Consider the following 280,764-nt stretch of genomic DNA (forward strand, 5'->3'; position numbering starts at 1 on the left):
GCATAGTTGTTCAGCAGAGGCGCCACGCCGGGCTGCCCACGAGGGACCCACAGAGCGAGTAGAATGAGCAGATAATGTAGCTGGCACAGGAAGGACAGACTGTGTTTAAGCCTGTGAGATAGTCATGCGAATCCATCTGGCCAGAGTCTGTTTGTTAGCTGGCCATCCCGTCTTATGGAATCCATATTAGATGAAGAGGGAGTCTGATTTCCTGATAGAACTAGTGCTGTCCGCATACATCTTCAGAGCACAGACCAGATGCAAAGAGGCCTCACCTGCCGAAAGGTCTGGTGATTGAAAGGTCGGAAACCACAATTTCCTCATTAACGTGGAAATGAGAAACCACTTTGGGAAGGAAACCCAGGCACGTTCGAAGAACAGCCCTGTCCTGATGAAAGATTAAAAATGGGGAGTGACATGAAAGCGCCCCTAAATCCGATACCCTACAAGCAGATGCTATAGCCAGAAGAAACAGAGTCTTCGCAATGAGCCACTTGACATCCACTGATTCCAAAGGTTCAAGTGGAAGTTCCCAAAGTGCGTGGAGAACCACTGACAAATCCCACAGAGCCACAGGAGGGACAAAGGGACGTTGTATAAGTAGAACACCTTGCAGGAAGGTGTGAACATCTGGTAGAGGAACAATTCTGCGCTGGAACCAGATGGACAGAGCAGAGACGTGCACGTTCAGAGATGCTAAGCGGAGTCTGAGATACAATCCTGCCTGAAGAAAGGCAAGTACTTTAGAAACCTTAAAAACCTGAGAGTCAGTTTCTAGGGGCACACCACTGGAAATATATATGCCATACCCAGTAATAAATCCTGGCAGAGGCTGGTTTACAAGCTCTGATCATGATCTGGACCACAGAGCTAGAAAATCCCTTAGACCCTAGTAGGGATGTCTCAAGAGCCAAGCCGTTAAAGACAGGCGGGCCAGGTCCAGATGTAGACAGGGACCCTGACACAACAGGTCTGGTCATAGAGGAACGTCTATGGAGAGACATTGAAGGTCGGGGAACCGATGGAGCCTGGGCCAAGCCGGAGCTAACAACAGGACTTTGCCCCCTTCCTGTTTGAACTTCTGAAGAACTCGAGGAAGAAGGGATATTGGAGGGAAGAGTGTGCCAAATGGAAGGTCCACTTCACAGATAAGGCATCCACGTAGGCCGCGCTGGGGTCCCTTGTCCTGGCTCCATACACTGGAAGTTTGTGGTTGTGTCTTAAGGCCATGAGATCCACATCTGGTAGGCCCCATTTGTCCACTAGAAGTTGAAAGACCTTCTGGATGTAGAGACCACTTTCCTGCATGCATGTCATGATTGCTTAGGAAATCTGCATCCCAATTCAGAATTCCTGGGATGAACACCACGTATATGTCTTGGTGATGGCGTTCGGTCCATGTGAGAATGTGGGACACTTCTGCCATTGCTGCTCGACTTCGAGTGCCTCCCTGGTGATTGAGTTAGGCCACTGCCGTGGCGTCGTCGGACTGTACTTGTACTAGCCTGCTATGAAGAATATCCTGAGCCAGAGTGAGAGCTCTGTAGATAGCTCAGAGTTCCAGGATGTTGATTAGTAAGACCCCCTCGGCCTGAGTCCAGCGGCTCTGAAAGGAGTGCTGGCCAGTCACCGGGCCCCACCCTCAGAGGCTTGCGTCCATGGTAAGGAGTACCCAGTCTGGGATCCAAAAGGGGCATCCCTTGTTCAAGTGGGACGTCTGTAGCCACCAGACTAGAGACAGGCAAACCTCTGGGGAGAGACTCATCATCTGTGATCTGAGCAGATGAGACAGCCCGTTCACTTGGAGGGGATCAGGTGTTGGAGGGGCCTGGAGTGAAACTGAGCGAACTCCACCATGTTGAAGGTGGACACCATGATGGACTCCAGAGTCTGCATTGCAGAGTGAATAGATACTCGGCGACTGTGTAGTAGTTTGTTTACCCTTTGTTGCAGTACCGAGATTTTGTCTGGTGTTAGGAAGATTCTCTGAACCTGAGAATCCAGGAGGGTTCCTAGATGTACCATTCTTTGAGAAGGTGTTAAGGAAGACTTTTTCCAGTTGATCAGCCAACCGTGTGTTTGTAGAAAGGCAATGGTTATTTGTAGATGGCGGTGAAGAACTTCTGGAGAGATGGCCAACAGCAATAGGTCGTCTAAATATGGGAGCAGTCTGATCCCTTGACGCCGAAGATAGGCCACCATAACTGCCATGATCCTGGTAAAGACCCGAGGAGCCATTGACAGGCCAAAAGGGCAGAGTCTGAAATTGGTAATGTTGCTGTAATATAGCAAACCGGAAATATTGTTGAAGAGAAGGCACTATAGGAAGATGTATGTAAGCGTCTTGAATATCCAGAGAAACCATAAAGTCCCCAGGCTCCATAGCCAGAATAATAGAGTGGAGGGTTTCCATACAAAACCTGGGCATCCTGATACACTTGCTCAGACTTGAAGTTGAGAATAGGCCAATGAGACCCGTTGGGTTTCTGAACTAAGAAAAGGGTAGAATAATAGCCCTCCCCTAGCTGTGCTAAGGGGCCGGGAATAATTACTTCTGAGGGCAGTAGGGACTGGCCTTTTGGGTCAGCAGGGCCTTCCTTGGGTTCGATGGAGGGCCTGTGCAAAAGAACTGCTGGGGGGTTGCCTCAGGAAGGATAGGGCATATCCGTGAGAAACCACTTCTCTTATCCAGGCATCTGTTGTGGTCTAACGCCAGTACTGGGCAAATTGAAGAAGTCAGGCTCCCACCCTGGGAGCCCCCAGGGAGAGGCCCGTCCATCAGACTGAGGATTTATCCTCAGATTTGGTAGCTGGACGTCTAGTGGCCCAGGTCTGCTTGGGCCTAGGCTTGGAAGCGTTTGCATTATATGCAGAGGGCAGGAAAGCCGTCTTGGAGGCTGCTAAGGTAGTCACAATTTGTCCAATTCTGGACCAAACAGGATATCTCCTGAATAAGGCAGAGACTCCAAAGCCTTTTTAGAGTCCGCATCTGCCTTCCATGAGTGGAGCCAAACAATACGGCGGGCTACTACAGAAGTGCAAGATGCCTTGGAGGCTAGGAGAGCCACAGTCATAGCTGCTTAGTCTCCTTAAATGAGGTTGCCGTATTGATAGGTAAGGTAGCATTCTTGACTAAACGTGTCACGTGGGAATCCGTGCTGGGGGAACTTCCCATTTAGTGCAATCAGTAGCGGGAAGTGGATAAAAGGAGCTTAAACGCTTAGGCAGCTGAAATCTTTTAGTAGGCATATTCCATGCCTCACCCATATGATCCGATAGCTGATGAGAGTGAGGAAATTCAGGCAAAATAACTTTTTGTCCTTTAAATGATGGCTGTTTTGCCTTGGGTGCAGGTTCCTTCTCTTCTATTTGAAGAATCAATTTTACAGCTCTTACAAGTGCAGGTATATTTTATTTAGAGGGGGCTTCCTCATCTCCCGAAGGAGAGTCAGAGTGAGAGAGGTCTAAATCTTCTGCCTCCCCAGATGATGAATCAGAATCTGATAGCTGGATGGACTGGGAAGATAACTCAACACACTTAGTAGATTTACTAGGTAAGGGCAGTGGTGTAAGTTCATCCCAGATGCCCGGAGATGTTATAATTTGGCACCCTGAGCTGAGGGAGGGGCCGCAGGGAGAGCGCCTTGTTCCCTATGCTGACTTCAACCACCGGGTCCCCTGGCCCTACAAAATGCCCTGCGCCAGTAGTATTTATGCCCTGGTGCTCTAGTGGAGTCTCGGACGAAATGGTGTCAGCGTCTCCGGTCTGTCTCCCAAGATTGGAGGTAAGACTGCACATATACGCGGATCCCCGTGAGCTGGGTTCCACCTTACTTGTCCCCTTGCTCCTGGCTGCAGTCTGGCATTCAGGGAGCCTCTGCTAGCTAGGTCCCCCACAGCCCAGCCAAGAGTACCTAGCTGGGGGCTGGTGTCACTGCACCGCAGAGGGGTGATGGAGCAGCAGTGCAGACGTCCCATGGACTGTCTCGTGCTGCTGCTCATAGTAGATAAATAAAAAATCATAAAAATAAGCCTTAAAAGTGGCCCTCTGGTAAAACGGTGATCCAGCTCCTGCCGGACACCAATGAAACTGAGTTGCCTTCAGGCTGTGGGCGGGGTATAGGGGGATGGACCGGAGCATCCTGGGATTGAAAAGCTTTGCTGTTGGTGTCCAGTCCTCCAGGTCCCACCTACACCCCAATTGTCTCCCCTGTGGAGCCCTATGGACCCTGAAGAAAAAAAGCAGAGATATCTTATAACCCTGAAGCCAAACCTGCGCCCCAGGGTTTCCCCCTCTACTCCCACTATCTGTTGGGTTCCTCATGGCTCTACTCTACTGTGCTGCCCCACAGGGGTGTAACTAGAACTTTGTGTGCCCCATAGCAAAACTTTTAAGAGGCACACAGTTGTAGTGCCCCTTATAACACATTATGCCCCCCTCCAGCAACTCTCCCTGTGTCCCTCTGGGAGCATCTCACCTCCCCCTGGTGTCCGTCCACCAGCCTCTATTCTTGTTTGGTGCCGGGCCACCAACACCTGTATGCAGTCGCAGCCATGGGGAAACAGCGCCAATATTATTTTTAATCAGACGCTGGTCGTGAGCCATTCGGAACTCTTGGATAAGCAGATGCTGGTCCGCGGGTTCCTATTAGCTTGTGACCAGCGCCTGATTAAAAATTATATCAGCGCTGTTCCTCAAGAGCTGCCGCAGCTGCATACAGGTGCTGGTGGCCTGGCACCAAAAATAAAATAAACATTGCATTTTGCAGGGGGTTGCTTGCCCTAAGCTGCCGGGCCCCTTAGCAAATGCACCCCTTGCACCATCTATAGTTACGCCACTACTGCCCCCTTTATACGGATGACATCCACACCTCCCCTTGTACGCCAGTGTGACACACTGCCTCTCCATTGCTTGGATGTCTCAATATTGCCTAAAGCTCATCTTAATTCCTCCCAGCATCACAACCTCCTTCTAATCTCCCACCATTCTTGACTCACTCTCCCTGTTGGAGGCGTGCTTGGTGCTGCCTCTGTTGCAGACTACACAGCCACCGGGCACTAGGACCGGGAGTGGCTTTTGCTAGAGGCACAACCTCTGACCTGCGCATGCATGGCTACCTACCATCTTTCTCCTCAGCATCCTGTATGAACGGACGTGCCCCACAAGCGTGGGAGTTCTACAGTGACTCCATTAGACTTTATCATCACTGCAGCATATATTACAGACCCCACTTCTGCCACCAATGATTATGAGCTAAATACAGTGTGCATACACCTGGCGAACTACAACACCCAGCATTCCCTGGCTGAAATATCTCTGCATCCTGTACCTGCTGCATTACTGTTAGCCCCATGTTATCCTGTTACATATTTCTACCTGGTTAATAAAGCAGTTCCCTGGATAAGCCCCCCCTTCTGTCTTCTTAGCCAGTACCCTTGTGTCTCCACTCCAGCCAGCCCCACTAATGTCTCTCCAGCCATCCGATTCTGCAGACAGCACACCCTTCTGTCTCCAACCAGCCCTCCCTTTTGTCACCCGCCAGCCCAAGATTGTGTGCCTCCAGCCAGCATCACTCATCTTACCCTAGCAGTTACTCCTCCTCATCTCACGGTCATGGCTCCTCTCAGCGGTGCGATGTCATAACGTCCCATGCGCTGTGCCGCATTACAAAACAAACTTCATTGTACATGTCCCTGTCACCGGGCCTGTAGAATCGGACATGAGGAAGCCAGGGGCAGTGGGCCTGGAAAGCCACTGAGGGACGAGCCCAGTTTTCTGTTCGGGCCTGATAATCTAGTCCTGGCAGTCTCCCCCACCCATGATGGCAGCCCTGGGGCTGGGGACGGTGCAGTCACAGAGAGCCAGGCAACTCAATATTAGCGTATACACATTAGTCCTCCATTCACGCCCAGCGTACTGAATTTCAGCAGGATCAGATGTAACATGTGCAGAAGGATTAGATTTGGGAGGGTCATGTCCTAGCTCAAATCTTAACTGCAGTGTAAGAATGAAGCTGTCCAGCATCTGTGGGCTACATGCAAAAGCAGACAGTATTTACCCTGCATGCAAAAATAATAAATGTATTTGCCCCCATTGCATTGCATTGCAGTAAGGTTTTTTTTCTACTTTGCTCCCAAATTTAGGGTCAATCCTATTAGGTGCGAATTGTGAGGTGCTATTTTCACTTCGAATTTGCATAGCAAATTAATTTTGCAATCCAATTAGCAACTCACACTGAATCAGTCAGACTGAATTTGCAACTTTCCACTCGCACCTCCCTGAGGGTGAGAGATGGAAAGGAAAATCTTTATTTTAAGGTTAAAATGTCGGGATATTGTGCTGAACCCCTAGGACAACCCCCTAATGTCCAATTAGGGATTTGGAAGTTTCCAATTAACTTAATTAGTCCAATAATTACATGTAATTTTTTTGAGTAAAAAGAAAAAAAAAATTCCTCAAATTACCCCTAATCAACTTTTTCGTTAGTTTAGGCACCCCAAATTTAAATTACAATATTTTTTTTTAATTTTTCAAGGTGCCCCCAAAGTACCCCAAAATCACCTTTCCTATTTTTTTTTGCATTTTTCGATTAATTCGTTTGAGATTAAATGAAAAGTTTTTTTTTTTTAAATTTTCTTGCATTTAAAAAAAACAAAAACTCAAATCAGCCATTTGACACCATTTAAAAACCTACAGTACCTTCTTAATGGCCACAAACAGCTTTCTATACGGTCTTGCTAACTAAATTATCCATTTTGTGGGGTCCAGGATGGTCTCCCCACATTTTCAGGCACTTCTCGCAAATCTCATTTGGCAGTCAATTCGCAGCCCTCCGCTGCTAGTGCGAATAGGCATTTTTAATTGGACTGGAGAATTCTCGGGAGCGTGCTTTGCTGCGAAGTGTGCGAGTTTCAAGAAACAATCTCGCAATTCGGATAGGATTGACCCCTTAGAATCAGCTCCTGTGGGTATGGGCACATACTTTATAATTCCCACCCTCTATAAATATACTCTTTATTATTAGTTTGCATTTCTATAGATTGTAAGCTTGCGAGCAGGGTCTTCCTACCTATATATCAGTCTGTTATTACCCAGTTTGGTTCTATTAATGTTTCCAATTGTAAAGCACAACGGAATATGCTGCGCTATATAAGAAACTGTTAATAATTTATATGGCGCAGGTGCTTTTCACTTATTAACCTGACCGCAAAATGGACCACAGCGATAGGCTGGAAACAGAACCATTTGTAATTTCCCAACATCCGTAGATTCAAGACACAAATGTTTCCAAACTGCTCTGATCTGGAATAGCTGGACAAACGAAGATGGATGATCAACCCTCCAGCATGGAGGGAAATGCAAGATTTTGTCTTGAAGGACTATTTATAAATATATTTAAGGTGCTAATTTTCCTGTTGTTCCACCTCTTCTCCAGCATATAGATTTAAATGAAACGGATTTATAGAAGTTTTATAAACACTTACATAAATGGAGAAAAAAAAAAAAAAAAAAAAACAGAACAAAAATCTCTAGAGATAATTAACTACACTGTATGTACAGTGTGAAAAAGGTCTTAGTTGGCACTACGCTGTCCACACAGCCCTCCCTGCGCATGCTACAGTGTTCGCCTACTTGGTACGCGTCCAGAGCTGCAGAAGGAGCATAGTAGGTAAACAGAGGTCTAAGATGTCGTTCGAAGTAGAGAACACATTTACTGTTTTTGTGCAGGAATTTATTTTTTGTTTTGTTTCATTTTAGGATTGCATGACGTTGGTACAGCAAATCAAAACTTTTTTTTTTTTCTTTCAAACTTTTACAAAAAAAAAAACCCAACAACAATCAATAACTATATATATATTTTTTTCATATAAGTTTTCTGGCTCAGTCTGCAATCTTTTCTACAGCCAAATTATAAAAGAAATAAAAATTGTAAAAAACCCTGCTACACTTCAGCAAAACAAGAGGAAAAAAAAAATATATGTATATATAAACAATAGCATTTACAGATGCACAAAATCTGCCGCTTTGGCTTCTTGGAAAAAAAACAAAAAAAAAATAAAAATTAAATTTTTAGATTAAACAATTTTTTTTTCTCTTTTAAAACATAAATAAGTTAGTACAATGTTTCAGTGTCTTTACACAGCAATTCACACACCTCAAATTGGTCATCATAGAGTATGCTACATACAAAGACAATGCACAAGGGGCAGGTGATGAGTGCGTACTATTGCTGGGCGCTGCTGGTTTCAGCGCCCAGGAAGTGCAGTATTGGTGAAATATACAGCCTCCCCGTCTTCCTGTGATCGCAGGGTGGGCTGTGCATCCGGAAATTACCCTGTCAAGTGTGAATATGATATAACATGATTAACCCCCAACCCTGACAAGTGGGACTAGTACTGTTCAAAGATACTGGTTTTCCCAATTTAATAACGGAAATGCGTTGGTTGGATGAAAAGAAAGCGTTCAACCAGGCTTTTGTTACACAGCTGTAGCCAGCGTTCACAAGATAAGATTATTTTTTTCAAACCCTATCACAAATTAAAAAATAGATATTTATATGTACACACATAAAAAAAAAGAAAAAACAGACTGTAATAAAAAACGTTTTAAAAAAATAGTAAAAAAAAAAAAATACTGTGGAGCCATCTTTCAGCACAAGTACGGCCTGAACACACTGTTAAGAAGGGACGGGTATGCTTACAGCTCCATCCACGGACTGTTATTGAAGAAACTGTATTTTGCTGGGTGCAGGAGAAAATCGGGTGCAGTACCTCACACAGCCTGCAAGTAGCGCTGTGCATTCGCATCAAGGGAACTGTAGCCAATCAGAGACCATAGAGTACTACAGCCAGCAAGAGATAGTCTTATTAATATTTTCAGAGTGATGAAACTGCAGGCAGGAGATGCGAGAAGACTTATTGGGATCCGAGTCACCGCATAAGAAATAAATTAATTAATTTGGCCAACGCCTTCTTTTCATTTGTAGCTTTAACTCTCCTTTTCCAAATACACCCAGTCAGATCACCATGTTCTCAAGACATTTTTTATTTCCTTCCCACTTGGTTCCTTGACTGTTCTTAAAATGGGGACATACAAAATCTGCATTCGACCAAATCATTGGTGAAACGCGTCGTGTAGGCAACACCACTTGCAACTCCCTACCAGCTTACACCCACACCAACCTGGCTGCCGCCCATGATTGCCTACCTTGGGAACAGGGGAGTTGTGTTGGTATCCCAGGAACTAAACTAAAATGACTTAAATTGTGGTGCATCTGTAGATTTCATGCTACTTAGGCAGGCATTATAAATAAAATGATTTCCATCAATTAAATAGGAATTGTTAGGCTGAATTCTAGCGTATAGTCAGGCTGCCAGGACTGTGGGCGAGTGACTGGTTCGGGTTAATGTCAGATTTTTTTTTTTTTGGTGCCCGAAGCAACAGAGACATGCGGGGTGGCAGAGACCCAAATTGTGGGTCCAGCCACCAGGGGGGTAATGAACATGGAAGAGGTGGAATTTAAACAGGAAAAAAAAATTTAACATTTTTTTAAAAAATTTTGTTTCATTAATGTGAAAAGCCAGAAAGGTAACGTCACACACAGACGCCAGGTGTCTAATTTCACTTTTTAAACCGCATTATAAAAAAAAAAAAAAAAATAATGAAATCAAGTAAAATGTTGGTTTCTATGGGAAAACACCACATTTCTCCTCTGCACCAGCTTGTACAACGTCCCGATGTGTTACAGGCCAGATTGTGCTGAATGAAAAAGATCCGTCAGATGATCTTCCATTTAGGCCCCCGATAATTCTGTTCACTCCAATCAATCAGTGTGACACCCATCTCACACCCCACCCCGCCCCTCTCTAAAACATTTTATGTGCTACACAAGGGGCGATGGGAAGTACACGGGTAGTGAGAGAAGTAGAAGGTGCCAGTTGCACAATGCTACATGTTATGCCCAGGCTGTGTAGTGTTACTCTGTATCAGTGCTTGCAGGAGTCTCCCACCAGTGACAGAGTCCACGGGCTGAGTGGGCAGGAGTCAGCCGACACTGGGGGAAGGCGAGACTGGTTCCTGTGTGTGAGAGAGAGAGAGAGAGAGAGAGAGAGAAGAATTCATGAGAAGTTTAGAAAATTATTATTAATAAAAATATAAATAATATATATATATATATATATATATTTTACACACACACACACACACACACACATATATATAGCTAGACACTATAACCATTGGATCATCATGCATTTGCATTTGTTTTCAAATACAAGCACGTTCTACCTCCAGACCACATCCTGACCCAGGCCCCCACCCTGACTTCCGCTGTGTGTTGTTTACAGCTACGAGTTCCACGATGTGTGTATAACGGTCTTCTGGCTACAATATGATGAGTTTCCTGACAGCAGAAGCGGCTTGGTCGCAGGACGCAGCGCTGGGTCATTAGGAACGTGGATACATAAACACTCACAGTAACCCTGACCATTCACACCAGCTACTAAACGTGCATAACGCAGCCCACTCGCCAGACTGACCATCTCCCCATCCAACTCCTCCTGTCTCTGCAACCATACAGACAGGTTCCAAAATCATCACACGGAGTGCTAGCTCTGCAGTCCCGCCAGAGAGAAGCACAGGAACAATAACCTGCGAATTGGAGCGGAGCGGATAGCGCTGTGTGAGAAATGCTGGGGAGTCAGGGTCTGGTTGCAATAGACAAAGTGAGTCAGGATGAGAGGTCGCGACCTACATAAAGTGACGTGTCCCCAGCACAGACAAAGTCTCCGACATACCTGTTCCTCTACGTGCTGGGGCGACTCTTCTTGGGCGTTTGCTCAGGTGAGGGCGTCAAGCTGCTCTCTGCCGATTCTCCAGCGTCCCTCCTGTGGGATCTTTTTGTGTTGGCCGAAGGAGCGTCAGCTAAAAGGAGAGGACACCCAGGGTTAGACAGGAGGGAGCATGAAGGGGAGCGCTGCACAGACAAATAGGTTCTCATTCTGGGGGAGATGTATCAAACCTTGGAGAGAAGTTGCCCAAAGAAGAACCTGGTTGGGAGTAAATGCAACGGTCATGTGATTTGCATATAGAGTACAACATTACCCAGAATTCACTTCTTCCCCTAGTAACATGACAATGCTCAGCCTTCCCATGTGTCACAGTAGAACATGCAAGACAGACACATAAACAAATGTAAAACAAACACGCATGACAGGTACACACAAAATCAACTACAATGCAACACAAATCAGGTGCTCACAAAATCTGACGCAATGCAACACTTATGCCAGCTAGATACAATCTAACACAATATTATTATTATTATTATTATTATTATTAATAATAAGTAACGACCCTCAGCCAAGTACATATATAGGTATGCAGACGGCATCCAGACTGTCTAATCCCAGCAAGGGTCTAATGACAGGCGTCGAAATCCCGACGCCTGTCATTTTACCTACGCCGGGAGCCCGGCATCCCGATCGAAGGCAAGCCGGGCGCGGACAGCCGCAGGGGGGGGGGGGGGGGGGGGTTAGGGGCTCCTGGGGGGGACTTAGGGTTAGGCACCCCCCCCAGGAGAGTTAGGGTTAGGCACCCCCGGGAGGGAGGTTAGGGTTAGGCAGCGAGGAAGGGGGGGTTAGGTTTAGGCAGCGGGGAAGTGGGGGGTTAGGTTTTGGCACTTGGGGGGGAGGTGAAGGTTAGGCACCCCTAAGGGTGGGTTAGGGTTAGGTTAGTTTATACTTACCTTTAGTGCAGTCGGGATCTTCACTGGTGCTGGTCTTCCGGCGTCGGGATTTGAACATGCGTCCGGCGGTAAATCATACTCATATCGATCCCCATATATAGTACTCAGATTCAATGTCATGCAAACACACCACGATACCATGGAAAGTGCGAGAGCCAGATGACATGTAACAAATATGCCAATTAGATGCAAAGCAGCACTATAATACAGCAAACACACAAGCTGGCAAATTTAGGAAGAATGTGACACAAATCGCTCAGATACACAACAGATAAAATGTAATACACGAAAGGTACAGTGTAAACACTGAGTAACACAAAACAGTGACACTAAGCTACCATGTAAAACACAAATCAGGTACAATGTAACATACAATATAGTAATATATCACGTAACACATGACAGTCAGGTATAATATCACACACACTGAATAAAATATGCCATGTAACACAATCACACCAATATAAGTTACAGATAATCTCATTTATATTAACACACACAATCTTACAAACACACACGATACAAGGTAACCTCACTACAAACACTCAAAAGCAATGAGACACAGATTCACTGTGTAACACACATCCCAGTCAATAATGAAGCAGGACTATTCCAAGATGGAATAAGATACAACGACACACATACACTAAAGTACAAAGTAACCCTAACTGTCACACAATACAAGATACAATGTTACAAACATGCTACGATACAATGTAATACAATAATATACAATGTAAGCCTACGCATTAATACCCCCACAGGGTAACACACTACTAGACAAGTTACACACACACACACGTGCTACAATACAATGTAACACACAATGATGCAGAGTAACACTATGCTACAAGATTATACTGAGACACTATGATACAATGTAACACAAGTTATAATACACCTGATACAATTTAACACACAACACTACGAGTATACAATGTGACACACAAACACCACAAGGATACAATGTGACACACAAACACCACAAGGATACAGTGTGACACACACACACCACAAGGATACAATGTGACACACAAACACCACAAGGATACAATGTGACACAGAAACTATGATGATGCAATGTGAGACACACACACACAACCACTATGATGATGCAATATGACACACACTATGATGATGCAATGTGGCACACACACAACCACTATGATGATGCAATATGACACACACACTATGATGATGCAATGTGACACACACTGATACAATGTGACACACAGGCACTATGAGGATACAATGTGACACACACAAAAACACTATGAGGCTACAATGTGACACACAAGACAGACACTATGAGTATACAATGTGACACACACACACAGACGCTATGAGTATACAATGTGACACACACACACACAGACACTATGAGGATACAATGTGACACACACACACAGACACTATGAGGATACAATGTTGACACACACAGACAGACACTATGAGGATACAATGTTGACACACACAGACACTATGAGGATACAATGTGACACACAGACACTATGAGGCTACAATGTGACACACACAAAAACACTATAAGGCTACAATGTGACACACACAGACAGACACTATGAGGATACAATGTGACACACAAGATACACACTGAGAATACAATGTGACACACACACACAGACACTATGAGGCTACAATGTGACACACACAGACACTATGAGGATACAATGTGACACACACACACAGACACTATGAGGATACAATGTGACACACACACACAGACACTATGAGGATACAATGTGACACACACACACACACAGACACTATGAGGATACAATGTGACACACACACAGACACTATGAGGATACAATGTGACACACACACAGACACTATGAGGATACAATGTGACACACACACACAGACACTATGAGGCTACAATGTGACACACAGACACTATGAGGCTACAATGTGACACACACACACACACACACACAGACACTATGAGGCTACAATGTGACACACACACACAGACTATGAGGATACAATGTGACACACACACACACACAGACACTATGAGGATACAATGTGACACACACACAGACACTATGAGGATACAATGTGACACACACACACAGACACTATGAGGCTACAATGTGACACACACAGACACTATGAGGCTACAATGTGACACACACACACACACACACACAGACACTATGAGGCTACAATGTGACACACAAGACACACTGTGAGGATACAATGTGACACACAGACACAGACACTATGAGGATACAATGTGACACACACACACACACAGACACTATGAGGATACAATGTGACACACACACACACAGACACAGACACTATGAGGATACAATGTGACACACACACAGACACTATGAGGATACAATGTGACACACACACACAGACACTATGAGGCTACAATGTGACACACACAGACACTATGAGGCTACAATGTGACACACACACACACACACAGACACTATGAGGATACAATGTGACACACACACACACAGACACTATGAGGATACAATGTGACACACACACACAGACACTATGAGGATACAATGTGACACACACACACAGACACTATGAGGCTACAATGTGACACACACACACACACACACACACAGACACTATGAGGCTACAATGTGACACACAAGACACACTGTGAGGATACAATGTGACACACACAGACACTATGAGGATACAATGTGACACAGACACAGACACTATGAGGATACAATGTGATACACACACACACACACAGACACAGACACTATGAGGATACAATGTGACACACACACACAGACACTATGAGGATACAATGTTGACACACACAGACAGACACAATGAGGATACAATGTTGACACACACAGACACTATGAGGATACAATGTGACACACAGACACTATGAGGCTACAATGTGACACACACAAAAACACTATAAGGCTACAATGTGACACACACAGACAGACACTATGAGGATACAATGTGACACACAAGATACACACTGAGGATACAATGTGACACACACACACAGACACTATGAGGCTACAATGTGAGACACACAGACACTATGAGGATACAATGTGACACACACACACAGACACTATGAGGATACAATGTGACACACACACACAGACACTATGAGGATACAATGTGACACACACACACACAGACACTATGAGGATACAATGTGACACACACACAGACACTATGAGGATACAATGTGACACACACACACAGACACTATGAGGCTACAATGTGACACACACAGACACTATGAGGCTACAATGTGACACACACACACACACACACACACAGACACTATGAGGCTACAATGTGACACACACACAGACACTATGAGGATACAATGTGACACACACACAGACACTATGAGGATACAATGTGACACACACACAGACACTATGAGGATACAATGTGACACACACACAGACACTATGAGGCTACAATGTGACACACACAGACACTATGAGGCTACAATGTGACACACACACACACAGACACTATGAGGCTACAATGTGACACACAAGACACACTGTGAGGATACAATGTGACACACACAGACACTATGAGGATACAATGTGACACACAGACACAGACACTATGAGGATACAATGTGACACACACACACACAGACACAGACACTATGAGGATACAATGTGACACACACACAGACACAGACACTATGAGGATACAATGTGACACACACACAGACACTATGAGGATACAATGTGACACACACACACAGACACTATGAGGCTACAATGTGACACACACAGACACTATGAGGCTACAATGTGAAGCACACACACACACAGACACTATGAGGATACAATGTGACACACACGCACAGACACTATGAGGATACAATGTGACACACACACAGACACTATGAGGATACAATGTGACACACACACACAGACACTATGAGGATACAATGTGACACACACACACATACACTATGAGGCTACAATGTGACACACACAGACACTATGAGGCTACAATGTGACACACACACACACACAGACACTATGAGGCTACAATGTGACACACAAGACACACTGTGAGGATACAATGTGACACACAGACACAGACACTATGAGGATACAATGTGACACACACAGACACTATGAGGATACAATGTGACACACAGACACAGACACTATGAGGATACAATGTGACACACACACACAGACACTATGAGGATACAATGTGACACACACACACACAGACACTATGAGGATACAATGTGACACACACACAGACACTATGAGGATACAATGTGACACACACACACAGACACTATGAGGCTACAATGTGACACACACAGACACTATGAGGCTACAATGTGAAGCACACACACACACAGACACTATGAGGATACAATGTGACACACACGCACAGACACTATGAGGATACAATGTGACACACACACAGACACTATGAGGATACAATGTGACACACACACACAGACACTATGAGGATACAATGTGACACACACACACATACACTATGAGGCTACAATGTGACACACACAGACACTATGAGGCTACAATGTGACACACACACACACACAGACACTATGAGGCTACAATGTGACACACAAGACACACTGTGAGGATACAATGTGACACACACAGACACTATGAGGATACAATGTGACACACAGACACTATGAGGATACAATGTGACACACACACACACACACACACACAGACACTATGAGGATACAATGTGACACACAAGACACACTGTGAGGATACAATGTGACACACACAGACACTGACACTATGAGGATACAATGTGACACACACAGACACTATGAGGATACAATGTGACACACACACAGACACTATGAGGATACAATGTGACACACAAGACACACTGTGAGGATACAATGTGACACACACAGACACTATGAGGATACAATGTGACACACAGACACAGACACTATGAGGATACAATGTGACACACACAGACACTATGAGGATACAATGTGACACACAGACACAGACACTATGAGGATACAATGTGACACACACACACACAGACACAGACACTATGAGGATACAATGTGACACACAAGACACACTGTGAGGATACAATGTGACACACACAGACACTATGAGGATACAATGTGACACACACAGACACAGACACTATGAGGATACAATGTGACACACAGACACAGACACTATGAGATAACAGTACAGGGATAAGAACAGGTCGGGTTACAGCAGGTGACCCCATGTGACATGCACTATACACTGGTGACCCCACACATCGCAGACCCCGCCCCCCGCGGGGCGTACTACAGCCCTTCCTCCGTCCTCACCCGCCGGCTCCCCGCTCCTCCTCCTCTCCTGGGCCGGTTCCGTCTCCTCCTCTGGGCCGGACCGGTGGCTGTCCCTCTGGTGTGGCCCCCGGCGGTAGAAGTCGGGTGTGTCGGGCCCCGCCAGCTCCCAGCTCAGGGGCCCCTCCAGCGGGCGCTCGTTGCAGAAGTCGAAGTTCCAGCGCTCCTGCTGCTCGTCCTCCAGCGCCCCCCGGCACCGGGCCAGCTCCCGGGACAGCCGCTCGTGATCCACCGGGCCGAACAGGCAGCGGCGGGCGGGGGGGCGCGGAGAGCCCGGGGCCCGGGACACCCGCTCCACGCCCGGCGAGCCCGGGGACAGGCGCACGCCCGACATGGGGCTCAACAGCTCGGGCTCAGCGGGTCACCGGCTCTCTGCGCTGCCCAATATGGCGGTGGGGCAGCCAGCGCCCGTCGGGTGGATTTAAACGCCCCCTGCCGGTGATTGGCTGCCGGCGGGACCCTCCCGGTTAAGGTGGAACGGGGGAGATGCGAAGTGACCCCAAACACCCGATATATAATGTGAGGGAACGTAAATGTGGTCTGTCCTAGGGTGTACTGCACACCCGGATTGCACATACAGTACGTGTGCGTGGGAATGTAATATATGGTGTATATCATGTGTAGTATATGGCATTTAGGCATGCCAGCTGTTGTAGAATATCGCCCTGTGGCACTGTAGCTGTTGTGGAACTACAAGTCCCAGCAGACCACTGGTAGCAGGACACTCTGCAATGATTGGGAACCACCCTGGTCAGTACCCTGTGGGACCAGAGCCAGATCACATTAGGTCAGGCTATGCTCAGGTCTAGGGCCCAGCGGGCTCTGAGGGGCCCGGATCCACTAGGCGATTAAACCTAGCAATGGAGCGATAACGACGGTTATCATCGCTCCATTGCTTGGTAATCGGGCAGTAAAAGGTTAAAAACAACCATCCATGCGCACGCCCGCTGGTCGTTATTAACATCAATCATCACCCAAACATGACAGCCAACCTGACGACCGCCGTCAGGTTGCCATGTTCGGGGATGATTGATCTGCATACACTGAACGTCTGAACGTTCAGTGTATGCACTTCACCCCGCGGGAGAGGACGGCGTCATAATCGTGCCGTCTTCCCCGTATCGTGTAATGGATGGGCAGCTTATATATGTTGGTCGTTCCGGCTTTGAAAACGTGCACCAATGCATGAACGATAATGATGTCCAATAACGACTAATTGACGGGCAAAACAGTACGACGCAAACGACCTGAGGGATCGTGCATGGCTGGTCGTTTAGGGCATTTTACTGCACGATTTGCGGACAATTTCCAAGCGATTGAACGATAACGACAGTTGTTCTCGCTCAATCGCTAGGTTTAATCGCCTAGTGGATGGGCAGCTTAAAGGGCTCAAACCAGTATCTCGCCTAGGACCCCATGGGATCCTAAGCTGGCAGATGCTTGTGTTTGTGGACAGACCGCTCAGGGCCATGATCTCTGCCCAATATGGTTTTTATTTTCTATTTTAATTAACAGTAATATCAAAACATGTATCCACAATGGCTATACCGGTCGCAGATAGGACTGGCGCTGACGTGCATCACTATCACGGTATACTTTCGCAAAGCCGCTAGCTGACTAAACCATTTCCTCCATTTGGGGCCTATTCGTTAAAATTTATGGTCTCCTGCGGGCTATTATGGGCCCATTTATCATTTAATATTTGTGGTGTATTCCCACGAGAACACAAAATGCCCATTTTTTTTGTGGGGGGGGGGGGGGTTAGGGGATACCAGCAAATATTAAGTATTCGCCAGATGTATGAAGGAGGGATCGTAGCAAATATCCCTGATACCTGCTGCTGTCCCTCCATTTCAGCAAAACACCGTAACCCCCAAAGGTTTCTAAGGGGAATGCAATGCTGTCAGATTTACCAAGTTCCGGAATACAATGCTCGGTCCCTGCAGCTTACGCCATCTGAAGCTAGCGTCAGCCGCTGTACCCTATGGGCTACATATTGCAATAATAGCCGAGAGAATCCCCCGGCAATGGCCGCCACGCATGTGTGGTCTGTAGACCACACATGCGCAAAAGTCCCGGCACGGGAGTGAAGAGCATGCTGTCGCAGGGACAGGCTCCTTTCGCAGGAGCTGGTAAGGAGTTAGGAGATGACGTAACCTTAGATAAAGAGATGACATTTAAGGCTTTCTAGGATGGATGAAAGCCGGACTGAGCGTTTGAAGGTATTCCAGAGGTTTGAAGAAGAGAGGGTGATATTCTGAAGGCGGGAGTAGGAAGAGGAGGTGAGGTGGCTGCCATTGGTAGAGCAGTGTGGGCAGAAGTGAGGGGAGATGAGGTTGGCGTTGGTGGCGCAGAAGCATGGTCTGGGGCTGGCTAGTTGAGCGAGTGAAGTTTGAACTTGATTCTATATAGGATAGAAAGCCATTGGAACAACTGGCAGAGATGGGCAGCAGACGTAAAATGGAGAGGAAAATGAGGTGGGCAGCAGTATTGAGGATACCCTGAAGAGGGGGTGGAGTGGTAGATCCTCTGGCCAGTGAGAAGTAATTTCCTTAAATGAGTTGTAGTGGATTCCATGGTGAGAATCAGGGCCCTCCTACATGAAAATGGAGCGGCCTCTTGGACGCTCGCATAGCTGTGGGTGACCACCTACAGCTATAGCGAGCGTCCATGATGATGGTCGTGATGGTCAAGACCATCGGGCTTGCGACGGAGACCCTGTGGTAGGGTCTCGCTGCCGCAAGCCCTGGAGTGATTTTGGCTCTATCAGAGCCAAAATCACTCCCACTGACATCACTACTGATGTCAGTGGGGCCGGCTTCAGACGGTAGGCGTTCCCATGGGAACGCCTCCGTCTGGCAGCCACGCCCACCAAAGGGGGCGTGCTGTCAATCAACATCGACAGCACGCCCCCTTTGGTGCGAGACCCGGAGCGACGCCTACCCCGTCGCTATCCGGGTCTCGCGCATGCGCACGACGGAGCTCCCTCCGTCGCGCGCATGCGCAGTAGGGCACCATCGACCAGCTTGTGAGCGTCCTGCGCTCGCCAGTGGGTCTGAATCAGGCCCTTGGATTGTGGAATGGTGCCCACATCCACGGGGGAAAAAGCAAACATTCAGGTTAGGCAGGCTGGCCCTACTACCCCATCTAACAGAATCGGTATGAAAGCGGCCGGCGGTATGATTCCCGGCAGCGCCTGGCCGACCAAAGCAGAGTTCCCGGCAGCGGAAGCCTGACAGCGCTGGAAATCCCAATCGTCGATCGGTAAGTACTGACTAACCTAACCCTCTTTAGGGGTGCCTAACCCTAACCTCCCCCCCCCAAGTGCCTAACCCTAACACCCCCCTTCCCCGCTGCCTAAACCTGTCCCCTGGGGGGGTGCCTAACCCTCCCTAGCCTAGCCCTAACCCTCCCAGGGGAGGGGTGCCTAACCCTAAGTCCCCCCCTGCGGCTGTCCGCTCGAAGGGATGCAGGGCGCCGGTCTCCCGGCGTCTGGGAAATGTCAGGCGTCTACATCTATTCGCCCGGCATTTCACCCTCGCCGGAATATGACAGTCGGGAAGCCGGCTGCCGGTATTAAGGCAGACAGCTTCCCGATTGTATACCCATCTAACGGCTACAGCTGCCACACATCGTTCCAACCAGCCAAGTAGTTGGAAAGAAAATCTGGTAATGTATGAGAGCAAACGTCAGTCGGCCCAATTGCTCCCAAATGCTGCAAAACGGACTAAAATTGTCGTTTTAGTAAATTCAAACATTTCAATAGTAAAGTGACTGAGTTTGTAATTAAACTCTGGGATAAACCACTAAAGAGTTAAACTAAATTAATTAATCAACCAATCATCCATGTCCTAGGGCTATTTATACTGCCCAAATAAGAGGTGAGAAATTCAGCTTGAAAAATATAGTTGGTATCCGAAACGCGTTGCTGCTCCCCTACCTTTGAACTGGAGATCCAACTTGGACCTGTTATTCTACACCGACCATTACCGGGTGAGCTGATAAGTCTGTTGTCACAATATTCCACCTCAGCTTACCACAATACAATTGGGCGTCTGTGATCCAGCGCAGCCTTGCATGGTCAGTGTCTCCAGTCCTCTCCACGCTGTGCTAGCCCTGCTGCCCCCGGCGCACTAAGACGATGGCTGTGAACGCCCTGCGGCACACAAAATTCATTTGTGCCGCCAACCTTACATCAACCTCGAGCCAGTGGCGTCCTGTGGCAGTTGGCATACTGGATTGGTCTCCTGTTCCACATTACAGCTCTGAACACAGAGCATCAGTGAGTATTAAAGCTATATATCTGCTGGTGTCAGTACCAGACACACGAGACTTGTATGCACAACATTGTTAATTAAGGATACGGATTTTTCCCCTAAGACGGCCTAAACTTCATTTCTAACATTGCCTGGTCACTCTTATTGAGAGGGGAACAGTTATCTTTATACATATATTACCTTTTTACAGACTCTTCAAGGCTACCATTAAAGTAACCCATCTGTATCGGCAAAATAGATAAATTGTGCTTCCACTGGATACAAACTTGGATACATTTTGGACATTTTTTCTGTTTTATATTGAGCTAATTTTATAGTAACCTATTAATAGCAGTGGCGCAACTAGGGTATTTGGAGCCCAGGGCAAATTTGAAAAGGGATTTTTCTTTGCGCGCGCGGAAAACAAATGGGCGTGGTCACTTAAAAATGGGGCGTGCCATATGCACCTTAACCCCAGCAGTACCCCTTATACAGTACCCCCAGTATGCAGTTGTGGTCCCTCTTATGCAGGCCCATAGTAGTGCCCCTTATACAGTATCCCCAGTAGTGGTCCCCCTTATACAGCCCCCAATTAGTTCCCCCCCCAATTCAGTGCCCCATGTAGTGTTCCCCCAGTAGTGGTATCCCCTTATGCTGTGCCCTTTATATAGTGCCCCCAGTAGTCCCCCTCCCCCTATGCAGTGCCCTTTATATAGTGCCCCCAGCAGTAGTCCCGTCCCCCCCCCCATGCAGTTCCCAGTAGTGATTCCCCCTATCCAGTGCCCCCTGTAGTGGCCCTTCCTAGTATTGCCCCCAGTAGTGGTCCCCCCAGTGCAGTGCCTCTAGTAGTAGGCCCCTTTTATAATGCCCCCGGTGGTAGTTCCCCCCCTAAGTAGTAGTCCCCAGTAGAGGTTCCCCCTCCCGATTAAGGCCCCCATTTACTAATGAGTTTTATCACCAAAATGAGTGATAAATGTCACTGTGTATGATAAATGGTGCTCCAGCCAATCAGCTCCCAACTGTCATTTTTCTATCAGTGGACCGTTGTGAGCGGATTGGCTGGAGCACCATTTATCATACACAGTGACATTTATCACTCATTTTGGTGATAAAACTTGTTAGTAAATGAGGCCCTAAGTGCGCCCAGTGGTAGCCCCCCCCCCCAGTAGAGGTCCTCCCAATAATGGTGCCCCCAGTAGTAGCCACCCCCCCCGTTGTGCCCCCACCCCCAGTAGTAGAGGTCCCCCCAGTAGTAGCCACCCCCCTCCCCCGTTGTGCCCCCAGTAGTGCAGACAGGTTTAAAAATATATATATATATATATATAAAAATATACTTGCCTGAATCCACACTGCTGCTCCGGACCGCGACACCGCTCCACCCGCCAGTCCTCCCGGGTTGGCGCGCTCAGCATTATGGGAGAGACGTCATGATGTCATGACGTCTGTCCCATTACCCATTGCAGGAGCCGGACGGAAGCCCGGCTCTTGCAGTGGGTGCTGCAGCAGTCACTGAGAGTCTGACTCTCATTGGCTGCTGTTTAACACACGCATCGCCGCCAGCGCTGGCGGCGATGCGTGTGTTATGCACAGCCTGAGCCCACCTCCTAGCGCTATTGGGCAAGCGCTCATGGGGAGGGAACGGGCTCAGGTGTGCAGCACAGGACCGGCGCTGGGAGCCTAGCGCCGGTCCTGTGTAAATGTGTACCGCTGACCGCACTCACTGCGGTCGGCACTACACTGGTGGCTAACTAGGGCGGGCTGGACCGCCCACCTCGCCGCCGGTCCCCCGGCACCCACCCTGCCCGACCCCCCCTAGTTACGCCACTGATTATTAGCAATACTAATGCTTTATACTCTGTATAAGAGTCTGATCAACTCTTATTGCTGAATGTTCTTTTATGCAGATACATGGTGTTAATTAACTATCTATATTCATGTTTACAAATAAAATTTTATACAGTATGTTTATTTTTCTGATGTCCCAGCTTGAATATTTAGACGCATTAATTATCCTTTTCCTTTTCTGTGAGGTTGACAATTACCTTTTTTTTATACCGCTGCCTTTTTATTCTGATCCCTTTGTCCATCTAGCGCTAGGTAATCTTTTCCTAAATCACGGATTTAGCCAATTTGTCTGAACAACCATTTGTATCCATTTTGTGGCATTTGGGAGCAAGCGTAACACATATTATAGGTTATTATGTGCTAATTATGCCCACTTCATGGACCCACTACACTTGCTGTGAAATTAAGCATTTGAAAAGCCCAATCTAGAAATCCTGCGTTGGCCCCTGCATGTGTTGTAGATAGAGATAGATAGGAGACTGAAGTTGGATAAGAACGCCTAAGGATGCATATTAGTAATGTAATACACAAAAAGGGTTTATATGTATAAAGTGCATAGAGTGAAACAATCATTGTATTGCTCATAGCATACTTGCCGACAATTTGGCTGCTCCTTCCGGGAGGGAGCAGCCAGATCGGCAGAACAGGGGGCATGGCCAGCAAAAGGGGGCGGTCCAAACAAGCTGAGGTCGGTTTGCGGGCGTGACCACGCGATCGCGCCCTTTTAGCCCCGCCCCCGCTACACAATGCAGAAAAAAGGCATTGCGAAGCAGCTCCCCCCGCTACGGGGGTTTATCAGGTAATGGGGAGGGGGGTTCGGGGGATCGGCGGCAGGCTTGCCTGCCTTTCCGGGGGGGCGGGAGCTGCACACGTTTATCGGGAGGCTCCCGCCCGAATCGGGAGGGTAGGCAACCCTGGCTCATAGACAGCCTGTATATACTATCAAGTAACTACCTTCCATTCATCATGAGAATGTCATCAATACAGGTGAAGTTTTCACAGGTATTACATAACAACACATGAAAGAGTATAAGAAAGTATACAATTAAAAAGAGATAAAAACACCGATGGACAATGAGGTAAATTCAGCGCATAAATTAATAGAAAAAACATTTGTGCTAATCTCAATGTGAGTAAAACTCCCAATGCATTTCTTCTAACACCTAGGCCCAAATGTAATAGGGAGAGAGTTTAGATAATGTCAGAGTTTAGCAGAAAACTCTTTAACTTTTTAAACTCGGCCAATGTAATAGAGTCTGAGAACAGGCAAACTCTCATGTTATTAGGGGCGGGGGGCGAGTGGCTTTTAAAACAATTTGCTTGCACTGTTTTGAGAATATTTAAAATAAAAAAAAGAAGGTATATTACTGTTACTGGCGCTGTGATCACAAATCAGACAGACAATTTTGATCTGGGTGCATAAAATAATTATTTTATTGCCAAAATACAAAGTACACAATATAAAAATGTTTATTTTCAATGTAGCACGATGATACACAAAGGGTCCCTTATTGAGGTGCCTTGTCACATCTCTGATGACTACAAATGTTCCCTTTTAATGACCAGAGTACATCTTGGTTTCCATTCAGACGAGACCTCGTAACAAGAACATTCATTATCCTTATACAAAAATACATAATTATCAGTCATTTCGAAATTGTAGGCAGAATATGGCCCAGCGAGGCCTTTGGGGGGGCAGAGGGCACAGACTCTTAATAAAAAATAAAAACTATTTACCCTCTACTGAAGATATAGGCAAAGGCTCTCCGGCTGATGTAGAACTACAAGTCCCAGCAGTGCCACACCAGCTGATGAGCTGTAGATTATACTCGGTACACTAATGCTACTTATAAAAGACTTTCCAATAAAGCCCTTAAGCTCTGCTGGGAAACGCAACGCTATTTGATATTTGAGCCTAATACACTGATCCTGTAATCAATGTAAGGTAAATAAAATAGTACATTTTATAATATAGTATTTTTGGTCTTAAGGTGCGTACACACGGTACGATATCTATGAATGATAACGAAATCGTTCAACGACAGATCGTTCATTTTTATGCAGTGGACGACCAACGATGTGCGTTCCCGCGTGTACGATGACGATGATCGTCCGTACATGCGGGCCAATCTAGATGAGATAGTCAACTTTGCCTGTTCAGAGATGTGGCAGGATGACTTCACTGAAAGATATCTTTCTAGTCGTTGCCGTGTGTACCCAGCATTAGTCCTGGAAGGGGAGCGATCTATAATAAAATGGGTGTGGCCTAGATACCCTCCTCCGCCCAATGTTAGGGTGAACGGTCCAATGACCTTTAAAAATGAAAAGGATAAAAGACCTTACAGAAAGCCACAAGCTCCATCGCTTACCATATCCCCTGCAGTAACAGGTTTACGCTTATTATTGAGCAGATTCCAGTTATAAAATAATCCTGTAGATAAATATGTGCAAGTCCTGCTGCCCCGTACTACGCCTCGATGCAGACTACCGTTATTACATGTAAGGGAAGCTCTGCAGCACGGTTATTATTGGTAGATGAAGGTTTCTTCGTAATAACTTTACAGCCTGATTTAGAGATGGACGGATTTTCAAACAACTGAAACGCCGGCTTGCAGCATCTTCAGGCAGTGCATTGCCGTCACTGTGCGCATTTAGACGCCACCATCGGTCTCACCGTCAAAACTGGCAGGAGCACTTTCGCTGTCTGAGGACGGGCTCTTGTGTGAGCGGCTGCGTATATAAGAATGCTGCCGCTTTCAGCGTTACGCCTGCATCGGCATCACCACCCCCTGAGTGCCCGCCCCCCGGAACGCCCACTGAAATTCTCAAGCCCCGGGTCCGATTCTGCGCTGCGTCTGTGTGCAGACAATCGAGTGACTCAGGCGCATGCGCGGACATCGGCCGTTTGCGTGCACTGCGTCTGCCTCTAAATCAGGCCCTTGGAGCGGAGTTGAAAACCTTTGCCGCAACCTCGGAACATTTTCCTCTGTGTCTTACGGAACGGCCATTTAAATCGTTATCTCCCATTACCACAAGCTCTGGAAGGGAGTATTGTACTATGGTAGCATTACATATAAGCAAAATGAATAAAGGGATTTAAAACGATTTGTAAAGAGAGAAGAAATCTGCTACTTTGTTATTTTATGGCTAATGCTGTCCGTACACACTGATATAAACCCTAGCTGTAATTGCCTTATCTCATATACAGTCTTATTATTATCATTTATTTATAGAGCGCCACAAAGGTTCCATAGCGCCCAACAAGTCTTATGTTAGTGTTTTGGGCCACGCCAGTGATCACTATGCATTAGGTCGGATGTGCAGTTCCATATACACAAAGTCTACTCCTCCTTGTATTGATCCCTTACACCATTACGATAGATATTGGAAGTGGGGCGCTTCGGATTTTGGGGGTCATATTCCCATTAGTCAACTGTTTAAAAAGAGACAGGTGCTGGTTATCCCCGGGTTACGTACCAGGTCAGTTCACAGAGAAATGCAGCACTGCGCACAGCCGACATAAGCAAACGTCACAGAGCTGAAGAAATGATAATCACCAGCAGAGCACATATACTGTAGCAGGGACATGAGGGGGACACAGAGCGGATTTAGCACAGTATGTACTATCAGCATACACAATTACCCTATATACAGCATAGTGTGTAGATGTGTATATATATATATATATATATACATATACACACATATATATATATATATATATATATATATATATATATATGTAAGGCCAGAATATGCCGACAGCCAGCATCCTGGAACAGTGCGACCACACACAGAACTCCTTCTACATGGGCAAATATAAGGCAGCAGCGGAGGAGGGGGCTCCCGTACGTAGTGCTGTATGCAATATAATAAGGCAGCAAGCAGGCAGAGGCCTCTCCCACACACAGCACTGTATGCAATATAATAAGGCAGCAAGCAGGCAGAGGCCTGTCCCACACACAGACCTGTCTACATGGCCAAATATAAGGCAGCAGCGCAGGAGGGGGCTCCCGTACACAGCACTGTATGCAATATAATAAGGCAGCAAGCAGGCAGAGGCTCCCACACACAGCTCTGTATACAATATAATAAGGCAGCAAGCAGACAGAGGCCTCTCCCACACACAGACCTGTCTACATGGCCAAATATAAGACACAAGAGGAGGAGGGGGCTCCCATACACAGCTCTGTATGCAATATAATAAGGCAGCAAGCAGGCAGAGGCTCCCACACACAGACCTGTCTACATGGCCAAATATAAGGCAGCAGCGCAGGAGGGGGCTCCCGTACACAGCTCTGTATGCAATATAATAAGGCAGCAAGCAGAGAGAGGCCTCTCCCACACACAGACCTGTCTACATGGCCAAATATAAGACACAAGAGGAGGAGGGGGCTCCCATACACAGCTCTGTATGCAATATAATAAGGCAGCAAGCAGGCAGAGGCTCCCACACACAGACCTGTCTACATGGCCAAATATAAGGCAGCAGCGGAGGAGGGGGCTCCCGTACACAGCTCTGTATGCAATATAATAAGGCAGCAAGCAGGCAGAGGCTCCTATACACAGCTCTGTATGCAATATAATAAGGCAGCAAGCAGACAGAAGCCTCTCCCATACACAGACCTGTCTACATGGCCAAATATAAGACACAAGAGGAGGAGGGGGCTCCCATACACAGCTCTGTATGCAATATAATAAGGCAGCAAGCAGGCAGAGGCTCCTATACACAGCTCTGTATGCAATATAATAAGGCAGCAAGCAGACAGAAGCCTCTCCCATACACAGACCTGTCTACATGGCCAAATATAAGACACAAGAGGAGGAGGGGGCTCCCATACACAGCTCTGTATGCAATATAATAAGGCAGCAAGCAGACAGAGGCTCCTATACACAGCTCTGTATGCAATATAATAAGGCAGCAAGCAGACAGAAGCCTCTCCCACACACAGACCTGTCTACATGGCCAAATATAAGACACAAGAGGAGGAGGGCGCTCCCATACACAGCTCTGTATGCAATATAATAAGGCAGTAAGCAGGCAGAGGCTCCCACACACAGATCTGTCTACATGGCCAAATATAAGGCAGCAGCGGAGGAGGGGGCTCCCGTACACAGCTCTGTATGCAATATAATAAGGCAGCAAGCAGGCAGAGGCTCCTATACACAGCTCTGTATGCAATATAATAAGGCAGCAAGCAGACAGAAGCCTCTCCCATACACAGCACTGTATGCAATATAATAAGGCAGCAAGCAGGCAGAGGCTCCTATACACAGCACTGTATGCAATATAATAAGGCAGCAAGCAGACAGAAGCCTCTCCCATACACAGACCTGTCTACATGGCCAAATATAAGACACGAGGAGGAGGGGGCTCCCGCACACAGCGCTGTATGCAATATAATAAGGCAGCAAGCAGACAGGGGCTCCCACGCACAAAGTGCTGTACACAACTCCAAACGAAAAGCAGCAGCTGGGTAGGAACTTCCCATATATAGAACTTAAAATAAAGTCCAGATCCTAAACAGAATGTACATGCAGAGCCCGGACTGAGGACCCTGCAGAGAAAGCAGCAGGTTGGACACCCGCATTGTTGCATATTTGGTGTGATATAAAGCACAGTGGTTTCTTGACCTTCACAGACGCTGAGCATTAAGTCCTAGGTGAGGTCTGACACATACATTGCTCCTGGGTCAGGCTCAGCCCTGCGTGCACTGGCAGAGGGAGGAAGAGAAAAGCAAGCAGGGGTGCTAGTTTTATATCATTTCCATATATAGAACATAGAGGGCTTTTCTCACTCTCACTCACACGCAAGCTTGCTGTCAAAGCTGGAGAGAGCCACTGAGAAAGCCTGCAGAGCGCACAATGGGTAACTGTAGTCCAATGTGAAGAGATCCTCTGCGACCCGGCCGAACTGCATGACGATGTACTCCGCTGGGGACAGAGAGGGAAGGGTCACACAATCAGACAGGAGCGGCGGTGGTTATACACACACAGAATTTATAGGATATGATATTAGCCAATAATTGCGCTATCTAAGCTGCTAGAAAAGTAGTGTATATCTCCCTGATGTTATCCTCACCAGACAATACACAGAAAAACAAATAATTGGAGAATACCACTTTGCGCTTTTAGATGTAATAATATAATATAACTTATCTTATGCGATATCCCAGTATATGAGAACTGGAGAACCTCTTCACAGTAAATCCTCAATGTGATAAATGGGAGGTGTGTACTCCGGTGATAATGAACATGTAAAAATGAAAAACAAAAGAATTCTAGTGCAGACACCTTAAAACATATAGAATATAAATGTCCGCAATAGTATTTAACAAAATGTCACAATTGGGCTCAAAATAATTTCCAAAGAAGAAATATTTTAATGAGTATTTTCCAAATGGTAAGATCTTCAGTGTCCGGTACACATAGCAATTTCCATAGCTGGTACATCCAGAAATAACTTTAAAAATGATGAAGCTGGCCTCCTACCAGAATCCAGTGATTATTGTGCATGTAGAGATTTTATGGATGGTCTCACTGCCCGCAGTAGTCCTCCAACCTCACAGATGGAAACAGCACCTTCCTCCTTGGTCTGGTCAGAAACACCCTTGTCTCTATTGCCAACGCGTTTCAGTCAGCACTCTGATCTTCCTCAAGGCTTCAATATTCATGGTTCCCCCACTGGGTATTTATACCCAGTGAAATTCAATACACCTGATTATTGGGAGGAGCCACCCTCATTCACAATCGTGTAGAACACATAAAAAACAAATACAGAACAACCTCTTTCCTTATCATGTCTCATAGAAAAAGAAGACAACCTTTATTAAAAACATAAATAACCGCTTCTGGTCCGGCTTTTACTTCCGGTCCGGCTACTAAATATATCCCTCTGTGGACACATTGCTATGGTTCCCCCTTTATTAACATGCGTATAGCGCATGTTTTCAATAGCGCTAACGCGGAGGACATTCAACATCCGGTCCGGTCTTTATATCCGGTCCCCGGGTCCTTCTATTACATCCGGTTCCGTCAAGGAAAGGTTTCCCCGCATCACCTTGATAATAGGGTTCCTACCTTATTTGTAGGTCCTTTCACCACATCTAATTGTGGGGAATCTAAACATCCGCTCCGGCTCTTCCGGTTTGGATGAATAGTCCTCACAAAAACCTCCAATATTAAAATTCCTACATGTTAGATGGAGGATATGTAATACAACAGTGTTAATAATTAGCACTCTATAAAACCATGTTATCAGATTTTACCACAAATAACTGATCACTTATATAAAGAGTGATCAGTTACTTCACTCTATATCTCTATAGAGATATGTGATATCTAACTTTTATACATTGTTTTGTTCTCTCTCCTCTTTTTATTAAAGGGTCACATTATACATACAGAAGATCTATTGTTAATTATGGAAGAAAAAGAATGTCTGTTCTTCATTATTCTACAAAAATATGTTTTTATTAATTTATGATCCATGTTCTTTTATGAAACTGTATTTTGTATTCACAATACTATGTATGGATTATTTAATAATACTTATATGTATTTAGATTTATTATGATTGGGTTGCCAGGATCTAAAATGGCTCCCATTGAACTCTTTATATAAGTGATCAGTTATTTGTGGTAAAATCTGATAACATGGTTTTATAGAGATGCTAATTATTAACACTGTTGTATATACATATCCTCCATCTAACATGTAGGAATTTTAATATTGGAGGTTTTTGTGAGGACTATTCATCCAAACCGGAAGTAAGAGCCGGAGCGGACGTTTAGATTCCCCACAATTAGATGTGGTGAAAGGACCTACAAATAAGGTAGGAACCCTATTATCAAGGTGATGCGGGGAAACCTTCCTTGACGGAACCGGATAAAATAGGAGGACCCGGGGACGGTTTTTCATAGCAGACCGGATATAAAGACCGGACCGGATGTTGAACCTCCGTGTTAGCGCTATTGAAAACATGCGCTATACGCATGTTAATAAAGGGGGAACCTATTATTAAGGTGATGCGGGGAAACCTTTCCTTGACGGGACCGGATGGAATAGAAGGACCCGGGGACGGTTTTTCATAGCAGACCGGATATAAAGACCGGACCGGATGTTGAACCTCCGTGTTAGCGCTATTGAAAACATGCGCTATACGCATGTTAATAAAGGGGGAACCTATTATTAAGGTGATGCGGGGAAACCTTTCCTTGACGGGACCGGATGTAATAGAAGGACCCGGGGACGGTTTTCGTAGCGGACCGGATATAAAGACCGGACCGGATGTTGAATGTCCTCCGCGTTAGCGCTATTGAAAACATGCGCTATATGCATGTTAATAAAGGGGGAACCATAGCATTGTGTCCACAGAGGGATATATTTAGTAGCCGGACCGGAAGTAAAAGCCGGACCGGTAGCGGTTATTTATGTTTTCAATAAAGGTTATAAGCTTCTGTTTGTCTTCTTTTTCTATATGAGACATGATAATGTTAGTATTCATTGGAAAGAGGTTGTTCTGTATTTGTTTTTTATGTGTTCTACACGATTGTGAATGAGGGTGGCTCCTCCCAATAATCAGGTGTATTGAATTTCACTGGGTATAAATACCCAGTGGGGGAACCATGAATATTGAAGCCTCCATAAAATCTCTACATGCACAATAATCACTGGATTCTGGTAGGAGGCCACCTTCATCATTTTTAAAGTTATTTCTGGATGTACCAGCTATGGAAATTGCTATGTGTACCGGACACTGAAGATCTTACCATTTGGAAAATACTCATTAAAATATTTCTTCTTTGGAAATTATTTTGAGCCCAATTGTGACATTTTGTTAAATACTATTGCGGACATTTATATTCTATATGTTTTAAGGTGTCTGCACTAGAATTCTTTTGTTTTTCATTTTTAGTTTTTTACATGTTCATTATCACCGGAGTACACACCTCCCATTTATCACATTGAGGATTTACTGTGAAGAGGTTCTCCAGTTCTCATATACTGGGATATCGCATAAGATAAGTTATATTATATTATTACATCTAAAAGCGCAAAGTGGTATTCTCCAATTATTTGTTTTTCTGCGATACACACACAGATTGCAGACAGGAAGGAAGTCAAACAAGAGGAAAAAGAAAAGTAAAACCCTGACAGGACACACAGCAAGACTCACGGTCATTGTCATGCACAATCTGAAAGTTCTTCACTGATGCGTGCGTCACGCGGCCGTGAAAGTTCAACACATAGGACTGCGTGTCGTCGTTCCACACCGGGGCCTTGTTGTGGAGCTCGATTATGTTTTCCAGACGCTTGTTCTGCCACCTGGACAATAGGCCCTCCGAATCCTGCCACAAAATAGGAAGCTTAGGTGTTAAGTTTGCCGGCCAATCATGCCTCACGGACCGGCAGCCAATCAGCAGTGACCAGCAGCATATTGAATTTGGCGCTGGCTGCGAGCCAATAAGGGGCGGCTGGCCCTAGATTCAATATGTTGCTGAGGAGTGAGGGGAAGGGAGCGGCGCCAGACAGCAGGACATGGCGTGCTGTGTGCTGGGAGGTGACCTGGGAGATGTGCTGTGACCTGTGAGAGGAGGTGATATGGGAGGTGTGCTGTGACCTGTGAGAGGAGGTGATATGGGAGATGTGCTGTGACCTGTGAGAGGAGGTGATATAGGAGGTGTGCTGTGACCTGTGAGAGGAGGTGATATGGGAGGTGTGCTGTGACCTGTGAGAGGAGGTGATATGGGAGGTGTGCTGTGACCTGTGAGAGGAGGTGATATGGGAGGTGTGCTGTGACCTGTGAGAGGAGGTGATATGGGAGGTGTGCTGTGACCTGTGAGAGGAAGTGATATAGGAGGTGTGCTATGACCTGTGAGAGGAGGTGATATAGGTGGTGTGCTATGACCTGTGAGAGGAGGTGATATGGGAGGTGTGCTGTGACCTGTGAGAGGAGGTGATATGGGAGGTGTGCTGTGACCTGTGAGAGGAGGTGATATGGGAGGTGTGCTGTGACCTGTGAGAGGAGGTGATATAGGAGGTGTGCTATGACCTGTGAGAGGAGGTGATATGGGAGGTGTGCTATGACCTGTGAGAGGCGGTGAGCTGGGAGAAGTGCTGTGACCTGTGAGGGGATGTGTGCTGTGCTGGGAGGTGTGATGTGACCTGTGAGAGGAGGTGATATGGGAGTTGTGCTATGACCTGTGAGAGGAGGTGATATGGGAGATGTGCTGTGACCTGTGAGAGGAGGTGATATGGGAGGTGTGCTATGACCTGTGAGAGGAGGTGATATGGGAGGTGTGCTGTGACCTGTGAGAGGAGGTGATATAGGAGGTGTGCTATGACCTGTGAGAGGAGGTGATATGGGAGGTGTGCTGTGACCTGTGAGAGGAGGTGAGCTGTGACCTGTGAGAGGAGGTGATATGGGAGGTGTGCTATGACCTGTGAGAGGAGGTGAGCTATGACCTGTGAGAGGAGGTGAGCTGGGAGAAGTGCTGTGACCTGTGAGGGGATGTGTGCTGTGCTGGGAGGTGTGCTGTGACCTGTGAGAGGAGGTGATATGGGAGGTGTGCTATGACCTGTGAGAGGAGGTGAGCGGTGACCTGTGAGAGGAGGTGATATGGGAGGTGTGCTATGACCTGTGAGAGGAGGTGATATGGGAGGTGTGCTATGACCTGTGAGAGGAGGTGATATGGGAGGTGTGCTATGACCTGTGAGAGGAGGTGATATGGGAGGTGTGCTATGACCTGTGAGAGGAGGTGAGCGGTGACTTGTGAGAGGAGGTTATATGGGAGGTGTGCTATGACCTGTGAGAGGAGGTGAGCTGGGAGATGTGCTGTGACCTGTGAGGGGATGTGTGCTGTGACCTGTGAGGGGATGTGTGCTGTGCTGGGAGGTGTGCTATGACCTGTGAGAGGAGGTGATATGGGAGGTGTGCTATGACCTGTGAGAGGCGGTGAGCTGGGAGAAGTGCTGTGATCTGTGAGGGGATGTATGCTGTGCTGGGAGGTGTGCTGTGACCTGTGAGAGGAGGTGATATGGGAGGTGTGCTATGACCTGTGAGAGGAGGTGATATGGGAGGTGTGCTATGACCTGTGAGAGGAGGTGATATGGGAGGTGTGCTGTGACCTGTGAGAGGAGGTGATATAGGAGGTGTGCTATGACCTGTGAGAGGAGGTGATATGGGAGGTGTGCTGTGACCTGTGAGAGGAGGTGAGCTGTGACCTGTGAGAGGAGGTGATATGGGAGGTGTGCTATGACCTGTGAGAGGAGGTGAGCTATGACCTGTGAGAGGAGGTGAGCTGGGAGAAGTGCTGTGACCTGTGAGGGGATGTGTGCTGTGCTGGGAGGTGTGCTGTGACCTGTGAGAGGAGGTGATATGGGAGGTGTGCTGTGACCTGTGAGAGGAGGTGATATGGGAGGTGTGCTATGACCTGTGAGAGGAGGTGAGCGGTGACCTGTGAGAGGGGGTGATATGGGAGGTGTGCTATGACCTGTGAGAGGAGGTGATATGGGAGGTGTGCTATGACCTGTGAGAGGAGGTGATATGGGAGGTGTGCTATGACCTGTGAGGGGAGGTGATATGGGAGGTGTGCTATGACCTGTGAGAGGAGGTGAGTGGTGACCTGTGAGAGGAGGTGATATGGGAGGTGTGCTATGACCTGTGAGAGGAGGTGAGCGGTGACCTGTGAGAGGAGGTGATATGGGAGGTGTGCTGTGACCTGTGAGAGGAGGTGAGCTGGGAGATGTGCTGTGACCTGTGAGGGGATGTGTGCTGTGCTGGGAGGTGTGCTATGACCTGTGAGAGGAGGTGATATGGGAGGTGTGCTATGACCTGTGAGAGGAGGTGAGCGGTGACCTGTGAGAGGAGGTGATATGGGAGGTGTGCTATGACCTGTGAGAGGAGGTGAGCGGTGACCTGTGAGAGGAGGTGATATGGGAGGTGTGCTGTGACCTGTGAGAGGAGGTGAGCTGGGAGATGTGCTGTGACCTGTGAGGGGATGTGTGCTGTGCTGGGAGGTGTGCTATGACCTGTGAGAGGAGGTGATATGGGAGGTGTGCTATGACCTGTGAGAGGAGGTGATATGGGAGGTGTGCTGTGACCTGTGAGAGGCGGTGAGCTGGGAGAAGTGCTGTGACCTGTGAGGGGATGTGTGCTGTGACCTGTGAGGGAATGTGTGCTGTGCTGGGAGATGTGCTGTGACCTATGAGAGGAGGTGATATGGGAGGTGTGCTGTGACCTATGAGAGGCGGTGAGCTGGGAGAAGTGCTGTGACCTGTGAGGGGATGTGCTGTGCTGGGAGATGTGCTGTGACCTGTGAGGGGATATGTGCTGTGCTGTGACCTATGAGAGGAGGTGATATGGGAGGTGTGCTGTGACCTGTGAGAGGCGGTGATATGGGAGGTGTGCTGTGACCTGTGAGGGGAGGTGTGCTGTGACCTGTGAGAGGAGGTGAGCTGGGAGAAGTGCTGTGACCTGTGAGGGAATGTGTGCTGTGCTGGGAGGTGTGCCATGACCTGTGAGAGGAGGTGATATGGGAGGTGTGCTGTGACCTGTGAGAGGCGGTGATATGGGAGGTGTGCTATGACCTGTGAGGGGAGATGTGCTGTGACCTGTGAGAGGTGGTGAGCTGGGAGAAGTGCTGTGACCTGTGAGGGGATGTGCTGTGCTGGGAGATGTGCTGTGACCTGTGAGGGGATATGTGCTGTGCTGTGACCTATGAGAGGAGGTGATATGGGAGGTGTGCTGTGACCTGTGAGAGGCGGTGATATGGGAGGTGTGCTGTGACCTGTGAGGGGAGGTGTGCTGTGACCTGTGAGAGGAGGTGAGCTGGGAGAAGTGCTGTGACCTGTGAGGGAATGTGTGCTGTGCTGGGAGGTGTGCCGTGACCTGTGAGAGGAGGTGATATGGGAGGTGTGCTGTGACCTGTGAGAGGCGGTGATATGGGAGGTGTGCTATGACCTGTGAGGGGAGATGTGCTGTGACCTGTGAGGGGAGGCGAGCTGTGACCTGTGAGGGGAGGCGAGCTGTGACCTGTGAGGGGAGGCGAGCTGTGACCTGTGAGGGGAGGCGAGCTATGACCTGTGAGGGGAGGCGAGCTGTGACCTGTGAGGGGAGGCGAGCTGTGACCTGTGAGGGGAGGCGAGCTGTGACCTGTGAGGGGAGGCGAGCTGTGACCTGTGAGGGGAGGCGAGCTGTGACCTGTGAGGGGAGGCGAGCTGTGACCTGTGAGGGGAGGCGAGCTGTGACCTGTGAGGGGAGGCGAGCTGTGACCTGTGAGGGGAGGCGAGCTGTGACCTGTGAGGGGAGGCGAGCTGTGACCTGTGAGGGGAGGCGCGCTGTGACCTGTGAGGGGAGGTGAGCTGTGACCTGTGAGGGGAGGCGCGCTGTGACCTGTGAGGGGAGGTGAGCTGTGACCTGTGAGGGGAGGTGAGCTGTGACCTGTGTGGGGAGGCGTGCTGTGACCTGTGAGAGGAGGTGATATGGGAGGTGTGCTATGACCTGTGAGAGGAGGTGAGCTGGGAGATGTGCTGTGACCTGTGAGGGGATGTGTGCTGTGCTGGGAGGTGTGCTATGACCTGTGAGAGGAGGTGATATGGGAGGTGTGCTATGACCTGTGAGAGGCGGTGAGCTGGGAGAAGTGCTGTGACCTGTGAGGGGATGTATGCTGTGCTGGGAGGTGTGATGTGACCTGTGAGAGGAGGTGATATGGGAGGTGTGCTATGACCTGTGAGAGGAGGTGAGCGGTGACCTGTGAGAGGAGGTGATATGGGAGGTGTGCTGTGACCTGTGAGAGGAGGTGATATGGGAGGTGTGCTGTGACCTGTGAGAGGCGGTGATATGGGAGGTGTGCTGTGACCTGTGAGGGGAGGTGTGCTGTGACCTGTGAGAGGAGGTGAGCTGGGAGAAGTGCTGTGACCTGTGAGGGAATGTGTGCTGTGCTGGGAGGTGTGCTGTGACCTGTGAGAGGAGGTGATATGGGAGGTGTGCTGTGACCTGTGAGAGGCGGTGATATGGGAGGTGTGCTATGACTTGTGAGGGGAGGTGTGCTGTGACCTGTGAGAGGAGGTGAGCTGGGAGAAGTGCTGTGACCTGTGAGGGAATGTGTGCTGTGCTGGGAGGTGTGCCATGACCTGTGAGAGGAGGTGATATGGGAGGTGTGCTGTGACCTGTGAGAGGCGGTGATATGGGAGGTGTGCTATGACCTGTGAGGGGAGGTGTGCTGTGACCTGTGAGAGGTGGTGAGCTGGGAGAAGTGCTGTGACCTGTGAGGGAATGTGTGCTGTGCTGGGAGGTGTGCCATGACCTGTGAGAGGAGGTGATATGGGAGGTGTGCTGTGACCTGTGAGAGGCGGTGATATGGGAGGTGTGCTATGACCTGTGAGGGGAGATGTGCTGTGACCTGTCAGGGGAGGTGAGCTGTGACCTGTGAGGGGAGGCGAGCTGTGACCTGTGAGGGGAGGCGAGCTGTGACCTGTGAGGGGAGGCGAGCTGTGACCTGTGAGGGGAGGCGAGCTGTGACCTGTGAGGGGAGGCGAGCTGTGACCTGTGAGGGGAGGCGAGCTGTGACCTGTGAGGGGAGGCGAGCTGTGACCTGTGAGGGGAGGCGAGCTGTGACCTGTGAGGGGAGGCGAGCTGTGACCTGTGAGGGGAGGCGAGCTGTGACCTGTGAGGGGAGGCGAGCTGTGACCTGTGAGGGGAGGCGAGCTGTGACCTGTGAGGGGAGGTGAGCTGTGACCTGTGTGGGGAGGCGTGCTGTGACCTGTGAGAGGAGGTGATATGGGAGGTGTGCTATGACCTGTGAGAGGAGGTGAGCTGGGAGATGTGCTGTGACCTGTGAGGGGATGTGTGCTGTGCTGGGAGGTGTGCTATGACCTGTGAGAGGAGGTGATATGGGAGGTGTGCTATGACCTGTGAGAGGCGGTGAGCTGGGAGAAGTGCTGTGACCTGTGAGGGGATGTATGCTGTGCTGGGAGGTGTGCTGTGACCTGTGAGAGGAGTTGATATGGGAGGTGTGCTATGACCTGTGAGAGGAGGTGATATGGGAGGTGTGCTATGACCTGTGAGAGGAGGTGATATGGGAGGTGTGCTGTGACCTGTGAGAGGAGGTGATATGGGAGGTGTGCTGTGACCTGTGAGAGGAGGTGAGCTGTGACCTGTGAGAGGAGGTGATATGGGAGGTGTGCTATGACCTGTGAGAGGAGGTGAGCTATGACCTGTGAGAGGAGGTGAGCTGGGAGAAGTGCTGTGACCTGTGAGGGGATGTGTGCTGTGCTGGGAGGTGTGCTGTGACCTGTGAGAGGAGGTGATATGGGAGGTGTGCTGTGACCTGTGAGAGGAGGTGATATGGGAGGTGTGCTGTGACCTGTGAGAGGAGGTGATATGGGAGGTGTGCTATGACCTGTGAGAGGAGGTGAGCGGCGACCTATGAGAGGAGGTGATATGGGAGGTGTGCTATGACCTGTGAGAGGAGGTGATATGGGAGGTGTGCTATGACCTGTGAGAGGAGGTGATATGGGTGGTGTGCTATGACCTGTGAGGGGAGGTGATATGGGAGGTGTGCTATGACCTGTGAGAGGAGGTGAGTGGTGACCTGTGAGAGGAGGTGATATGGGAGGTGTGCTATGACCTGTGAGAGGAGGTGAGCGGTGACCTGTGAGAGGAGGTGATATGGGAGGTGTGCTGTGACCTGTGAGAGGAGGTGAGCTGGGAGATGTGCTGTGACCTGTGAGGGGATGTGTGCTGTGCTGGGAGGTGTGCTATGACCTGTGAGAGGAGGTGATATGGGAGGTGTGCTATGACCTGTGAGAGGAGGTGATATGGGAGGTGTGCTGTGACCTGTGAGAGGCGGTGAGCTGGGAGAAGTGCTGTGACCTGTGAGGGGATGTGTGCTGTGACCTGTGAGGGAATGTGTGCTGTGCTGGGAGATGTGCTGTGACCTATGAGAGGAGGTGATATGGGAAGTGTGCTGTGACCTGTGAGAGGCGGTGACCTGGGAGAAGTGCTGTGACCTGTGAGGGGATGTGCTGTGCTGGGAGATGTGCTGTGACCTGTGAGGGGATGTGTGCTGTGCTGGGAGATGTGCTGTGACCTATGAGAGGAGGTGATATGGGAGGTGTGCTGTGACCTGTGAGAGGAGGTGATATGGGAGGTGTGCTGTGACCTGTGAGGGGAGGTGTGCTGTGACCTGTGAGAGGAGGTGAGCTGGGAGAAGTGCTGTGACCTGTGAGGGAATGTGTGCTGTGCTGGGAGGTGTGCCATGACCTGTGAGAGGAGGTGATATGGGAGGTGTGCTGTGACCTGTGAGAGGCGGTGATATGGGAGGTGTGCTATGACCTGTGAGGGGAGATGTGCTGTGACCTGTCAGGGGAGGCGAGCTGTGACCTGTGAGGGGAGACGAGCTGTGACCTGTGAGGGGAGGCGCGCTGTGACCTGTGAGGGGAGGCGCGCTGTGACCTGTGAGGGGAGGCGCGCTGTGACCTGTGAGGGGAGGCGCGCTGTGACCTGTGAGGGGAGGCGCGCTGTGACCTGTGAGGGGAGGCGCGCTGTGACCTGTGAGGGGAGGCGCGCTGTGACCTGTGAGGGGAGGCGCGCTGTGACCTGTGAGGGGAGGCGCGCTGTGACCTGTGAGGGGAGGCGCGCTGTGACCTGTGAGGGGAGGCGCGCTGTGACCTGTGAGGGGAGGCGCGCTGTGACCTGTGAGGGGAGGCGCGCTGTGACCTGTGAGGGGAGGCGCGCTGTGACCTGTGAGGGGAGGCGCGCTGTGACCTGTGAGGGGAGGCGCGCTGTGACCTGTGAGGGGAGGCGCGCTGTGACCTGTGAGGGGAGGCGCGCTGTGACCTGTGAGGGGAGGCGAGCTGTGACCTGTGAGGGAAGGTGTGCTGTGACCTGTGAGGGGAGGTGAGCTGTGACCTGTGAGGGGAGGTGAGCTGTGACCTGTGAGGGGAGGTGAGCTGTGACCTGTGAGGGGAGGTGAGCTGTGACCTGTGAGGGGAGGTGAGCTGTGACCTGTGAGGGGAGGTGAGCTGTGAACTGTGAGGGGAGGTGAGCTGTGACCTGTGTGGGGAGGCGTGCTGTGACCTGTGTGGGGAGGTGTGCTGGGGGTATGGTAGTATCAGGAGGGTTCACCCTGATATATCCATACCCCCACTTTAAAATTTCCACTTCGACCACTGTATAAAAAGGTAAATAAGCTATTGCCGGGCTCAAAAGGAGAAGATGTTAAATTGCCATATTTTAAGGAAGCGATCTACATTCTGTAATGGCCATTGATTTCCACCAGAAGGTGGAATTACTACAGAATTCCAGTGTAAAGAAGCCCGTCTCCATTTGCAGGTAATATAACTTCTGGTCACCATGCAACAATGAACAAACTTGTTAACTTCTTCCTTAAGAGCTGATAATTGCACATGAATCAAAGCTGCAGCCTTGAAAGGACAAGATCTCTACTTGTCTGTAGTTTTCTCTAAATCAGTTTGACATATGCCAGTGAAATCTCCAACGGGGGCGGCAACCATGGAGACCAGAGGGATTTAAACCAGGATACTCTGGACTGAGACATGCGGGAGAACAACATTCTACGCAAGGCTTTAAAATCTCCTTCTCATAAAATAAGAGACATCACAAATGGTCTCCCTGACAGATTTAATGGTGTCCTTCATGAACGGGTCTTCAAATACTATGGATCACCGCAACAATTCTGTGTAGCCTGGCACAGGTCTGAGCGGTAATTACCCAAAAGATCGTCCTGATCAGTGCGCCAGTATCTGTTCTGCTGATTTGGAACACTGCACTTACCTTACGCAGGGAGGGGGTGGGCTAATATTGCATACCTACAGCAGCTATAGCCCCCTCTCCCCATTGTAAGTCTATGGCCCCACACTGGCCCATAGCTTATCCCCACAGCTCCTTTTCTTATATAGGTGGCGACGCAGCGCGGGTCTTATTCACAAATACTGTGGGAAGAGTCCGCTGTGTAACTCACATTTAGAGGCTGGAATGGGATGCGTTCGTGATTGATGTTCATTCCAGGGATTAACACGGACATCTTCCTAGGTCCCTTAAAGCCCAAGACGTTGGTCTCCTGGTGGGTGCCAGACGAGAGAGAAGTTTGATTAGAAGTCAAGTCTGCAGACTGAGGACTGACGTGAAGATGAAGAACACGGCCCTTACATAACAAACAGCAGCCAGCTCCTGCCGTGCAGTACTGCTCTCCATCAGCCCCAGGGCTTTGCTGGGGTTCTCACCACTGTCGTACACGGTAAACTTAGTCCCCATCAGGTTGGATCTAGCAGAAAGGGGGGAAAAAAAAAAACGGTAAAACATAAAAAATCCACCAAAAAGAGTCTGAGCAGCAGAGGGCCGGGCGCAGGTGGGAAAGGACAAAACACACTGGGTGGTCTTCAGGATGCAAAGTTTGTTACACACCGACATATACAACAAATTAAAATAGTTCCCATACACACCGGAGTTTGCCTACAAAACTGCCCCCTTCCCGTGACATGTCGGTGGGGTCAACAGAAATCAGGTAATTGGACGTCTTGCTTTTTTTCCTCTTTCTACCGGCAAGAAGGAAAACCTGAACGAGAGGGGGAGATAAGTCAATCGTGTGATTACCAGTCTTCCCATCTTGCATGCCGTGTCTGCCATCTTACCTTGCGGCCGTCATCCCTTTCCATGTGCATATAGTAGGTCGGGTACAGACCACGGTCCATCCCCTTTTTGTCACGGCTGATCCGGCACCTTATGGTAACACCGCGAGGGGCGGGATGCACGGCGAACTCCTTCAGGTCTCCCACATCTCCTATATCCCCAGAAGGTGCCGTAGGTAACGCCTCTGCTGAGGCAGAGTCCTAGGGAAGGACATAGAACCGGTTAGTGCTTGTGGAAGCAGAATTCCAACAGCTAATGAATGCTGGGGATAGAAAAACAACTTACGGTGAGGGATTTTTTGCTGGAGGAAGATCCAGGCCGGGTGCTGCCAGATTCTGGCTCATCGGAAGACTCTTCATCAAAGTTCAGACTGTCCGATATACCTGATAGGGACAAAAACTTGTTTTACAATAGGAACGTCCAACTACACAACCAATCATCCACCAGGGGTAAGCCACTGCACTCAGTAATTCATCACCAGAGATTCCTTGCTGTCTATTGGTGCATACACACGGTCAGATCAGACAACAATAAAGATATTGTTGTCTGATCGTCCTGCATGTGCTGGATGATCGTTATCGAACATCCAGCACAGCACTAACCCCAAACGACTGATCCGCGATCAACCATCATGGGTCCCTATAGTAACCTGGTCGATATCGACCAGGTTGTACTGCATGCACGGGCGATGGTCGTTATCAACCATCCGTACCCGCGAATCGTCCCTCGTTTGGGGGTTGGAAGGGGCTATAAAAAGTACAATATAAATGATCTCTTTATCGTTTATATCGACCAGCTAAATCTCACTGTGTGTATGCACCAATGGACAGAGATTCTTATCTATACGAACACTAGGAGATACATACGGAGCATTTTCTGATATCTTGCTTTCGGTAAAGAGCTTGTAACCACTGTATTATATCCTGATGTATTCAATGAGTACTTAGCACTTTGTGTATGATATTATTTAAATTGTAGATATTATTTTAGTATAAAGAACATGGTTGTCCGACCAGCTGTAAGATAAAAGTCCTGTGGTGGTCAAAACTACTGTGCATTAGCTTGCAGCAGGATACAGAGCTACAAATTATTTGTTTTATATGAACAGTTTATAATAAATTCACTTTAATAGCATTTTAGACCAGTATGCCACAATTACTTCATACATTTTCTGAAAACAATTGAAACGGACAATGTTTACTCTTGTCTGAAAGGCTTGCACTTACAGATACTGTATATTCACAGGACATAATGAATGGGTGACACTCAGCGTTTGGAGGGTATAATCACAGAGTATTTCCGATAGTGATCAATAAATCATCAATAATAGGCCCGCCGACTGCATTAACGGACACTCGTAGTAGAGTAGTGTTCATTCTAGCACCCTGCACCAGTCACACCCCGTGCAGTTACTCTTTCCTGCCTGGGGTGTCACTCTCTGCTCTGGTGCTTCTAGCAGACTCTGGACTGTATCTCAGCAGTTTGTTGCATCAGCTGTGTGTGCTAGAAGCACCAGAGCAGGGAGCGACACCCCAGGCAGGATAGAGGAACTGCACAGGGTTGTGACAGGTGCAGGGCGCTAGAATGAACACTTGTAGAGTGCAACACACTGCGGGTGTATATATAAGTGTCTATGAGCGCAAGCGCAAAGTATACCTGTCATCTATATATAACGGAGGTCAGGCTGTATTAAGGAACGTGGGGGCCCCAGGGCAACTAACTTGTGGCGACATACCAATGACATTGAGACAAAATTATATAATGGCAATGTTATAATCGATGCTCATAGGCGATGCTCTTATCCTAACCCACTGCCCCATGCTCCTCGCTCACTGTCTCTCTCCTCTGTGTCACTCCTGCAGGGGTTAAAGTTGGACGGAATTGCGTTCCGTTTCCGTCAATTCTATTTAGAGGTGGAACTGGTTCCATCCCACCTTACCCGGCCTGTCAGCACTGCGTTGCAGGGAGATGCCGGGTGCCTGATAAGATTTTGTTACCAGCGGGCGCCCAGCTCCTTCCTTACAGCGGCAGCCGGAGGCTGGAGTTCACTCCTGAGCTCAGGCTCCCACTATGGGCACTATGGGAGAAACGTCACGACGTCTCTCCCATAGTTCCGAGGAGCGGCCTGTCGGACGGCAGCGGACGCAGGAGTGGGGCTTAAGGTAAGTTTTGTGTGTTACGGTTTTTTTTTTTTTTTTGTAAGGGGCACTACTACTGGGGGCATTACCTATGAGGGCATAGGGGAAACTGCATGAGGGGCACCACTCCTGGGGGCACTGCATAAGGGATACCACTCCTGGGGGCACTGCATAAGGAGCACTGCCACTGTGGAGACTGCATAAGGGCCACCACTACAGTGGGCAATGTGTATAAGGAGCATTACTGTGGGCATTGTGTAAAAGGGGCACTACTGTGTGTCATAACATGAATAAGGGACACTACTATGTGATGTAATGTGAATCAGGGGCACTATGTGCGGTGTGATGTGAATAAGATTGTGCTACTGTGTGGTGTAATTTGAAACGGTGATACTATTGTGTGACCATGTCCCTTTCTTTTGAGACCACGCCCCTTTTTGCGGCGTGCGCTTTATTTAGATAGCGCAGAGGATGGGGGGACCACTGTAAGCACTGCACCCGCCTGTCTCCCCGCCCCTATAGACTGTAAGGTCTCATCCTAATCCACTGCTCCCTGCTCACTGTCTCTCCTGTGTCACCCCTGTCTGTCTGCCCTTCCCCTATAGACTGTAAGCTCTCACGAGCAGGGCCCTATTCCCTCATGTGCTTTGCCTTCCCTCGCATACCATCATCTCCTCCGCACTGCCTACAATGGCACCTATCCCTTGGGTACTATGATGCAGCAATGTTTATAAGCCATGTCCGTGTTCTGCAATGTTTTGTACTGTAAGTGACCTTGTCCTTGCTTTGTTCACACTGTATCTGTCTATATACTCCGTAAGGCGCTGCCGACCGCTTGTGGCGCCAAAGGAGAATAATAAACACTACAATGTGTAAATACTGCCAGCGCCGCAAATGTATTCAACACAGTGTAGTGACCTCGGTTCTCATTTTGCCACACAGAATCTCTAGTTCACATTATGCCACAGCGCCCCATTGCGATTTCGCTAGGTGTGGGGGCCCCCTGTGTAGGTGTAATGTATAACGTTAGTATGTATGTATATGTATTTACACTATAAGCTCCAATGGGGCTAGTATGTATGTATATGTATCTACACTATAAGCTCCAATGGGGCTAGTATGTATGTATATGTATTTACACTATAAGCTCCAATGGGGCTAGTATGTATGTATCTACACTATAAGCTCCAATGGGGCTAGTATGTATGTATATGTATTTACACTATAAGCTCCAATGGGGCTTGTATGTATGTATATGTATTTACACTATAAGCTCCAATGGGGCTAGTATGTATGTATATGTATTTACACTATAAGCTCCAATGGGGCTAGTATGTATGTATATGTATCTACACTATAAGCTCCAATGGGGCTAGTATGTATGTATATGTATTTACACTATAAGCTCCAATGGGGCTAGTATGTATGTATATGTATCTACACTATAAGCTCCAATGGGGCTAGTATGTATGTATATGTATTTACACTATAAGCTCCAATGGGGCTAGTATGTATGTATATGTATCTACACTATAAGCTCCAATGGGGCTAGTATGTATGTAGATGTATCTACACTAGAAGCTCCAATGGGGCTAGTATGTATGTATATGTATTTACACTATAAGCTCCAATGGGGCTAGTATGTATGTATGTATCTACACTATAAGCTCCAATGGGGCTAGTATGTATGTATATGTATTTACACTATAAGCTCCAATGGGGCTAGTATGTATGTATATGTATCTACACTATAAGCTCCAATGGGGCTAGTATGTATGTATATGTATTTACACTATAAGCTCCAATGGGGCTAGTATGTATGTATATGTATCTACACTATAAGCTCCAATGGGGCTAGTATGTATGTATATGTATTTACACTATAAGCTCCAATGGGGCTAGTATGTATGTATGTATCTACACTATAAGCTCCAATGGGGCTAGTATGTATGTATATGTATTTACACTATAAGCTCCAATGGGGCTAGTATGTATGTAGATGTATCTACACTATAAGCTCCAATGGGGCTAGTATGTATGTAGATGTATCTACACTAGAAGCTCCAATGGGGCTAGTATGTATGTATATGTATTTACACTATAAGCTCCAATGGGGCTAGTATGTATGTATATGTATCTACACTATAAGCTCCAATGGGGCTAGTATGTATGTATATGTATTTACACTATAAGCTCCAATGGGGCTAGTATGTATGTATATGTATCTACACTATAAGCTCCAATGGGGCTAGTATGTATGTATATGTATTTACACTATAAGCTCCAATGGGGCTAGTATGTATGTATATGTATCTACACTATAAGCTCCAATGGGGCTAGTATGTATGTATATGTATTTACACTATAAGCTCCAATGGGGCTAGTATGTATGTATGTATCTACACTATAAGCTCCAATGGGGCTAGTATGTATGTATATGTATTTACACTATAAGCTCCAATGGGGCTAGTATGTATGTATATGTATCTACACTATAAGCTCCAATGGGGCTAGTATGTATGTAGATGTATCTACACTAGAAGCTCCAATGGGGCTAGTATGTATGTATATGTATTTACACTATAAGCTCCAATGGGGCTAGTATGTATGTATATGTATCTACACTATAAGCTCCAATGGGGCTAGTATGTATGTATATGTATTTACACTATAAGCTCCAATGGGGCTAGTATGTATGTACATGTATTTACACTATAAGCTCCAATGGGGCTAGTATGTATGTATATGTATCTACACTATAAGCTCCAATGGGGCTAGTATGTATGTATATGTATTTACACTATAAGCTCCAATGGGGCTAGTATGTATGTATGTATCTACACTATAAGCTCCAATGGGGCTAGTATGTATGTATATGTATCTACACTATAAGCTCCAATGGGGCTAGTATGTATGTATATGTATTTACACTATAAGCTCCAATGGGGCTAGTATGTATGTACATGTATTTACACTATAAGCTCCAATGGGGCTAGTATGTATGTATATGTATCTACACTATAAGCTCCAATGGGGCTAGTATGTATGTATATGTATTTACACTATAAGCTCCAATGGGGCTAGTATGTATGTATGTATCTACACTATAAGCTCCAATGGGGCTAGTATGTATGTATATGTATCTACACTATAAGCTCCAATGGGGCTAGTATGTATGTATATGTATTTACACTATAAGCTCCAATGGGGCAGGGAATGGTGTGAATTATTAATCCTGTGCAATACAATATGTTGTAGCCATTTAAAGGTTAGTTTAAATAAAAGGACTTACTAAGGCTTATTTGTAAACTTAAATGAAAAAAATAAAACAAAATTGCGGTCAGGCCCTGGGCACTGCCCTACATATTTGGTGGCATTGTCCGGTCTTGGCAGGCTACTGGCAGACTGTCCGTGAGATCTCGGAGAAGATTACTGGTCTCCTGCTTCCTAACACGCCTGAATTTTTGCTGTTTAACTTAATGGACATGTCCACTTCTCAGTACTAAGAAATCTTTGCTCCGGCACTTAATGAATGCAGCACGAGCAACTGTCCCATGTTTCTGGAGGTCTCCTGTGCGACCCCCTATGTCAAGGCGGTTCCAGAGAATGGACCATTACATGACTATGGAGGACCTTACATCTTCCTCTAAACTGACATCCCCTGCCTTTACGGCCACCTGGTTTGATTGGCTGGAGTTTAATAATGCCTATTTCAACTCTCCCCCTCCTAATTTACTTCCATAGATATGGTGAAAATCTTATTATCCCCTCCCCCCACCACTTCTTTTTTTGTTTTCTTTCATCTTTTCTTAGTTTTTTATTTAGTATTTTTGATTTTTTGTGTGGAATTGAATCAGGCTGAATAATTGTTAACACGCTACCTAATTTATCTCTATGTATACATTTTATTTTGTTGAATTTGTTTATTATGATGGTCATTTGTATATGCCTTTTTCAGTGCCTGCTACTGATTTTGTTCTCAATAAAAATAGACTGTATAAAAAAAACAAAATAAATAAAACAAATTATATTCTAAAAAGACCAGTCAATCTAAACGCCGCACAGTAAAGGAGCGTACACACTACACGATATGCTCCCTGAGCGATATCGTCTAGTGTTGTCCCCGGCAGGGTGTGCTTAATGTCGTTCATGACATTGAGCACACCCGCTGAACGATATCATTAACGATATCGTTCAGCGCCGGGATCTCTCCCCCCATTCCCCGACATGCAGCAACCTGACAATATTGTCAGGTTGGCCTGCATGTCAGCCCGATGAACGATAATGACGAACGACCCGCGGGAACGCGCATCGTCGTTATCGTTTATCGTTTTGGTGTTAAAAATAGACGATAAAGTGAACGATAACGATATTGTTCAGTCGTCCACTTTAATCGCCCAGTGTTTACGCACCTTAATCCTAGGACAAACGCGTGACATATAGTTTATACTCTCTCTCTCTTTGCCAATTAGAGGCTGCCACGATCTTCGGAAGCTACCGGTATGGTGAGCAAACAGATTTCTGTGTCAGTGGATCATACTACTACCACAAAGAACAGAAAGGTACAAGATCACTCACCCCGTTCCTGCAGCATTTCCTGGAGATCACGTTTGGACACATCTGGTTTGGCCTGGGTCTCCTCCTCAGAGTCCAGCCTGGCTGTAACTGCGCTGGCAGTAGAACGGGCTTTCACCTCTTTTAAGGCCCGGCGGGTTTTTACATCACCGGAAGCTGGCGAGGCTTTTATCTCAGGTAATGGGGACTTGCCATTGCCCTCCCGTGAACCAGAGGGAGTATTATCCTCACTAGATCCGGACCGGTCATTTGCTTCGGTTGAATTGGGCCTGGAGCCTTCTGACTCGATATCATCAGGGCAGGTTTCTCCCACTGTAAGAATGTGAACTTTGCATTCCTGGTCCTGGCTCTCCGAGTTAAGAAATGCAGCTGGCCCATCTATTCCTGTAGTAGTGAGCAGAAGGTGACAAAAGATTAACATGGACAGTGTGTATGAGGCCGAAAATACACATCAGGCAGACAAAAGACTGGGGTTTGAGGCAACAACACAGGCGGTCCAAGGCACTTGGCGCTTCAAGAATTGAGACCCAAAAAAAAAAAAGAAAAAGAGACCGCAGTCATCTGCACAAACAAACATGCCTGTAACAATCTGCTGGATTTCTATTGGATCGTTTGCGAGCGTTAATATAATTTTGGTGTCAAAATATTGGTCTAATTGGCGTGTACGGCATGTGTTGTCAAAATGTGTGTGGCCGGTGTTATCAAATACGGGATTCTTTTATTGTGCACCCATCTATTAAAAGTAAGACAAAAGTTGTTAAACCCCTTCCTTAAAGAATAAGGGGCTCCCATACTAAACACTGCACCGATCGCCTACATAGACTGGTGGTAGTAATTATGTGGGCTGAACCGGCATTCGCTTAGATCCTGCGACATTACATTTCCTGTTCTCATTACTGCTGGTTCCACTTACAAAATGGCTGCTTCCATTACATGTAGGCAATAGGTCCACATTAAGGACCTCATTCAGAGTCGGTCTTTGCGACCGCACGGTCGTAAGGTAAAAGGGGCTGGATATGCAAATTAAGTGCTCGCAAGTTGCGTCGTTAAGATGGGATCGTTAGCTGGACGAGCGAGGGGAGGATGCGGCCATAAGACTAAAACTATGCCCCCTTCTCGTTCCCATTACACGTCATCTCTGGGCATATAAGGATTAATCGAGACCATCGGGAACCATTGGAGCTGTTCGTAGAGCTTAAGGTTGACCATACCCTCTTAAGCACTACGATCAAGTCAGTGTAAAAACCTCCCATGTCACATGTGCCATGACACTACTTAGTTAATTATGCACTCCCATTAAACGCCGTTTGCATAGTCAGGCACGCCTGCGTTTGGATCTCCACTCCCCCGTTCACAAGCACCATCCCCTGTTACCACCCACAAACGCCTCATCCTGTCACTCAAACTAACGACCTGGCTGTGTTCAAGGAGAGAGCAATTTCTGATCGTAATAGCTAGTTTGCGCACGCGCATTGCGAATTTTACGCATGCGCAGTTTAGCAAACATCGGTGGCGTACGACCGAGCGGCCGCAATGACCGACTCTGAATGAGGTCCTGAGTCCTGTCCAAATGTATCTGGAGCTGCACTAAAGAGAGAACCTGCAGCTTGGGTTACAGACTTGTAGAAGAAATGAAAGGCAATCCGCTGCCTCAAAAATAGGACAGAGCCGTGTGGTTACCTCCTATGTAGGGCAGAAACCCGGGGCTATACGTCAGAGGAGTATTCTGTTTTCCTGTTCAAGCTGCAGAGGGCAATGAATGAAAGTTGCATGATAATTGAAAACACGTTTAGTAGGTATGGAAGGGTCAAGTGGAGGCTGGGTGACAAAATGAAAGTGCTTATGTGAGGAAAAATGGGTAACGAATAAATAGGGGAGGTATCGTAAGGACCAGAGACCATGAATGGGAGCCATTTTAGATGCATTTACATGTAAGGAGTATATGATCATTTTCAGGTTACCACCAACACCTGGGGAGCCATTACTAATCAATGGCCTATTCACCCATGTGACCTTCCCGCAGGTTTCCTACAACAGGCTAATGCCCAGTAACTGGTGAACAAACCCTGACCATTAGGATGCCCTCACTCTTAAGTGTTTCACTAACCATCCAGGATGACGTCTGAACACACGGATCTGGGGGTAGGACACTGCATCAGGGGAGCTTGCTCCTCGCTCTTCTTGGGTTTAGCACGTCGGTGCCGGGGTTCGTGGTTTGGCTGCACCATCTGTGGTTCCTGTCTCTTCCTTCTCTGTTTCTGCTCCAGGAGTGCCCGCTAGCATGGAGGAGGAATGCAGGAAAAAAGAAAATTATAATAATTATATATACACACTGTATGTTATTAATGGAGGAAACGAATGCCATAGAGCCATAGTCAATAGATTTGCATTAATAAAGCATCACATTTGTTCTTTAGTCTAGATCTTAAAGATCTGGAATAATTGTGTCTCTAGAAGAGTCTTGCAGAACAGTCAGTCTCAAGTGCTAATAGTAGCTGGGTGACGGTAAAATCTCTAGTTAGCTAAATAGCGTTAATACTGCAACTTACCGTTTTCCTGCAGACGTCATAAGACATGAACAGAGGGGAAATTACAGATTCAACTGCATCCCCCATAACATCTAACCCAAAAACTGATTTTTTTTTTTTTTTTTATAAGTTTCTGCAAGTTTTAGCTATATAAAACAGATTACAATAATTCTCTCCTTTAAACATTTACACTGTATACATATTTGTGATGATACATTGTGTGACCACGTTGTGTTATTGTGCTGTAGGAGCACTGCTCTATCACTCTTAATACAAGAGAGGTACACGGGTGTCACACTATGTAAGGGGTCTGTGTGCACGCCCTTTGTCATACCTGGTTGTACAGCTTGAGTTGGCGCAGTTTGGCATTTTCATTATCCAAGATACTGTAACAAAAACAGACACTACGATTAGATGTACATACTAGTGAATGGCCACAGAATTCTCATACGCTTTCAAAAATGTCTGCATGCTCAGTGTATCTGTGCTAGGAAAGTGACAGCTCAAATTGACGATCAGAGGTTTGGGGAACTTCTTGAAAAAGGAGAACGTATGAAATTCAAATTTTCTGTATAATGCGGAGCATGTGAGCAGGGTGAGGGATATGGGGGGGATGAGGTGTCTGTGTATTAGAGCAGGGTGCAGGAGATGGGGGAGATCTGTGTATTAGAGCAGGGTGAGGGGATGAGGTGTTTGTGTATTAGAGCAGGGTGAGGGGATGAGGTGTCTGTGTATTAGAGCAGGGTGAGGGGATGAGGTGTCTGTATTAGAGCAGGGTGAGGGTGCAATAGAGCAGGGTGAGGGGATGAGATGTCTGTGTATTAGTGCAGGGTGAGGGGATGAGGTGTCTGTGTATTAGAGCAGGGTGAGGGGATGAGGTGTCTGTGTATTAGAGCAGGGTGAGGGGATGAGGTGTATGTGCATTAGAGCAGGGTGAGGGTGTATTAGAGCAGGGTGAGGGGATGAGGTGTCTGTGTATTAGAGCAGGGTGAGGGGATGAGGTGTCTGTGTATTAGAGCAGGGTGAGGGGATGAGGTGTCTGTGTATTAGAGCAGAGTGAGGGGATGAGGTGTATGTGCATTAGAGCAGGGTGAGGGTGTATTAGAGCAGGGTGAGGGGATGAGGTGTCTGTGTATTAGAGCAGGGTGAGGGGATGAGGTGTTTGTGTATTAGAGCAGGGTGAGGGGATGAGGTGTCTGTGTATTAGAGCAGGGTGAGGGGATGAGGTGTCTGTGTATTAGATGAGGGTGAGGGGATGAGGTGTATGTGCATTAGAGCAGGGTGAGGGTGATGAGGTGTCTGTGTATTAGAGCAGGGTGAGGGGATGAGGTGTCTGTGTATTAGAGCAGGGTGAGGGTGATGAGGTGTCTGTGTATTAGAGCAGGGTGAGGGAATGAGGTGTCTGTGTATTAGAGCAGGGTGAGGGTGATGATGTGTCTGTGTATTAGAGCAGGGTGAGGGGATGAGGTGTCTGTGTATTAGATGAGGGTGAGGGGATGAGGTGTATGTGCATTAGAGCAGGGTGAGGGTGTATTAGAGCAGGGTGAGGGGATGAGGTGTCTGTGTATTAGAGCAGGGTGAGGGTGTATTAGAGCAGGATGAGGTGTATGTGTATTAGAGCAGGGTGAGGGGATGAGGTGTCTGTGTATTAGAGCAGGGTGAGGGGATGAGGTGTCTGTGTATTAGATGAGGGTGAGGGGATGAGGTGTATGTGCATTAGAGCAGGGTGAGGGTGTATTAGAGCAGGATGAGGTGTCTGTGTATTAGAGCAGGGTGAGGGGATGAGGTGTCTGTGTATTAGAGCAGGGTGAGGGGATGAGGTGTCTGTGTATTAGAGCAGGGTGAGGGGATGAGGTGTCTGTGTATTAGAGCAGGGTGAGGGACATAAGAGGTGTGTGTATTAAAGCAGAGTAAGGGAGATGAGGGGTCTGTGTAATAGATCAGGGTGAGGGAGATGGGGCGTCTGTGTATTAGAGCGAGCTCAATGTGTCGCATGAGGCCAGGGGCTCAACGTGCAATGTGAGGAATGCCCCATGTAATGTAAGGCCCCACGCCTTACGTAAGGAAGCCCGTGTAATATAAGGTGAGGAGCAGCCCGTGTAATATAAGGTGAGGGGCAACTTGTGTAATATATGGTGAAAGGCCCCCTGCAATGTGAGGTGAGAGCCCCCCATCTAAGGTAAGGTAAGGTGATGGGCCCCCAGTGTTAAGGTAAGATGAGGGGCCCCCCTTGTGTAATAGAAGGTGAGGGGCACCCCGTGTAATATAGGTTGTGGGTTATCCAGAAAATGTGAGGCAAGTGCCCCCCCCCCCCCCCAAGTAATATAGGGTTTGGGGGTCCCCCGTATTATGTAATAAGCCCCCCCCATGTAATATAAGGTGAGAGGCCCTCATGTAATGTGAGGTGAGGGCCCCCAGTGTAATATAGGGTGTGAGGTCTCATGTAATATACGCTGAAGGCCCCCCATGTAATATAGAGTCAGGGGCCCATGTATAATATGAGGTGAGTGCCCCCGTGTAATATAAGGGGAAGGCCCCCCATGTAATGTGAGGTGAAGGCCCCCCCGTATAATGTGAGGTGAGGGTCCCCGGTAGTACCTGGCCCCGCCGGATTCCATCTCTCGCCGTCTCTCTGTCCCCGTTAGAAACACAGAACCCCGTCCCTTAGCAACCAGCCGGCTCCTGACAACCACACTCGGTAGTGTCCCTGCTTCCGATTGGTCGGTGTTCGGGAGATGTTTCAGATGATTGGCTGGAGAGCCGCTGAGCGTTCTGGGGCGTGGTAAGTAGAGATATACATGGGGACATGTTAATTCTTTGTGTCTGTACATGCCATGCATCATGTGTGATATGCTGGGTGTCTGTACATGCCATGCATCATGTGTGATATGCTGGGTGTCTGTACATGCAATGCATCATGTGTGTTATTCGGGGTGTCTGTACATGCCATACATCATGTGTGTTATTCGGGGTGTCTGTACATGCCATACATCATGTGTGTTATTTGAGGTGTCTGTACATGCCATGTATCATGTGTTATTCGGGGTGTCTGTACATGCCACCATGTGTGTTATTCTGGGTGTCTGTACATGTCATACATCATGTGTGTTATTCTGGGTGTCTGTACATGTCGTACATCATGTGTGTTATTCTGGGTGTCTGTACATGCCATACATCATGTGTGTTATTTGGGGTGTCTGTACCTGCTATACATCATGTGTGTTATTCGGGGTGTCTGTACATGCCACCATGTGTGTTATTCGGGGTGTCTGTACATGCCATACATCATGTGTGTTATTCGGGGTGTCTGTACATGCCATACATCATGTGTGTTATACGGGGTGTCTGTACATGCCATACATCATGTGTGTTATACGGGGTGTCTGTACATGCCATACATCATGTGAGTTATTTGGGGTGTCTGTACATGCCATGTATCATGTGTTATTCGGGGTGTCTGTACATGTCATACATCATGTGTGTTATTCTGGGTGTCTGTACATGTCGTACATCATGTGTGTTATTCTGGGTGTCTGTACATGCCATACATCATGTGTGTTATTTGGGGTGTCTGTACCTGCTATACATCATGTGTGTTATTCGGGGTGTCTGTACATGCCATCATGTGCGTTATTCGGGGTGTCTGTACATGCCATACATGTGTGTTATTCGGGGTGTCTGTACATGCCATGCATCGTGTGTTATTCTGGGTGTCTGTACATGCCATACATAATGTGTGTTATTCGGGGTGTCTGTACATGCCATGTGCGTTATTCGGGGTGTCTGTACATGCTATACATCATGTGTGTTATTCTGGGTGTCTGTACATGCCATACATCATGTGTGTTATTCGGGGTGTCTGTACATGCTATACATAATGTGTGTTATTCGGGGTGTCTGTACATGCCATGTGCGTTATTCGGGGTGTCTGTACATGCTATACATAATGTGTGTTATTCTGGGTATCTGTACATGCCATCATGTGTGTTATTCGGGGTGTCTGTACATGCTATACATCATGTGTGTTATTCAGGGTGTCTGTACATGCCATACATCATGTGTTTTATTTGGGGTGTCTGTACATGCTATACATCATGTGTGTTATTCGGGGTGTCTGTACATGCCATCATGTGCGTTATTCGGGGTGTCTGTACATGCCATACATCGTGTGTTATTCTGGGTGTCTGTACATGCCATACATGTGTATTATTCGGGGTGTCTGTACATGCCATATATGTGTGTTATTCGGGGTGTCTGTACATGCTATACATCATGTGTGTTATTCGGATTGTCTGTACATGCCATCATGTGTGTTATTCGGGGGGGCTGTACATGCCATACATGTGTGTTATTCGGGGGGGCTGTACATGCCATACATGTGTGTTATTCTGGGTGTCTGTACATGCCATACATGTGTGTTATTCTGGGTGTCTGTACATGCCATACATGTGTGTTATTCGGGTTAAACAATTATGCGAAGAAGCAAAAGAACATAAAAAGTCTTACTGGTGCACTCTTAAGACAGTTTGAATAGGACAAATGAAAAAGATAAATAATTAACGGCAGAAAAATAAGTTTTAAAGATAATACTTAACTTTTACTGATCAATTTAAAAAAGAGAAGACACAGAGAGTGTATGAATAGATACACATCTAAGTGCCTGAAATCTCAAAAATGAACATATTAGATAACATAGTATATCAATAAATCATACATATGAGAAATGTCTTGGTGAAAAACAAGAGATATGGTAAGAACTTACCTTTGTTATCTCTGTTTCTACGAAGTCCATAGGGTCCACAGGGTGACCTTGGGGTATAGCTGGATCCTGGATCCTCGGGCACCACGGAGTTAAAGCTTTTAGCTGCTCCCAGGATGCACTTGGGTCCAACCTCCCCTATACCCCGCCCCCGAGCCACAGGCACCTCAGTTGGTAAGCAGCCCAGGCCGGAGGAGGAGACGAAACAGAGAGAAGGAAGACTGGAACACACAAGAACCATACTCACAGAAATGGGAGACGGAAAACCGGTGACCAGTCACAGAGCCCATATGAAGCCAGGTGCGTCAGGGCGGGTGCCCTGTGGACCCTATGGACTTCGTAGAAACAGAGATAACAAAGGTAAGTTCTTACCATATCTCTTGTTTTCTACTTCAGGGTCCACAGGGTGACCTTGGGGATGTCCCAAAGCAGTCCAACTAAGGGCGGGGACGCTCCTGTGCTGATAGGAGAACCCGGCGCCCAAAGGATGCATCCTGAGAGGCAAAGGTGTCAAACGCATAGAACCTCAAAAAGGTCTGAATGGAAGACCAGGTGGCCGCCTTACAGAGTTGAACAGCAGAGGCGCCACGGCTAGCAGCCCAAGAAGGGCCCACGGACCGAGTGGAATGAGCCTTAACAGAGGCTGGAACAGGTAAACCCTCCTGCATATAAGCCTCAATAATAACAGAACGAAGCCAACGGGCTAGAGTCTGTTTGTTGGCAGGCCAACCCCTCTTGTGAAAACCAAAGAGGATAAACAAAGAATCCGACTTCCTCACAGAACTAGTCCGGTCCACATAAACCTGGAGTGCCCTTACAACGTCTAAGGAAGTCTCCCCAGCCGAAAGATCAGGTGACTGAAAGGCTGGTACAACAATTTCCTGATTAATGTGGAACCTGGAAACCACCTTAGGCAGGAAATCAGGACGAGTGCGAAGCACCGCTCTGTCCTGATGAAAAATCAGAAAAGGGGGACGACAAGAAAGCGCCCCCAAATCTGAAACCCTCCTGGCAGAAGCAATTGCCAAGAGGAAAACAGTTTTAAAAGTTAGCCACTTGAGCTCCACTGACTCCAAGGGCTCAAAAGGAGGACCCTGTAAGGCCCGAAGAACCACCGCCAAATCCCACGGGGCCACAGGTGGCACAAAGGGAGGCTGGATTCTCAAAACACCCTGGAAAAAGGTGTGTACGTCCGGCATAGCAGCGATCCTGCGCTGGAACCACACCGACAGACCAGACACGTGTACCTTCAGTGAAGAAAGACGTAATCCTAAATCCAAACCGGACTGAAGGAAAGCCAGAATACGCGAAATTCGGAACACCTGGGGATCATAGTTTCTGGCCTCGCACCACTGAAAGTAAGTGTGCCACACTCTGTGATAGATCCTCGCGGAAGCAGGCTTGCGCGCCCTCAGCATGGTGGTAATAACGGAGCTAGAAAAGCCCTGAGACCTCAGGACGGCTGTCTCAAGAGCCACGCCGTCAAAGATAGTCGACCCAGATCCGGGTGAAGACAGGGCCCCTGAGACAACAGGTCCCGCCATTGAGGTAGGAGGTACGGAGCGTCGATGGACAGGCTCCGCAGATCGGAGTACCACGGCCTTCTGGGCCACGCTGGGGCCACCAGGATCAGTGTGCCTCCGTCCTGTTTGAACTTGCGCAGGACCCGAGGCAGCAGAGATATCGGAGGGAACAAGTAAGCCAGTTGAAACAGCCATTTCACCGACAGCGCGTCTATCAGACTTGCGCCTGCGTCCCTTGTCCTTGACCCGTACACAGGCAGCTTGTGATTGTAACGGGACGCCATCAGGTCCAGCTCTGGCAGCCCCCACTTGTCCACGAGTAGTTGGAATACCTCTGGATGAAGCGACCATTCCCCGGGATGCACATCGTAACGGCTGAGGAAGTCTGCCTCCCAATTGAGGACTCCTGGGATGAAAACTGCCGAGAGAGCTGGAAGATAGCGCTCCGCCCAAGCCAGGATGCGGGACACCTCCGACATCGCAGCTCGACTGCGAGTCCCTCCCTGGTGATTGATGTACGCCACCGTGGTGGCGTTGTCCGACTGCACCTGAACGGCCCTTCCGTGAAGAGCGGTGCCGGACGACTGCAGGGCTCTGTATACTGCCCGCAGTTCCAGGATGTTGATGGGAAGAATCGCTTCCTCCGCCGACCAACGACCCTGAAGTGACAAGGAGCCTGTCACCGCCCCCCAACCCCGGAGACTGGCATCTGTCGTGAGCAGAACCCATTCCGGGATCCAAAAGGGGCGCCCCTCCAGGAGATGCGCTGTCTGCAGCCACCAGGCTAGGGACAGACGCACCTCCGAGGACAACTCCAGCATCTGAGAGCGGATCCTGTGTGGCAATCCGTTCCATTCTGAAAGAATCAGCCCCTGCAGGGGCCTGGAATGGAACTGGGCAAACTCCACCATGTCGAATGCCGACACCATGGACCCCAAAACTCTCATCGCTGAGTGCACCGACACTCTGCCACTGCTCAGACAACTGTGAATCCGCAGCTGTAAGGAGGAGACCTTCTCTGGAGTCAGAAAAATCCGTTGCTGACGAGAGTCCAGCAGGGCCCCCAAATGAACCATCCGTTGTGATGGGATGAGGGAGGATTTCTTCCAGTTGATCAACCAGCCGTGCGCCTGTAGACAAGCGACCGTCAGGTGGAGATGCTGGATCAGTACCTCCGGGGAGCTTGCCAGCAAGAGGAGGTCGTCTAGATACGGTAGCAACCGTATCCCCTGGCTCCGAAGGTGAGCCGCCATGACCGCCATCACCTTGGTAAATACCCTTGGTGCCGTGGAGAGACCAAAGGGTAGAGCCCTGAATTGGTAGTGGTTGTGGAGAATAGCAAACCGCAGAAACCGTTGGTGCGATGTTGCTATAGGCACATGGAGGTAGGCGTTCTGGATATCCAGGGAGACCATATAATCCCCCGGTTCCATCGCCAGTATGATGGAACGCAAAGTTTCCATCCTGAATTTGGGAACCCTGAGAAACCTGTTCAGGGACTTCAAATTGAGGATGGGGCGATGAGAGCCATTGGGTTTCTGCACCAGAAACAGCGTAGAGTAATACCCCATCCCACGTTGAGACTGTGGTACGGGTATAATGACCCCCGCCGTCAGCAAGGCCTCTATGGCTTCCTGAACCTGCAAGGCCTTGGTTTTGTCCTGAGAAGGACTTGTGCAAAAAAACTGGCAAGGCGGCCTGTGCCGAAAAGACAGGGCGTACCCCTGGGAGACCACTTCTTGCACCCAGGCATCCGTGGTGGTATTGTGCCAGCACTGGGCGAATTGAAGAAGTCGGCCTCCCACTCTGGGGTCCCCCAGAGGGAGGCCCGTCCCATCACGCAGAAGGCTTATCTTCTGGCTTGGAAGAAGGGCGCCTAGCACTCCAGGCTTGCTTCTTTGGCTTTGAGGCGGTCTTGGGTGCGGACTGCCTCGGGAAGGACTGACCCTTTGCCTTGCCCTGAACCCGAAAGGAACGAAACGCCGAGCTCCGGACCTTAGCAGGTGTAGTAGCTGAAGGGAGGAAGGCTGACTTGGATTTTGCCAGGGTATCTACTATTTTGTCCAGGTCCGGACCAAATAGTAATTCCCCATTAAAAGGTAAGGCCTCCAAGCCTTTCTTTGAATCCGCGTCTGCTCTCCAAGACCGCAACCACAAGGATCTACGAGCAGACACTGCTGCCGCCGAAACCCTAGAGGTCAACAGGCTAGCATCCAAAGATGCTTCTCCAATGTAGGAGGCGGCATCTCTCATCTGTCCTAACAACGCCCTCTGGACGTCCGGAGATTCATCCGTAAACGTGTCCTCCAATGCGTTGGCCCACCCCTCAATGGCCTTGGCCACCCAGGAGATGTCCATGGACGGCCGGGCTACAGCCCCTGAGAGAGAATAAATAGACTTTAGACAAGTCTCCACCTTCCTGTCCGTAGGATCCTTCAGCGAGGATATAGACGGCAATGGCAAAGTAGCACTCCTGATGAGGCGTGTTACATGGGAATCGACTGCAGGCGGAGTTTCCCATTTCTTACAATGCGCTTCCGGGAATGGATAATTGGACGCCAAGCGTTTCTGTGGCAGGAAACGCTTACTGGGCGTCTGCCAGGCCACCGCCATGTGATCAGTCAACTGATCAGACAAGGGGAACGCTGTAGAAGTAACCTTAGCTTTTTTAAAACTAGGATACCTTGACTTGGGAGCGGGTGCCTCATCCTCAATCAGAAGAATAGCCCGCACCGCCTTAACCAGAGCCCGCACATTGATGGAAGACTTAGTGTCTACCTCCTGGACTGAGGCTGAGTCATCCTGTACCTCACCATCATCCGAGAACCCCTCAGAATCCGAAAGATGCGCAGCCTGTGCCATGACTGAGCGTTTAGACGCCCTGGAGGGCACGTCACTGCACAACATCGACTGAAAAGCCGAAGATGCTGCCGCCAAATCTTGGACAGTGTGGGAAAGCGCATCCACCCAGGGTGGAGGAGCTGTCACAGGAGCCTGAAACGGCACCACAGCCGGCTGTGCCACAGGGGTGGACTGAATATACATTGGCAACCCCGCATAGGGACCAACAGGCTGAGACCCCGGGGGAGTCTGCAATAATTGTGGGACACCCGGGGAATGGGGGATGGCAGGCTGGGGCAACGCCCTAGTAGGGGCGGCAGTCGGGACCGACAGACGGTCCGCGATGGACACCAGCACCTGGGAAAACATCGCCCATGGTGGCTCCTGCGAAATGGGAGGTTTAGACGTACCAGGGACCGCCTGGCACCGTCCGCACAGGCCGTCCTGTGACAAATCCTCCCTATCCACTCCTGCAGAACAGCGCCTGCAGGAGAACAATACCGGAGCCCTGGAGTGCTCAATCTCCTCCTCAGACATGACTTAGGAAGAAAACGTGCGCACTCACCAGTGTGCTGAACAACAGCCCACAATATGGCACCGTGTAGCACACAACTGTATGTGACGGACCTCACAAATACGTGATCTATATAGGTGAGGTCAGTAGAAACACCCTTCCCCCGCACACCTGTAGGGCTTGTAGGAGAAGGAAAGGGATAGGTACAGGCTGACAGTAAGTAGAAAAAAGACACAGACAGGCAGCACTAGCAAAAGTCACATACCATGCAGGAAGATATACTCACTGCACCTTTCCACTACAATCAACCTCCCAGATTCAGTGTCTGGGAGGGCTATAGCGCTGTGTACACTGTCCTTGTCGGGGGAGAGGTACACAGGGGGACCGGTCCGCGTGCTTCCTGAGAGTATCCACGCTGCCAGTAAGAAAATGGCCGCTGGAGACCTCAGAGGAGGAGTGGCCCGAGTAGCTGCAGCTCAGCGACGCCAGACTCCGAGCTGAAAGGCGCGCTGAGCTGAGGGGAGGAGCCGCTAGACAGGGAAGGCTTCCTCCCCTGGCTAGCATATTTAACCCCCAAGGTTGCGGCATCCCGCTTGCCGCTTAATTTACCCTAGTGGTCTGGCGGGGTATGCCTCCGATAGAGCGGGGTCCGCCGCCACCGCTAGCGCCCCCGGTCTGTCCCCTAGACCGGGGGCATGGGACTGCATATGAAAGGCATTACCCGCGCAACGCCGCTAATCAGCGGTGCGCGGCTTACCTGATCTCCCCGGCGTCTTCCGGCAGCAGTCCCGGGGGAAGCCAGAGTCCGGCTAGTACAGACTCTGGCTTCCCCCGCCGCGATCCCCAGTTCAGTGCTGGCGTCGCGGCGCCAGCAGGGAGAAGAAGCGGCAGCGTGGGCGTCTTACAGACAGCCCAGCGCTGCCGCTCTGGAGAAAAAAAACTAATGTAAAAATAAATTTAACCTAGTTAAATAAAAAGCTTTAGGGGGCTGCTCCTGCAGCCCCCCCCCCGCAGGGTGACCCGACTCCGGCCGGGCACCATCTTAAACTGAGGTGCCTGTGGCTCGGGGGCGGGGTATAGGGGAGGTTGGACCCAAGTGCATCCTGGGAGCAGCTAAAAGCTTTAACTCCGTGGTGCCCGAGGATCCAGGATCCAGCTATACCCCAAGGTCACCCTGTGGACCCCTATGGACCCTGAAGTAGAAATATTGGTACCCAATTCCTAGTATGTTTTAATAACCCATAAATAAATCATAAATTGCTAGGAAAATTGAGATACAAAACCCACCTTCTTCAATTATCAAATGTGTGAGCAAAATTGTAGCTCAACCAAATATTGGTTTAAACACAAAAAGAAACGTAGCCGCATCTAAATCTTAATGTGTATCAAAATGTGAGAGCATCAAAGCGAGTTAAGGGTCTATCTTTGTCCTTAAATACACTCTGACAAATGGCAATGCTTGCTTAGACGAGGTACTTAATAGGAGGATAATTTAGAGTTGTTATCCCAATTTGATTATTCCATATGAGATTTCATTTGTGAACACATCTGTAATTAAAGTGCGAAGTGCTTATAATAATCAATATCACAAAATTAATGCTTGTAAACCACAAATAGTAAATGAATTCACAAAAATTAATTTAGAAGCATACCTCTAATTAAAGTGTTAAGTGCTTACGATGGTCATTATTGAATAATTACCGTATATACTCGAGTATAAGTCGACACGAATATAAGCCGAGGTACCTACTTTTACCACGAAAAACTGGGAAAACTTATAGACTCGAGTATAAGCCTAGGGTGGGAAATGCAGCAGCTACTGGTAGTAATTCCCCCCCCCCCCCTGGTACTGCCTCCAGTAGTAATCCCCCCTAGTAGTGCCCCCAGTAGTAATATCTCCCACTGGTAGTGCCCCCAGTAGTAATATTCCCCCTCTGGTAGTGCCCCCCGTAGTAATACCCCCCCTGGTAGTGCCCCCAGTAGTAATACCACCCTGGTAGTCCCCCAGTATTAAGGCCCCCCAGGTACTGCCCCAGTAGTAATCCCCCCCCTGGTACTGCCCCCAGTTGTAATATTCCCCCTCTGGTAGTGCCCCCAGTAGTAATACCCCCTGGTTGTGCCCCTAGTAGTAATACCCCCCTGGTTGTGCCCCCTGTAGTAATACCCCCTCGGTAGTGCCCCCAGTAGTAATACCCCCCCGGTAGTGCCCCCAGTAGTAATAGCCCCCCTGGTAGTGCCCCCAGTAGTAATCCCCCCCTGGTTGTGCTCCCATAGTAAACCCCCCCCCCTGGTAGTGCCCACAGTAGTCCCCCCCCCCCCCCCCCAGTAGAGAGAGACTTAATAAAAAAAAAACACCTGAAACCCCGCTCCTGGTCCCGCCACTTTGCATTATGGGAGAGACGTCGTCATTACGACGTCTCTCCCATTACCCACTGCGGGAGCCGGAAGATGGCTCCCGCAGTGGGAGCAGCAGCAGCCGATGAGAGTCTGACAGACTCTCATCTGCTGCTGATTACAGCAAACACACAGCTGCCGGCTCCGACACTCAGCAGCGTACTATGTGGGCATGACTCGAGTATAAGCCGAGGGAGTGATTTTTCAGCACAAAAAATGTGCTGAAAAACTCGGCTTATACTCGAGTATATACGGTAATACAAATAAGCCACAGACAATGGATTAAATCATATAAATTCAAATATTGAAATCCACTCTGACAGCTGATAATGCTCACTTAGACGAGGTACTTAGTAGGAAAATCTGAATCTATACTCAAATCAATAGAATTTATATATCTGCATGTTGGTGATCTGAAAATAGTTCATATAGTAATAACGAATGAACAATTTGTGGGACTCAGTAGCAAATGTACTTAGTAGATAATTAGAGTTGTTTTCTCCAATTTAATTATTCCATGTGAGAGTTCTTATGTGAACACATCTGTGATTAAAGTGCATAGTGCTTATAATTTTCTTTTTTAGAAGATACCAGGGGTACACGCGGACGCCCCACAAGAAACAAACGAGGCGGGGGAGGAAGAAGAAGATGGGAATCCCCATCGCCAAACCGGTATGTGACCAGGGGAAACAACAAGACTTAATAGACTCTTCCTCTACCCTAAAAGTTATCAATTTGTTTGAACACACATTAACATCAGTACAAACGGAGGTCCTCAGCAAGGGTCTCTCTTTCTCGCCCTGCAATTACTTTGATAGATTCAAGTAGGAAACTAATATGCGTCTTTTTGGACGCAAATTGTTACTATCCAAATTTCATAATTCTAGAGTTAGAGAATCTGAAGATCTAATTACAGGTTCAGATCCCACCTCATTGGCACAATTGGAAGAACAAGCAATTTTAGCCTTGGAAGAGCTTGCAGAAGAAACTGAAATGGGAAGTAAACCTCAACGAACCATATGTAAAAAACTTTCTACGTTCTTTCCATCGGAAAGCATATGCCCAGAAGTTAAAGTTTTTCTCAATATGACTTTGACAAACTTTACAAAGAACAGAAATGGTTTAAATCAAAGAAAAATCTAAATTTCAATCAAAGACAAGCCATGAAAGAAATCAAGAACTGGGAGGATGTATTAATTAAACCTTCAGATAAAGGAGGCAATATTGTTATCTGGCCACTTAACCTTTATCTTCAAGAAGCCAACAGACACTTAAGTGATACATCATGTTATCATACCACATTATTTGATCCTTCTGATAATTTCAAATATTTGTATTCTAGGTTGATTAATAGGGCCTTGGATGGTGGTGTTATCTCCAAAATAGAATATGATTATCTGGATACACCCCACCCTAGGACTCCAACTTTCTATTTACTACCCAAGGTTCATAAAGATCTATTGAACCCACCCGGTAGACCCATAGTCTCTGGGAATGGTGGACTTCTGGAGAAAGCCAGCTGCTTTTTGGACGTACACTTAAGGCAACATGTTTTAAGTCTACCTTCATATGTTAAGGACACGACAGATGTTCTTCGCAAAATACATGATGTATGTCTTGAAGATGGATATCTATTGGTAAGTTTAGATGTCGAAGCATTGTACACTTCCATCATTCATGAGTTAGGGATCCAAGCTGTGAAATACTTCCTCACTATGGAAGGCATTGGACCTTTTCAGGAATTTCTTTTGGATCTTCTACATTTCGTATTACATCATAACTACTTCATCTTTAATAACCATTTCCACATCCAAGAGAGAGGTACTGCAATGGGAGCAGCATGTGCTCCCACTTATGCTAACCTCTTTCTTGGATGGTGGGAGAGAGAAGTTGTCTTCACAGAGGATCAGGAGCATTTCACACAACATATAATTTCATGGATGAGATATATCGATGACATCCTGGTAATCTGGGATGGAACGCAAGAGCAGCTAAACAATTTTATTACTTCCCTCAATACTAACCCACTCAACTTGAAATTGACCTATGTCAGTAGCAAAACCAATGTTTCGTTTCTGGATCTCATGATCTATAGAGGTGACGACAATTCCATACAGACTGAAGTTTTCCGCAAACAGACATCCACCAACAGTCTGTTACACAATTCTAGTTCCCATTTTCCTCCCACTATCCTCAATATTCCCAAAGGTGAATTTTTGAGGATACGCCGTAACTGTTCCAATGAAAATACATATAACAATCAATGTAAAGAACTGTCATTGAGGTTACGCGAAAGAGGATATAGCAATCAGTCTATTAAGAAAGCCAAACATGAAATCGACAAGAAATCACGTGAATCTCTTATCTTTCAAGATAAATCTGATAAGTTAAATAAGAATACCATTAGATTCATAGGTGATTTTTGCAGTAGTTGGCGAGAAGCGAGGGCAATTTTACAGAAACATTTGCCGATTTTGTTAGCTGATGAAGACCTGGCCAAAGATTTGGACAAACAAATTAATATGAGTTGGCGTAGGGCCCCTAACCTTAGGGACTTTTTAGTCACAAGTCATTTTACACAAATTAGGAATAAACATCCTCACACAATTGGCAGTTATCCGTGTGGGAACTGTAAGTTATGTCAACATATAGTTAACATCCAGACTATTGTTAACAAGTATGGTCAGAAAATAGAGGTAAAAGATTTCTTCAATTGTCGAACCACCAATGTGATATACAGGATCACATGTACCTGTCCACAACATTATATCGGGATGACGATAAGGATGCTCAAGGTCAGGGCTCTGGAACATCTCGGTAATATACGTAATGCTTCTAGTGATCTTTTGAAAATGAAACAGATCACTGCAGTGGCCAGACATTTTCTTAAGAGACATGCAGGGAAAACACAGGATTTTAAAATCTGTGGACTTGAAAGGGTTAAATTGGGGATCAGAGGTGGAGATATCAATAAAACTTTGGCCATGAAGGAAAGCGAATGGATTTTCAATCTAGGAACTTTAGAACCCATTGGACTTAATGAGAACATCAACTGCAGTGTTTTTTTGAAAGATTAAATCTATTGAGATCAGACAGTATAGATCTTGCATCACTATATAGTTTAACAAATTTCAATTTTTCTATTGTTCTATTGCCAATATATAGGTTGTTGACCAATTATTTGTTCATATTTTACACTGTATTCTTTATTTCACTTCATATACAATCTATCTTTCATTTTCATTTTATTTTGATTATATACATTCCCCCCCTTTTTCTTTTTTTTATGTTATTTTTGAATAGTTTTTTGTCCTAAGGATGATTATTTTTATTATTATTATTATTATTTTTTTTTTTTATATATATCAATATGAATAATAATGGAATATACTCACACTCTTATTTTCACTAACTGATTATTCACTTTTTTTAGCTCCTTTAGTCACTTTTCCTCAATTGATTGCACTTGGGAGCTTCCTATTTTATTTTGATACACAGCGTATGGCACTACTCTTATCACGAATCAATTCATGCTTTTTCACATTTTCTTTTTTCTTTTTCCTATATCATTTTTCACTTTGTTGTTTTTTCTTTCACTATTGTATACTTATCTATTTATTTTTCTCACCATATTGTTTCTTTTATCCCATTTTTTCTGTTTTATCATATTTTTTACATCACATTCACTTATTAGACTGTAATCTATTTTATATAATATTATCCTATTGTGTTTATATATATATATTTGTACACTGGATACATGCACGCATATGGATATGCGGTCAAGCATGCTCACACATGGGGATATATATGTTTATTTATACATATATACATGTCTCATATACGCTCTTAAAGACATTAGGCAGGTGTCACCACTTCAGTGAATTACGATGTAGTGGTTTTTGTTCTGTTCTGTTATTTCACTATGGGAGGCTTGTATGTAAGATTTATTGGTATAATAAGCAAATTTTTTTGTCTCACAGTCTAATTACTGTATATTATTTAATTTTTAGGATTGTGGATGGTATATTTTTAATGTGTGACATATCAGATCATTCCCCCTTTTTTATTATTATTTATATAAATGTACATGCAGCTACATATGTGTTTATTTTACACACATGGACATAAATCATTTTATTTCATTATGTGCAGACATTGAGTTGTATATAGTGAAATGTTCTATAATTAATTTATTGGATAGATCTCATTTTGATACACTATTGTCATTGTATTTACTATAACCTGGTTTAAACTGTCAGTGATCTTGGCTTCCTTGCTATACCATGTGCTTTCTCTCTTTTGTTTACTTATGGTAATGAGGACAGGAATCCACGATGTACGTAACTCAGTTACACTGTTCTCTTTGGTCCTTATGATCCTACCTGCTGGTTGGCTGTTAACTATGCCAATCTTAAAGTAGAAGCGTGATTGGATGGACTCTGATAGATTAAGGGGGAGGGAGAGGAATGTTACCTCATGACAATCAGGTGACCAAGCCGTCAGAGGCGAAACGCGCGTCCACCCGTCGGGCTATTTGTGCTACACAGCTCAGCTGACTCACAGGCAGCTGCATCTCCTACCTACGATACCCGGCAAGCTGCATGCACCTCACAGCCCAGCTGATACACCACCGTCAACTGCATCTATTGTTTATCATACTCCCTCACGAGGTATTCCTTTATTCTTCTCTAGCCCTATAGCGCTCTCTCATTCAAGCCGGGCTGAAACTATTCCTCTGCAATGCATTTATAGTAACAGAGCGGGGACAGCAGAAGCGCTCTTAAACTGTTGTTTCCCTGGGGATCATTGTTTACTTCTCTCTCATCCCTTGTTTGAAATTTATTTGACAAGGGACAGCAGAAGCGGTATGACATATCTTCCCCCCAGGCTTTTTCTTTAATACTATTTTTATTGTATATATTTACTGAGATATCAAAAAGCTCTTATTTATCATCTGTTATTATTAGGATATTTATGCCTATAATATTTGAATTTACATTATTTAATCAATTGTTTGCGGCTCATCTGTATCAATTAATTATGAATGACCATCGCAAGCACTTAACACTTTAATCAGAGGTATGTTTACAAATGAATTTTTATTAATTAATATATTATGTGTCCTTTATAAGTATTGATTATGGGATATCGATCATTATAAGCACTATGCACTTTAATCACAGATGTGTTCACATAAGAACTCTCACATGGAATAATTAAATTGGAGAAAACAACTCTTATTATCTACTAAGTACATTTGCTACTGAGTCCCACAAATTGTTCATTCGTTATTACTATATGAACTATTTTCAGATCACCAACATGCAGATATATAAATTCTATTGATTTGAGTATAGATTCAGATTTTCCTACTAAGTACCTCGTCTAAGTGAGCATTATCAGCTGTCAGAGTGGATTTCAATATTTGAATTTATATGATTTAGTCCATTGTCTGTGGCTTATTTGTATTAATTATTCAATAATGACCATCATAAGCACTTAACACTTTAATTAGAGGTATGCTTCTAAATTAATTTTTGTGAATTAATTTACTATTTGTGGTTTACAAGCATTCATTTTGTGATATTGATTATTATAAGCACTTCGCACTTTAATTACAGATGTGTTCACAAATGAAATCTCATATGGAATAATCAAATTGGGATAACAACTCTAAATTATCCTCCTATTAAGTACCTCATCTAAGCAAGCATTGCCATTTGTCAGAGTGTATTTAAGGACAAAGATAGACCCGTAACTCGCTTTGATGCTCTCACATTTTGATACACATTAAGATTTAGATGCGGCTACGTTTCTTTTTGTGTTTAAACCAATATTTGGTTGAGCTACAATTTTGCTCACACATTTGATAACTGAAGAAGGTGGGTTTTGTATCTCAATTTTCCTAGCAATTTATGATTTATTTATGGGTTATTAAAACATACTAGGAATTGGGTACCAATATTTTCACCAAGACATTTCTCATATGTATGATTTATTGATATACTATGTTATCTAATATGTTCATTTTTGAGATTTCAGGCACTTAGATGTGCATCTATTCATACACTCTCTGTGTCTTCTCTTTTTTAAATTGATCAGTAAAAGTTAAGTATTATCTTTAAAACTTATTTTTCTGCCGTTAATTATTTATCTTTTTCATTTGTCCTATTCAAACTGTCTTAAGAGTGCACCAGTAAGACTTTTTATGTTCTTTTGCTTCTTCGCATAATTGTTTATTTGTGATTTCTACAAATTTGTCTGGTAGCACCACCAACCATAGTACAAGTCTTATTATAATCTATTTAAGTTAAGACCTTAATGTTGGTTTTCCGATTATTACTATTATTATTTAGGAATTGATATATGATTCAACTGGTTGTCGAGTGCGGACCCCAATCCAACCCCTTTTTCCAGTGTCATTCGGGGTGTCTGTACATGCCATACATCATGTGTGTTATTCTGAGTGTCTGTACATGCCATACATGTGTGTTATTCTGGGTGTCTATACATGCCATACATCATGTGTGTTATTCTGGGTGTCTGTACATGCCATACATGTGTGTTATACGGGGTGTCTGTACATGCCATACATGTGTGTTATTCGTGGTGTCTGTACATGCTATACAACATGTGTGTTATCCGGATTGTCTGTACATGCCATCATGTGTGTTATTCGGGTGTCTGTAAATGCTATACATCATGTGTGTTAGTCGGGGTGTCTGTACATGTCATACATCATGTGTGTTATTCGGGTGTCTGTACATGCCATCATGTGTGTTATTCTGGGTGTCTGTACATGCCACCATGTGTGTTATTCTGGGTGTCTGTACATGCTATACATCACGTGTGTTATTTGAGGTGTCTGTACATGCTATACATCATGTGTGTTATTTGGGGTGTCTGTACATGCCATCATGTGTGTTATTCGGGGTGTCTGTACTTGCTATACAGCATGTGTGTTATTCGGGGTGTCTGTACATGCTATACATCATGTGTTATTCTGTACACTCCCACGACACAACCTCAGAACACGAGTGCAGCTATGGGGGCAGTGAGTGTGAGCGAGGCTATGGGGGCAGTGAGTGTGAGCGAGGCTATGGTGGCAGTATGTGTGTGGCTATGGGGGGTGTGTGTGTGAGTGCGGCTATGGGGGCAGTTTGTGTGTGTGTGTGGCTATGGGGGCAGTTTGTGTGTGCGGCTATGGGGGCAGTTTGTGTGTGTGTGTGCGGCTATCGGGGCAGTTTGTGTGTGGCTATGGGGGACGCTTGTGAGTGCGGCTATGGGGTAGTGTCCGTGTGCGGCTATGGGGGCAGCGTCTGTCTGCAGCTTTTTTTACACACAATGTACATACGATATGTGGTCAGGAAGCCGGCGGTCGGCATTCCGTCTGTGAAATCCCGGCATGGGACTAATCATAGGCATCTAAATACCAATGCCTATCATCAGCCCCACGCCGAAATCCCGACGCCCGGCATACCAAACGTAGGTAAGCCGGGCGTTGGGAACTGTTAGCCGGGGGCAGGGGGGGTTAGATTTAGAGACTCCCGGGGGGATTTAGGGTTAGGATTAGGCAAGGGAAAGGGGGGGTTAGGGTCAGACACCCCCGGGGGGAGGTTAGGCACTCTTCTGGGAGGGTTAGGGAGCAGGGAGAGGGGTTAGGTTTACGCACCCCTGGGGGGAGGGTTAGGGGGGAGTGGGGAGGTTTAGGATACTTACCAGGCGCGGTCGGGATCTTCATCTGCCGGACTTCCGGCAGCGGTATTTAATCCGCCAGGCTTAGGTCAGGCGGTATGTCATACCGATTCCGGAAATACGATCTGACGTACAATCGTTTGCCCCTATATGACTGGTCGTGATACGATCAATTGTGTGCCTCACCAAAAACACGCTATCATAATAGATTTAAATGATGCATCAGATCATATTCCTACCTAAATACTACACGATTTCCACACAATGCATCATACGATGCGTCCTAAAATCGTGCAATCGTCCCGAAAACGCGCTAGTGTATGGCCAACATTACTTTGCAGCATTTTTTCCACATCTGCCTAAAACTTTTGAACAATACTGTATATCATTGCCATTATGTATTTGAACCTGTGCCAATATCAAACCCGAAATACTGATATCTCCCCCCACCACCCCATATATTGATCTTCGGGGCCCATCCCCAGTATGTGTTCAAGATCCAGAAAACCGTAGGTAGACTCTATGGCAGTGTTTCCCAACATCGGTCCTCAAGGCACACTAACAGTCCAGGTTTTAGTTTGATATCCATGCTTGAGCACAAATAAATAAGACAAAATAACTGCGGTACAACTTAAGACACCTATGCTCAAGTACGGCTATCCTTAAAACCTGGACTGTTAGTGTGCCTTGAGGACTGCGGTTGGGAACCTCTATGGCCTTGGTTGAGTCGTATACAGTCAGGTGCATAAATATTGGGACATTGACAGAATTTTCATATTTTGGCCTCTATTCACCACCACAATGGCTTTGAAATGAAACAAACAAGATGTGCTTTAACTGCAGACTTTCAGATTTAATTTGAGGGTAATTACATCCAAATCAGGTGAACGTTGTAGGAATTACAACGGTTTCTATATGTGCCTCCAACTTTTTAAGGGGCCAAAAGTAATGGGACTATCAACTCAAAAGCTATTTCATGGACAGGTGTGGGCTATTCCCTCGTTATTTCATTATCAGTTAAGCAGGTAAAAGGTCTGGAGTTGATTCTAGGTGTGACATTTGCATTTGGAATCAGTTGCTGTCGACTCTCAATATGAGATCCAAAGAGCTGTCACTATCAGTGAAGCAAGCCATCATTAGGCTGAAAAATCAAAACAAACCCATCAGAGAGATAGCAAAAACATTAGGTGTGGCCAAATCAACTGTTTGGAACATTCTTAAAAAGAAAGCACACACCGGAGAGCTCAGCAACACCAAAAGACCCGGAAGACCACAGAAAACAACTGTGGTGGATGACAGAAGAATTATTTCCCTGGTGAAGAAAAACCCCTTCACAACAGTTGGCCAAATCAAGAACACTCTCCAGGAGGTAGGTGTATATGTGTCAAAGTCAACAATCAAGAGAAGACTTCACAAGAGTGAATATAAAGGTTTCACCACAAGATGTAAACCATTGGTGAGCCTCAAAAACAGGAAGACCAGATTAGAGTTTGCCAAACAACATCTAAAAAAGCCAGTACAGTTCTGGAACAACATCCTATGGACAGATGAGACAAAGATCAACTTGTACCAGAGTGATGGGAAGAGAATATGGAGAAGGAAAGGAACTGCTCATGATCCAAAACATACCACCTCATCAGTGAAGCATGGTGGTGGTAGTGTCATGGTGTGGGCATGTATGGCTGCCAATGGAACTGGTTCCCCTGTATTTATTGATGATGTGACTGCTGGCAAAAGCAGCAGAATAAATTCTGAAGTGTTTCGGGCAATATTATATGCTCATATTCAGTCAAATGCTTCAGAACTCATTGGACGGCGCTTCACAGTGCAGATGGACAGTGACCCGAAGCATACTGCAAAAGCAACCAAAGAGTTTTTTAAGGCTAAAAAGTGGAATGTTATGCAATGGCCAAGTCAATCCCCTGACCTGAATCCGATTGAGCATGCATTTCACTTGATAAAGACAAAACTGAAGGGAAAATGCCCCAAGTACAAGCAGGAACTGAAGACATTTGCAGTAGAGGCCTGGCAGACCATCACCAGGGATGAAACCCAGCGTCTGGTGATGTCTATGCGTTCCAGACTTCAGGCTGTAATTGCCTGCAAAGGATTTGCAACAAAGTATTAAAAATTGAAAGTTTAATTTAGGATTGTTTAGTTTGTCCCATTCCTTTTGGCCCCTTAAAAAGTGGGAGGCACATATGGAAACCGTTGTAATTCCTACACCGTTCACCTGATTTGGATGTAATTAGCCTCAAATTAAATCTGAAAGTCTGCAGTTAAAGCACATCTTGAGGGAAGAGTCGTATGATTGGTCTTCTCAACCTTCAGGAAGACTAAAGCTGGGTATACACTAGGCCGATGGGTTTGACTGACCCACCAACCTATCTAACAATTAGTAAGTGTATACCTGCCCCCTCCCCATGGACCTGTGATTCTCAGCATTATCCTTAAGTGGGCAGGATGCAGAAGGGCTGTCTATTCTTCTGGGCAGGGGCGATACAATGGGTGCAAAGTGTGCATTGCCAGGGGGGCCACACCGCACCGCACACCCATACTTTGTAATACTTACCTCTCTGAAGTCCCACGTAGGTTGGAGAGGTGCTACACAGAATGGTTTCCTGATATTTTACGCACATGCAGTAGGAAAATCACCGGGAAAATGGCTTCCGCACTATTTTCCCGGTGTTCTGCGCATGCGAAGTAGACTCCGGGCACAGACTAATGCCCGGAGTCTTCTGAACTTGTCAGTGTGCCGCGGCCGCCGGAGAGAGCGGAGGGGGCCCCAGACAGTGAGTGAACACAGTCCCCCTCTTTAAATATGCCCCTGGGTCTGGGGGACAAATTCTGGAGTCTCTCTTGGATGTTCTAGGAGTGTAGGCAAGTATGATATACGAGGGTTGTTCAAAAAGTAATGCCTATATGCTCACAACTCAAATTTTATTATAGATACAGATTTGAAAATTTGCAGTAAACTATTCCTTAGTCTTAGTAACAGAATGACTCTACTCAAAAAATTCACCATCTGCCCTCAAACATTTTCTCCACCTCTCAACCCAAGCTGTGAATCCACTTTGGAAAAATTCCAGTGTTTGGTGTTTGACCCAGGAATGTATGGCGTTTTTAACAACCTCTATGTCTTCCAAATGTTGACCCTGGAGACAGTATTTGAGAGGGCCAAACAGATGAAAGTCAGAAGGGGCCAAATCAGGACTGTATGTTGGATGGGGCATTATTGTCCACTCCATTTTGGCAATGGCCGCAGATGTTGCCATCGAAGTGTGAGGTCTGGCATTGTCATGGTGTAAGATGACATTTGACAGTGGAATTGTTGACCTTTTTTTGCGGATGGCTTCTTTCAGCTTCTTAAGTGTAATAATGTATCGATCACTGTTGATTGATTGGTTTGGTTCCAAGTAATCGATGAGAATAACACCTCAGCAATCCCAGAAGAATGTGGCCATGACTTTGTTTACGGATCGCTGTGATTTAAACTTTTTTGGCCTAGGTGAACTTGGGTGTTTCAATTGCTTTGATTGGGCCTTTGTTTCTGGGTCATAAAGGAATACCCAGGTCTCATCTCCTGTAATGACATTTTCCAAAAACGTCTCAGGGTTGGCTTCAAAGTTGGTCAAAAGGTCATTGCACACTTCCACCCTCTGGGCCTTATGATCCCTGGTTAATTGCTTTGGAACCCATTTAGCACACACTTTAGAATATCCCAAATCATTGATTAGTGTTTTTACAGTGCCATGGCTACATACAAGTTCATCACTGACATCTCTCATGGTCACACAACGGTCTTTCTGAATCATGGCATCGACTTTGTGTCGGTTCTCCGAGGTCACTGCAGTTGATGGTCTGCCACCACGAGGTTTGTCACACACGGACGATTCTCCCGATTGAAAATGCTTCATCCACCTTCTGACATTGCTATAGTCACTTGTACGCTCACCATACACTTTATTCAGTCTTCTGTGGATTTCTGTAGTACTGCAGCCGCCTTTTACCAGAAATACAATGACTGCTCTTTGATTCATCTTGGATTCCATGGTATTTCTTGGACTACCTAAACAAAAATACATATATAGCTAGCAGACATATTAAACTACAAACTGACAAAGTTTCATATAAATATTGCATATTATTTCAGAGTTATGAGCATTTAGGCATTACTTTTTGAACAACCCTCGTATTTATAATAAAACTTTAAAATGCACCAACAATGGAACATATCCAAGCACCCTGGATATCTGGTTATACAACATAGGAGGGTATCCAATTAGCTTCGAAAAATTTTAAGCCGTAAAACTGTTTTTATTTCGCCGACGTTCGGGTATTTTTCGCCAATTTTTTTATCAAAAATTTATTTATTCCATTTTGGAATAAGGCTGTAACATAACAAAATGTGGAAAAAGTGAAGCGCTGTGAATACTTGGCAGCACAGACGGTGTAATGGTTAGCATTACTGCCTCACAGCACTGAGTTCATGGGTTCGATTCCCACTACGGCCCTGTGTGGAGTTTATATATTCTCCCTGTGCTTGCGTGAGTTTTCTCCTGGTGCTCCAGTTTCCTCCCACACTCCAAAAATATACTGGTAGGTTAATTGGCTCCAAAACAAAAATTAACCCTAGTGTGTATGTGTGTGAGCATGTGGTAGGGAATATAGATTGTAAGCTCCACTGGGGCAGGGACTGATGTGAATGGACAAATACTGTCTGTAAAGCGGTGCGGAATATGTGTGCGCTATATAAATATAGCTGGTAATAATAATGCTCTCCAATTAAAACCCCGTTTGTTACACCTGAAAATTAGTATTTTTTTTTCTCATGAAAATACATAAGATCCACGAAAAATCATGGACCTATGTATTTTCTCTGCTGCGATCCGGAGAAAAACACCTTATTGGGGAAATCCCTGATAAGTGCTGGCTTCTGAGCTAATTGGATAGCCCCGGGTGAGGAAATTAGCCACGGTAATTTACCGCAGCTAATTAGATACCCCCCTTAGTAGGGGATCGGTATGATTTACCGCCGGCCGCATGCCCCGACAGCGGAAGCCCGGCAGAGGTGAAGATCCTGACTGCGCTACAGGTAAGTATAAACTAACCTAACCCTCCTTTAGGGGTGTCTAACCCTAACCTCCCCCCCAAGTGCCTAAACCTAACCCACCCCTCCCCTAGCCTAAACCTAACCCTCCCGGGGGGGGTGCCTAACCCTAAGTCCCCCCGGGAGCCCCTATCCTAACCCTCCCCCCTGTAGCTGTTCATGCCTGGCTTACCTTCGATCAAGAAGCCGAGCGACGATCTCCCGGCATAGGTAAAATGACAGGCGTCAGGATCTCGACGCCTGTCATTTAACCCTTGCCGGGATTAGACAGTCAGCTTCCCGACTGCTTCCCCTTAGTAGGAGTTTAACTGTAGCTCTACGCACTACTTTCTAATAGAAGACAAAATAAAAAAAATCCGGAGCCAACAGTCTGTGTAGGTCAGTAGCAATATACCAACACATCGAGAGATTTAAAATCTCTCAAATAGAGCTGACTGCAGCTTCTAACACAAGGAGGGAGAACTGAAACCCCCCAAAACAGTACAAGTAAAAAGAAGATCACAGAAGCGCTGTCAGCACTAAATATTTATTAAAGATTATAAACAAGTCTTCCTCGAAATATTGAGGAAGTATTATTCTTTGTTCTTTTGTCATCATTATATTATTGTACAAGTCTTTATAATGTCATGAAATGCCTTGCTTCAATAAAAATAGTTAAAACAAATAAAAAGATTATAAAGTATAAAGAATAGTAAAAAAATATGAATCAGACTGCCAGTGCTTAAGATAACACGACATAACACAATATCTGAAACGTTTGTGAGCAACTTGTTACTTTTATGGGTCATAAGATACAATGGGGTAGATGTATTACAGCGGCACTTACCGTGCCGCTATAACGCTTCCCGCTTCGCCTCTTTACCGAGGCGAAGCAGGAAGCACTACCGATGAGATGTATAAACATCTCATCGGCCGGAGAGGGGGAGCGTTAACTCCCCCCCTCCGGCGCTACCCGCTAGAGACAGGAGCGCATCAGCCTAGTGCTGATGCGCTGTGTCTCTGTCCCGGCCGGCTCCACTGAGCATGCGCGGGATCTCGCAAGTATCGCGAGATCCCCGCATGGAGACGGTAGCCGCTGCTGCAGGGACAGCGCTGTCCCTGCTGTGGGGATAGGCTAACGCCAGGCTGTAGCTGTTGATAACGACAGCTACAGCCGGCCGAACGGTCAGACGATCTGACCGTTCATACATAGCCCAGGCTATCAGCGCTGCTATCTTGTAGATAGCAGCGCCGATAATGACAGGGGCGCATAGCGCCCCTATCATTTACCGCCCAGACCCCGATCATACATCGGAGAGAAGCGGTATCAGCGCACATAACGTGCGCTGATACCGTTTCTGGGCTTCATACATCTACCCCAATGTTTCAACCATGTGTTTGTAAAGTGTCCATGCACATAGGAACATATTTATCAATTAGCTTGATGCAAGCATTAATATTACTATCCCATACGATTCTTCTTGCAGAACAGTAATATTTAACTCACAGTCCTTTGATCTGAGCAAACAAAGCAGGCATCCAAGCTCTTAGCAAGCGAGAGAAATGAATTTGCTTATCCAAGAAGCAGCCACAGTGTAAGTATTTCCTGCGATGTCACCATCTGGGATTTATTATGATAATTTCTCCCAGCTCCCGACTCCCCCAGATATCTTGATACAACCAATTCCTACACCTAATGCAGCATGAAGGGGCTCAGTGAAGGTGGCGGTGACTGTGTGTAAGTGGGTGATCCGGTCACACAGGGAGTAAAAGGACAGCTGTCCTGCCTCATAATCCACAAATACCCTCACTCTGTCATAGGGGATATTGTCAGGTAACTGGATCTCTGTACTGTCATGTATCACTGAGTACTGATTGTTCCACTCCATACACTTGTTATTATACCTCCTCATACACAAACACCAAGACTTGTTATTTTCTCCAATTAATGACTGTCGTCCTCTCCTCTCAATGCTGGGGTAACACATCCCTACTCTCCAGCAACCTGACGTGCTTATCTCCACTTCCCAGTAATGTCGCCCTGAGGAGAAACCACTGGTGCTTATTACCTGAGGATACTGAAATCTCTCTGGTGTTTCTGGGCGATTCTGGTTTATATGTGACCAGGACGCAGTTTTCATGTCACTTGATATCTGTATATTATTGGCAGCTGTGGTTACATCCAATGATATGTCTGAAGGTTCTGGCACGTAGATATCTATATTTATACCAGTTATAATATCAGATAATTCTGTATGCAATGTCCCTGAGATGAGACTCACATCCAGAGCTCCTACATCATGTACCTGTGTATAATGTCTTTTTCTGTCTTCAATATCACACAAGTCACCTGTGTCTGGTTCCTGTAAGACAGTCACTGGATCAGAAATGTTACACAGCTCCTCAATGTGACGCATCTTCCTGGACAGCTCGTCCTTCTTTATTTCCAGCTGCTGGATCAGATCAGAGACAGGGATTGAAACGCGCTGTTCCTGCCTGGAGATCTCACTCAGGACTCTCTTCTCCAGGTCTTCCAGCTGTCTCCTGATGTCTCTAAACAAGGCAGTGACTCTCTCTGTTACACCAGCTGCTTTTCCTTGTTCTTCTCTTCTGTGGTCCTGCAGACTCTGGACTCTTTTCTCAGTCTCCTCTCTCTTTGTGGTCAGTTTCTGCAGAACATTTCTCAGCTTCTCCTTCTTCTTCTCAGAGGCCTCATCCAGTGACTCCACCAGGTGTCCTCTGTGTTCCCCAATCAGACAGCAGGACACACAGATACAGGCAGCATCCTCAGTGCAGTAATAATCTAGGATCTTCTTGTGGATGGAGCATTTCCTGTTCCCCAGGGAAGTGGTGGGATCAGATAAGACGTGTTCTGCTGACTTGCTGTGTACTCTCAGGTGATTATCACACAGAGAAGCCTCACACAGCAGACAGGATTTAGTAGCAGGTACAGGAGAGTGAATGCAGTAAGTGCAGAAGATCCCAGTCTCCTCTTGATCTGGTCTGGTAGACAGGAAACTCCCCACAATGTTACACAGAGTTATGTTCCTCTGCAGTGCAGGACGCTTCTGACACTCTGCTCTGCAGTCAGGACAAGTATAAACTCCAGATCCCTCCTGTGTATCCAGCAGACAATCAATACAGACCCGGCAGAAGTTGTGGCCACATCTCAGGGTTACAGGATCTGTATAAAGGCTCAGGCAGATGGAACAGTCCAGCTCCTGTTTAATATTAGCAGACTCCATCACTGGCAGCAGAAGTAGAAGTGGAAGGAAGTTTCTGACACTCGGATACCAGTGGGTGTGTTTCACATTGTGCACACAGGGGGAGGGGGAGTTTATCACTCAGATTATAGCTGTACCACCAGTGTTGTAGTTGGCTGTCCAGTCTATATTAGGACTATTCATGGAGCTGATGGGTAATTTATTAAACAACAGTTTTTCTGCTGGATTTAAATCAGCATTTGTTTACGTACAATACATGTTGTGTTTGGCCTTCAAAAACAATTGCTGCTCTAAATCCCAAAGCAAAACCATTGATTAGTAAATAACTTCCTCTCTTTATTTTCTAATGGATGACACAGAAAAAACTTAAAGGACTAAGGGCCTGATTCAGACCCGGACGCTATTTGCGGACGCTCATTCTTAAAAAGGGGCCAGATATTAAATTGAGCGCTTGCTCTTTGCGGTGTGTTGACGCCTCTATGTCAAAGCGAGCGTCCGAAAATGTGCTTGCTATTTTGTAAAGACACCCCTTTGCCGTTCGCATCACACGTCATCTCCGGTATTTATTAGATTAATCGGGAACATCGAAAGGCATCTGAACTGCTCGGCAGTGCTTGTGGTAGGATTTACTTCCCGCTATCACTGCGAGCAGTTCAGGCTAAAAGACAACCAAGTGACGTGGTCGATGACGCTCCTTTACTAATTATGCACTCCCATTAAACGCCCGTTTTGACCATTTGGCACGCCTGCGTTTGGATCTTCACTCCCCCGTTTTCAAGCACCTTCCCCTGTTACTACCCACAAATGACTCATTCTGTCAACCAAATTAGCAACCCCTCGTAGTTTTACGAGAGCACGATTTCTGACCGCAATGACCGGTTGGCGCATGCGCATTACGACCCATACGCATGCGCAGTTGTGCGAACATCGCTCAGAGCGAACGAGCGGCCGCTTACGAGCGGCTCTGAATCAGGCCCTAAATGCAGAGAAATGTACTTATTTTGAAATTTAAAAAAAGTAATTTAAACAGGTGAAAATTTAAATTTTTTTAAAAGATTGCACAAAAGTTACTGTTCTAAAAGTAGTTAGTTTGTGCTTTACAAATTATGGGTAATGGCATACATGACACTTTATTTGTGGCAGGAGCATGAGAAGAGGCTAAAAAAACAAATACTTTAATTATTTGAGCCACGAAGCCAAAGATATAAAACAGACATACTTGCGGGCTGTAAACCACGAATCACGACGCCAATCGTAAACGGACATCGTTTCATGCCCAAGTGGCTCCAGGCAGGGGCGTATCTATAATGGGTGCAGGGTGTGCGGGGAACACGGGCCAGGGGGCCCCGCACCGCACACTCTGCACCCAAAATATTACTTACCTCTCCGGAGTCCCACATCAGCGCGGGGGTCCGGTGCTGTAAAACGACTGGAAAATGGCCATTTTCCCGTCATTTGTGCATGTGCAGTACAGGGAAAATGGACGCCAAGGCCATTTTCCCGGTGGCCTGTGAATACATTATAGACTCTGGGCACACTCTAGTGCCCAGAGTCTATAACTCCGGCACTGGCCTCGCACAGCTCAGTGCGCTGCCGGCCGCCGGGTGGGGAGGAGGGGTCCCGTGTCAGAGACTGCACACGGGCCCCCTCTCTAGAAACGCCCCTGGATCCAGGGACTGGCTACAGGAAGAATCCCTTCAGATAGGAATTACATTCGCCTCATTTAAGATCAAGGTCAGCGGGCACACAGGGCTTTAGGTGGTCTTGCTGTGACCACCTATGTAGACCTGATAGGCAGCATGTCTTGGAGGAGCGCTGATTAATAATTTCCCTCCTGCTGTTACTCATCAGGCGATTAATCTTCAAGTAGCACTAGTTCTCACCTGGCGAATCTGCAGATAGAACATCACCATAGGCCAGAAGTAAAGGCCTCCATCTAAGACGTATTGTCGCGATGTAGCGATCCTGCAACCCACCGTCGGATTTCACAGGTATGCCGATCACGATCAAAAAATGATCCCGATTGGCAGATCGGTGAAATTTAACATGTAGATCTTCACCGATCCTGCGATGGATCGCGGAACATGGATGGCTGCCGGTCGGCATTTCCGACTGGTGTTTCTGATCCCATCGCTACATCGTGACGATCCGTTGCAGATGTATGGGGGCCTTAACCACTGACAGCGGGTTGGCATCAGGGCTGGACTGGCCATTGGGCACTTTTGGCAAATGCACGTATACGCTCATTTGCAGATTCACAACCCTTAATATGGGGTTAATAGAGGTTCACATAAATCACCTGCTAGTTTACTGGATTTGGAATGATTGTTACACATAGGACTTAAGGGCTTATACTTCATCACTAATGGGCACAATACTCTCCACATCCTTTTAGTAATGGGCCCATTCATTATTAGGGGCCCAATGTGGCCGCCTAATAGTCAGCACACTCTGAAACTGAAAGTTTTGGGAGCTTGTCTGCAGGAACCTACAGCGTTAGTTTCAGGAGCCCCACTACTTTCCCATGGGGGGAGGTCCAGGCAGGGGCGCCGAGAGGGGGGGGGAGCGGGTACAGTTTACCTAGGCCCGGGATTCCAGAGGGGCCCTGCCCCCCCCTCACTTCCTCCCTCCCTCTGCAGCAGCCCAGCACACAGCGTGTGCTGGGCTGCAGTGGGAGATTGCTTGTGGCTGCTTGAAGGGGGGAGCGATCACACCGATCGCGCCCCCTCTGGCTTTGCGCTGGGCTGAGGGGCTCACAGCTCCCCCTCCCTGGCGCGCAGCGCCACTTCGCGACGCTGCAAAACAATATTATTTTTTCAAGGGGGCGTGGCCACGCCTTCCACGATTAGGCCACGCCCCCTCTTTACCGGGACCCCACGTGGCTCTCTACGCCCCTGGGTCCAGGCTGCAAAGAGGGACCTGTTCACATTCCTCCGCCCCGAGCACCGCGTGCCCTTCGGCAGTGCAGAAGCATGAACTCAGATCCCTGCTGTATAAAGTTCTGCCGCTAGTAATTAGCACCAGAATTGGCAGTGATAGGAATCACGGGTACAGCTTCTTACTGAAAGCAGCTGTCACCACACCGAAGGAATATTGAATTGCTCGGGTAATATGGTATCTTACGTCACATTTTGTGGCGAGTCAGACACCATAGTATTGGGGCACCTTAGGGCAAACACACATCAACCCCCACACAGCAAAAATTGCCACTCAAGGTGCATATACACGTAACGATTTTTTGAACGATTTAACTATAACGACGTCGTTATCGTTCAATTGTTTTAGAATGTAAGCTCTCACGAGCAGGGACCTCTTCCCTCATGTGCTTCCCTTTACATTTTCTTCTACTCTTTGTAACCCAACGATTTTCTGTCAGATTTTCCCTGAAAAAGTGAACGATTTTGTGAAGTGTAACGAACGATTTTTACAACGATGAACGAAAAATGTTCCTTCCCTTTATGAAAATCGTTAATTTTGGACAGCCTGAAATGGACGATGAACTAAAAACTACAAACGGGAACGCGCTTGAACGATTTTCGTTCATCGTTATAACTCAGGAACTGAACGATTTTTTAAACGATTGAACGATAATGACGTAGTTATCAACAAATCGTTACGTGTGTATGCACCATTAGTATTAGGGATGTTAGGGACCCATCTTATGGGGTTCACCTTGACGAGGTGGATGAGCAAACATTTTTGGACAAACGTACTAAGAACCTCACTTATACTCCATGTTATTTGTAGAGTTTATCAGGATTTTTTTTGTCTATCATTGTTCTTAGTACTGATAAAACGAAAGAATATGTACATATTCATTCAGCAACTCACAAATATATGCAGTTGTGCGAGTTGCAGAAGACCACACCTGTCGAATGGCCTTAGGCCTAGGGAGCATGAGGCCTTCCCTTTCCTCTCTAAGAGGGGTATTCAATATGAAACGTAAACTTCGCTGTCGAAGTTTACGTTTCATATCGGAGTTTTTACCTGCGTTAAAGTATCGGGCGCGCGCCCGCTTATCCCCATATTCAATATGAAATTAACGAAAATGGGAGCCTCCGAAGTTGGATTTGCATAAAGTTACAAATTTTTCCTTAAAAAAATTGTAGGACCCCCCTAAAATTGTAAAAACATGGGGGATCACTATGGGTACCCCCGTTTTAGCCTTTAAATGAAAGTCGGGGATTTAAATAGCCGCAGCAGGTGTTTTTTCCTGACATTGAAGAAGTGATGCAGAAGAGCACTTAGGTTATTTTTTTTGTGGTCCCATCAAATTTGGGGTACGTGAAAATGGGTACTAGCATATTTTTAAGTGCCTAAAGTAAGTTTTTTAAAATTCTGCATTTGTGCACCTGCCGCTATAAATCTATTCTAGAAAACACCTGCCGCTAATAATCTATTCTAGAATATACCGGCCGCTAATAATCTATTCTAGAATACACCGGCCGCTAATAATCTATTCTAGAATACACCGGCCGCTAATAATCTATTCTAGAAAACACCTGCCGCTAATAATCTATTCTAGAAAACACCGGCCGCATCCTTGCAGAATAGCCCTGAACCTATTTCCCTATTGTTAATCAATTTTTCCCCATTTTTTTTTTTTCACCCCAATTTTTAAAATTAATTTTTTGGGGTGTCGCTATTTTTTTTTTAAACTTTGTTTGACACAGTTCTTTTTTAAATGTCATTCCCAGGGGTGCAGGCTATTTTTTTTAAGCCTGCACCCCTAAACCCCAATTCTGCACTTTTTTTCGACACCTATTCAATGGTGAAAAGTTATCCCCGTTTTTTATCAAAGACTTTTCCAACCTGCGAAAAGTCTTTGAAATTGAATACGGTGTAAAACTAAAACCTGCGATAATGACGTCATAGCTCCGATATTAACGCAAAAACAATGTTTTCGCTCCATATTGAATACCCCTATAAATGTAGGCAGGTGTGTATCTGATGCAGCAGCCATTTTGTCTTATATCTTAGCTAAAAATGTGTTAAATTATGTTTTAAAAAGTGTGTAGAGATTAGTGTTTTATTTCTCTGCAGGTGTGATTAACTGCGGAGATATGTATAGGTTGAGCTGCTATATAAATTATTCTAGCAATAAGAATAATAGGTTTAAAATGTATATGTTTTAACATGCACGGAACAGCTGAGAGTAGCAGTTCTCTGTTTTTATATAAACAAATGAGCTAACTGAGATAGCATGTAACTGCAATAAGCAGAGATGAAGGCTAAATGGGCGACCATGACAGATTAACTCATGGGAACAATAAGACAATGCGTAATTATGTAATTATTATGTCTAAGGCATAGATAGCCAATAAAGACATAGGGCCTGATTCAGAGCCGCTCGTAAGCGTCTGCTCGTTCGTTCCGAGCGATGTTTGCCCAACTGCGCATGCGTACGGATCATAATACGCATGCGCGAACCAGTCATTGCGGCCGAAATTCGTTTGTTCGCTAAATAGCGAATGCCTGCTAATATGAGTGACAAGAGAAGGCGTATGTGGGTGGTAACGGGAAGGTGCTTGAAAATGGGGAGTGGAGATCCGAACGCAGGCGTGCTTAAAGGTCAAAACGGGCGTTTTATGGGTGTGCATAATTAATACAGCAGCGTCACTGACCACGTCACTGGGTTATTTTATAGTCAGAACTGCTCGCAAGATTGTGGTAGGAAAAACCAACCACAAGAATAGCGAGCAGTTCATAGGCTGGTCGATGTACTCGATTAATCTAATAAATAGCGGACATGAGGTAGGATGCGAGCGGCCAGGGGGCGTAGTTATCCAAAAAACGACCGCAAGTTTTGTTCGCTCGTTTAGACATAGAGGCGGCAACAGACCGCAAAGAGTGAACGGTTCATTTGAATAGCCACCCCCTTTTCCTGAACGACCGTCCGCAAATTGCGTCCGGCTCTGAATCAGGCCCATAGACCTGTATTCAATTAGTTTTGCAGCCGCAATACTTTTCTGCCTGCCGCACTTTTCGCCTACATCGCGTGTTTTGGCTGCAAAAACTTATCGGACGTGCCCCCGCTATTCGCTGTATTCAGTTCCAAAGGAATGCGAAAACGCATCCCGGCGAAACTCAAACAAGCGAAAAGTGCTGTCAGAGATGGGGAAATCATCCTAACACCCCCAACAGATGCAATAATATTGGGGATCAGTATAGATGTCCCCGATTAGCACCCCTGGAGCTATTTGAGGTACTTAAGTGCTTTCAATTGCCTTTATATAGCGTCTGTGCACAAATGGTGACGAATAGCATAAAACAGTTTTTCTTGGTGAAAATAAGTAGTCCTGTGAAATTTGGGGTACTTGAAAATGGGTGCTAGCATGGTTTATAATCACTAAAGTGAAGTTTTAAGTGACCCCAAAGACGAACCTTCAGCAAGCACCTGCAATCAAAAAAACACCTCCCCCATACTTGCAGACCCCCCAAAAGTCTATTTCGCTACTATTTAGGTGTGTATCCCCACTTTGAACTGTTTCACCCCCATTTTCAAAGTAATTTTTTGGGGTAGTTCATTTTTTTTTTTTTTTTACGCTGTAATCCTTTGGGGGGCTGTCCCAAAGGCGCAGATTGGTTTCCGCACCTTTGCACCCCAAAACCGCGATTCTGCACTTTTTTCCACCTGCTATTCATAGGAGAAACTTTTTTGCCTATTACAGTGCTTTGACTTTCCACATACGCGAAAAGTCTTTGCAATTGAATACGGCGAAAATTTTCCACCTGGCGAAATTACGTCATCCGTGATACTTTTCCGCGGATTCCGACTTTTCGCCACTAATTGAATACGACCCTTAGTACCTACAAATATTATTTAGATTAATTGGACTAATTGGATGTATAAACAAAAATAAGGTATAAATATGAGCAGAGAAAGAGGGAGGGGGGAGCAGTCGGAGAACAGAGGAGAGAGAGCACAGAACGAGGGTTGGGGGAGCCGTTACGTATGTACAGTATGAAGTATTGACTGACTGCTATCCTGCTACTCTGTACTGGATGTCACAAATTTCTTTTAAAAGTATTCCCTACGGAATTGGTATGTAATACCGCCGGCCGCATGGCCAGCAGTTCGATTCCCGGCAGCGTCAGGCTGACAGAGGAACAGATCCCGGCAGCGGCAGCCCGACAGCGCTGGAAATCCCGATCGTCCCCAGGTAAGTATGAACTAACCTAACCTACCCCCCTAACCCTTCCTTAGGGGTGCCTAACACTAACCTCCCCCCCAAGTGCCTAACCCTAATCCCCCATCTAAGTGCCTAAACCTAACCCCCCCTTCCCCGCTGCCTAAACCTGTCCCCCCGGGGGGGAGCCTAACCCTCCCTCCCCCTAGCCTAACCCTAACCTCCCGGGGGGGTGCCTAACCCTAAGTCCCCCCCGGGAGCCCTAAATCTAACCCTTCCCCCCCCACAGCTGTCCACTCGCGGCGCCCGGAATCTCCTTCGATCGGGATGCCGGGCGCCGGTCTCCCGGCGTCCGTGAAATGAGCGGCGTCTACATCTAGACGCCGGTCATTTCACCCTCACTGGGATATGGCAGTCGGGAAGCCAGTTGTCGGTATAATGTCAGCCGGCTTCCCGATTGCATCCCTTCCCTACTGCTGTTGGTATAACCTATGTTTTTTGTTGTAACTCTGCATTGGCAAAATATATGTATGATTAAGCTGTCTTTAATTGTCATTTATTTTAGAATCTGTATTTGTGTGGAATTATTTCAGTGCTCTCTATTACAAGTAAGGTTTGTAAGTAATCCAGAACTAGCAGCATCATCAGTACCTAGAGTGTGCCCCTGCATTCTATGTCCCCTGTATTGTACTACAAGTCTCAGCATGGCAGCACCTCCTATTATGTTTAAAATTAGGGTGTGCAGTCCAAGCCCCCTCCCCCCGCTACTACTATATTTGTGTATATTTTGTACACTTGGAGGTTGAGACTCCTTCTATTTGGAATTTGCACCCCACTGCCCTCAGGTGTTTTTCCCTAGCCCAGGTTCATGCATTTCTGTCTACACACTGTACTAAGGCCCCCATACATCAGCAATCTGAACACCACAATTGAACAATTTGAAGATTTATTGCCCGATTTTAATATTTCCCAATCTAGCAATCTGCGCCCATACACTACAGTCTTGAAAGGCTCCATCATTTTACTGGTAATGGTCTGCAAATCTGCTGATCATGTCCATAGTCCATACACTACCAATCTACAGCCCCAATCCATCTGTGACATCCAACATGTTGGACAATCTGATTTAACAATTCCAATCTCTTTTTGGTTGCAATCTGCGATATGTGAAGCCCATACATTGCAGATTTGTATACACAATCGACTGCAAATTGCAGAATTGCCACAATTGATTGCTGATAGCTCCAGAATTTTTTGGGCATGTTGGGATATATATTTAATACCCAGTGTTCTCCCCAGGCTATTTTTTGCGGGTGCACCACCTGGCAAGAAACAGCCTACCACCCGGCACTTTGGGAACCTGCAAGTGGGGACAGTATCTGGGAGCTGTATAAGGAGGACCAGATCCTACAGACTTTGCAGTTTTTTCCTAATCAGACGACTGGGCCTCTAATAAGAAGAGGAGAATTAATATTTAAAATGTTATTTCAAATCATTATAAAGGTCAAGGTTTAAAACATATTATTATTGCGAAGGCCCCCACCCGGCTGGAAACATTTTCTGGGGAGAACACTGAATTCCATTACCTGCTGGTTCTGGGGGCATATTGGTGCAGCTATATGCTGGTTCTGTGGTGTGGGTCTGCAGAAATGTATTGGTTACAACAATACTGTGTGGGGTCCATCTGTATTTTTAAAAAACTACAATAACTTATTGGAGCATACGGGGGTATAATATATATTATTTTTTATATTATATTATATATATATATATATATATATATATATATATATATATAAGCAGTCTGAGTTATTTAACAAAGGGCCTTATTCAGGTTGGACCACACAACTGCGCTCGCACACAGACGGTCGATATTTGTGCTCTGTGCAACGCATCACAGTGCACATGCGCGAACTGGCCGCTGCGATCGGGAAGCGATCACAGTGAGCACGCAGTCCAATCGCATAGTGATTGACATGACGTGAGCATTTAGAGGTGGAGAGAGGGGGTGGTCGGCGGAACGCAGGCGTGACTGCGTTTGAATGCCGTTACAGGGACATGCATAATTAAGCCCCGGCGATTGCATACGCTGGCCGAGGTCTAGATGGCGACAGGAAGTTTGTGAAGTAGGGTCAGGTCAACTACATCTGTGCGAATGGTTCCGATGTTACTCAATGTTTTTTCGCTGACTTGCGGATGCATATCCTGGCTAGTGGCCCGCTATATACAGTGATGAGCGTCTTGGTATAGTGCTGCGGTTGCCGTGCGATTGCACTCATTAGCATATTTTTGCAGCTAGCGGGTGCGGGCGAACGCAGCCGTGCGATCAGTGCTGAAACAAGCCCAGAGTAAGCCTGCATAAGAAATATGATCGTGACTTTTCACCTAGTAGTGAACTACGGAAGATTAAGGTGAAATCCTTGAAACTAATGAGCGCATCAGATTAGCTAACCAGCGACTGAAGCTTCTTTCTGTATGATAAATATTGTAATAAAGCATAAGGAACCTTTTCACAACGGAGAAATGTTGAGGGGAGTTTCGCTGGAAGTGTTTTATTTTATAAATTAAAGAATGAAGCATGAAAGGGGGGTAGGGATATCCTAAGCACTGGTTTAGAACACTCAAAATATGGATTGGAGGTAGGTATGTTCCAAAATATGTCTAGATATAGAAAATTAAATATATGAAAAAATCTCTTTATGGAGGTGCACTCGAGAGTTATATTGAACATGAGGACAAAAAGAGAAAAAGAGAAAAAGTACTCATAAATGAAAGAATATAGAGAGAAATTCAGCAAGGATCGCATCTGCTAATACGGACACAATTGGCCGATTGTTGCGTACTGCACATGTGTATGCATGGCAGTGCATGTGCGAGCCGGCCACTGCGATCGTGACTGCGATCGCAGTGATTATGTAGACCCATCGCACAGTGATTGACAGGAAGTGCCATTTGTGGGAGGTGACGGGGGGGTGGTCGGCGAAACATAGGCGTACAAGTGCGTTTGAACGCCGTTGCATGGGCGTGGAAAAATTAGCAGCGGCGATGCCTCACGCAGCCTGAGGCCATATAGCGTGCGACGAGGTTAGCAATTCCTGAGGAAGGTCAGAGCTTGTGCAAGTGTGCGTGAGGCTGCGATGGTACTCCATGTTACCGATGGTTTCACAGCCTTGCTAAATATTACGGATGTGTGTAAGGTAAGGTGGGCGTCCCAATGTAGCTCTGCGGCAGCATAGCGATCGCAATGGATTAGCATAATATCGCAAAGAGACTGCGTGCGTAATCGCTATTACAATCGCAGTTGCGATCCTTATTGAATCAGACCCATAGTTGACATCAGAGAAACAATTAAAGATGTCGCTATCTCAACATTCTCTAGCTAGATGGGTAGAGAGAATTGGCGAAGATATAGGAAAGGGTCCTAGACTGCACACCCTGAATATATATAATGGGAGGTGCTACCTGTTGAGACTTAATGCAGGCACAGAAACAGACAAATCACAGGTGCACAACTCCAAAGTACTGATTATATATATATATACACATTATCCAATAAAATTTTGCAATAAATAAATAGAGGTTTTTAGCATAATCATGGCCAAGGTTATGGGCCTACACACCACTGGGTAACCTCTGTAGGGTAGGTACCTAACATACTAGGGTTCAAATCCAGAGCACAGGACTCCCCCAAACCAGCTCAGCCGAGCCACCCCAGGGCATCGCTCTATTGAGAAAGGTGAAGTGTAAAGTAAGATGGGTAAGAGCAGCTACGGCTGCATATATAGGATGGAGAAGTGAAAATACGAATATTATAAACAAACAGTTAAAGTGTTAAAATGTGCAAAAAAGGAAAAATGTGTCATAATGCGATGCCCTGAAGCAGACCAACCAAAGTAATCCAGGGGACCCACACCCCAAAAATCAACCCAAAGTTGCACTACAGTATATAATTTGTAGGATTTACCTAAATTGTGCTTATTACTAATGTGCATTCACAATATCAGACTCCATGCTTTAAACCAATAAGGGAGGGGTGCTAGTCCAGGCTGAAGGTGTCTCATGCCTTCAGGTGTGCAAAGAAGCACACTAAATGGAGTGTATAGGAAAGGGACCTAGACTGCACACCCTGAATATATATAATTGGCGTTGAATAAGCTGCAAAGGTAACTCTTGTTACTTTTACAGTTTGAAAAAAAAAAACCAGATTATATATATATATATATATATATATATATATATATATATATATATATATATATATATATATGGGCTGGCTTGCAACTTTTAATCTGGGGAGCAGACATGTAAATTGCTCGGCTTTTCTGCCAGCTCATTGCAATGGGGAAAGACATGTGATGGTAACCTCTGTATGTGTGGTTTGTCTAATGTGTGTGTCCTTTAAATAGCCAATGAAATATATAAAAAAAAAAATTATGTCAAAGAGCTGCAAAAGAATATACCTACAAGCCCCAAAACAGAAACCATTCTAGTGACCCCTGACAAAATGCACACAGCTCTCTAATGAGGGATATACAATGCAGGAACCATCCTAGTGACAAATATACAATACACGGGGACCATTCTCGTGACCATTTAGCGTACTGTTATGAATTCTAGTGACCACTCCTAGTAAGCCATCAAGAACTCAGGTTACGAGGTCTTCCGCCACTAACAACCGCCCGTTGTTCCCTTAGAGATAGTAACTTACCGGGACTTAGGCGGCCACCTGGACTTACTGCTTGGAGTAGTAGCAGCTTACAGGAGTGTCAGTGGGAATCCTGTGATGAGGAAAAGCATTGGAACAGGAAGAGTCAATGGTGTAATTTCGAGAGGTGCAGCTTGTGTGCCGATGGTAGAAAGCTGATTATGAGTACTGCAGTTTTGAGAGCCGATGGTGCGGCTTATGTGCCAATGGTGCGGCTTATGTGCCGACGGTGCAGCTATAGTCACTGGTAGACAGTTGGTAGTGGATGCTGCGGCTTTGAGAGCCGATGATGTGGCAAATGTGCCGATGGTGCAGCAAATGTGCTGATGGTGTGGCAATAGCTGATGGTAGACAGCTGGTAGTAGATGCTGCGGCTTTAAGAGCCGATGGTGCGGCAAATGTGCTGATGGTGCGGCAATAGGTGATGGTAGACAGTTGGTAATAGATGCTGCGGCTTTGGGAGCTGATGGCAGCACAGTTGTATTGATGCGGCTAGGAAGCCGTAGGAGAAGCTGGAGAGCCGGGGACAGCACGGAGGCTGTTGGTGCGGCTAAGGTACCAATGGTGCAACAAAAGCCGATGGTAGAACGTTAGTAGTAGGTGCTGCGGCTTTGAGAGCCGATGGCAGCACGGTGGTATAGGTGCGGCTAGGAAGCCGTAGGAGAAGCTGGAGAGCCGGAGACAGCACGGAAGCCACTACGGGAAAACCAGAATCTTCACCACGAGGAGGAATAGAATGCTGACCATGCAGCCAAGCTGAGGGAATCCACAGGAATGCTATAGTCGGCAAGGTGGCAAAAGGCCAGTGTGTACAAATAGGAGGACCATCCAATCACGCAGTGGTAAGGATAGCATGTGACATCCTGAGGCGTGCCAATCTCCTAGGAACTGTGGAAACTGGAACCACAACATCCAGGGAAGGCGAACTGCTTGAGGGAGACAAGTCGTGACCGCAACTTGTAACATGTACAAGACAGGGAACATTCCCGTGACCAATATCCGTTCAATACAGGGTCCATTCCCCTGACAGATATCCAAAATAGGGACCATTCTAGTCACTGATATACAATATAGGGGGCATTCTAGTGACTGGTATAGACTGCAGGTACCATTTTGTTGACCGATATATAATGCAGGAACCATTCTAGTGACTGAAATATAATACAGGCACAATTCTGGTAATGGGTATATAATACAGGGAGTATTCTAATGACTGGTATACAATACAGCAGTGATTCCCAACCACGGTTCTCAAAGCACACTAACAGTCCTGGTTTTAGTGATATCCATGCTTAAGCACAGATGGTTAAATCAAAATAACTGAGGTACTAATTAAGTCACCTGTGCCCAGCTATGGCTAGCCTTAAACCCGGACTGTTATGGTGCACATCCACTAAACGATTTTAGCCCTGTCCAACCTCTTAACGATTTTCCCTTGCAGTTTCCCTTGAAATTTGATCTTCCACTCTGAACAATTTGCAAAAGATCTAACGATAAACTATGTTGTTTCAATCTGTGATTGAGAGCTTTCAGCTATAGTGGGCAGATAGTGGTTCATCGTTTGATCGTTCAGCGTAAACGATGTGTAAACGATGTGTAAGCAATCAAGTGAAATTGACCTGCATGTTCAGTCGATGGAGGAGATGATCAAACGACCAGCGGGAGCGCGTATCGTACATCGTTAGAAACAATTACTGCACGATATGCAAACGATTTTTAAACGATTGAACGATACCGATTTCATTATCGTTCAATCGCCTGCTAAAATAGTCTAGTGGATGCCCCCCATTAGTGTGCCTTGAGGACTGTGGTTGGGAACTCCTGCAATACAGGGACTATTCTAGTAATCAGTATACAAGGTGTTAGTGGAAGTCACCCAAATCCGACAGCCAGTAAGCAGTGTAATTAATTGCCAATCCATGGCAGGAGCCCTCACAATAGCAGATAGGTTGGGATCGGACTGGATACCGAGGTCCAGGCAGGGGTGAAGCATGGCTTTCTGCCAACCAAAGGCAAAGACTCGGCTTGGTGCACCCCTCCCTTGTAGATAGTAGTCACCTTTAGCTAGCTTGGATACAGCTGTCAACATTACAAAGACTGAAATTTATGTAGGGTCCCATTACACTAAGATACCAGAGCCTGCTGCATTTTTTTCTATGGTTTTGAGGTGTCTACTCTTTCCAATAGAGCAAGCAGGCTACACTGTCTCCAGACTCAATGGCTAAAGCTGGCCGTACACCAGACCAACTTTCCTCCAACCGTCCAACTTGTCTGTCCAACTAAAATGCTGCCCCACATACCAACTTTTTCATTAGACCAGCCAACCAGCTTACTTTTACATCAAACCAGCCAACTTCTCTCAAACTTGTGAGGTCACAGAAGTAGGCGGACAGTGTGCCTGATTCAGACCCGCTCGCGAGCGCATAGCGCTCTCAAGCGGGTCGATGGTGGGGTACTGCGCATGCACGGCGCGCACACGTGCAAGCCCTGGAGCGAGAAATTCTCTCGCTCCGGGACTCACTACAAACGGGGCGGCTGTCGATGTTGATCGACAGCTCTGCGTGTTTTGTAGGCGGGGAAGGGGGGGTGGCTGCACAAACGGAGGCGTTCCCAAAGGAACACCTGCCATTTGTGGGAGGCACCACTGGCATCACCAGTGATGTCAGTGAAGAGCTTCCTGCTCTGTTAGAGCAGGAAGCTCTCTGGGGCTTGCGACGGACGAGACCCTACCACAAAGGTCTCGTCGCAAGCCCCGATGGTCGCGAGCATCACCTGGCCGCTCGCAAAAGCTGTGGGTGGTCACCCACAGCTTAGCGAGAGGCCAGGAGGCCACAAAAAAAGAGCGTCCGGCTCTGAATCAGGCCCAGTGTCTGCATACTTCTGCTTGTTTTGAATAATTTTTTTTTATTTCTATAAACTGGTGGAGTTTTTTGATGTTATTGACCATGAAAATACAAAAACATCTACATTATGTGAATAAGTAAATATAAAAGTGTGTGTATTATATATATTTACTAGCTGAAGTACACGGCGTTGCCCGGGATGAAATCTCCAAGTTAAGTTTTATTATGTGAGGTATTCCAAATCCATCCAGTGGAAGGCTCAGAAAAGGCTCCCCGGGTCTAAGTTCTGCTCAACATTCCTGGGTCAATGTTCTGCCCAGCGTACACAGATGGGAGGCCTGACGGGTACCTCAACCCCAAAATACAGTGTTCTAACACTCAGTCCTCAGGACCCCACACAGGTCATGTTTTCCAGGTGCATAGGCAAACACAGGGGGGGTTCCGATTGCCTGGAAACCCCCCTCCCCCAGCCCACACCATGACCACAATAGAATTTTACAAGCGCTGCATGTTCTTCTAAGTATCACAAATGAAATAATTAGCACCACCTGTTGATCTTTTAACATGTGTCAGCCAGTAATAAATATACCTGTGCACCAACTAGGAGATCTGAAAAAAAAGCACTGTTAGGGATGCACTGCTATGGAATTGGTATGAAATACCAGCGGCCGCATTCCCGGCAGCGGCAGCCCGACATAAGCAGAGATCCCGGCAGCGGAAGCCCGACATCGCTGGAAATCCCGATCGTGGATAGGTGAGTATCTACTTACCTAACCCTCCTTAGGGGTGCCTAACCCTAACCTCCCCCCCAAGTGCTAATCCCTAATCCCCCCTCTAAGTGCCTAACCCTAACCACCCCTTTCCCCGCTGCCTAACCCTAAGTCCCCCCCGGGAGCCGTAAGCGTAACCCTCCCCCCCCCCCCCCGTGGCTGTCCGCTCGCGGCACCCGGCATCACTACGATCGGGATACCGGGCGCCGGTCTCGGGGAAATGCCGGGCGTCTACATCTAGACGCCCGGCATTTCACCCTTGCCGGGATATGACAGTCGGGAAGCCGGCTGCCGGTATTTAGGCAGTCGGCTTCCCGATTGCATACCACTGCTATAGACTATCAATAGGGTTAAATTTTAATACTGTGTAATAATACACTATCCAGTGCCTAAGAATGAGTGATAAGCCGGTTATGTTGCCGTTATTTCACAACAATAGTCAAGGGCCCTCATTCAGAGCCACTCGCTATTTGCGGTCGTTCGTTCTAAAACAAGGGGTGGCTATTCAACTGAACCGTTCGCTGTTTGCGGTCTGTTCACGCCTCTAGGTCGAGCGAACAAAACTTGCGTTCGTTTTTTGGAAAAATACGCCCCCCTGGCCGCTCGCATCCAACGTCATGTCCGCTATTTATTAGATTAATCGAGTACATCGACCAGGGTATGAACTGCTCGCTATTCTTGTGGTTGGTTTTTGCTACCACAATTTTGCGAGCAGTTCTGGCTATAAAAGAACCCAGTGACGTGGTCAATGACGCTGCTGTTTTAAATATGCACACCCATAAAACGCCCGTTTTGGCACGCCTGCAATCGGATCTCCACTCCCCGTTTTCAAGCACCTTCCCCTGTTACCACCCACATACGCCTCTTTCTGTCACTCAAATTATCAGGCATTCGCTATTTTGCGAGCACATGAATTTCGGCCGCACTGAGTGGTTCGCGCATGCGTATTACGATCCGTATGCATGCGCAGTTGGGCAAACATCGCTCGGAGCGAACGAGCAGCCACTTGCGTCCGGCTCTGAATCAGGGCCAAGGTTCTGATTCTGCAACACTTACTCACTGACCCTGCCAACGCTTCTCCCCCCAGACTGACCCATTCTAATCACTGCACACATGTAATTATCCTGCTGAATGAAGTGGCCAAAAACATACAGGGATTATCATATCGCAGTGGTTCTCAAACTCACAGTTCACGTTTTCCAGGTCACCCAGCAGGTGCACAGGTGTGTTCATTACTCACAGACAAATTTTAAAAGATCCACAGGTGGAGCTAATTATTTCACTTGTGATTCTGTGAGACCTAGAAAACATGCACCGTTTGGCGTCCTGAGGACTGAGTTTGAGAACCTGTGCCCTAGTATGTCTTCTGGGATCCAATGTTACCACTCTGTGATGTTTTCAGCTAAAGTCTTCCAATGGAAGGCTCGGAACAGACTCCCCGGATCAAAGTTCTGGCCAGCGTACACCAATGGGAGGTCCGACTAAGACCCTAACCACCTAAAACCCGGCCAAGATCCAAGTGGACCACCTCGCATTGATTTCATCCCAATCGGTGCCTGGGGTGTTCGAATGCATAACCGGACAGACAAGCAAATAAACAAACAGACCAATCAATTTTATATACGATATATATATATATATATATATGTGTGTGTATACGCACACACACATATTTGACTGATGGTGCTGCTGGGGGGGGAGTCCTACTGACTGAGGCATACACCGCTGGAGAGACACTGACATGCAGCAGCACTGATCCTCTCCTCCCTCTCAGCCTCTGCTCCCTCAGACTCAGTCACTCTCCCTGTGCTCCCGGCTCAATCAGCCACACTCCGGTCCCTCTCCCTCACACTCTCTGCTTTCGCCTCAGCCTCTCTTCAGTCACTGTGACTCACCAACTGTCTCCGCTCTGTGGTGATATCAGACCCGGGCGGGGGAGATGACGACAGCACCGGCTTAGAGGTGTCGGCCGTGGTGCCGAACGTTGCGGACCAGTTGGTGCTGCAGAAACACATCCAGAAGCTGGTGCCGCTGCTGCTGGAAGATGGCGGCGATGCCCTGGCCTCCCTGGAGGCAGCTCTGGAGAAGAGTGCCCTGGAGCATATGAGGAAGTTTGAGTCTGACCCTCAGGTGCGCTCTGAATGGTTAGGGCCCATCCCTGGTGTTATTGGCCGACTGTGTGGTTCCCGTCCTTGGTGTCGCTGGTCAACTGTGGCCCCTGGTCGGTTGTGTGGCTCCTGTCCCTGGTGTTATTGGCCAGTGTTCTCCCCAGAAAATATTTCCAGCCGGATGGCATCGAGAAGTAGCCGGGTGGGGGACTTCGTAATAGTAAAATGTTTTAATTCCTGTCCTTATAATGATTTAAACTTGAAATAACACTTTATATATTAATTCTCCTCTTCTTCTTAGAGGCCCAGCCGTCTGCAGCTTTTTCATAATCAAAGTCTGTAGGATCTGGTCCCTCTTGTGAAATCAGCATCAGGTTGTTTAGTGTGATCTGCTTCATGCCATTCCTTAAGCAGGTTTTAATTCATTTTAGAGTAGAAAATCCTCTTTCACATTCAACTGTGCTTACAGGTATGGTGGGTCCAACAGAAGCTAGTTTCGTTAAATTTGGAAAAGATTCTTTGAGCTCAGTTGTCTTTGGAAATGTATGCATTATTTGTTTTGAATCTAGATGTTTGTAGGATTCTAGTTCAAACAATTTTGATGCAACTGCCCGTTCTAACTTACTATTTTCATAGTTTAAGATTGTGGGACTTCCATTTTTAGAATAATGGTCAAAAAATATGAGATATGGTAAGAACTTACCCTTGTTATCTCTATTTCTACGAAGTCCATAGGGTTCCACAGGATACCTTGGGGTATAGGTGTGACGTCAGTCGCAGGGCACCAAAGAGTTAAGCTTTCAGCCTCCCAGGATGCACTAGGTCCCCCTCCTATACCCCGCCCCCGGGCCAAGGCACCTCAGTTAGTTACCAAGCCATAGGCCGGAGGAGGAGAAGGAAGAGAGAGAACAAAGATCTGGACACATACAAGAATCACATTCTCACCAGAGGGAGACGGAAAACCGGTGACCAGAGCAAAGCCCATCTGCAGCACAGGTGCGACAGGGCGGGAGTCCTGTGGAACCCTATGGACTTCGTAGAAATAGAGATAACAAGGGTAAGTTCTTACCATATCTCATATTTTCTACTTCAGGGTCCATAGGGTATCCACAGGATACCTTGGGGATGTCCCAAAGCAGTATCCTTTAAGGGTGGGGACGCTCCTGTGCAGAAAGGAGAATCCGCCGCCCGAAGGAAGCATCCTGAGAGGCGAAGGTGTCAAACCTGTAATACCTCACGAAGGTATGGACAGAAGACCACGTAGCAGCCTTGCAGATCTGAACTGCCGAGGCACCACGTCGAGCTGCCCACGAAGGACCCACAGACCTAGTGGAATGAGCCTTCAGAGAAGGAGGGACCGGTAGGCCTTCATGAAGATAAGCTTCAGAAATAGCCATACGGATCCAGGCTGCCAAAGTTTGCTTTGAAGCAGGCCAACCCTTTTTACAGAAGCCATAGAGGACAACAAAGCGTCCGACTTCCTAAACAAAGAAGTGCGGTCAACATAAGTCCTTAAGGCCCGCACAACATCCAAAGAGGCCTCACCCACGGAAAGACCCGGTGAGTTAAAGGCCGGAACAACTATTTCCTCGTTAACATGAAACTGGGAAACAACTTTGGGAAGAAACTCGGGCCGAGTGCGGAGCACTGCCCTGTTCCCATGAAAAACCAAGAAAGGGGGTCTACAAGAAAGAGCCCCTAACTCAGAAACACGTCTGGCTGAAGCAACGGCCAGAAGGAAAACAGTCTTAGCTGTTAGCCATTTAATATCCACTGAGCCCAGTGGTTCAAACGGCGGTCCTTGGAGAGCCCTCAGGACCACAGCCAAATCCCAAGGCGCCACAGGTGGAACAAAGGGCGGCTGAATACGGAGAACACCTTGCATAAAGCTGCGCACATCCGGGATTGTAGCAATCCTACGGTGAAACCAGACAGATAGGGCCGAAACCTGTACCTTCAAAGAAGCAAGGCGAAGCCCATGATCTAGTCCCGCTTGCAGGAAGGCGAGAATCCGAGACAGACGAAACTCCCGCGGTGCATAACCTCTCAGTCGACACCACTGGAAGAACGTATGCCACACGCGATGGTATATCCTCGCGGAAGACGGTTTCCGAGCTCGTAACATGGTACGCACCACAGAGCTGGAAAACCCCCAGGACCTCAGCATGGCCGTCTCAACAGCCACGCCGCCAAAGACAGCCGAGTCAGGTCCGGGTGAAGACAAGGACCCTGAGACAGAAGGTCCGGTCGTAGCGGCAACCGCAGAGGACAGTCCACGGACAGACCCTGAAGGTCTGAGAACCAGTGCCGTCTGGGCCACGCGGGAGCTATCAACAGGAGCGTCCCTCCTTCCTGTTTGAATTTCCGGATTACCCGTGGAAGAAGGGAGACCGGAGGGAACAGGTATGCGAACCTGAACGTCCACCGGACCGACAGAGCATCCACCAGAGACGCCCCTTCGTCTCTTGTGCGAGACCCGTACACCGGCAACTTGTTGTTGTGCCGGGACGCCATGAGGTAGATTTCTGGAAGACCCCACCTGTCCACCAGTAGTTGAAAAACGTCCGGGTGCAGGGACCATTCCCCTGGATGAACGTCCTGGCGACTTAGAAAGTCCGCCTCCCAATTTAGCACTCCCGGGATGAAGACCGCTGATATGGCCGGAAGATTGCGCTCCGCCCAAACCAGGATCCGAGAGACCTCTACGAGAGCCGCCCGACTGCGAGTTCCTCCTTGCCTGTTTATGTAGGCCACGGTGGTAGCATTGTCCGACTGGACCTGCACCGGGTGACCCTGGAGAAACCGCTGTGCCTGCAGGAGAGCATTGAAGACCGCACGGAGTTCCAAGATATTTATTGGAAGCTCCGCTTCTGTCGGTGTCCACCTGCCCTGGAACAAGTGTGGACCCGAAACTGCTCCCCAGCCCCGAAGACTGGCGTCCGTTGTCAACAGGACCCAATTTGGAACCCAGAATGGACGTCCCTTGTTGAGGTGGGTCGTCTTTAACCACCACGCAAGGGACAGGCGAACCTCCTGGGTGAGCACAATCGTCTGGAACTTCAGAGACTGAGGCAGCCCGTTCCACTTGGACAGGATCAGGTGCTGCAGAGGTCTGGAGTGAAACTGGGCGTATTCCACCATGTCGAAGACCGACACCATGGAGCCCAGTAACCTCATCGCCGAGTGTAAGGACACCCGGCGGCTGTGCAGACAACTGCGCACCCTTGACTGTAAAGCAGAGATCTTGTCCTCCGTCACGAAGATCCTTTGCTGTCCCGAGTCCAATAAGGCTCCAAGATGCAGAATCCTCCGAGACGGGATTAGAGTGGACTTCTGCCAGTTGATTAGCCAGCCGTGCCGTTGCAGCAGTGCAATGGTCAGGTCCAAGTGGTGTAACAGGAGCTCTGGAGATCCTGCCACCAATAACAGGTCGTCCAAGTACGGCAACATGCAGACTCCTTGCAGCCGCAGAGAAGCCGCCATGACCGCCATAGCATCCTGTATGTCCAATGACACCATGTAGTCCCCAGGTTCCAGCGCCAGAATGATGGACCGTAGGGTCTCCATCCGAAACTTCGGGACCCGCAAAGACTTGTTGAGTGCTTTGAGGTTGAGAATCGGACGATATGACCCATTGGGTTTCTGTACCAAAAATAGATTTGAATAGAAACCCTGGCCCCTCTGGGAGAATGGAACAGGCACTATAACTCCAGCCTGGAGCATAGTGTGCAATACCTTCCGCAGCTCCGTAGCCTTGTTCCGGTCTGATGGTAGACCCGTGGTGAAGAATCGAGCCGGGGGTCTGTGCCGGAAGGAGAGGGCGTACCCGTGAGAGACCACCTCCAGAACCCAAGTGTCTGTCGTAGTGAACGACCAACACCGGGAGAACTGCAGCAGGCGGCCTCCCACCCTGGGATCCCCCAAGGGGAGACCCGGACCGTCAGGCCGCAGGCTTGTCATCTGGCTTGGGGGCCAGACGTCTGGTACTCCATGCCTGTTTCCGGGGCTTGACCGATTTCTTAGGGCCAGCCTGTCGAGGAAACGACTGTGGTTTGGGCCTGCCCTGGGCCCTAGATGACCGAAAGGACGATGGTCCAGAACCAGAAGGAGCAGCGGCCGACGGGAGACAAGCAGATTTGGCTGCCGCCAGCGTGGCCACAATCTTATCCAGATCCGGACCGAAGAGAACTTCTCCGGTAAACGGCAACGCTTCCAGACCTTTCTTGGATCTGCGTCTGCCTTCCAGGATCGCAGCCACAAGGTGCGACGAGCAGCTACCGCTGCTGAAGAAATTCTAGACACCAGAGTACTAATGTCTAGAGCCGCCTCGTTGATGTAGGTGGCCGAATCACGGAGATTGCCAATCAACTCCGCCTGTTCGGCCGGACAGTCGGATTCAAAAGAAGCCTCTAATGAATCCGCCCAGCGCTCCATCGCTCTGGCAACCCAGCAAATGGCCATAGCCGGCCGTGCTGCCCCCCCTGCAAGGGAATAAGCGGACTTCAGGCAGATTTCTACCTTGCGGTCCGTAGCATCCTTAAGGGAGGACATGGATGGCATCGGCAATGTGGCACTACGGACAAGACGGGTCACGTGAGAATCCACCTGTGGAGGGGATTCACACTTAGCAAAATAATTATCCGCGAACGGATAAGCCACCGCCAGGCGTCTCTGCGGCTGGTATCTTTTGCCAGGTTGTTTCCACGCCTCCTCTAAATGGTCCACCAACTGACCCGAAAGAGGAAAGACTGTGGCATCGCCCTTCACATCTTTGAAAAAGGCATACTTAGATTTAGCCGCTGGGGGAACTTCGTCCTCAATCACCAAGGCTGTGCGGACCGCCCGAATAAGTCCAGGAATATATACTTTGGACTTAGCATCAGCGTCCTTAGTATGGAAAGGTTCCTGATCGTAAGGATCCAGAATCTCCCCATCATCAGACGTCCCTTCGTCATCCTCATAAGGAGCGGACAGAGACGCCACCGGCCTTTTATGAGGCCGCATCACAGACTCCCCTTGCAACACATCCGACAAGTGCTGTACAGAACTCGTCAGGGAGTTAACCCACGCTGGCTCCTGAGAACCCGGGAGCGGGGAAATAGGGAGACTGTGGGGTACCACCAATTGTCGTGGGAACCCCTGCATGGGTGACGACACCACAGACTGCTGGGACAAACCCATCGGAGTAAACGCGGGCTGCGGAGCTAACTGGCCCACTAAAGCTGTTAACGCCTGAGCGAAACAAGCCCAGGGCGGCTCCTGTACCGGTGCTGTAACCGTAATAGGCCGCGCCATGGACAAACACTGCCGGCAAAGGCCCTCCGCGCTACCCTCCCCCTCCGCTAACGGTACTTTGCACGTGGTACACTGTAGCCGGAGGGGAAAATCACTTTCAGACATGATGGCACCACGTATGTGACCTCTCTCACCAATTAAGTATTAAATAGGCGAGAGACCACCCTGCAGCACCGCACCGCAAGGGCTTTAGCAGAAAGAACAGGGACAGTAATAAAGCTGACAGTTTAGAGAAGAAAAGTTACAGGCAGCGCTAGCACAGTCACATACAATGCAGAGAAATAACAATTCCTGCACTAACAGCGCTGATCACTCAACTACACAGACACAGGGCCTGGTAGGACACAGCGCTGCATACACAGACCTGAGCCACAGCGGAGGAGGTATGTGGGGGGACCCAGACCACGATGCTTCCTTCCAGACTTCCAGCAGCGTTCACCATGCGTTGCAGAGAAGATGGCCGCCGAGGAGCAGAGAGAAGCTGGCCTGGGGGAGGAGCGCTGACACAGGACCAGTCAGCACAGTGCAGAGAGGGCTGTGTGCAGCGGGGGAGGCGCCGGCTGTGAGACAGGGAAGGCGCGCTCCCCTGGCATGCATTTAACCCCTGGGACGCCGCAGCGCTACCGCTCTGCTGCGGTCCGCTGTCCCAGGGGGTAGTGGAAGCGCAGGTTGGTCGCCTGGCTCCACGCTGCAGCCAGTCCCCAGGGAGCCCCCTGCCTGGGGACTTAGGACCATGTGATCAGCGGGGACCCACCGCGGGACCCCGCTGCTTACCTCTGTCCCCCTTGAATCCGGCCATGGTCCGGAGCATCTGGGGTCACCGCTAGCTGTGACCCCAGACGCCCACCAGCATCCCCGGATCAGTACCGGCGTTCTGGTACCGGCGGGGTGTAGGGAAGACAGCATGGACGTCAGGACTGACTGTCCATGCTGTTCATCCAGATGTGCAGCCACAGCTGCATGAAGAAAAAGCTTCAGGGGCTCTTCGTGCCCCCACTCCAACAGGTGCACCCGACTCCGGCCGGGCACCAAACTAAACTGAGGTGCCTTGGCCCGGGGGCGGGGTATAGGAGGGGGACCTAGTGCATCCTGGGAGGCTGAAAGCTTAACTCTTTGGTGCCCTGCGACTGACGTCACACCTATACCCCAAGGTATCCTGTGGATACCCTATGGACCCTGAAGTAGAAAGAATCTTGCAAGCCTCATTTTGATCATGGATCTCTGTATTGAAAACTCTTGAAAAACAGGATATGATTGGAACATATGGAAATCTTGCTTCTAGATTGTTAATAAGTGTGTCTATGTGTTTTCCATAGATCTTTTTCTTAAAGGCAGTAGCATTAGCATCAGAACAATTTACTTTAAGGTCTGACCATTCACCAGCAAGATGTAGACGGAGATTTTTAAAATAAGTATCAGGTGCGTCTTTCAGCTCCATAATGCTTATTTTTGTAGCTTTCAAGATAGGGTCTATTTCTGTTAAATTAACATCTTGCCTTTGCCAACTTAGACAGGATGCAGTCAGGAAGCCGACGGTCGAAATGCCGACCGCCGGCTTCCCGACTGTGCAATCTTGACAGGGGACTAATGATAAGTATTGAAATCCTGATGCCTATCATTATCCCTACGCCGGCATACCGAACAAAGGTAAGGCGGGCGCGGACAGCCATGGGGCGGGGGAGGGTTAGGGGCTCCTGGGGGAACTTATGGTGCATACACACGGTCAGATTTTTCCTTCAGATATGAACGATAACGATTTAAAAATCGTTCAGTCGTTCATATCTGAAGGAAAATCGTTCATATCTGACATGCTTGAACGATGGACGATCAACGATGTGCGTTCCTGATGGTCAGATAACGATTTCTGACATCTGATGTGTTTGCAGTCAGACTTGGACGATTCCATTCATTTTAATGCAGTCAAAAATCGTTCAATCGTTCAAAACTTTGGTAAAATCGATCAAATCGTTCATCTGACAAATCTGACCGTGTGTATGCTCCATTAGGGTTAGGCACCCCCAGGAGGGTTAGGCTAGGGGAAGGGGGAGTTAGGGACCCCCAGGGGGAGGTTAGGGTTAGGCTGCAGGGAGGGGGGGTTAGGCACCCCTAAAGGTGGGTTAGGGTTAAGGAGGGAAAGGTTAGGGATAGTTAGTTACTTACCATGTCGGGATCTTCATTTGCTGCTGGTCTTCCGGTGTCGGGATTCATACCGATCCCCTTTAGACAACGTAGACAAATGAGGCAGCACATCTGAAAGTATCATAAGTGAAGCCACGAAATTGTATGTTCTCATATGTTTGCTTAAACCTTCAGCTGTGATGTCATTTCTCTCAGTGGCCTCTCTTTCCAGTGCAGCAATGACACTCGCCCAGGATTCTCTTAAAGACTGTACAGCAAAGTCAACAGACAGCCACCTAGTGTCACTAGCCATTTGAAGTTTAATCTGAGGACTGTTCAGTATATTTTGGATTTCAGTTAAACCTGCCATTCTAACTGGGGAATATTGAAAGAAGATGTTGTTAAATGTAACTAAATAAGGCACTGCAGCAGCTGCTTGGGCACTAGCAAGAGCCAGACGGTGCTTTATACAATGACAGTTGACCACGATTCCACCTGTTTCCTCTTTGAATAGTTTTGCTACCTCTTTGCGCTTCCCAATCATGACAGCAGCTCCATCAGAGCCTAGGCCCACCATTTATAGACTTGAAGGCCTGAATGACTAGCGTTCAGACCTTCAAGTCGCCGGGTGCTGAGCGGCACTGAAAGATGTTCAGTGCTGCACGTCCGGCTTCCTATTTCCTAACATGCCGAACCTGACGACTGTCGTCAGGTTGACCGGCATGTTGGAGAGATAGTCGGGATCGGCAAGGACCCAGCGTGCACGCGCATCGCTGGTCCTTGCCGGCTATCCACTAGCAGACTTTTTGCACGTTCCGACCAAAAGCTCCTGGTTTTGGTCGCATCGTGCTGAAAGTCTGCTAATGGATAGGCCCCTTTAGATTTTTTCGATCCTACATTGTCAATTTGTTCAATTATTTTGTTAGTTATAGTTTCAGCTTTGCCATCAATGATACCACATGTGGATACAAAACTAACAGTAATCTCTTTTTTTACTCGACATATTTAATGTATATAAGTTGCTTCAAAACAGAGATGTCTGTAGTTTCATCACACAGAACACTGATATGTTCTGCTGAATGCAATTGTTTAAGTATTTCACATCTTATCTGTGAAGCTAAGATGTCAAGCAGTTCTTGCATTATTCTTTCAGAAGTGTAATTTGCATTCTTTCCAATATCAAGATGGCATAAATATGTACAACCCATAGCCTTGCAGTGCTTAATCAAATTTCCATGCAGTGTAGTATGTGGTAGTTTGTTTTGTTGCCAACCAATACATAAAGCTGCCACAAAAGCATCTCTCTGCAAGTTAATCAAAACTGAATCGGATCGTTCAATTTCTCCTATCCCTGTTTCTTCAAGAACACGTTTTTGAAGTATGGGGGTGTTCAATTAGGTGCGAAAAATCAGTTTCTGCAGAAAGTTATCGCCGGTGACGTCATTTCGCCAGGCGAAAACTTATCCCTGTATTCAATTCCAAAGACTTTTCACCGGTGTGGAAAGTCAATGCATGAAAAAGATTCACCTATGAAAGCTGTCGAAAAAAAAGTGCAGATTTGGGGTGCAAACTTGCGGGAACCACCTTACAACCCTGTCAAAAAAAAGTAAAAAAAAAAAATTAAAAACACACCAAAAAAATGACTTTGAAAAAGGGGGCAGAAAAGTACAAAGTTGGGGGACAGACTTAAAACTAGTGAAATAGACTCCAGGGAGGTCCCCAAGTATGCCCCAGGTGTTTTTAAGTTTGCAGGTGTTTGCGGCAGGTGGAATTTAAAGTTTTTAAAACTTTACTGTTGCAACTTCAAAATATGCTAGCACCCATTTTCATGTACCCCAAATTTGTTGGGACTAGTTATTTTCTGCAAAAAAACCTGCTAAATGCTATTCTTCACCACTTCTGCAAAGACACTAATTAGCAGCTATTGAGAGCATTTAAATACCTTCAGCAGGCCTATTCGGGGGTGCCTAAACCTAAGTCCCCCCGGGAGCCCTGAAACCCTCCCTCCCTGCGGCTGTCCGCACTCGGCTTATCTTCGTTTGGTATGCCGGCCGTTGGGCTCCCGGCGTAGGTCTAATGAGCTCCACAGAGAGTGGGCGCAGGTCTACTCTCTTTAATCAGTTCAGGCGACTGTTCCCGCCTTAACAGCGTGCCTGTGCTTTTATACAGGAGGAGGGATCTTTGCCCTCCAGTCTGACACCGCCCCTGTACTGTGATGGACAACATCCCCCCACCCCATTGCAGCATTCCCTGCCCGGCACTCTCACCCGTCCCAATACCGCATCCCCTGCCCGGCACCTTCCCCCGTCCTAATGCTGCGTCCCCTGCCCAGCACCTCCCCCCGCCCCAATGCACAGCGTCCTGGAAACCTCACTAACATGTCCTTATCGCCGGAGGACAAGGAACCTCGTAAGTGAAGAACATGTGATGTCGGCGCTCAGCGTCACATCCGGCATCCGTGGCAACATGGTCATATTAAGGGTGACCGGGCGACAGGGGATGCGGCGCATTGGGGCGGGGGGGAGTGCCGGGCAGGGGACGCGGCACTGAGGCAGGGGGAAGGTCCAGGGCGGTAATGGCGCATTGGGGCGGGGGGGAGTGCCGAGCAGAGGACGTGGCACTGGGGCAGGGGGAAGGTCCATGGCAGTAGTGGCGCATTGGGGCTTAGGGGGAGTGCCGGGCAGGGGATGTGGCACTGGGGCAGGGGGAAGGTCCAGGGCGGTAGTGGCGCATTGGGGCTGAGGGGGAGTGCCGGGCAGGGGTTGTGGCACTGGGGCAGGGGGAATTCCCGGGCGGTAGTGGCGCATTGGGGCGATGAGGAGTGCCGGGCAGGGGATGTGGCACTGGGGCAGGGAGAAGTCCCGGGCGGTAGCTGTTTCTTGCCGGGCATTGCGGTGCAACAAACAGCCTGGGGAGAACACTGTTAGCCATCTGTGTGACCCTGTTCTTGGTGTCATTTGGCGGCTGTGTGGCTCCTGTCCCTGGCCGGCTCTGTGGCCCCTGTCACTGGCCGACTCTGTGGCCCCTTCCCCTTGTATTACTGGCCAGCTGTGGGTCACCTCCCCCTTAATCCTGACTGTGTAACTGTGTTTATTCTCCCTGTGTAACTGTGTGCATTCCTTCACTAGCCCAGACTGTGTAGCTGTGAATATTTCCCATTCACTCTGACTGTTAACTGGGTGCACCCCCCCACCTTACCTCCAGCACTGCCTGTCCCTAACTCCCTCCTTGCCACCAACACTGCTCCAGCTATCTACCCTTGCCCCCTTCCTACCCCCAGCACTCTGCCCCTAACCTCCTCCTTTTCCCCAGTACTGTCCCAACTGCTATCTACCCTTACCCCCGCCCTACCTTTAGTACTGCCTGCCCTAACCTCTTCCTTGCCCCCAGTACTGTCCCAGGACTTGCTATATATAAATTTTAAAAGAGGCAAAGCTTTTAATAGCAAAACATGGGGTGTTTCGATATTAAAAGCATTGCCCTTTAAACATTTTGGGAAGTGGCGGCTTGTACATGCTGTCACTTAATAAGTCACCCCTGTGATACCAACCTAATCACCATTGTCCTCAATACAGGACATTTATGTGGTGAGTGCAACTTTGAAATTATTTTATTTAAAAACTATACAATTATGTGAAATGGATAAATGCATATTAATATCAGAATTAAGTATTAAAAAAAATAGAGCTTACCTATAATAGTAGCCTATATATGGTGCACACACGTACATACTATATGCAATGCACGATGTACAGTGGTTTAAATTATTTACATGTATTTCTATAGCCAAATTATTTAGGAAAGGGAGCGACATGTGGGGTCCATGATCCATTTTTAACCTACTCGTGGAACTGTAAAATATTTAAGTCACATGTGCAGTTACAGCCGTGATATTCATATGTATGAGTAGACGTTCAAGTGCTGATACTTTTTATATAGGCTTCTTCATGCTAACATTTTGAAACCCCCCCCTCTAGAAATCCTGCATTTGCCCCTGCTGCGATGACAGAGGGGGCTCCAAGGCTGGCATATGAAGGGGCATGACTGAGGGGCTCCGAGGCTGGCATATAAAGAGGCATGACTGAGGGGCTCCGAGTCTGGCATATAAAGGGGCATGACTGATACCCCTTTCACACTGAAAATTAAATTACCAAGTAATTAACTTTTACCCGGTGATTTTCTAAACAACCCAGGATTTTTCCCTGTGTAAAAGGGTCATCCCGGGACTAAATTCCCAAGTCTCCAACCCTGATTTTTTGCAGGGTCGGAGACCCGGGAATTTAATCGCGGGATGACCCTTTTACACAGGGAAAAATCCTGGGTTGTTTAGAAAATCACCGGGTAAAAGTTAATTACTTGGTAATTTCATTTTCAGTGTGAAAGGGGTATCAGACAGAAAATGGCAAAAAACCTGGCATGCAAATGCCGGGTAAAAGCCGGGTTTTTTGCCATTTTCTGTCTGAAAGTTGTATAAGGGGTCTCCGAGGCCGGCATATAAAGAGTCATGACTGAGGGGTCTCCGAGGCTGGCATATAAAGAGGCATGACTGAGGGGTCTCCGAGGCTGGCATATAAAGAGGCATGACTGAGGGGTCTCCGAGGCTGGCATATAAAGAGTCATGACTGAGGGGTCTCCGAGGCTGGCATGTAAAGGGGCATGACTGAGGGGGCTCTGGGGCTGGCATGTAAAGGGGTAGGACTGAGGGAGCTATAAGCTTGTCCTATAAAGGGGCATGACTGAGGGGGCTCTAAAGCTGGCATAATATAAAGGAGCATGCTTGGACTTGTAGTCCCGCGGTAGCAGTGCTCCTGTGATTCCTAATGCTGGCTGACAGTAGCAGTGTGTGGGGAAGCGGTAGAACGGATTTGTTCCTTAAACAGTTTATTTCCAGGCAGAGAGGGACGGGAACCCGCTTAAGAACGCTGCCAGGAAGAGAGCGAGTAATTCGGGGATGGAAGTGGACTGATTTTGTGCGCTGAGTCGCTGCCACTGACGTACCTGGGCGTGCTTCCGTACAGTGACGTTTCCCGACAGAGGGCCGAGTTTCCGTACAGTGACGTTTCCCGGCAGAGGGGCGTGGTTACGTTCAGTGACGTCCCTTGCAGAGAGGCATGTTTACGTAAGTGCCGTAGCCTGGCAGAGGGGCGTGGTTCCGTTCGCTGACGTACCGGGTTCTGCTGACGTGGCCCTCGCCGTACGCAGCGTCACTCAGGGGGTTCGGTGCTCCGGGAGTTGCTGCCGGTGGTGACGCAGACGCCAGAGACATGAGTGAGCCCCATAAGCAGGACATTGCCGCAATCTTCAAGCGGCTCCGCCTCATCCCCACCAACAAGGTGAGTGCCCGGGACACGGGGTGGGATCCTGGGGACAGAAGTTGAGTGAAGTAAACACTAAACACCTAGCGGGTACAATAAGCCGTGTCACCTGGGCAAGGGGCATAGACAGCCATGTTACCTAGGCAGGGGGTATAGACAGCCATGTTACCTAGGCAGGGGGTATAGACAGCCATGTTACCTAGGCAGGGGGTATAGACAGCCATTTTACCTGGGCAGGTTGGTATAGACAGCCATGTTACCTGGGCAGGTTGGTATAGACAGCCATGTTACCTGGGCAGGTTGGTATAGACAGCCATGTTACCTGGGCAGGTTGGTATAGACAGCCATGTTACCTGGGCAGGTTGGTACAGACAGCCATGTTACCTGGGCAGGTTGGTATAGACAGCCATTTTACCTGGGCAGGGGGGGTATAGACAGCCATGTTACCTGGGCAGGGGGGGGGGGGTATAGACAGCCATGTTACCTGGGCAGGGGGGGTATAGACAGCCATGTTACCTGGGCAGGGGGGGGGGGGTATAGACAGCCATGTTACCTGGGCAGGGGGTATAGACAGCCGTGTTACCTGGGCAGGGGGGGTATAGACAGCCGTGTTACCTGGACAGGGGGGGGGTATAGAAAGCCGTGTTACCTGGGCGGGGGGGGGGTATAGACAGCGGTGTTACCTGGGCGGGGGGGGGGTATAGAAAGCCGTGTTACCTGGGCAGGGGGGGGGTATAGAAAGCCGTGTTACCTGGGCAGGGGGGGGGTATAGAAAGCCGTGTTACCTGGGCGGGGGGGGGGGGGGTATAGAAAGCCGTGTTACCTGGGCAGGGGGGGGGGTATAGAAAGCCGTGTTACCTGGGCATGGGGGGGGGGGGGTATAGAAAGCCGTGTTACCTGGGCAGGGGGGGGGTATAGAAAGCCGTGTTACCTGGGCAGGGGGGGGGGGGTATAGACAGCCGTGTTACCTGGGCAGGGGGGGGGGGGTATAGAAAGCCGTGTTACCTGGGCAGGGGGGGGGGGGTATAGAAAGCCGTGTTACCTGGGCAGGGGGGGGGGGGGTATAGAAAGCCGTGTTACCTGGGCAGGGGGGGGGGGTATAGACAGCCGTGTTACCTGGGCAGGGGGGGGGGTATAGACAGCCGTGTTACCTGGGCGGGGGGGGTATAGACAGCCGTGTTACCTGGGCAGGGGGGGTATAGACAGCCGTGTTACCTGGACAGGGGGGGGTATAGACAGCCGTGTTACCTGGGCGGGGGGTATAGACAGCTGTTACCTGGGTGAGGGGTATAAGCAGCCGTATCACCTGGGCAGGGGGTATAGACAGCCGCATTACCTGGGTACAGTATAGACAACCGTGTTACCTGTGCTGTTGGGGCAGAGTGCATAGACAGGTGTGTCACCTGGGCTTTGGGGACAGGAGGTTTAGACAGCCATGTTACCTGGGCAGTGGGTGCAGGGTTATGGACAGCCGTGTTACCTGGGCAGGGGGTATGGACAGCCGTGTTATTTGGACAGGGGATATAAGCGACAGCTGTTACCTGGGCAGTTGGTATAGACAGGCATGTCACCTGGGCAGTGGATGCAGGGAGGGGGAATAGACAGCTGTTACCTGGGCAGTGGGTGCAAGGTATAAACAGGCTTGTCATCTGGGCAGGGGGTATAGGCAGCTGTATCACCTGGGCTTTGAGGGTGGGGTATAGGCAGGTGTGTCATTTGGGCAGGGGGAATAGACAAGTGTGTTACCAATGCAGTAGCAGCAGGGGTATAGACAGCCATGTTAGCTGTACCGTGGGGCCAGGGGTATAGACAGCTGTGTTGCCTGGGCAGGGGGTATAGACAGCCCTGTTACCTGGGCAGGGGTTATGGACAGGGGTTATAGGTGATGGCTGTGTCACCTGTGCAGGGTTTAGATCCCTGTCATGTGGGAGGGGAAGGTGTTGTGCTCTAGATGACTTTGCCACCTTGAGGTCAAGGCAGCTTTGTCACCTGGGCAGCATATAAACCATTATGCCACAATTGCAGTGTTGGGTGACAGAGGTTATAGATGGGTTTATACAGCTGTTACCTAGGTAGTAGGGGCTAACCAAAGACAGCTGTGTCACCTGGGCAGTCTGCAGACAGCTGTGTCACCTGGGCAGTCTGCAGACAGCTGTGTCACCTGGGCAGTCTGCAGACAGCTGTGTCACCTGGGCAGTCTGCAGACAGCTGTGTCACCTGGGCAGACTGCAGACAGCTGTGTCACCTGGGCAGACTGCAGACAGCTGTGTCACCTGGGCAGACTGCAGACAGCTGTGTCACCTGGGCAGACTGCAGACAGCTGTGTCACCTGGGCAGACTGCAGACAGCTGTGTCACCTGGGCAGACTGCAGACAGCTGTGTCACCTGGGCAGACTGCAGACAGCTGTGTCACCTGGGCGTGGCTCTATAGCGTGTTTGTGGCGGGGGTCGTAGACAGACTTTTCCAACTCCAGTCCTCAGGGAATCGTAGCAGTGCATGTTTCCATATCTCCTTGCTGGAGCACAGGTGTATTTATTGACCCATTCTAAAAAAATCCCCAGGTACTATTTACTTCATAAAAATATAAATTTTATACAAATAAAATAGGAAGAAAATGAATTCTTATTCCTTGTTCAAGAGAGACAAAATGCAATCTCCTATTTTGTAGATTTTCAGGAGGTCATGGTAAACTCCATATGATACATAGGAAAAAACACATATTACAAAAAATCTGATTTAAACAATGATAAATCTGGGTTCAGTCCATAAAATATTTGTACAGATTGAAAATCTAGATATATACACATAGGTGCGTACCAAAACTCACATAAGATGCGAGTATATGCTCATCTGGGTATCTTTAACTTTCCAATAAATTCACTTCATAGATGAAAAATGAAATAGAAGAAGGTACTTCATACCTAACTTACATCCAGCGTATGCTATAGGTGCTCATCAAGGTTTCTTTATATATAATCAGATCTCCCATCTGCTCTTCATCACAAAAAATTTCCTCATAATAAAAAAGAGGAATAATGTATGTAGCCAAAAAGTATCGTTTATTAACAAGAAACCGACAAAACACAACATAAACATTAAAAAATGACCATCTTATATGGTTGGGCAGTAGAATCCGGAATCTACTGTCTCCTTCAGTGTCAATCATCAATCGTCCAACAATATCACAGCAAGCCCCGTACGAACGCGTTTCAATCCCTCTATGTGGATCTTTTTCAAGGTGTCAGCTTGGGTCATCTGACCTATAGAGGGAGATACTATAGACAGCTTGGGTCATCTGACCTATAGAGGGAGAGACTATAGACAGCTTGGGTCATCTGACCTATAGAGGGAGAGACTATAGACAGCTTGGGTCATCTGACCTATAGAGGGAGAGACTATAGACAGCTTGGGTCATCTGACCTATAGAGGGAGAGACTATAGATAGGTTGGGTCATCTGACCTATAGAGGGAGATACTATAGACAGGTTGGGTCATCTGACCTATAGAGGGAGATACTATAGACAGGTTGGGTCATCTGACCTATAGAGGGAGATACTATAGACAGCTTGGGTCATCTGACCTATAGAGGGAGATACTATATAGACAGCTTGGGTCATCTGACCTATAGAGGGAGATACTATAGTCAGCTTGGGTCATCTGACCTATAGAGGGAGATACTATAGACAGCTTGGGTCATCTGACCTATAGAGGGTGACCTATAGAGGGAGATACTATAGACAGCTTGGGTCATCTGACCTATAGAGGGAGATACTATAGACAGCTTGGGTCATCTGACCTATAGAGGGAGATACTATAGACAGCTTGGGTCATCTGACCTATAGAGGGAGATACTATAGTCAGGTGGGGTTGTCTGAATTATAGAGGGAGACTATAGACATGTGTGGTCGCCTGGGCTATTAAGGAGACTTTGTAGACATATGGGTTGCCTGGGCTATAGAGCAGGCCTGGCCAAACTGTGGCTCTCCAGCTGTTGTGAAACTACACATTCCAGCATGTCCTGCCACAGTTTTAGAATTTCCTAATAGCAGGGCATGCTAAAACTGCAGGACATGCTGGGACTTGTAGTTTCACAACAGCTGGAGAGCCACAGGTTGACCAGGCCTGCTATAGAGGGAGAGGCGATAAAAAGTTGTCGCTTGGGCTACAGAGTGCAGGGGCCGTGCACAGGTGTGTCTCCTGGGCTGTAGACTGGCGGGTCGCCTTCGCTATAGGGCCGTAGACAGGAGGGTCACCTGGGCTATAGGGGGGGCTGGCTTTATGCAGATGGTTCACCTGTGCTATAGAAGGGGGGGGGGGGGCTTTAGACGGATGGGTTGTCTGGGCTATAGAAGGGGGTTTAGACAGGTGGGTTATAGAGGAGGGGGCTTTAGAAGGTGAGTAACTGGGCTATAGATGTAATATTGTCTCCAGTAGAGACCAGTATGCATGTTGGAGATCATTGTTATGAGCCAATGAGTACAATCGACTGTTAAGCTGGCTACAGACTGTCGTATGCAGGCCGATCTGACGGCTGACGCCGTGTTTTTGGATGCGACGGGGGAACGATATATCGGGCAGTCGTACACCAGATCGTGCAGTGTGTACGGACTGCCCGATATATCGCTCGTCTCATCTGCCGTCGCTGGGTACACACATCGTTTAGTGTGTACCCAGCATTAAGGATGTCGGATGTTTGGTGTTACACAAGGATACAGGCAGGTCTGATAATGGTAAATCAGGAGATGCCACGTGATCCTTAGGGCGCCTCTTCCTTACCATATAATTTCCATACGGTAACAGACGATGGAATTTCTTATACATTTCTATGAGTCCATTTAGACACATCTGGCATATGAATATATTAAAACATGATACAGACAAATATATATCCTGCTTTGTCCACCAAGGCCTTTAGTACTTTACAGCAGTATATATTTGCAATACAGTCTATCTTGTATGTGTGTGTGTGTGTGTATATGTGTATATATATATATATATATAATGGTTTTTTTTAAATTTATATTAGAGATGTGCAGGCTCGGATAGGTTCGAGTTTGCACGCCGAGTTCGGATTTATCCCTCCAAAAACGGGACTCAGAAAGAGGCAAAGCGTCATCTTGTATGGACAAACATCATCATTCCTGAACTTTTGTCCAGGAATGATGATGCTTGTCCATGCAAGATGACGTTTTGCCTCTTTCTGAGTCCCGTTTTTTGGAGGGATAAATCCGAACTCGGCGTGCAAACTCGAACCTATCCGAGCCTGCACATCCTGGCCAGGGGTTAGGGTCCCGGTCAGACCTCCTGTTGGTGTACGCTGGGCAGAACTTTGACCCGGAGAGCCTCTTCTGAGCCTTCCCCCTGGATGGATTTAGACAAAAACTTCACAGAGTGGTTACTTTGGATCCCAGAAGACTTATTAGGGGTTGTGGGCTCGGTCGGACCTCCCGTCGGTGTAACCTGGGCAGATCTTTGACCCGGGGAGCCTGTTCTGGGACCATTTATATAAGTGTGCATTAGTGTTAAGACTAGTTCCACCTCTCAGCGCTGGGACTTGCTTATGCTGTGTCCCAGCGTCACGCAGAGGACAGCCTTACACTGCAGCCTGGGACTCAGTGCTCCCAGCTGCAGCGATGCACCTCGCCACTAGCTAGTGCAGTGCACCGGGGGTTATTACACCTTGCGTCACAGCTGCCGCACTTAGCTTGGTACTGCGGCGCATGCCTGACCGAACATATTTAAATATACATGACACCTCTAGCCGATGGTTAATATGAAAATGGCACTGCAGCACAAGGGATTAACTCTCTCTGTGCCACAGCCGTCATCATGGCCATGGGAAAGAGGACCTCATTCAGAGTCGGTCGAAGCGGCCGCACGGTCGTACGCCACCGATGTTCGCTATACTGCGAATGCGTAAAGTTCGCAATGCCCGTGCGCAAACTAGCCGATACGATCAAAAATTTCTCTCTCCTTGAACACAGCCAGGTCGGCAGTTTGAGTGACAGATTGAGGCTTTTGTGGGTGGTAACAGGCGAAGGTGCTTGAAAACGGGGGAGTGGAGATCCGAACGCAGGCGTGCCTAATTATGCGAACGGCGTTTTGTGGGAGTGCATACGGATTATGGGAGTGCATAATTAACAAAGTAGCGTCATGGCACATGTGACATGGGAGGTTTTTACACTGACATGATTGTAGAGCTTAAGAGAGGGTATGGTCAACCTTAAGCTCTACGGCCAGTTCCGATGGTTCCCGATTAATCCTTATATGCCCAGAGATGACGTGTAATGCGTACGAGAAGGGGGCGTATTTTTTTGTATTCCGACCGCTTCCTCCCCTTGGTCGGCCAGCTACCGATCCGAACTTAGGGACGCAACTTGCGAGGGAATCATTTGCATATCCAGCCCCTTCTCCCGTACGACCGTGCGGCCGCTTCGACCAACTCTGAATAAGGTCCAGAGTCTCCGTCCACAACCCCATTTCCCCAGTGGAAATAGATCCCCTGTGGCATTACCCGACCCTCCCACCCAGTGTCAGGAGCTCCTCCGATGGCATTACCCCTAACCCCCAGTAGCAATGGACACTCCGCTGGCATTACCCCCACCCCCTAGTGACAACAGAACCACCAGTGGCATTAACCCCCAGTAGCGCTAGATCCTCTTGGGGCATTACCCTCACCCCCTTAGTTGCAGAAAATTCCCCAGTGGCATTACTCCTACATTCCACCCCTCCCCCAGCAATATATCCCACTGTGGCGTAGTTCTTCCAGTGGCATTATCCCTCCCCTTTCCCTGTGTCAGTAGGTCCCCATTAAAACTTTGTCCCCCCCTGTGGCAATAGACGGGGGGATAGAGGAGGACAGTACGTGCCCGTGTAAGCCCGTCTGGCAGTGGCGGCATTGCCATGCAACCACACCTGTTAAAGTGGATAAATGCTGCTGCACTAGTTGCATGAATATTACCTTGGTCCTAATCTTGGAAAAGTCTACTTTTAAAATAAAAAGTAATTGGCTGCACTATGCCAGTAATATAATCTAATTTCTCTTATTAAAAAAAAAAAAAAAAAATACAGAAATATTGCAGACGTCTGGAGACTCAGCCCCACTGTATGGGTGCAGTAAGCGTTGTGGTGTTGGTGCTTGGCTTCCCGGTAACAGCTGCAGTTAGATCCGGCACAGGTTCTCAAACTCGCTCCTCAGGACCCCGAACAGTGCATGTTTTCCAGGTCTCCTCACAGAATCGCAAGTGAAATAATTAGCGCCACCTGTGGATCTTTTAAAATGTGTCCGTGAGTAATGAATACACCTGTGCACCTGCTGGGTGACCTGGATAACGTGACCTGTGTGTGGGTCCCGAGGACCAAGTTTGAGAACCACCGCGATATGGTAATCTCTGGATGTTTTTGGCCACTTCAGTCGGCAGGATTATTACATGTGTGCGGTGATGAGAAGGGGTCAGTCTGGGGGGGGGGGGGGAGCGTTGAAGCGTTGGCAGGGTCAGGGTGACATAACCCGGCTTATCACTCAGATGTGCTCACTGCAGTTATTTATCCTTCCTAATGATTGCTGTCTGTTGTGTGACCAGGAACAGATGCGTTATCCTGGGAGGAACTTCTGTAATGTATTTTACAATGGTGTCGGTACTAATATTATTCTTAAATTAGTTTCTGTGCACCAAGTTTCTTCAATTATGGAGGTTTATTCAAGTTGTATTCAAGTATTGGTCTGTGATGCACAGAATGGAAGCTGCTGAATAAATGCATTGGCCCGTCCCAGGTGCGTGTAAGGGAGGGGTTAATTTAGACAAGTAAACAAACTAAGGGCCTGATTCAGACCCACTCGCAAGCGGCTGTCTGCTCGCAAGTGGGTCGATGTTGTGCACTGCGCATGCGCATGATGGCGGGAGCTCCATCGTGCGCATGCGCCAGACGCGACGAGCGAAGGACTTTCCTTCGCTCGTTGTGTCTGATCAAAGGGGGCGTGCTGTCGATGTTGATTGACAGCACGCCCCCTTTGGTGGGCGTGCCGGGGGCGTGCCTCCCTGACGGGGGCGTTCCCAAGGAAACGCCTACCGCCAGAAGCCGGCCCACTGACATCACTAGTGATGTCAGTGGGAGTGATTTTGGCTCTGATAGAGCCAAAATCACTCCGGGCCTTACGGTTGAAAAACTCAACCGCAGGCTGCGGCTCGCACTGGCGATGATCGCGATGGTCAAGACCATCGCGGCCATCAACCTGCACGCTCGTACAGGCTGTGGGTGGTGACCCACAGCTATACGAGCGTCCAGGAGAACGCTCCATAATTATGGAGGACGGCCCTCATTCAGAGCGTGCACTCTGCTCAGAGCGTACGGCTCTGAATGAGGGCCTAAATCCCCCAGCATACTACAATGGGCCAGCAAAAGAGACAGGCATCCTACATAATAATAAAATGCCGAGGACTCCGTTACATACATTTGCAAACATATGATGGGCCACATAAAGGCGTCTGTGTTCTGGTGGTCCTATACTACAGATTAATAGCCACGCTAAGGATCATATATTCATGTGTTTCTAAATTGATAACCAACTCACCTGGAGGTACTACAAGGATCAGCAAACCCTCCAGCCACTGATCCCACCCCTGCCTCTCAGAATAGTGATTGAAGTTGCTCTATCAATTTAATCAAGTATTGGTCTATATGTTTAATACCAACTGCCCACTAGTCCTTTATACCCTACACCCCCATATATATCATTTACCAGTGCTGGTTATGTAAGAATGGGGCGTTGTGGAACAATACTGTCTTATAACTTGTGCACAGAGGTCTACAGCTCCAAAGAACTTGGGGTCTTCTAGGTAACGGCAATAATCTCTACAGATCTCCAGGTCACAGCGGCATGGCCAGTGATGAAGAGACGCCCGCTGCTATTTAAACTTCTCCATTGATCCTGGCAGTGATTTAGACCCTGGTGACTTTGGTGGCTGCAAGTTGATCCATTACCCAAAGAATAGATGGAAACTTCCCAGAATACTGATAGGGACCCATCTGCCTTAGAAAGTGAAAGCAAGACCTTTGTGCACCAGTCTTACAATAGAAGCAGACCGTTATATGCTGAATAAACATTAATGATGATGTGGCCTAAGTTCACTAGGAGCCACTGACATCAGGGAGACACGAGGCACTATGTGATGCATGCCTCAGTAATCCCACAGGATCCTAGCCAATCGAAAGGCTGAATATTGGTTCAATGTGTCTCCATTGTGTAATAATAATAATGTGTGTGTGGGGGGGGCTCTTGATATATGTACCACACATATGGATTATTCTGTACAACACTTATTTTCATTGTAATTATGGGTTTGCAAATGTACTTTTTTAAGCCTGTTTTGGGTAACATCATTTTGGTCTCAATAAAACAAACACCGTGAGATGGTCGCTTTTCATTGCACTTTTATTTTTCTCTCATGTCCCAGGCGTGCTTTGACTGCAGCGCCAAGAACCCGAGCTGGGCCAGCATCACCTATGGCGTGTTCCTATGTATCGATTGCTCAGGGACACACAGATCTCTTGGAGTGCACTTAAGTTTCATTAGGTGAGTGTTGGGCGGGTACATCGCCTCTGTTACTAATCGTGTTTCCGCAAAGGATGGCCCGCAGTGCCGCGCAATAGTACACGCAGGTGACCACTCCAGTAAGAGGCGTCGGCGTCTGAGTTCTTACTCACACCGGGGATCACACACTCACTCATACACACTTACAAGCACTCACATACTCGCCCTGCTGCAGAACACCCGGCCCCCGATGTTGGCTGCATAAGACACCATTTCGGGAGGTGAGTAATGAAAGACTATTTAAGCTAAAAAAAAAAAAAAAAAAAAAGACATGGCTGTCTACAGAAATCACTGCGTCCCATTTTCAGTCATCTAATTGAATAGCAAAACCCCGCACCATGGCTCTTTTTTTCAAAAGCCCGTCTGCAATTGGGTTACCTCGCACCCCCCAAGTATCTTTAAAAATGGAGTATTGCAGTCTTTTCACCCCGGTGAGGAAAGGTACGCAGGCATGAGGATCTTACTGATCTTCTTGGATGTTACTGCATGGACTTGCCGGTGACACAGAAACCTTAATGCTGACACATTGTATTCATTCTTATGCATACAATTATATCTAGGTCTGCAAATCAGTAACCATTGTAGCAGCACATTACTGGCCCAGCCATTACTTGGTAACATTACAATGCTTTATGGTGTAGCTCTGTTGACTTTTCTCTAACTTTTCTCATTGTCCAGCTGTCTTCAAGTCTTTGGCAAATATTTGCTCCTAGATGTGTCCTTTGCTAAATCTTTCAGCAAATACACTGACCCCCTGACCCTGCTGTTCCCGGTATACAATGAGCTGCAGCAGGTAGCATGCACTTATTTATCCTTCCTCCGTTAAGGTGCCCATCCACTAGCGGACATGAAAACGACTGCACAGTTACCACATTGTAATCGCGCAGTCGTTTGTCAGCCTGTGATGAGCCTGCACTGAGCGAGCAGTCGTTCAGTGCAGGCTCATCAATCATCTGCCAACATGCTCAACCTGACGTTATCGTCAGATTGTCCAGCATGTTTGCACGATGATAGATGTCTAAAACGACCAGCGGGCACGCGCATCGCTAGTCGTTTTAGACATTTTTGCAAACTATGAACAATTGAACGTTATCGTTCAATCGTTCACATAGATCGTCTAGTGGATGGGCCCCTATAAAGGAAGGATACATTATACGAGGTGATTTAAAAGGGGGAGATTTAATAAAGATTGGAGAGAGATAAAATTGTGAGAGAGAAAACACCAACCAATCAGCTCCTAACTGTCACTTTTCAAACACAGCTTGTAAAGTGACAGTTAGTTGTTTGTTTGGTGCTAAGGGGTAAATTTACTAAAGTGAGAGTTTTTAGAAGTGAGTTTTAAAAGTTTGTTGCCCATAGCAACCAATCAGATTCTACTTAACATTTAACTAGCACCTTCTAGAACAGGGGTCTTCAAACTTGACCCTCCAGCTGCTGTGGAACTACACATCCCAGCATGCACTGCCACCTTTTTGATATAACAGCATGCTAAAACTATGTGCAGTGCATGCTGGGATGTGTAGTTCCACAGCATCTGGAGGGCCAAGTTTGAAGACCCCTGCTCTAGAAGATAGTAGTTAGAATCTGGTTGCTATGGGCAACATCACTTTTAAAACTCGCTTCTAATAACTCTCACTTTAGTAAATTTACCCCTAACTGTCACTTTACAGTCTGTTTGAAAAGTAACAGGAGCTGATTGGTTGGCACTTTATCTCACACTTCTCTCTCTCTCTCTCCAATCTTTATTAAATCTCCCCCATAGTATAGAAAGCAGTTTACCCCTCGTGATGATCTGACCACTAGATGGCAGTATTATGTGTTTGTTTTTTGTAAGCTCTGTGTAATGTGATGTGTTAGTAACTTTCATGTTTGTTTTTATTTTATTTTTTCCCAGATCAACCGAACTGGATTCAAACTGGTCGTGGTTTCAGCTGCGCTGCATGCAAGTAGGCGGAAACGCCAACGCGGTAAGTGCGATAGACGGTTTTGTGTCCCATTTGTATATGATCCTAAATGATTATTTTATCCCATCAGGACGTCATTCTCCATATATTACAAATCATTACACATCTGTGTTGATTGGTGCTTGTATCTTTGCACACAGATTATCCATTGAGCTGTTAATATTAAGGGCCTAGACCTGGGCACAACACATCCGCTGGAAACCGTTTCCCCTCTCGGCTTCTGATGTAATTGGTCAGGGAACGTTAGGAGACAAGGAATGAACAAATAATCAGTTAATATATTATAGTTTATAGTTTATTGCACTATATCTCCAGCTATGCAGGTTAAACATCATGTAATGTTGTCAGACACGGAACAATACAAACTGATCTCGCTCACATGGTCCAGCGCGTCATCTGCCCTCTTTATGGCGGTAACCGTACATGATTATGCCCCTCCCCCCACGAATCGCAGTGATCGGGGTCTGATGCCCGGGATACTGACCATCTGCACTGATGTCAGGGGAGGGTAGAAGTTCCATTATTCAGAGGCGTAGCGGCTTGTGAAATGGGGCGATCGCCGATGAGCCCTAAGTGCGTCTGTATCTGAACGTTGGGATATCCAGGTTCTCTGTATCCTGAACGCAGATGTCCCAGGAATTGGGCTCCTACTTTTCTGATGTTTGGGGGGAGCAGAGTTTACCAGTTAATGGGTGGATACTGTTTTTTATTATTATTATTTATTTGATTTTTTTTTTAAAGTGTTACTGTCTGGTTTTGCTGTATTGCGCTACTGACTGGCCGCGTTTAATACATATACAGTGAACCATTGAGCAATTTTTTACTACCGTGTCCTCTCTGGACGCGTTTTCATCTAACCTGTTACAGAGATCAGTGTACGTTGCTTTCACTCACATCCTGTAGCTAAGTCCTGGCGTTCTCCTGTTACATCTTCTGTCTCATGACCATCATCCTCCTGGCTGCACACAATGACTATACAATGAATATAGACAGACTAGGGCTGACAGAGACTAGACACACAATGAAATGTGCTGAAGCACAAACGGTGAAAGATTACACAGTCGGGAAATAGCAGCACCTAGTGTTCTGTAGAAGGTGCACGAGCAAGGCGAAAGAGTGACGTAAAGAAACTGGGGGAGGGGGGGGGGGGAGGATACCGGACATACATTTGCACGTTTTAGTATTTTTTTCTCTGCTGTAGACACAATCCTGCCAATTTAATGAACCTCAAAACTCAGCAAACCCCCATTTAGATCACATTATTATCAGGATATAAACCATCAATTGTTTGATGGGGTTTTGTTTTTACCAAGTCAGGACGTAGATGCTACATGGATTGAAATAGCCGTAGTTTAGGGGGAGGTGTATGATGGGGTGCTTACCGTTCCGTAACTGACTGCTCCTGTTTTGCCCATTACCGAGGCGTAGCAGGGGCTCTTACCAACACCATGTATGATAAAAGCGGTTGCCAAAGACTAAGAGCGTTAACTCGCCGGTCTGGCAAAGCCCACTCTCCTTCTTACGGGCTGCTCTGACCGGTGCTTGCAGTGAATCTGCACATGCGGCGGTACGAAATCCCCGGTGGCGCCTGCGTCTAATTGAAAAAAAGAAAACTTTATTGATTTTTTTTTATTTTGTAAACACTAGTTCATGGCTGCATATTTTGCCAGCCAGGGACAGGGCTGTGTGTGCGACTCCTGGCCTTGAAGAGGGTGAACAGTAACACGGCAGAGTATCACAAGTATTTAATAGGCCGTCCTGTAATCTCACCCACGTATGTAATATCCTTTACATAACCATTTAGTTACAGTGTTTAATAGCCCGTGTTATGTTATATCATCTAAGTAACATCTGCAATCTATAAGGGTAATACAGAACGTACGGACCATTTGCAGATTGCCACCGCGCAGGTCATTCACCCTCCCCAATTCACGGTTGGGTGGTCTCCATATCCTGTTACAATACAGGTTATGGAGACCACAATGCAAAATCCCTCTGACTGCGCAGCGCGGAGTGTAATGCGACTCTCAAACGCGCAGAAAGTGAGACCTGACGAAATGTGTAGTCCGTTATAGCAGACACTGGCGATGTGAGTACGTGGTGTGACTGGTTCATTAATGGACGAACAAACGTGCGCGAAGATCGTCCGGGACGCCCGTCTCTTGTCACAGCTTTGGGTGGGATATTTTCCATTATCCACGCTATAGTCCGGTCCTTTCTCCAAGCGATTTTCACCTTTTCACTAAGATCAGGCTTGTAGTCAGCAACTGGTTCAATCGAATGGAGGCAGCCGAGTACGACAAGGGGATTCTAGAGCTCGTAAAAAGATGTGATGTATGCTTAAATGAAGGAGGTGATTATGTGGAGTATAGTAGATTAAGGTTCTCTGTGTATTTAAAAAAAAAAAAAAAAAAAAGTCCTTTTTTTTTTTTTTTTTCTTTTTTTTTAATAGCCAGTTTACTCTCTGGATTACCTTTTTGTATATTCACTCATTGTTTTGTAAACACCGGTATATAACCTACCTGCTGGGGTGTCTCGCGTACAAGCCTGGTCACCCAATGACATGGATAGGCGTAAGGACCGGGACCCGCCTGGGTTATTTAGGCCCATATATGGTCCCTGCAGATTGGGCGTTGGGCTAACGGTCTGGCTTTGTAATTATCTGTTTGTACTGACCAGGCTTCACTATAGGGATCAGTGATCCCTCTTCACAGTCTGCCAGTCACGTCTCTTCACCTTCTGCCTGTACAATGGCTGGGGACGCTGCTCCAGATCGGGGACCTCTCCACTGCAATGATGTTTCCCACAGACCTTCTATACTGAAATGCTCTTCCATCTTTTCATAATCAATGCATCACTTTATTGCCAGAGTCTGTGTCCAAATGATATATTTCTCGCGGCTCGGGGTGTTTGTACCCACAGCATGGGGTTTGATGGTTAACCCTCTGTATGCCTGTTGTGGTTCTCATGCAATGTACAAAGTGAGGAAACTGCTCTGCTTTCTAAAAGGTGAAATTCAGACATAACCTGTGCTGGCTTTCTGTTACTTAGACCGCCTTCTTCCGACAACATGGCTGCACCACGAATGACACAAACGCCAAATACAACAGTCGGGCGGCCAATCTTTACAGGGAGAAAATTAAAACCCTTGCGACACAAGCCACTAGGAAACACGGGACCGACGTAAGTACACTGGAAAACACCACCTCGCATGTGACGGCTCAGCGCCTGCCAGTCTCTGCCACTAGGGGGCAGCGCGCACATCAGCCAGGACAGGGGTAGACAGGGGTTTTCTCTTTATCAGCCAGACGTTACAAGTTTTCGCAGTGCCGTTTCCATTACACATATACAAAAGTCATAGATGGGGACTGCAATATCAGCGGCCTCCCTGCCCTTCCTATTTTGAAGCTACTTTGCTCAGTATAGGTTGATAGTTTGTAGCCTGGAGACAAAGCTGTGCAGCTGGATTTCGTACTATTACTGGACTGCTGCCGGGCTCACTTACCAGAGGCTGCTGTAATCTGAATTTCTATAGCGGAGCTTCTTGCATTATAATCCAGCTGTCTTGAAACAACGGTCTTTGCATCCCACAGAGTAAATGGGCACATCCGCTAGGCCACAATGAAAAGATTGAACGATATCGTTCAGTCGTTCATTGTATTGTGCAGTGCCTACATTAAACGACATATCGTTCAGTGTAGGCACCCTTCATCATCCCCGAACATGGCCAATCTATCGTTATCGGCAGATTGACGTCGGAAACGACCAGCGGCAGCGCGCATCTCTGGCTGTTTCCGACATTTTAGTGGCTGATTCATGCACGATTAATGGACGACTGAACAATAACTCTCGTTATCGTTCAGTCGTCCATTAATATCTGCTTGTGGGAGCGCCTTAACTCGCCTCAATGGTCTCTAGTCATAGCCACAAGGTGGCGCTGCACGCGGCTTATTACTGGCCTCTAGTGACTGTAAGCAGGATAGATGATCCAGGGCCGTAGCTAGGGTAGTGCGGTCGGTGCCATCGCACAGGGCACCACAGGTCAGGGGGCGCTGTTTGGGCCTCTCAAATTTTTGTTTATTATCATTCTTGCTTGTAGCTTCCTCTTATTTCATCCCCAGCATCTCCTGGCCTCTCCCATCTCTTCCCTGGCCCTTCCCCATGAAGCCATTCCCCTTTTTTGGGTGCATCATGTCCCTTTGAAAAATGAGGGCGGCGCCAATGCGCTTTCCGGCACAGGGCACCAAATGGTCTAGTTACGGCTCTGAGATTATCTATAGGTAGATGTGTCTTCATAATATGGCTCCAGTTTCCCACCATACATAGAAATCTAATACATTTAGGCATTGGGAGTGCTGTGCCAGTGTCTGCAGCTGATTTGTGTCTGTCTTGTTGACTACAGCTCTGGATTGATGGGTCTGGAGCTCCCCCGCTGTCACCCCAACAGAAGGAGGAGGATTTCTTTGCGTCACATGTGGAGGTATCGCTAGCTGGGGCTTTCATCAGCTGTGGACTTGCCTCATGGGCATCCTGTACACTCTGATCATATGGGGAGGGGGGGGGGATTCACAGCCATTTACACTATAGATCTACAATCCATTGTATATAGAGGAGCCTTAACACTGGCGTGGTCTCTGCTTTTCCCCGTACAGGTCAGTAATGTGGACTGGGAGCAGCCGCAGGTTCCGTTTGAGTCATTAGTCGATGTTGGTCCGACTTCCGTCCCTGACAGCAAAGACGGTATAAAGGGGGTCCTCAGCCGCTGTTCAATGAATATTAATGTGTGGGGAGGGGGGAGGACAACCTACTCCTGTTGGGTAACTGCTACAATCTGACTGAAGGGTGGGGGCAGTTTTGTGGTTATGGGAGATCCTTAAGAGTTGCTCCAGTGAAAACTGATTATTTACCTTTTTATAATTAAAATGTTTTTTTTTGGGGGGGGGGGGGATGGGTACAGGATGCCGTAGGTTACAGCTCTAGGTAAGTAGCCCAAACCTAACGCTACCCCTAACCTTCCCTCCCTGGTGCCTAAACCTAACCCCCCCCCTAGTGCCTATCCTAAACCCCACTACTTACCTTTTGGGATTCCGTTGGTCGGGATTTTGGCATTTGAGTTCTGAACGCCAGAATACTCGCTGTTGGGATTCTGAACGTATCCATTTTTTTTTCATTCTGGATTCAATAACCGACTTTGCGCCAGTATCCGTCTTTCCCCCCTGCGAGCCGCTCAGATGGGTAATGCGGCCTGTGAGTGTTGCTTTTGGTCTTGTTCCCCTTGGCCTCCTGCCTTGTGCTCGCAGTCCCACAGCTCCTGGACAGTCACAGTCTACACTTCTCTACTTCCAGAATATACCCAATTATTTATCACGTGGCTTCTGCCATCTTCCGCGTTCATTTGTGGGAAGTGATCGACAGCTTCACAGCCAATCATTTGCCCCCTCCACGTTAAGCTACACAGATACTGGCCGTTCCGCCCCCCGGGACTCCTGTGTAGCAGAGCAGGATATAGGGCAGGGAGCTTGGGCATCATTTTGGACTGGGTCAGTATTGGATGCAGACTCTGTATTAACGTCATTAAGTAACACTTGTGTTGTAGTTTCAGGTGAAGCAGAGGTGGGGCCGAGCGTGGATTGCCTCAGTATGTCCCCAAAAGCCGCACTAGGTAAGCGCTGCTATTGCTTCATCGTTGGCGATTATACTTGTACTGCGGAGGCGTTCTCCTTGCCCGCCCTCTCGTGCAGTTCTGCTTGTTGTCGTGGTAATACGTGATATAGTGCTGCTATAAATGTGTCCTGTTTTTGTTTTTTATCTTCCATGTTGCAGCTGATTCAGGGAGTTTATTACCTGCAGGAAGCACACCTACCAAAGGTGACTCTCCTCCTGTGCTAGCTGCTTCCGCCCCTCTCCTCCACCTCCCGCACTCCTGTCCTACACCGATCTACTTCCTGATTAGCCGTGTAAAGGGCCAATAAACCTAAAACACAAACGTTTTGCACGTGTATGGAAATGTCCGTGTCCATCGGCATGGCTATTGGCAAGAAGTCAGATGTGCATAGGGAAAATCTTTCCCACCCGCTTCATTTGTTTTTGGATTTATCGTCCCTTTGTCTTGGCAGAAATTAAGATTTCAAGTGACTTTATGGCTAAGACCACAGGCTCCAGCAGTAATGAGTCTGTATGCAAATGTTTCCATCCCTTGACAAAAGTCAAATATTGAAATCTCTAGATGAGGCGTGTAATCGGTCCTACAATAGCAAGCGCCTTCCTGCCACTTGTCACATTGGGGGGGCGATTCAATTCAGCGGGAATTGTTTTCCGGCTTAGCTTGGCGCTAACAGCCTCGCGTCCGGCACTTTAGTCGGAGAATGCCGCTTCTCGCAACAAAGCACCCAGGTTAAGTCACGAGAACTGGCATTCTCAGACTTAACTACCTCCCATTGGAGTAAACATCGCGGTGAATTGAATGAATAGTTCTGGCGCTATTCAAGTCCTGGTAAATTGATTCTACCCCCATTGTAAATTGATTCTACCCTCATTGTAAGATGGACACAGCAGGGAGTATTAATTTGAGCTATATATATATATTTTCAAGGTATGGAAAACTTTACATCTCCCCAATAATATGATGATTTACTCAATGATAATAGCTTTACCCTATACTCTGTAGCCACATGGTAGGGTGTGAGGCAGTAGCACAGAATCACTTTCACAAGCGTAACGAATTTAGGTCTCATTCACACCGGTGTCACTTTCAGTAGTGCGCTGTGCACAGGACTGCCGCCTCTTTCCACGATACACGTGTAAATGTCGCTAGAAGTGTATTTTGTGGATTAGTGTTACAAGTCTACAGGAGTATTCAGAGGCTGCAGCTCTGTTGTGTTTTACCTCCTGTCACCTGCAGGTGTCGCTGTTGCTACTTTTTCATACAGACACAGCTTATAATATTCACTCTGTACTTCTGTCGTGAAGGACATTGCGGAGTTCAATTCTATGTAATATTTGAACCCTGTGTTATTGATCTCCTTTAAACTCTGCAGCATCTTAATTATTTATTACCAGTTATCTACATAGCGCACACATATTCCGCAGCGCTTTACAGAGCATATCTGGCCATTCACATCAGTCATTGCCCCAGTGGAGCTTACACTCTATATTCCCTACCACATGTACACACACACACTAGGGTTAATTTTTGGTGGGAGTCAGTTAAGCTACCCGGAGGAAATCCACGCATGCACAGAGAGGTCATACAAACTCCACACAGTGGTGTGAATTGAACCCACGACCTCAGTGCTGTGAGGCAGTAATGCTAACCATTACACCGTGACCACTCCTGTGTAATAGTCGCATGTCAGTCCTATGCACAGTACACCCTGCCATACTTATTACATACCGCAGGGCACAGGTTTGAGTTCCGCTGCTGCCGGAGGGGGGGGGGATCCGGGCTCTGCTCATGGCGCGGATGTAATTCCAGCTTTATCTCTGCGCTTTTCTCGTGTGCTTCACACGAGATCGGGAATGATCGCTGCGTAATTCATTCTCGCCGATGCGCTTGGCTTATTACGTGTTGTGCCGTCCGTCTTTCTGCCCCCCAATAACCCAAATGTATTGACTTGCAGATATCAGCTCAATAATTAAGAAGAAACCAGGCACAGCTAAGAAAGGGGTAAGTGCAGAGCTGACACAACGCTGCAGGGTCCTGTATCTGACGCCAGTTAAACGCAAATCTTGTATTTATTATAAGCTGCGAGAGAGAAATATATTCTGATTTAATCTTACCCCGGATTTCCCCCGCAGCCGTGTTACACAGCCAAATGTAACAGCGTATTCTCTTCCCTCCTCCAATATCGCAAAGCGCTATAGGCAGCCCAAGGGGGCTCGTGCCACTGGTTCCGATCTGCAGCCGGGAAGACGCGCAGGCGTTCCCCGCAGCGCCTGCAGATCGCAACCTATGGCACGGGCCCTCCGGTGTTTTTAATGCTTTTATTTGTTTTTTCGGAGGACTTTGGAGGGGTTACACCTATCTGTAATCTAAAGATGCCTATCCACAACATTGTAATCGTACAGACGTTACTCTTCCCCTGCAGTGCCAACACTGAACGATATGCCGCTCAGTGCAGGCACCCTCCCTCATCCCTGAACATGGTCAATCCGTCGTTATCAGCAGATTGACCGGCGTGTTCAGGCGATGATTGATGTCGAAAACGACCAGCGGGAGCGCGCATCGCTGGTCGTTTGCGACATTTTCATGCTCGATTCATGCACAATTAATGAGCGATTGCACAGTTATAATGTCATATTCGTGCAATCGCTCATTAATATCCGCTAGTGGATACGCTGCTTTACACTGCATAAAGGTCATACTTTTATCTTTTGTATAGATGTAAATGTGCACTGCATCTCATCCTCTCATTAAAACCATGCCCTCCGGTGGCCAGATCAGGAACTGCTGAAGGTACAGTCCTGTGTCTTCCCCGCCTGTCAGGAATGTTTGTGGATGTGTGACCGGTCACTAGTGCATATGGTAGTCCAGTGATGCTTTCGGAGGAGAGGAGCAGTCCAGCCCTAGCTAGGCACGTCGCAGCATGCGTGACGCGGCAGTGCTCCCACTAACGCCATGCTCTCATTATCGGTCTGCACTGCGGCACACACAGACTGCCTCCATTGTCCTGAATTGTGGAATTAGGAGCCACACCGAGCACGTGCTGGGCGTCACATAATGTAATTGTGCATGTTTCAGCTTGGAGCGAAGAAGGGAGGTCTGGGTGCTCAGAAGGTGAGCAGCAAGAGCTTCAGCGAGATAGAGAAACACGCCCAGGCTGCCGACAAGATGAAGGAGCAGGAGAAGGTGAACACCAGCAAGAAGGCCGAGGAGCCTCTGTGAGTATCCCAGCCAGCCGGTGGCCTCCTTACACCCACAGGGAACGGACGCAATGCCATCATAATTGATACATTTGTCTAGACCAAAGGTTCTTAAACTCTGTCTTCAGAACCCCACACAGGTCACGTTTTGCAGGTCACCCAGCAGGTGCACAGGTGTATTCATTACTCACTGACACTTTTTAAAAGATCCACAGGTGGAGCTAAATATTTCACTTGTGATTCTGTGGGGAGACCTGGAAAACATGCACTGTTTGGGGTCCTGAGAACCCAGTTTGAGAACCTGTGGTCTAGACGCCTTGCTGCATACGCAAGGCAGCACGGTTGGTGCATCTGTGTGGTGTTTGTATGTTCTCCCCTGTGTATGTGTGGGTTTCCTCCAGGTGCTTTGATTTTCTTCCAAATAACCTACTAGTTTTTTGTGTGCGTGTGTACAAGCGCTAGGGAATATAGATGGCAGGCTCCACTGGGACAGGAACTGATGTGAATGACTGTATATGCTATGTATTTTCTGTAAAGCGTTGCGGAATGTGTGATTTAATAGATAAAACCTGTCCCAGTGGAGGATACTATTTGACATACAGTATGAAATACAGCTGTGTGTGTCCATTCAGTGAAAAGAGAACAAAAAAAGCTAATTTCTGATGTTAGAGCGCCCTCTAGTGGCCATCAGTGGATTTACCTGACTCCAGATTGCCTTAATTTGAGCGATTTATTGTGAGATTTGAACTAGGGCTACACAGCGACTATCGGGAACGGAGTATGGCGTATAATGGACACGAGATGAGATTTCAAGCTGAGCAGTTTTTTGTACAACATGTGAATTAAGCATCCAAGGTTCCTCCATCTTCTTATCTGCCCCACATCTCTCCCTACCAGCGTGGCATCTATGCGCCTGGCCTACAAGGAGCTGGAGATACAAAAGCAGAAAGACGACGAGAAGCTGAAGCACATGCCCGCTAAGAAGAAGGCTGAAGCCGAACGGCTCGGCATGGGTTTCGGCAATCGCAGGTAAGGCGCTCGCTGTGAGGAGAGAGAAATGTACATGTGTAAAAATAAAATACATGGTCATCCAGCTTCTTCCCCTTGTGCGTGTGTCCTCCCCTGTGCTGATGAGACCTTTTATCTGATGTAACTGTACCCGCATCGCAGTTATAAATCCGATGTTACCCTGTAAATGTCCTTATCCTGACACTAATGTGCGCTATGTGTTTCCTGTCCTCGCAGCGGGATCTCGCATTCCGTGCTCTCGGAAATGCAAATCATTGAGCAGGAAGCCCCGAAAATCGCCAAATCCAAAAAGATTTACCAGGAGGAGGAGCCGGAGGATTTCGTGTTCATCTCCTCTCGGTCACGGTGAGACACCTTTCATTTGTATGTAACCGGTAACCAATCTTAGAGCTGCAATATGTCATTTAAGTGGTCCTAAAAACACTTTTTTAGCTGAAGTTCTGTTGTAAAGTAATAGGGATTTGGAATAAGTCAGCAGGAGCTGACAATCCCGGTCGCCTTGCGTCCAGCATCGCGTGGAGCATAACGACTATATTATTACTACGCAATGATCCATTTAATAATAATAATTTAAATGATTGTACTAAAAAAATAACTAAAATTAAAATATAGTGCCTAATCCCTTTCTTAAAAAATTAGTATAGAAATGGCACTGGAGGTCCTGCGGTCACTGAGCTCAGCGCGTTCCCCGGGGGCTGTAACGGAGACCCTCATTGGTTCTTGTCGGCTTCTATCTTTTTTTTTTTTTTTCTTTCTCTTTAAACTAATATTGGGGTTGTAGAAATCCTCATCCTGTAAACGTTCCCCCTCCTCTAACCCTATAACGTGACATTTCAACTTCCAGAGTTTTGTTTCTGTACCCAGATATATTTGTTACTTTAGGGACTTGTGGTTCCTTTGTCACAGAGTTGGGTTTGCTGTATAGTTAATAGACCTGATTTGAGGGATATGTACGGTTTTAATTTCCGGATACAGAGGTGAATGCGGGTCTGCTGCAATTAAACCCGCAATGCGTGCGTGTTGGAAAAACGAGGATATTCATAAGTATGCCGACTTGTACACATCTGCGCAACCGCTGCTCCCTTATCCATACACTTTTTCATGACCGAGGGCGGCACATTTTTATTTAGAAAAGTAATACTTTACCTTTGACGGGCCGCTACAGATATGTAGCATGTTGTGAATTGTGGGTGCTAATGTGTGACTCGGAAGCAGCGATGGCCTACTGAGAGGAGACATGCAGGCTGCGGGGGCAGGGAAGCAGCGATGGCCTACTGAGAGGAGACATGCAGGCTGCGGGGACAGGGAAGCAGCGATGGCCTACTGAGAGGAGACATGCAGGCTGCGGGGACAGGGAAGCAGTGGTGGCCTACTGAGAGGAGACATGCAGGCTGCGGGGACAGGGAAGCAGTGGTGGCCTACTGAGAGGAGACATGCAGGGACAGGGAAGCAGCGATGGCCTACTGAGAGGAGACATGCAGGGACAGGGAAGCAGTGGTGGCCTACTGAGGGGGAGACGTGCAGGGACAGGGAAGCAGCCGGGGCCTACTGAGAGGAGACATGCAGGCTGTAGGGACAGGGAAGCAGCGATGGCCTACTGAGAGGAGACATGCAGGCTGCGGGGACAGGGAAGCAGCGATGGCCTACTGAGAGGAGATATGCAGGCTGCGGGGACAGGGAAGCAGTGGTGGCCTACTGAGAGGAGACATGCAGGGACAGGGAAGCAGCGATGGCCTACTGAGAGGAGACATGCAGGGACAGGGAAGCAGTGGTGGCCTACTGAGGGAGACGTGCAGGGACAGGGAAGCAGCCGGGGCCTACTGAGAGGAGACATGCAGGCTGTAGGGACAGGGAAGCAGCGATGGCCTACTGAGAGGAGACATGCAGGCTGCGGGGACAGGGAAGCAGCGATGGCCTACTGAAAGGAGACATGCAGGCTGCGGGGACAGGGCGGCAGCGATGGACTACTGAAAGGAGACATGCAGGCTGCGAGGACAGGGAAGCAGCGATGGCCTACTGAGAGGAGACATGCAGGGACAGGGAAGCAGCGATGGCCTACTGAGAGGAGACATGCAGGCTGCGGGGACAGGGAAGCAGTGGTGGCCTACTGAGAGGAGACATGCAGGCTGCAGGGACAGGGAAGCAGCGGTGGCCTACTGAGAGGAGCCATGCAGGCTGCGGGGACAGGGAAGCAGTGGTGGCCTACTGAGAGGAGACATGCAGGGACAGGGAAGCAGTGGTGGCCTACTGAGGGGGAGACGTGCAGGGATAGGGAAGCAGCGGGGGCCTACTGAGAGGAGACATGCAGGCTGTAGGGACAGGGAAGCAGCGATGGCCTACTGAGAGGAGACATGCAGGCTGTAGGGACAGGGAAGCAGCGATGGCCTACTGAGAGGAGACATGCAGGCTGCGGGGACGGAAGCAGCGATGGCCTACTGAAAGGAGACATGCAGGCTGCGGGGACAGGGCGGCAGCGATGGACTACTGAGAGGAGACATGCAGGGACAGGGAAGCAGCAGTGACCTACTGATATATCCTGTACATTGTCCGTGTAGCCAGAGCTCCCATTGTGTTATCACGGACACTGCTTTTACACCGGACAGGCCTGATCACCCCTGCTTGTGTTTCACATTCCAGGTACCGAGAAGACCCACCCGAGCCGGCCACCAGTTCATTTCTTAATTGGGAAGATCAATCTGACGATTTCTGGAAAAAAGGTTCATCCAACGACGACTCCGAAATAGCCTTCAGCTCCAAGACCACCAGCTATGATGACAGGTGCGAGAATCTCACTTCTCCTCCACCGTGATTAATCATTTAGGATAGTCACAGGTTCATAGACAAGGCCTACATTACAGAGAGTGTCCCCCATTAATGTGCTGGGTAATGAAGAACTGGGTCCACCACTACCCCCCGACTGATTAGTAGTCGGGTAACTGACGATGTGCTTACCCACTGCAGCCTCTGTCATCTTGACGTTGCAACCATTGCCTAAATGTGATGTAAAAATGGATGTGGACTGTATTTACGGTCATTTTGGACAGTGAGGGCCTTTATACAATCTTATACTTTCAGTTTATATACAGTGGTTTTAGTTTCTTTCCTATTTATTTTTTTTATTTTTTTACTTTTTCTATAGCGTGAATAACGGAATTGTTGTGTGCTATTTATTTTAGACCGGCCACTCGCCGTAAACATGACGTAGAACCAGCCCCAGTTACGGACGATGCCCAGAAAAAGTTTGGAAATGCAAAGTCCATATCTTCAGACATGTATTTTGGAAAACAGGACAATGCTGATGTGAGTGCGCTTTGTGCTGCTGCGTCTAGTAGTGCGTTACCATGCCAGTAGCCCCATTTCATCCATTTGTGCAATATGGTGGTTTTTCTGCCTGCTTACGGAAGCTGTCGGCCATTGGGCATCCGGTCTAAAGATCTACAGTAAAAAGGTAGACAATGTCTAGATAGACACCAGATGTTAGGCAATAGGTCGACCGGGTCAAAAGGTCGACATGCAAATGGTCGACATGTGATTTCTGTTTTTTAGGGTTAGGCGCTTACCGGAGAGTTAGGCGCTTATCCCAATGGTGAGGGTTAGGCACTAGAAGGGACAGGTAGGGTCAGGCACCAGGAGGGGAGGGTTAGGATTAGGCACTAGAAGGGGACGGTTAGGGTCAGGCACCAAGGGGAGGATTAGGGTGAAGATTAGAGTTATGAAAATGGTCAAAAACTTTTTTCTGTCGACCTTTTGACTATTTGTACCAGTCAACCTTCTTACATGTCGACCTATTGCCTGTCTAACATCTATCTAGACATTCTCTACCTTTTTACTGTAGATCAGTGGTCTTCAACATTTGGCCCTCCAGCTGCTGTGAAACTACACATCCCAGCATGCCCTGCCACCGTTTCGATACAACAGCATGCTAAAACTCTGGCAGGGCATCCTGGGATCTGTAGTTCCACAGCAGCTGGAGGGCCAAAGGTTAAAGACCCATGCTGTAGATCCTTCAATCCACATCCGGCCATTGATACAAGTCTAAGATGTATTTGCCTGGCACCAGCAGCTGAGTGTCTCCAGGGGGTCATTGAACAAACCTGTGGCTGATCAGGTGACCTGACTGCTCCTGCAGCACAGAGCGCTTCAGCAGACATGTTCCGGTCATGCAGACGACGTAATCTGTCCCCTCTCGTCTGTGAGAGGACGGGCTACATGGTATGATGTGACACGGTCATGGATGTTAACGGGAGACCACCGAGCTTAATGGAAAGAGGGAGTGAGACAGAGGTCACCGGTTTCTTCTTCCGTATAGCTAGGTGTCACCTCGGAGAGTGTGCGCTTGTATACACTGAATTATACGGCTGGTATGTTGATACAGGTGTCTGTATTATGGTGGGTGAATTGTAATCTGCCATATTCTTACATCTCCTTCAGTACGAGACGAGAGCCCGGCTGGAGAGACTCTCAGGAAGTGCGGCCATCAGCTCCGCCGACTTGTTTGATGAGCAGAAGAAACAGTCTCCAGGTAACGAGTTGCCCCCCCCCCCAATGTCTCTTAGCTTTCTGTAACAATAATATTAAGGAAAGCCATGATTACTGCTAGATTTACCTGTAGGGAAGAGAGTATATGTCCTGAGGGGGCAGACTGGTACCTAAAGACGTAACTTGTACCTAAAGCGAGGCCACGTTCTGCGGGTCGGGGGGCCTACCACCAGCGAGCAGCATGTTTAGGAAGGACCTTCCATCTTTAGTCTGTGCAGCATAGTGGCTCAAACCAGGGGGGGGGGGATGGGGGGCTGGCTGGCTGCGGAGATCAACATCGCAGTACCCGGCTCCCCTGCCAGTATAGTACCAATATCTTCTGTAGGTGGGCTGAGGCCCTACACCCCACATCATGGCCTTTTAGCCTGAAAGCGCTGTAGGAGAAGATGCTCCCTGTGTAAGGAAAGCTAATGAGATGTTAGTGGAGGAATGTGCTGTCACTCTAAGGGACCGCAGACTATAACGCCTCCGGTACTCCCATGGGAGGAGAAGGAACTCTTATAGGTTAAAGGAACTGGGTCAGGGGAGGGACCCGGCCTATACAATCAGGTAACCGGAGAGTGTTCCATTGGAGAAGTACATATCCGTATACAGACCTATAATCTACACCTACAAAACCAGGCGCTCTACACTGACCAGTCTATGACCTAGGAGAGATGAAGAGGCCAAACATTACAGGAGATACAGTGCTGTATTACATACACTACACTTATAGCATAAGCCGTGTTCTACCGACATGTAATACAATCAAACGTTGGGAATTACATGTAATATATCTTCGGTAATAGGTTTCCCACCCGAAGGAGGGACAGCGATGAAGAACGCTCTAGTCATTGCGGATCACCTGTAGGAGGGATATAGAATGACAGAAAAGACACCAGCAAGGGGCCCAAAGGGATTCTTCCCCGCATTAATAGATAAATGTCCGATATTCCAAATATCCTTGGGTATGGGAGAGTGACAGTATTCTAACCCTAACCATCCAACCTTAGTGCCTAAACCTAACCCCCCTGGTGGTGCCTAAACCTTACTCTGTCCACTCCCCATCTTCCCCCCTCCCCCACCCCCCTTTGAACAGGGAGAATGACCCAATAAGTGCCTTTAGCGTCCCTAAGGCTACAGAGTCCCCAATGTGTGTGTGTGTGTATGTATATATGTAACGAAAGGAGGCAGCACTTAGAGGCTTGTATCAACTGAAGACAAAAGCTGTGTTTAATTCAACGTTTTGAGGACTGTACCCTCTTCATCACCATATTATCATGAGTGCTAATTATCACACAGTCCCCTTGCTAATCAGTGGGGATAGGGTATAATTACTGTCCTGCCGCCGGTGCGTGGAGGGGACGGGGACCCGGATACAAGCCGCATGAGCTGTGGCGGGTCCTCTCTGATTGTGGCCAGGGACCCGGATACAAGCTGCAGTGAGCTGTGGCAGGTCCTCAAAGTCCAGCAACTTCCCACGTTGCAGGCGGACTGTGGTCATAGTCTGCTTGTAGTATTGAGAAAATAAATAATACAGAAAAAAGGGTTGGAGACAGCCCTCAGTGCACCCGGCTCCTCCGGCACAAAGCTAAACTGATGTTGGGTGGGGTATAGAGGAGCAGGAGCCAGCTACTCTTCTAAAGAAATTTAAAGTGCCAGGCTCCACTCTCTCAGCTGTCTATACTTCATTGTATATTCTTCAGTGCCCCCTAGTGGATGAAGGAGAAAGCAGATTTCTCAGTCAATGTATTTTTTTTTTGCAGCAAATTACAATATATCCAATGTCCTGCCTTCAGCGCCAGATATGGCAAACTTCAAACAAGGTGTGAAATCCGTGGCGGGGCGGCTCTCCGTACTGGCCAATGGTGTTATGACGACAATCCAGGTTTGTATTTTTGGTGGAAAAAAAAAAAAACAGTAGTTGAATTATGCAGTATGGTTACAGAGCACAAGGAACCCGACGCGTTTTGGAGAAGATCTGTTTTTATCAGTTTTATTTTTTAGTAAACACCCCCCCCCCTTCCCCAACGTAACCATACCATAGGGGGGTCAATTTTAATAAATGATTTTGGCATTTAATTGTGAATTTTGGCATTGCGTACCTGAGATAACCCCAGGTCGCTTGTAAATGTTGCTAATCTGTGCTAATTAGGTTTACTTATCTAAGACATATACTACTCCTGTGCGCTGTAACCACTTCAGATAACTGGTGATAATATCTGGAGCACAAATCAGGAAAGCCATCTATCTTAGGCATGTACTGCTCCTGTGCATTGTAACCGCTGCAGATAACCTGTGCTCCAGATATTATCACCAATCAGGACAGTTATCTATCTTAGGCATGTACTGCTCCTGTGCATTGTAACCGCTGCTGATAACCTGTGCTCCAGATATTATCACCAATCAGGACAGTTATCTATCTTAGGCATGTACTGCTCCTGTGCATTGTAACCGCTGCAGATAACCTGTGCTCCAGATATTATCACCAATCAGGAAAGCTATCTATCTGAAGCTGGGTACACATCTAAAGATTTTCTGTCCAACCATCCAACTAGTTGATTGGTTGGAATGAAAATCTGGTAACGTATGGGAGTAACTGATGATCAGCAATTTGCTCCTAAATGCCAGAAAACAGATGAAAATGGCGTCAGACAAGTTTGTTAAATGTTTGATCTAAACAATTTGTTCAAACAACAGTTTCTACTTCAGGGTCCATAGGGGTCCACAGGGTGACCTTGGGGTATAGCTGGATCCTGGATCCTCGGGCACCACGGAGTTAAAGCTTTCAGCTGCTCCCAGGATGCACTTGGGTCCAACCTCCCCTATACCCCGCCCCCGAGCCACAGGCACCTCAGTTTAAGATGGTGCCAGGCCGGAGTCGGGTCACCCTGCGGGGGGGGGGGGGGGGCTGCCCTCTAAATCTTTTTATTTTAACTTAGTTTAATTTTTTACTATAGTTTTTTTTCTCCAGAGCGGTAGCGATGGGCTGCCTGTACAGACGCCCACGCTGCCGCTCCTTCTCCCTGCTGGCGCCGCGACGCCAGCACTGAACTGGGGATCGCGGCGGGGGAAGCCAGAGTCTGTACTAGCCGGACTCTGGCTTCCCCCTGGGACTGCTGCCGGAAGACGGCGGGGAGATTAAGGTAAGCCGCGCACCGCTGATTAGCGGCGGTGCGCGGGTTCCTTGTAAATGCAGTCCCATACCCCCGGTCTAGGGGACAGACCGGGGGCGCTAGCGGTGGCGGTGGGCCCCCCCTCCAGCGGAGGAATACCCCGCCAGACCACTAGACCACCAGGGTAAATTATGCGGCAAGCGGGATGCCGGTAACCCGGGGGTTAAATATGCTAGCCAGGGGAGGAAGCCTTCCCTGTCTAGCGGCTCCTCCCCTCAGCTCAGCGCGCCTTTCAGCATGGAGTCTGGCGTCGCTGAGCTGCAGCACTATAGCCCTCCCAGACACTGAATCTGGGAGGTTGATTGTAGTGGAAAGGTGCAGTGAGTATATCTTCTCTGCATGGTATGTGACTTTTGCTAGTGCTGCCTGTCTGTGTCTTTTTTCTACTTACTGTCAGCCTATACCTATCCCTTTCCTTCTCCTACAAGCCCTACAGGTGTGCGGGGGAAGGGTGTTTCTACAGACCTCGCCTATATAAATCACGTATTTGTGAGGTCCGTCACATACAGTTGTGTGCTACACAGTACCATATTGTGGGCTGTTGTTCAGCACACTGGTGAGTGCGCACGTTTTCTTCCTAAGTCATGTCTGAGGAGGAGATTGAGCACTCCGGGGGCTCCAGTATTGTTCTCCTGCAGGCGCTGTTCTGTAGGAGTGGATAGGGAGGATTTGTCACAGGACGGCCTGTGCGGACGGTGCCAGGCGCTCCCTGGTATGTCTAAACCTCCCATGTCGCAGGAGCCACCATGGGCGATGTTTTCCTAGGTGCTGGTGTCCATCGCGGACCGTCTGTCGGTCCCGACTGCCGCCCCTACTAGGGCGTTGCCCCTGCCTGCCATCTCCCATTCCCCGGGTGTCCCACAATTATTGCAGACTCCCCCGGGGTCTCAGCCTGTTGGTCCCTATGCGGGGTTGCCAATGTATATTCAGTCCACCCCTGTGGCACAGCAGGCTGTGGTGCAGTTTCAGGCTCCTGTGGCAGCTCCTCCACCCTGGGTGGATGCGCTTTCCCACACTGTCCAAGATTTGGCGGCAGCATCTTCGGCTTTTCAGTCGATGTTGCGCAGTGACGTGCCCTCCAGGGCGTCTAAACGCTCAGTCATGGCGCAGGCTGCGCATCTTTCGGATTCTGAGGGGTCCTCGGATGATGGTGAGGTGCAGGATGACTCAGATGCCTCAGTCCAGGAGGTAGACACGAAGTCTTCCATCAATGTGCGGGCTCTGGTTAAGGCGGTGCGGGCCATTCTTCTGATTGAGGATGAGGCACCCGCTCCCAAGTCGAGGTATCCTAGTTTTAAAAAAGCTAAGGTTACTTCTGCAGCGTTCCCCTTGTCTGATCAGTTGACTGATCACATGGCAGTGGCCTGGCAGTCACCCAGTAAGCGTTTCCTGCCACAGAAACGCTTGGCGTCCAATTATCCATTCCCAGAAGCGCATTGTAAGAAATGGGAAACTCCGCCTGCAGTCGATTCCCATGTAACACGCCTCATCAGGAGTGCTACTTTGCCATTGCCGTCTATATCCTCACTGAAGGATCCTACGGACAGGAAGGTGGAGACTTGTCTAAAGTCTATTTATTCTCTCTCAGGGGCTGTAGCCCGGCCGTCCATGGCCATCTCCTGGGTGGCCAAGGCCATTGAGGGGTGGGCCAACGCCTTGGAGGACACGTTTACGGATGAAGCTCCGGACGTCCAGAGGGCGTTGTTAGGACAGATGAGAGATGCCGCCTCCTACATTGGAGAAGCATCGTTGGATGCTAGCCTGTTGACCTCTAGGGTTTCGGCGGCAGCAGTGTCTGCTCGTAGATCCTTGTGGTTGCGGTCTTGGAGAGCAGACGCGGATTCAAAGAAAGGGTTGGAGGCCTTACCTTTTAATGGAGAATTACTATTTGGTCCGGACCTGGACAAAATAGTAGATACCCTGGCAAAATCCAAGTCAGCCTTCCTCCCTTCAGCTACTACACCTGCTAAGGTCCGGAGCTCGGCCTTTCGTTCCTTTCGGGTTCAGGGCAAGGCAAAGGGTCAGTTCTTCCCGAGGCAGTCCGCACCCAAGACCGCCTCAAAGCCAAAGAAGCAAGCCTGGAGTGCTAGGCGCCCTTCTTCCAAGCAAGAAGATAAGCCTTCTGCGTGATGGGATGGACCTCCCTCTGGGGGACCCCAGAGTGGGAGGCCGACTTCTTCAATTCGCCCAGTGCTGGCACAATACCACCACGGATGCCTGGGTGCGAGAAGTGGTCTCCCAGGGGTACGCCCTGTCTTTTCGGCACATGCCGCCTGGCCAGTTTTCTACTTCAGGGTCCATAGGGGGTCCACAGGGTTGACCTTGGGGTATAGGTTGGGAACCAAATCCGGGCACCACGCAGTTAAAGCTTTTAGCTCCCAGGATGCACTGGGTCCACTCTCCCTATAACCCCACCCCCAAGCCAGAGGCACCTCAGTTTAAGTTGGTGCCCGGCCGGAGTCGGGTCACCGTTAGCGCAGGGGGAGCTGATTAGCAGCCCCTAAGCTTATTTTATTTTTTTAGGGACAAAGTTTTTTCCATGGACTTTGGACTCTTCAGAGCGGCAGCGTCGGACTGTCCATAGGACGTCTAAGCTGCCGCTCCGTCACCCCGCTGGCGCTGAGACGCCAGTACAGATCTGGGGATCTCAGCGGGACCCCAGAGTCTGTACTAGCCGGACTCTGTGGGCGCCCAGGACTGCTGCCGGATCCACGGGGAGCAGGTAAGGTCGCGGATCACCGCTTGCGGTGATCCGCGCATTTCAAATGCAGTCCTGTGCCTCCGGTCTCAGGGGACAGACCGGAGGCGCCGGCAGTGGCGGCGGGCCCCCCATACCCCGTGTGTCCACTAGACCACCAGGGACTTAACGATCGGTGCAGGGAGCCGGCGTCCCGGGGGTTAATAGCCGGCCAGGGGAGGCAGCCTTCCCTGTTACAGCGGCTCCTCCCCTCAGCTCAGCGCGCCTTTCAGTATCCATAGTCTGGCGTCGCTGAGCTGCTTCCTCCGCGGGCCACGCTTCTTCTGAGGTCTCCAGCGGCCATTTTATCTCTGTGGTGCAGCAGAAATCTCTCAGGATGGCAGTGAGTCCAGTCCCCCTGCGTACCTCACCATCAGGTCAGTGTACACAGCGCTGTAGCCTTCCCAGACACTGAATCTGGGCAGTTGAATGCAGTGTAATAGTGCAGTATATTATATGACATGTTTATGTATATATGTATATATCTGCATTGTATGTGACTTATGCTAGTGCTGACTGTACTTTATTCTCTCACCTGTCAGTGTATATCTATCCCTTTTCTTTATCTGCCCTAATACAGCTGTACTTAGGGTGGTTCTGAGACCTCACATTTATATACTTGTTAATATTTGTGTGGTTTGTCACATACTGTTGCGTGCTGCACGTTGCCATATTTTAGATGGAACTGTGTGTTGCATACGCTGAAAATGGGTCCCTGCAGCTAATTTTTGGCATCAGTCAGGACCAGTATAGCGCTGCTTAATATTTCCGCCAAGATTGGTCAGATATGTCTGACCAGGAGATAGAGCGTTATACTGCACCCATTTTTACTATCCTGCAAGTCATGTGCTGCAGGTGTTAGTGCGGAGGATTTGACTCATAAAGGGTTCTGTATGTGGCGTCATCTGGTGCTGGCCTCTTTCACGACCCCCTTGGGCGGTTTGTTTTCTCGGGATCCTCTCAATTGCGGATCGCCGGGCGGGCCCCATTGTTGTACCTCACTTGGGGTTACTTCACCATACTGCCCTTTTCATCTCAGGGTATCTCGCAGCTTCTTGCACTCTTCCCCTGTGACACAGACTACCGCTCCCTGCAGGGGTTTTTCGCAGTATATGAATTCCCCCTGGTGCCACAATAGTCTGTCATTCCCCTTGCAGGGATTACCACAACAGCCACCCTGGGTGGATGTCGTTTTCTACGAAACGCTAATTGGCGTGGTTGACGCCCTGTGGTTACTTCCCAGTTGGCTCTGCCGTGAACTGGGTACTGTTCGGGGCTCTTTCCCTCTTACACGGGGGGAAGCCTATTTCAGGTATTATTATCCCTGCTTTAGGGCTGGTAGCAGGTCCATTCTGGTTAGAGTGAATGTTGACCTGCACCTGTATCATACACCCTCAGTATTGCGTGCCTTCGGGTTCCCTGTTGCTGACTAGCGGGTGGATCGCATAGCGGGACTCTGGCTGTTGCCAGATAGGAGGTGTTACAACAGTGTTTGGCCTCCTGTCCCAAATTCCCTGAGGGTCATCACGAGCCCCTCCTGGGGGGGATGGGCGTGTTACTCGTCTGATTACAGACGTTACTACGCCTCCCATTCCTGCGTGGTCGGATTCTTCGGATCCGTAGGTGGTAACTCTGCCTGAAATCAGTATACTTGCTTTCAGGAGTTGTTACCCATCCTACCATGGCTATAGCATGGTTGGTTAATACTATTGCATATTGGGTTGATGCATTTGTAACGTTTTTTCCCCTCCAACACGTCGGGGGTTCAAATGTATTTGGTCGCTCACGTAATATATGCTGTTGTCATAGGTGGAAATGCCTATATTGGATACCAGTCTCCTAACTTTCAGAGTTCCGGCTGCGACTGTATCCTCCGTAATACCCTATGGCTGCGCTCTGGGAATGCAGAGGTGCAGATACCATCTTTAGGGTTGATATTGTTTGGTCCTGACCTTGACAAGATTGTAGTAACATTGGCAGTATTACTAACGACAAGTTTACCGCTTTCAGCTATGCCCACTACAAGGCCTCAGACTAAGTCTGTTAAGTCTTTTTTGTCCTCTGGGTCAGCCTAAAGGTCTGTTTCTTCGTAGACTGTCGGCATCTACAAGGGCCGACATATCCAGTACCGAGCAGGCCTGGACTGCCAGCCGATCCTGCTTCTGAACCTACGGATATCTCTTCAGCCTGACGGGACAGGCCTACAACTGGGAGATACCGATTTTCTCAGTTCGCCCGGTATTAGTGTCAAGTTGCCGCGGCTACGTGGGTAGGAGGGTACGCCCTCTTTACAAGGGCCTTACAGATCCAGAAAGCTATGCAGTTGTTGCGGTAAGCGGAGCTAATTAGGCCATCCCCACTATCTCAGTGAGGGACTGGTTGTTCTGCTTTCTTTCTGGTGCGGTGGCTGAATGGTCCTCTTTGGCCTATTCTCTGTCTCAATTCCCTGAACCAGTTCCTAAAGCTACCTGGGCTCAGGAGGAAATCCCTATGCTCCATCATACGATGTTTGGAACCTGGGGACTTTATGGTATCACTGGATATACAGGACGCGTGCCTACGGGTACTTACAGAGACCTTTCCTCAGCATGGGCTGAGGTTTGCTGTATCACAGCAACACTTACAATTTTTCGGGCTCTGCCTGTTGGGGCTGTCCTCAGCCCCACAGGGGTTTACCAGCGTTTTGGATTTTCTGACAGTTCTTCTGTTCAGTATATCCCAATGCTCCTGTACCTGGACGGCCTCCTGCTCTTAGCGGGATCACCGGGGTACTTTACGGCCAGGTCAGGATGACTGTGGCTTCTTCAGGGTGCAGACGTTTAATCAACGGGGAAAAAGTCCTCCCTGCATCCCTCTCTGGGTATTCTTCATCTAGGATCCCTGCTGGATTCTCAGAATCTGAGAATTCTTCTGGCGTAAGACGGAATCTCCTCTCTTCCATTAGGAGTACATGGTTGTCTGCGCAGTCGACAGATGTCTTTACACTCTGGGATGCATGGTGGAATGGGCTCAGTTCCATTCCAGGCCTTTCCATAATTGGCTCATCTCCAGATTGAACAGTTATCCGACAGAAAAAACTCATTCCAACGATGATGCTCTCTCCGGAGGCAAGTCGGTCCCTGTCCGGGTGGCTATGGCCATCTCGTCCAGGGTTTTCTTTGCTATGGACAGTGTCTGGATCGAATCCTTTTCAGTGCAGTTGGACGTCTGTCGATTCCACCCTGTCAATTAACTTACTCTGGCATAACTCTTGTTTCCCGGTGAACCTGAAAAGGTTCAGTCCGACAGGGTCAGGACAGTGGCTTCCTTTTTAGCAACACTGTTCGTTGGGTGGCAATGACAGGTATGTCACATATTCGGACATAGTCCGAGGGTCTCCTCCCGACCATCTCGGCAGCGTTCATTTCAGGAGCTCTCCATTGGGAAGCGGGAGTCCTCAGCCGTCACGACGTGCATCCCGGGGACTAGTCTCTTCCCCAAGAGAGGTTTCATCTCCTGGTGAGCAGGGGGGGCCCCCCTGAGGTGACCCTCATGGCCTTCTGACTTTATCACACTATGGTGTTACAGTTCAGCTTTGGGGATTCTGAAGCAACCTTCAGCGACTCTTTGTCGGTGAAGTGGTCCTTCCACTTTGTGTACCTGTGTTCTCCGGTCTCCCTTCTTCCTCAAGGTCTTTGGAAGTGTTTTCAATCGAGACGGAGATGCTTTCCTGCTGGTGGCTCCTGATTGCCCCAGATGTCAGGGGTACTTGGATCTTCGGAGTCTCTACATCGATACTCCATCCCTGATGCTTCACTGCCCGGACCTGTTGTCTCAGGGTCTTTGGTTTTGCCTTGGACCTGGGTCGTTTGTCTTTGACTGTGTCCTTACAGTGGTCTTACGGCTTCCCTGGCTTTGTCATCGTTGGAATGATTAGAGCACATGGATCAGCTTTTGCTGGGACCTACCACAAACTGTGGCAGCCATAAATCTTATGGTATTGTACCTGTCGATACAATCCTCCGGTGTCCAGGATTTCCAGATATTCTGGCATTCCTTCCGGCTGGCTTGGGTTTCACACTTGGCCTGGTCTTCCTGACAGTGCGGATCTCTACACTGTCAGTATGGTTAAGATATGGAATTGCTCCACTCTGGTATCCAGTTCATCCTTTGGAGTGTTTTCTTGATTATGCCTCCATTTGTCCTCCCTAGGGACTCCTGGGGAGTAAGTAGTGGTTCTTCGTTACCTCCGGGGACAGTCAATGGAACCGCTGGTTGTGATAGCCATTACATGGTCTATTGCTTAGGCTCTCTCTTTCTCTCAGGGTGTATATATCAACCAGGAGAGTGTCTGAATTGGGAGCGTTCTCATGTGGCTCCCTCTTCTGGAGGGCATCATGTCAGGGTGGGAGTTGCTCTCGCCCTGTGTTGCTTCTTAGTGGTTTTCAGGTTCCATATTATTCTGGAACTTATGGTACGGCCATTCTGTCCCCAGTCCTCTCGGCTGGTGTGGCCTCATTGACTGTGGTCTGGCCTCTTTGGATTTTTGTGATCCGTTCAGGTTCCTTACGGAAATCGGACTCCTTATTGGTGGTCTGAGATTTCTGGTTTTCACAGGAAAGGATGGCCGGCCTATAACCAAATGTTGGCTGGATGGCCTCGTAGGTCTTCCTCAGGGGCCTACCCATGGGTAGGCCTTCCTGTTGTTGATGCTTGTTTTTTCTCGGGCCATGTGTGCGGCTCGCTGTGGCGCCTCGGCTGTTTTACCTTACTAGGTGGCCACATGGTCTTCTGTCCACACCTTTTTAAGGTTCTAGGCATTGGTTTCCTTTGCCTCTCAGGATGCTTCCTTTTTGGCGACGGATTCTCCTCTCAGCACAGGAGCGTCCCCACCCTTGGTTGAACTGCTTTGGGACATCCCCAAGGTCAACCCTGTGGACCCCCTATGGACCCTGAAGTAGAAAACAAGAGATATGGTAAGAACTTACCTTTGTTATCTCTGTTTCTACGAAGTCCATAGGGTCCACAGGGCGCCCGCCCTGACGCACCTGGCTTCATATGGGCTGTGTGGCTGGTCACCGGTTTTCCGTCTCCCATTTCGGTGAGTATGGTTATTGAGTGTTCCAGTTTTCTCTCTCTTTTTCTCTCCTCCTCCGGCCTTTGGCTACTTACAAACTGAGGTGCCTCTGGCTTGGGGGTGGGGTTATAGGGAGAGTGGACCCAGTGCATCCTGGGAGCTAAAAGCTTTAACTGCGTGGTGCCCGGATTTGGTTCCCAACCTATACCCCAAGGTCAACCCTGTGGACCCTATGGACTTCGTAGAAACAGAGATAACAAAGGTAAGTTCTTACCATATCTCTTGTTTTTTTGCACAAGTCCTTCTCAGGACAAAACCAAGGCCTTGCAGGTTCAGGAAGCCATAGAGGCCTTGCTGACGGCGGGGGTCATTATACCCGTGCCACAGTCTCAACGTGGGATGGGGTATTACTCTACGCTGTTTCTGGTGCAGAAACCCAATGGCTCTCATCGCCCCATCCTCAATTTGAAGTCCCTGAACAGGTTTCTCAGGGTTCCCAAATTCAGGATGGAAACTTTGCGTTCCATCATTCTGGCGATGGAACCAGGGGACTATATGGTCTCCCTGGATATCCAGAACGCCTACCTCCATGTGCCTATAGCAACATCGCACCAACGGTTTCTGCGGTTTGCTATTCTCCACAACCACTACCAATTCAGGGCTCTACCCTTTGGTCTCTCCACGGCACCAAGGGTATTTACCAAGGTGATGGCGGTCATGGCGGCTCATCTTCGGAGCCAGGGAATACGGTTGCTACCGTATCTAGACGACCTCCTCTTGCTGGCAAGCTCCCCGGAGGTACTGGATCCAGCATCTCCACCTGACGGTCGCTTGTCTACAGGCGCACGGCTGGTTGATCAACTGGAAGAAGTCCTCCCTCATCCCATCACAGCGGATGGTTCATTTGGGGGCCCTGCTGGACTCTCGTCAGCAACGGATTTTTCTGACTCCAGAGAAGGTCTCCTCCTTACAGCTGCGGATTCACAGTTGTCTGAGCAGTGGCAGAGTGTCGGTGCACTCAGCGATGAGAGGTTTGGGGTCCATGGTGTCGGCATTCGACATGGTGGAGTTTGCCCAGTTCCATTCCAGGCCCCTGCAGGGGCTGATTCTTTCAGAATGGAACGGATTGCCACACAGGATCCGCTCTCAGATGCTGGAGTTGTCCTCGGAGGTGCGCCTGTCCCTAGCCTGGTGGCTGCAGACGGCTCATCTCCTAGAGGGGCGCCCCTTTTGGATCCCGGAATGGGTTCTGCTCACGACAGATGCCAGTCTCCGGGGTTGGGGGGCGGTGACAGGCTCCTTGTCACTTCAGGGTCGTTGGTCGGCGGAGGAAGCGCTTCTTCCCATCAACATCCTGGAACTGCGGGCAGTATACAGAGCCCTGCAGTTGTCCGGCACCGCTCTTCACGGAAGGGCCGTTCAGGTGCAGTCAGACAACGCCACCACGGTGGCGTACATCAATCACCAGGGAGGGACTCGCAGTCGAGCTGCGATGTTGGAGGTGTCCCACGTCCTGGCTTGGGCGGAGCGCTATCTTCCAGCTCTCTCGGCAGTTTTCATCCCAGGAGTCCTCAATTGGGAGGCAGACTTCCTCAGCCGTTACGACGTGCATCCCGGGGAATGGTCGCTTCATCCAGAGGTATTCCAACTACTCGTGGACAAGTGGGGGCTGCCAGAGCTGGACCTGTTGGCGTCCCGTCACAATCACAAGCTGCCTGTGTACGGGTCAAGGACAAGGGACGCAGGCGCAAGTCTGATAGACGCGCTGTCTGTGAAATGGCTGTTTCAACTGGCTTACTTGTTCCCTCCGATATCTCTGCTGCCTCGGGTCCTGCGCAAGTTCAAACAGGACGGAGGCACACTGATCCTGGTGGCCCCAGCGTGGCCCAGAAGGCCGTGGTACTCCGATCTGCGGAGCCTGTCCATCGACGCTCCGTACCTCCTACCTCAACGGCGGGACCTGTTGTCTCAGGGGCCCTGTCTTCACCCGGATCTGGGTCGACTATCTTTGACGGCGTGGCTCTTGAGACAGCCGTCCTGAGGTCTCGGGGCTTTTCTGGCTCCGTTATTACCACCATGCTGAGGGCGCGCGAGCCTGCTTCCGCGAGGATCTATCACAGAGTGTGGCACACTTTCTTTCAGTGGTGCGAGGCCAGAAACTATGATCCCCAGGTGTTCCAGAATACGCGAAACCCGGCTTTCCTTCAGTCGGGTTTGGACTTAGGATTACGTCTTTCCTCGCTGAAGGTGCACGTGTCTGCTCTGTCGGTGTGGTTCCAGCGCAGGATCGCTGCTATGCCGGACGTACACACCTTTTTCCAGGGAGTTTTGAGAATCCAGCCTCCCTTTGTGCCACCTGTGGCCCCGTGGGATTTGGCGGTGGTTCTTCGGGCCTTACAGGGTCCGCCTTTTGAGTCCTTGGAGTCAGTGGAGCTCAAGTGGCTAACTTTTAAAACTGTTTTCCTCTTGGCAATTGCTTCTGCCAGGAGGGTTTCAGATTTGGGGGCGCTTTCTTGTCGTCCCCCTTTTCTGATTTTTCATCAGGACAGAGCGGTGCTTCGCACTCGTTCTGAGTTCCTGCCTAAGGTGGTTTCCAGGTTCCACATTAATCAGGAAATTGTTGTACCAGCCTTTCAGTCGCCTGATCTTTCGGCTGGGGAGGCTTCCTTAGACGTTGTCCGTGCACTCCAGGTTTATGTGGACCGGACTAGTTCTGTGAGGAAGTCGGATTCTTTGTTTATCCTCTTTGGTTTTCACAAGAGGGGTTGGCCTGCCAACAAACAGACTCTAGCCCGTTGGCTTCGTTCTGTTATTATTGAGGCTTATATGCAGGAGGGTTTACCTGTTCCAGCCTCTGTTAAGGCTCATTCCACTCGGTCTGTGGGCCCTTCTTGGGCTGCTAGCCGTGGCGCCTCTGCTGTTCAGCTCTGTAAGGCGGCCACCTGGTCTTCCATTCAGACCTTTTTGAGGTTCTATGCGTTTGACACCTTTGCCTCTCAGGAAGCATCCTTTGGGCGCCGGGTTCTCCTATCAGCACAGGAGCGTCCCCGCCCTTAGTTGGACTGCTTTGGGACATCCCCAAGGTCACCCTGTGGACCCCTATGGACCCTGAAGTAGAAAACAAGAGATATGGTAAGAACTTATCTTTGTTATCTCTGTTTCTACGAAGTCCACAGGGCACCCGCCCTGACGCACCTGGCTTCATATGGGCTGTGTGACTGGTCACCGGTTTTCCGTCTCCCATTTCTGTGAGTATGGTTCTTGTGTGTTCCAGTCTTCCTTCTCTCTGTTTCGTCTCCTCCTCCGGCCTGGGCTGCTTACCAACTGAGGTGCCTGTGGCTCGGGGGCGGGGTATAGGGGAGGTTGGACCCAAGTGCATCCTGGGAGCAGCTGAAAGCTTCAACTCCGTGGTGCCCGAGGATCCAGGATCCAGCTATACCCCAAGGTCACCCTGTGGACCCTATGGACTTCGTAGAAACAGAGATAACAAAGGTAAGTTCTTACCATATCTCTTGTTTTTTGTCCATTTTCCGGCGTTTGGGAGCAAATTGCTGATTGTCATTTGCTTGCATACGTTACCAGATTTTCATTCCAACCAATCAACTAGTTGGATGGATGGACAGATAATCTTTAGGTGTGTACCCAGCCTTAGGCATATACTGCTCCTGTGCGCTGTAACGGTCTAATGCTACAGATTTTACCTACAGTAGGTCTCCTGTGGTACCGCTTTATTATAGAGCAGGCTTTTCTCCAGCTGACTGGCAAGGCATGCTGGGACTTGTAGTTTCACAGATTGGCAACCTCTGCTGTAGATATTACAGGGCTTATTTTCCTGTATTTACCTTTCATTAATAAAATATATTATTTTCCTATTAATATACAATAAGGGTGAAAATTGCTTCTTTTTTTCCAGGACCGATACGGATCTTAATTCCCACAACTGACTCGTAAGACGTGCATACCAGCGACGCACCACGCACCCAGGGAAGGAGCTCCGAAAACAGGGACAGCTGACTTTCCTGCACACGTTAAAGGGAGAACCCGCAGATTATTTGGAATGCCGTGGAGCATAGAGAGATGCTGGGACTTATTTTTGTTTTGTTCTTTTCCACCCATCGCCCCTCGTCATCGTCAATTTTTTTTTTTATTTTTTTTTTAAGTAATCTCACAAGTTGTACGGTTAAACTTTAGGGCTGTGAGGCTTGTTCTCTTTAAGGCCTCTTTCTCCCAACAAGACTTGTTACCAATATTTATAAAGAAATAATTCCAGGACTGCTGCAAACCGCAGGAGTTTTATCGCCACTATCGATAATTGGGCAATACGTATAGATACCGCGTTTGTCTTTACAATGTCTCTGGTTAATTTTAGTGTTTTAAGAATGGAGTAAAAAAAAAATGTCTAAATGTATGTGCACGCCAAACACCCGGTTCGTTTGAATATACGTAATTGTCTGTCCCTTTCAGTCCAATAATCTGATAATGTCCAATTTTTAGTAAATATAGAGAGGCACGCTTTGACTGAGACCTTAGGTCTCATGGGATAGTTACCACACAGACCAAAGCCTAGATGTTGCTCAGGTATTCATCACATTTAAATAAGTGACGTGTATGTCATTATTGTCTCACTAGTCACGAGCATTGCACGACAATCGGGGCAGCCCGCGAATCTTTTAGTTGTAGAACCTAAAATCTACGGTGTCTTACCCACCTAGCCTTGTAGCTTGGACAGTTATATTAGACCTGTCATTTACATACACTGCGGAGGCGGCCATTTCGGGAACTGCACAATACTCGTACGATTACAGCCTATCAAATACTAAGAACATATCATTCCTCGGTGCATAGGCTGCCGAACAAAATGGCTGCTTTCACTGTCTCTAGTCTGCAGGTTCTTTTAGGATATTTTAATTTAAAATTAATTAATACAGCGTGTGAGAACACTGCAGAATGATCTGGCGATAATTATATTTAAGTAATATCCGTAGTCCCTAACTGTTCACACCACTGTAAACAAGGCCCTTCTCGTACCTAGCGCTGCGTTTGTGTGCGGTTTTTTAGGTTACCGCTCTCCTCGCTACTGGCATGTAGCGTTGTCTTAATTATTTCCATATCACTTTTTTGTGAGGGTGGATTGACAGGCTCTTGTATTTATATAGACTGAAATGAACATGTTCGGTATAGTTCCTGATCTTTATCTCTGAGACCGGTTTGTGTAAGAGCCACCTTGTGGTCAGAATAGAGAAGTGCGTATTTCAAAGGCGCCTCTGTATTTCCACCATGGCTGCGAAGTCTACACAGAGACTTATGGTGCGTACACGCTGGGCGATTAAAGTGGACGACTGAACGATAACGTTATCGTTCAGTCGTCCACTTTATTGTCAATTTTTAACATCAAATTGATGAATGATGACGACGACGCGCGTCAACCTGACGATGTCGTCAGGTCAACCTGACGATGTCGTCAGGTTGCTGCATGTTGGGGAATGGGGGAGGGAGCCCGGCGCTGAACGATATAGTTAATGATATCGTTCAGAGGGTGTGCTCAATGTCATGAACGGCGTTGAGCACACCCTGTCGGGGGACACACTACACGATATCGCTGAGGGGGCATATCGTCTAGTGTGTACGCTTCTTAAGTGTTCAAAGCCATTGGGACTATAGAGTGTTGATGAGTATTTTGGCTTGTTAAACACTAGTGAGTTTGTTCTTTTTGTTTTTTTATAACCTACGCCCAGTGTACAGGTTTTCAGTACATTTTTGTTTTCGTTAGGTTTGTGTGTACTTGTGATTTTCTGGCTACCGTGTAACAATAAGTCTCGGCATATCTTGCCAGCCTCTGGCTTGTTGTTTCATAACAGTCGAAGTGACCTGACAGGTTACCTACTTCTGTTTAAAAGGCTTTTCCACCTTGTGGTGACTATTCATGTGCATGTGTGCCCTCCTGCAACATCTCCTGAGTACATAGCTGTGCTTTTCAACCACGTTCTTATATCATCAGGCCAGACTGTGTTATGGGCTAACTGCCTATAACTCAAAACTGCTTTGTGTTTTTAACTATTCTATCCAGCGCCGAGAGACCAGCAGTAACCCCAGAGAAAACGTACAAAGCCATAAACAAGTGGCCTGAAGGCAGGACGTCCCTGTAATACATTGCATTTCTGAGTAATTTCCAAGTTAATTCTCCTCAAGCTTCCCCGTAAAACGAAGTGTAATTTAATTGAGAGACATTTGAACCAAGATGGAGCACAAGGATTTTTTTTTTTTTAGGATTTTATATATTAAGCAGACATTTGCTGTGTTTTAGACAGCGTGACCAATATAGTCAGACTCAAACTCTATGCGTTTTTTTTTTACAGCAGAGTTTGGATCTGGAAAGCAAATGCTTATGTTTATTTTCTCTGTATATATGTCTATTTTGTTAATCTTATAATAGACAGACGCCATCTTTGTAATAAATTGTATTCCGTAATAAAACAGAACATTGCAACAGTACCGGCGTGAGTGTGCTTATTTATGAATCTGTGTAGCGTACTCAGCGGGGGCAATACAGTTAGGTGCGAGTTGGCTTGTGCGAGCCGTTCTCAGGGCAAACTCGCACTGCGAATTTCAGCTGCAATTCAATTCCAAACTCGGATTTTTTTTTTTTATGAGGAAACTCAAGATTTTTTTGGGTGCAAAAACCCCTGAGGGTGTGAGATGGGAGGGAAAATCTTTATTTTAAGGTAAAAATTTCAGGACCCATAGACAGGCCCCCTAATGACTAATTGGGCATTTAGACGGTTTCAATTCGCTTAATTTGCCCAATAATTACAAAACAAATGGGTTCAAATTATCCCAAAATCAATTTCTTCATTAGTTTAGGCACCCCATATTTAATGGCAGTATTTTTTTAATTGAAAAATAATTGCCTTTTACTATTTATTCATTTTTTATTTTTTTTTATTCAACTTTTTTTTGCATTTTCACTTTAATTCATTTGAGATTAAACGAAAGAGTTACCCTTTTTTTTTTTCCACTTTTTTTTTTTTCTTCCGGCTCCATAGAGCTCCACAGGGAGACATTGGGGTGTAGGTGGGACCTGGAGGACCGGATACCAACAACAAAGCCTTTTCAATCCCAGGATGCTTCGGTCTTTCCCCCCCCTCCTCCCCATACCACGCCCACAGCCTGAGGGCACTTCAGTTTTGTTAGTGTCTGGCAAGAGCTGGATCACCATTATAACGCTTCTGCATTAAGCAGCCCAAGCTTTTATTTTATGATTTTATTTATTTTCTGTTTTTTACTATAATGGGGGAGAAGCACCAGACTGTCCTCCGGACGTCTTTGCTGCCACCCTATCACCCTTCCGGAGCGCCAGGATTCCAAACCTGTGCTAGGTATTCCCGATGGGGCTCTAGTCCCGAGGAGGACTAGCTAGCAGGCTCCTCGGACCTCAGACTGCAGACTGGAATTCAGGGGTCAGGTAAGGGGGAACCCCGTTCGCGGGGACCCGCATTTTTGTACAGTGTTACCTCTGTGGTCTCTGGAGGCGCTGATGTGGACACTGGTGCGTCCATGACTCCACTAGACCATATAATACACGGACGCAGGGCAGGGGACCTGGCGGTTAGCGTCAGCAAGGGGATAAGGCGCTCTACCTGCAGCCCCTCCCCCAGTCCAGGGCGCCATTCCACTGCGGTCCTGGTGTTCCCTGGGCTGCTCCTCCCTCTCCACCCCTTGAGAGATGCGCGGCAGCCATTTTATGCAAGCAAGTCTCTGGCAACGCTGGGTCCAGTCTCCCTGTATACCTCTCCCACGGGCCAGGTCATACAGCGCTATATCCTACTAGCCACTGCGGTCTGTGTAGATGATTGTACTGACCATTGCAGATAATATACAGTGTTTCTCTGCGTTTGTATGTGACGTGCTAGCGCTAATCTGTACTTTCTATACTGTCAGCCTATACCTTTCCCTTTATTCTACTATACCCTGACATACTAAGGTATAGGGGGTTCATTGTACCTCACATCTCCTATATAATTGTGAGGGCTATATAGTGTGGTTGCACACTACACTGTGCCATATTTTACATACAGCAGGGTGTTCACTGCACTGTATCGTACTGTGTATTTTATTATTCTTGTGGCTATGGCTGGCAGAGGAAAGAATAACAAGGCCTGAGGCTACTGCTCCTACTCTGGTGTCTTGTAAATCCTGCTCAGCTGGCTTAGCCACAGAGCACCTCATTCAGGACGGTCTTTGTATCACAGCGCCAGGTCCCTCTCCCTCGGCGTCTCTCCCTCAGGACCCACCTTGGATGGCCTTTTCACAGATGTTGGCATAACTTACAGACCATATAGCGGTCCCCATGGTAGCTCCCCCTGTGGGTTGTCCACAGCAGGTACCCCCTGCAAATCCTTTCCCTCCCCCATGGGTAGACGTGCTCTCTACTTCAGTACAGAGTTTGGCTAATACCTCCTACGGGTTCTCAACAAATGCTGCAAAAAAGATAAACCTTTAACTACTAAGCCAGGGCTGGCCAACCTGTGGCTCTCCAGCTGTTGTGAAACTACAAGTCCCAGCATGCCTTGCAACAGTTTTAGCATTCCCTAATGGCAAGACTGTAGCAGGGCATGCTGGGACTTGTAGTTTCACAACAGCTGGAGAGCCACAGGTTGGCCAGGCCTGTAATAAGCCTACTAAACGTACTATGATATCTTCCCAGTCCAGAGTTATCTGAGATATCTGGGGAGGCAGAAGACGCAGACCTCTCTCTCTCTGACTCTGTCTCAGGAGAAGAGGAGCCACCCTCTAAAATAAACATACCTGCTCTTGTGAGAGCTGTTAAAACTAGTTTTTACGAATAGAAGAGGGTAAACCCGCTCCTAAGAGAAAAAAAAAAAAAAAAACGCACTTTTTAAGCGACCAAAGGTAGTATTACCAGAGTTCCCTCACTCTGACCAGCTATCTGATCACACGAGTGAAGCTAGGAATATGCCCGGTAAAAGGTTTCAAATTCCAAAATGGTTCAGTTCCTTTTACCCTCTTCCAGTTACTGATTGTACTAAATGGGAAGTTCCCCCAGCAGTGGATTCTCATGTAACACGTCTGGTTAAAAATGCCACCTTACCCATTCATACTGCAACCTCCTTGAAGGAAACTACAGGTAGACGTATAGAACCTTGTCATTAATCCATATACTCTTACAGGGGCTATTGCTCATCCTGCTAGGGCTACGGCCTGGGTGGAAAAAACCATTGAGAGTTTGGTAGAGGCCCTAGAAGAGACCTTTCCCCCTGATGCTTGGAGGGAACAGCTGTCCTACATATCTCACATTAGAGATGCAGCCTCCTACTTAGGTGAAGCAGCTATTGATATGGCTCTCCTGGCCTCCAGGATATGTCACTTCTGTAGTGTCCCGATGTATTGTTTGGCTACGTTCCTGGAAAGCAGATTCAGACTCAAAACGGGCTCTGAAGTCTCTACCTTATTCTGGAGACATCCTATTTGGTCCAGAATTAGATAAAATTGTGACTTCCAAGACTGCGTTCCTGCCCTCTGCATATATAATACAAAGCCTCGGATTGCATCCTTTCGGTTCTTTCGCCCTCGAACCCATGCTGCTTCAAAGAGTCACGCAGCCTTTACTGAATTCAGGAGTAATAATTCGGGTCCCCTCCTCACAATGGGGCAAGGGCTGATATTCTACCCTTTTCTTAGTTCAGAAGCCCAATGGGCATCATCGGCCTATCCTCAACCTCAAATATCTGAACAAGTTTATCAGGGTGCTCAGGTTTCGTATGGAAACCCTCCGTTCCATTATCCTAGCTATGGAGCCTGGGAATTTTATGGTATCTCTGGACATTCAGGACGCTTGCCTACATGTACCTATAGCGCTTTCTCATCAACAATATCTCCGGTTTGCTATAGTACAGCAACATTACCAATTTCAGGCTCTACCGTTCGGCCTTTCTACTCCCCGCCGGGTCTTTATTGTTGCCTCTCTTCGTCGTCAAGGGATCAGACTGCTCCCTTACTTGGATGATCTCTTGCTGTTGGCAAGCTCCCCAGAGACTCTTCACCGTCATCTGTAGGTAACCATTGCCTTTCTTCAAATGCACGGTTGGCTGATCAACTGAACGGCGGACAAGATTTCAGCAATCCAGCACAGACTACGCAGACTGCTCCACAATTGCCTAGTGTCAATTCACTCTACAATGCAGGCCTTGGGATCAACGGTGTCCACCTTCAACATGGTGGAGTTCACTCAATTTCACTCCAGGCCCGTGTAACACCTGATCATTTCCATCTGCTCAAATCCCAGACGATGAGCCTCACCCAGAGGTCCGCTTGTCCGTAGCCTGGAGCTTACAGAGTTCCAATTTGAACAAGGGTCATCCGTTTTGCATCCCGGAATGGGCTCTCCTCACCCCGGATGCAAGCCTCCAAGGGTGGAGCACAGTAACCAGCCAGCACTCCTTCCAGGGCCGATGGTCTCCAGTCGAGGCAGTGCTGCCAATCAATATCCTGGAACTTCGAGCCATCTACAGAGCTCTCACTCTGGCTCAGAATATTTTGAAAAACAGGCCAGTACAAAACAGGATTTCCCCAGCCGCTTCTGGTGGACAAATGGAGTCTTCCAGAAGTGGATCTCATGGCCTCAAGACACAACAACAAACTTCCAATTTATGGAGCCAGTCAGAGGACCCCGACGCGCCTTGTTGGTAAAATGGAACTTCCAGTTGGCATATCTCTTCCCCCCCAATATCCCTGCTTCCTCTAGTGCTTTGGAAGTTCAGACAGGAGGGGACACAGTCCTGGTGATAGCTTCGGCTTGGCCCAGACGTCATTGGTACTCTGATCTTCAAAGGCTCTCCATAGACTTTCCTCTTCAACTTCCTCTACGAGTAGACCTGTTGTCTAAGGGTCCATGTCTACATCCGGACATAGCCTGTCTAACAGTTTGGCTCTTGAGACATACCTCCTAACAGCTAAGGGTTTCTCCAGCTCTGTGGTACAGACCATGCTCAGAGCACGTAAACCGGCCTCAGCCAGGATTTACCACAGAATATGGCATACGTATTTTCAATGGTGTGCTCCAAAAAACTGACCCACAAGTCTTTAAGTTTTCTCGAATTCTTGCCTTTCTTCAGGCTGGACTGGATTTAGGCCTCCGTCTAGCATCTTTGAAAGTGCAGGTCTCTGTCTATCTGGTTTCAGCGTAGAATTGCTACTATACCGGATGTTCACACCTTCATGCAGTGGCTCACTGCAAAGACTGTTTATTCTGGCTATAGCATCTGCCCGCGCTTTCATGTTGCTCCCCCTTTTTAATTTTTCATCAGGATAGGGCTGTTCTTTGTACACGCCCAGGTTTCCTTCCCAAGGTGGTTTCTCGCTTCCACCTGATGAGGGAATTGTGGTTCCGACATTTAATTCACCAGACCTCTTGGCAGGTGAGGCCTCGTTGGATGTGGTCGGTGCTCTGAAGATTTATGTGGACCGCACTTCTTCCATCAGGAAATCGGACTCCCTCTTTGTCCTATATGGATTCCACAAGAAGGGATGGCCAGCTAACAAATAGTCATGCGAATCCATCTGGCCAAAGTCTATCTCACAGGCTTACACTCAGACTGGCTGATTGTCATTTGCTCCCATGCATTACCAGATTTTCATTCCAACCAACCAACTAGTTGAATGCTTGGTGGAAAGTTGGTCTGGTCTATGGCCAGCTTAAGGGTATCATCTTTTGCCTCACAGCAGGAACATGTTCACGCAGTCGGATCTGAATAAGCTCTGCCTACAACAATTTGTTGCTCTCCATCTGGGCCCCAGCGACGGCTAGCATTTGGCCCTGCTGGGCCAGCAGCTAGCGGCCACATTAGTTAATGCCTGGAGGATTTTCTCCATCTTGCTGTCTGAGCTGATGGAGTAGAGCACAGGTTCTCAAGCTCTGTCCTCAGGACCCAGTGCATGTTTTGCAGGACTCCTCACATAATTACAAGTGAAATAATTAGCTGCACCTGTTGATCTTTTAAAATGTGTCAGTGAGTAACGACTACACCTGTGCACCTGCTAGGCGACCTGGAAAAAGTGAACTGTGTGGGGTCCTGAGGACCGAGTTTGAGAACCACTGGAGTAGAGATTTTGGGCCTCATTTATACACCGTCATGCCAATGTTTCTGATCCTCATATAACTTAGCTGCCAGTGGCTGTGTGGTATTACCTCCTGGGGAGGATCAACAGACACAAAATAATTATTAAATAAATTCCCCTTTAATTGGGTTTATACAGACTACACACAGTAACAATTTCTCCTTAGCTGTCCTGTGCTCAGGTAACTGCACCACACCCAAACTTAACAAGGCAGAGAAGAGCGATGAAGAGAAGGAAGAAAAACTATTATTTTTTTTTCAATAACCCTTTATCTGCTGCTACAGACTCGCAAACATTGTTTTTGCTTGTAAATTTTCACACTGTGTAAACACATTTCTCTTCAAGGACACTGTATAGACTTTACAACTTTTACATAACTTTTCTACATGTGCAAATAAACTGATATTTTATGGGCCGGTTAACCCCATGCGGAATGCGGCTGGAAAAAGGATCCCACTGCTGTAGAAACCGGCGTGCAAACAAACGGCTCTTCACACCAGTCGGTTATGTCAGATGGCTTCTTTACTCATCACAAATGTTGTTACAGAACACTTGAATACATGAGTTGGCTACTTGACACTAGCTGTGCACCACCAGGCCTAGCTAACGTCCGGCTGATAGCGTCAGAAGCGTCGTCCACAGGCTCCCACAATCCTTGTATCCATCACGCACTCCAGGGCAATCATACCTATATAATGCAGCAGTGTGTAAAACGTTTCCCGTAGGAGACGGTAGGACCCTTAACCCTGTCTGCCCTTTGTCCTAGGGAGCGAGTCCTGTTCTGGACATCAGAACGTGGCAAAGTACCCTCTTTGCCACAAGATATATATTCTGTATATCATTTTCTAGACACATTTCAGATCCAATTCCCTGATCGTATAGTTAGTTATTACTGTTAACCTTCTCCCATCAAACACCACCATGTTGTCAATGAAGTGTATGCTACAATACTAGCAGGAGAGATTTAGGGGTCTATTTACTAAGCAGTGTTAGGAGAAGTGATAAGGTGCCAGCCAATCAGCTCCCATCTGTCATTTTTCAAATACAGCCTGTGAGATGGCAGTTAGGAGCTGATTGGCTGGCGCCTTATCACTTTTCACTTCTCCTAACACTGCTTAGTAAATAGACCCCTTAGGGTCCTATGGCCCTGATTCAGAGCGCTCGCTCTGAATCAGGGCCGGGCTATTTGCTTTTTGGAGTTGCCTCCTGGCCGCTCGCATAGCTGTGGGTGACCACCCACAGCTATTGCGAGCGGCCATGATGATGGTCGCGATGGTCAAGACCATCGCGACCATTGGCTTGCGACGAGACCCTTGTGACCTTGTGGCCGCAAGCCCCAGAGAGCTTTCGGCTCAAATTGAGCCAGAAGCTCTCTACTGACATCACTTGTGATGTCAGTGGGGCCGCCCCCAAACGTTAGGCGTTCTCATGGGAGCGCCTCCATTTGGCCGGCCACGCCCCCGGCCCACCTACCAAAGGGGGCGAGCTGTCACTCACCATCGACAGCTCGCCCCTTTTGTTGCGAGACCCGGAGCGACGGAGTGCCCGTCGCTATCCGGGTCTCGCACATGCGCACGACGGAGCCGGCTCCATCGTGCGCATGCCCAGTGGGCCACCATCGACCCAGTTGCGAGCGCTCAGCACTTGCGACCGGGTCAGAATCAGGCCCTATGTACTAACAATTGGGACACTGACGTGATTATTAAGGTTCCATTTTGTGGTGAATATATTCATATCCCTGCTATGTACCAAGGGGAACTCGCAGGGGCAGTGGTTGCGGTAACTGCTGTCCTTGCGAGATATATCCCCGGCATTTTGTTGAAGTCTTCTCCTGGGAAGGTGACACTGCAAGTGCGACCCGGCTGAGGCCCCTACCTTGCCGGGTCGATGATGTCACCGCCATCACATGCTGAGTCGGTGCTTTGGAGATGAGATCCTCTACAAGCGGCGGCTCTTCCTATGCTGTGAATGGGACCCGGTGTCGCATTGACTTGGTTTACCCGTTTACACTGCATCGCGAGCTGGGTTGAGTCAGCGTTCAACCCTGCTTGTTACCTGGGTTGAAATGCCGAGTCGCCCGACCCAGGTTATTTCAACGTGGGCCTTTCACACTGCACAGTAGTGTGTAAGGGCTAATAGTTATCATGTGCGGATACCGCAAACCTGTCGGATGTATATGGCTATTTAAAGCACAAGGGGTAATGAACACATACAGGGGTATTCAATATGGGAGCGATAAGTCCGTTTTTGCGTTAATATCGGAGGTATGATGTCATTATCGCAGGTTTTACTTTTACACCGTATTCAATTTCAGAGACTTATCGCAGTTTTTTAAAGTCTGTGCTAAAAAACGGGGATAACTTTTCACCATTGAATAGGTGTCGAAAAAAAGTGCAGAATTGGGGTTTAGGGGTGCAGGCTTAAAAAAAAATAGCCTGCATCCCTGGGAATGACATTTAAAAAAAGAACTGTGTCAAAAAAAGTTGAAAAAAAAAAATAGGGATACCCCAAAAAATTAATTTAAAAATTGGGGTGAAAAAAAAAAAATGGGAAAAAAATTATTAACAATAGGGAAATAGGTTCAGGGCTATTCTGTAAGTATGCGGCAGATGTTTTCTAGAATAGATTTATAGCGGCAGATGTTTTCTAGAATAGATTTATAGCGGCAGGTGTTTTCTAGAATAGAATTATAGCGGCAGGTGCACAAATGCAGAATTTTAAAAAACTGACTTTAGGGACATAAGAATATGCTAGTACCCATTTTCATGTACCCCAAATTTGATGGGACCACTTAAAAAAACGAAAAAAATAACCTAAGTGCTCTTCTGCATCACTTCTTCAATGTCGGGAAAAAAACACCTGCTGCGGCTATTTAAATCCCCGACTTTCATTTAAAGGCTAAAACGGGGGTGCCCATAGTGTTCCCCCATGTTTTTACAACTTTAGGGGGGGTCTTACAATTTTAAGGAAAAATTCGTAAGTTTATGCAAATCCAACTTCGGAGTTTCCCGTTTTCGTTAATTTTATATTGAATACGGGATAAGCAGGAGCACGCCCAATACTTTAACGCAGGTAAAAACTCCGATATGAAACGTTAACTTCGGCAGTGAAGTTAACGTTTCATATTGAATACCCCTCTAAGTGGTGACACCTTTTTTTTTTTACAAACGTTGATAATTGTTATAATCACTGGCAAATAGTAATTTTATTTGCATGAATATTTTCTCACTTTTACTGCTGTTTATCATGTGGGAAGATGGGACCATGTATGTATGATCCTATATTGAATTGTATTAACAATTGCTGACTGTCTTTTGGGCTGAAAGAGTAATATATTCAGCAAATGTAGATTTATCGCACCTCTGTTTTTGACATTAAAAAGTGCTTTAACCCTTGCAGCTGACTATTTGGATCTGCTACTTGTCACTGTTCAAACAAGACTTTGATGCAGCAGCACACACGACGTAATGGTTAGCAGACGGTTGGTTGGTACTTTAGCTCTCACAATGTTATCTCTCTCCAAGCTTTGATAAATACCCTATATGAATTCCAGTGTTTTGTCACAAACAAATGTTCAAATATTATCTTTCACTGGTGCTCTTTTGAGCCTTGATGAGTGAGAAATTAATGTCAAATACATTAGATTTAATTCAGATTATTTCTTGGATTTAATAATTTTTTTAAATACTTATTTGGTTTATGGTTACTATTTTACTAATCTAATAAGTTTTTATATGTGCTCACGATGCGATTTCCCTTGAACTCTCCCCGGCAGCTCCCAGGCGCTCCAGGACACTATATGGTGCCAAAAAGCGTACAATCTGACTAAAGATCAATGTGCACAAAAATTAGAGTTATGGTAAACACCTAGATAACTCCTTTTCTTCAAGGTCCATAGGGTCCTCAGGGATACCATGGGGATATTATGGTTTGAGAGATCCAGGCACCAAACAGTTAAAGATTCAGCTCCCAGGATGCCTCGGGTCCTCCTCCATATATACCCTGCCCCTAATCACAGGCCTTAAGTTTAGTTAACAAGCCTCAAGGCAGGAGAAGGAAGAGCAATCATAGACCAGAAACATTCTTACACAAGATGAGGGAATCTGTGACCGAAAGAAAAAATGTACCCGTACAGCCAGGTGCTTCAGGGTGGGTGCCTCGAAGAAAAGGAGTTATCTAGGTAAGTCTATCATAACTCTAACTCACAATTTTCTTCTTCAGGGTCCATAGGGATCTACAAGGATATCATGGGGATGTCCTAAAGCAGTTCTCCTAGGGTGGGGGACGCTCCTGAGCAGAAAGGGGAACTCCGTCGTCCAAAGAAAGCATCCTGAGAGGCAAAAGTATTAAAGGCATAGAACCCGAAGAAAAGTGTGGACAGAAGACCACGTGGCTGCCTTGCACAACTGTTCAGTGGAGGCACCACGACTAAATGCCCACGATGGCCCTACAGACCGAGTAGAATGTGCTGTCACCGTGCTTGGGACAGGGAGATCAGCCTGTGTGTACATCTGAGAGATAGTCATGCGTAGCCATCTCGACAGAGTCTGTTTGTTAGTTGGCCATCCTCATTTGTGAAAACCATCTAATACAAAAAGAGCATCAAATTTTCTAACAGAATTTGTACGCTTCACATACATACAGAGAGCACGAACTACATCCAGGGAGGCTTCACCTCAGTGGCGTAACTAGGGCAGGGCGAGCGGGGTTCGTGCCCTGGGCGCCGTTGGACCGGCGGCGCGGGGGGGGTGCCGCCGGCCACGGTACTGGCCCGCCCGCCCGCCCTAGATAGCCAGTTTAGCGCCGACCGCAATGAGTACAGTCAGCGCTACACATTTGCACAGGCTAGGCTTCCAGCGCCGGTCCTGTGCTGCACCCCTGAGCCCGTTCCCTCCCCCTGAGCGCTTGCCCAATAGCGCCAGGACGCGGGCTCAGGCTGTGCATAACACACGCATCGCCGCCAGCGCTGGCGGCGATGCGTGTGTTAAACAGCAGCCAATGAGAGTCAGATAGACTCTCATTGACTGCTGCAGCACCCATTGACTGCTGCTGCAGACTGCTGCAGTGGGTAATGGGACTGACGTCATGACGTCAGTCCCATAATGCTGAGACTCTGCGTGCAGAAGAGATAGCGAGGAGAAAAAGTATCTTCGCTGTCAACCATTTTAAGTCTACAGAGTCCAGAGGTTCAAATGGGGGAGCTTGTAGCCCACCAATGACAAATCCCACGGTGCTACTGGTAGTACAAAAGGAGGCTGAACTCATAGAACTCCTTGGAAAAAAAATCTGGTAATGAGACAATCTTCCTCTGCAACCAGACTGACAGTGCAGAAACCTGCACTCTCAAAGTGGCCAGGCGGAGACCATGGTCTAAACCCACCTGGAGAAAAGCCACTACCCTGGAAATCCTAAACACCTGAGGATCATACGTCCTATTGGAACACCATTGACCTAAAGAATGCCAAACTCTGTAATAGATGTGGGCAGAGGCAGGCTTCTGTGCCCTAAGCATTGTTTGAATTACAGAACTGGAAAAACCTTTTGCTCTTAGGATGGAAGATTCAAGAGCCACGCCGTCAAAGCCAGACTAGGTAAAAGTCTGTATGCTGACAGGGACCCTGCGCTACCAGATCCTGCCAAAGAGGAAGAGGGTATGGACTGTCTATTGACAGATTCTGTATGTCGGTGAACCCATGATGTCTGGGCCAAGCCAGAGCCACCAGTATTACTGTTCCACCTTCCTGCTTGAATTTCCTGAGAGCTCTTGGGAGGAGGGAGATCGGAGGAAAGAGATACACCAGCTTGAAGTCCCATTTTACTGCCAGTGCGTCCACAAAGGCTGCTGATGAGTACCTGGACCCGTACCTGGGGACCTTGTGGTTGTGACGTGATGCCATGAGATCTATCTCTGGTAGACCCCATTTGTTTACCAGGAGCTGAAACACTCCTGGATGGAGAGACCACTCTCAGGCGTGTATGTCCTGGTGACTTCAGATGTCTGCTTTCCAATTGATTACTCCCGGAATTAATATTGCCGAGATGGCCGGAAGATGACGTTCTGCCCAAATCAGAACCATTGTCACTTTTTTTTTTTTTAAACATATATTTATTGTGATTTTCAAATAAATTGTACACTACATTTCGGTTACATTTGTAATACAACAATTTCAATAAACAGTGTTTTTTTTATTTCTGACAGGCATCATATGTTGTTTAGTACAACGAAAAATTGTGTACCATCAAAATAATATCAATCATAAATTAAATGAATAAAATAAATTTCTAATGAAGTCTTTATATAATAACATTTTGTTAATTAATTATAACTGCACTTATTAAATTAGAGTTTACGACAATAACTTTCCAAGTTTACATTTCTCTTCAGCTCTTGACTTAACCGAACTCTGGGCCTGATTCAGACCTGAACGCTATGCTGCGCTCGCTCGCATTGAGCGATTTTTCGCAATCTGCGCATGCATATGAGTCTCAATGCGTGTGCGCGAACCAGCCATTGCGATCGGAAAGTGCTCGCCCGTAGCCCGCAGTCGGGCCGCTATTTTGAGTGACAGATAGTGCCGTTTGTGGGTGGTAACAGGGGAAGGTGCTTTAAAACTGGGGGTGTGGTTGTGCGAACGCAGGCGTGCCCGACCGTCAGAACGGCGTTTAATGGGTGTGCATAATTAGCAAAGTAGCGTCATTACACACGTGACTGGGTTGTATTTGAGCCAGAACTGCTCGCAATGTTGTGGTAGGAAAATGCAACCACAAGCGCTGCGAGCAGCTCCGATGGCTCTCGATGTTCCCGATTAATCCTACAACTGCCGGAGATGACGTGTGTTGCGAGTGGCAAAGGGGCGTCTTTATACAGGTGCGAGCGCATAGTGTGGCCGCTCGCTATTACTTAGTGGGCGGCTTTACGCGACGCAGTGCTAGCACATGATTTAAATAGCCGGCCCCTTTTAGCCAGCGAGCGTACGCTCATAGCGTCCGGGTCTGAATCAGGCCCTCTGATCAGTATCAGAGTACTCAAATATGGGTAGTCATAGTTTTTTTTTTTTTTTTTTTTTTTTTTACATCAAGGTTCACCAGAAATCTTTTTATAGAGGTACCAGTCTGTGTTTTCAAACATTTTAAATTCATGTGTACGGGTATTTTCTGGTAGAATATCTATATAGGGGCTCCATTTACGATAAAATTTTTCTACTCCTTTTTGTATATCTGAAACAGTTGCATATCGTTCATAATAGAGAATCCGTAAGATCATGCTATGTACTGCTGTTATAGTGGGTGCAGCCTTCGAGGTCCATGACTTCAAAATAATTTTTTTCCCTACTGTTATCAATATCGTAAGAAAGGGTATTGTTTATGTGAATTCACTAAATTCCAAGACGTAAAGTCTGCACATAAGAAAGCTAGTGGATTTAAGTCACATTTAATTTTAAAACTCGAGTTGATATAGTGAAGTATTTTATACCAGAATTTGCGATCATACCTGCAATCCCAGAAGTTATGATAAAATGTGGCTGTGTGATATAAACATTTTGGGCATGCTCCTGTCTCTTCCAGTACAAAGGGCTCTATTTATTAACATTATTTTTACTAAAATAAAGTGAAAAAGGGTGTTTTCACACCCATTTCACATTATTTTAGTTTCACCTGTAGTTATTACAGGGCAATTGGAGTAGAATTAGTAAAATTCTACTCCAACCCCTAAGTATCACTTATTTTTAGTAAAGCAGATCGCATTTCCCATAATTGTAATGGGAAATGTGATCCGACCAGAGTTACTAAAAATAAATTGTAAAAAAATACCAGGGGAAGCCCTGTGATAATAACGCCACATGGAGGTGGCGTTATCCAGGGTCTCCCCCGGTTACCGGGCTCCCACTCTGCTCTAACGGGGAGAGCAGAGGCGGGAGCTGGTACCAGTAATCAGCTGCGTGGTCTAAACAGACCGCAAGCTGATTGCTGTAAAAAAAAGAAAAAGAAAAAATAGTAAAAAAAAAAATTACTTACCTGACTCCAGGGACCGGTGATCGGGCCTCCGGTGATGGCTCCTCTCCGGTCAGCTGGTCTCCCACAGTGCACTGCTGCCCGGTCATCAGGTGATCGGGCCCCAGTGCAGTATGGGAGATCACCTGATCGGGAAGCCCGGAGAAGATCACCGGAGGCCAGGAGGATGCAGGTAAGTGTAATGAAGGGAGGAGGGGGTCGCGGGGGTACGCGATCGTGGGGGGCGGGGCTTAGCATCAATGGGGGGTAGCAGCGACTGTGGGTCGGCGCATGCGCAGGCTCTAAGTCGCGGTATTTTTTCCGAAAATACCGCGACTAGAGTGCGGATGGGATCCGCAGGGACAGAGATTTATCGCAAGCTCTGTCCCTGCAAGGGATTTATAGTAAATCCCTGTGATATTGCCTGATATTGCAATGCGAATTCACTCGGTAATATCACACTACAATCCGCATTCAATATGCGGATTGTAGTAAATAGAGCCCAAAGTGTTTTCACAGAGATTGGGAAATATAAGCTCTGTACAGTGTTTTCACATGTACCTCTTGTAAGTAAGCAGTTTGTAGAATTCGCATTGTGGGGTCATAATTTTAAAATATTTGGGTAGCATCTGTGACAGCAGGTATATCTCTCCTCCATTTCTCCAAGGCCTTACCCTGTAATGTAGGAGAGGGTGGGTGGATAAAATCTCCATAAAGAAATCTGGTCCTATACGTGACCCTTCTAATTAAGTTTAATAGGGATAGAATGGGGTCTCTAGTATCTACAATGATCATTGGTAAAGAATTGATATAATGTCTTATTTGAAAATAGACCTATAGGTAATGATTAGACAGACCATATTTCTCTTGTAAAGTTTGGAATGAGTATAGCATCCCTCCAGGATCAAATACGTCAGCGGTTTTTCGTATTCCTTTACTCTTTAGTCCCTGACACATTGAATTATCCATTCCAGGTGTAAACATTGGATTACCCCACAAGGGAATCCAATTTGATACACGTGGGTTTCGTTTGCATTTTCACTTCTTTCATGGCTTCGTAACATCTTGTGCCTCCCTGATGATTGAGGTAGGCCACTATTGTCAGGCTGGATCTGGTACCGGCTTGCCGTGGAGCAGGTCCTGTGCCATGACAAGTGCTTTGTATACTGCTCGCAGTTCCAGAGTGTTTATTGGCAGATGACTTTCCTGATTTGTCCATCTTCCCTGAAAGGTATAATGACCTGGCACTGCTCCCAATCCGCAGAGACTGGTGTCTGTGGTGAGAAGCACCCAATTTGGAAACCAGAATGGGCGCCCTTTGTTCAGATGATCCTTTCTCAGCCACCACAGGAGGGAGTGACGAACCTCTGGAGTAAGAAAGATCCTCTGGGACATTATTAGATGATACTGTCTGTTCCACTTGGAGAGAATCAATTTTTGCAGAGGCCTGGAATGGAACTGAGCATACCCCACCGTGTTGAAGGTGGATACCATTGATCCCAGGACCCTCATTGCTAACAGAATAGATACCCTTTGCTTGTGTTTCCAAGCTAGGGCCACTATCTTCTCCTTTGGCAGAAACACCGTCTGTGCCCAAAAATCCAGAAGAGCTCCCAGATGTACCATCTGCTGTGTTGGATAAAGTGATGATTTCTTCCAATTGCTTTTGTAAGCAGGCTATGGTCAGTTGAAGATGGTTTTGTAAAACAACTGGAGTCTGCGCCAATATCAGAAGGTCATCCAGATATGGCAGAATTCTGACTCCCTGATGCCTGAGATATGCCGTCATGACTGCCATTATTTTGGTAAATACCTGGGGAGCCGTATATACGCCAAAGGGTAGAGCCTGAAATTGGTAATGTTGCTGAAATACAGCAAACCGTAAAAATTGCTGGTGGGATGGTATAATAGGAACATGCAGATATGCATCCTGAATGTCCAGGGAAACCATTTAATTCCCCGGCTCCATTCCCAAAATAATAACCCCTTCCCTGTTGCAACACAGAAACTGGGATCATTACCCCCAGCCTGCAGCAGGGAGTGAATAGCTTCCTGAAGGGCCAAAGCCTTGACCGCATCTGATGGAGGATCTATGCAAAAAAACTTCAGGGGAGGATGACTCCTGAAAGTGAGGGCATACCCCTGAGAGACCACTTCTCGGACCCAGGCATCTGTTGTTGTTTGACGACAACAATTCGCAAACTGAAGAAGTCTGCCTCCCACCCTGGGATCCTCCAGGAGGAGGAGGCCCACCCCATCAGGCCCGGGGATTTGTCGTCCAGTTTAGAAGCTGGACGTCTTGTTTGTCAGACCTCTTAGTTTGTCGCCTTGACATTTTGCGAAAACAAGACGTCTTAGAGGAAGGCTGTTCCCTTGCTCGTCCCTGAGGATAGAAGGACCGAAAAGAAAGCTGCCTAGACTTTATAGTTGCCGTAGATGGCAGACCTGCTGACTTTGAAGTTGCCAGAGTAGCTATTATTTTATCCAACTTTGCACCAAAAAGTACTTTTCCATAAAAAGGTAAAACTTCCAGCGCCTTCATTGATCCTGTATCAGCTTTCCAGGATCTTAACCAAAGGGCCCTACGTGCCACTATTGAAGCTGCTGATGCTTTAGAAGCTAAAATTCCAGCATTTGCAGCAGCTCCTCCCAGATAGGAAGACGCTTCTCGTATGTGGGAGATATACTGTATATCATCTGTTCTCTGGTAGCATTTGGTAGAGAATCTTCCAATGCTCCCATCCTTTCTTCAACAGCTTTGGCTACCCAGGCTCCATCCATAGCTGGACGAGTAACATCTCCAGATGATGAAAAAATCGTCTTAAGACAGGCTTCAATTTTTCTATCTGTGGAATCCTTCAAGGAAGATGCTGACAGAATAGTCAATGTAGCATTTCTGATTAAATGCGTCACGTGAGCATCCACAGTAGGAGGTACCTCCCGTTTTGTACAAGAAGGAACATCCACTGTGGACGGTTGGTCCTCCTCCCCCGAGCTAGACCCTGGAGAGGAACCCTGCACATCAGCTGATTCCTCTGATGATGCGTCTGAATCCATATGTTGAGCAGACTGATAAAATGATAACTTGCGCTTAGGCACCTTAGTAACTACCGGTCTGCTATCAACATTGGATGGAGCCATACTCTGACTTGAATGGCCATAAACATCCTTCCAGGAAGGATGCATAGGAGGTGCAAACATGGCCTGCTGTGGACACCCCATCCAAGGAGGCATAGTGGGAGCGGCCATACGATCCACTAACTGAGCACTATCTACCTTAACCAAGGGATAGGTATACAGGGAGACTGACCCAAACCCTTCTGAGACCAACAGCTACAGAGTGCACTGAGCGTGGATCGTGAGCATCTCATACACACGTGGAGGGTAGGTGGAGCAACCCAGATGCGCAAAATCCTTCATAGGGACTGTACCTGGGTCGGGGGAGGAGCCCTATGGACCCTGAAGAAGAAATCTATCTGTCTGCACAAAATCGTGTAGGAGATTGGCAAATCTTGTCTGCAGTAGGCAAGATCTGAAGATGAGATGAAAGGCCCACGAGTACGAGCATTGGCATCATGATTTTGACATATTTTACATGATTTGTCGTGTAAAATATCGTCTAGTGTGTACGCACCTTAAGAGTGCACCAAGAAGAAGCTTTCTTTTTTTGTCTCACCCCTGTGAATCAACTTATACCCCTTTCAGACATAAGACTCGGTAAATACACGGGTACTTCCTGGGTCTATCAACCTTAGTCTGAGACCCCCATTCACACTACACCAAAACCCGGGAAATTCCAGGGTCGGATACGTTCACACTGAACCCGGGTCTGCCCTGGAATTTGGTGTAGAATTAAAGGGGATATTTTTTTTGTTTTGTTCACAGTAATGACATAATATAAAAATTAGCATTTTTAGAGTAAAGGCCACAAAGTTTGTTTGTTTCCAATGTTTTTTTTCCTAATTGAAAACCAATACATTTTTACATTACAGTATAAGAAAGTTTTGGTCTATACAAAGGCAAAATTTTCACATAAAGTTAAACATAAAATAATACACACTTGAATTTGTTTGCTGCCCAGTGATGTAGTCCAGGTGACTGCAGTTGATGTAATCGGCAGGTGCACAGAACAGCCGAGAGAAAGTTTTCTTAAAACCCGGGTTGGATGCATTCACACTCATGGATCCAGAACTTCGACCTGCGTCGTTTCTGTTCACACATACGGTAGCAAAAACCTGGGTTGATGCACGTTCACTTCCCAAAACCTGAGTTTTTGCTGTATATCTGAAAGGGGTATTACTGATACCCCTTTTCCACCTAAATTCCGGGTCTGACCCGGAGTTGGAACAAAGTTCCTATCTGGATCAGACCCGGAATTTTGCCGGTGCCGACTCTGGATATTCCCGAGTCAGCGCCGCTCACACTGCAGCCGAGTCTGCATAGACCCGGCTTTTGCGGAGTGAAAGTGGTCGCTTAGAGATGACGTCATCTCCAAGCGCCACTGAAGCCGGACCAATCGGCCAGCTAGCAGCGCGCTCCAGGTCATCGTGACCCGGAGTGCGCTGTTCTTACAGCAGGGTTTCACTCGACCCGGCGATCCAACCCTCTTCCCTTTTACACCAGGGAGCTGCCCGAGTTAACCCTTCAAAAACCCGGGTTTTAGCTCCGGTGTAAAAGGGGTAGTAGTTTGTTGTTATTGTTGACTCCACGTGCACCACCAACACAGAACATTCAGCTAATATCACTTTATGTGAATTGTCACAAGTAAACTGTAGTTGGCCTTTAAAATGACCTAAGTACACTCCTGTGCAGAAACAAATCCATTTAACTTGGTTAAAAATCTGTGTAGCTCCAAGTATGAATTGGATTGTGCTATGGCCTAGTGCTGTGGTGGATCTGTCACATAAATAGTGGTAGTTCTGATACAGAACCGTAGCAGCAACTGTTATATGAACTAATATTCTTACATATTCCTGCCCATTAATTCACTTGGGAGATGGCAATGTCACAGAGGTCCTTCATTGTTAAATATCCAGGAGGCAAGTGGGTCCTAGGGAGTGAATAGTCTCTATTTCCATGAGTGTGGTTCATGCAACAAAATGGCCGCCACTTTGGATAGGTGACAGACGCACTGTCGTGATTCTGATTAACTGAGCAACCACCAGATCTTGACGCGGTGCCTGAAGGAATTTCACTATTGTGATTAATGGTGCCCATACAACACTGCAAACCCTCCGACTGACCAGATCAAAGTTGGGGCTCTGACTCTAGTGCTGTGCAGGGAATATGTGATCATTCCCAACAGTCTCTGCTCAAGTGGAGCTTTATGGTCTAAATTGAAAGTTAATTGTCTGTTGACTCATATTTTCCAAAAGCCAATTAGCCGACCAGTGTGTTATTGGAGTGTAAGTGGAAACACAAACACCATAATCCACTGAGCGTCGGTTTTGTGGTCAAAGCCACTGTATTTACTGAAGGTTGCTTGTAATCTTCCAAATTAAATCTTCTGTTGCTTTCTGATACTGCTTTTATACCTAAATTCCGGATCTGACCCGGAGGTTGGAACAGGGTTCCAAACCGGATCAGACCCGGATTTTATCCGGCGCCGACCCAGGAAATTCCAGAGTCAGCACTGTTCACACTGGAGTTTGGTCTGCAGTGACCCGGCTCTTTCCGGCGTGAAAGTGGATGCTTGGAGATGATGTCATCTCCAAGCGACACTGTAGCCGGCCAACTGGCCGGCATGCGGTGCGCTCCAGGTCATCGTGACCCGGATCGGGCGGTTTACATTGCAGGGTTTCACTGGTCATTCCCGTGTTAAACCCTGCAAGTTACCTGGGTTGGATTGTCGGGTCACTCGACCCGGGAATCGAACCTTGTCCTCTCTTACAACAAGGAGCTACCCGGGCTAACCCTGCAATAACCCGTGTTTTAGCTCTGGTGTAAAAGGGGTATCAGTGTCTACAAACAGCAGTGTTTCCATGGCGTTGCCTAGGTCCATGAGATCTATTGCAGCACTGTTCTTTGTATAATTATATTAAATGAAGGGTGTGGTCCTCGGGCACTCCCCCCAAAAAGGAACCAGCACCGGGGCTTGCAGTTAAATTGTAGGGGTTGGTGGACAAAAAGTGTGGGGCTCCCCAAAATTGCTACAACCAGCACTAGATTTCACAGTCAGAGCTAGTGGCACTATAACAGGGGAGAGTGGGGTCCCCCACCATAATGCCAACTAGCCCTAGGTGGAATTGAGCCTAAAAAAACCTCTAGGAGGAACCAGCCACGTCCTAACAGTAGCCCTGGGCTGTGGCTATCAGGTTAATATAACTTAATAATAATGTTAATTGTAATAAAAATAAAAGACCCTCTCTCAAGGATACATCAATTTATAAATATTCAGCCATATCCGCAATACTTGTCACCAGGGAGATTTCTACTAGAGATGGAGTAAACCCGAATACTTCCAACTATTTCTCTAAAGAAAAGAGATGAGCCGCATTGTCTAAAACTGATAAAATTTAGTAAATATGGCCATAAAACATTCAAAATGGCCACTACAGAAGATTAAGATAAAAAAAATTAGCTGATCTGAATATCAGGGGCCAAATGTAATAGGGTGTCACTTTTAGTAACAGTACAAACTCGCACTTTCGCGCACTTTTTAAAAGTGCGAGTTTATATGGATTTTTTTTTTCAGGTACACCCCTATGGATTACTTCGGATACTAGGTGAGTATGTGTGAGTGAGAGTGTGAGTGTGCATGTATGTTTAATTAAAATTTTACATTCACGGTGTATGTTTGTTTATTTACTTACGTATTTCTTTAGTTGTGGAACTACAAGTGCCAGCCGGCCCGTAATGCCCCGCATGCTGGTATTTATGGTTCTCCAAATACCAGCATTCGGGGGAGGCTTGCTGGTACTTGTGGTTCTACAACTAAAGACAATATTTAACCCTTAATTTAACACACAACACTAATACTATCAACCCGGCACCCATTGCCCTAGGGTGCCGGGGATAGTCCCGTGCTATCAGTCTAGGCCTGGGGTGTCCTGGAGAGGGGGGCCCCTTTATTGGGGGGGTCCCCAACTCCCCAGGGATCCCCGGCCTGGACTGACTAGCGGTCAGGGATAATGCTTTGGCCGGGGAAACCGGTGAAAGGTTTTCCCTGGCTGTGGCATTATCTCCCTGCTAGAAAAAGTTCGGTGCTGGTTCTGGAATTTTCAGGGGACCCCTACTCGTTTTGTCCCCTGATTTTCCAGAACCAGGACCAGCTCAACAAAGCCCTGTGCTGGTTCTTAATATACAGGGGCCCCCTACGCATTTCGGCCCCTGTATTTTTAGAACCAGAACAGGCTTTATAAAGCCCGGGACTGGTTATGTTTTTGGGGAGGGGGTGCACGTCATTTTTATTAAATTTAAAACATTTTACATAAGTACACACAGAAACATGTACATATCTCATGGAAATGTGCATGTTTCTGCGTTAATCTGACCTGCTCAGGATGTACTCGCTAGCCTGAAGCAGGTCTATTATTTGGGGACTTTTGGTAATCTTTTTTTTGCGAGTCTGAAACAGACACTCTATTACATTGGGCGAGTTGATTGTTTTCAATGTGAGAACATCTGGATGCGAGTTTGAGAATGGGGAGTTTTAGTTAAACCTTCTATCGGATGAGGTGTTGTCATGTGTGCAAACCACTTATCATACTAAGATAAAATAAAGACACTGAGACGTGGATTTGGCAGATAACTTGATGGCGATTTATTGGAGCAATAATAATAATTATTTATTTATTATTTATTTAAGGATGTATGGTGGCAAAGAAAGGACGGCCAGAAATCAGCCAAATCTGCTATGCCCACACACAAACAACAAAAGGCATAGCAGGCGTAGATCGCCCAGAGTGCATACACATAACCATGTAAATCATGTCAACAACAAAAGGTAACGCTCACCCCCATCTTGACTTCCCACCCGTTTAGGTGGTGATACTGCCCCCCGTTAGGTTGGTACAGAAAACTACCAGTCAACGAAGGGAGCGCCCTTAAATCATAATTGCACCCGGACTGGCGACCTGCCGTTCTTTCCCGCCACAGCAAGGTTCTGCTTATAGAAACGCCGCACCGCCACCATACCAAGTACTACCCCAATAACGCCAACTCCTCAAAAAGATCCCCAATGAACAATGACAAACCCTCCTCTGTTAAATGAACTCCATCAGGTCTATACATATAACTAAATCGAAATTGAATGTTCTTATGGTAAATGACACGGCCATAATTGGCCATCACAAATTTGGCAACTGTGAAATTAAGTTTCTTCCTAGCTTCGTCCATAGCAGGAAAACTCCTAACCCCACGCCAGACCTGTCGAGGTACAATGCAAGACCAAATTAATTTACGCAAGGGCCAGGCCGATAGCACCCTCACCAAAACGTTGACAATATCAACTCGTAATTCTACAGTGGATCTCTGCCCTAAGTCGTTGCCTCCTAAATAAGCCACCAAAATACGTGGCCTACCAAAAAGCCTTGCATACTCTAACAGTCTAGGACAAAAGGAATGCCATCTCATACCTCTGAAACCTATCCAACGGACCCTAGCTGAATATTCAAAAATTGGAGCTTGATCTGAACTCATAAACCTAGCAGCCCAGAAAATATATGAGTGGCCTATAACCCAAATGTCCTGCGTGTCAAAGAGCAATCCTAAAGGTGGAGGAAAGCAGTAAATAAAAAATTAGTAATTGTCATAAAACAATAAAATTTTATAGTGTATTAGTGGGATCTGATAGAACATAAGTGAGTATCTGCCAAAAAGAAAAATTTTCTATTGGTCGCCGACTTTACTATTTAAAGTGGCTAAGACAAACAGAAGACACAAAGGGGAAGAATGGGTGGGGGGGAATTGGAAATAACAGGTGAACTCGGCAAGAGGTAACATAAAAACCTGCTGAGGGATGGACTGTGGCCTAATTAAATGATTGAGAATAGCCGAATTGAATCCGTCAGTTCATGTAAAAATTGTAAAATCCCTCAAGACTCCCATTACCAGCAATGGCGAGTAGCTAATCCTGAGTAGGACGGACAGGGGTAACAGACAAGACAGGACAGTACATGAGACAAGACAAAAACCAGGCAAGCATAAAATATAAACGTAACCGGAACAGACTGTGAAATAACTTTAAACAAAGGGCCTTAACGCCTAGGTCGAATGTAACCTTTATAACTATCCGATTTCCAACGTCCTAGGGCCTTAATTTCTGATGCCGAGAAACCCGCAGCTGCCGCCGAAGTTGCGGCTCCGATCCGAAACGAGTGTGTACCAAAATCTTGAGGCGGGAGGCCTAAAACTGATACACACCTCTTCAAAAACCAACCAAACTGGTATTTGGTAAGCGGAGTCCTGTCCATATGCATGAGTCATGAGCCAGGAACATCCGGCCGCAATAACTCATACCGCATAGCTAGTGCCACGGGGCAGATCTATTCGTCCCTAGATGGACCCAACGAGATCCACCTACCCCTACCAGTCTGGTCGGTCTTCGACCGCCGAATCCTACAGAGAACAGACCTCTCACTGACCAGGATATCCGAGAGGAGCATGACGGCATCAACCCATTTGGATGATGTCACCAGCTCCGATACCCTCAAGGTGCCATGAAAAGCCTCTGAAAACACCACTTGAATCAAGATCGCCTCATACGCAGTAAGAGCCACTCCGTGAACCGCCCCTAATACTGCCGGAAGCAGATGAGCGTCCACAGGTCTCCTACGGTCAGCTACTGGCCGGGAGACCCGTGCCCAACCCTTTAAAGCCTTCACAATCAGAAAACTTATAGTACAGTCAGGTTGGCCCTTCAATTTACAATAAAATGCAATGCCCCCCAAAGAGCGCGCAACAGAAGCCCTGGATCTGCCAGCCAAACGGAGACTCCAAATAAAAGAAAGCATCGAACGATGCTGACTCTTACCTGCCTGTTTGCTGCTACGGGAATAATCTTCCCATTCATTCCATGCCTGCCGATATGCTCGCAACGTGGAGGGGGCTAGAGACTGTTCTGCTAAGCCCTCCATGCCGGCTCGATCACCTGCCAAACATAAGAGGGGCAAAGCACAACGTCAGCACCTGGGGCCACAGATCGGAACCTAGCCCACTGGAAACGTGATAACACATCGGCTATCTCATTCTCCACCCCAGGAACGTGTCTTGCCTTAAACATGATGTTACAGCGCAAACATGTGAGCACAGCTGCGCTAGCAAGCGCAAAACCAGCAGGGAAGCCGCACGTTGCTGATTGTATCGCATGGATCACGCCCAGGTTGTCACACCTGATAATGATACTGCGATTGCGTAACCATTCCCCCCAGATTTCCAAGGAAACCATTATGGGAAAGAGTTTGAGAAGGAGTAAGTCCTTAGTCAAACCCTTTCCCACCCATTCTTCCAGCCAACGGCCAACGCACCAGGAGCCATCAAGGTAACATCTGAACCTCGTGGCGCCTGCTGCGTCGGTGAACAGCTGCAGCTGCAAATTGTCAGCGGCTGGAGACATCCACAACCGAACGCCATTAAAATCCCGAAGAAACGAGACCCAGACAGAGAGGTCCTGCTTAATCTCTGAGGATAAACGTAGCAAATGTCTCGGTTAGTGACACCAGCCATGGCCCTTTCCAATTTACGTGAAAAAACTCTGCCCATTGGAATTACTTTACAGGCCCAGGAGGGATTGCGCCTGCCGCAGGGTAATTCTACTGGAAGCCGTGCATTCCCCTATGGCATTACGCAACTTGACAGGCTTATCGAGAGGAATGCGACAAGAACCCGCCGAGGTACAGATCTCGATACCCAGGAATGACAAGCAAGAGGAAGGGCCCTCAGTTTTGTCCGCAGCAACGGGAACTCCAAATGAAAAAAACAGCGCTCGTAAAGAAAACAAAAGATAAATGCATCTGCCTGAACCGGGCCGACACACAGAAAGTCATCGAGATAGTGGGCTATCCCATGACTACCGCAAAAATTAAATAAATAAATTCCGCGCACCAGTGTAGGAAAGTGCTAAAACGCTCGATAAACGCACAGGACACAGAACACCCCATAGGCAAGCATTTATCTATGTCATATCCGTTGTCCAAGCGAAAAACCCATAAACTGGAATGACTCTGGGTGCAAAGGAAGTAGACGAAAAGCTGACTCAACATCTATCTTAGCTATCAGTGCGCCCGGACCATAACACCTAATGACGTCCAAAGCATCGTCAAAAGACTGGTACACCACCGAGGAAACCTCAACTGATATAGCATCATTTACTGACGAGCCTGGCAGATAAGACAGATGTTGCATGAGCCTTTATTTTCCTGGAATTTTCTTGGGAACCACTCCCACCGGGGAATTCACAAGATCCCTAATGGGGGTTCTGCAAAAGGCCCTGCCATGCGCCTGACGCTAACCTCGCCGGCCACTTTTTCCCTAAGAATGTGAGGCAATTCAAAGGCAGACTTCAAATTTCTAGGCGAATATGTGTCGACATCCCTGCAAATAGGTAAACGAAAACCAAAACTGAAGCCTTTTAACGAAAATTCTGCGTCTTGCAGAACCGGATACCAACTCAACCATTTTGCTATCCCTGTGACACGGACAGGGGATGGAGCTTTACTTAGCACTTGTGCCTTTTGCTGGCTGTGCAGGCTGCTGCTGGGCACCCACCTTGAAACACTTGGCAACTGGGTGATTGCCACCACATCGCAAGCAGAGGTGACGAAAACGACATTTTCGTCCCTGCGTACAGGTGGAATTATTAAAGGCGAAGCATTTTCCCCCAGACGCCTGCTGTTAGCCCTGATGAACTGAACTAGCTGCTTTGCTCGTGTTGTACCCCTCATAGGCAGGACGCGAAGGCTGCGTGACCTCCAGCAATGTTCATTTGGTGTATGTTTATTTACGTATTTCTTTAGTTGTGGAACTACAAGTGCCAGCCGGTCCGTAATGCCCCGCATGCTGGTATTTATGGTTCTCCAAATACCAGCATGCGGGGGAGGCTTGCTGGTACTTGTGGTTCTACAACTAAAGACAATATTTAACCCTTAATTTAACACACAACACTAATACTATCAACCCGGCACCCATTGCCCTAGGGTGCCGGGGATAGTCACGGGCTATCAGTCTAGGCCTGGGGTGTCCTGGAGAGGGGGGCCCCTTTATTGGGGGGGTCCCCAACTCCCCAGGGATCCCCGGCCTGGACTGACTAGCGGTCAGGGATAATGCTTTGGCCGGGGAAACCGGTGAAAGGTTTTCCCTGGCTGTGGCATTATCTCCCTGCTAGAAAAAGTTCGGTGCTGGTTCTGGAATTTTCAGGGGACCCCTACTCGTTTTGTCCCCTGATTTTCCAGAACCAGGACCAGCTCAACAAAGCCCTGTGCTGGTTCTTAATATACAGGGGCCCCCTACGCATTTTGGCCCCTGTATTTTTAGAACCAGAACAGGCTTTATAAAGCCCGGGGCTGGTTATGCTTTTGGGGAGGGGGTGTACGTCATTTTTATTAAATTTAAAACATTTTACATAAGTACACACAGAAACCTGTACATATCTCATGGATATGTGCATGTTTCTGTGTTAATCTGACCTGCTCAGGATGTACTCGCTAGCCTGAAGCAGGTCTATTATTTGGAGACTTTTGGTAAACTTTTTTTTGCGAGTCTGAAACAGACACTCTATTACATTGGGCGAGTTGATAGTTTTCAATGTGAGAACATCTGGATGCGAGTTTGAGAATGGAGAGTTTTAGTCACTCTGAAAAATGCGAGTTTTAGTGAACAGACACCCGATTACATTGGAGAGTTGTGAAAAATTGCGAGTTTAGCACCAAACTCGCAATTTACCAAAACTGACACCCTATTACATTTGGCCCCACATGTGAATGCCTTCAGGATATGCAATCAGGATGTCATCAGGCAATACCACCACCTAGGCACAGCATGAGAGTGTGGGCATTAGTGCAGGTGTAATCTGCCTGGGGCTGGTTTCTCCTGGCTCCCCTAGTACTGGATGGCACAATGACAGGGGTACACTACGCTGTGTATACCCATGCTATAGTACCAACAGCCCTGACTGGTAAATCCTAGAGATGGCTGTAGCTTTTTGTCCCCCTAGCGCCCTAGTGCTCGTTCCTATTGGGGGGGGACAGAGATGTGGCTTCTAATCGGGGGCTATGCGTCGATTTTGAACTTTATAATAAAATTTTTTGGAATGTATGGCTGCCCCGCAAAGGCAGAAAACCCGCTTAATAAATTTACCCCCCTGCAGAGCATGCTACACACAGCTGGTCAGAATCGAAACCATGACCCCCAAAGCTATGAGGCAGCAATGCGCTCCACTGTGCCACTGTGCTGCTCATATATACAACTAATGTTCTGTATAACCATTTACCTACTCTGGTATAGTAGTTTTGTTCATGACTCTTGAAAGTCACCTTCCTGATAAAGAAAAAAAAAAAAAAAAGATTTGATAAGGGGCGCAAACAAGAGTGTGAAAGCTGGCACACATCCCGGTATCAAGGGCACTCACGAGGGCGTTAGTCACTGATAGCCAAATGCGGCCGGCTGCTGCGGCCGCCATGAGTAGCACGGATTGTGCAGAGGGCACCATGGACCTTATTAGCCATACCCCTCTGATTAGTTCACCTTAACTTCCACCAAAGTAAGGTGGCGGCATTGTGGATCTGCAGAGACTTGCGCTGGTGGAGCGAAGGTTGTTCTAGTGAATGATGCAGTGGGCGCATGGTTACACTTTCTTTTGCAGAAGTGAGATAAAGGTGTGTGAGGGCGCATTTTTATTAACGTTTATTTATAAGGCGCCATAAAGGTACGCAGCGCCAAACAGGGAAAACAGAAATGGGGAGGTCCATCAACACTCTTGAATGTGAGCTGGCGCAGATCAGAACTTGAACTTGTCCTGGTCTTTTACCTTCTGGCAAATTAGTTTGAAGAGTAAAGATGGGTACACACTATACGATATATCGGGCAATCTTGGTATCGCACAGCTCCGATAGTTAATGATCGACGCATGCGCAGAATCTGTACTGCGCATGTGCCGATCGCTGACGGTGAGGGACACGATTGGTGCGGGGAAGCCAGTGTTCTTGAAAACAGGGGCGTGCCTGCCCCATTTTGAGGGCGTGCCGAGGCCAGTGGCTGCATCTTCTGACGCGTTTTCACTGGCCTCGGCAGCGTGAAAATGCCGGCCATCCTGCGTAACCCGAGGGTTACTCAAATGGCCGATGTTCTCGCAAGTGATCCGATGGCGGAACACACAAGCCAGCAGGAGGCGTCGATTTACATGAGACGCCTCCTGCGGCATTAACGTATTATCACGCAGCCAATGTGTCCAAAAACGCAAACTGCTGTGTACACTGGGTACAGTTCTGAATCAGGCGCATGGTGAGCACACTCGATATTGTGAGCTCTGAGTTTGGAATGACTGTTGCATCGCTGAAGTGTGTACCTACAGTAGCTTAGCTGCCCAGTTAAGAAAAAAGTGTCCTCCTCCTGATAAGTGTCCTTGTACTGCAGGATCTCTCCGGTACATACTAATACTGTTCTGTGAGGCATGTACGGGATTAGTGGCTGGAGGGTATGCTGATCCTTGTAGTGACATATCGGAGGATCCTGGGGTGCCCCCAGGTGACCTGGCTTTCAAATTAGAAATACATGAATGTAAGACCCAATGTAGGTGCTATTATCATGTAGTGTAGGACCACCAGAGCAGAGACGCCATGCCGTGGTTGGAGGCTTACCATATGTCTGCAAATGTGTGTAACTGAGATCTCTGCATTACTATTATCATTTAGTGTAGGACCACCAGGATAGAGATGCAATGCCGTGGCTGGATGCTTACCATATGTCTGCAAATGTGTGTAACTGAGATCTCTGCATTACTATTATCATTTAGTGTAGGACCACCAGAGCAGAGACGCCATGCCGTGGTTGGAGGCTTACCATATGTCTGCAAATGTGTGTAACTGAGATCTCTGCATTACTATTATCATTTAGTGTAGGACCACCAGAACAGAGACACCATGCCGTGGCTGGATGCTTACCATATGTCTGCAAATGTGTGTAACTGAGATCTCTGCATTACTATTATCATGTAGTGTAGGACCACCAGAATAGAGATGCCATGCCGTGGCTGGATGCTTACCATATGTCTGCAAATGTGTGTAACTGAGATCTATGCATTACTATTATCATGTAGTGTAGGACCACCAGAACAGAGACGCCTTGCCGTGGCTGGATGCTTACCATATGTCTGCAAATGTGTGTAACTGAGATCTCTGCATTACTATTATCATGTAGTGTAGGACCACCAGAACAGAGACGCCTTGCCGTGGCTGGTGGATTACCATATATCTGCAAATGTGTGCAACTGAGATCTCTGCATTACTATTATCATTTAGTGTAGGACCACCAGAACAGAGACGCCTTGCCGTGGCTGGTGGATTACCATATATCTGCAAATGTGTGCAACTGAGATCTCTGCATTACTATTATCATTTAGTGTAGGACCACCAGAAAAGAGACGCCATGCCGTGGCTGGATGCTTACCATATATCTGCAAATGTGTGCAACTGAGATCTCTGCATTACTATTATCATGTAGTGTAGGACCACCAGAACAGAGATGCCATGCCGTGGCTGGATGCTTACCATATGTCTGCAAATGTGTGTAACTGAGATCTCTGCATTACTATTATCATTTAGTGTAGGACCACCAGAATAGAGACACCATGCCGTGGCTGGATGCTTACCATATGTCCGCAAATGTGTGTAACTGAGATCTCTGCATTACTATTATCATTTAGTGTAGGACCACCAGAAAAGAGACGCCTTGCCGTGGCTGGTGGATTACCATATGTCCGCAAATGTATGTAACTGAGATCTCTGCAATTTGTTTGTTTTTCCATGCCTAGATTAACCCCCCTGCCTTACACGCACCTGCGATGGATCAATAAATTGATTTGAGCAACGTCCATTCTGTGTATCACATATTAATACTGTGTCAGGGCCTTTATGAATGTTCACACTGCGAGTGAAACACGATCCAGTTGTCAGATCTCTTCTTCTTTCATTATCAGTCACCTGCAAATGAGTCTGGCGGCCTTTTGTGTGCAAATAATACCCGAGTGAGCAGTGGAGAGTAACCGCACGAATGGGGGGGATCAGTTACAGGATAATGATACTTTGTAGGATGGGAGACCTACAGAAATACATACACCAAGAACATGAGAGACACACACAGAGGCCGGGTACTGTAGTCAGCAAAGGGATCAGCACGCTGCCATCTGGCTCACTCAGACTAGTTAAATCTAAGTAATTTTATTTTTTAAATGCTAAATGTAGCAGGTGACAAAACCCGATGAATATGTACTTTTTATCCCCATGTCCCCCTAGAGTGCCTGCCCTAGCACACAGTATAACTATCCACGTCTGGTACTTCTATCTTACCTACTTATACTTCTTTTTTATATTAAAAAGACCTTGGATTCTACCTGGATATGCAGTGTGTGTTGCAGTGTGTGTGTTGCAGTGTGTGTGTTGCAGTGTGTGTTGCAGTGTGTGTTACAGTGTGAGTTGCAGTGTGTGTTGCAGTGTGTGTTGCAGTGTGTGTGTTGCAGTGTGTGAGTTGCAGTGTGTGTGTTGCAGTGTGTGAGTTGCAGTGTGTGAGTTGCAGTGTGTGTGTTGCAGTGTGTGTGTTGCAGTGTGTGTGTTGCAGTGTGTGTGTTGCAGTGTGTGTTACAGTGTGAGCTGCAGTGTGTGTGTTGCAGTGTGAGTTGCAGTGTGTGTTACAGTGTGTGTTGCAGTGTGTGAGTTGCAGTGTGTGAGTTGCAGTGTGTGTGTTGCAGTGTGTGTGTTGCAGTGTGTGTGTTGCAGTGTGAGTTACAGTGTGAGCTGCAGTGTGTGTGTTGCAGTGTGTGTTGCAGTGTGAGTTGCAGTGTGAGGTGCAGTGTGTGTTGCAGTGTGTGTTGCAGTGTGAGTTGCAGTGTGTGCTGCAGCAGTGTGTGTTGCAGTGTGAGTGTGCGTGAATGTGTAATAAGGGCATACATCCTTCAGGGGGTGTGTACTGGGTTTATTTTAATATTTTCTTAACAGCGTACTGGTGCCAGTGGTTTTACAAGTGCCACTGGGCAGGCTTGCTGTGACATATAGTCCCACTGTAAAGAACATTACACAATTACCCCCGCACCCACCACCACCCTTTTATTTTTTGGGGTCCCCACTTTCCTGAGGATTGCCAGCTCTGAGTTGACCAGTTTGGGGTTGACGAATGCTTCGGCAGGGAGACCCCACGCTGTGTGTCGTCCTGCTATGGCATTTCCACCCCAGCTGGTTCAGCCCGGTGCTGGTTATAGGAAAATAGTGGGTACCCCACGTCAGTTTTTCCCCCGACCATCCTGTACAGAACGGGCTCCGAGGTCTGGGGCTGGTTATGCTTTTGGGAGGGGGAACCCCATGCCGATTTTCTTGATTTTAACCCTTAACAATGCACCAGAGGCGTTACTGGGTCTGGTGACACCCGATGCGCACTCTGGATACCCCCCGCGTGCCGGAGGCACGCCCAACCATGAAGGAGGCATGGTCTAAAAAAGGGGCGTGGGCTCGAAGGAGATGCCGATAACATTAGACTGGGCAGTCTGCACTATTGGCTCCTCTTCTATGACAGGAGCTGGGTGCGCGTCTTCAGATGCCCACTAGCGCACGTCATCTCCAGGAAGTGTGTGTAAACATTGGTACATTGAGAACCATCGGAAGCGATTGCAGCACTTGTGGTAGACTCTACCCACCCGCAAGCACTGCGAGCAGTTCATTGTAAAATCCAAGCAAGTGACGTGTACTCTGATGCTTTCATGATAATTATGCACACCCACAAAACTCCGTTTTGACGGCCAGACATGCCTGCGTCCACAGCACCACTCCCCCGTTCACAAGCACCTTCCCGTTACCACCCACAACCGGCATATTCTGTCACTCAAATTAGCGGCCAGTCTGTGTACTACGAGCGCACGATTTCCCCTCGCAAAGACTGGCTTACGCACGCGCACTGCGAATTATATGCATGGGCAGACGGGCGACTATCAGTCAGTGTGAGGGGCTGCATCCTAGCGAGCAGGTCTGAATCAGGTCCACAGTGTCACTGACCAAACGCATTTCATCTATGCAGAAGACTTATTCATGGGGATGTATATTTTTCTGTCTGTCTGTCATCATATCATCCACATTTAGGGGTAAATTTACTAAAGGGAGAGTTTTTAGAAGTGATGGCCTGATTCAGACCCGGTCGCAAGCGCTCTGCGCTCGCAACCGGGGCGATGGTGGGCCAGTGCGCATGCGCACGATGGAGCCAGCTCCGTCGTGCGCATGCGCGAGACCCGGATATCGACGGGCACTCCGTCGCTCTGGGTCTCGCAACAAAGGGGGCCAGCTGTCGAGGTTGATTGACAGCTCGCCCCCTTTGGTGGGCGGGCCGGGGGAGTGGCTGCCCAAACGGAGGCGTTCCCATGTGAACGCCTCCGTTTGGGGGCGGCCCCACTGACATCACGGGTCACCCACAGCTATGCGAGCGGCCAGGACGCCGCTCTAAAAAATCAGAAGGTCGGCCCTGATTCAGAGCGAGCGCTCTGTCAGAGCGTCCGGCTCTGAATCAGGGCCTGAGTTTTAAAAGTGATGCTGCCCATAGCAACTAATCAGATTCTAATTAACATTTAACTAGCACGTTCTAGAAGATAATAGCTAGAATCTGATTGGTTGCTATGGGCAACATCACTTTTAAAACTCACTTCTAAAAACTTTCACTTTAGTAAATTTACCCCTTAATGTTTATTTGTTGGATAATATCATTATTACACTGGAGAACATGATCTAGATTGACCATGCTTGTGTGTATTATGGAAATTTCAGGTGGCATTTGAGAAAGAAGAAAGGATCGAGCTGACGGACATCTGACAGTGGCTCTCCTGCCACTCTCCGCTCCTGCCCCTCCGCTACCAGTAAGCCTGTGAACGTGGCACTAGTCTTACCAGTAAATGGAGGAGGGGTAGAGAAACAACCCCATCATCTGACTACAAATATATCTAACCGCCTCATATAGGGGCCTATTTATAACATCCCGCATCGCTAATGTAGCTCTGATGTGATAACGACTAAGAGCCGTATTCAATTTGAGCGGACCCGCGATACTTTTTCGCGGCCCGGACTTTTCACCCACTTCGCCTGTTTTGCAGGCGGAAAAGTATTGCGCGCGTGCCCGCATTACCCCGTATTAAATTTGAAAGTGGGCGAAAACGGGACCCGGCGAAATTTCAACAGGCGGTAAGTACTGTCAGAATTGGGGAAATCAGTCTGACACCCCCCAAAAGATGCTCTGACATGGGGATTCCCTATGGTACCCCCTGATTTGGCTTGCTGAAGGTATTTGGTGTTTTTAAATGGGCTGAATATCTGCTAAATAGCGTTTTTCTATACGTGGTGCAGAATAGTATTCAGGAGTATTTTTTCCAGAAAATAACTTATCCCAGCAAATTTGGGGTACTTGAAAATGGGGGTCAGCATATTTAAAAGTTGCTAAAGTGAAGTTGTAAAAATTGTGAAAAATCCACCTGCCGCAAGCACCTGCAATCAAAAAAACACATGGGGCGTACTTGGGGACCCCCCCAGTGTCAAGTTCGCTAGTTTTTAACTTTGTACCCCAACATTTTTTTTTTTTGCCCCCAAAATGAAAGTGATTTCTGGGGGTGTTCGTAAGTGTTTTTTTTTTTTTAAATTTGACACAGTTTACCTTTGGGGGACTGTCTGAAGGCTGCACGGGGGTTCCCGCAACGTTGCACCCCAAAACCCCAATTCTGCACTTTTTTCCGCCTGCTATTCATAGGCGAAACTTTTCCGCCTATTACATAGCATTGACTTTCTGCCTAGGTGGAAAGTCTTTCAAAGTGAATACGGGGTAAAAGCAAAACAGGTGAAAATGACGTCATCAGCGAAAAAGTATCGCGGATCCGGACTTTTCGCCTCAAATTGAATACGGGCCTAAGAGCCTGATTCAACAGCGTATGCAATTGCAACCATGTGCACAGATCGGCCGACTGTTCAGTACTACACGTGCGCTGCAATCGCACCGCGGTTATGCACGCGTCGCAGAGTGAGTGACAAGTTTGTGAGTAGTTGGGGGTGGTGATGGGGGAGTGGTTGGGGAAACGCAGGTGTGTCTGTCCATTTGAACGCCGTTGCATGGTCGTGCATAAATGACCCCCTGCGATTGACTACGCAGCTTGAGTACTCACTGCGTGCGACGAGACTTGCTGTAATTCGGCGTGACGGGGCGGTGTTCTTCGATGGTACCGATGTATACGCAGGAGGACTGCGAGGTATTGCAGATGTGGGAAAGCAGCAATGGGCGTCTCTGTGCTGGCTGAGCGGTGGCAGGCATTAGCATGTAAACCTCTGGGGGCTGCTTTCGCAATCGAAAATGGCGACTGCTGTGAGATTCATTCTGGGGATTCTTGAAATTTTCATACATGCCCCCCAAACTGGGTCTTTTATCCTGCAAATTAATTTAGATATATATGTCCCTTAGTACAAAACGTAATACCCCACGATTTGCGGGAGCCAGTGCAAATCCGGCGAGATAGTCACTAGATTTAAAACAGCAATTAGCTTAAAGTAATAACCAACCTAGGCCCTCATTCAGACCCACTCGCAAGCGGGCGCACGTACGTTAGGCGTACGTACAAAATTATTTAAATTCAATGGCTCGCTCGTATTTTCGTTCGCATCTAAAATTCCTCCCTAAACTCAGACGACCCCTCCTCTAACTAACGAGCGTGCGAAATAGAGAGCGTACATCCCCGAAATGGCTTGAAGGGAACGCACGCACAAGTATAAACCGGAAGTGGCCTTGTCAGATGTCGATTACCTGCTCCTTTATTCTGCCTACCTCCATCAATCGTATCCTGCCAATCAATGTATCAATTAGCTTAATTGTTTTTTTTTTTTCAACACAATGCAAGAAACTTTACTCTTGTCCGTGTTTGTGTTTACCCGCAGAATACGTACGGATGGAACATTCGCTTTTATTGTTCCAAAAACATGTGAACCACAATTAAACAATTGTTCTATTGCTGTGGATCCCCGCATATTTCCCGGGGGTTCATTTCTTTATTTAAATTTGCTTACGCATGTCACTGCATCAAGCCTATCATAACTCTCCAGAGATTTCTAGCCCTGTTGAACACATGACTCATACACTAACCAATAAAATTGCTCCTGTTAATTTCCAAAATACATTAGCCAATCAGAAATTTTTTGCACACTTTATCAAAAATGATTTGTATGAAAAACACCATTGCCATCATGAGAGCCTCCGCATTCACCAGGCGCGAGCTGCTGGTGCTTACGGAGGTGATGGATCGCTGTATCACCAGCCAGCCTCCACCCATCACCAACCGGCAGAAGCGCTCCGCGTATGCGGAGGCACGGTCCCGCCTGCGGTCCTTCGGTTCACGCCGCAACATCGGGCAGCTGGAGCGCAGGTGGTCAGACCTGCAGCGGCGAACGCCCCGCTTGCTGGCATGCTTTCGCATGCAGATACAGGAAAGTAAGTGTTATGTATTGTGGTTTTCATGTTTGTGTTTGTGGGGCAAACTGCGTGTGCATGTTTTCCTGTCTGTCCTATTTATTATTTGTCCTCATATCTGCATGTGCATGTTTTCCTGTCTGTCCTATTTATTATTAGTCCTCATATCTGCGTGTGCATGTTTTCCTGTCTGTCCTATTTATTATTTGTCCTCATATCTGCGTGTGCATGTTTTCCTGTCTGTCCTATTTATTATTTGTCCTCATATCTGCATGGCCATGTTTTCCCTCTATTTCTGTTTTTTTCATTCTACTCCTATTTGCATGTTTTTTGTTGGTAGTTTTTTTTTTTTTTTTTGGGCCCCGGATTTGGCCAGAAACTAACCTCAATTTGTTTGACATATTTTAGGTGGACAGCCAAGACTACGCCGTCACCGTCCGGCCAGACGGCGTTCCCGCCCACTATCCCCAACCCCCAGCCAACACTCCACCCCAAATATTTCCCCTATACCCCACTCCTCCCCAGCCTTCCAAGACCCTCTCCCGGAACTGTCGGGCCTCCTTCCCCTCCGTCCCACTTCCCCCTCTCCTCCACCCACCCCTCTTCCAATTACCCCCTCCCCGGAGTCCGTCATTACCCCTCCCCGTTCTTTGGGGAATGAAGGCTCCTCCGAGGAAGAACATGGAGGGACTTCCGGAGCTCCCGTTTTGGCTCCCGGTATGTTTTTCTTTCTCATTTTTTTTAAGCACAAACTGTTTGTATGTAATCATGTGTCGTGCCTTTATTCGTGCTTTTTTGGTTTACTTTTGGTGATTTAGCAGTTTGCCTTTACCTCTTCCTGCTGATTTCAACATACACATATCACACCTGTGTGAATTTGTACATAGGCCTTGTATTTTTGCCAGCACCCCCTTTTTGTTTTGGTTTCTTTTTTTTAGGTTTAGGAGTGATTTCGTTGTGTTTTTGTTTTTTTAATGTGGATTCCCTATTGTTTTATTAATCCACACACTTTTCGCACCCACAGAGGAACAGAGGCGTCGGCAAGAGGTGGACGAATGTGTTGCCCAGATGCGCCAATATGTCATTGGCGTTCTTGTGGGCCTTGACCGGCTGTCTGGCATCCTTCGCCAGTAGTTTTTTTTGTTTATTTTCGTTTTCGAAATAAATTTTTTAGTTCTAATATACGTTCTGGCTCATTCTTTTTTTCCAAAACAAAAAGAGTTTTCCCTGACATAAGTAGACTGTTCCTGCAAGGATTTCCCTTTTTTAAAAGTAAGATTGTGTTTTGTATTTGTATGTTAAACAGCCACAAGAAACACATAACAGTAACAATGTCATTTCCCTTTTTGGGTGTAGTGTCAATTAGATATTTCTACATTTTACAGGTTCCTAGTTGGTGTGCAAGCTGCTTAGGCCAATCTTCCAAATCCAAAGGTTTGGACAGGCTTCCTTTTGGTGTGGGTTGGGAACCTGAAAACATATTTCAGTTTACATCAACTGGTGTCAGTACTGGATTACTCCTTAGTCAAATGTAAGGTGTGTTAACCTGGTTACACTTGCTGTTAACGTCCAAAAAAAGGAAGACCATTTCACTCTCCAAACATTTATTCACAACATAAATGAGAAATCAAAGTGGTCACTCCCAAAAAAAAAAAAAAGTGATAATCTCAAATACAACACATACAAATAAAATATTTAAATAAAAAAAACAATCAAGAACTGGTTGACGAAGGACCATGCCAACATGATTCCACAAACATGGCGTTGCGATATGGGTTCCAGAATATATGCCCAAAATCACCAGATCCAGGTTTGGTAAGGGTAGCAGGAAGTAGTGAGCGTTGGAGTGCCAAAGATTATGTGAACAAACAGAAGATGGTGAAAAAAATAAAAATAAATTAGATGTTCGCAAACAAACACAAACACATTAGGTATAAACACTGTAGTTTTGGTAAAACTTACCTAAAAAATCTGGCCACCACATCATCGCGTATGGCCCCCCCACATACTGACCTCTGACCGACCTCGGGGGGGCCATCCTCAGGTAAGGCATCCTCTGGCTGCATTGGGACACCACTCCTTATGGCGATGTTGTGAAATATCCCACACAGGACCACAATTTTCGACACCATATCCGGCAAATACATGAGCTCGCCACCAGAGCGGTGGAGGCATCTGAATCGGCCTTTTAAAAGGCCGATACAGCGCTCCACCACTTGCCTGGTGGCTGTAAGTGCGGAATTATACTCACTTTGTGGGCCTGGTGTGGGAGCCAAATAAGGAGTGAGCAGCCAGGACATGCAAGGGTATCCACTGTCTCCTGTGAAAAATAAGACAACATCAGGAACACTGTGTATCAAGCTTAACATTGTTATGTACTAAAGGTCTCCACTTACCCAGAAGCCACGCATCACCAGCTTGTAGGTTGGTTAATTTCTGCCATATCCCTGATTGCCGGATGACGAAGGAGTCATGTGCACTTTCTGGTAATTTAGCATTCAGGGACAGGATCTGGAGGGAGGCATCACATACCACCATTACATTCAGGGAGTGATAGTGTTTCCTGTTTCTAAATATTGCCTCCAGCCATGCTGGAGGCTGAAGTGGTATGTGAGTACCATCCACAACCCCTATGATGTGTGGGAAGCCAGCTATTTGGTAAAAATTGGCCTTGGCCACACTAAGGGCACCCATATCCAGGTGCTTGAAAAGTGCCTCCATCACTGCCCTCAGGATCCGGGAAAAGGAGGATTGGGAGATGCCCGCCACTATTCCCACCGTTGTTTGAAATGATCCTGAGGCACAGAAATGTAACACCGCCATAAATTGCGTCAGTGGTGGTATTGCTGTTGGACTGTCAATTTGCCGCTCAAGATCACTTTCTATTAATGAGAGAGTGTCTATGATGATTTTGGGAGGTAGACGGTAGCGTCTTAAAACCTCATCATCGGGCATTCCAAAAAGGGTGACACGTGTTCGAAATATCTGGGGCCTTGCATGCCTACGATGCCTACGCCTGGGACGAGATTGAGGTTGGTCGGCTTCCGGGAGCAGGGCCAGAACAATTCGACCCAGATCTACCTGAAATTCAAAGTTTACAATGTAAGGCTTTTGAGCCACCCCAAAAGTAACATAAAACAACTTAGCTTTATGATACCATCCATAGCTGCTTACATGCCGGGGTATTGTCATGATACGTCAAAACTGTAAACAAGCCAAAAATTATACATCAAAAATTTACAGGGTGAATTTATGTTTGTCAAATTGGTGCAAGCCAAAACATAAAATAGGCGAAACACACATTTGGGCATCGATCAAAACGACATTGCACACCGTACGTCAAATAGGGGTCAAATGTAAGCCAAAAATGGAAAAGGGAAAACAAAAACTGGTTTACATGATGAATAAGCATCCCAAAATGCGCAAATTAGTTCGCAAATGCAAGTCACTAGACCAACAGTGAAAAATGCGCTAATTAGTTCGCAAATGCAAGAAAAATAATGGACTTACCAAGAGCTAATATAAAAGATTTCCCTCAAAAAGGTCTTTGGGTCCGCAAGCCAAAAAAATCTAAAAGAGATGAAATTAGTGTTAAGCTGAAAATATTAAATTAAAAACAAGAAGTAGACACCAATTGGCCACAAGTTAGACTTCACCAAACTTACCAAATCAGGAAACGAGGCCCAAAAAAAACAACAAAAATGCGAATGGATAAAAAAATAAACTGTAGCAAACCCAAAAAATGCCAAAATCCGCCAAATCCTCCAACCGTAAACCACAAACTCCAACCAACTTAACCGCCAATAATCCAACAACGCAACCTCGAATCCACACACACCAAGCCATAAATAGTGTTTATTTTCCCGCACAAATTAAGGATGAATCATAGGGACGCACAATCAATGATGCGGCCGCAAACTAAGGACGCATGTATAAATACGTCACGAAATCACATAGAATTTCTGGATGATTTCATGCTGGAAGCAGAGACATGGCTTCAAACCAGGGAAACAATGGGCAAAATTCCGGCGGTAAGGCCTTCATGCATTTTGTCTCAATGATTATTTTCAAACATAATATTGTGCAAGTTGTGAAGTGGCTAAATCAGCATATTTACCCAAATAGGTGAGGACGATGACATGGAAGAGACTGCTGGCCCCAGTCAACCCGCCAAAGCTGCCAAAAAAAAAAGGCAGCCACAATTCACAAGAAATGAGATGGAGGTTTTGATCCAGAAGTGTGTGGACATCCTGCCCCAGGCAGACAGGAATATGAGCCAAAGCCAGAAGTGGAGAATGTGGGAGGAGGTCGCCGTTGCTGTCAATAGGGTGGGTGATTATGTCCGTCTAGCCCGGGATGTAAAAAGGCGGTAAGTAAACACTTTCCCACCCTATAAACAAGCCCCATTTTAAACAAAAGGATAATGGTTCCAATTTCATTCCACAGATGGGGCGACTTCAAATATCGTCTCAAGCAAAAACTTGCCGACAGGGCTAGGCATGCAAGGGGGACAGGTGGGGGTCCCACTCCTGTGTCATTGGAGTTGACAGACTTAGAAGAGCTGGCACAGGGGTGTGTGCAGCCTGTGGAGGTGTTTGGCGTGTCCAACATGGATACGGACATGCCAGACTTTGCGGCTCCTCATGTTGGCCCAGGTAAGTCTTGTGATGTCACCAACTCTGAAATGCTATTGTGCCAATATGTAGATTCTAATGTGACTCTTTTCTCATTTTTCCAACAGAGACACAGGCGGATGAGTCTGCTCCAGAGGGGAGCCTTGGCCGCAGAATTTCTGCTGGCTCTGCAGGGGAGGAACCAGTACATCCGGCTGAGGACCCTGCAGAAGCCAGTCCAGGGCGTGCCCCCTCGCAGGCAGTGGGCCTCCTCACAGAACTCAATTTAAAATCGGATTTCCATACAGAGATTCTGCAGAGGATGGACGCCAGTCTGATACGGGTGGCTGAGGCCCTGGAGCAAAATGCTGCGGCCAACATGACCATTGGTCAGGCCCTGGCGGAAAATACCAGGGCCAACATCCGCATCGCCAATGCCCTGGAGCAGCTCGTTCGCCAGCACATGGTGGAGCCGACCTCCCTTCCTGCCGGAACATCAGGATCCTCCACCTCTGGCACAACATCAGCCAATCCTCCAAATGTGCCTAGCCCTGTGCCTAGTCCAGAGGCCACAACATCTGCCTCTGGACAGGCCAGCCCGATGGCATTCCGGACCCGGTCTGGCGCCCACCCTCCCCCATCCAAACGGGCGAAAAAACGGTGACAGCAATGGCGACTTTTCCCACACTCCTTCTGTGCTTGGCTCATATTCCTTTCTGGTCAAAACTTCCCTCTCCTTTCTTGTGAAATGTTTTAAATTTATTTTTGTACGTTTATGTTAGCAGTTATTGATTATTTATTTTTGTGAAAAAGTATCTTTGCCAGAAAAAAAGGCAACAAAATATTATGCCAATTGGTTTGTGTTTAAACAATAAATTTATGATAAAAATCTGATATTGTATTGTGACATTATTGTACAAATGGGTTACATTTAATCCTGGCCCTAAAGGCAAAAACTGACCAAAAAAACAATTTCATTTATTTTAAAAAAAGGCCTCTTGAAGGAACGTTTAAAAATTCACCTAACGATGCAAATTCCACAGTAAAAAAAAAAAGGGGAGCTAATTAAAACATGATGACATTATTGTCACAATAGGCCATAAACAACAAATTGAGGCCAAAATAAAACCCCCAAAATGTACGCAAATTGATTGTGTAATCCTGACATTAGCAGGTATGATTTCCACCTGCGTACGCTTTTGTGCTATCCCAATAAACTGCTTTCCAAACACATACCAAGCCGGTTTTCGATACAACACTAATTGCTTTTGTGACCACCCGCGATTAATCGCTGCAACATCGTGGAGTCCCGGGACGGAGGAGAAGGCCATCGCCAATGTGGTCGAGTAATCCAGACCCTAAACTGTGCGAGCGTTTTGAAGGGAAAGAGGATGTTCCAGTGACGTATGAGACGGTCCGAACACATTTGACGTTCGCATCTGCTAATGTATGTACGCCCCAAAAACGCCTCGCCACGCCTGCGTTTTTCCATCTCCACCCCCGTGAACACCCAAAAATGCCCTGTTCTGTCAATCACATTTGACATGTCACTTCCTGTACGCTATTTTAGGAACGAGAGAAAAAAAGCTTGCAATCTGCCGTACGCACATGCACAGTGTAACACCGACGCATGCGCAGTTAGTCAACATCTGAACGCAACGAGCGTACTGTTGTTAACGTGCGGCTCTGAATGAGGGCCCTAGTTTTTAGCCTTCAATCTAATTACCGCTTTAAAGCTAATGACTATCTCGCCGGGAAGTCATTATCTTTCATTCTGGTGAACCACCCATGATGCCATTATTGCAGCCACAGCACATAACTGAGCATTAATCTCCGGCTAATCATTAACCTAGCCATTAATTATGTGCAACAGTAAAAACAACCAGTGTTACAAGACTTGAGAAAGCATCCAGGGATCATGACACAAACAATTTTCATACAAAATGTTTCGATGCTCATCTGAGCTTACAATCTAAGAGGTGCGCAGATGATGCCTGAAAGAGCAGCCAAGAGGGACAGCATGGCTGGGATCAGCTATAGGGTTTCCAATACTTCATAGGATGCAAAGTGTACAGAAATACACGTGTACAACACACAGGGCCTGATTCAGACCAGCTCGTGAGCACTGAGCGATCGCAAGCGGGTCGATGTTTGGCAAGTGCGCATGCGCACAACGGAGGCTGCTCCGTCGTGCGCATGCGCGAGACCCGAATAACGACGGCCAAGCCTTCGTTATGGGTCTCGCACCAAAGGGGGCGTGCTGTCGATGGTGAGTGACAGCATGCCCCCTTTGGTGGGCGTGCTGGGGGCATTGCTGCCCAGACGGAGGCGTTCCCATGGGAACGCCTACCGTCTGGGGCCGGCCTCACTGACATCACTAGTGATGTCAGTGGGAGTGCTTTTGGCTCTGATAGAGCCAAAAGCACTCCTGGGCTTGCGTCAGACGAGACCCTACCGCAAGGGTCTCATCGCAAGCCCGATGGTCGTGATGGTCTTGACCATCGCGACCATCATCATGGACGCTCGCATAAGCTGTGGGTGGTAACCCAGCTATGCGAGTGTCCAAGAGGCCGCACAAAAAAAAAAAATGCCCTGATTCAGAGCGAGCGCTCGTTCAGAGCGTCTGGCTCTGAATCAGGCCCACAGTGCACATGAGAGGCTCACACACAGGGAACCGGTTTTGTTATCAGCAGGAAAATCAACATAATGCCACGAGATTTTCATACAGAGACCTGAGAGGCAGCCATTGCTATGGTTTCAGGGGGTGCAGGGGTGAAATAGGAAATGAATTGAGCTGTGAAAGCAGGGCATGTTGTAAATAAAGGCTAGTCCCGCTTGGCATCCCCTCTCCACCATTCACTCTCATGTATTGTGGATATGTATTTGCAAGTATGTTGTTCTGAGTGCTTTTATATGTCTCCAGGTAGGCTCATTAGGTGCCACTAGATTTCCCAGCTTCCTAAAGACTCTGTAAATTGCCAGGCGCCGATAGATAACCAATGGAGTGATAGGTCTCAATGAGAAGTATTAATAAACATGGCCCCTGTTACCTAGATTAAAATAAAGCCTGGAGAGATGCTGTTATATTGGTCCAAAACATTTCTTAACCTATACCCCACCATGGGACAATAAGGGTCTCCCGGACCTCGTGCAGAGTAAATGTGCCATCGCTAATATAATTCTGGGCAGCAGATGCTGTATTTTAAGGGAGAATGAGTAAAATGTTGCTGCAATGCCAAGAGCATTATCCCTTCTGACCCCAAATGTATCTCCAATGTAGGACATGGAGCTGGCAGCTAGTCTTCTTCTAGCCAAATATTTGCCACTACCATACTCAAAAAAATGTTTTGCCCAATAATCTAATGTCATAAAGTTGCCATTGAAATCTCCCTTCTGTAAAGATAATTCAAAAATCTGTGTATAATCATCATTATCATCATCGTCAAAGCTTGCGTATAAGGCGCCAAAGATTTTGCAGTGTAATACAGGTATAAATGAGGTCATGATGGTGACATGGTGCACAGGGCTAGATGTGGTCATGATGCTGTCATGGTGCACAGGGCTAGATGAGGTCATGATGATGGCATGATGTACAGGGCTAGATGAGGTCATGATGCTGGCATGGTGCACAGGGCTAGATGAGGTCATGATGGTGACATGGTGCACAAGGCTAGATGAGGTCATGATGGTGACATGGTGCAGAGGGCTCGATGAGGTCAGGATGGTGACATGGTGCAAAGGCCTAGATGAGGTCATGATGCTGGCATGATGTACATGGCTAGATGAGGTCATGATGCTGGTATGGTGCACAGGGCTAGATGAGGTCGTGATGGTGACATGGTGCAGAGGGCTAAATGAGGTCATGATGGTGACATGGTGCACAGGGCTAGATGAGGTCATGATGGTGACATGGTGCAAAGGCCTAGATGAGGTATTGATGGTGACATGGTGCACAAGGCTAGATGAGGTAATTATGGTGGCATGGTGCAGAAGGCTAAATGAGGTAATGATGGTGACGGTGCACAGGGCTAAATGAGATCATAATGGTGGCTTGATGCACAGGGATAAATGAGGTCATGATGGTGACATGGTGCAGAGGGCTAAATGAAGTAATGATGGTGCCATGGTGCACAGGGCTAGATGAGGTCATGATGATGGCATGGTGCACAGGGCTAGATGAGGTCATGATGGTGACATGGTGCAGAGGGCTAGATGAGGTGATGATAGTGACATGGTGCAGATGGCTAGATGAGATCATGTTGGTGACATGGTACAGAGGGCTAGTTGAGATCATGTTGGTGACATAGTACAGAGGGCAATATGAGATCATGATAGTGACCTGGTGCTGAGGACTAAATGAGGTCATGATGGTGGCATGGTGCGCAGGGCTAGAGGAGGTTATGATGGTGACATGGTGCACAGGGCTAAATGAGGTCATGATGGTGACACTGTGCAGAGGGCTAGATGAGGTAATGATGGTGGCATGGTTCACAGGGCAAGATAAGGTCATTATGGTGGATTGTTGCAGAGGGCTATATGGGATCATGATGGTGACATTGTGCAGAGGGCTAAATGAGGTCATGATGGTGGCATGGTTCACAGGGCTAGATGAGGTCATGATGGTGACAGTGCAAAGGGCTAGATGAGGTAATGATGGTGACATGGTGCAGAGGGCTAGATGAGGTCATGATGGTGACATGTTGCACAGGGCTAGATAAGGTCATGATGGTGACATGGTGCAGAGGGCTAAATAAGGTCATGATGGTGGCATGTTGCAGAGGGCTAGATGGGGTCATGATGGTGACATGGTGCAGAGGGCTAGATGAGGTCATGATGGTGACATGGTGCAGAGGGCTCGATGAGTTCAGGATGGTGACATGGTGCACAGTGCTAGATGACGTCATGATGGTGATATGGTTCACAGGGCTAGATGAGGTCATGATGGTGACAGTGCAAAGGGCTAGATGAGGTAATGATGGTGACATGGTGCAGAGGGCTAGATGAGGTCATGATGGTGACATGTTGCACAGGGCTAGATAAGGTCATGATGGTGACATGGTGCAGAGGGCTAAATAAGGTCATGATGGTGGCATGTTGCAGAGGGCTAGATGAGGTCATGATGGTGACATGGTGCAGGGGCTAAATGAGGTCATGATGATGCCATGGTGCACAGGGCTAGATGAGGTCATGATGGTGACATGGTGCAAAGGCCTAGATGAGGTATTAATGGTGACATGGTGCACAAGGCTAGATGAGGTCATTATGGTGGCATGGTGCAGAAGGCTAAATGAGGTAATGATGGTGACTTGGTGGACAGGCCTAAATGAGATAATAATGGTGGCTTGGTGCACAGGGATAAATGAGGTCATGATGGTGACATGGTGCAGAGGGCTAAATGAAGTAATGATGGTGCCATGGTGCACAGGGCTAGATGAGGTCATGATGATGGCATGGTGCACAGGGCTAGATGAGGTCATGATGGTGACATGGTGCAGAGGGCTAGATGAGGTGATGATAGTGACATGGTGCAGATGGCTAGATTAGATCATGTTGGTGACATGGTACAGAGGGCTAGATGAGATCATGTTGGTGACATGGTACAGAGGGCAAGATGAGATCATGATAGTGACCTGGTACTGAGGACTAAATTAGGTCATGATGGTGGCATGGTGCGCAGGGCTAGAGGAGGTTATGATGGTGACATGGTGCACAGGGCTAGATAAGGTCATGATGGTGACATTGTGCAGAGGGCTAGATGAGGTAATGATGGTGGCATGGTTCACAGGGCAAGATAAGGTCATTATGGTGGATTGTTGCAGAGGGCTATATGGGATCATGATGGTGACATTGTGCAGAGGGCTAGATGAGGTCATGATGGTGACATAGTGCAAAGGGCTAGATGAGGTAATGATGGTGACATGGTGCAGAGGGCTAGATGAGGTCAAGATGGTGACATGTTGCACAGGGCTAGATAAGGTCATGATGGTGACATTGTGCAGAGGGCTAGATGAGGTAATGATGGTGGCATGGTTCACAGGGCAAGATAAGGTCATTATGGTGGATTGTTGCAGAGGGCTATATGGGATCATGATGGTGACATTGTGCAGAGGGCTAAATGAGGTCATGATGGTGGCATGGTTCACAGGGCTAGATGAGGTCATGATGGTGACATAGTGCAAAGGGCTAGATGAGGTAATGATGGTGACATGGTGCAGAGGGCTAGATGAGATCAAGATGGTGACATGTTGCACAGGGCTAGATAAGGTCATGATGGTGACATGGTGCAGAGGGCTAAATAAGGTCATGATGGTGGCATGTTGCGGAGGGCTAGATGGGGTCATGATGGTGACATGGTGCAGAGGGCTAAATGAGGTCATGATGGTGGCATGGTGCACAGGGCTAGATGAGGTCATGATGGTGACATGGTGCAGAGGGCTAGATGAGGTGATGATTGTGACATGGTGCAGATGGCTAGATGAGATCATGTTGGTGACATGGTACAGAGGGCTAGATGAGATCATGTTGGTGACATGGTACAGAGGGCTAGATGAGATCATGACAGTGACCTGGTGCAGAGGGCTAAATGAGGTCATGATGGTGGCATGGTGCACAGGGCTAGAGGAGGTTATGATGGTGACATGGTGCACAGGGCTAGATGAGGTCATGATGGTCACATTGTGCAGAGAGCTAGATGAGGTAATGATGGTGGCATGGCTCACAGGGCAGATGAGGTCATTATGGTGGATTGTTGCAGAGGGCTAGATGGGATCATGATGGTGACATTGTGCAGAGGGCTAAATGAGGTCATGATGGTGGCATGGTTCACATCGCTAGATGAGGTCATGATGGTGACATAGTGCAAAGGGCTACCTGAGGTAATGATGGTGACATGGTGCAGAGGGCTAGATGAGATCATGTTGGTGACATGGTACAGAGGGCTAGATGAGGTCATGATGGTGACATGTTGCAGAGGGCTAGATAAGGTCATGATGGTGACATGGTGCAGAGGGCTAAATAAGGTCATGATGGTGGTATGTTGCAGAGGGCTAGATGGGGTCATGATGGTGACATGGTGCAGAGGGCTAAATTAGGTCATGATGGTGGCATGGTGTAGAGGGCTAGGTGAGGTCATCATGGTGACATGGTACACAGGGCTAGAGGAGGTCATGATGGTGATATGGTGCACAGGGCTACAGGAGCTCATGATGGTGGCATGGTGCAGAGGGCTAGATGAGGTCATGATGATGACATGGTGCAGAGGGCTAGATGAGGCGATGATGGTGGCATGGTGCACAGGGCTAGATGAGGCCATGATGGTGACATGGTGCAGAGGGCTAGATGAGGTCATGTTGGCGACATGGTACAGAGGGCTAGATGAGGTTATGATGGTGACATGGTGCAGAGAGCTAAATGAGGTCATGACGGTGCAATGGTCCACAGGACTAGATGAGGTCATGATGGTGACATTGTGCAGAGGGTTAAATGCGATCATTATGGTGACATGGTGCAGAGGGCTAAATGCGATCATTATGGTGGCATGGTGCACAGGGCTAGATGAGATAATGATGGTGGCATGGTGCACAGGGCTAGATGAGGCCATGATGGTGGCAAAATAAAGAGGTTGTACAAACTCAACCTTAGTGGAAACACAGTAACACACATGACAAAAAAGTGACTGAAGAATGGGAATCAATGTTCTATATTTGAATTCTTAGTTTTGATCAGTGGTTCCCAAACTATTTTGAAGCATGGCACCCTAGTGTATCAGCTTTATTTTCACGGCACCCCTAAGTTAAAAGTTTGTTATTGAGAAATTCAGAAAAAAATTTAATGAAGTTGTAAAGTGAAGTAAATTGTGCTGACCTGTCATCCTTTGGTTCAGTTATGTGGTGGTGGACAGGTTTGCCCTTCTGTTTGACCACATATTTACATTACACTAATCATAAATAATTTAATTTGGTGCTGGACCACAAGGGTGCCATGGCGCACAGTTTGGAAACACTGGTTTAGATGTATGTCCGTGCCTAGGAAAAAGGTGTTTGTGGAATAGGACATGCCCACCAATGTGTATTTATGATCATGGCGTGCTCACCGCTGATAAGGAATATAAGGAGCCCTGGTTTCCTGTACAGCAGAGTCATGTGCTTCTTATCAGTGTCTGACTCACCACTTTGTCACCCAAAAGGGTAATTGGCATGTCACATACTTATAATGGATGGGGCCACAATGAGAACACTACCAGGATATATGGTACAGACCATGCGTATATATGGGTGTGGTATTCAGTATATATGGGTGTGGTATTCAGAATTCAGAATGTCAAAATCAGAATGTCAATGTGATTGAAATGCCAACATTCAGAATGCCAACATGGATGTTTTGTTGACACACGACATGTTGACATGCACAATGTGTACATGGTCATAATGGCGCCATAGTCATAATGTCAACATGTGCTTGTCACAGTCGGGATTTCAACATAATGTTTTTCCACCATTAGAGCCCTAACTGTGTCCTAACCCTAACCGCAGCCTAACCCTAACCACTGCCTACCCCTAAGTGCAACCTAACCCTAACCATAGCCTAACCCATACTGCAGCTTAACCCTAACCACAGTCTAACCCTAACCACTGCCTAACCCATACTGCAGCTTAACCCTAACCACAGCCTAACCCTAACCACTGCCTAACCTTAACCACAGCCTTACCCTAACCGCTGCCTACCACTAAGTGCAGCCTAACCTTAACGATAGCCTAACCCTAAGCACAGCCTAACCCTTACCACTGCCTAACCCAAACCGCTGCTTAACCCTAACCACTGCCTAACCTTAACCGCAGCCTTACCCTAACCGCTGACTACCCCTAAGTGCAACCTAACCCTAACCATAGCCTAACCCATACTGCAGCTTAACCCTAACCACAGTCTAACCCTAACCACTGCCTAACCCATACTGCAGCTTAACCCTAACCACAGCCTAACCCTAACCACTGCCTAACCTTAACCACAGCCTTACCCTAACCGCTGCCTACCACTAAGTGCAGCCTAACCTTAACGATAGCGTAACCCTAAGCGCAGCCTAACCCTTACCACTGCCTAACCCTAACCGCTGCTTAACCCTAACCACAGCCTAACCCTAACCACTGACTTACCCTAAATGCAACCTAACTCTAAGCACAGTCTAACCCTAACCACTGCCTAACCCATACTGCAGCTTAACCCTAACCACTGCCTAACCTTAACCACAGCCTTACCCTAACCGCTGCCTACCACTAAGTGCAGCCTAACCTTAACGATAGCCTAACCCTAAGCACAGCCTAACCCTTACCACTGCCTAACCCTAACCGCTGCTTAACCCTAACCACTGCCTAACCTTAACCGCAGCCTTACCCTAACCGCTGACTACCCCTAAGTGCAACCTAACCCTAACCATAGCCTAACCCATACTGCAGCTTAACCCTAACCACAGTCTAACCCTAACCACTGCCTAACCCATACTGCAGCTTAACCCTAACCACAGCCTAACCCTAACCACTGCCTAACCTTAACCACAGCCTTACCCTAACCGCTGCCTACCACTAAGTGCAGCCTAACCTTAACGATAGCGTAACCCTAAGCGCAGCCTAACCCTTACCACTGCCTAACCCTAACCGCTGCTTAACCCTAACCACTGCCTAACCTTAACCGCAGCCTAATCCTAAGCACAGCCTAACCCTAACCATAGCCTTTCCCTAAGCGCAGCCTAACCCTATCCACTGCCTAACCCTAACCACTGCCTAACCTATACTGCAGGTTAACCCTAACCACAGCCTAACCCTAACCACTACCTAAGCTTAACCACACCCTAACCCTAACCGCTGCCTAACCCTAACCATAGCCTAACCCTAAGTGCAGCCTAACCCTAACCACTGCTTAATTCATACTGCAGCCTAACCCTAAGTGCAGCCTAACCCTAATCGCTGCTTAACCCTAACCACAGCCTAACCCTAACCACTGACTTACCCTAAATGCAACCTAACTCTAAGCACAGCCTAACCCTAACCATAGCCTCACCCTAAGTGCAGCCTAACCCTATCCACTGCCTAACCCTAACCACTGCTTAATTCATACTGCAACCTAACCCTAAGTGCAGCCTAACCCTAATCGCTGCCTAACCCTAATCGCTGCCTAACCCTAACCACAACGTAACCCTAACCACTGCCTAACCCTAACCGCAGCCTAACCCTAACCGCAGCCTAACCCTAACTGCAGCCTAACCCTAAATGCAGCCTAACCTAATCCACTGCCTAACCCATACCGCAGCCTCACCCTAACCACAGCCTTACCCTAACCACTGCCTAACCTTAACCGCTGCCTAACCCTAAGTGCAGCCTAACCCTAACCACTGCCTAAGCGCAGCCTAACCCTAAGCGCAGCCTAACCCTAACCACGGCCTAACCCTAGACGCTCAATATGACACAAGAGATACCCAAAAAGCACTAGAAGTTGTTCCAAATAAAGACAATATCAGGGTTCTTCAGCACGATATCCTCTATCTCTCAGGATTTCATCCAGAAATTAATTTATAGCATATAAACAGAAATATAATACAATAAAAAATTATAGAATCAAAGTCTCATGAATATCAGAATATAAAAGCTGTAGGAATCTGTCTCATGTAGTTTCCCAGAGATGCTCCTCAGATAAACTGAAAGACGTCATACAGCTATGTGTATATAAAGGGAACCATATAAAATAATGCTTACTTCTATGCTTATATTAGTAAGGTATTTTGAAGACATATAAAGGTTTCTTTTCAACTTAGGGCCCCAATACTACGGATCACTATTCTGCTTATACGCACGCAGCGCAGTTGCTAATATCAGCGGTGATATGTAAATGTCTGCAATCACATTGCAATTGCAGCCTGACATACGGATGCCCACTTCCCCCTACTCACATCTGTATACTAGGGGAACATAGCGAAACAATCGGTAACATCGAGTAACATCGGACCTATACGCACAGATAAGGCCGGTCAGACCTCACTCAGGAACTGCTAACTTCAGCGCACACTATGAGACTTCAGGCTGCGTACGGCATCACAGTGGATTTTATGCACGCCCCTGCAACGCCGTTGAAATGCACTGGCACGCCTGCGGTCACCCGACCACTAAGTCACTACCCCCAAACGTCACATCCTGTCATTAACTATGCCATGGGTCTGTGTATCCTCTGAGTTCGCTTTCCTGTTCGCAGTGGCTAGTTCGCACACGCGCTCTGCGATGCATACACATCCGGCCTTTAATCTGTTATTCCTCCTCCCAAATAGGCATTTGTAAAAAAAAAAAAAAAAAGAACTCACGGTGTGGATAAAAATCACGTATTTTATTATATTTTATTATATATGAACACACATTTAAACGCGGCGCCGCGTTTACAGGTGCCGTTTGTACCTGCAAAGAGGGTCACTCATCTTGAAAAGGACACCAGCGAGCGCCGAAACACGTAGAATGAGTGATAATGGATGTTTTATCCTGCCCATAAGTCCATTCTATATACCATATTGAATACCCGGGTACGTTTTACGGTGATTGTAGAATTGGCTGATTTTTTTCATCTGATACAGATAAATTATTCCACATTTAATTATGTGTGTTCATATATAATCAAATACGTGATTTTTATCCACACCTTGGAATCTTGATGTCCCAGTCAGACCAACCGGAAGCGTTTATTCCGATTAAACCAGATTTTTTCCAAAATGATGCACCTATCTCCTTTGAAAAAATCTGGTTTAATCGGAAGAAACAAGTCAGGAGGTCTAACATAGAAACATAGAATTTGACGGAGATAAGAACCACTTGGCCCATCTAGTCTGCCCCATTTTTAAACATATTCTTACCTCAACCCTTACTGATCCTTACTTCTTCTGAAGGATATCCTTATGTCTATCCCATGCATGTTTAAATCGCTCTACTGTCTTAGCCTCTACCACCTCTGATGGAGGCTATTCCACTTGTCCACTACCCTTTCTGTGATGTCATTTTTCCTCAAATTTCCCCTGAACCTACCACCCTCCAGTTACAGATCATGTCCTCTCGTTCTAATACTTCTCTTTCTTTGAGGAATGTCTCCTTCCTTTACCTTGTTAAAAAAAACCTTTATATATTTGAACGTTTCTATCATGTCCCCCCTTTCCCTTCTCTGCTCCAAACTATACATATTAAGATCTTTTAGTCTTTCCTGGTACGTTTTGTGGTGTAGACCTTGCACCATTTTAGTTGCCCTTCTTTGTACAGTCTCTAATGTATTAATATCCTTCTGAAGATATGGCCTTAAGAAATGAACACAGTATTCCAGATGAGGACGTACCAATGACCTATACAGTGGTATTATCATTTCTTTCTTTCTGCTCCTGATTCCTCTCCCTATGTAACCGAGCATCTGACTTGCCTTCCTCATTGCTTTGTTACAATGTTTGCTTGCCTTTAAGTCACCTGAAATAGTGACTCCTAGATTCCTTTCCTCTTCAGTACTTTCCAGTATAGTACCATTAATACTATATTTAGCCTTTGGATTTTTGAGACCCAAGTGCATGATCTTGTATTTTTTGGCATTAAACTGTAGTTGCCACATTCTTGACCATTCCTCTAGTCTACCCAGATCATCAATCATTTGTTTTACCCCTCCTGGTGTGTCTACCCTGTTGCATACCTTTGTGTCATCTGCAAAAAGGCATAGTTTCCCTTCAATACCATTTGCAATGTCACAAATAAAGATATTAAAAAGCGCTGGTCCAAGTACAGATCCCTGAGGTACGCCACTGGTAACATTTCCCTCTTGAGACTGCACTCCATTTACTACAACTCTCTGTTTCCTATCCTGCAGCCATGATCTTATCCATTCAACTATCATTGTATCCAATCCCATGCTTTCCAGTTTATTTAACAGTCTGTGATGTCAAAAGTCTTACTAAAGTCTAGATAAGCTATATCTATGGTTCCTCCTTACTCCAGTAGTTAGTGACTGGTTGAATAATTCTGTTAATGGTGTTACCAGCACCCCTTTCAGCTTTTTTAGTATCCTTGGATGTAACCCATCTGGCCCCATTGATTTGTCCACTTTCAGTGTTGAGAGTTCTGTTAGAATCTTCTACTCTGTAAATGTGCTTGTTCCTACCTCATTTTTCTGATTACACCTGCAACTTAGCTGTGGCCCCTTTCCCTCTCTCTCAGTAGTGAATACTGAACAAAAATAATTATTAAGATGATCAGCTATTACATTATCTTCCTCAACAAGACTCCCTCTTTCTGTCTTTAATCTGTTTATTCCACCTTTTGGTTTTCTCCTTTCGCTTATATACTTAAAAAAAGTTTTGCCCCTTTACCCACTGACTGCGCCATTTTCTCCTCAGCTTTTGCCTTTGCATGTCTGATTACTTTCTTAGCCTCCTTCTGTTTTACAAGATACTCCTCTTTGTCTTCATTACTTTGCGTCTGCTTGTATTTCCTAAAGGCCATCTTTTTTGCTTTCACAATACTTGCTACCTCTTTCCCAAACCACACTGGCTTCCTTTTCCTTGCGGTTTTCCTAACCCTTTTGATACAAAGGTCTGTTGCCTTTAATATTGCACTTTTTACATTTTCCCACCTCACCTGCAAATGTTTCAATTTTTTTTTTCTTTTTTTTACAGCAATCAGCTTGCGGTCTGTTTAGACCACACAGCTGATTACTGGTACCGGCTCCCGCCTCTGCTCTCCCCGTTAGAGCAGAGTGGGAGCCCGGTAACCGGGGGAGACCCTGGATAACGCTACCTCTAGGTAGGGTACACTGTAGGGTACAATAGTCTGTTGTTAGCATGCAGGAAAGGGATTGATTGTGGAATTGTTGTGATATTTGTGAATGATTGATGCTGGTTGATTGAGATCCTCTGGTGTGTTCTGTGTTTGGGCCTTGCCATGTTATCTGTGTTTGGGCCTTGCCATGTGTTCTGTGTTTGGGCCTTGCCATGTGTTCTGTGTTTGGGCCTTGCCGTGTGCTTGAACGGTATCTCTGCTTGGGAGAGATGGGCTTTGTGTGTGTTGTATACTCATGAATGTGATCATAGTGTGTTGTTGTGTGAGTCAGATAGGTATATTGTCTTTGTTGTGGTTGTAGTCATTGATGGATGATTTGCGGAGTTGCAGCTTGGTGCAGGATGGAGTTTGCCTAGGGATCATGAGGCTTGCAAACAAAGGAAAAACTTGTGCTTCGGCCCTTCCCCCTCCCCACGGTCTAGTGACTACTGGATGAGGTCTGTAGTAGGATGGTATTGTTGTATATTGGAATCAGCTTGTGTGGTACATGTTGGAATATTAAATGGTGCAGTGTTTGCCTGATGTGTTGGCATATGATATTCAGCTTGCATATTTAACTAACTATGGCATTATGGGAGATTTCAATGAGGTAGCTTCATAATGGAGTTTGTTTGTAGACCATGCGGTTTGGACAATAGGGCAGGAAGCATTTCCCAACCCCCCCCTCACACACACTCCATCACCAGCCATCTTGAACATGTGCTCTCAGCAGACATTGATATATCTCTCATTGTATTTTAATATGTCTCTTTTTCTGAATAATAATCTTTAGCGCTTCGGACCGCTATTCAACTGTCTTGGTATTTCATTAATGGTATAATCAAAATAGCGACATCTTGTGGTTTTAGAAGGTACAGGCAGGTTTTGTCTTAGAGGTTCTAGGCAGGTGAATCTTAGAGGTTTATAGGAAGGAATGTATTAAAAGGTTTATTTACAAATTTAACACCCCCAATATAGTTCCCCTTATACAGTGTCCCAATAGTAGTCCCCCACCTATGCAGTGCCCCTTATAAAGTGACCCCAGTAGTAACCCTCCCTATGCAGTGCCACCAGTAGTGGTCCCCCCAATGCAGTGCTCCCAGTAGTAGTAATCCCCCCAGTAGCAGCCCTCCCCCAGCAGTAATACTTCCCTATGCAGTGCCCCAGTAGTGGTCCCACCAGTGCAGTGTCTCCAGTAGCAGTGCCCCTAGTAGTAGCCCCCCCAGCAGTGCCCCAGCAGTAATCCCCCCCTATGTAGTTACCCCAGTAGTAGTCCCCCCAGCAATCCCCCTAGTAGCAGTCTGCCCCAGCAGTGCCCCCAGTAGCAGTCCCCCCCAACAGTACCCCTAGTAGCAATCCCCCTCTACACAGTGCCCCCAGTAGTACCCCCAGCAGTGCTCCTAGTAGTCCCCCCAGCAGTGCCACTAGTAGTACCCCCAGCAGTGCCACTAGTAGTACCCCCATCAGTGCCCCTAGTAGTACCCCCATCAGTGCCCCCAACAGTGCCCCTAGTAGTACCCCAACAGCTCCCCTAGTAGTACCCCCAACAGTGCCCCTAGTAGTACCCCCATCAGTGCCCCTAGTAGTACCCCCATCAGTGCCCCTAGTAGTGCCCCCAACAGTGCCCCTAGTAGTACCCCCACAGTGCCCCTATTAGTACCCCCAACAGTGCTCCTAGTAGTACCCCCAACAGTGCCCCTAATAGTACCCCCGCAGTCTCCCTATTAATACTCCCAACAGTGCTCCTAGTAGTACCCCCAACAGTGCCCCTAGTAGTACCCCAGCAGTGCCCCTATTAGTACTCCCAACAGTGCCCCTAGTAATACCCCTGCAGTGCCCCTTTTAGTACCCCCATCAGTGCCCCTAGTAGTACCCCAGCAGTAGTTCGTCCCCCCCCCGCCAGACACACTACATGAAAAAAGAAAAACTCCACTTACCATAATCCCCACTCCTGCATCCTCCTCCGTCCGGCGTCCTCCCGGGCCGGCCCGCTCTGCATGATGGGAGAAGCGTCATGAAGTCTCTCCCATCAGCCACTACGGGAGTCGGAAGATGGCAGCCTGGCTCCGGCAGTGGGCGCAGCAGCCGATGACAGTCTGTCTGACTCTCATCGGCTGCTAAAACAAACACACAGCTGCCGGCGCCAGCGGCTGTGTGTTTGTTCCTAGCAGTGTAGTGCGGACTGCTCTTATGTGCCGTCCGCACTATTGCCCTGCAGGGCCGGCGCTCTTAGGCAAGTGCCTAAGTTTGCCTAGTGGTAGCGCGGCCCTGAGAGAGCTCCTAGCAAGCCCAAGCTAATATGAGTCAAAAAGCAAACATAATATTCTCACTGTGGAATAAAACACTGCATAAGAAATTAGTCACAAATAATTAGCACCTTAAAGACATAGAACATCCTAAAGCAGAATGGTGACATTTTGAAAAGATAAATCAATCCCAAAGGGATAAACGTACATTGTTATAGAATCATTGTACAAGTAAAAATAGAACCTTATACTATAGGCCAAGACTAACAGCATGTGCGGAAGTAGAGAAAAAATAGCTCAATTAAATATAAAACATACGTTGGAAATTTATAGAAAACATTCAAAATACAGGGCCTGATTCAGACCCGCTCGCGAGCGCTATGCGCTTGCAAGCGGGTCGATGGTGGCCCAGTGCGCATGCGCCGGCTCCGTCGTGTGCATGCACGAGACCCGGATAGCGACGGGCAATCCGTCGCTCCTGGTCTCGTACCAAAGGGGGCGTGCTGTCAATGTTGAGTGACAGCACGCCCCCTTTGGTGGGCGGGCCGGGGGCGTGGCTGCCCAGACGGAGGCATTCCCATGAGAATGTCTACCGGCTGGGACGGGCCCCACTGACATCACAAGTGATGTCAGTGGGAGTGCTTTCAGCTCTGTCAGAGCCGAAAGCACTCTGGGGCTTGCGTCAACAAGACCGTACCACAAGGGTCTCGTCGCAAGCTCAATGGTCGCGATGGTCTTGACCATCGCGACCATCTTCCTGGCCGCTCGCTATAGCTGTGGGTGGTCACCGACAGCTATGTGAGCGGCCAGGAGGCCGCTCTGGAAAAACAAGAAGGCCGGCCCTGATTCAGAGCGAGCGCTCTGTCAGAGCGACCAGCTCTGAATCAGGGCCACAGTCTCAGGGCCTGATTCAGGAAGTGTCTCTATTCTGCTTGTACGCACGCAATGCAGTTGCTAATATCAGCGGCGCTATGCAAATATTTACAATCGCAATGCGATCTCAGCCTAACATACGGACGCCCACTTCCCCTTACACACATCTGTATACTTGGGCAACATAGCAAAACAATCGGTAACATCGAGTTACATCGGACCCAGATGCACAGGTAAGACCTCACTCAGGAACTTCTAACTTCAGCGCACGCTATGAGGCCTCAGGCAGGGCTGCCAAGAGCCAAGGCGGGGGGTGTGTTTTTTTCTTTCTTTTTGTACACACAGGCCATTGCCAGCTTGTTTAATCTCAATATATCTGAAGCAAATATTCTATTTTTCATATAGCTAACATCAGGTTATACGTAAAATAAATATATATACGCGCAACGTGTTTAACCAGAATTACATATCTTTTAAATCATTTGGATAATTTCCTTACATAAAGATGACGATGCACACAAGGTGTTATAAGTAAAATGTTTTTATATTCTTCAAATCAATCTTCATAAAATCAATGCTTGTTAAAATACAATATAGACGAGAGAGAGAGAGAGAGAGAGAGAGAGAGAGAGAGAGAGAGAGAGAGAGAGAGAGAGAGAGAGAGAATATGAATATGTGTGTGGCTTGTTAGGGCTCATATCCTATTGTTCAAACCGCATGGTCTCTGAACACAAACTCCATTTTGAAAACCCTCATTGAAATCTCCCATAATGCCATAGTTAATTAAATATGCAAGCTGGATATCATATGCCAACACATCAGGCAAACACTGCACCATTTAATATTCCAACATGTACAACACAAGCTGATTCCAATATACAACAATACCATCCTACAACAGACCTCATCCAGTACCCACTAGTCCGTGGGGAGGGGGAAGGGCTGAAGCACACGTTTTTCTTCTGTTCACACCACATGGACGTAGCCATCTTTAACAAACTGCAGATTACCTTTCTCACGGTAATTATTACTTATACCAATCTATTTGAACTATAAAATCCCCAAACTATGATAGTACATAACTTCACAATGCTATCACAATATGGCTAGCAATCCGCAACTAAACAGTGTACATTACTTATAAACTTAGTACAATGTAATTGACCACTACCAAGTTACGGGTTCCTTCATCACCAGCTGATATCAAACAATTATATATCTACAGATTGCAATATTTTACCCAATTTCCATCTTTGGGAGGAATTCAATTGATTACGCGGTCCGGATCTCCCGTCTAAAGTGACAGGAGATCGCGGGCCGCTATTCAATTGCTGCCATTCTTCGCGCTGATCGCACCCATAGAGGTCAGGTTTAGCCGCGTAAAGCAGCTAAACCCGACCAAAGTGCTGGGCGCGATCGCGAAAAGTGATGTTTGGGCGCCCAAACATGTCACTTTTCGCACATTTCAGCTCTCATCCCCCTGGGGCTGCGAGCTGAAATGTAGCGTTGGCAGCTGATCGCGCCCGACAGGAGCAAGAATAGAATAGCTCCGTCAGGCGCGATAGGGGCTGGAATGAATTGAATTCCGCCCTTAATCTTAACTACACAATGATACAGTCAGACCACAAGAATACAACACACATTAAACCTATCGTACTCAGACTATGGCCCTCATTCAGAGCCACTCGCTAGCGGCAGTACGCTCGTTCCGAGCGATGTTCGCACATCTGCGCATGCGTACGGTTTTTAGTACGCATGCGCGAACCAGTCAGTGCGGCTGAAAATCGTTTGTACGCAATATAGCGAGTGCCTGCTATTTTGAGTGACAGAATGAGGCGTATGTGGGTGGTAACAGGGGAAGGTGCTTGAAAACGGGGAGTGGAGATCAGAACGCAGGCGTGCTTAAAGGTCAAAACGGGCGTTGTATGGGTGTGCATAATTAATCCAGCAGCGTCATTGACCACGTCACTTGTTTTTTTTTAACTCAGAACTGCTCGCAAAATAGCGGTTGAAAAAACCAACCACAAGAATAGCGAGCAGTTCATATCCTGTTCGATGTACTCGATTAATCTAATAAATAGCGGACATGACGTATGGTGCGAGCGGCCAGGGGGCGTTTTTAACAAATAAACGAGCGTATGTTTTGCTCGCTCGTTCAGACTTAGAGGTGTGAACAGACTGCAATGTGCGAACGGATCATTTGAATAGCCACCCCTTGTTTTTGAACGAACGCAAATAGCGAACGGCTCTGAATGAGGGCCAATGTTATTGTTCAAGCACATGGGAAGGAAGGGGGAAAAAGTATACCTATAACTTAATATCTATATCACAGCCAGCCATATGTATAAAACTGAACCCAAATCACTGCAAACTTTTACATATTGTCTACTACAGATTAACACAAACTAAGGCATAACCAAAGCATTACAGCTTGATAACCTGGCCGTTAACAAAGATTCCACTATGAAACAGATTAAATCAAACTAGTTACAAATACCCATATAGGCTATCTAATGTACAATCTACTTAGCCATTATGAGTAGATATCTCCAGGCCTCCCCTGGGGAATGAAGTTGCATTCTGGCTTTCTGGGGGGGGGGGGGGGGGGGAGTCTGCTCTGCCTGTGTCTCCCTGGTGTGTCCTTGCAAGAATGTGTGTTTCTCCAAGTGTGTGTGCCTGCATCTGTGAGAGACCCTTCCTGTGTCTCTGTGAGAATCCTATTACCTGATAGGTGTGTTCAAAAAGGGGGTGTTTCAATCCTGTCCCAACAGTGAGTCAGCTGTGTGTTTTGATTTTCCCAGTGTCCCACCTGCAAGGTGTCGTACCCAAAACAAAGGCATCCCAAACCTATTATTATCTAGAGCCTTAAAGCATACATGCCTACCCTCCCGGTTTTCGCGGGAGGCTCCCGATTTTTCGGGTAACCCCCCGCACCCCCGGAAGGGTAGGCATTTCTCCCGCATTCTGCCCACTTCCTAGTGAAGTGGGCAGAATTAGGAGAATACCCGCGGCAATCGCGGGTCTCCGTGAAGGGGGCGGGGCTTAAGCTGTGATTCTGCATGAATCACAGCATTTGGCCCCGCCCCCTATGTAAATTGTGCCCAATCGCGGCAATTTTACTGCGAGGGGGCGGGGCTTAATGACGCGAATCGTCAAGCCCCGCCCCCGTCGGCCCCCTGCTGCTTCTCTTACCCGGGCTTCTCCCGGGAAGAGAATGTTAAAGGTAGGCAACCCTGCCTTAAAGGCAGGAAACTGTGGCTCTTAGCTAGGGTAAACAAATGCTAATTAGATTGTATTGTGAGCTGGTTTCTGTTACCTCTAGTGATATGCTGGAATAACCAGTTCTGTGTAAACTTCTAAGCTCTGGGAAAATTATCACATTTCATTTATATATTTGATTCTAATTGTATAAGGAATTATTATTATTGATTTTAATATACACACTGTAACAGCGGACCACGGTAATAGGGGGCATGGTCTAACCTCGGGAGGCATGGCCACGCCCCCTTGGCAAAAAAAAATAATAATAATAATATTTGCGGCGTTGCGTGCCGGGGAGGGGGGCGCTCTGAGCCCGCTCAGTCCGGCGCAAAGCTGGGCTGCTGTGAGGGAGGGGGGGGCGGCGTTGGACCCGGGCCCCCGCCGGGCCCCTCAGGAAGCCCGGGCCCAGGTAATCTGTACCTGCTCCCCCCCCTCTCGGCGCCCCTGGCTTCAGGCTGCGTATGGTATTGCAGTGGATATTTTATTTTCTCCCCTGCAATGGCATTGCAATGCACTGGCACTCCTGCGTTCGCCCAACTACCCCTCCACACACCACCCACAAACGGCACTTCCTGTCAATCAATGTTCTCGGGGTCTGCGTAGCCTCTGAAAACGCATTTCCCATCGCAATTGCTAGTTCGCGCAATGCGAATTTCATCGACCAATTGCGTGCCTCTCCTGCATCAGGTCCTCACTACTCTGTGGGTGATGGACCAACTGAGCAGCTTAGGCCTCAGCTTCTTCAGCCAGGAAACCTTCAGCGTCAGCAACATTAGAAAATTCAAAATAATCAAATAAGCGTAACTGAGAAGGAAATAGTAATTGCACATTTTCTGTCAGCTTTAACAGAGAGGTGAGAATTCTTTCCGTGCCCGGGTCACCTCGGCTGAGTAATCCTGAAAGAAATGGATCTTGGAACCGTCCCAACGAATATCACGATGGCGCCTAGATGCTGTCCAGGTGACCTCTTTGTGAAGAAAGTTTAAGCAGCAGAATATCACCACCCGAGGTCTGCTGTCAGGTGACGTGCGAGTAGGACCCAGTCTGTGTGCCCTCTCCACTAATAAATCAGAGCATGTACCCTGGATTTCAAGCAGCTCAGGGAGAGATAACTGTATAAATGAGAAAAGAGCCGGGCCTTTAATAGATTTTCAAGGTCATCCATTTTATTTAACAGTTGAAAGTGTGATTTCTGTAAAGTAGCATATTGGTGTTTCAAATCAGCCACATCCTGAAAAACTTCACCAATGTGGAAGATTAGCGGAAGCTCGTTGGCTAACGCTCACCACTTCTCCCACGGCAGAGTCCTAGAGTCTTCGTATCTGGTTACCCACTCGACCTATAGTCCGGATCCTCTTCACCACTCAGACGTCGGGTTGAACCAGACCAAGGCAGAGAAAATCGGACAATCAGTAATCGTTCTCCCGCGGTATACAAACGAGAAGCCGACTGCCTAAATACCGGCAGCCGGCTTCCCGACTGTCATATACCGGCAAAGGTGAAATGCTGAGCGTCTAGATGTAGATGCCCGGCATTTCCCCGACGCCGGCAGACCGGCTCCCGGCATCCCGCTCGTAGTGATGCCGGGCGCCGTGAGCGGACAGCCGCAGGGGGGGAGGGTTAGGTTTAGGGCTCCCAGGGTGGACTTAGGGTTAGGCACCCCCCCGGGAGGGTTAGGGTTAGGCTAGGGGGAGGGAGGGTTAGGGTTAGACACCCCGGGGGGGACAGGGTTAGGCACCCCCCCTGGGGACTTAGGTTTAGGCAGCGGGGAAGGGGGTGGTTAGGGTTAGGCACTTAGAGGGGGGATTAGGGTTAGGCACTTGGGGGGGAGGTTAGGGTTAGACACCCCTAAGGAGGGTTAGGGTTAGGGGGGTTAGGTTAGACAATACTTACCTATCCACGATCGGGATTTCCAGCGCTGTCGACCTTCCGCTGCCGGGATCTCTGTTGATGTCGGGCTGCCGCTGCCGGGAATCGAACCGCCGGCCATGCGGCCAGCTGTATTTCATACCAATTCCTTCTCCCGCCCTTGGTGACACTGTAAATACTAAGGGTGACCGCGACCTTCACCGGTTGGGTGAATGGTCATCATTGGCACGAAGCCTCAGCTACCCAGTAATCACCTATATAGTGCTCACGCACTTAGGTGTACCTTGGATCTCCCACCGTCGTGCGAGATCCCCTATCCGGTGTTCAAGTGAAGGACAGACAGAGAAAGATAGATATAGATTTTTGGATCTCACACCGTTGTATAAGATCCCCTTTCTGACGCACAGGTGAAAGACAGACAGACACGGAGAGATACTCACACTAGACCACTTGCCACCTTGATGAGTTGTCGCCAGCCCCTAAGAGTCAAAACAGAACAATCCTCCTTCTCTAGCAGACAGGTCACACACACAATGCTGAAGCAACTGGGTTACCAGATTGTATGCCCGAAACACAGACTCCATTTCCGGAAACTAGGTGTACAAGTAAGGTAGGTTTATTCACGAGCTCTCTGCTATTGTAACTAAAGGATTCAACACAGTAAACAAATAAACATGCTTTTACATACTACATAAACTAGGCTTAGTGGCAATACAAAACTAAAGGAGGTACTCTCAATGTAACTGCCCCTCTCTCTTTCCGGCCGGCCTGCCCTGTCTGTGCCCTTTGAAGACACCACTGTCCTTACCTTATTCCCTTAGTCTGGTTCTTCAGGGGAGCACCCCACTGTCCTTATAAGAACCTGCACAGATTCAGTGCCGAGACCGGACAGCCTCTTGCACTATCTTCTGAGGAAAAATGCCCAGTGTTGTGAGTCTAATACACAGGCCCACTTAGCTGGGGCTATCTGGGTTTAATACCCAAATTGCCTTAACACACAAGCTCACCTACCAGTGCTCTGTACCTGGAGACCTGGGCCTAATGCCCGGGCACTATTATGCAGGCCCACCTACTTGTGGGCAATTCCTAGTGATCGGGGCCTGATGCCCAACTCACTTTATGCTGCTGGGCTACGTGGCAGTTCAATCTAGTGATCTGGGCCTAATGCCCAGACCACTTTATACCGTTGGCCCGCCTAACAATTCACTCTAGTGATCTGGGCCTAATGCCCAGACCACTTTATACCGTTGGCCCGCCTAACAATTCAATCTAGTGATCTGGGCCTAATGCCCAGACCACTTTATACCGTTGGCCCACCTAACAATGCAATCTAGTGATCTGGGCCTAATGCCCAGACCACTTTATACTGTTGGCCCACCTAACAATGCAATCTAGTGATCTGGGCCTAACGCCCAGACCACTTTATTCTGTTGGCCCACCTAACAATGCAATCTAGTGATCTGGGCCTAACGCCCAGACCACTTTATTCTGTTGGCCCACCTAACAATGTAATCTAGTTGGGCCTAGCGCCCACTTAGATGCCTGGGCCTAGTGCCAGAACGTGCCACCTACTTGTGGGCAATTCCTAGTGATCGGGGCCTGATGCCCAACTCACTTTATGCTGCTGGGCCGCCTGGCAGTTCAATCTAGTGATCTGGGCCTAATGCCCAGACCACTTTATACCGTTGGCCCGCCTAACAATTCACTCTAGTGATCTGGGCCTAATGCCCAGACCACTTTATACCGTTGGCCCGCCTAACAATTCAATCTAGTGATCTGGGCCTAATGCCCAGACCACTTTATACCGTTGGCCCACCTAACAATGCAATCTAGTGATCTGGGCCTAATGCCCAGACCACTTTATACTGTTGGCCCACCTAACAATGCAATCTAGTGATCTGGGCCTAACGCCCAGACCACTTTATTCTGTTGGCCCACCTAACAATGCAATCTAGTGATCTGGGCCTAACGCCCAGACCACTTTATTCTGTTGGCCCACCTAACAATGTAATCTAGTTGGGCCTAGCGCCCACTTAGATGCCTGGGCCTAGTGCCAGAACGTGCCACCTACTTGTGGGCAATTCCTAGTGATCGGGGCCTGATGCCCAACTCACTTTATGCTGCTGGGCCGCCTGGCAGTTCAATCTAGTGATCTGGGCCTAATGCCCAGACCACTTTATACTGTTGGCCCACCTAACAATGTAATCTAGTTGGACCTAGTGCCCACTTAGATGCCTGGGCCTAGTGCCTGAACGTGTCACGGGCCTAATGCCCGAATCCTGGTGGTCTAGGGAGGAATTACAAATAAGTAAGGGTGGCCCCCTTCTTGTCGGGAGAGTCTGCAGTGGGGAACTTCGATAAGCTCTTTTTCTTCCCACCACTGCCTGGCTTTCCAGTCCTCAGCTTCAATTCCGCTCCCCGCTGCCAGCCGCCATCTCCCTCGTCCAGCCACGATGCTTCTGTTTTCCACTGTTGATCGCGGCGTCTTTTGGCGTCTTCCAGCGCCTCAGGAGCTCTTCTCTCCTGCAGACGATCCTCTCCGCTTGATCTCTGCCGACAGACTGACTCGTCCCGCTCAGCAGCGCCTAATATACGGAGCCGCGAGGGGGCGGAGCCATGACGCGGCGAGACCACTTTATACTGTTGGCCCACCTAACAATGCAATCTAGTGATCTGGGCCTAATGCCCAGACCACTTTATACTGTTGGCCCATCTAACAATGCAATCTAGTGATCTGGGCCTAACGCGAGGGGGGCGGAGCCATGGCGCGGCGAGCCATGATTGGCTCGCCGTGCCAGCACCGGATTGACTGTCCGCCAGCAAGCCATTACTGGCTCGCAAGCGGCGCCAAGTTTAAAATCCGCATTTTTGGTTGGACGAGCTTGAATCTTTTCAGATGCAAGCCCGTCCAGCCCCGTCTCCTGCTGCCGCACTGCGACGCCCAGAACGCCGACGCCTGCCGGTCCTGTAATGGTGACCCCGCTCACACCAACACGCTGTTCATCAGTATTCACCTTCCTAGATAACTGCTTTAGCTGAGATTTGATATCATGGACAGCCTGATTGAGTTTGGCTGCATGAGAGTCCATAATTGGCCCCATATATCCTGAATTGCTCTTACTATGTCTGCATAGGTTACAGGAGTGTTTGAGGGGGGTGAGGGGGGCTGAGAGACAGATGGGGAGTGTGTTTCTGCAGTGTTCTCTGCTAAATCTGTAAGTTCTCCCACCAATGTGTCTGCCATGGTGGCCATCTTGGATTCCGCCCTCCATTTTTTCTGGACGCTGGGTTTGTTGTTTAGCAGGGATGGAGATAAGTATATACCTGTCCTTGACTTTTCCTTGTTCCCCTGCAAAATGAGATGTGAGGCGCTATGTTAAAAGGTGGTGGAGCGATGTTATACTCCTGATCAGTGGCGTAACTTTGGAGCCCAGGGCAAGTTGAAGGACGGCGCCCCCCCCCCCCACACACACACACAGACACACACACACAAAAACACATAGCAAAATATATTGTGTGCCTAAGGCACACAGAAAAAAAATGGGCGTGGCCACATACCGAAGGGGTGTTGCCACTGAAAATGGGGCGTGCCAACATAACATGCCATTAATTTCTCGTCACTCTGGGCACATTCCTTTCCATTCTATATCCACCTTACCTATAGGTAGTTTCTCACAATGTGGAATCTCTGAAGAAATGTATCCTCCCTGAGAAGAAGGCATCTTCAGTCAGTATTCACTATTCATGTCATCCGGAAGCTGCCTGTTTGTGTAGGAATTTTAATAAGGTCATCATCATAGAACAGCGGTTCAACCAGACTCTTTCCCTTGTGTAACTTCCTTCCCCCTGCATCTCTCAGCCACACAATCTACCCCTGCATCGTCTCTCAGCACACTATCACCTCCCCCCTGTGTCGTCTTTTAGCCACATCATTGCTTCCCCCCCCTGCGTCATCTCTCAGCACACCATCACCACCCCCACCATCTTCTCTCAGCATACTATCCCCTCCCCCTGCTTCGTCTCTCAGCACACCATCGCCTCCCCCCCTGTGTCATCTCTCAGCACACCATCATCCCCCCCTGCATCATCTCTCAGCACTCCATCACCTCCCCCCGCATTGTCTTTTAGCCACACTATCACCTCCCCCCGCATCGTCTCTCAGCACACCATCACCTCCCCCCGCATCGTCTCTCAGCCACACTATACCTCCCCCTGTGTCATCTCTCAGCACACCATCATCCCCCCCTGCATCGTCTCTCAGCACACCATCACCTCCCCCCGTGTCATCTCTCAGCACACCATCACCATCCCCACCATTTTCTCTCAGCATACTATCCCCTCCCCCCTGCTTCATCTCTCAGCACACCATCACCTTCCCCCTGTGTCATCTCTCAGCACACCATCGTTCCCCCCTGCATCGTCTCTCAGCACACCATCACCTCCCCCCGCATCGTCTCTCAGCACACCATCACCTCCCCCCGCATCGTCTCTTAGCCACACTATCACCTCCCCTCGCATCATCTCAGCCACACTATCACCTCCCCTCGCATCGTCTCTCAGCACACCATCACCACTCCCTGCATCATCTCTCAGCCACACTATCACCTCCCCCCGCATCATCTCTCAGCCACACTATCACCTCCCCCCTGTTTCATCTCTGAGCACACAATCACCTCCCCCCCTGCATTGTCTCTCAGCCACACCATGACAGATACACGCAGAAAATTGACACAGATACACACACTGACACACACATGCTGACACAGATACACACACACTGACACACACACGCTGACACAGATACACACACACACACATGCTGACACAGATACAGACACACACACATACACACACACTGACACAGATACACACACACTGACACACACACACACACGCTGACACAGATACACACACACTGACACACACACGCTGACACAGATACAGACACACACACATACACACACACTGACACAGATACACACACACTGACACACACACGCTGACACAGGTACACACACTGACACAGATACACACACACATACACACACACTGACACAGATACACACACACGCTGACACAGATACACACACTGACACAGATACACACACACTGACACACACACGCTGACACAGATACAGACACACACACATACACACACACTTACACAGATACACATACACTGACACACACACTGACACACACACGCTGACACAGATACACACACACTGACACACACACTGACACACACATGCTGACACAGATACAGACACACACACACTGACACACACACTGACACAGATACACACAATGACACAGATACACACACACTGACACAAACACACTGACACAGATACAGACACACACACATACTGACACAGATACACACACAGTGACACACGCACGCTGACACAGATACACACCTCTTTCACACAAATGCATCCCCCCCTCGGCAAAAAAACTAAGACACACCTGGGTACTCTTGGAGCTGAGAAAGTGCAGCTCTCAGGGTGTGAATGACTGCCTGGGAGGGGCTACGTGCTTCTGCTGCAGCTCCCCCTACAGTCAGCACTAGCAGGCACAGTTGCCTGCTCTTTACATGATTAGATAAGTCTTAGGTCTTGTCACATAATTTTGGCGGGGGGGCGGACGGTGCGGGTACGATGCCCTGACCAGCGGCGCCCCCCTCTGCTGGGCTTGTCACGACGCCTGAGGCACGTGCCCTGCCCGACCTCCCCCTAGTTATGCCACTGCTCCCGATAGCCGGAGCTGCAATGGAGCTGAAGTGAGCAGCGTCTCCTCACATAAGCGCCGGAACCGGAAATCCATTGTTGAAAAGTTTTGATAAATGTGTAATATTTTTATGTTGTATCAAATTGGGTATAAATTAATGGTATGTCAACAACTCATGAGATATTATATATGAAAGAGTTTACACATGTATTAATTTCAAAGATAGTCACCACCTGATGTCTATTCAAGCGCCCTTCTGAACCCATTTTAACTATATCTATATACAGTAAAAAAAACACTGACAGGTTAACAAGTTGTTTTATTCCTCTTGATGTCATACTATAATTATTACTGTATTTCCCTGTTTTGATTTGTTGGATTGTGACTAGTTCCCTCTGAGGCTGTACTCTCTTTCAATAGTTATGGATGTCCCTTACTGTACTATTTCTTGTTTGCTGTTTATGGAGGAGTTATTGCTTTGCTAACTGTATGACTTCCTTATTTTGATGACTAAGCTGTATCTCTTACACTATTCTATACGTTGGAAGCCGTGCGTTTTCCTTATTGTGTCAATAACAATTTTATTAAAAAATAAAAAGACCACTGACAGTTGAAGTGAATAACTTTTATAATCCTGTTACACTGGCACCTGACGAGAGCTGGGAGATATTAGGCAGTGGGGGAACTCTCAGTTCTTGAAGTTGATGTGTTGGAAGCAGGAAAAATGGGCGACGTAAGGATCTGAGCGACTTTGACAAGGGCCAAATTGGCAGGTGTTGTGGGGTGTTCCTGGTATGCAGTGGTTAGTAACTACCAAAAGGAAGGACAACCGGTGAACCGTTGACAGGTTCATGGGTGTCCAAGGCTCATTGAAGTGCGTTGGCAGCGAAGGCTTGCCCGTCTGGTCTTATCCCACAAAAGAGCTACTGTAGCATCAATTGCTGAAAACGTTAATGCTGGCTATGATAGACAGGTGTCAGTATACACAGAGCATCGCAGCTTGCTGTGTATGGGGCTGCCTAGACACAGACTGGTCAGAGGGCCCATGCTGACCCATGTCCACTGCCGGAAGCACCTATAATGGGCATGTAAGCTTCAGAACTGGACCATGGAGCAATGGAAGACGGCGGCCTGGTCTGATGAGTCATGTATTCTTTTACATCATGTGGACGGCCGGGCGCTTATGTGTCGTTTACCTGGGGAAGAGATGGCACCAGAATGCACTATGAACAGAAAGTAAGCTGGCAGAGGCAGTATGATGGACTGGGCAATGTTCTGCTGGGAAACCTTGGGTCCTGGCATTGATGTGGATGTTACTTTGTCACATATCACCCTACCTAAACATTGTTGTAGACCAAGTACATACCCTCATGGCAGCGGTATTCCCTGATGGCAGTGACCTCAGTCAGCAGGATAAAGCACCCGGCTGCCACACTGCAGACACTGTTCAGGAATGGTTTGAGGAACATGACAAAAAGATCATGGTGTTGACTTGGCCTCCAAATTCCCCAGATCTCAATCCGATCGAGCATCTGTGGGATGTGCTGGAAAAATAAGATCAAGCCACGGAGGCTACACCTCGCAACTTACAGGACTTAAAGCAGGGATGGGGAACCTCGGGGAACCTCAGGCCCAGGGGCCATATAAGGCCCCCGGAATCATTTGGTATGGCCCTCTGAGCTTTTTTCTGCAAGCCTCATCTGGCTAGCAGGGTGCCTAGAATGGCGATAGTGGCCCAGCCCCTGTGTGATGTGACACGAAGGATCGTGGCCTGCACTGGGCCCTCAAATAATGTTATATATATCAAAATGGCCCTCGGCAGAAAAAAGGTTCCCCACCCCTGACTTAAAGGATCTGCTGCTAACGTCTTGGAACAAGATACCTTTAGAGGTCTTGTGGAGTCCATGTCTCGATGGATTAGAGCTGTTTTGGTGGCCCGAGGAAGACCTACACAATATTTGGCTGGTGGTTGATCGTTGTGTGTATATGTATATACACTCCTCCTATTCCTCCATGACAGTGACACACTCCTTTAAGCCTGTGCCTCCTTTCTTCATGTCCGTGTACACTGTAATCTAATGATGATACATGTTTGTGTGTATCTGCCCTCTCTCTCTCCCTACGGCTCGGCCAATCAGCAGGAGCGTGTAGTCTCTACATTGGGCTTGACAGTGCCCCCAGGGAGCAGTGCTCATTGAGGCCTGTCTGTCACCTATATACCTGACCCTGCCCTGGGGACTCCTGGCCATGGCGTCCGATAGCGATGTAGACAAGTTTTATTGATACCCCGAGGATGTGAATCCTGGTAATCAGTGGACACCGCTGAATGTTCTGTTCTTCAGTGAATGACTATAAGAGTAGGAGGACAGAGCTTCCCTCCAACTAGCCCCTAGCAGCCAGTGAGAGCTGTGAGAGGGAGAGGCCTCCCCTTGGCTCTCACTGCACAACTGCTAGGCAGATACTTAAGCCCGTTACATGACAGATTTTACACCTAGGGAAGCCAACTGCCTTTGTCCTTCATTGCGGAACAGATGTTGTGCACAGGAGAAAAATCTTTGGCACAATTAGTATTTCATCGTTTTGAATGCCAATTACGTGGGGTGAAATCTGAATCTTTCCGATGTGCCTTTGGCTGTTTAATCTCGTGTAGCTGTTGACTTTGGCTCAGTCTGCAGAGAAGCCAGCTTGTTCCACACTATCCAATCATTGGCTCAGACCACATATGACACAATGGTTGATAAATGTAGCTGAATTGATAAGGTTAAACCAACACAACGGCGCAATGTTTGGCCAACATTACACTTTTAGTCTACGGGATATTGGTGATACTCTGCTACTACAAAGGTTGACCTTGATTTACTTTCCGCTTCCGTACATGACATCAGTTAGCGGCCACCCTCTCTCACGCCCTGAGTGTTCCGCAGACTTGCAGTCAATAGAAAATCGGCACACTCAGGAATCTGGCTTAGTGTAAACTCTTCTTTATCGCAGAGAGTAAAAGTTCTCCCGATAGAATTAGCCGCGCACCCAATACTGCACTTTGTTTAAAAAAATATCTCTTTATTAAAGATTTTGCAATGCAATACTGCACTTTTTATGTATCATTACAACAGACAGTTGGCCCTGATTCAGAGCCGGATGCCACAGTTATAGAGAGCGGCCAGGAAGATGGTCGCGATGGTCAAGACCATCGTGACCATCGGGCTTGCGACAAGATCCTTGTGGTAGGGTCTCGTGGCCGCAAGCCCCAGAGAGATTTCGGCTCTAACAGAGCCGAAATCTCTCCCACTGACATCACTCGTGATGTCAGTGGGGCCGCCCCCAAACGGAGGCGTTCACATGGGAACGCCTCCATTTGGGTAGCCACTCCCCCGGCCCTCCCACCAAAGGGGGCGAGCTGTCACTCAACAAATCACAGCTCGCCCCTTTTGTTGCGAGACCCGTTGCGACTGAGTGTCCGTCGCTATCCAGGTCTCGCGCATGCGCACGACGGAGCCGGCTCCGTCGTGCGCATGCGCACTGGCCCACCATCCACCCGGTTGCGAGCGCACAGCACTTGCGACCGGGTCTGAATCAGGCCCTGTGCTACTCTAATGTCCTGTGCTCATCATTAGTGAGTGATAATATTATATTATATTATATTATAATTTCGGGCAATTACAGAAACTTTCCAAAGTACAGCTACTTGTTATCCTATACATAAATTTACAATGAGCTATATTACCTACAGAACCGACAGTGGCGTATGTTCATCCCAGATGCCCGGAGGTAAGTTATGATTTGGAATATGCAGTACTAGTAGGGCTGACAATATTGTAAGGGGTAAATTTACTAAAGTGAGAGTTTTTAGAAGTGAGTTTTTAGAAGTGATGTTGCCCATAGCAACCAATCAGATTCTAGCTATTATCTTCTAGAAGGTGCTAGTTAAATGTTAAGTAGAATCTGATTGGTTGCTATGGGCAACATCACTTCTAAAAACTCTCACTTTAGTAAATTTACCCCTAAATCTCTAGATCGTGAATTAGGGGCCTGATTCAGAGATTACGCAATGCCGATATTTACACAGATTGAGCGATTGTTTGCCATTGCGTATGCGTGTAAGCTGCACTGCGCACACGCAGCGATTGTTTTGCGATTGGGCTCGCACAGAAGATTCACTTGGCAAAGTGAATTGACAGGTAGTCAGCATTTGGGGGGGAGGTAAACGCAGGCGGGTCTAACTTACAAGCTGTGTGGCTGCCCGATCTGCGTCAATGTTACCGATGTTTACGCTGTTGCACATCGGCAGACAGATAGGAGAAGGCAGCAGTGGGCGTCCCTATGCTCGGGTAAGCTTTGGAAACATTAGCGTATTTTTGCAGCTGAGTTTCGTGCGAAATCACAGCCAAAATTGCATTAGCGCCCGTCTCTGGGTCAGGCCCTAGGTCCAGATACAACTGGACATGCAGGAGGGTTATGTACATTTTTATATACCTTTGGCAAAAAATATCAAATAAAAAAGGTGTCAAAGGACTTTTCTTGATAATTCACAGCCTGAAAACAGCTGAAAATGGTCTGGATCGTTCAGTTCAGTTTTCTGATCCACCCGACTATCGGGCTGTGAATGTACATGGTATAGGCTATGAAGGCTCTCTGATTATTGGGCCATCCATTCATGCGCTATCATAAAGTGTAAGGACAGCTTTACCATAGAACCTCTGCTGCCTCAGCTGTTGTTGCAGGCAAATATACTACTGTTCTCTCCTGGTATAACCCAGGCCCATATACTACTGTTCTCTCCTGGTGTAACCCAGGCACATATACTACTGTTCTCTCCTGGTATAACCCAGGCCCATATACTACTGTTCTCTCCTGGTGTAACCAAGGAGCATATACTACTGTTCTCTCTTGGTGTAACCCAGGCGCATATACTACTGTTCTCTCCTAGTGTAACACAGGCACATATACTACTGTTCTCTCCTGGTGTAACCCAGGCACTATACTACTGTTCTCTCCTGGTGTAACCCAGGCACATACACTACTGTTCTCTCCTGGTGTAACCCAGGCACATATACTACTGTTCTCTCCTGGTGTAACCCAGACGCATATACTACTCATACATGCCTACTCTCCCGGGAATCGCGGGAGGCTCCCGATTTTTCGGGTAACCCCCCGCCATCCCGGAAGAGTAGGCATATCTCCCACTCCAGCCCACTTCCTAGTGAAGTGGGCAGGATGGGGAGATATTACCTGAGATTATCGGGTCCGTCGGGAAGGGGCGGGGCTAAATTAGGCAAATCACGTCATTTAGCCCAGCCCCATCCTCACGGACCTGCGAATCACGGGGGTTTTCTGTAAAGGGGGCGGGGCCTAATGCCGTCTATCGACTGGTCCCGCCCCCCGAAGAGGAGAGCAGCAGGTCCCCTCCTGCTGCTCCCGGAAAGCTGCCCAGTAATGTAGGTAAGTATGATACTACTGTTCTCTCCTGGTGTAACCCAGGCACATATACTACTGTTCTCTCCTGGTGTAACCCAGGCACATATACTACTGTTCTCTCCTGGTGTAACCCAGGCACATATACTACTGTTCTCTCCTGGTGTAACCCAGGCACATATACTACTGTTCTCTCCTGGTGTAACCCAGGCACATATACTACTGTTCTCTCCTGGTGTAACCCAGGCACATATACTACTGTTCTCTCCTGGTGTAACCCAGGCGCACATACTACTGTTCTCTCCTGGTGTAACCCAGGCACATATACTACTGTTCTCTCCTGGTGTAACCCAGGCACATATACTGCTGTTCTCTCCTGGTATAACCCAGGCACATATACTACTGTTCTCTCCTGGTGTAACCCAGGCACATATACTGCTGTTCTATCCTGGTGTAAACCAGGCACATACACTACTGTTCTCTCCTGGTGTAACCCAGGCACATATACTACTGTTCTCTCCTGGTGTAACCCAGGCACATATACTACTGTTCTCTCCTGGTGTAACCCAGGCGCATATACTGCTGTTCTCTCCTGGTGTAACCCAGGCGCATATACTGCTGTTCTCTCCTGGTGTAACCCAGGCGCATATACTGCTGTTCTCTCCTGGTGTAACCCAGGCGCATATACTACTGTTCTCTCCTGGTGTAACCCAGGCGCATATACTACTGTTCTCTCCTGGTGTAACCCAGGCGCATATACTGCTGTTCTCTCCTGGTGTAACCCAGGCGCACATACTACTGTTCTCTCCTGGTGTAACCCAGGCACATATACTACTGTTCTCTCCTGGTGTAACCCAGGCACATATACTGCTGTTCTCTCCTGGTATAACCCAGGCACATATACTACTGTTCTCTCCTGGTGTAACCCAGGCACATATACTGCTGTTCTCTCCTGGTGTAAACCAGCACATATACTACTGTTCTCTCCTGGTGTAACCCAGGCACATATACTACTGTTCTCTCCTGGTGTAACCCAGGCACATATACTACTGTTCTCTCCTGGCGTAACCCAGGCACATATACTACTGTTCTCTCCTGGTGTAACCCAGGCGCACATACTACTGTTCTCTCCTGGTGTAACCCAGGCGCATATACTACTGTTCTCTCCTGGTGTAACCCAGGCGCATATACTACTGTTCCGTCCTGGTGTAACCCAGGCGCATATACTACTGTTTTCTCCTGGTGTAACCCAGGCGCATATACTACTGTTCTCTCCCGGTGTAACCCAGGCACATATACTACTGTTCTCTCCTGGTGTAACCCAGGCACATATACTACTGTTCTCTCCTGGCGTAACCCAGGCACATATACTACTGTTCTCTCCTGGCGTAACCCAGGCACATATACTACTGTTCTCTCCTGGTGTAACCCAGGCCCATATACTACTGTTCTCTCCTGGTGTAGCCCAGGCGCATATACTACTGTTCTCTCCTGATGTAGCCCAGGCGCATATACTACTGTTCCGTCCTGGTGTAACCCAGGCGCATATACTACTGTTTTCTCCTGGTGTAACCCAGGCGCATATACTACTGTTCTCTCCCGGTGTAACCCAGGCACATATACTACTGTTCTCTCCTGGTGTAACCCAGGCACATATACTACTGTTCTCTCCCGGTGTAACCCAGGCACATATACTACTGTTCTCTCCTGGTGTAACCCAGGCACATATACTACTGTTCTCTCCTGGGGTAACCCAGGCACATATACTACTGTTCTCTCCTGGTGTAACCTAGGCACATATACTACTGTTCTCTCCTGGTGTAACCCAGGCACATATACTACTGTTCTCTCCTGGTGTAACCCAGGCACATATACTACTGTTCTCTCCTGGTGTAAACCAGGCACATATACTACTGTTCTCTCCTGGTGACCCAGGCACATATACTACTGTTCTCTCCTGGTGTAACCCAGACACATATACGGCCGAGCACACGATATTTCATGCGACCCGCGGGAGAGTGTAATTGAGCATATACAATGCACGATATGTCCGATTTGTCATTACGATTTGCCCAAATCAGACAAATCGGCCCGATATCGTGCAAGTGTGTACCTGGCCTAACGTTTCTTTGTCGATTTTTTTACCATTTCTGCTTTCAGAATTTTTTCCACATTTTAATTTATTTTTATGTGCAAGGTCTTCCGGGACGTCCATCATCTCCAACATCCTCACGACTGTCACTAAATCTTTCGTGCCACTCAAACAGACATGCACGTGACATACCATTTGCCCTGTAAGCCCTGGTTAGCATGCAGAAAGTGGGCGTTTTGTTCCATTTAACAAAAAATTTTAGGCTAACACGTTGCTCTACTTTTTAACTAAGCATTCTTATGACGCACGGCATTATCAGTGCAAGAGGGGTGACACTTGCAAAACCGTTTTGGAATAATCCAAGGTCAATGTTTCCCCCCTCCCTTTTAACTCACGCTGTACGGTTTATTTTTTACAATTACAGTCTCGTTTTTTAATAGCCACAACTTGTATAAATCTGAGACTGAGAAAACTGGCTTTTGTGATTTTGTTTATGTATTGGTGTGTGTTTTTCTATGTTTGTGTTTGTGTAAAGTAAATGTATATTTGTGTGTATATGAGTGTTAGGCCGGGATGTACTAAAGGAAAAATGCGTTGAAAACCCTGTTTTCTATGTTTTTACCGCATTTCCATATGTACTAAGCCCCGGCCGCACTTTTATCGGTGCAGAGGGCAGCGCCGTAGCTAGACGGCAGTGCGCCCAGTGCAGCACTGCTGCCCCTCTCACTCCCTCTCCGCCCCCCCCTGAGCGCTTACCCTACCTTCCGGCAGCAGGAGGGCGGGCGGGATCTTCCGCCGATTTTTCAATGTCCGGCGCGCACCAGCCGGAGGTCTCTATCTGCAGACCTCCAGCACAGAAAAGTGTGTGGCCGGTGCCGCTGCAGGATGGCGCCCGGTGCACAATACCCCTCAGCTCCCCCCTAGTTGCGGCCCTGCAGAGGGTAACACCAGAAAAACCTGGCGTTACTCTATAGAAGCCTATGGGGATCTTACCGCACCCCGCTACCGACGTTTCGCCCCCGCCTCGCTGCCCTGCCGTCGCCCAGCGCTGGTCCCCACTCACCTGCTCTCCATAGTCGCCACCCCGCGCTCCTCCTGGGTCCTCCACCTCCTCCTAATCTTCTTCCGGGTGCAGGGAGGAGGAGGAGCCCGGGGCTTCCTGTACAGGTCACCAGCAGGAAGCTCCAGGGGCTCGGAGGGGGTGGGGTCCCACAAAGACCCGTCACCCGGCGTCGGCTGCTTAACAAAGGGCAGCTCTTATCACCACAAGAGCTGTCCTTTGCGATACTAATCGCATATGTTAGTACATATGCGATTAGTAAGGTTGCAGTGACTGGCGGAATGATCATCGCAACCTTAGTACATCCCGGCCTTAGTGTATATGAGTATTTATGTACAGTATATGTATATTTGTGTGTATGTGAGTGCTTATGTAGATGAGTGTTTATGTGTGTGAGTGCTTGTGTAGATGACTGTGTACTGTATGAGTGCTTGTGTATGTGAGTATTTGTATAGATGACTGTGTATAAGTACTTGTGTTTGTGAGTGCTTGTGTAGATGAGTGTTTGTGTATGAGTGCTTGTGTATGTGAGTGTTTGTGTAGATGACTGTATGTGAGTGCTTGTGTATGAGTGTTTGTGTAGATGAGTGTTTGTGTATGAGTGCTTGTATACGTGAGTGCTTGTGTAGATGCCTGTGTATGAGTGCTTGTGTATTTGAGTGTTTTAGTAGAAGACTGTGTATGAGTGCTTGTGTATGTGAGTGTTGTGTAGATGAGTGTTTGTGTAGATGAGTGTGTATGAGTGCTTGTGTATGTGTTTGTGTAGATGACTGTGTACGAGTGCTTGTGTAGATGACTGTGCATGAGTGCTTGTGTATGTGAGTTTGTGGAGATAACTGTGTATGAGTGCTTGTGTATGTGAGTGCTTGTGTAGATGAGTGTTTGTGTATGAGTGCTTGTGTATGTGAGTGTTTGTGTATGAGTGCTTGTGTATGTGTTTGTGTAGATGATAGTGTATGAGTGTTTGTGTAGATGACAGTGTATGAGTGCTTGTGTATGAGTGTTTATGTAGATGACTGTGTATGAGTGCTTGTGAATGTGTGAGTGTGTAGATGACTGTGTATGAGTGCTTGTTAATGTGAGTGTTTGGGTATGAGTGCTAGTGTAGATGAGTGTTTGTATATGAGTGCTTGTGTATGTGTTTGTGTAGATGACAGTGTATGAGTGTTTGTGTAGATGACAGTGTATGAGTGCTTGTGTATGAGTGTTTATGTAGATGACTGTGTATGAGTGCTTGTGTATGTGTGAGTGTGTAGATGACTGTGTATGAGTGCTTGTTTATGTGAGTGTTTGGGTATGAGTGCTAGTGTAGATGAGTGTTTGTGTATGTGAGTGTTTGTGTAGATGACAGTGTATGAGTGTTTGTGTAGATGACAGTGTATGAGTGCTTGTGTATGAGTGTTTATATAGATGACTGTGTATGAGTCCTTGTGTATGTGTGAGTGTGTAGATGACTGTGTATGAGTGCTTGTTTATGTGAGTGTTTGGGTATGAGTGCTAGTGTAGATGAGTGTTTGTGTATGAGTGCTTGTGTATGTGAGTGTTTGTGTAGATGACAGTGTATGAGTGTTTGTGTAGATGACAGTGTATGAGTGCTTGTGTATGAGTGTTTATGTAGATGACTGTGTATGAGTGCTTGTGTATGTGTGAGTGTGTAGATGACTGTGTATGAGTGCTTGTTTATGTGAGTGTTTGGGTATGAGTGCTAGTGTAGATGAGTTTGTGTATGTGAGTGTTTGTGTAGATGACAGTGTATGAGTGTTTATGTAGATGACAGTGTATGAGTGCTTGTGTATGAGTGTTTATGTAGATGACTGTGTATAAGTGCTTGTGTATGTGTGAGTGTGTAGATGACTGTGTATGTATGAGTGCTTGTTTATGTGAGTGTTTGGGTATGAGTGCTAGTGTAGATGAGTGTTTGTGTATGTGAGTGTTTGTGTAGATGACAGTGTATGAGTGCTTGTTTATGAGTGTTTGTGTAGATGACTGTGTATCAGTGCTTGTGTATGTGTGAGTGTTTTTGTAGATGACTGTGTAAGAGTGCTTGTGTATTTGTTTATGTAGATGACTGTGTATGAGTGCTTGTGTATGTGAGTGTTTGTGTAGATGACTGTGTGTGTATGAGTGCTTCTGTATCTGTGTGTTTGTGTAGATGACTGTGTATGAGTCCTTGTGTATGTGTGAGTGTGTAGATGACTGTGTATGAGTGCTTGTTTATGTGAGTGTTTGGGTATGAGTGCTAGTGTAGATGAGTGTTTGTGTATGTGAGTGTTTGTGTAGATGACAGTGTATGAGTGCTTGTTTATGAGTGTTTGTGTAGATGACTGTGTATCAGTGCTTGTGTATGTGTGAGTGTTTGTGTAGATGACTGTGTATGAGTGCTTGTGTATGTGTTTATGTAGATGACTGTGTATGAGTGCTTGTGTATGTGAGTGTTTGTGTAGATGACTGTGTGTGTATGAGTTGTTAAATTCGTAAATAAACCTTTTAATATATTCCTTCCTATAAACCTCTAAGATTCACCTGCCTAGAACCTCTAAGACAAAACCCTGCCTATACCTTCTAAAACCACAAGATGTCGCTATTTTGATTATACCATTAATGGAATACCGAGACAGTTGAATAGCGGTCCGAAGCGCTAAAGATTATTATTCAGGTAAAAGTACAGATGTTACAACGCTATGATCTAATAATGAGCGCAAATAAATTGTACAAACATTAGGTCATAAGGTACAGTTAAAATACATGAAACGGTTATTAAAGATCAAAATACAATGAGCAATATGAGAAAGAGAGAGAGAGAGAGAGAAAGAGACATATTAAAATACAATGAGAGATATATCAATGTCTACTGAGAGCACATGTTCAAGATGGCTGGTGATGGAGTGTGTGTGAGGGGGGGGGGGGGGTTGGGAATGCTTCCTGCCCTATTGTCCAAACCGCATGGTCTACAAACAAACTCCATTATGAAGCTACCTCATTGAAATCTCCCATAATGCCATAGTTAGTTAAATATGCAAGCTGAATATCATATGCCAACACATCAGGCAAACACTGCACCATTTAATATTCCAACATGTACCACACAAGCTGATTCCAATATACAACAATACCATCCTACTACAGACCTCATCCAGTAGTCACTAGACCGTGGGGAGGGGAAAGGGCCGAAGCACAAGTTTTTCCTTTGTTTGCAAGCCTCATGATCCCTAGGCAAACTCCATCCTGCACCAAGCTGCAACTCCGCAAATCATCCATCAATGACCACAACCACAACAAAGACAATATACCTATCTGACTCACACAACACCACAACTGGGCAGAATCACCATTTCCCTTCTTCACCCCACATGGAGGCAAGCCATCTCCAACAAACCGCAGATAACATACCCATCTGACTCACACAACACCACACTATGATCACATTCATGAGTATACAACACACACAAAGCCCATCTCTCCCAAGCAGAGATACCGTTCAAGCACACGGCAAGGCCCAAACACAGAACACATGGCAAGGCCCCAACACAGAACACATGGCAGGGCCCCAACACAGAACACATGGCAGGCCCCAACACAGAACACATGGCAGGCCCCAACACAGAACACATGGCAGGGCCCCAACACAGAACACATGGCAGGCCCCAACACAGAACACATCAGAGGATCTCAATCAACCAGCATCAATCATTCACAAATATCACAACAATTCCACAATCAATCCCTGTCCTGCATGCTGACAACAGACCACTGTACCCTACAGTGCAGATGAAAAGCACAGACCAGACAACACATCATCCACTGCATGCCAACACAGACCCATGAATATCCTTAGAAAACTACAAACCACACACCATGCTAAGCTAATAACAGATTAACACCACATAGCTACAGACACCCAAATAGGCTAAATATTGCACATTTTATACTCAGCTATAACAACCCAGAGGAACTGAGACCCATTCTTCCGTTGTCTGGTCAGGGAGTGTACCTCTCTCTTCCTTCTAAAACTGCAAGTGTGTCTGCTAAACTGTGTGTTCTCAGAATGTGCATGCTATGTTCCCGCCCCCTTTTACCTGTGAGGTCATCAGAAAGGGAGTATCCTTTTGGTTACCTGAGACTACTGTTAATTAGGTTCTAGTCCCAGTTAGCTAGCTCTATTGATTAGACTGGAATAACCAGTCCTTTGGACAAAAATGTAAATAGGCCTACACCATGTTATTGTCTTTTGGTAAGGTTAGAAATCTGTTACAGGGCATTTATTGGACAATTCCAAATGGATACAAAAGGTCTCCAACCTCCTTTTGTATCCCCCAACATGCAAATCTAAGCTGCTATGGAAAACAACATTTCAAATAGTTATTCTCTCTAACATTCATATTTCATAGCCGCATGTTCTGATCTTCATATTGATGTCACCGGAATGCTGTAGAAACAGAGTCGATCAGTACGGTTCCACACACAGTTCAATTGTCATTTACTAAGCCATAGTTACAGAAAACATTCATTTCTTAATTATCCTTTTTGCGTTACGGACCATTGCTTTTAAATGTATGTATGCGGGGAAAACACCACTGAATTGCGTTGTGCGTCTGAGGGTCGGTGGGGCACTCAGCGAGCAGCACTAAGCTGGAAGGGCATCTATGTGTGTGTGTGGCCATGCCAGTATGATTTTGGAAAGGATCACTAAAAAACTGACTGTATTCTGTTTAACATTGTGTGTATGAGTTGCAGGGAATTTTGCTACTTTTCAAATATAAGTCTGTGTGATATTATAAATGGGCCACATATACACACACATATATATATATATATATATATATATATATACAAGCACACATGTATTTTTCTGATGTTTTTAAACTGCAATTGCAAAATGTGTTTATACAGTGAATTTAATTCTCATACAGGAAGGAGGCTTCCAGCTGTGCTGTCGGAGCCTCCCTGTTTAGTCTGCCTGTGTGTGAGGAAGGCTGACTGTACCTTTTGTTTACAAAATAGTGCTGTGAGATTTTATTTCTGAGATGGAGTCTTGGCCCTTTACAAGACAGCATTGCGCAGATTCCAGTTGCAAACAGATTCTGTCTTCGCCAATTATCCGGTTTTGACAGAGTGCTTGTGTATCTGTGTGTTTGTGTAGATGACTGTGTATGAGTGCTTGTGTATGTGTGAGTGTGTAGATGACTGTGTATGAGTGCTTGTTTATGTGAGTGTTTGGGTATGAGTGCTAGTGTAGATGAGTGTTTGTGTATGTGAGTGTTTGTGTAGATGACTGTGTATGAGTGTTTGTGTAGATGACTGTGTATGAGTGTTTGTGTAGATGACTGTGTATGAGTGCTTGTGTATGTGTTTATGTAGATGACTGTGTATGAGTGTTTGTGTAGATGACTGTGTATGAGTGCTTGTGTATGTGTGAGTGTTTGTGTAGATGACTGTGTATGAGTGCTTGTGTATGTGTTTATGTAGATGACTGTGTATGAGTGTTTGTGTAGATGACTGTGTATGAGTGCTTGTGTATGTGTGAGTGTTTGTGTAGATGACTGTGTATGAGTGCTTGTGTATGTGTTTATGTAGATGACTGTGTATGAGTGTTTGTGTAGATGACTGTGTATGAGTGCTTGTGTATGTGTGAGTGTTTGTGTAGATGACTGTGTATGAGTGTTTGTGTAGATGACTGTGTATGAGTGCTTGTGTATGTGTTTATGTAGATGACTGTGTATGAGTGTTTGTGTAGATGACTGTGTATGAGTGTTTGTGTAGATGACTGTGTATGAGTGTTTGTGTAGATGACTGTGTATGAGTGCTTGTGTATGTGTTTATGTAGATGACTGTGTATGAGTGTTTGTGTAGATGACTGTGTATGAGTGCTTGTGTATGTGTGAGTGTTTGTGTAGATGACTGTGTATGAGTGTTTGTGTAGATGACTGTGTATGAGTGTTTGTGTAGATGACTGTGTATGAGTGCTTGTGTATGTGTTTATGTAGATGACTGTGTATGAGTGTTTGTGTAGATGACTGTGTATGAGTGTTTGTGTAGATGACTGTGTATGAGTGCTTGTGTATGTGTGAGTGTTTGTGTAGATGACTGTGTATGAGTGCTTGTGTAGATGACTGTGTATGAGTGCTTGTGTATGTGTGAGTGTTTGTGTAGATGACTGTGTATGAGTGCTTGTGTAGATGACTGTGTATGAGTGCTTGTGTATGTGTGAGTGTTTGTGTAGATGACTGTGTATGAGTGCTTGTGTAGATGACTGTGTGTGTATGTGTTTGTGTAGATGACTGTGTATGAGTGCTTGTGTATGTGTGAGTGTTTGTGTAGATGACTGTGTATCAGTGCTTGTGTATGTGTGAGTGTTTGTGTAGATGACTGTGTATGAGTGCTTGTGTATGTGTTTATGTAGATGACTGTGTATGAGTGCTTGTGTAGATGACTGTGTGTGTATGTGTTTCTTTAATAATGAGAATAATTTATAAGAAAGCTAAGCAACTTTGAGGCAACGGTGTATATTTACGTGAGGTAATATCTTCCAGATTGCAGAACACAGACATTTGATCTGACGCCGCCCTGTGGATACTGTACTCAGCTGGTGCAGGTGTGTCACAGCACAGGGAAGGAAGCAGCCTCACATTTGTGACTTGTGTTACCTGGCATGATGTGCTGGGCTCTGCATGGCTTATGAGACGGCTGTACCCTGCTGCCAGGCGGCTGCAGCTATATGTCAGGTAGGGCACAGGAAAAGTGTTTTGTTTGTCCTTTTCTTTTATCCTCTATAACTTGTCCAAGTTATATTGCTTGTGTGTTTTTGTGTGTTACTTTTCCTTCTAACCCAATATACAACAATGGAACCATTTTAATGCAGGGTTGCCAAAGCTCATTGTATGTTATATGAGATATATAATCACAGTATAGGAGAAATACTCTGCTTATTGGGATAGTTAAGCGGCAATTGTAGCTGATTATCACTTGTAGAAAAGTCATATCTGAAGATGTGCATTGAAATTGTGTGTGATTTTTGGAATAGTAAAAATAATATTAATTTTCATTAATAAACAGATACTGAATTAAATGCACCCTTCAGTAGCACATAACCTGGCACAGGCGCCTCTTATGTATGGTATTAGATTGGAAATCATATATTATTTTTACAACTTTTATATAAAATGCTAAATTAAAAAACTGCCCACATAACTATTCACGTGGATGGATGGATGGATAGATAGATAGATAGATAGATAGATAGATAGATAGATAGATAGATATGAGACAGATAGATAGATAGATAGATAGATAGATATGAGACAGATAGATAGATAGATAGATAGATAGATAGATATGAGATAGATACATAGATATGAGACAGATAGATAGATAGATAGATAGATAGATAGATAGATAGATAGATAGATAGATAGATAGATAGATAGATAGATAGATAGATATGAGACATATAGACAGATAGATAGATAGATAGATAGATAGATAGATAGATAGATATGAGATAGATACATAGATAGATAGATATATATAGAGAGAGAGGCAGATAGATATGAGAGAGAGAGAGAGAGAGAGAGAGAGGCAGATAGATATGAGTGAGAGAGAGAGAGAGGCAGATAGATATGAGTGAGAGAGAGCGAGAGAGAGAGAGAGAGGCAGATAGATATGAGAGAGAGAGAGAGAGAGAGAGAGAGAGAGATTTGACATAGATAGACAGACTGACAGAAATGCTGGGCATACTCTAAACAATTATCTGTCAGATATCTGTCCAATCTGGCTGGTTGGAATGAAAACCTGGTAATGTATGGGAGCAAATGACAGTAGATTATATGGTCTTAAACACTGGAAAACGGACAAAAAACAATTGCTGAAATTGGTTAAATTCGTGTGTTTTAACCAATTTGTCTGAACGACCATTTTTGTCTGTTTTCCAGTGTTTGTGAGCAAATGGACGATTGTCATTTCCTCCCATACATTACCAGGTTTTCATTCCAACCAGCCAGATTGGACAGATATCTGACAGATAATTGTATAGTGTATGCCCAGCAATAGATAGATAGATAGATAGATAGATAGATAGATAGATAGATAGATAGATAGATAGATATGAGATAGATAGATTTCAGTGGCAAACGCAGGACTTCTAGAGGGGGGTTTCCAAATGCTTGATTTTAGAGTGAGTGTGGCCTGTCCATGAAGAGGGCAGAATTATCACTTATCCAGCATTTATATATGTCATATGTAGTGTATTGTGTGTCATAATTCCAGCATATACAGAACCAGAGATCACAGTAGCCATTAGATGCGGCAGTAGGGCCATCCTGCCTGAGCTGAATGTATTTATGTTAGATGAGAGCACCATTCCAGGGCATGGAAGCAAGTCCGGGAGTCTGGGGGAGCAGCAGAAGAACCTAGCACTACCCTCGACATATATGTACATATTGGGCACTATAGCAGTGCATCCCTAACAGTGCATGTTTTCCAAATCCCCTAATTGGTGCATAGGTGTATTTAATACTGGCTGATACATGTTAAAAGATCCACCGGTGGTGCTATTTCATTTATGATACTGAGAAGAACATGCAGCGCTAGTAAAATTCCATTATATTATTATTTCTATTGTGGTCATGGTGTGGACTGGGGAGGGGGGTTTCCAGGCAGATGGAAACCCCCCCCCCCCTACGTTTGCCTATGGATTTGACATAAATAGATAGATAGATAGATAGATATGAGATAGATAGAAATGAGATAGATAGATAGATAGATAGATAGATAGATAGATATGAGATAGATAGAAATGAGATAGATGGATAGATAGATAGATAGATAGATAGATAGATAGATAGATATGAGATAGATAGATAGATAGATTTATCTGACATAGACAGATAGATAAGAGATAGACAGACATATAGATATATATGAGATAGTTAGTGCACAGATGGACAGATTGTATAGATGGTACTAGAAAGTTCGAATCTTATTAGTTTATCCCTGTAGAATTTTTGATAAATCTCCCCCATATTAAAATATTGTGACATTCATAAAGAATGTTATCTTTCATTTTCAATTGATTTTTAAACTCAAGCTGGCCACACATCTAGAGATTATCTGTCCAACCATCCAACTAGTTGATTGGTTGGAATGAAAATCTGGTAATGTATGAAAGCAAATGACAATCTACAACTTGCTCCCAAACGCCGGAAAATGGTCAAAAACTGTTGTTTGAACAAATTGTTTAGATCAAACATTTAACAAACTTGAAACAACAAAGAGTAATCCCCCAGCACTCAGAATGAAATCAGCAATAAGATTTGAAAAACTACATGGTAATAGATAATTCAGAGATCTCAGTTGCAAATATTTGCAAAAATATGTCTAAGCCTCCAGGCCGCGTCACGGAGTCTCTGATACCGGAGGTCCCTATCACTTAATAAAGCAAAAACTATGTGTTAATAGGTGATACATAGATGAAAGGTGTAATTAAAATACTAAGAAAAATAAATAAATATATATATATATACAATAAGAGAAAAAAATAATTTGAAGGTGTTAAAGTGCTAAATAAAGTGTTAAAGTGTGCCACCCCAGAGCAGCCCAGCTACACCAACCACGGGGGGCACTGCACCCCAAACTCATCCCCAAAACTGATAACTATATCCAATTTGGGTCATATGATTGCCCAATATAAGGCCACATGATAATGGCACATATACAAATATACCTGAATTGAGAGCCAGCTTACCTTGGAGGAACCCCTAAAAGCCCCCATACATCAACAATCTAAAAACCACAATTGAACAACTTCAAGATTTATTGCCCGATTTTAGGATTTCGCAATCTAGCAATCTGCGCCCATACACTACAGATCTTTTTCAGTGATTTGCAGATCTCCCAGTCTTGAAGGGCTACATCATTAAACTGGTAACGGTCTGCAAATCTGCTGATCATGTCCATATACCAGCAATCTACAGCCCCGATCCATCTGTGACATCCCACATGTTGGACAATCTGATTTAACAATTCCAATCACTTTTTAAATTGCAATCTGCGATCTGTGAAGCCCATACTGTACATTGCAGATTTTTATAGACAATCGATTGCAAATTGCAGAATTGCCACAATCGATTGCTGATGTATGGGGACCTATTGCCTCTTAGTACAGCAATGCATGTTGGTAGCTACTCAATCACTTCAGTAATATCACTCAGGTGCATGCAAGGGAGGGGTTAACCAGCTACCAACATGTATTAATTTAACAAACTTGTCTGAACGACCATTTTCATCTGTTTTCTGGCGTCGAGGAGCAAATTGCCGATCGTCAGTTACTCCCATACGTTACCAGATTTTCATTCCAACCACTGAATTTGGATGGTTGGACAGATAATCTTTAGATGTGTGGCCAGCTTAAGTCCTGCCATATTTAATGGCTATACATCTTCATCAGTGTCATTAACCCACTGACCATGGTAATATACTGACGGTAAAATTATTATCAGCTCTGGGACCACAAGCTGTTGTAAATGCCAGTGACCTTGCTAATGTGCCGCCCCTCTCCCTCACCTGTACTCAGGCGTTCAGGTGATCACTAATGCAAACAAAGGGGAACAACAGAGCAAGTAATACAACCTACGTCTGGGGCTTCCGGAGCGTTTACACACTGGATTATCACTCACGTGCGTCCGGAGATAAGATTAACTTTAAGTAGGTCACACCTCTCCTATAGGGGCCCATTGATCAATAATCGCATTTACATAGCGATCTGGGTGTATTGCAGGAATCAACACAAAATCAAACACTCAGGCGCTTAACCTATTGCAAAAGACAATGTTGATAATAAATGCGCAATAAAATCAAAAGTACAGTAAGTGGGGATATCACAAAAGAATAAGCACCCAATACTCAGAAAGCATAAAGATTGTGAATAGTATGTGTATCAACCTCTAGCGCTCTCCCGATCACAAATTCACATAGGTCAGTGCAAAACAAATATAATATAAACACCATAAATAATTCCACTTGATAATGGAGTATCGCATAGTATCCAATTGGAACGCCTTATAGAAAAATTGTTGATGGCATCTATAAAAAGAATATCTCCCCTGTTTGTGTGTTAATTAAAACAACACAGGTGTGGAAAAATATAAAAAGAGAAACAAAATAATGTACAAGCGTTTGTTTAAAACCATCTACAGTGGCAAAACAGCGGCACTCTCATAGACTCCGTCCTTGTCCTCCTTGATGGTGAATGGGGGAAGACAATCACTCAGCTCCGGATAACAGGATGTGCCAACTAGGAAAGATACTCCGAACAGTGGCCCTGATTCAGAGCCGGACGCTCTGACAGAGCGCTCGCTCTGAATCAGGGCCGGGCTATTTTTTTTTTCGAGCGGCCTCCTGGCTATTGCGAGCGGCCATGATGATGGTCGCAATGGTCAAGACCATCGCGACCATCGGGCTTGCGACGAGACCCTTGTGGTAGGGTCTCGTGGCCGCAAGCCCCAGAGAGCTTTCGGCTCAAATTGAGCCGGAAGCTCTCCCACTGACATCACTTGTGATGTCAGTGGGGCCGTCCCCAAACGGTAGGCATTCTCATGGGAACGCCTCCGTTTGGGCAATCACCCCCATGGCCCGCCCACCAAAGGGGGCGAGCTGTCACTCAACATCGACAGCTCGCCCCCTTTGTTGCGAGACCTGGAGCGACGGAGTCTCGCGCATGCGCACGACGGAGCCGGCTCCGTCGTGCGCATGCTCTCTGGGCCACCATCGACCCGGTTGCGAACGTTCAGCGCTTGTGACCGGGTCTGAATCAGGCCCAGTGCTCCACCACTTAGGAAACGGATGTAATCCACATAGCCCACACTTAACGTGTTTCAGACATGCAGTCCTTCATCAGAAGCGTGTTTGACGGCTACCCATACACAGTATATATACCCTACCTAATACATCACACGCCTGTGTCCAATTGCCGCTATTCGGCACACATTTGTGACTGCGCATGCGCACAGTCACCGGAGTTCCGGAAACAAGAAGGCCGTACGATCCACGGCTCCCGGAAGTAAGTTCCAAATGAGGTTAACGCGTTCCACCTGCATCCCCTAGCCGCTACTGACCGTGCAGCTGCGCATTGATACAATCCTCGTGATCCCTAAGGCAAAATAGGCGTGCGTTCCATAGCTCCAGGAAATCAGTTCCTAAATATTAGATAATTCATGCGTTCCACCCAATATCCATGACGTGTAGTGGATCCAGTCCTTAATTAACATATCCAATATTGATCTCACATCCACTTATGTGGATCACAGCAGCAGGTAAAGGTATCAAGTCCATATATAATGTCCATGTATAATCACATATAAAACAAGAAATAATTTTTTTTTTGTATTAATATATTAAAATAATAGAATAAATAGATAAAAAGTGCAGGCAAAACATACTCACATAGATAATTTAATCAATTTAAAAAGCACTTCAATTCAAAATGCCCGTTTAGTCCCCTGGGTACAAGAGTCCCTAATTGGTGAATCCATCTCATCTGTTTGCGAGAGACGTTTATCTAAGTCTCTCGTTCTCCATTTTGGTAGGATTACTTGTATACCTAAACATTTTAAAAAAAAACACTCCTTCGAGTTATGGTGTTTTTTGAAGTGCATCGAGACCGTCTGGGTCTCCAGTCCTTTACGGATATTGTATATGTGTTCTGCCCACCTTATTTTTAAATTTCTGCTTGTCTTTCCTACATAAAATAGGCCACATGCACACTCCAGAATGTATATGGCATTTTTGGAGTGGCATGTTATAAAATCCTTAATAGGATTTGTCACACCTATCATAGTAAATTCTGTCATATTTTTTTCACTAGATCTCACCGTTTTGCACATCAAGCAACTTCCACAACGGTGAAAACCCTTTGTTCTAATACTTTGTCTTTTTTCAATATCCACACTAACTACTAACCATTTTGTCTTTTAAAGAAGGTGCCTTTATATAAATTAATTTTGGTCTTTCTGGAATAATATCACCAATTATTGGATCTTGTTTAAGTTTATTCCAATTCTTTTTAATTATTTTTTCTATTTCTTTATAGGCTGAATTAAATTGTGTAATAAAGGCCCACTGATGTGCTTCATTTGAACTTGGTTTTTCCTTTTTCTCATTTATCAGATCAACTCTGTCCATGGTATCTAGTCTTTCTCTGGCTCTCTTAAGAGTTTCCTCTGAGTACCCTTTTGATAAGAATCAATCAGCTAGTTCATCCATTTGTTGATGGCACACGTTAAACCTCGGTACAGTTCCTTTTTATCCTTACAAATTGTCCGTAGGGGTTTCCATCCAGCCAATTTGGATGATCTTCATTTGTTTTCTCAATAAATCCATTCGAATCAGTTACTTTTCTAAAGGTTTTAGTATTAATTGATCCATTTTTTATATAAATTAAAAGATCTAGAAAGGAGACTTCTAAAGTGCTGCATGCAAATGTAATCTTAATTGCAAAGGTGTTGTCATTCAATAAAGTGCAGAAATTTAAAAGAGCTTCTTCGCTCCCCCTCCAGATAAAAAATACATCATCTATAAAGCACTGCCATGACACCAGGTTTGCCACCAGGCCGCCATCAGTAAATATGTGACCATCCTCCCAGTACGCCATAAATAAATTTGCATAACTGGGGCGAACCTGGTGCCCATGGCAGTGCCGATGACCTGCAGATAAAGTACCCCATCAAAATAAAAATAATTATTTAATAAAATTAATTTAATACTTTCCAATATGAAAGACCTTGTTTTGTCATCATGATCACTCACATTTAAAAAATATTTTGCAGCTTCCAATCCTTTTTCTAAATCGATTATGGTGTACAATGTGCTGACATCTGCACTACACAGGATGTCACCTTCTTGCCAATTAAGTTCCGAAATTTTTCTTAGTACATCGCCAGTGTCTTTTAAATAGGATTTAGTATTTTGAACAAGCGGTTGCTAATAAAAATCTATCATAGCTGATAGATTACTTGTAAGACTGTTGCAACCTGAGACTATAGGTCGACCGGGGCTCTAAATTTGTTAGAGCCTTTTCTATTCTTAGGGTAGGATCACCCTTTAGTTTTTTGTAGGTTACGTCATCATTCAATTGTTTCATTATTTCCTCCATGTATGCTTCTTTTTTCACAAGGACCACACCCCCACCCTTATCAGCTGGTTTTATGATGAGACTTTTATCATCCTTCAAAAATCGTAACGCCTCAAATTCCTTCTTGCTCAAATTTAGTCTGTTTGTGTTCCTTTTGTCGTATGTTTTTTTCAATACCTTCACAAACAACTTTATTGAAACAGTCTATATGACTTCATCTGGCATGTACTGGATTAAATGTGGATGGGGGTTTAAATTTGGACTTGACCTCTGTTACTTGTGTTAAATTGCTCCCATCCTCCTTTTCTTTATTTAAACAGAAACGTTTAATAGTAAGCTTCCAGGTGTATTTTTGTACATCCAAAAATAAATTCAATGAATTAAGTTTATTGGATGGTGCAAATTTAAGTCCCTTTTTTAGGACATGTTCTTCATATTTAGTTAGGGTTCTGTCAGACAAATTAAATATTCTACCTTCATTTTTATCACTTTTGTTCAGGATGGAATGTTTCTTATTGCCAATTTTTATTTTTTTGAAATTTCTGTTACCTGCTCTCTTTCCTCTACGTAATTTGGTCAAATTAGTCTTTTTTAGAATCTGTTTTTCCTTGGTGTTCTCAGATCCCACTTTAAAAAAGACGAGTAATCCAATGTAGATGGACCATCATTATTCACACTCTCTAATGGTGAGAAGCGAATAAACATGGTCGTATTTCGATGTCTATTTTGGTTTCCATTTTGTCTTCTAAAAGACTGATTACTCCTCCATTTATCAACATAGTTTCTTTTCTCTTTACTTATTACATTCCTCCAACCTGGATATCTTATTTGTTGGTACCCAGGGGAATGATCAACTCTAGTTGGTCGTTTCTCGATAAAATTTTTTATCTCTTAGAGCTGGTACTTTATAATTAAAGTCACAAATTTTATTTTTTGGATTATCCTCATTATTTGTACTAATTGTGATTTCCCCTTTATTGGGAGTTAGTATAATAGGCTTAACCTATTGGGCAATCAATACGATTAGATAACTGTCAGCAGCCACCATACAGGCTGGGGAAAACTGGAAACCCCAGCAACAAAAATATATATAAAGACAATCTAAAGTAATTAGGCGCTAGTCAGTTAGCTTATTTAAAAAAAAAACATACATATTATAAAATAGGACACTTAGGGCGGTATTCAATTGTTTTACGCGCCCGACCGGAGCTATTAAATTGTTGCTCCTGTTGGGCACGATTAGCTACCAGCGCACCATTTCAGCTTGCAGCCCCAGGGGAGTGCGAGCTGAAATGAGTGACAAGTGACCTGTTTGGGCGCCCAAACAGCACTTGTCGCAATCGCGCTTAGTACTTTGGTCGGGGGTAGCTGTTTTACACGGCTAAACCCGACCACTTTGGGTGCGATCAGCGTGAAAGACAGCAACAATTGAATAGCGCCCCGCGATCGGGCGCTCTATAAAAATTGAATACCGCACTTAAAAGGGTTCCCTAACAATATAACAACGTGCAAGTAAAACCGCATCTAAATACACCTTCTTGTTTAATAAGCAGCCCTAGAATAGATTAATTATCAAATTATCAAAGAATTTTCAAATGTAACTCAGCAGGTTAATATCATTCTGCTGGTAGCATCAAGTGCAATGCATGAACAAGTTAGGTACTTTTCTATATGTATAATAATATATATATATATATATATATACATAACTTTGTTAATACATGCACTTATCAGAGGTTATCTAAGTAGCCGTACAGTTGCATTCAGGCATCCAATTTAAGTGTTTATCATTCAAATCCTCCCAAATACTAGTCACCCATTAATTGAAGCATGAAAGGGTGTTAATAATGTTACGGTTCGTTCATTAGTGAGCAGTCTCTCCTAATAATTAGTACATAGTATAGTAGCAAGGAAGCTGTATGCACAGTGAAGCAAGCTGTATTAAGCAGACTGAAAGTTACAAATCAAGCAAGCCGGAGATATGCACAGATAAAGTTTAGGGAGAGTTCTGGGCAGAGAAATAGCATGCATGCATTAAAAAACGCCACTTTACTATTACTCAATCCCCTGTGGGATTGAGTAATAGACCAGTTCAGATCTGTATTTCAACATAAAGGTATTTCTGCGTGTCCCTGGGTCTACGTCTTAATACACCTACTTGACGTTAGTCTCCATCCGCTCGCGATCCGACACAGATGCAACTACTTGCTACTTCAACGGGTTGCGCAGTTGTTGTGCATGACATGTTATCAGATGTAGGCTCTTGTAGTCTGCTCGAAATCTGGAAATGCGTCAGTTTCTTAAGTTGCATGTGATTCTGGATCTGTCTTCATCTGTCAGATTATAACATGCCATCAGCCTTCCAGCAATTGTTTGAAAATATTAAAATCATTGTTACTGTATGGAAATGATGTGATGCAAAGTGGGCAGTATTGCCAGTGTGTAGAGTATCTTGCTTGAATTTGCTTTGTGTGTGCTCAGAACGTGAATGTACACACACGCGTTTTGCAAGTATCAAGAAATCGGTCGGAAGAGGTGTTCTCACATCAGCAAAGTGCAGTAAGGATGTATTCATGCAAATACATGGAAAATATAAGCAGCACTATAGTGGTGTAAATTAATCACAGATAAGTAAAATACCTTATAATTAAAAAAATATATAAAATATTCTATTAATCAACCTCTAATCATAATCATCCTGTACAAAAACTTATTTGTAAACATACAGTGTACATAAAAATTACATCAACCAGTGGGCCTGATTCAGAGCCGGACGCTATTTGCGCTCGCTCGTCCAGAAAAAGGGGCTGGCTATTTAAATTAACCGTTCGCTCTTTGCGGTCTGTTCACGCCTCTATGTCTGAACGAGCGAACAAAACATGCGAACGTAATTTTGAAAAAAACGCCCCCTGGCTGCTCGCATCATACGTCATGTCTGCTATATATTAGATTAATCGAGTACATCGGACGGCGTATGAACTGCTCGCTATTCTTGTGGTTGGTTTTTCCTACCACAATCATGCGAGCAGTTCTAACTATAAAACAACCAAGTGACGTGGTCGATGACGCTGCTTTAGTAATTATGCACACCCTTAAAACGCCCGTTTTGACCTTTAGGCATGCCTGTGTTCTGATCTCCACTCCCCGTTTTCAAGCACCTTACCACCCACATACCCCTCATTCGGTCACTCAAAATAGCAGGCATTCGCTATTTAGCGAGCACACGATTTTCGGCCGCACTGTGGTTCGCATGCGCAGTTGTGCGAACATTATTTATTTATTTATTACCAGTTATTTATATAGCAAACACATATTCCGCAGCGCTTTACAGAGAATATCTTACCATTCACATCTGTCCCTGCCCCAGTGAAGCTTACACTCTATATTTTCTACCACATGCTCACAAACATACACACTATGGTCAATTTTGAGGGGAGCCAATAAACCTACCAGTATATTTTTGGAGTGTGGAAGGAAACCGGAGCACCCGGAGGAAACCCACGCAAGCACAGGGAGAATATACAAACTCCGCACAGGTAGGGCCGTGGTGGGAATTGAACCCATGACCTCAGTGCTGTGAGGCAGTAACTGCCCATCGAACATCGTGCGAACATCGGTCGGAACAAACGAGCGTCCGCTTACGAGCGGCTCTGAATCAGGCCCAGTGTGTATAACAGTAGTTACAAATAGAGCACCGACCCCGCACCAGCCTTCTATTATGTAATTTATAGTTTTGTTTGTCCTCTCTCCAATTAGCTGTTACTCAGTTCATCTGTAACTACAGATTAAATCTAAAGTTTGCTGAGGTGCTACCCACTACTTAAACATGAGAGAATTCACATATACAAAGAAGAAAAGATAAGAATATTTTTTTATTGGGTGCACTGGGACCCTCGTTGGTAATATTTTTAATAGGTATGCATTAAAATATCTCACTGTATTCAATTTGTTAAGATGGTGAAATATAAAAAGATAGAATTGTGCAATAGAGATGAAAATTAACATGTACAATAAAATAATATACAACATTAAACCATTGTCAATTTGTCATTCTTTCAATATGATCAGTGTTAGTAACACAGTGGTTCATTACAAATTTTGGTTTATTCTGTTATTTATGTTGCAAATAATTAAATAATTATTTTTTAAGGCTAAATGCCTTCATCAAGGAAGTAGCAAATTGTATCAAACAATGCAGTGACTAATAATGTGTATAGTCAATATTTCAAACTGATACAATGTCTTCTCTTCCTATACTTAGATGTCTTATCCTTATGTATTGCCATAATATGCTTATAGTAAATATTTCTTAGCTATGCAGTATACACAAATATATGTTGTAGTTCTGAGTCTCTTAGCTATAAGGTTTAATCCCACACAGCATGTATAGTATGTTAGTACAGTGGTTCTCAAACTTGGTCCCTCAGGACCCCACACAGCTCATGTTTTCCAGGTCACCCAGCAGGTGCACAGGTGTACTCATTACTCACTGACACATTTAAAAAGATCCATAGGTGGAGGCAATTATTTCACTTGTAGTTCTGTGAGGAGACCTGGAAACCATGCACTGTTTGGGTTCGTCAGGACCGAGTTTGAGAACCTGTGTGTTAGTATATAGTTGGTCAACGCACCTACTATTAATGGGTCTCCACTACATATGATGTATATTAGTAGTTCCCATTATATCATGTGTGTGTGAATCACATACCATAAAAACGATTTTATAGGTAAAATGTTATCCTTTGCAGCTCTGGGTATTCTCGTGTATACAATAATGCAGCTGAACCTTTAGGCAATTGCAATCACTCCCAGCACTGCCTATAGTACATGTATCATTTTATACATCAGTAGCTGGAGCATAGGCCTCATATATTTAACATAGCTTTCAATAATCGTAGGCAATAGCAATTAGTTTCAGCACTATGTACAGCGCATATATCATTTTAACTTAGAAATCAAAATGGCTGGGGTTTATATCCATTTAGCAACATATTAACATTGAATTTAGTTACATGACATTAACAATCGGTTACAGATAGCCTACGGCCGTTTCACCAGTCAGGCTTTCTCACGGCATCCTTTTCTTTGAAAAAAATCTGCTTGTCAGAAGAAACCAGTCAGAAGGTGTGCTTGGGAAATTCATTATTCCTACCTGCTGCTATCCATGACAGTGTACACACTGGTGTGCTGCTATTCATGACAGTATACACACTGGTGTGCTGTTACCCATGACAGTGTACACACTGGTGTGCTGTTACCCATGACAGTATACACACTGGTGTGCTGCTATTCATGACAGTGTACACGCTGGTGTGCTGTTACCCATGACAGTGTACACGCTGGTGTGCTGCTATTCATGACAGTGTACACGCTGGTGTGCTGTTACCCATGACAGTGTACACGCTGGTGCGCTGTTAGCCATGACAGTGTACACGCTGGTGCGCTGTTACCCATGACAGTGTACACGCTGGTGTGCTGTTACCTATGACAGTATACACGCTGGTGTGCTGTTACCCATGACAGTGTACACGCTGGTGCGCTGTTACCCATGACAGTGTACACGCTGGTGCGCTGTTACCCATGACAGTGTACACGCTGGTGCGCTGTTACCCATGACAGTGTACACGCTGGTGCGCTGTTACCCACGACAGTGTACACGCTGGTGTGCTGTTACCCATGACAGTGTATACGCTGGTGTGCTGTTACCCATGACAGTGTACACGCTGGTGTGCTGTTACCCATGACAGTGTACACGCTGGTGTGCTGTTACCCATGACAGTGTACACGCTGGTGTGCTGTTACCCATGACAGTGTACACGCTGGTGTGCTGTTACCCATGACAGTGTACACGCTGGTGTGCTGTTACCCAGGAGCATAATTATTTGCGTGCTGTTGCACCGCTGAGGTTATGCCACATTCTGCTCAATAGAGATCCAGTATTTATGAGACTAAGGGGGTCCTAGTTGCATCAGAGCCACACTTGGCAGGTCGCAAGCCAGCTCCGTTTGCCCCTTTAATACACCACAGTGGTTGGATACCGTGACTGTACTGGAGCACACGGCAGGTCGCAAGCCGGCTCTATCAATCATTTTGCTTACATATTTATTAGCAAAGACGGCTTTCTGGCTTTTTTCTTACATTGCTCTGGACTGAACTTAACAATCATTGAGTTAACTATGAATAGATTTTTTTATATATTTGCACACAGATTGTTATACTCACTGTTTGATGTAATTCTTATGTACACTGTATGTTTACAAATAAGTTTTTGTACAGGATGCTTATGATTCTAGGTTAATAGACTATCTTATTTTTTTTTAATAAATTAGGTATTTTACTTATGTATCTGTGATTAATTTACACCACTATAGCGCTGCTTATATTTTCCTTGTCTTTTTAATATTGGGTTGGCTACCCATTTGCGGCTGCTTTTGGTGGTGTACACAGAGTGCCTGATTCAGACCCGCTCGCAAGCGCATAGCGCTCGCAAGCGGGTAGATGGTGGCCCAGTGCGCATGCGCGGCGTGCGCGAGCCCCGGAGCGAGCGCAAAAAGCACTCGCTCCGTGGCTCACTACAAAAGGCGACAGCTCGCCCCGTTTTGTAGGTATGGCAGGATGGTGACTTCACAAACGGAGGCGTTCCCAAGCGAATGCCTGCCGTTTGTGGGCGGTCCCACTGACATCACCAGTGATGTCAGTGGGAGAGCTTCCTATTGGAGCCAGAAGCTCTCTGGGGCTTGCGGCCATGAGACCCTACCGCAAGGGTCTCGTCGCAAGCCAGATGGTCGCGATGGTCTTGACCATCGCGACCATCATCCAGGCCGCTCGCAATAGCTGTGGGTGGTCACCCACAGCTATGCGAGCGGCCAGGAGGCGTCTTTGAATCAGGCCCAGATTTCACTACCTCCCAGCACCTAGTTTAATACTGTGTTGTACATACATGCAAATACAGCTTATACACCCTCACAAGTAAATGCATAGTAGCACATTACAAGATTTAAGGTCAGATTTTTCAGCGGAACAAAGGTGAATATTTAATTTTAAGGGTTTTTTTTAAATTAACGTCTGATTATGAGTAAAATGTGTGCCCTGTTTTGTTCCTATGTACCAAGAATGTGGGATACAAGATCAATGTGGAGGTCGTAGAATGTACTATATTGATGTATAAACAGATCCCTGAAAACGAGTTATGTTTGCAGTTTTTTTTATTTGCAGTAATAACTGTTTTTTACTGCAATGTTTATTTTGTTCATTGTCTTTATTCTAGCATAAAGCAGTTTGGTACATACGGCGTATAAACAGGGACAGAATAGTCAGCTGAAGAAACACGTTGAACTGGTATGTATGCTTTATTTACCTACAGTAGTAAGAATTGGAGTGCATGTCTTATCATAGCTATTCACTTTCCATCCAAGGTCACTTCTCTCTCAACGTATTTTAGTCCAGACAGGTAAATTTACCTCCTGATGTTGAAGAAGACGGTGGAGAATACTGGTTTCTTTTATGAGAGTGAACAGGGCACTGCTCCAATGCTTCCTCATTGCTGAATCTGAAATCACCTTCCATTCTATATGCACAGACCTGCAAACTGATCTTTGCTTTAGCAATTGTGAGATAACAATATTGGGTGTGGGTAACTGCTCTGACACATTACAGCTAAATTGCACACTCAATTATTTATATTTAGCTCTGTAACATGTGAGGTTATTAATCGCTGACGAGCACAGAGCCCGCTGATCGTTGGTCTGAATAGGAGGGCATACTGCCGAGCTTTGAAGCTCCAGTGACCTAATACGCTGAATTACAATTGATAAAATACGCTTTTTTTCTAGTGTAAGCCTTAGTACACTCAACACATGATTAGGGGATGCAGTCACCATGCCGACACCAGAATTTTATTATGTAGACACTGTTTAAACATTGGCAGTTATGTAGACACTGTTTAAACATTGGCATGTGACATGTCGACATCTGCAGAATGCCGACATTAAGGTTAGGCTGCAGGGGGAGTGTTAGGAATAGGCTGGAGGGTGGTGGTTTAGGTTTAGGGATAGGCTGCGACAGGTGGGGTTACAGATAGGCTGCGGGGGTGAGAAGTTAAGCTGCGAGGGGGGGTAGGCTTAGGTTCTGGAAGGGGAGGGTTAGGCTGCACAGGGGGGTTAGGTGTAGGCTGTGGAGTGAGGGTTAGGCAGCAGGGGGAAGGCTAGACTGTGGGGGGGAAGGTTAGGGTTAGGCTGCAGTGGGGAAGGGTTAGGTTGCGGTAAGGGAGGGTTAGACTAGGAACACAACCTAACCCAGTCAGTCACAGTCATGACAGTTTGCACTGGCCAGATGGACACAACGTGGTCAGGTTCCAGGAGCAGATTCAAGCTCTGGAGTGGGCTTCACCAATTTGTGAAAGAGACGATCCTCTTCTTCTGTCTAATCACACTGATTTTGTAGCTGCTTTTTGTAAAATATTCGATGAGCCCGCTAGAACCACGTCTGCTTCAGCAGATATTCTTCGGTTCCAGAGGGTAGAAGAACTGTTGCTCAATATGTGATTCAATTTCAAACCCTGGCCTTTGAAGTGAATTGGAATGAAGATGCGCTCTTGTCTGCCTACTGGAGTGGCCTTTCTGATAGATTGAAGGATGATTTGGCTACCCGAGATCTACCAACCAAACTAGATGAACTCATCTCCCACTGTGACAGGGTCGATCTGCGTACATTGGAAAAAGGGCGGAGTGATCGCTTCAATCTCAACCTGTTCCACGTCCAGTTCAGCCTTCAACTTCTGTTGAAGAACCAATGCAGATGAATAGATCTCGACTCACTCCGGAGGAACGACAATGCAGACACTGCGAAAATGTATGTCTATACTGTGGATCTTCTGAGCATATGGCCAAATCATGTTCTCTGCATCCGGGAAACTTTTGCTCCTAACATATGGAGGAGAAGCTAGGTCAGGAGTTGTTTCCAATTCTCCACTGAATTCAGGTTCAACCATTTCTGTGACCCTAAAGCATCCTCACGCTCCCAAGTCTCCTCTAGCCCTGTTGGGCTCAGGTGCAGCAGCAAACTTTATTACCTCAGACTACGTCATCAACTTCCAACCCAAGACCTATTGCATCCTGTTACACTCACAGCAGTTGACGGCAGTCGTATTCCCAAAGGATAAACCACTCGGCAAACCAAGTAATTAAAGCTCTGTGTAGGAGTTCTCCATTCTGAAGAAATAACTTTTCTGGTAATTCCTAAAGCTTCTCATGTCCTGGTCCTTGGGTTTCCTTGGCTACAAAAACATAATCCTCAGTTGGGTTGGATATCACTTCAAATTATCTCTTGGGGTGCATCCTGCGAGTTGTACCAGTCCGCTCAAACTGAGATTTCCAAGTCGGTACAACTACTTTTGATTTACCATTCCTTTGTAGATGTATTCAGCAAACTGGGACTGTCCTATAGATTTGATACCAGGAAAAGTTCCCCCAAGAGGTGGCAACTACCTACTTTATCTAGCAGAGACTCAGACAATGGCTTCATCCGACCTTCTACTTGTACAGGTTTACAGCCTCCAGCCTCAGTACCGCTGTCACTACAGCATCCAGCCTCAGTACCACTGTCACTACAGCATCCAGCCTCAGTACCGCTGTCACTACACCGTCCAGCCTCAGTACCGCTGTCACTACAGCGTCCAGCCTCAGTACCGCTGTCACTACAGCGTCCAGCCTCAGTACCGCTGTCACTACAGCGTCCAGCCTCAGTACCGCTGTCACTACAGCGTCCAGCCTCAGTGCCGCTGTCACTACAGCGTCCAGCCTCAGTACCGCTGTCACTACAGCGTCCAGCCTCAGTACCGCTGTCACTACAGCGTCCAGCCTCAGTACCTCTGTCACTACAGCGTCCGGCCTCAGTCCCGCTGTCACTACAGCAACCAGCCTCAGTACCGCTGTCACTACAGCAACCAGCCTCAGTACCGCTGTCACTACAGCAACCAGCCTCAGTACCGCTGTCACTACAGCGTCCAGCCACAGTACCGCTGTCACTACAGCATCTAGCCTCAGTACCGCTGTCACTACAGCGTCCAGCCTCAGTACCGCTGTCACTACAGCGCCCAGCCTCAGTACCGCTGTCACTACAGCATCCAACACCACCAGTACCAGTCCGGCACCCAACCACGGAATCGTTGTCACTTCAGAGTCCCGCACACAGCCAGTACTAGTCCGGTGTCCTGCTCCAGCACCGCTATCGTCATCGCGACCAGTCTCACCGGATCCAGTTCAGAGATAGGCTCAGCTCTTCAGCAACCATCCCTGAACTCTAGCCCGGTTTAATTGGCTGTTGCTTTTCACTACTTGTACATACACAATTATTTCATCAAACCACCCAACTCCCTCCACGTAGCTTCCACTCCAACTCCAGAACTCGACTCTAGAACCGGGAACACAACCTAACCCAGTCCCAGTCATGACAAAGAAATTCACAAGTTTCTTAAAAACCTAAACTCCCGACATGGGCTATGTCCATGATTTTATTTGTTTGACTCTAAACCTACAGTACGTTTAGTGATCGTACTGTTCTTTTCAGCACTTAAATTATCATTCTCTATATTAGTATTTAGCAGTAGTTGGTTGAGTATGTTGATCAGTCACTTATCTATTTCTGCTATTATGCTGGTGGGAGATGAATTTACCGTTTGCCTATTTTATTGCCTATTTTATGCGGTACTATAACATATAACCATTTCATGTAAGCTATTAAACTGTAGAACCTCAATTTGCCTATTAATATAATAATGTTAATATACGTGTTTTTCCTTGTACATCTATATCCACCGGTGAATCAGGTCCTATTTATTTAATAGTCTTCAGTCTACACAAATAAGTTCTTGGACATCAGTCATTTAGGCAGCACATTATTAAGCCCGGTCGGATTTTCCCTGTGGATACAACTTGTCTCTCATCATATAACTTCAGTGGCGGAGACAGTATTTCCCATATATTATATTTATTTTTATATAATGTCCAAGTTTTCACAATTAACATAATAGTGTGTGCATTGGTATCTCTAATCTGTCTGTCCTGCCTTAATTAGTCAAATTGCTTTTTGTTTTACAGTTTGGTACTAGTTTAATATTATTTTATATTTGGTGTTTGTATAGGAGGATATAGTCTAATTCCACAATATATTTTGCCAAAAGTTATAAGCAAGGAAATAATTATTTTGCCCACTTATGAAGGCCTGTGAAGGCTCCCTATTTTTTTTACAATGAGCTCCCCAAATTATAATTATTGAGGTTCAGAAATGCATTCGATTGTTTGGAAAGAAGTCCACAGCCTAAGCTCGGCCATGGATGCTTCATGTGTTGTCTTTTGTCTCTCTTTCAGAGTCGTGGAAACTCTCTGATCTAAAGAGGAGATGAAATCGTTCAAGTGTTTGTCCGCTTGGCCAACAATGGCCACCAAGCCCCGGACAGTCTCCATAGCCTCCTTTAGTTCACTCTTTTTATTTCTCATCGTGTATTTAAAGTTCACCTACCTAGCCGAGGAAGAGTCTCCGTTACAACTTCTGCCAAGAGAGGTGACATGTCCAGATACCACTCCCGCAGTAAGAAATGGCTCTCGCACTGCCACAGCTGGTGGTCGAATCTTCTTCCTAGAGACTTCAGATAACACTAGTCCAAGCTTCCAAATCATGTGCGCGGTGGAATCCGCAGCGCTGGCCAACCCTAGTGCAAAGATCACCATCCTGATGAAAGGCTTAACTGGTCAAAAACAGTCGCTGCCCAAAAACTTTGGCATTTCCTTTCTCAGCTGCTTCTCTAATGTAGAATTTTTGCCACTGGACTTCGAGAAACTTTTTTCCGATACACCGCTGAGTGCTTGGTACACTATGGTGGAAAATAATCTGGAATTAGTAGACTACGCGACACTTTCCGATGCCTGCCGGTTGGCCATCCTTTGGAAGTCGGGTGGTATCTACTTGGACACGGATTTTGTCATCCTTAAGAATTTAGAGAACATTACTAACGCAATGTCCGTCCAATCTTTGTACACAATCAATGGGGCTTTCCTCACCTTCCAAGCACAGCACAAGTTCATTGAGCTCTGTATGAAGGACTTTGTCGCCAGGTACAATTACTGGTTGTATGGACATCAGGGGCCTCAACTCCTGACGCGAGTGTTTAAGAGGTGGTGCGCCATCCACAGACTGCGGGACAAGACGGGATGCAGAGGGGTGAATGTGCTTCCTAAAGAATCCTTTTATCCAGTGGAATGGCAGAACTGGAAAAAGTATTTTCAGCCTATCGACCTAGCAGAGGTGAAGACGCTACTGAAGAACAGCTACGGTGTGCATCTCTGGAACAAAAAAAGTAAAGGTAGACGTTTAGAGGTAGGATCATTCCTGGAGCAGCTTCAGTCACAGTTCTGCCCTAGAACGAACGCTATGATGAAGCTGTATCTCTGAGTAGATATGAAGACATTCTAATGTCTAGACTATCCTCCATCATAAAACGGTGACCTATTGACATATGGTCACATCTCCCGATGATACTTTTATGGCAGGACGGGCAGTTAACATTAGGCCTTACCGCATTAGTTTGTTTCTTTAATTCATGTTTTTTTTTTTTTTTTAAATAGATTACTGCCTAAACATTTATTGCATTAAATGTTACTTACAAAGTTTATGACTGATCTTTGAAGAACAAACTTGTACTACTGTTTCTGAATGGTTTGCACTCGTTTTATATACTGTATATATATATATATATATATATATATGTTCACATACATCGCATAATTGCGTCCACTGCCTAATTTGCATTGGCATTCTACTCGCACTTTTACCAACTGTGGAATCCATGTACCGGGAGAACAATTATTGTCAGCGCTCATCTGCAATGAAAATCTGGGCGTATGAGGGATTGGGTCATGTTTTGATCACACCAAGTCTGCCGGCGCCAATGTCAGGGCTTCTCGTTGCTACAAGTCCTATACTATCACATTTACTGTATGCACCTTGTACATTTTTGCATATGTCTGTCCTATGCTAAATTGGATGCAAATTTGTCTGAATCTGTTTTTCAGTGCAATAGGGCATTTCGGGGAGTGAACTGGGCATTGGTAAACTGGTTGCACTGGACCGTCGTAACTTATGGGAGCGTCGTGGACGTGTATCAAAAGTTTTGTGCAATCTGAGTGGTGCGTGCGGGGAGGCCTATTGCCGGCAAATCTCTTGCACCGAGCATGGGGCTGGTGCAAGTACCGACACTAACAATGTCAGCATAAGACCAATGAGAGGCGCGGGTTCCCGCTTGCACACGGACGATCCCCCACATTAGTTCCACAGATAGTCGCATTAGCATTAAGTAGTGTATCAGGCTGCCCGCAGCTACAGTCACTTTGCCTGCGCCTTGGAATCAGCCCCTAAATCTTTTTATCAAAATATGAACTAATTCCCCAATAATTTTACTGTGCTAGAGATTTGCGGTGGGGATCAGCTGTGACAATACTTGTTGTTCTGTTTTGTATTTATATATATGGCATTATTGCTGTGCAGCTGGTACTATGTATAATATAGGCAAATCCGAGTGCTGGCATATTTATTTTATGTTTATATAATCCAACAATTCCTGAGCTAACCAAAGTGAGATACTTAGACTGGCTCAGAAGAGTTGTCGGATTAGTGTAGCACTTGCATCATAATGATAATAATCATTACCATATTGCAACTTGTTTTATTCCCTGAGCCGAATTCCTGGATCAGCCCTTTGTCAGTGTTACATACAGTACCTCTCTATTCCAAAACCAGAACACTAGTGATATGCAGCCTATCCAGTCATTAGGAATCAGTGACATCACTGAGAGTGCAGCCTATCCAGTCACTAGGAATCAGTGACATCACTGAGAATGCAGCCTATCCAATCACTAGGAACCAGTGACGTCACTGAGAGTGCAGCCTATCCATTCACTAGGAACCAGTGACGTCACTGAGAGTGCAGCCTATCCAGTCACTAGGAACCAGTGACATCACAGAGTACAGCCTATCCAGTCACTAGGAACCAGTGACATCACAGAGTACAGCCTATCCAGTCACTAGGAACCAGTGACATCACAGAGTACAGCCTATCCAGTCACTAGGAAACAGCGACATCACTGAAAATGCAGCCTTTCCATTCACTAGGAACTAGTGACATCACTGAGAATGCAGCCTATCCGCTCACTAGGAACCAGTGACGTCACTGAGAATGCAGCCTATCCGCTCACTAGGAATCAGTGAAATCACTGAGAGTGCAGACTATCCAGTCACTAGGAACCAGTGACATCACTGAGAATGCAGCCTATCTGCTCACTAGGAACCAGTGACATCACTGAGAATGCAGCCTATCCATTCACTAGGAACCAGTGACGTCACTGAGAGTGCAGCCTATCCAGTCACTAGGAACCAGTAACATCACAGAGTACAGCCTATCCAGTCACTAGGAACCAGTGACATCACAGAGTACAGCCTATCCAGTCACTAGGAACCAGTGACATCACAGAGTACAGCCTATCCACTCACTAGGAACCAGTGACATCACTGAGAGTGCAGCCTTTCCATTCACTAGGAACCAGTGACGTCACTGAGAATGCAGCCTATCCATTCACTAGGAACCAGTGACGTCACTGAGAATGCAGCCTATCCGCTCAGTAGGAACCAGTGACGTCACTGAGAATGCAGCCTATCCGCTCACTAGGAATCAGTGAAATCACTGAGAGTGCAGCCTATCTGCTCACTAGGAACCAGTGACATCACTGAGAGTGCAGCCTTTCCATTCACTGGGAACCAGTGACGTCACTGAGAATGCAGCCTATCCATTCACTAGGTGTATTGAGAGCTACATATACATCCGTGTGTGTTATACAGGTGTTGCTGTCAATATCCCAACCACGTAGATTCTGGCCGTCAGAATGCCAATGCCGGAATCCCGACACTAGTCAGAATACTGGCGCCGGGATCCTGAAGGTAGGTAGCGGGATTAGGGGGAGGGTTAGGCATACCTCCCAACATGACCCTCTGCAGGAGGGACACAATGCTCTGGTCCTGGACTTCCCTGGTAAGAGGCGGGGCTGCAGCACAGTTCAAAATTCAAATAGGGGAGTCACACCAACTGTCATTTCACACACTGCCAAACATCACTGGCTGGGACTCACTGGCAGTTGGTGTGACTCCCCTATTTGAATTTTGGACTGTATTGCAGCCTCACCTCTGGAGCCTCCACCAATCATAAATTACCAGGGAAGTCCAGGCCCAGAGCATTCTGTCCCTCCTGGAGAGGGTCATGTTGGGAGGTATGGGTGCACTAGGGGAAGGGTTAGGTTTAGCCTGCGGCGGGCAAGGTTAGGGATAGGGAAAGGGGGAGGGTTAGGATACCGACTGACAGGTGTCGGCATACTAACCCTGTCGGGATGCCGGCTTCGAGATTCTGACTGCCGGCATCCCGTACCCATCCCTTATACAGTATGTCTGGTTATTATGTTATTTTACATTTAATCCTGTTACCTGATCACCAAATATTTAGCATAACCTGCGTTGTCGTGTGTCTGCATGTACTTAGTTTATACTCTGATAGATAAAGAAACAGTGCAATGTTAATAAATAAATAAATACAACTATGATTTTAATACTGAAAATACCTCAAAACTCTGATAACTGAAAATGAAGGAAAGGTTCAACATGAAGATATATTTTCTAAAAAACGGAATGGTGCATTATACTAATGAGGTGTAAATAATGTTTATTGTTGTGATGCAATTTATCTATTTAGTTTTGCATTTGCATACTATGGATTGTATAGACAGCAATAGCGGCAGAGCCCCTGTCACTTACTGCCCAGGATCCCAATGACAGATAGCATAGCAAAGCTACAATGAGATTTTAAGTTGTGTTTTCTATAAACCTTATTAATAAGATAAATTCTATACTGCTCTTATGGATACCAGTACCTGTATCTGTCTGTTTAATGTTTATTTATGACGGAAATAAAATGTGTCTATTGGTCATTTGCATTGTGTGTTCCATGACTGGATTATAGGTCACTACTAAGGATTACTGATAATAGAGTTGAACACAAAAGGAATAACGCATATTAATCGCTGTCAGGAGTGACGCATTACCAGGTCAGCGCTCACCATAATCGTTTACAGGACAGCGGAGTCTGCGGGTTCTCACCGCAATGGCTAGAGTCCGGCTCTGTACATGCCGAGCGCACCAACGCTAGGTGTAATTGGTGGATGTTGCATTGATATAGGTGATCCCAGGTATGCAAAGTAACATTCACATCATATTCATGTAGTCAGGAAGTAGTAAAATATATACGTTATAATGACAAGATTAAATATCGATGAGTATATAGCATGCATATAATCAGTTCTTGGGAGCATGATATGAAACCTAGAACACTAACATATACTGTTGCTGCACACACAAATTTCTATGACGTCACTAACATCACAAGCTTTTCCTGCCCACCTCTAGGGGGCGCGAGAGAGAACATTGCCCCATCGCGCAGCATTGAATTGTGCCTGTTACCTTATGCTAGTATTTTGTTTATAAAGTACGGACATAGGCCCTCATTCAGACCCACTCGCGAGCGTCTGTCCGCTCGCAAGTGGGTCGATGGTCTGCACTGCGCATGCGCACGACGGAGGGAGCTCCATCGTGCGCATGCGCGAGACGCGCCGAGCGAAGGACTTTCCTTCGCTCGGAGTGTCTCATCAAAGGGGGCGTGCTGTCGATGTTGACTGACAGCATGCCCCCTTTGGGGGGCGTGCCTGCCAGACGGAGGCGTTCCCAAGGGAACGCCTACCGTCTGAAGCCGGCCCCACTGACATCACTAGTGATGTCAGTGGGAGTGATTTTGGCTCTGATAGAGCCAAAATCACTCATGGCCTTGCGGTTGAAAACCTCAACCGCAGGCTGTTGCTCGCAGTTTCGATGGCCGTGATGTTCAAGACCATCGCGACCATCATCCTGCACGCTCGTACATGCTGTGGGTGGTGACCCATATTGGGGTGAGGACGCTCCATATTAATGGAGGTGGGCCCTGATTCAGAGCGAGCACTCTGGTCACAGCGTCCGGCTCTGAATCAGGGCCATAATTGTCAGTGGTGCAAATTGAGGGGCTCATGATACAAATTACATACAATGCCATGAAACAGAAGGTATAGGCATTCCTGCCCAACTGAGCTTACAATCTAATAGGGGTGGGTAGCACTTAGGGCCTGATTCAGTGCCGCTCGATATTTGCGAGCGCACGCTCTGAATCAGGTCGGGGAAATTTATTTTTTTTTTTTCCTGTCCGCTCGCTAAGCTGTGGGTGCCCACCCACAGCTAGTGCGAGTGGGCAGGAGATGGTCGCGATTACCGCGACCATCGGCATTGCGAGGAGACCCTAAGGTAGGGTCTCAGCACTCGCAATGCCGAGTTGACTTCCAGCTCTAATAAAGCCGGAAGTCCACTACTGACATCACATCACTAGTGATGTCAGTAGGGCCGCCCACAAATGGCAGGCGTTCCTTCGGGAACGCCTCTGTTTGTTCAGCCACCTCCCCTACAAAACGGGGCGAGCTGTCGATCAACATCGATTGCCGTCCCATTTTACTGCGAGCTCCGGAGTGAGTGAAGGTCATACTCCCTATGGGGGGAAATATGGCTTCGTTGTCTCAGTCCATTATGAGTCACTCAGGTCTGTGATAATCTAATGATCAGCAACAAATGTTGCGTCTGCGATGGGATTAGCGCACATCTCTGTATCAAGTCCTAAGTGTAGCAATTCTCAGTCAGTATATAGGCTGGCTGTATTCTCCATGGAATAGATGTGTTATGAGGATTGGCCAAATCTATCAACAGGGGTCTACAGAGTTATTTACTTAAATTCATATATGATAAAGGCCAATGTAATGGGGGAGAATTGGTTGATCTTGCACAATGCCCAGGTATGAGTAGGAATTGCTCTTTGCTGCCACCTTGTGTTCCATTGCAGTACAATAACCTGGCCTCAGCAATCACCCATCGCTGCCAGTGCTGCAGTGCCCTCTAGTGGGCAATACTGTGCAAGACATCTGTGCGGTCATTGACTTTCTTTCCTTTTTCATCCATCTGTAATGGTAAATAAATTTTGCTGCCAATTAATAAACATAACACAGAAAGTTGATCCCTGCAAGAGAAACTGACCCCCCGCAGTGAGCAAGGGAATAATAGGACACAGGTGTCAAACACACTTATCCTGTTTTATATATAGATTTAGATAATAAAATTAATAAATTGTTTTTTGTTTTTACACTACAGTCTAAGGCTAGTTTTCATTAACACGAATTCCAATCAGTTCAGCGCACCTGATATCTATATCTATATTAATAAACAGTAAGGGCGGGATGCATCCTGACACTAATTGCATGTAAACTATGGTGCTGATTCTGTATTAGGAGTAAAAAAAATTAAATTAAAATAAAAGGATAAAAAAAATAGCTCCTGGAACAAATCATGTTGCAATGTAAGGGGGGGGGGGGGGAGTTGGTTATATTTTCTGCATGCAGGATAAATACTGTCAGATTTTGCATGTAGCAAACAAATATTGTGCAGTACTAATTTACACTGAAATTTAGACTGAAGATCAGTCACGTCCCTTCCCAAGTAATTAGGAATGCCATCAATTCATCCAGTAGCTCCAAGAGAGAACCTCGGCCTACGCGTTTCACCTTGCATGAGAAATGTCAGGGAGATATGTGTGTGTGTGTGTGTGTATCTATATATAATTTATATGTAACAAGTCCTTAACAATAGCCACTTAGTACTACTGTGGTATGGACATTACTATGATATTTCATGGAAGTGTGATAATCTAAGGAAGAATGAAAGCCCTGTAACCCATAGTGACCAGGTTATACTTTTCTTATCAGTGCTATAAAAATGAAAACAAATACTCCATTGGTTACCATGGGTAACAGTTATCCCCATAGTAACATCTTATTACATAAAGCCCAACGGCTACATACTGGGTCCCAGCGACCAGTCTCTCCTGTACGCTCCCACCGCCGCTGCATGTTCTCTCCCTCGCAACGCATTTTCCCCGCACAATACTCGGCCATCTGAATAGAAGCCCAGGGCCGCAGACACAGCTGGGTGACTCTGTATATTTTCAGAGAGGTCGTTAAATTACTAACAAGTCTTAGGAACTCTGGGCCTGATTCAGACCCGCTTGCAAGCGGGTCGATGGTGGGACATTGCGTGCGCAAGCCTCGAAGCAAGTGAGAAATTCACTCGCTCCGGAGCTCGCTACAAACGGGGCAGCTGTCGATGTTGATCGACAGCTCGCCCTGTTTTGTAGGCGGGGTGGAGGTGGCTAGACAAACGGAGGCGTTCCTGAAGGAATGCCTGCCGTTTGTGGGCGGCCCTGCTGACATCACCAGTGATGTCAGCAGTGAGCTCCCGGCTCTATTAGAGCCGGAAGTTCACTGGGGCTTGCGGCAGACGAGACCCTACCAAAAGGGTCTCGTCGCAAGCCCGATGGTTGCGACCATGACCTGGCCGCTCGCAAAAGCTGTGGGTGGCCACCCACAGCTTAGCAAGCGGCCAGGAGGCCGGGTTTTTTAAAGAAAAGCGGCCTCCCTGATTCAGAACGAGCGCTCACTTTTTGCGAGCGGCTCTGAATCAGGCTCTCAGTGTTTTTCATCTCCGTTTTCCTGCTTGCGGTTATGTTCTTGCTGGCTTACATCCACTACTGAAATAAATGCATGTTAGCACCGGCCTAACATATAATTTCTCAAATTTACTTGGGAAAAGACAATATGCAAGTTAAACTAAATGCTATAAGAAGTCTCCTGTTGCTTGAACACAATCCCTTACATTATTATTAATAAGGACAGTATTAAGAAAAAAAAAATGAATAAAGACTTCTATATTTCTGCACACTACTGACTACATTTTTGGGGAAGCACAGTGGTTAGCATTGATGCCTCATAGCAATGGAGCCTTGGGTTTATCTCCAGCCAGGGCTCTCTGTGTGGAGTTTGTATGTTCTCCTCATGTACATACTGGTACCGTAATTATTTCCTGACAATGTGATCATTAGTGTATATGCGCCGCTGTGTCTCTGTGTGGAAGGGAATAGGTGGACTAAACGCCACTGGGGCATGAACTGAGGTGAATAACAAATATTCAGCATAATACGTAATAGGTGTAATATGTAAGCACTACATATAAAAATACCTGTTAATAATACACTTCTCCTGTTCATACTGTTTACATCAGCCCTATACCAATAACCCCCCCTCTGGCACTAACAAAAGGGACATCTTAGCAGGAAGAGAGAAAATTCCAGATTGGAAAAAAAAAACAAAAACAGACAAAATTATGAGAAAATCTTTTTAATGGGTCACAAAATCCATCAGACTCCAAGCTACATTCTGCGTTAGCAGCAGTTAATAAAGGTTATTGTTCAGATGAACTGAAAAGGCACAGAGCTAAAATCTTTGGTCTCCTTAGCACTTAACATTGGTCTCCAAAGTAAAGGCCACATGAGAGATATATACATTAAAAAAAAGCATATTATATTATATTTCTTGTAGCCAAACATTTTTGTAAATGGGCCTGAGAGAGACCCCATTATGGTTCCCCATAAAAATAAACTGGCCTATTGTTCCCTGTTGTAAACATTAACGCAGAATGTATAGGAGTGAAATGTAATGTTAGCTTACTCACAGCAGAGACCGGAGGCCTTTCCTAGGTCTATACAATGGATACTTTCATCCCCACTACACATAGGCACTCTTAATAGCTGCAACATTAAAATAATCCAGTCACTCCTGCGAGCAGGCACTAGGGGGCAGCAAGTGACCTGCTGCATGTGCTCAGTACAAGTCTGGGTTGTTGCTACTGAGGAGGACGGGATAGGCTGTGCCAATGTAGCGCCCGTGACGGTTTACAACAATCTGCAGCTCATACTCCTCCACTCGTACGATCTCTCTCGTGGTTTTTTCCTGAGACTTCAAGAACACAATGGTGTAAACGGCAAATTCAAATTCCGGACTGACTCCGATGAAGCTGCTCCCCACTGGTTTCACCATGTCCTTCCAGCTGAACTGCAGATTCAACACCTGGTCATCTTCGTCAGGCTGGAAGACATGAAACCCCTGGTGATTTTAGCTCTGCATTGAAATGTTCACTATAAGCCCCTTCTCCTACCCCACCTGCCGGGTAATAGAACCTCAGATGCCTGGACCCCCAGTGTTCGTGAAATACTTACTCCTGCCATGGGCTCCTATCTCTGGCCTTATTACCACCAATTACACGGTCCTGTTTATGCTACTACCTATACTATATCTTGTGGTTTGGAATTGTTTTGTGCGACCACCCTCGAGGGAAGTAGGACTGTAGCCTGAGTCGCTAGCACCCAGGGGATAATTATATGGATCCATAACATCACCCTTACCCGGCTCTTCAACTGACGACCCACGAATCCCTTGTAGTCTATGGTGTTTAGCTTCTCCTGTAGGTAGAACTGGACCCAGTTGTGAAGCCCCATGATCTCCTGTCCTTTCTTGGACTCTCCCACGAACACATGTTCAAACCCACAAGAATCATTTCTGCAAAAAAATAAAATAAAAAACAACAACAGTAAATTATCTTCTGCTCTGGGATTTGTGTTTTACTTAAATTTCAAAATTAAATTTTTTTTGACCATTTTTATTTTTGTTGAAGTCAAAATTTTCAATACTCCGTTACGAAAATTCTTAAATTGAAATAAAATTGCCAAATAAATATTTAAAATTATGTAGTGGGTGATGATGAATCCACCTTGTCGGTGTTTTCAGATTTGTTTTCAAACCCCTTGGTGCGGTCATGAGGCCGAGACTTTATGTACAGCGATTTCCTCGAATGAGACTGTATTAATATACTGTAGATTAGATGATACTAGGCGGCTACATTGTGAGAAGTTCTCAGTCTACATTATAAGAAAATTCCAACACAAAACACTCAATAGGTGACAGCGGATTAACAGGCTGTATTCCCTTACTCATAAAATGGCTGCCTCTCTTGTGAGGCAATGTGAGAACAGTTACATCAGCAGCAGGGCAGGGCCAGTTGGACATGTGTACAGATGTATCCTATAGAAACCTATAATTTTTGTGGCATGGGACGAATGGCGCGATTTAGCGGCTCTGCCACTGGGAGCGACTTATGGACTTTCTTACTATTTCCTGAATTTATTGACTGCATACAAAATCTCTTATAGCGTACAAGGAATTGTATTTTTGTCACAGAGGAATTGGTATAAAGTTGCAGTTAAACGATACGTGGCGCGTCTCACTGGTATCAGACCTCCGTAGCACACAGCAGCGAGCGGCACACGAAGCCAACGCTAGTATCCAGGGTACTCGCTTATTGTCATTTGTTTGCATTAGTGATGCCAATAAAACCTAAAAGATATATCTGCAGATGATAGTTATTCATACACACTGAACAGCCATCATCTGTCCGCGGCTCCTGCTGGCCAGGGGTAACCCCGCGACTTCCTCCCCGCGGCCTCTGCTGCAAGTGTACAAGCGGTCGGTAGACCGCCCGTACACACAGCCCGATGGACAGATATATTGGGCATCGGCTGTGCAGCACATCATTCACGATGCCGTTCACAGACATATCGTTGGTGCACGCTGGCCAAGAGGCACACGATATATTGGGCAATCAATTGATCGGCCAATACATCTGCCAGTGTGTACCCAGCTTTAGTCGCAAAGTGTGAGGCTCACTAAACGGGGCTCTTTAGCGCGATTTGAGGGTAGGAGTTTGGGAACACATCTGTATTTGGCCCCAGTGTAGAGGCTGCAGCTATTGCAGTGTTTTCAGGTAGGTAAGAGATGAATGTCTGTTCCTCTTACTATTACTGCAGCTGGTAACCTGCTGAGTTATCAGATATAGGGGGTCTAGTTACTAAGCAGTGTTAGGAGACAGAGTGAAAAGTGATAAGAAAGTGATAAGGTGCCAGCCAATCAGCTCCCAACTGTCATCTCACAGGCTGTGTTTGAAAAATGACAGTTGGGAGCTGATTGGCTGGCACCTTATCACTTTTCACTCTGTCTCCTAACACTGCTTAGTAAATAGACCCCTTAGTCAGTGAATGAAGGAGCTCAACCAATAGAAAACAATGGGAGGGAATAAGGAAAGTTCTATTTCCTGTCATTTCAGTCTAGGAGTAAAAATCTGACAAAATGTTAAAAAAAAAAAACCAAGGAGTAATATGTCTGCTTATTATAGTTAGATTCAATGCTGGATCATGTACAACAACAGACAAAATAGTCTTTCCTTTGGAATGTGGATATTTCTTTAATGGTCACAATACCTAGAATAATGACTTGTCTGTGTAACTACGCTGCAGTTAGGTAGATCAGGTGTCAAAGCTGAATAATTGAGTGAGACAAGTTCAGTTTAAAATTTAATCGCAGCGACGCCAACTTGCGAATGGCCACAAGACTCCATTTTGGAAATGAGATCACAAGACACCATTTTGTGTGGTCAGCATTAATTCAAGTTATAACCCATTAACTAAGAACAGATGGCAATGTTTTTGTTAACACCAAGGGCAACGGGAAAAACCAGCTTTCTAAGTAGAAGTAAATAAGGAGAGACAATGGGTATTTTTACATACAAATTGGGAATCCCGGGATGCAGATAAAGTGTAGTTGTGGCAATTGTAATATAATATCTACACAATTGGATTTGCCTGAATTCTAGATAAGATGGCTCTAAATCCCATAGTTTGAGGTGATAATACATTTGCACTTCACACAAGTGTCTGTGAGAACAAAAGAGGTTTTGTTTTCCTTTGAACACAGCAGGTGGGGGCCTGCTGACAGAGGGCATGTGGAATTACAACCCTCAGCCATCCACACTGCTGGATGTTCACTTTGTGTATGAGAGATTATGCACTTAAATCTCACCCATTAATAACTAGCGTCCTTATATCAAACCCCGAATACCCACACACTACATATTCGCACATAAGGTTCCATAAGCATCAAAATGTATGATTCAAGTTGGTTAAGTTAGATATCAAAAACCTCTATTTCTTAGCATTTAAACTAAGGTATTATACATGATAAGCAAGGTATGTTTGATTTCGTTCTGATGCCTACGCTTTTTACAGAATCCCGGTGTTATCGGTGGAGAGATCGCATCATGCAAACTCAAGTTATGGATTGCAGAACTTATAAGCAACAAAATGTTTTAGTTGATGGAATGTTACAGGAGGCGTTACCAGAAAGACCCCGGCTGTTAGAGGCAGGGAAAGTCTATTTGAAACAACCTGTTAAATGTGTCGTTACATATGCTCCTCCTCTGGGAACCAATGAGATCAGCAGGAAGTTTCCCCTTTGTCCTGTTTCAGTCTGGGGGGGAATAAATACATGTGTCCGAACACTGGTTTGCCAGTTCATGCTGAATTTTGGGTGAACTGAGGATATCTAGTCAGAAGTCTATCTCTGGATCCAGAGGCGCAGCGCATGTATAACCATACTTGGTCTGTATTATTTCCTTTTACGCCTAACTTGTGTATGTATAGATTGCGTGTAACTGACTGTACTTTTACCTGAATAATACTTGTGCGTTGGAAACACAGATTCCACTCATGTCTTTATTTGCAGTTAAACTGCGTACGCAATTAGCGTTCTGTTTAGAGGTTATAGGCAGGGTTTTGTCTTAGAGGTTTTAGGAAGGTGAATCTTAGAGGTTTATAGGAAGGAATATATTATAAGGTTATAAAAATTTAACAGTGGGGGCTCGCATCGGTTTATCACACTATCTGATACATGATAACACTCCGTCAGTCCTCTCTCAGCAAAAGGGTGGAGGCGCCTTTTGAGAGACGCATTAGTCTCTCATTACCACAGTGTTGCTGAGAGCGTACTGCCGGTTATTGTGTAGAGGAAGCGCTGATCAGAATCCAGGGACAAGAAAGGAAAAAGTTTCTTTTTCCTTTGTTGATAGAACCTTACGTTTAGAGGGGTGCCGCAGTATTGCGTACGCGGCTAAAACGCATTTTTGCGTACGCAGTTAAAAAGTCATTATACGGTTGTGTGGTAGTCGCATAATTGTGTATGCGGCCGTTTGCACAATAGCGTATACGCACTTCCGGTTCTGCTGCCACGTGTTTGAACAAAGCCATTGAGGTTTACATTTTTTTTCTATCTACCAATATCTGGGTTAAACGTTTATTTTCTGCGCAGAGAAAAAAGTAGGTAACAGTGTGTGTATTGTTGATAGGGGTAATTTATTCCCTAAAGTTAAGGGTACCGTATGATCCTTAAGGGCTAGGTGCAAGGGTTAGCCTAGTCGCTCGGTAAGCAGCTTTACCGTTCTATACACAGTAGCAGGTGTACATGTTGTCTTTGTTGTATAGAGGTGCGTGAGAGTGGCCGACATATAAACTCTCATAGGTTTGGAAGTTACCTTACTAAAGCTTATCCGGGTCTGGAAGTTGCCTGTTTCAAAACTTATCTAGGTGTGAAAGTATCTTGATTGTCTTTCACCAGTCTAAATCTTTATTGAAAAGCATAGGAGTTGTCTCAGAATGGGAGCCATGCAAACAGTAGAAATGTTAGGCAATGATGTGCTGCTAATGGAGGCTCGTCGTATTATGCATACTAAGTACGGTACTTATGCAATAAGGTAGTGTGATATATGGTTTAATATGACGAGAAAGTGTGTTAGACCGTTTCCCAGACTTGGTAGTTTTGATAAAAATGTGTTAGATAATGTCCAGGATCACATCAGTATGGTGCGATCCCGAGAGAAAAAGATTAAGTATTTTGAATGTTTAAAAATATGGCAGCATGAAGGGGATGCTTGGCTTAAAAATGTGCAAACGACGCAAACTAGCGTTGCGAACGCATTGCCAGAAAATACATCCACGACGCTGAGATGCAATACGGGCGAGCCGCAAATTGGCGCGCACGTGCGGCAAAGTAGCGTCATGGAGAGTATTGCCAGCAGTTCACGCTCACCTCCCCCACCTTATGTGGATGGAGGTGCAAGTACGGTTACCAAAAATACCAATAAAAATGTAACAAGCAACTTGTACCCTCTCTTAAGCAACCATAAAGAAAGTGTTTATGATATGGATGATGAGCCTATTGTAATGTCTGCCATTTCCCATGCTGTGCAAATGATAGATGCTGCATCACCACAATCACGGGTGGTGCCGCCATCTCCATCGGTAACAGCAAGGGAAGTGTTAACACACTCTGCACCCATAGAGGAAGTTGTTAATACCGTACGTAGCAGATTAAACCCCCAGCCAGGTAATCAGGTCAGAGGTAGCAACGCTGCCGGTCTGCATCCCATTCGGACAATAACTGTTCCGAATGGAAATGCAGATGCAAACGGTGTAGTGCCCACGAGGGAAGTGGTAATGCATTGTCCATGGACAAGAGCAGAACTGAATTCCATCATAAATGATTTCCCCAATCCCAAAAAGGAACTAGCCAAATGTCAAAGATTTTTGAGAAATTTGGGTAGTTCTCATGAGCCCACTAATAAAGACTGGCGTGTAGTGTTAAGGGCCTGTCTGCCACGCAATACCGACGTGACAAAATTTATCACGGACTGTGTATTGGATGGCGACGTTCCCTTAACAGACCAAGTAAACCAAGGTAACATTTCCCGCATTGTGACTCAATTGGGTATATATTTTCCAGTAGTAGTTAACTGGAACAAAATCTTCACAATTAAGCAAAAGGAGAGTGAAACTGCAGAAGATTATTGCGACCGGGCTCTGCAGGCTATCACCCAGTACACTGGGATAGAAGATATTAAAGATAGCACTCACCACAGGGGAATGATAGTCACGGTACTCATGGACGGTCTGAAAGACGATTTAAAGATTCGGGTTCAGACCTCACAACCTGGCTGGAGGGGACTCACAATAGATAACCTCATAGAGTCTGCCATAGAACATGATAAAAACATCTCCAAAAAGAGAGAGACCCAGAGCGAAAAACTAATGGCTGTCAGTATCCAAGCTCTGGAGAGAATGACAATAACATCACAGTCAACAGACACACCTGCACCCACACACACACCTGCACCTGAACAATTACACGTCCTCACAAATCCCACACCACAGCAAACACATCCTTACCCCACATATCATACACAACCACAGGTCCCATACTCATATCCCCCGCAATATCCTTACCCTCCCTATCCTTACCCATACCCACCACCTTTCCCTCTTGCTCAGATCCCACAACAATCTTTTCATCCACCCCGTTCAAAATTATGTTTTAACTGTCACCAAGTGGGACACGTAAGTAAGTACTGCAAAGCGAAGAACACCATACAGGAACACGAGTTTCCCATGAGTTCATAGGTAACCCCAGTATCTTCTCCCAGGCCTTATATGACTGTTTATATATTTTTTTTCAACCTATCAATGGATCTGTTCTAATGTAAAATGTGGATGATTTATTGTTGTATTTTGGGTCATGTTTAAATGATATTAAACTGTTGTGCTTTATCTCCCACTCATAGGACACAAGGTTGCTAAGGATAAACGGCAGCCATGCCAGGCTGAGGTCGACTACTCGGAAAACTATCCAACCCAGCGGCACAGGCATTATTTAGAGCAGTAGCTATTAATAACAAGATTTAATTGCAAGAACCTGTATGCAGATACTATATCCCTAGAATTATTAAACTTGATAGGGGGACTTATTTTACAGGTGACTTTTTCAAGAACACGCGTAAGATGATGGGTAACAACACTAAGATTATCCCAGATTGTCTTTTCCTTTATTTGCCCCCCCTTTGAGATACTGTCCAAACAGGCAGCCTCATGTGAAAAATTGATAATGAGGTTACTGTGCAGGGTCTCACGAGGATGAATGAGAATAACCGAAATTGGAAGTGTTATTAACTAACAACGTCTAATGTAAACTGTCATCATGTCAAATCTGGAGGAATTTGTTATGATCCAAATTTTTTTTGTAGCTCAGGTTGTTTGACTGATCGGTGGAAAGGTCCGTATCTGACGATACAGCATCCTCAAAGGGTGGGCAGGGAAGATATGTGGATCCATTCCGCTCACTATAGGGAGGTTAACCAACCGGTGGAGATACAAGGCAGAGACAAGGCCGATAACGTGGACCTGTCGATTGCGAGCTTGTGCCGGAAGGATTAAAAAGGTGACGGTGAGATATCTGAGCTAAAGAAATGTGTAGATCAGTGCTTCAAGCAATGGAGTGGTCTGCTGTGGTCATCCTAGTTCTTTTTTTTTTCCAGAGTTTTATTTTTTTTGTCATGATGATCTGTTTGGGGATGCTCGGTGTCTGTGATGGGGGACCAATAAAGGAGATGTGAGCTGATGGCGGAGCTGATGGAGTGGAGTCAGGAGGAGGAGTGCTATACCAAATCAGGGGAGTGCCGGTCCAATTTCAGTACAGTAAATTGTTGTGAAAATGTGAATAACAATAATAAGGAAGAACTGTAATTCAATCCTGAGTTATGACGTAGGGTATAACAATGTAGCCTGAGTTTGAGTGGTCGTGCATGGATATAACGTTTATGTTGTTTTAAGTCATCTTAGGTAATGCAGTCCCAACCCCTTCCAAGGCTCTCCTTATAGGATAGGTGCATCCCCACATCTTTCCCATGATCCCTTAAGGATCCGCGGTGTGCGTATAAGGGCAGTTTTATGTCCCTCCCGGAGACGCATTATCTGAATGGTTCAAATGACCATACTGTGTCATACCATAATAACATTGAACGGTATATTCTCATGCATGGCTAAACAGATTCAAATTAGGTTGTGATAGCATGTTGTTTGCTATCAAAGGGTGGACTGTCAAAGCTGAATAATTGAGTGAGACAAGTTCAGTTTAAAATTTAATCACAGCGACGCCATCTTGCGAATGGCCACAAGACTCCATTTTGGAAATGAGATCACAAGACACCATTTTGTGTGGTCAGCATTAATTCAAGTTATAACCCATTAACTAAGAACAGATGGCAATGATTTTATTAACACCAAGGGCAACGGGAAAAACCAGCTTTGTAAGTAGAAGTAAATAAGGACAGACAATGGGTATTTTTACATACAAATTGGGAATCCCGGGATGCAGATAAAGTATAGTTGTGGCAATTGTAATATAATATCTACACAATTGGATTTGCCTGAATTCTAGACAAGATGGCTCTAAATCCCATAGTTTGAGGTGATAATACATTTGCACTTCACACAAGTGTCTGTGAGAACAAAAGAGGTTTTGTTTTCCTTTGAACACAGCAGGTGGGGGCCTGCTGACAGAGGGCATGTGGAATTACAACCCTCAGCCATCCACACTGCTGGATGTTCACTTCGTGTATGAGAGATTATGCACTTAAATCTCACCCATTAATAACTAGCGTCCTTATATCAAACCCTGAATACCCACACACTACATATTCGCACATAAGGTTCCATAAGCATCAAAATGTATGATTCAAGTTGGTTAAGTTAGTTTAAATGCTAAGAAATAGAGGTTTTTGATATCTAAGGTATTATATATGATAAGCAAGGTATGTTTGATCTCGTTCTGATGCCTACGCTTTTTACAGAATCCCGGTGTTATCGGTGAAGAGATCGCTTCATGCAAACTCAAGTTATGGATCGCAGAACTTATAAGCAACAAAATGTTTTAGTTGATGGAATGTTACAGGAGGCGTTACCAGAAAGACCCCGGCTGTTAGAGGCAGGGAAAGTCTATTTGAAACAACCTGTTAAATGTGTCGTTACATATGCTCCTCCTCTGGGAACCAATGAGATCAGCAGGAAGTTTCCCCTTTGTCCTGTTTCAGTCTGGGGGGGAATAAATACATGTGTCCAAACACTGGTTTGGGAGTTCATGCTGAATTTTGGGTGAGCTGAGGATATCTAGTCAGAAGTCTATCTCTGGATCCAGAGGCGCAGCGTATGTATAACCGTACTTGGTCTGTATTATTTCCTTTTACGCCTAACTTGTGTATGTATAGATTGCGTGTAACTGACTGTACTTTTACCTGAATAATACTTGTGCGTTGGAAACACAGATTCCACTCCTGTCTTTATTTGCGGTTAAACTGCGTACGCAATTAGCGTTCTGTTTAGAGGTTATAGGCAGGGTTTTGTCTTAGAGGTTTTAGGAAGGTGAATCTTAGAGGTTTATAGGAAGGAAAATATTATAAGGTTATAAAAATTTAACACAGGGAATTACTAAGGGCTAATAACGACCTTGGAAAGTGCTCACCTGCTGCCCGGCTGTCTGCTGTACAGCTGGAACCAGATGTTGTACAGTTGGGATTTGAAATCCTTCAGGTTCGGTTTCGACATATTTTTCTTGACCAAGTATTCATGCGCAATCTGCAACGCCAAAACGAGAGCATGGAGTATTCGTCTCCCCCGGTGTGTTAGCGGGGGAAGACCACAAACAAACAAACAAACAGGGATCAGCTCACCTTCATCACTTTGGTTTCTAGAATTGCGTCGAGGAAACGGTTTATCTCCGCCACTTCCTCCGCGGTCACAACTTCGGCCACACCGGTGGACATCTCGTAATTGTCGAGGAGAGAGATGAAGGCTGTGTGTGGAGGAAAACTCATTGGGAGTAGAATAAGGAGAGAAGCAATTTAGTCTACACCCTAACAGGCCCATTGCAGGGACGTATAGGCCACAGAGATACTAAAATGGAAGTAACAGGCCAAAATATTAGCTAAAATACTTGCTACACGCCTAAATCTAGTGATTACATCAATTATTTATCCTGATCAGACGGGTTTTATGCCGGGGGAAATCTACGGTCCAGAATCTTAGACTGTTCTATCATTTACAGCAGGGGTGGGGAACCTTTTTTCAGCTGAGGGCCATTTTGATTCCTAAAATATTATTTGCGGGGCCGGTGCAGGTCACGACCCCTCATTGTGATGTCACACAGAGGCGGGGCCACAATCGCCGGTGATTACAGCAATGCCCGGAGCATCCTGAGGATGCTCTGGGGAACTGTAAGGTCAGCGGTGTGCCCGTCTGAAGCATCCTAAGGATGCTCCAGGCGGCACTACTGCATAGATTCTGGCTGCAAGGTGCCATTCTAGGCACCCTGCAATCCAGATGAGGCCAGCACAATAAAGCTCTGAGGGCCTGACCAAATCATTCTGGGGCCTTATATGGCCCCCGGTCCTGAGGTTCCCCATCCCTGATTTACAGAGAAGTGATCTGGTTGGATCTGGTTGGAGGGGAGGCTGTGGTGGTGTGCTTGGAGGCCTTCGACTTGGAGAGATGGAGTTATCTCTGGGCCGTGCTCCGCAAATTCGCTTTTGGGCCCCGTTTTATTAATTAGATTCAGCTCATGTACACTTCTCCGGTAGCCCGTGAGTCAATTAATGGATATAGGTCATCTTCTTTTCCCCTTGTGAGAGGGACTCGTCAGGGGTGTCCGTTATCCCCTGCCCTTTTTGCAATAGCCACTGAGCCGTTGGCTTGCCTGTTGCGAGCCGCTCCAGACGTGCGTGGTATTAAAACTGCTAGGGTTGAGGATGTTGTAGCTTGATAGGCTGACAATATGCTTTTTTTTTATTTTTAGAAGATTCTGGGAGATCATTAGAGTCCGTGCTACTAATTATGAATGCATTTGGTATTTTTTCGGGATGGCTTATCAATTGGGATAAGTCCAATATTTTTCCTATATCAGGTTGTATTCCAGAACAGGAGCAGTTCCCTTGTCCCCTACAGTGGACTTTAAAGGTTTAAATATCTGGGTGTTTGGCTTACACCCCAAGCTACTGATTATGTATCACTAAATATTGATCCTATTTCGGCCAGTTTTAAAGCAAAGATTCATGTTTGGAAAAAATTGCCCTGGTCAGTTTTGGGACGTATTCATTTGTTTAAACTGTCTATTCAGCATTCTCCAGTGTATATACCCAAAAAAGTGTTTTCTGTAATTAATAGTGTGCGATCATCTTTTATTTGGGGGAATGGGTCGGTTAGAGTATCTGTTAGAACTCTGGGCCTGATTCAGACCCGCTCGCGAGTGCACAGCGCTCACAAGCGGATCCATGGTCCCCCACTGCGCATGCGCACACCGGTGCCGGCTCCAGCGTGCGCGAGACCCGGCCAGCGACGGGCGCTCCGTCGCTGCGAGTCTCGCACCAAAGCGGGGCAGCTGTCGATTTTGATTGACAGTTTGCCCAGTCTTGGAGGCGGGCAGGGGGGGGTGGCTGGCCAAACGGAGGCGTTTCCGAAGGAACGCCTGCCGTTTGGGGGCGGCCCCACTGATGTCAGTGGTGAGTTTCCGGCTCTGTTAGAGCCGAAAGCTAACTGGGGCTTGCGGGAACGAGACCCTAACGCAAGGGTCTCGTCTCAAGCCCCGATGGTCGCAATGGTCGTGACCATCACCTGGCAGCTCGCTAAAGCTGTGGGTGGTCACCCACAGCTTAGGGAGCGGCCAGGAGGCCTTCTTTAAAAAAAAATAGTTACTCCCTGATTCAGAGCGAGCGCTTTCAAAGAGCGTCTGTCTCTGAATCAGGCCCTCTGTACAAAACTAAAGCATCTGGCGGGCTGGGTCTTCCTACCCTTTGGTTTTATTATATTGGCGCTCAGTTGGTTCACCTGTCAGATTGGGTTACTGGCTCTGCTGGTTTGACATTGTCAGGTTTTCTTGACTGAATGGGTGGGTGGGATCCTTCTTTGTACCTCTACGGTTTCTACTCTCAGTGGTATCTGCCATAAAATTTACCTCCTATACTTCATCAAGCTCTATTAGTTTGGCGATCTGCTCACACTATTTGATTGGTCTGTTTTTGATGCGGATTCCCTCTGGTTTAATAATTTATATCCTGAATTGTTTAAAAAACTGTCAATGGATAACATTTTGCGCTTTAAAAGGCCATTACTTCTCTAGCTCAGTTATACCGTGATGGGTATTTTAAATCTTTCCGACAGTTCCAAAGTGAATTTGGTATTCCCAATACGGGCATTTTTAGATACTTGCAATGATGGCATGCTGTACAGGCACAGTTTAATTCCACCACACCTGTGTGGTCACCTTCTCCTGTTAAATCCTTGGTGGCTTCTCTGGGCCCTAGGGGTAGTGTGTCCTCGGTTTATGCCACCCTTAATGATAGATTGCTCCCAGAGTTGCTTAATCCCCTTAAATTAAAAATGGGAGATTGATTTGGGCCCGATCTCTGATGAGCATTGGTCGCAGATTTTGGGTTCAGTAAAGTTCACTACACCATGTATTTGGTATCAGCAGGTATACTTCTATGTCCTGCACAGAGTGTATCGTACGCCTGTATCCCTGCAATGCGCTGGTCTTAGGGGGGTGGGGGGACTCTCTTTGCCCCAGATATGGGGAGAACTCTGGCTTCTCGTACCTGCTATGGGAATGCCCGTTAGTTTACTCCTTCTGGGAACATGTTTGGAGGGATATATTGCTTACAGCACCCTCTTTGCCTAGTTTTAGTCCTAGAGTCTGTTTATTCGGCCTTGACTTAGAAGAGACACATTCATTGATATTGTATCGTTATACTAGGTGTCTCTCTACATTGGCCAAAGTGATTGTGGCGCAGTCCTGGTTCTCGTTTGACCCCTCCCCCCGACCTGCTTAAATGGAGAATTTTGGTTAATGATGTGGATGTGATTAGGCACGAAAAATATATGTTTAAATCGGAATGGGATTGAAATGCTGGCGGCTGTGTAGCCGCCGGTTCAAATCCAGACAGCGGAGGTAAGTAATCGAAGCCTCCCCCTCCTAACCCTCTTTTAGGGGTGCCTAAACCCTAACCCCCCCCTCCCCAGACCCTAAATCTAACCCTCCTGGGGGGGGGGGGGTCCCTGACCTTCCCCCCTAGTGCCTAAACCTAACCCTCCCAGGGGTGGTCCCTAGCCTCCCCCCGTTAGTGCCCAAACCTAACCCCCCCCCCCCCACATCCTAAACCTAACCCTCCCAGGGGGGTCCCTAACCTTCCCCCCTAGTGCCTAAACCTAACCCCCCCCCCCTTTCCCTAGCCTAACCGTAACCCTCCCCGGGAGGGGTGCCTAACCCTAAGTCCCCCCGGGTGGTCCCTAAACCTAATCCCCCCATCACCGGCTATAATCGCTACTTACCTCCGGCAATGGACGATCGGTCCGGAGTCCTGTTGGGGTCCCGGCGTCGGGATAGGCATCGGTATTTCGCCACCCATGTTAAATCCCCTGCCGGGATTATAGTGTCGGGATTGAGACCGGCGGCAACTACATCCCGTTTAAAACTCAGAACTCAATGTCTATATTTCATGATAGATGGGAGAGATGGGGTCATTCAAGACTGGATAAGACGATTGATGCTACCACGATCACATCATATTATTTATACTACCAGAGGGGTGTACTCGATTGGGTCTGTATTGGTGTTATCTTTATTTCTGTGCATTGTTTTTTCTCTGACATCCTTTATTCCAATCTGTTCTGTATCAGGTTTTTCTTTTTATATAATTGTCGCATTATATATATGGTTTATTAAACGGATGTATTATATACTGTTAGTACTGTAGCGATTCACAAACAAATTGCACACATTTATTTTTCTCTATGTTAATTACACATCTGATGGCTGTTTTAATGTTCAGGCGTTAACATTGTTTAATAAAGAATACTTGATTCAAAAAAATAAAAAAAATTTAAATAACAGAGGCAGGTGAAGAGAAGGGGAAAATGGGCCCTGTGATATTGCCTGCACAGTGCAAATGCGAGAAAGAGGGGTGAACGGGGATAACTAATGCACCACATGGATTGGTGGAAGAAGTGGAAGCTGCTGAAAGGCTGAAACTAGCATTTGCATATTACCTGCAGCAGTTACCACGGCGACAGACGCACCGTCTGTCGCCGTGGTAACTGCTGCAGGTAATATGCAAATGCTAGTTTCAGCCCTTCCCTGGTGCAGTAGCCTGGATCTGAATGTGCAAGAACTGAGGGCCTGATTCAGAGCCGGACGCTATTTGAGCTCTCTCGTCCAGAAAAAGGGGCTGGCTATTTAAATTGACCGTTCGCTCTTTGCGGTCTGTTGACGCCTCTATGTCTGAACGAGCGAACAAAACATGCGCTCGCTATTTTGTAAAAAAACGCCCCCTGGCCGCTCGCATCATACGTCATCTCCGCTATTTATTAGATTAATCGAGTACATCGAAAGGTGAATGAACTGCTCGCTATTCTTGTGGTTGCATTTTCCTACTGCAATCATGCGAGCAGTTCTGGCTAAAAGACAACCAAGTGACGTGGTCGATGACGCTGCTTTGTTAATTATGCACACCCTTAAAACGCCCGTTTTGACCTTTTGGCACGCCTGCGTTCGGATCTCCACTCCCCGTTTTCAAGCACCTTCCCCTGTTACCACCCACAAACGCCTCATCCTGTCACTCAAATTAGCAGGCATTCGCTATTTTGCGAGCACACGATTTTCGGCCGCACTGACTGGTTCGCGCATGCGTACTAAAACCCATACGCATGCGCAGATGTGCGAACGTCGCTCGGAGCGAACGAGCGGCCGCTTACGAGCGGCTCTGAATCAGGCCCTGAGTCACTTTCAACATCTCTGCGCGCTGTAACACCATCGTTGTTATTTGGAAAGCCCCCAACGCCCATCACTTTGCTGACCCATTTCTCATACAGTCTGTCCCGATCGCAACAGCACTAAATCTCTCAACTACGTGAATATCACCATTGCATGGGAACTGCGAGCACCTCTGAGTCATGGCCGCTGTGACTAGCTGTGGTAGGAGGAGAGCACATTAAGGAGCGGTAGAAGATCTGAATTAGGGCCAATGAACGCTGTGGCTAGCTGTGATAGGAGGAGAGCACATTAAGGTGGGTAGAAGATCTGAATTAGGACCAATGAACGCTGTGGCTAGCTGTGATAGGAGGAGAGCACATTAAGGTGGGTAGAAGATCTGAATTAGGGCCAATGGGCCGGATTCAGAGCCGGACGCTATTTGCGCTCGCTCGTTTAGAAAAAGGGGCCGGCTATTTAAATTGAGCGCTCGCTCTTTGCGGTCTGTTGACGCCTCTATGTCTGAGCGAGCCAACGAAATATGCGCTCGCTATTTTGTAAAGACGCCCCCTGGCCGCTCGCATCCTACGTCATCTCCGCTATTTATTTGATTATTCGAGTACATCGAAAGGCATCTGAACTGCTCGCAGTGCTTGTGGTTGGATTTTCCTACCGCAATCATGCGACCAGTTCAGGCTAAGAAACAACCAAGTGACGTGGTCCATGACGCTGCTTTGTTAATTATGCACACGCATAAAACGCCCGTTTTGACCTTTAAGCACGCCTGCGTTCGGATCTCCACTCCTCGTTTTCAAGCACCTTCCCCTGTTACCACCCACAAACGCCTCATTCTGTCACTCAAATTAGCAGGCATTCGCTATTTTGCGAGCACACAATTTCCGACCGCAATGACTGGTTCGCGCATGCGTATTACAACCCATACGCATGCGCAGTTGTGCGAACATCGCTCGGAGCGAACGAGCGGCCGCTTACGAGCGGCTCTGAATCAGTACCAGTGACTGCTATGGCTGGCTGTGTTAGGAAGAGAGCACATTAAGGAGTGACAGAAGATCAAGGGGATAATGAAGAGTTGAGTGCAAACCCATCTACAAAGCATCTCCTGCACGCGGTGAGCCCAAAGACATCAGTGAGTCGGCATGGGAAAGAAAACAAGCCTCATGGGCCACTACGGGGGACGCATTAATACTGGTAGGTTTCCTGGTGACCATAATTCAGTTTACACTCCTGAGAGTGTAGCTGCTGTTTGTTTAGCTGTTAGGAAGATAATGGAGAAGAGTTCGATTACACCAGTTGGCGTTTTTCCATCCAATAATGGCACCCAATGCGTTTCTCCATGGATCTGAAATTCAATAATGCTTCTGCTTCCTACACATCCTGATCTTGTCCCATCTGGCCCCAGAGCCTCTCAGCATAATCTATACGGCATTGTGTAGGCAGATCCTTGTAGGAACGTCAACTGAGCGCTGTAATCACACCTCACTCCAATCCCCAGTCACAGTGACCACATATTGCACTGAAGTTGGGAATCGGTTTGTCCTTGGACATCATTGTCACATGTATAGGCCAGAAATAGCCACCAAAAATTCTGCCAATAATTCCAATGGATGGTGCTGGTGACATTGACTGCCCAGAGTTCGTGCAACCAACATCTGGCTATAGACTGGTATGTTTCCGAGGTTAGCCAGACCAACTGCGCAGGTTAAGCCTGCATCTGAATTAATGCTGGAAGAAGGCGGAAGAACGGGAGTTTAAGAAACTAAAAAAGTCAGATATCATATGGGGAGTGCGTTCTATCTAACCACATAAAGTGGCTGAAGCTTTGGTCCCACACAGTGGTCAGACTCAGTATTACAGATGGTAGGAAGTCACTCATCTCACTATATACCACCAGGATATTCAATATAACAAAGGAAACGGTAAATGGGGGAAATCTCACCTGCAAACGTTTTTTCGGCTTTTCAGCTTCTCCTCATTAACAAACTGG

At 46.8% G+C, this 280,764-nt stretch overlaps 6 protein-coding genes across 9 annotated transcripts in view; 2 read left to right on the forward strand and 4 right to left on the reverse strand.

Moving 5' to 3' along the window:
* Positions 1-7,699: 7,699 nt before the first annotated feature.
* On the reverse strand, positions 7,700-17,526 carry CDKN1B (cyclin dependent kinase inhibitor 1B). The gene is made up of 3 exons (XM_088476844.1): positions 17,092-17,526; positions 10,798-10,924; positions 7,700-10,078 (listed from the first exon to the last, which is right to left on the reverse strand). Exons 1-2 carry the CDS (start codon positions 17,441-17,443, stop codon positions 10,806-10,808), a joined length of 471 nt encoding a protein of 156 aa, XP_088332970.1. The 5' UTR covers positions 17,444-17,526; the 3' UTR covers positions 7,700-10,078; positions 10,798-10,805.
* Positions 17,527-26,887: 9,361 nt separating this feature from the next.
* LOC148518927 (tubby-related protein 3-like) lies at positions 26,888-109,210 on the reverse strand. Its single transcript, XM_088476839.1, has 12 exons — positions 109,116-109,210; positions 53,705-53,878; positions 51,441-51,492; positions 50,686-50,854; positions 48,582-48,962; positions 42,151-42,248; positions 41,868-42,065; positions 41,679-41,791; positions 41,386-41,500; positions 41,198-41,296; positions 32,389-32,560; positions 26,888-29,144 (listed from the first exon to the last, which is right to left on the reverse strand). The coding sequence occupies exons 2-12, from the start codon at positions 53,722-53,724 to the stop codon at positions 29,011-29,013; spliced, it is 1,551 nt and encodes a 516-aa protein (XP_088332965.1). The 5' UTR covers positions 53,725-53,878; positions 109,116-109,210; the 3' UTR covers positions 26,888-29,010.
* On the reverse strand, positions 77,234-79,169 carry LOC148518928 (E3 ubiquitin-protein ligase TRIM39-like). Its single transcript, XM_088476834.1, has one exon. It carries the CDS (start codon positions 79,167-79,169, stop codon positions 77,556-77,558), a length of 1,614 nt encoding a protein of 537 aa, XP_088332960.1. The 3' UTR covers positions 77,234-77,555.
* A 26-nt stretch (positions 109,211-109,236) lies between the features above and the next one.
* ARFGAP3 (ARF GTPase activating protein 3) lies at positions 109,237-152,859 on the forward strand. Of its 4 annotated transcripts, none has more exons than XM_088476835.1 (17): positions 109,237-109,450; positions 118,889-119,007; positions 120,920-120,992; positions 124,041-124,172; positions 125,392-125,469; positions 125,642-125,729; positions 126,586-126,651; positions 126,813-126,857; positions 128,609-128,655; positions 129,730-129,869; positions 130,749-130,880; positions 131,097-131,225; positions 133,518-133,658; positions 134,057-134,180; positions 135,312-135,402; positions 137,165-137,286; positions 150,281-152,859. In XM_088476835.1, exons 1-17 carry the CDS (start codon positions 109,382-109,384, stop codon positions 150,296-150,298), a joined length of 1,614 nt encoding a protein of 537 aa, XP_088332961.1. In that variant the 5' UTR covers positions 109,237-109,381; the 3' UTR covers positions 150,299-152,859. The 4 variants fall into 4 exon arrangements, with proteins under 4 accessions (XP_088332961.1, XP_088332962.1, XP_088332964.1 ...); XM_088476836.1 differs by having other exon boundaries at positions 126,592-126,651; XM_088476838.1 differs by lacking the exon at positions 126,813-126,857 and having other exon boundaries at positions 126,592-126,651.
* Positions 152,860-235,719: 82,860 nt separating this feature from the next.
* Positions 235,720-255,829, forward strand: A4GALT (alpha 1,4-galactosyltransferase (P1PK blood group)). Its single transcript, XM_088476845.1, has 3 exons — positions 235,720-235,807; positions 250,475-250,545; positions 254,574-255,829. Exon 3 carries the CDS (start codon positions 254,605-254,607, stop codon positions 255,652-255,654), a length of 1,050 nt encoding a protein of 349 aa, XP_088332971.1. The 5' UTR covers positions 235,720-235,807; positions 250,475-250,545; positions 254,574-254,604; the 3' UTR covers positions 255,655-255,829.
* A 7,749-nt stretch (positions 255,830-263,578) lies between these two features.
* The window catches only part of LOC148518931 (poly(U)-specific endoribonuclease-A-like), a gene marked incomplete at its 5' end in the record, with an annotated part of 18,782 nt that continues 1,596 nt past the window's right edge, over positions 263,579-280,764 (reverse strand). The window contains 5 exons of the mRNA XM_088476840.1: positions 263,579-264,341; positions 264,659-264,812; positions 273,486-273,598; positions 273,694-273,853; positions 280,717-280,764. The exon at positions 280,717-280,764 is cut by the window's right edge and continues 65 nt beyond it. Of these exons, the coding sequence (XP_088332966.1) occupies positions 264,078-264,341; positions 264,659-264,812; positions 273,486-273,598; positions 273,694-273,853; positions 280,717-280,764 (739 nt within the window). The remainder of the gene's footprint in view (positions 264,342-264,658; positions 264,813-273,485; positions 273,599-273,693; positions 273,854-280,716) is intronic.

The sequence above is a fragment of the Taudactylus pleione genome, unplaced genomic scaffold (genome assembly GCF_031769625.1).
Source record: "Taudactylus pleione unplaced genomic scaffold, aTauple2 ptg000196l, whole genome shotgun sequence".
Taxonomy (NCBI): domain Eukaryota; kingdom Metazoa; phylum Chordata; class Amphibia; order Anura; family Myobatrachidae; genus Taudactylus; species Taudactylus pleione.

Bases quoted from the DNA above. Each gene is read 5' to 3' on its own strand.
- LOC148518928 (XM_088476834.1), bottom strand. From the start codon at position 79,169: ATGGAGTCTGCTAATATTAAACAGGAGCTGGACTGTTCCATCTGCCTG.
- CDKN1B (XM_088476844.1), bottom strand. From the start codon at position 17,443: ATGTCGGGCGTGCGCCTGTCCCCGGGCTCGCCGGGCGTGGAGCGGGTG. The intron at 10,925-17,091 runs GTGAGGACGGAG...CTCTCCTTTTAG, and splicing joins GAGGAGCGGGGAGCCGGCGG to CTGACGCTCCTTCGGCCAAC.
- LOC148518927 (XM_088476839.1), bottom strand. From the start codon at position 53,724: ATGGAATCCGGCGGGGCCAG. The intron at 42,249-48,581 runs GTGAGTGATCTT...TGTCCCTATCAG, and splicing joins GGAAATGCTGCAGGAACGGG to GTATATCGGACAGTCTGAAC. The intron at 32,561-41,197 runs GTGAGTTACACA...ATTTTGTGGCAG, and splicing joins TCCCATTCCAGCCTCTAAAT to GATTCGGAGGGCCTATTGTC.
- ARFGAP3 (XM_088476835.1), top strand. From the start codon at position 109,382: ATGAGTGAGCCCCATAAGCAGGACATTGCCGCAATCTTCAAGCGGCTC. The intron at 119,008-120,919 runs GTGAGTGTTGGG...ATTTTTTCCCAG, and splicing joins GTGCACTTAAGTTTCATTAG to ATCAACCGAACTGGATTCAA. The intron at 130,881-131,096 runs GTAAGGCGCTCG...CTGTCCTCGCAG, and splicing joins ATGGGTTTCGGCAATCGCAG to CGGGATCTCGCATTCCGTGC.
- A4GALT (XM_088476845.1), top strand. From the start codon at position 254,605: ATGAAATCGTTCAAGTGTTTGTCCGCTTGGCCAACAATGGCCACCAAG.